The sequence below is a fragment of the Phascolarctos cinereus genome, unplaced genomic scaffold, assembly GCF_003287225.1.
Source record: "Phascolarctos cinereus isolate Bilbo 61053 unplaced genomic scaffold, phaCin_HiC Scaffold_1;HRSCAF=81, whole genome shotgun sequence".
NCBI classification, from domain to species: domain Eukaryota; kingdom Metazoa; phylum Chordata; class Mammalia; order Diprotodontia; family Phascolarctidae; genus Phascolarctos; species Phascolarctos cinereus.
In genome coordinates, this window is record NW_027555514.1 from 189,736,698 (window position 1) to 190,025,055 (window position 288,358).

The window sequence follows — 288,358 nt, forward strand, 5'->3', positions numbered from 1 at the left end:
AATAATCAAAGCTATCTATAGCCACAAGAAAAAATACTCTCACTATTGATTGGAGAAATGCAAATTTAAAAAATTCTGAGATACTACCTCATACCTATTAAATTGGCTAATAGGACAGAAAAGATAAACAACAAAGATTGGAGGGGATGTGGGAAAAATGAGACATTAATGCACCCTTGGTGTCGTGAACTGATTCAACCATTCTGTAGAGCAATTTGGAACTATGCCCAAAGGACTATAAAACTATGCATACCCTTTGACCTAGCAATACCACTACTAGGTCTGTATCCCAAGAGATTAAAAGAAAAAAACAATAAAAAGGAAAAGGACCCAGATGTACTAAGATATTTATAGCAGCTCTTTTCTGGCAGCAAAGAATTAGAAATTGAGGGGATCCCCCATCAATTGGAGAAAGTCTGAACAAGTTGTGGTATGTGATTATGATGGAATACTATTGTACTATAAGAAATGATGAGCAGGATGCTCTCAGAAAAACCTGAAAAGAAGACTTGCAGAGGCTGATGCAAAGTGAAATGTACTGTGTACAAAGTAACAGCAATACTGTAAGAAGATCAGCTGTGAATGACTTTGCAATACAACAATCCAAGATAACTCTGAAGCACTTACGATGAAAAATGCTATCCATCTCCAGAGAAATAACTGATGGTGTCTGAATACAGACTGAAGTATATTTTTTTACTTTATTTTTCTTGAGGTTTTTTTTTTGGTCTGTTTTCTTTCACAGCATGACTATTATGGATATGTTTTACATGACTACACATGTATAACCTATATTGAATTGTTTGCCTTCTCAATGGGGGGGAAATGTGAGGAGAGAAGAAGGGAGAGAATTTGGAACTCAAAATTTTAAAAACAAAGGTTAAAAATTGTTTTTACATGTACCTCGGCAAAAATAAAATACTAAAGAAAATTTTAGAATAGTATTTTTTAAAAAAAGAAGTTTCTGCTAATTCCACCAGTGTAGATTCCAACAGCTGGATGGAGTTCCATAAAAAGAACAGCAGCTCCACAGTGGGAGCTTCTGGCCTGAAGAAGAAAACTCAGCTCCTCACCTGGGCTATGGAATTTCTAACAGCTTTCCCTATACTTTCATCCAGCTGTAGCCTTTCCACCATTTCAACTAGAAGAGAGAGACAAGACATTATCTCTTGCCTCTGTTCTGAAACCCTTGTTTTAGTATATTTGAGCATTACAATTGATTGAGAGAACAAAGGAGAAAAATGAGAGAGAAAATCTGGAAATTTAGCTCACAATGATTAGTATTACAAATCTCATATTTAGTATATAGAGATGGGAGCCTGTTTTTATGGCTTTGGCATGGGTTTTGTAAGACATTTTTATCTGTATGTTCTTAGAGCCAACGGTAACAAATGGGAAAAAAGGAAAAAAGAATTCAATATGACAATTCATGATGCTGCTGAGGTTGTCTCCAAATTTTAAAGCTTGCTCTATTGGTGCAGTAAATAGGTCAACATTTGCTCCGGGCTTTTGTTTAGTACTTCATATACTAGGATATCTAATGTCTATTAAATTGAATAACAGGGAAATACACAGTACTAGAAAACATTTCCATTACACCTTCTTAAAGGGAACTGGGGTTTAAGACTTGGGGACTGGAGAAAGCCAAGCTTCTTTGGTACCCAAAGATCTCTATGATCAAGGTATGAATTCATACACTACCTCTATGTCCGCCTGAGTCTTCTCAAGGCTAAACATGCCCAGTTCCTTCAAACAATCTTCATATAACATAGACTCAAAAGATTTCATTATGCTGGTTGACTTTGTCTGGATACTGTCCAGCCTATCAATGTCTTTAAACTGTGGTGCTCATAAGTGAACTTGATAATTCGGATGAGAACAGATTACTGCAGGCTTATGACTTCTTTATTCTTAGAGGTTATGCCCAAGAACACTTTAGTTTTTTTGGCTGCCACACTCCTGACTCACAGTCCACTAAAACCCTCAGATCTTTTTCAGAATAACAGCTGTCTAACCAAGTCTTCCCCATCTTGTACTTATAAAAGTATTTATATTACATGCTTTTTGCCATCAGCAGACTAGATGAGCCTACAATTTATATCTTCGTCAAAGTCATTCATAAACCTGTAGAACAGGGCCAAGCACAGTTTCAATCGTCTTCAGACATTGGCAAATGCTCTATAATCCTATTAGGCTGATTGAGGAGCTTCTTCAATTTGATACAGGACTAGTAATGGTTCATACCCTGTTTTCAGGTAGTTAAGAAAGCGTTCCAGTTTGATTAGGGTTTCCTTATCTCTGTCTACACACCCTAATTCTGAAGGGGAACTTCTTGCTAGATCCACTCTGTTCATCTTGCCTCTCTCTTGGCGGCTGAGGACTCTCAGCATGGTCAAATATAAATTGAAGACCACGGGTGAAGTATCTGAGATACAATGAGCTTTCTGATTTTTTAAGCCTAGACTGGTATTCAGCATACTCCAAACATTAATCTATCAAAGTTAGGTAAAGCCAGACTCAGAGGTAAAGTTGAATTTTAACTAGGGTCCACAAACTTTTTTCCCCCATTATTTTTAATAGCTATTTTAACAATATGTGTTTCCTTTATAACACTATGTATTTTATTTTATATATTTATTCTGAGGAATCCATAGGCTTCACCAGACTAAGATTCTGGGGACTCTCCTTCCCCAGAATGCTTATTTCTACTGGGGTGGAACCAATGACCATATTTTACAAAATTGTAACTTCGAAGAGTGCAAATTCCAATAAGAATTTGAATACGTATGTCCCAGGAAGGAGAGAAATAGTTAGAGGAGACAGCCAGTGAAAACGCCCAGTCCCTTGTAGTGAGGAACAATAGTGGCTGGAATAGTAAGTGGGAGGTAGGGTGGAAAGCAAGATTTAAAGTGACTGGTAAAGTAGAACGCCTAGTTATGAAGGGCTTTGAACGCCAATTAGAAGACAAAAGAAAGGAAAGTCCACGACACACAAAAAGGTCAAAAACTCCTAAGTTAAAGGAACTGGGATAAAATCCTGCTCTGCAGTTTACTCTTCCTGTGGCCTCAGGCAAGTCATTTGTTATGTTTGCACCTTAGTTTCCTCCTCTGTAAATCGAGAACTAGATGACCTTCCAACTTCTTCTATGATCCTTTTCCATGCCTTAGCTTTCATCTTGGGAACCTTCTCAGGCAGTTTGAAGGTCCTCTCTTTTGTGTGTATGAAGCTGAACTCTAAGGGTATCTGAGTTTCTGGGAGCAGGAGACAAAAAATCCGGTGGAGTTCCCATTGCCTTCATTCCCATTCGAAAGCACCTTCAAAGTGACCAGTTTTTCCAGTCCTCCCTTCCTCTTGGAAAACGCTGAATCCAGTTCTCAGCTGACCAGAAGCTTTTCCCATGGGTGTTAAGACCCAGATTGGGGAAGGCGGTGAAAGGCAGACTGGAAGTGGTTGTCAGTCAATAAATATTTGTTACGCGCCTACGTGCCAGGCACTGTGGTCAACATGAAACGGGGTAAAAGGCGGTCCCTGCTCTCAAGGAGCGCACAGTCTAATGCCAGGAGGGGGGAGAACAACATGCAAACCAATTATGTACAAACGAGGAATAGGCTGGATAAACTGCACCTAATCGCAGAAGGCAGGCATTATATTGCGTCACCTGACGGGCTTCGTTCCTCCGTCTGGTCCAGACTCCGCGCCCCCGGCGGGCGCCCCGATCCCCGGGCTCGGGAGGGTTCACCTGCAAGGAGCAGCAGCAGCACAAAGGACGCAGAGCTCACCCTCCGCCCGGCTCCGAGCCCGGAGAAAGTAGTCCCGACCACGCCAGCGCCAAGGTTGTTCCGAGGGTCGCTTCACAGCCTCTTCCCAAGAGCGCCGAACCCGAGAGGGAGCAAGAAAAAGAATCCCATCGGAATGCGACAATGGCTTGCCTTTTTTCCCCCTCCCCACCCCCACCTCTCTGGCAGCAGAATTAGAAAAACAACAGCAACAACAAAACAACAAAAAAATTCTTCTCTTTCTTTTTCCACAAGGTGGGCTTTCTGCCTGGGTAGAGACCCAAAGAAATCTCTAGTGGTCCCAAACCTCGCCAGCTGATCCCTCCCGCCCCCTCGTTTGCATAGCTGAATAGAAATCGATGTCAGCCGAGGGGAGGCTCCCTGGGAGCTTGGGGAGAGGGGGAGGAGAGAAGAAGGGGAGGGGCAGAAGAGAAGGGGGCTGACTGGGAGCGCTGGGAGAAAAGGAGGAGGGCAGGGGGAGGGGGAGAGGAGAGGAGGGGAGGAGGAGGCTGACTGGGAGCATTGAGAAAGAAGGAGGAGAGAAGGGGAGGGGGCAGGAGGAGGCTGACTGAGAGAGTTGGAGGAGAGGGAGGAGGGGGGGCGGGGGGGAGAAAGAGAAAGGCTGGGGGGGCGGAGGGGGAGGGACGGGAGCGCGAGGGAGCGCAGCAGAGAGCGCGGCCGGACCGGGCGCGGGGCTCGCTCTGCCTGTGTATCCTTGCGCCGCCGCCGCCGCCGCGCTGGGAGGAGGCGGAGGCTGGATGAGGAGCTGCGTGGAGCCCGCGGAGGAGCCGCTGCCGCCGCTGCAGGGGGAGCGGGCTGGAGAATGGAACGAGACGCTGGTCGCCGCCGCCGCCGCCGGGGCACCCCCGAGGGAAAAGTAGCGCTGTAGAGTGGACGGCGAAGGCGGCGCCCGGGGAGCCGAGTGGAAGAGAGAGAGGGAGAGGGAGAGGGAGAGGGGGAGGGAGGGAGGGCCGGCGACCGATTCTTTCTTCTCTTTCTGCCAAGCTCGGGCAGCATGACTGTGCGGGGCGGCCACGGCGGCCCCGGCTCCTCTCCGCCGCCTCCCCCTCCTCGGGCCGCCTTGAGCCGGTGAGGAGAGAGAGAAAGCGAGGAGGAAGAGGAGGGGAAGATGGGGGCCGTCCTGAGGAGCCTCTTGGCTTGCAGCTTCTGCGTCCTCCTGAGAGGTGAGCAGGCGGCGAAGGATGAGGAAAGATGGGGGGGGCACCGCGACGCCCGAGTTAATGAGATTTATCGTTTTTTGTTTGTGTGTCTCCTGTGTGTTGGGGGCTGGAGGAGGGGGAGGGGCAGAGGAGGCGAGAAAGGGGGAGAGGAGGCGAGAGGCCGGGCCTGGCTGCAGGAGAAGGAGGAGAGAGGGGGAGAAAGGGGCCCAGGAGAAGGGGCTGCTGCATTTGCTGCAGGAGTGACACAATGCAGGCTAACCCTTTGGGGGCATTCTCCACCTGGACTCCATAGGTCGGGGTCCATCTTTTGGGGGAATCCCTGAATTCCTTGTCACCCTCTCCCAGCCTCGATCTTTTATCGCAGTGTGTCCCTCTGTGTTTGTGAGCATGTGTGCCTGGGTGTTGAGGCAGGGAGGTTGAAGGGGACTAATCTCTATTCTGAAGGAGAGATTTCTTTGTGCTGGTTTTTACTTTTGGAAAGTTTGAATACAAGGTGCAAGGGCTTCTTCCCCCTCTCCCCACCTCACTCCTGTTTATTAGGTGACGTTCTAGAGTTCTCATAACTATTTTTTGCAACCTTTGTTACAATTGATGATTAACTCCTGTTTGGGATATAGCAGCCCTGGATGAGGACACACTTGGAAAGAAAGTAGTCTTGGTTTTCAGGCCCAGGAAGTTTTCTAATCTTTAGTTAGGAATCCATTGGATAGGTTTCCTATTTAGCCCTTGACTAGTTCAGAGCATGTCATGTTTTTGAAACGGGAACTCGAAGCTAACATTTCATAGGCTTATTTGTTGAGCACCCACTGTTGGATGTCAGGAACTGCTTAGGTTCTTTGCCCTTAAAATAACTAATATTCCATGATTCTTTGGTATTTTTAACAGTTCTATGAAGCTGACACATGCTTTGTGGTTTTTATCAGTCCCTAGACGTCTTTTGCAAGATATTAGCTATCCTTTTTTTAAAATTAGCAATGAAATAGTGATGATATTTCTGATGTCAGTTAGTTGATGAATTTAAGCGCTGATAATTTGGTTTATATCTTCAGTTTTTATTACTATTGTTGTTTGCCCACGACCCAGTTTTTTCAGGCTTGAGGCCCTAGGTCCAATGAAAATTTGCAGTAGTATGACAACATAAAATTTAAATACAAGTAAAATAAGTTTAAACTTATTGAATTTTCATGGGACATAATGATAGATAATGTGTTATGAATTTAACTGGGAATTTCTACTTGTAAAATTTATTTTGGGGGAATAGTGAAAATATTAACCTGGATAAACATCCTTTGTTTATCTTTGTACAGTGCTATTATTTAACTTAATAATTATGACTCAGACACATTTGCTTCTTCAAATATAAGTTGTAGGAGGGCAGAGACCAATTTACTGGATGAGCATAGAACTTGGTGATGTATTGAGTATGAAGTGTTTACTTAGATTGATATTACCTTTTTTTGTTTATTGAAACAGAAGAATTTTGTTGCGCTGGGGAAAAGTAATTATCTTCTTTGACTTAAGTCTCTGTTCTGTTTTAACAGAGGTTTATAGTTAATTCGAAGTCCCATTTGTGATTTCATTGGGTTTAGGGAACTTCTGGTTTGGAAACTCTGTCCACTTATGCTGATCGGAGCCTCTGTAATTTAAAATTAGTGCCCTAGTGCAGTGACTTGCCCATTTTCACCAGCTGTTATGTGTCAGTACTTTTAGGAAGGCCTTCCTAACTTCATGGCCCTCTGTCCACCAGGCGCCATTATATCTTTTATGTGTTCGCTTTAGGCTTAGCTTCATCAGTGTAGCATAATATTGATTTTGTTTTTTTAATACCAAAATTGTATTTTGATACATCTGTATCTCTATATCTATATTTACTTATTTATCTATCCATTCTTATTTTAGTGTTTATGCTGTCTTGCTCCAAGACTAATATCTTGATCCTTTCTGTCATAGTCATTTATTCACAGACTTTAACCTTGGACTCCAAATTTAAAAAAATACATGTGTATATATATGATCAGTCTTTGTTTACCTGTTTGCATCTAAGGAACTATCATCCTGGTGACCCTGATTTCCAGTCAGGTTTTATTTCTAGCCCTATTTGGGGAGAGGGAACTAGTTAGAAAGTGGAGTGGATCTTTGCTGCTCCATGGCCATGTTATGTGACAGGGAATCTTTTGATATGACAGCATTTTTTAGTTATTTGTATTAAGGCTTTCTTTCTTGGGTGGGAAGAATTAGAAATGGAAGACATTATTTTTTCTTACATCTTCATTTTCCAAGTGAGGAAGCAGTCTGAGAGGTTAAGTGACCCTTAAAGACCAATAGCTAGTAACTGGGGTCTTAAATACTACATTATGCAACCTCCCAGAATATAGACTGTATAGTTGGAAAATTTCTTTTAGTTCTATATTGCTGTATGTTTGTCCTATTTCATGAAGATTAAACATAACCTGTATTCAGAAACATTTCTGATCAGAGTATTGAATGCTGTCTAATTTGGTTAATGTGTAGATGGCAGCTAACCAATACAAATTCTTTACTCATCCTGAATGACAGTATATGCTTAAACAAAAATGATTTATAGGTTGAAGGACAGTGATAAGATATGACCAAGTTGTTCATTTTAACAGAAGAAACTGTTAGTTTGGTTCATGAATTACAGAAGTGACTCTCTGGAACAGATTTGTTCCCTAAAATTAAGTATTAATTTGAATTGAGAATAAAATTACTGGCCAAGTTTTTCTTTCGAATTAGTGTCCAGATGAGAGGTTGTAAAACGTTAGGTTTTAGTGCTTTGTTTTGTTTTGAAGCGGGGAGGGAAAGAAAAATTTTTTATTCGTGCCTGTTACTTTTAAATCAGTGTTGAATGTAGTAGTTTTCTCTTCTTCCAGTTCTCTCTCCTTCCCCCCCTTCCCCCATTGAGTCTCCTCCTAACCAAGAAAAACAGTTAAGCAAAAACTAGGGAGTGGGTGGGGTGGGTATTGTTTCATTTGTTCTTTTGGGCCAAGCTTGCTTATTAAAATTATTCTAGTGTCTCGATAGCTTGAATATAACTGCAGACTTCTGTTGGCCAAGTTTTCAGAGTTGGGTTTTTTAATAGTTTAGACTAAAGAACTATGCTTACTGCTTAATTTTTTTTTCAATTAAGCATTTATTTTCTGTTTTCCATCCCCCTCCCATTAAAAAACAACAACAAAATAAAAACCCCATTGTTGAGACAAATAGGTATACTCAAGCAAGATTAATTCCTACTAATTTTCATTAGCGTTTTAAAAAAATTTTCTTCTAGGGGCCTGACTGTGGGGTCCATGGGTAAATGCAGTAAGAACATCAGTTATTTTCATTACATTAAGTTTACTTTGCTTTTACTATTGTATCAGTGTTGAACGTTAGCTTTAAAAAAAAGATTTTGGAATAAACCTGAAGGCAAGACCGAGAGAGTGAAGTGAGACTTTTAATTTGGAAACTAACTTAAAACTGGTCAGAAAATAAGTAAATGTGTGCATGAACACAGATTATATAAGTAGATATTTGAGTTTGAACAGTGATTTTATTTTATTAAATTTTTTTCAGGGAGTTGTATTATTTACATACAACAAACTTGTATATGTAGAAAAGTGTTAAACTGATAGAATTATTCTTGCCTAGTGGTCACTCCTCTCTCTCTCTCTCTCTCTCTCTCTCTCTCTCTCTCACACACACACACACACACACACACACACACACACACACACACACACACACAGAGTTATGCTTGTGTTTCTGTCTGTGATTTCATTAGTATAGGGAACTTCCAATGAGGAAACTTTCTTTACTTTAGGTCTGTAATTATTCAGTAATTTATAGTCTTAGTGAGTTGGCTGGGACATTGAGAGATTAAGCTTGTATACATCAGAGGTGGGACTGGAGCCCTGACATCTTGGAACACTATCTGCTTGTCTTACCTTGGCTCTTATGTCTCCGTGTCTATATATGTGTATGTCACCATTTTTTATCCTATGATATTTAGTGTAGTCTAAATGATTTTGAAAAGCTGTCAAATCGGTGGAATGAATGAGAATAAGGTATTTTCGTCCTTAAAAAATCAATACACCTTTAGAATCAGCCACTTTATAGATTCTTTTTGAAGTACTTAAAAAGAGAAAGGCTTATTTTAATCTATCATTCTTTTTTTTACTCAGCTTATTTTTTTGGAGGGAGGACCCTCTGAAGTATCACCCTTCCCCCCCATACTCTTTCTTCCCCTGGTAGTTCAGTGTTTTCATACCAATAAAAGGCTTAAGGAATCAGGAATAAGAATGAGAAATAACAGCATCTTCATGTGTTATTTTTGGTGAAAAATAATGGTACTGGTTAATATGATTCTTCTGGCTCTAATGCAGTATACTCTTTTTTTTTATGAGCATATTACTTAAAAGGATCATGAGTGGTTATAGGATCATAGATCTATCAATCAATCAATGGCTGGAAGGGACGTGTCTTTTTATAGATGAGGAGATTGAGTCCCAGAGAGAGGAAATGATTTGCCCAAGGTCTCACAGCTAGTAAGTTAGTGAGGCTGGGATTTGAATTGTGATCACAAACTCAGTACTAGTTGAAATTAATTTTGGGAAGAGAATTGTATTGAGAGGAGAAGCTGACCGTCTAATGTTGAAGAAAGGTTATCCTGTAAATTATAAAAGAAATGTGAAGTCATATGTCATGTTAACAGGAAATATGCGGGTTGGTTTTTTTAATATTCTAGTAATGGTGCAGATGACTGATGATATGAATAAGTTATAAATTCATAAATATTGAACATTTTCTCAATATCACAAATTAAGTTTGAAAACTAGACTTATTTTTAGGCTCCATCACCTAATTGATATAGGTATTCTTTATTACTGAAGTACAGCTTGTAGTCTATTCATATATTCTCATCTTGTGCCATTTTATTAAATCCTCCACAGGGAATCCACCCAGTGTTCTAGGGAATTTATGCTAGGACCTTGACATTGGGTGGATACCAGGAGGTGCGCTCAGGCTTTCTCCTTGGTCTTCTTGGATGACCATCTTCTCTGGGCATGTATCTTTTTGGTGATACATTTTATATTGCTACTTCTGTACAGCAACACTTTGTTACCTACTCATATTCGTTTTTCCATTGCCCTTTGGGTAACCTGACACTTTAATTTTTATAAGAGTGTAGTATTCCATGACCAGCAAAATGTTGATGTTAAAAAGGTGAGCCTTTCTTTAATCTTAGGCTTAAAAGCACTGTACAGTTTTCCAAATGCTATTACAGCCTGTTCTTTTCTTCCTATTTAATTCTGGGTCGAATTCATTATCGATCTACAACTGATTGACTATCTGGACAATAGGCATTTTTCATTCATTTAATATTTTCTCTGCAGATAGGCAAAACTCCCAGGATGATAGGTATCATTTAGGAGGTGTTGCCATCTTCCCGTGTTTGAGGTATTGTAATTCAAAAACATTTTGTGACTGTTTGGAGACTCATACCTTCCAAAGAGAATAATTCTTTGATTTGGATTTTGTGATGGACATTCTTCAGAATCGTGGCAAACACTTTCAATAAATATGTCTCCCTGTTTTATTCTCAGTTGATATTAATAATAGAAGATTGAAGAACAAAGTTAATTTTGTTATTATTTAAGGAATCTTAAATCATAGTTTAATACATGCATTGGAAGAGAGTCTTTAATGTAGCATATTGCTTTACTGAGTCATACTTTTTTATAGTCAACAAATAATATATACACAGTGGAATCTTGGGTTCGTTGTACCTTTTAATCACTTAAGATTGTAAAGATGTGGGGGCAGCTAGGTGGTGCAGTGGGAGTCAGGAGACCTGAGTTCAAATGCGGCCTGAGACACATAACACTTACTAGCTATGTGACCCTGGGCAAGTCACTTAACCCCATTGCCTAGCCAAAAAAAGGGGAAAAAAAAAGATTGTAAAGATGTGGTTCACTGTAGAATATCATTTCTAAAACCCTACCTGTTCCATCCTTATACTGTTTGTCAGTCAGTTGATAAGCACTTATTAAGCACCTACTAAGTACCAGACACTGTGCTACTGGATAAAAGATGCTCTTGATGCTCATATCTATATCTATATCTATATCTATATCTATATCTATATCTATATCTATATCTATATCTATATCTATATCTATATCCATATCTATATCTATATTTATATCTATATCTATATCTATATATTGTTCTCATAAAGATTTTGTTTTTGTGTCTCTGCAACCTACCTAGTTTAATGCCTGGCACGTAGAATGAGCTTCATAAATGCTCAGTTGATTGATAGGAAAATAGGCATATAGGGCAGTAGTTTTATTTTTTATCAATTGACCTTTTTTTGGGTAATAATCTGATTTTTTTTTCTCAGCATCTTTATCTTCCCCCTTTTCCAGATTTTATTTTATTTTACTTTATTTTTTTACTTTATTTTTTTTTTGGCAAGGCAATTGGGGTTAAGTGACTTGCCTAGAGTCACACAGCTAGTAAGTGTCAAGTATCTGGTCTGAGATCATATTTGAACTCAGGTCCTCCTGACTCCAGGGCCAGTGCTTTATTCACTGCGCCACCTAGCTGTCCCCAGATTTTATTTTTTTATTTATCTTAATTTAACTCCTACATAGCATACATAGCAGAGCACCAAAAGAGGATTCTATATTAAACTGTCAACCTCCTTTTCATATCACTGGTTTTTTTTTAAAAAAGTATACAATAAATTCTACATATCCTTTCCAGCTTCTCTCCATGTTTCTGAACTTCTGTTCTTGTGTGTGCGTTTTAAAAGTTGGTTGGGTTTTTTTGCATTACTGTTGCTCTTTTCCCCATCTCCTTCCCCTCTCCCATTAAAAACAAAACAAAACCAAATCAAAAAAGCAAGAGGAAGAAAGAAAAAATATCTTTTTAACAAGCATAGGCAAAAAATGAATCTACATAATGGCTGTGTATCTTTCTGTACCTTATGTCTTTCAGGAGGTGAGTAAAATACTTCCTCATAGGTTTTCTGGAGGCATAGTTGTTGGTCATTGTGTTGACCACAGTTTTTTATAGTTTTTAAGTCTTCAAAGATTTTTTCGTTTTTCAGCATCATTGACCTTGTGTAAGCTGTTTTCTTGATTCTTTTCAGTTTTTTTTTTATCAGTTTGAGATTCTTTGGGATTTTTTATGATGTGATGAGAAAACATATTTATATGCAATTTGTTTAGCCATATCCCATTTGGCTAAGAAGCAGTCTAAGGCACAATCTTAGATTCTAGTTTTTTCCTTTCCTTTATTCTTTCTCCTATTTTTATTTTAATTTTTTCAGAGAACAAAGATCTATTTTCTTTTGCTCCCATGTTTTCCCTTCAGTGTTTCGGGGTGGGGGGGCATGGGGAAATGGACCTCATTTAATAAATATGGATAAGCAAAAATTATATCTTTGGCCATGTCTGAAAAATGTGTCTCAGTCTGTACCCTGACCATCACCTCTCTGTCAGGAGGGAGGGTGAGTGGCATGTTTCATCACTGGTTCTCCAGTGTTGTAGTTGGTTATTGCAATCGTCAGAGTTCTCAATCTTTCATAATAATATTAGTAATATATAACATTTATATGGCACTTTATGTTTATCTCATTTTATCATTACAATAACGTTATTGGTAGGTATTATTATTACTTCCCTTTTACTGATGAGAAACTGAGGCTGAAAGCCCAGAATCACACAGCTTCTAAATGTAAGAGAGGATTAAACTTGGGTTTATTCTTGACTCTTCAAGTCATGTGCTTTTTTAAGCTCTACACCATCTAGCTACCTCATAGTTTGTCTTTACAGTGCTATTATTATATAAAATATTCTCCTGGTTCTTCCCACAACTCTGCATCGGTTCGTATAAACCTTTCCAGGTTTGTCTGAAACAGCCCCTTACATAGTTTCTTATGGCAAAATAGTATTCCATTGCATTATATACCATGATTTCTTGAGCCATTCCCCAATTTTGGTACCCTCTTATTTTCTAATTCTTTGCCATGACACACACACAAAAAGACTTGCTGTATTTTTGTATACAAGGATCTTTTTCCCCTTTTCTACTCTTTGTACCCCTCTCCCCCTAATCCCTGCTCAGGAAATTTGATTTGCTTTTGATTATTTCCTCCCCATTATTATCATCCTTAATGTCCCCCCAACCCATCCCCAGCACCAGTTGTTTTCCTGTTGAGTTTAATAAATTTCTGTGTAATAAATTCTGTGGGTACATTCCTTCTTTGTCCATTTCAGTTAAGAATGGGGTTCATCTGATGCTCAGTCTCTGTATCGCTTTCTCCTTGTTTGTATACTTTTCTTCTAACATACTCCAATTATGAGAAATAACATGTTCCACTCTTTTCTTTCTGTACTAAGTCTATTCCTTTTGCTATCCCTTCTTTTCCTCCTCAGAACAGAAACAATGCACCACTAGTTCACCTACTTTTCTTATTTAATTTCCTCAGTACCCTTTGAAGGCATTAAGAATTTGAAGAGGGGCATCTAGGTGGTACAGTAGATAGAGCTAGGGTCCTGGAGTCAGAAGGACCTGAGTTCAAATGTGGCCTCAGACACTTGACACAACTAGCTGTGTGACCCTGGGCAAGTCACTTAACCCCATTGCCTAGCCCCTCTTCTACCCCCAAAAAAAAGAATTTGAAAGGACACTTGTTTCTTCTCTCCCGTTAAAATGTTAGCACTATATCATTATAGAGCCCCTTCCAATTGCCGAAATGATTTTACCTTTCAGAGTCTTTTTTTGTTCTTGTGGTTGCATTTGAAAGTTACTACTCAGCTCTAGTCTTTTTATCAGAAATGCTTGAAATTCTTCCATTCCATTAAAGGTCCACTTTTTCCCTGTAAGAGCATACTAAGCTTTGCCAGGTAAGTTCTTAGTTGTGTTCCATGATCTTCTATCATTTTTAATAGAACAACTTGTGGGATCCTGACTATGCTTCTTTGGTGTTTGAACTGCTTCTTTCTAAATGCTTGAAGAATTTTTTTCTTTGAACTAAAAGGTCTGGATTTTGATTGTGACATTCCGGTGAATTTTTCTTTTAAGGTTTCTTTCAGGAGGTGATCATTGCATTCTTTCTAGCTTCACTTTTATCTCTTTCTAATGCATCTGAGCAGTTTTCATTTGTGATTTCTTGAAATATGGTGTCCAGTTTTTTAGAAACCTTGGTTTTTTCAGGAGTCTGGTGATTCTTAAATTATTTCTTCTTTACCAGTTCTCCAGGTCAGTTTTTCTTGGGGGGAGGGGTCGAGGCAGTTGGGGTTAAGTGACTTGCCTAGGGTCACACAGCTAGTAACTGTCAAGTGTCTCGGATTTGAGAGCAGATTTGAACTTGGGTCCTCCTGACTCCAGGTCCAGTGCTCTATCCACTGCACACCTAGCTGCCCACGGGTCAGTTTTTTAAATGTCTTATATTTCATTCTATTTTTTCCCCCTTTATTTTATTCTAATATTTCTTTATGTCTCATAGAATAATTGTATTTTTTTCTTATTCTATTTTTCACAGTCAGTTACTTGGGTAAATACACCACTTTTTCTTCGAAGCTATATGTTCTTTTTTCTAGTTCTTTCCTGGAGCTTTCATTAAATTTTAAAATTTCTTCTTGTAGATGTTCAAATAGTCTTTGTGAAAAATCCCTGTTTTCCTTTGAGTCCGTGCTTATAGTTATTACGGAGTTGCTCTCTCCTTTTTTTGGGAGCTCTCTAGATTTGCAGTATTATTAGAAATTGGTTAGTGTCGTCAACCCCTGGGTAACACTGGGCACCTACCTTGTTCTGACTGTCAGTTTCTAACTGCTCCTGTTCCTGAGCAGAGACAATCACAAGGACGTTTCTTTGACTTTGTTTTTGTAACCCCTCAACACCTTCAACACTCCCTTCCTGAAGCTTGGGCTGTCCCATGTATCTAGACTATATGTCCTCTTGCTGATTCCCATGACTAAACCCTTTAGGAATCCCCTTCAACCATTCTTCCCCCTGCATCCCTCCTGAATAAGGCAGTGTATTGTCCTGAATTGCCATTCCTTGACCCTGAATAAATGCCTCACTTTATTTACTGATTACCTAGTCTAGTCTGAGTTTTTTCCAGGTTGATGGTGTCTTTACTTATTCCTTCCCTTTATTTACTAAATTGGCTTTTTTTTTTTTGGCCAGGACCAGGCCCCCACACTCTTGTTGAACTTTTTTTTTTTGTTTTTGTTTTTGTTTGGTTGGGCAATAGGTGTTAAGTGACTTGCCCAGGGTTACACAGCTAGTAAGTGTTATGTATCTGAGGCCAGATTTAACTCTGAATCCAGGGTCTGTACTCTATCCACTGCGTCACCTAGCTGCTCCCAACTCTTGTTTGAAATCTGAGTAGGGTGGTTGGTTGACCTTCCTTGGTCTTGCTTTTGGTCCCTTAGATTCTTGTACTGACCTCCCCCTCTTGGAGGTCTGTGAGGTCCAGATTGATGTTATCTTCAGGGCCTTCTGTGGCATCTAAGAATGGCGTGTTAGAGACTTCAGAGCCCTTGGGCCTGTGATGTTCCCATTTGAGTATTGAAGCACTGAGCTGCTCATTGCTCACTGATGCTGCTCACTGGGGCTTCCACCCACCCTACTGCTTTCTCATCCCCTTGGTCTTTCTCCAGGGAGCCTTCTGCTCATGCTGCTTCCAAATACAGTTTTTTAGGCTACAAGTGTCTCTGGTCCTCATATGAGAAGGCTATCCTGTGACAACTTTGCTGATGGCCCTTTTTCATCTTGCCCTCCTGTTTCTGGCTGACCTGTGCAGTTCAGGGGTCTTAGAATTCACTTTAGTTTCTCACTGCATTTCTTGATCACCATTCATTTTGAGAACTTCACAATTTTGCTTAAGTAGATATGTGGGATCTGGGCAGTCTGACTCCTCTTCCAAAGTGCCCTCAAAATTGTGTTGTCTACTTTTATACTTTCTTCCTGTGTACCAGGTCAGCTGCCATAAGCTTTCTTATGTTGCATATCAAGGCTGTGGTGCTGGAGTTCATCGATGGAGAAAATATTTTATGGTAGAGATCCTAATGGGTCTTTTTCATTTTTTTCCTATTATAGTTTCATCTTTAAAATGGGGTGTTTTGACTTCATTGAGTCTCTGCCTAATAAGCTTTTTGTCAACTTTTTTTCCCTTTTCTGCTTGTTTTTATGAGGTGATATTCCTCATAATCTTTTGGAACACTTTACAAATGAGTTTATATTTTAAACTGTTGTTTCCTTTAACTGCAGTATCTCTCTACTTGGCAAAAAGATAAAGTATTTGTTACTTGTGATGGTTTTTAAGGCTCTTTTAGTCTCTTGATGGTTGATTTACCTTCATTAAATTTGCTTAGGAAATGATGATACTGTGTTGATCTGTCTTGTGCCTTTCTAATTTTTTCACTTTTAATAACTTATTTAAGTAGTTAAATGGCATACCATTTTTATTTTTCTAATTTGATATTTTGATAGTCTTTTGAAATATATTTTTAGTTTTCAACATTCGCTTCCATAAGCTGTTGAGTTTTAAATTTTCTTCCCCTCCCCAAGACGCTCCCCAAGGCATGCAATCTGATATAGGCTCTACATATATATTCATATTTTTTTCCCTTTTTTTTTTTTAAAAGGCAATTGGGGTTAAGTGATTTGCCCAGGGTCACACAGCTAGTAAGTGTCAAGTGTTTGGTCTGAGGCCAGATTTGAACTCAGGTCCTCCTGACTCCAAGATTGGAGCTCTATCCACTGTGCCACCTCGCTGCCTCATATATATTCATATTAAGAATATTTTCACATTAGTCATGTTGTAAAGAAGAATTTTAGAATTAATAGGAAGAACTATGAGAAAGAAGAAACAAAACAAGAGGGGGAAAAAAAGCAACTAGTATGCTTTGATCTGCATTCAGACTGCATAGTTCTCTGGATGTGGACAGCATTTTCCTTCATGAGCCTTTTGGAGTTGTCTTAGATCCTTGTATGGCTGAGAAGAGCCAAGTCTATGAAAGTTAGTCATCTAATGTTACTGTGTACAGTGTTCTTCTGGTTCTGCTTGCTTCACTCAGCGTCAGTTTATCTAAGTCTTTCCTGGTTTTTCTGAAGTCCTCCTGCCCCTCCTTTCTTATAGCACAATAGTATTCCATTACATTCATATACCAGATCACGTACCACAAATCAGACATTTCCCAATTGATGGGCATCCGCTCAGTGGGTTTTCTTAACAAATTACGAGTTGGACTATACACAGAGTATTCAGAAATGACTCACATAAGTAGTCATTCATTTCCCATATCTTAAGGTAAAAATAAATTTTGTTTTTAATGGTGATAATTGGCACTTTTCATGTCCAGTGTCTCCTGACTTTCCAAAAGAAAATATTCATGATATAGGCATATGAGACTCCTCATAGATTGTGAACCTTTGGCCTCTTGTTTCTTGCTTCTGTCAATTCTGCCTCTACTATTTCTTATCATGTTTGTTCCATTCTCTATTTCTGTTCCTTCCATGATAGTATAAGGCCTCATTAGCACCTTCTTGAACTATTTTGAGTACCTCCTAACAGGTCTTTTTCAGTTCAGCTTAGCTTTCCTCCTGGCCATCTTTCACATCTTGTCATTCATAGATTTGGTTATGTCATACCTCTGGTTAAAAATCTTGAGTTGTTTCCTATTGCCTTCTGAGTAAACTTAAGGTTCCTTTGGATCATAGAATAATACATAGACCTAGCACTGGAAAGAACCTTAGATGCCATCTAGCTCCCTTATTTTATGGATGAGGAGGCTAAGGCCCAGGGAGGCTTCAGTTACTTGCTCCTTGCTCAGGGTAAGCATCTGACTGCAGAGTCTTTGCTTTCTCCACTGTACTGTGCTGCTTCTCTTCACATTTTTTGCTTGGCATTCTTCCACAGTTTAGTACTGTATTCTTTCCAACCTTATCTCATACTTTCCAGCCTTTCAGTACCCTTTTCTTTAGCAAACTTGACCACTCAGCATCTTCCCATACATACCCTGTGCTTTCCTTCCTTACGTGTGGAATCTCCTCCCCTGTGCTCCTCCTTAAATTTGGAATTCTTTTCCATCTTCAGATCCAACCTCCAACATGTCTGCTCTAATCCTCCTGCTTGGTAATGAGCTTTTTAACCTTCAAATTTCCTTCAGCACTTTCCTTCTTGCCTCTTATGCACTTTACATGTATTGTTTCATATCATAATTTTTGTGTGTGTGTGTGTATTTATGGACTATTCTGCAGGCTCCATGACTTCAGGGAGTATGTAGCAAAGTCTGTTTTTACTAATACTAGCATAGAGCTTTGTGTATAGGAGGGTCTACTTGTTTTGAACCTAATGTAGAATGAGAAGCTATCCAGGTAGTACTGTTATTCCTAGTCTTTACCAGTCAACAGCTTGATACTTAATTTAGAAGAATAGGTTGATTCATTTTTAATTGATTGTGAGCAATAAGACATGGGAAACAACATTAGCAGTTTGTTCAGCCATATTTGATAGTATTTTAGAATTGAATCATCAACAAATATTTTTTAACTACAGTTTAGTGCAGGGTGCCATGCTAGGTGCTGCAGATATAAAGAAGGATAAGACATGTTTTGGTTTTTAAGTGGCTTAGTTAGGGAGAGAGGGTATGTAAATTAAAAAGATAATATGAAGTGCCAAATGAATGGTCGATAGTATACGTGTTTTAAGGAGTTCAGAGGAGTAAGAGATAACTGAGGGCTGGGGCAATTTGGAAAGGCTTTCCAGGGAAGCTCTAATATGAGCTGGGCTTTGAAGGAACATTAAAAGAAGTGTGGGTCTTAAATTAACAAAGGCATTCTAGAAAGGGGTACTTATTTGGAGCCAAGGATTCTCAGCACTTATTTTTACTAGTATTTTACAGGGGGCAGCTAGGTAGTGCAGTGGATAGAGCACCGGGCCCTGGAGTCAGGAAAACCTGAGTTCAAATCCAGTCTCAGACTAGACACTTGACACTCACTAGCTGTGTGACCCTGGGCAAGTCACTTAATTGCAATTGCCTTGCCTCCCCACAAATAGTATTTTACAGTTTACAAAGCACTTTGCATAAGCAACCCTGTGAGGTTAATAGTGTAAGTATTATATTTATAGTAAAACTATTTATATAATATTTAATTTATACAAGGGAAATTCAGACTCAGGTAGTTTTGAGTGGCTTGCCCTCAGTTACACAGCTAGGATTTGACAGAGCCTAGACTTGAGTCCATTTCTTTTGGTACCAGGAGCAGTCATCTTCTCACTACACTGGGTTATCTCCTCTGGGGGAGCAATGGGAGAAAAGTCAATAAAGGCTTGATCATGGGGCCACCAGGCTCTTTGCATTATATACCTGTTATTCCTAGCTCTGGCCCTCAGTGGCTAAGCAGAACAAATCTAATTCCTTTTTCTACAGTTCTTGCAATGTTTGAAGATGTTACATGTCCTTTCTAATTCTTCCTATTTTAGGATGAACAACCTTAGTTCCTTTAACTGGCTGTCATATAATATGATCTTGAGGCATTTCATTGTTATACTTATCCTTCATCTTAAAATATAGCCCCCGAAACCAAATATAATCCTCTAGATGTGTTCTGAAGAGTATTGTACAAGTATTGTCATAACCCTCCTGGATGCTTAGTCTCTCTTAATGAAGTTCAAGTTTACATTACTTTTTTTGGCTTCCACATCGCACTGTAGCTAGGAATGTGGCCTTGTAGGTAGAGAACTGCTCTTGCATTTAGGAATCTAGATTCAAGTCCCACCTCTGAAACATACTAATTGTATAACTCTGGGCAAGCAATTTTCTAAGACTATAAGTTGCAGAGGAGTTGCTAAACTCCATTGCTTGAAAAAGTTTCTTCACCGTGGATGTTCTTATATTAGTACAACTACAAATTTAGTCTCTATGTCATAACTATATGAAAAAATAATCTAAGACTAATTTTGAAAACTTGGCCAGTAGAAGGGACTAATTTTTACTAAGGACTGCAAGAAGCTATACAGCCTGAAAAAGTTCTGTAGTGTCTTGTTTTGAACCTAACATGGAATGGGAATCTTTTCAAATACTAATATTATGTCATTTAAAAAATTTTTCTTTTTTTTATGAACTTAAATATCAACAACCACGAACAACACTCCCATTATCCAAAAAAACAGAAAAGAGGATTGTATGTGAAGCTGTGATCTTCTGTTATATATGATTTGGGTTTTAAAAACGTGTATTAAGTTTAACATGATAATAACAAAACTATCTTGCCCATTATGTCTTCTTCAGACTTCTTTCTGCTCTCATCTTAGCATTTAATGTTTTTTTTTATTATTTTCTTTCTTGTATCACTAACACTACGTACTAACTCCTCCCCCCAACTTTCCCTCCAGATTGAAGTTTTCCCTTGTAACAGATAAGTATAGTCTAGCAAAACAAATAAGCACATTGAAAATGTATGTCTCATTCTGCACCTTCTGGTCCATCACCTATCTTCCAAGAAGTGGGAACAATGTCAGTTAATCAGTAAGCATTTATTAAGGGCCTACAAAGTGCCCGGCACTACTCTAAGTGCTAGGATACAAAGAAAGGCAAAAGACAGTCCCTACCCTCGAGGAGCTCACAGTCTAATGAGGGAGACAGCAAGCAAACGACTATGTACAAACAAGCCATATACAAGATAAATTTGAAATAAAAAAAGTAAAGACATTAGAATTAAGCAGTATTGAGAAAGAAGTAGAATTTGTTTTAGCTGGTACTTAATGGAAGCCAGGAAGTGGAGGTGGAGGCTGAGGCAGAGGCAGAGATGAAGAAGGAAAGCATTCCAGGCATGAGAGACAGCCAGTGAAAATTCCTGGAGTCTGGAGTGTCTTGTTCAAGGAGCAACACGGAGGTCAGTTTCACTGCATAGAGGAATATATGAGGATGAAGGAGGGGAGAAGGTATGGCAAGGTTTATATGAAGAGTAGATTATGAAGGGGTTTGAATGCCAAAGGATTTTATATTTGATTCTGGAGGTGAGAGAGAGTCATTGTTGAGTAGGGAAGTGACATGGCCAGACCTGTACTTTAGGAAGATTCTTTTGCCAGCTGCATGGAGGATGGACTGGAGTGGCAAGAGACTTGAGAAAAGGAGATGAAAAAATCAGTAGACTTTGGTAACAAATTGGCTATGGGGAGGAGAGAGATGACACCTTGATTGTAAGTTGGGGTGATTGGGAGATTGGTAATACCCTCAACAGCAATGGAGAAGTTAAGAAGAGGGAAGGGTTTTGGAGGAAGGATTAAGTTCACTTTTCGATGTGTTTGAGTTTAAGATGTTTCCTAGACATCCATTTTGAGATGTCTAATAGACAGTTGGAGATACAATACAGGAAGTCAGCAAAGAAGTTAGGACTGGATTTTTATAATCATGAGCATAAAATAATTGAATCCATGGGACCTGATGAGATCACCAAGTAAAATGTAGAGAGAAGAGAAGAGGGCTCAAGTCAGTCCTAAGGGACACCCATGATTAATTTGGATAAAGATCCAGTACAGGAGATTGTAAAGAAGTGGTCAGATAGGAGAAGAATCTGGAGAGAGTGGTGTCCCAAAAACCTAGAAAAGATGGGTAGTGTCACAGGCTACAGAAAGGTCAAGAAGGATAAGGATTGAGAAAAGGCCATTAGATTTGGCAACTAAGAGCTCATTAGTAATTAGGAGAGGACAGTTTTGGTTGATGTTGAAGGAGAGATAATAGAGATTAGAAGTGAGTAAGAGCAAAGGAAGTGGAGACATCTACTGTAGACAGCTGTCTCAAGGAGTTTAGCCACAAAAAGGAGGAGGGATATGGGGCTATAGCTATTTGGGGGGTGAATGGATCAAGTGAGGGTTTTTGAGAATGATGAAGACGTGGTTATGTTTGTAGAGAACAGGGAAGCAGGGAGAGATTAAAGATAAGTGAGAGAGTGGGGATGATAGAGGGGCAATCTGCTGGAGGAGATTGCAATAGGATCTCTTATGTATGTACAAGGGTTTGCCTTTGACAAGAAGGGCCACCTTCTCATGAAGCAGCTAGTTGGCAGAGTGGATAGAGAGCTGGCCTTGGAGTCAGAAAGACCTGAATTCAAATGTGGCTTTCAGATTCTTGCTCTCCGTTTGACTTTGGACACGTCCTTTATAACTTCTGTGTTTCAGTTTCCTCAGTTGTAAAATGGGGATAATTATAGAACCTACCTCCTGGGGTCGTTGGGAAGATCAAATGAGGTATTTGTAAAGCACTTAGCACAGTGTAGCCCATAGTAGGTGCTTGATTCTGTTTCTGCTCACTTCACTCATTATCAATTCATAAAAATATTCCTAGGTTCTCTCACACACTGTCCTTTTTGTAATTTCTTACAGAGTAATAATCCATTACATTTATATACTGTATAATTTTTTAATCATTCCCCAGTTGATGAGCAACTACTTTGTTTTCAGTTATTTTCTATAGTAAAAAAAATGTTGCTATAAATATTTTTGTAGTCATGGGTTCCTTTATTTTTTCTTTGAACTCTTTGGAGAGGAGAGAGATTACTAGGTCAAAGGGTACAGTTTTTTGACTTAGATTATAGTTCTAAGTTGCTTTCTGGAATGATTAGATCAATTGATAGCTTCCTCTTCAATACACCAATGGAGCTCCTCTCCAGTGGTCCCATCAGCAATTGTCGTTTCCTTTTTTGTCATCTTTGTAGGTCTGATTGCTGTGAAGTTTAACTAGAGTTGTTTTAATTTAGATTTCTCTAATTATTAGTGATGTAGAGCATTTTTAATATGGATATTGATAGCTCGAGTTTCTTCCTGTGAGAACTTCCTTTTCACATCCTTTGATCATTTATTTATTGGAGAATGCTTTTGTTTTTATTTATTTATAGCAATCCCCTGTATATTTTGGATATTAGATTTTTTTTTTTGAGCAGTGGGGTTAAGTGTCTTGCCCAGGGTCACACAGCTAGTAAGTGTTATGTATCTGAGGCAGGATTTGAACTCAGGTCCTCCTGAATCTAGGGCCAGTGCTTAAATATCAGATTTTTATTGAAGAAATTTGGGGGCAGAGATTTTTCCCCTTTCCCTTGTTCTTACTGCTTTATTTTGCTTGTACAAACAACTTTTCTTTCTTTTTTAAAAAATTATTTATTTTTAGCTTTTAGCATTTACTTTTATAAGATTTTTGAGTTCTAAATTTCTCTTCCTCCCTCCTTTCCCTCCTCCCTTCCCAAGATGGCCTGCAATCTTATATAGGTTATACATGTACAATCATATTAAACATATTTCCATATTAGTCATGTTGTAAAGAAGAATCAGAACCAAAGGCAAAAACCACGAGAAAGCACACCTTTCAATACTAAACAATCATGTCCATTTAATTTCTTCTTTATTCTTTGTTTGGTTAAGTATTTTCCTTATCCATAATTGAAAGGTCTTTAATTTCTTCCTCAGATCATTTAGCTATTTAATTTGAAGAATTATATTTGGCCTGTGGTTCACCTTTGTGAGTAATAAAACAAGGAGAATAACATTAGCAGTTTCACAGAAATAACTTTATTTGACCTTCCAGTTATTAATATCAAGTGAAGCCTAAAACAGATGTGTGCTGTATGCTGACCAAAGGTGTTTACTTCTGTAATGGAATCTGTGTGGAGTTAAAATTGAAGAAGGATTTCCTGTAGAAGGTGAGGCCCTCTAGATGATTGTGGGCCAGAATCTTTGAAGATTTTGTCAAGCTCCAGAGCATTCCAGATTCTCTTAAATGAGATTCATAATTATTCGAAAAAGTTTGTCCTACCTAAAAGTAAAAACCACAATTACTGGAAAAAAATGTCTGTTTTTCAGTTGGTTGGATAACCAGTAGAGCTGATCTATCAGTATGTCTTTGAGATGTACTAGAAATGGAGAGTTATCGGGGTTCCAAATAATACACCAAGAAGAAAGAGGACAGGATTGCTTTTAGTGCCCCCAGTTTTTTCCCTAAAACTTTGGCTCTTATTGTCATACTTAAGGTGTTATTGTATGGTTCTGAGCCATAGAATGCTAGTCTGAAAGAAATTTAAATTGAAGGTCATCCAACAGGCAATGAAGAGGTGCACAGTGGATGTGAGCAAGCTACACCATGCTACAAAGAAGGAAATTATGTAGGAATATAACATAAAAGATGTCATCATAGTAATAAATGACCATATAATTGAGAGTGAGAGAACTGATGGACAGCCTTCTTGCCCCGTTAGTATCCATGTGCTGTCATGAAAATGAGAGGAAAGGCCCCCAACATATTGGGTGGATCCCCAAGATAGATTTATGGGAGAACAGGGACAGCCTTCATAGGATGAACACACATGGATAGCTTGTTATTTGCATTGATTTGCACTGTTTTAAAGAGAAGGGAAGAGAAGGAAATAAATTTATTAAATTTATTCAACGCCTTCATTGTGCCTGGATGCTGTACTAAGTGCTTTACAAACTATCTCATTTGATCTTCATAACCACCCCATGAGGTAGGTGCTATTATTATCCCCATTTTACATTTGAAGAAACTGAGGCAGACAGAGGTTAAGTGATTTGTCCCAGGTCATACAACTATTAAGTGTCTCAGTACCCACATGCAGAGATAATTACTACCAGGCTTCAGACATGAAGGTTGTCATTTAAAAATAAGGTCATAAACCAGCTTAGCCAGCTGAAGAGCTAGTGTGTGTATATTGAAATATACATGTATTTGAACTTGTGAACATCCTTTCTCTTTAGTAAAGTCAAGATAATAAACTAGTTTCTACTTTAGTGTCTGGTCACATTATTTAATACTGGTTTGGGCTAATAGAAGACTTTTATTTTAATCTTAAGGGAGTTGGGTTTCCCTTTCAAAGACAAAGGTTTGTGGGTTGGCTTTGCCTCTTATTATTTAATCTTTTAGGTAGCAGGATGAGAGTTTAAGGAAATTATTGCAACATAGTTTTGAGCTTATCTGTGGTTGTTGATGCCCCCTAATTATGCTCTCTATCCCAGCCTTTAGTTTAGGTCTTTGCTAACCACAACTTTCAGATAGCTAAATGTTGGTGGCCTGGTGTGTAAGGATTTTAAAAAAAACAAACAAATCAAAAAACTATTTGATATACATTACTTCAGTCTAGTAAAGCATTTAGCACCTTAATATTTCTCTGCAACATGTTTTTATTCCTTTTTACTGGCTTTGTTTATTTTTAGTAGACCCTGTGTAAAGGCTAATATTACAGTAATATGCAATGAAGTGGATAGAAATGGTGAAAAAGTGTGACTTTTTAGAAGAAATTTAACAGCAAAAGAGTCTCAGATTCTCCAGTTCTTTCCTCACGTTTAACCTTCCTGACTCTCCCTTTTTCCACCAGCCCCTTATGAATATTAGAATTGTCCAAAAATTAAATAGGCTGCCTTGATAGAGAGTTTTTTATGACTGGAGGTATTTGTGCAAATAACTAAATACCCACTTTTTAGTGGTTTAGTTGTTGCAAAGGTTTAACTAGATAACTCTAAGGTTGTATGATTCTCCATAGTAAACTTTTATATTGGCGTTTCCATTTTTATCAGTGGGCTCTTACTAACTTGTTATGAATAAAGCAAAATATTTGAAATATAGGTCTGGAAACCCCATTCATTCCAATTACTAATACCTTTTTTATTTGTATATTTCTTTTCTTTTGTAGGGGCCCCCTTGTTGCTTTATGCAAATAGACGGGATTTACGACTGGTGGATGCTACCAATGGCAAAGAGAATGCTACGATTGTGGTGGGAGGTTTGGAGGATGCAGCTGCAGTGGACTTTGTTTTTGACCATGGCTTGATATACTGGAGTGATGTAAGTGAAGAAGCCATTAAACGAACAGAATTTAACAAAACCGAGAGCGTACAGAATGTAGTCGTTTCCGGATTATTATCCCCTGATGGGCTGGCCTGTGATTGGTTGGGAGAAAAATTATACTGGACAGATTCTGAAACTAATCGGATTGAAGTTTCTAATTTAGATGGAACTTTAAGAAAAGTTTTATTTTGGCAAGAGTTGGATCAGCCGAGAGCTATTGCCTTAGATCCTGCAAATGGGTAAGCTTTTTGTTTGATTTACAAAATCATTTTATCCCTTTAAAAAGATTTAATTTTAATAACTCAGGAGTCCTTTGATGAGTAGACTTGAACTAGCAACTTAAATTAATAGTAAACGCTTACTAATGAGTGTTACCTTAGTCTTGAATAATGGAATTTATGGTTAGGGCTGTTTGTGTTTTGCTAGTTCTTTGTGTATGTATATATTATGTAAAGTGCTTCATGAGCCTTGATGTACTACATGTTGTTCAGTTGTTTCAGTTGTGTTTCACTCTTCGTGACCCCATTTGTGGTTTTCTTGGCAGCGATGCTGGAATGGTTTCCTATTTCCTTCTCCTGCTCGTTTTACAGATGAAGAAACTAAGGCAGACAGAGTTAAGTGACTTGCCTAGGGTCACACAGCTAGTAAATGCCTGAAGTCAAATTTGAACTCAGGTTTTCCTGACTCCAGGCTCAGTGCCCTGTTCACTGTGCCACCTAGCTGCCCTGATGTGCTACATAAATGTAACCTATTATAATTGATTTTTTTCTACCTTTTTTTTTTGAGAAGGAAGTTGATGGAGAAAAATAAAGAATTAATATAGGGAATAATATTTGATTATTTGAAGGCAGAAAATGTTAAAATAATACTCTTTGTATCCTACTGCTTCTCTGTTCCAAAACACATTTCATTGTCTCTGCATAGGGAGCCATAAATGCCTATTTGATTATGATAGGGTCAATATAGTAAAGCAGAGGAACAAAAGCAATTGTTTAAATAATTTTTTGGAGTTAGTTGCTAATATACTTAGAAATTGCCAGTTTTGTGTTTATATCCTCTGCATCTAGGATGTAATGTGCCATTAATAATTAACTTGTTCATTGTTTTTTCCTTGAGTTCTGGTTGTCACAAATGCAGGAATTTCATATAGCTTTGTAATGTGCATCATGAAATTTGAAAGATATTTTATTACATAGAACCCTGTCTTAAGGTGCCTCAGCTAGGCCCTGAAATACCTCCTGGTAAACTTTTAAAAATTGAGTCATTTAGTTGCCAGTCATGCTAAATCTTCTAAGAATGGAAGGAGGGAAGTAAAGATGGACCCAAATCTGTTTGCTGTTCCTGGATTTAAATCTACAGATGAATATCCAAATTCTCGTTATTCTCCTTATTGATTTTAATGTACTGGAGAATTTTATGGTAGTCAAGGTTTACAAATATATAGACAGAAAAAAAATAAAAGATCTGTGAAGTTGGCTAAATTTCCTCATTTATATTATTGAATTGGATCACTGAATCGTCTCCAGAGTTACTTTCAGATGAATTGAAGCTATTGAGCATATTTAAATAATAGTGAGGGGGAAATGGAATAAGTCATAATCTATGCAGTTTTTCTATTGCATTGGAAACTTTTTTGGGGAAAAAGTTTAAGGAGGCCAAGAACATTTAGAGAACAGTGCTATTTGGGTGATAATATTGAAGTTGGAAGAGGTTTTGAAGTTCAGACCACAAATTTGTTGTGAAGAATAGTTTAGAACCACTGAAGGACTATGAAAAAGTATCTTCAGTCAGTTAGTGAAATTACTTTATGCCAGTGACTGTACTAAACATGGATTACAAAGACAAAATAGAAACAGTAAAGGAACTTCCATTCTATCGATGGAGAAGATGTGAACATACACAAGTATATACAAAGTAAATGCAAAGTACAATGAGGTCCAAATTAGGGTGAATAATGGGTCACCTGAAGTGGTAATGTGTATTTGAATTTGTATTATTTGAAATTATAAATTATTTAAGATTTGATAATTCATTCCTGCCCAGTGGAAAATATGCAGTGCAAAGAATTCAGTATTTTCACCGATTGGGACCCAGCTATAAATATGGTCTTATTTTGAGAGGGGTGTATTGGAGAGTGTTAGCATGTAGGAGCTGGTGCTTGGGTAGTTTTATGTGATGCACATAACATCAGTTTGATTGGACCATAGATTGCATGCAGGGGAGTAATCTGGCTGAAAAGATAGAATGGGGACAGGTTGTGAAGGGCTTTAAATGCCAGATCGAGGAATTTATCCAGCCCTAACTTCTGTTCTAATGTCCAGTCTTGTATCACCAACTGCCTGTTAGACATCTTGAACTGGACATAGGTACCTCAAACTCAATATGTCCAAAACAGACCACATTGTCTTTTACCCCAGACCTTCCCTTAATAAATTCTAGCCTGTTACTGTCAAGGATACAGTTCTCCCAGCCACCCAGGTTTACCCATCCCATATATCCAGTCTGTTGCTAAGTCCTGTTATTTTCACCTTGCCACAGCTCTCATATACACTTCCTTCTCTATGCAGCCGCTCTGGTTGCAGGCCTTCATCATTTCACGCCTGGACTACTGCAGTAACTTTCTGGTTAGACTGACTTCCTCAAATCTTTCCTTACTTCAGCCCATCCTCCACTCAGCTGCCAAAGTGATTTTCCTAAATTGTAGGTCTGATCATAACCTGGCTCCTTGTCCAACCTTCCTACAATTTACTCCCTTCCACACATTGTGAGATCCAACACTGGACTTTTTGTTTTTTTCTTACTATCTTTTCGCAGGCTGTACCCCATCCTGGAGTGCTCTGCTTTTTGACTTCCTTTTTTTCTTTTTTGAAATATGGCATTTGACTTTATTCTTGACAGTGTTCAGGTATGGAGGCACATTAAAAGTTACCTAAACTTGTAATAAGGAGCTTGGTGAGAGAGAGCCTGGAGCTCTCTGCTAGCTGTGCCGTAAGTGCTTGTGAGGTATTTGCAAGGTGCATGATAGTAATGCTCTGAGTTTTTATAATTTTGAATTTCTTTTTTAATGGAAGTGTTTTGTACATTTCTTTTCAAAAAGTGCCAAATTGGTCAGCATTGCATGTAAATAATTGTTGATTCTTTTACTGTAGCATAGACTCTGTTCTCTTTACAAAATGTTTGTTTATAAAGTTTTATGGATTTTTACAGTGAAGTGTTTACAGCTGTTTAATAAAGAACTGTCTGTATATTTTGTATTGATTTTTGTTTTGTGAATCTTTAAATATCTGCCCCTCTTTATTGTTCTCTTAGGCCAGGAGCTCTCATGTCATACACTTAAAATAACTCTGCTTAGATTTCCCCCCCTTTACCTACCTACTAAGTAGCATATTTGTTTTTTAAAGGGTAGTTGACTCTTTACTAAACAATAGGGTGTAATAAACTTTACCTTTAGTTCTGACAATGTATGTCACAACTGGCCCAGTCTGGAACATGGAGAAAATTTATTGTGAGCATCTCTTTGGACTTGTGTCCTTATGTGTGGTAAAAACTTCATTCTTCCCAAAGACGAGTCCACGCTGAATCTACCAAATCCCTATGATTCATGGCCATTCATTTAATTTATATGGCATATAAATATAAATAAATAAGTAAATATATATATATATAAATATATATATATAAATATAAATAAGTAAATATATATATAAAAAATCTCCTGCCCTAAAGCCTTCATGTGTCATTCTGGATTTTTCTGTTCCCTCAAAGTGCTATGTGGTCACTATTTTCCCAGATTACTAGGCAATCTACATTTAAACTATAGACTTCCTTTCTAACTTGCATAGGAAGTAAGTAGACATAAAACATACTCTGCACCCTGATTTACCTGTTCCCAGCCCATTAAAAAAATTGCTTACAACTCAAGATACTATGTCGTGAGATCTATCTATCTGTCTAGCCTGACTCTCCTCTCTTCCTTTTAAATTAAATCTACAAAGCAGCAGATTGTTACTGTGCAAAAATAAATATCTGTATAACTCAATTCAAAAGCATCCTATAATCCAGAAACGCTTTGTGATCAGAAACAATGGTAATGGGTTTCCCTCCCTTTTTGGGATTTTGTTGATTCTAATCTATGAAGAGTTTATTTGTGGCATAATTGTGTTTAAGCATATATCACACTTGACAGTATAAGAAAACATTATCGCCCATCTTATTCAGCCTTCAGACTGCCCCTTCACACACTGGATCCACCCTGTCTCAACATAAATCACAACACACAGATTTGAGCATAGTGGCCCCTCCCTCACATGGTGCTACAGTAACAAAATAGCTCTGGCCCAATTATTCCAATCCTAATCCTCATTTAGGAAAAACTCTACCTTCCAAGGCAGCAACTTAAAACAGCTTGTTTAATATAATAGTGGTTCAGAAGTGTTATATCTTCGTGGTCCAGATGTCCAATATGCACTTGGACTCCATTTCTCTGATACTTTTGCCAGCTGATCCAAAAATGGATCAGTGATAATCACATGCTGAAAAAGTGAGTTCCTGTCTGAATCACTCTAATCCTGTGTCTGTCTTGCTGGGGGAACATGTCTATAATATACTCTAATTTCTGAAAAACAAAATGCACAATACAGGGAAAGTATGTTAAAGAAAATCTCTACATAAAAGTGACTACTGCTAGGTTTTTTTGTTTTGTTTTTGTTTTTTGCTTTTAGGCAATTGGGGTTAGGTGACTTGCCCAGGGTCACATAGCTAGTAAGTGTCAAGTGTTTGGTCGGAGGCTGGATTTGAACTGAGGTCCTCCTGACTTCAGGGTCGGTGCTCTATCCACTGCACCACCTAGCTGCCCCATGCTGCTAGGTTTTAAGAAACTGCTGATGCTACTACAAAGTATGACAGTGTCATCTATGAGCCTTTGTCCTTAGAAGGATACTTGCAGTGAGAAGATGACAAGTAATACCACCTTTTAAGCAAGAATAGTTTGACTTCCTTTAAGGCTGGAATCAAATTCCACCTTCTGCAACAGGCCTTTCTTCTCAGGCTAGAGTGCCTCTTTGACCTGGGACAAGGAGCTAGGTCTTTTTATTTTTAACCCCCTCCTTGGTGATCTAACTTATGTGGTTAGAGTTTGTTTAGTTTATGACTAATCCCTCCCTCAACTTCCTCTTCTCTCTTATCCTTCCTTCCTTGTTTCCTCCTGGTTCTCTGATGAGTGAAATTTATTCCTGTACCTAACTCTGTTGTATTTATGTCCCTGACCAAAATTTCAGATGAAAGTGAGGTTCAAATGTTGTATGTTTCCCCCACTCCTTTTTCCCTGTTTGTGGACTCCAGTTACTTCAGATAATTTTTCCTCCTCTTCCCCTCTCCCCCCCAACTCCCTTTTCTTCTAAGATAATCAGAACATAGCAGAAACCACTCACAGGTCCCCTGCCTTATTTAATACCCTCTATGAGCCCTGATATTAGAATTCTGAGAGTATATTTGTATTATCTCTCATGTAGTCTCTTATGATTGCTTACTTCTACTTATATTTTTACGTTTCTCTTGACTCCTGTGTTTGTTTTTCGGAGTTTCTTCTTAAATCTGGTCTTTTCGTTAAGAAAGTTCGGAAGTACTTCATTTCATTAAAAGTCCATTTCCCTTTCCCTCATTCCTCCCCACCCCCAAGATTTCTGGGTAAGTTATTTTTGCTTGTAAGCCTTTATCTTTTGCCTTTCGGAATACCGTATTTGAAGCTCTTTTCTCCTACATAGTGGTGGCTGCCAAATCTTGTGTGATCTTGACTGTGGCGCCTTTCTGGCAGTTTATATTATTTTTTCTTTGACCCAGAAATTCTGGATTTTGTTTATGATGCTCCTGGATTTTTCATTTTGGATTTCCTTTAAGGAGATGGCTGATAGATTGTCTCTATTTTTGCTTTGCCTTCTGGTTCTAATAGATCCGAGCAGTTTTCTTGATAGGTGTTTTTTTGGTCATGACTTTCAAGCAGTCCAGTGATTCTTTTTTTTTTTAAATTTATTTTGATTTATCAACAATCACTTCCCTATGCTTTTGAGTTGAAAATTTTTCTCTCCCTTCCTCCCTCCCACCTTTCCCAAGATGGTGCCCATCTGATATAGGCTTTAGTCCAGTGATTCTAATATTACCTCTCCTTCCTCTCTTTTCAAGATCATTGTTTGATATGAGATACCTTTGTTTTGCTTTTGCTTGTTTCATGGAGGCATTAACTTGTACTTGCTTGGTCTGTTCTGATTTTCAACGAGTCTTGCTGGGTTAAGATTTTGTACCTCTTATGTTAAGCTCTTATTTCTCCTTCCAAGTGTTTCTTCCATAGCTCTCAATTTCTTTTCCAATTCTTTCCTCTAGCACTTTTATTTATGAAATTGTTTAAAAACTCTTAAAAACCCTCTTGCTTCATTTCTTTCTCTTTCATTCTCTCTCTTTCACTCTTTCTCTCTCTTCCTTCCTTCCTTCCTTCCTTCCTTCCTTCCTTCTTCCTTCCTTCCTTCCTTCCTTCCTTCCTTCCTTCCTTCCTTCCTTCTTTCCTTCCTTCCTTCCTTCTTTCCTCCTTTTATTTATTTATTTTTTTCTTGCTTCATTTCTTCCAGAATTTCGTGGTTACGATTTGTGATCAAGTTGTATTTTTCTTTGAAGTTCTGCTTGTTAATGTTTTAGGGTATTCTTCTTCTTCTGAGTTTGTGTCTTGAACACCCTTTGAACAGTAATAGCTCGTTTATTGTGAGAGGTCTCCTCTTCTCTCCACCCCCCCCTTTACCCACACTCCCCTCAGCCTTGCTTTTCAGACTGGTAGTTTGTATTAAGGCCAGGGTCTTTGCAGTTCTAGAGGGAATGTCTGGGCTTTGCTTGGTCCTGTGTTGTTTTTTCCTTAGGTCCTGCTGCTTTTTTCTGGGGATTTTGAGTGCTTTGTGATTCAGTCAGTGATTTTAGGAGCTATTCAGTCTGGGTGTCTATAAGGTTTCAGTGTGCCCAAAGTTGTCTGATCCAGAAAGAAGTCTAATTGCTTCCCTCTTAGTCTGAAAGTTGCAGATTCCTCATCCCAGCTTTAGGTAGGGCAAACCCCATGCATTTGGCTATGTTTTGAACTCCAGTACAATACTGCTCTGGCTCCAGCTGCCATCAACTAGTTGGAAAGCCTTCAGGTTCAAAGTAAAAGAATTGAAGGCCTTCCATCATTAATTGTCTGTAGGCTTCAGACTAGACTGTGGTTCGAATAGAAGAACCTATTTCAGGTGAGAGACACATAACTGCCGTTTATTCTGTTTGGGATTCTCTTGGAGTTAGTTTTGACCTATGCTGTTGCCCTAATGAACCCCAACTAAATATAAGAAATCACATTGTTTTCAGATATCCTAGAGTTCTCTGGCACATCTCTATTTCCTTGATTTCTTGGTTGGCCACTGAATATCCGAGATCTTGCTGTTTTCAAGCCCTTGAATGACCCTCCTGTGGGCTGCCTATGCACTCTGTCATAACTGGGTCCCTGGGCCTTACTTACTGGGAGCTGGCCTTTTTAGCTGTGACTCAGCTAGGATATTAGTGATTGCACTGGTGTCAGATATTATGGAGGACCCAGAGTGGTGCACATATTACTTTGCTACCTCTGCCCTCCCTTGTTGCTTAGTGACCTGAACTGGCTTTGTCTTATCTTAAGGGTCAAGATTGAACTAGCTAGGGGGCAGCTAGGTGGCGCAGTAGATAAGAGCACCGGCCCTGGATTCAGGAGGACCTGAGTTCAAATGTGGCCTCAGACACATAACACTTACTAGCTGGGTGGCTCTAGGCAAGTCACTTAACCCCATTGCCTAGCCAAAAAAAAAAAAAAAGATTGAACTAGCCCTTGGCCAGAGTGCCTGGAGACTTCTGGCTTTCTTCTTTTATAGTCCTAGACTGGACGAAGGAGCTTTCTGATGTTTCTCTTTGGTTTTAGTGATCATTATTTCGTCTGGTACCCTTGTTCATCTTTCCTGGGGAGTTTTTTAGGTGAGTTAGGGCTTCATTGTAATCTTTCACGTCTTTTTCCTTACTGGAAGTCCAGAAACCTCTTTTCCCATAAGCCTTCTTTCTTCCCTCACTATCATACTGCAGTCTTACAGATTTAGACAAACATTAATGTTATTGGTTATATAATTTAATAACTAACAGATAATGAAAGCATATAGTATATGTATGTGTGTGTATATTTGTATGTATATATTAACAGTGAACAAGCAGTTGTATTGAAGAGAGGTATGCGTGTATACATGTATCAGTGCAACTGCTTGCTTACTTTTCCAGAACATGGGAAGCACAGGGTAGCAACAATTCTGCCAGTTAAAACTCATTTCTCAGGATGTCTTCTCCACAAAATATGAGCAAAATCAGTTCTCTCAACTCTCACCAAATTCTCACAAAGGTAACAGCTAGTGCTTATAGTTTGTTACAAATTATTTCTTTAGTGGCAGTTAGCTGTCCACATCTGCTTAAGGAAATTGTTAGTCCTTTCACAGTCCTCACATGCTTTCTCAGCCATAATAATTAATTGTCCCTCTTTAGAATTCTATTCCCTCTTTCAAAGGTATGATAACAATATCTGAAGCCTTTATGAGAAGAACTTTTGTAACTGGGGTATCATAGTATGGATTGAGATCTGGAAATGCTGTTTCCTCCTTCATTCCTACTTTCCTTTTTCATCATTTCCCTTGAGAACCTTTTGTTCCTCTAAATTGTTCAGTATTTTGTCCACCTCTATAAAGTACCTCTTTGCTAGTTTGATTAGGATAGCATTAAATCTATAAGATAATTTAGGTAATATTGTTTTTATTATATCACAGTGTCCTAACTTGGCATTGAAAATACCTTTAAACAGTTGTCATTCTTTTTTTTAAAAGTTTTTTCCAATTTTACTTAAGTTTTGAATTTGAATTGGTAGATTGAATATTAGATATTTTATTCATTTTGTAGTTATTTTGAAATGGGCTTTCTATTTTATTTCCTCCTTGGTTTTGTTACTGCTATATAGAAATGCTGTTGAATTTTGTGGATTCATTTTATATCCTGATATTTCACTAAAGCTGTATTAATATGTGAGGGTTTTTGTTGTTGTTGTTTGTGCTAATTCTCTGGGGTTTTCTTAGTAAACAGTCATTTTGTCAATGAAGGCGTTTTTTTTTTGTCTCCTTGGTGCTGTTTATGACTTTAATTTATTTCTCGTTTTACCTCTTCTGATTCTTATTTCTAGAACATCTAATTCCACCTAAACAAGCTTTAAAAAATATCTGGAAGTCGAAGTATGCTATTCAGTTCAACAAACATTCATTAATTATAGATTAGGCTTATTACATATGCTTTAGTTTCTGAGTATACAAAAATCTGTATTATGGACTTAGATAGTAGCCAGTTATATTTGATTGTGATTTAATGGGAACCTGTAATATGTAGATTTTGAGATTGGTGAAGTTCTGATTTAAAACAAAGAAAGGCAGGGCAGTATACTGAAAGAAGCACTGTACTTGGGGGTCAAGACATATCTTGGTTTTAGTCTCTGTCACTTCATACATTTAAACCTCTGATTTTCTTCATCTGTAGAATGAGATTGAATTAAATTATCTTTAAGGTTCCTTTCAGCTCTTAAAATAAATTTCAATTTTTGATGAAAACATGTCTTCTCACACATTTTAACAACCAAAAAAAATCAATTTTAGTATTTTTTTTCATTATTTTTAATCTTATTTTTAATCTACCCTAGCCCAAGTAAATTAAGTTTTATTTTGCAAGCTAAATCTTTGGTGCTCCTCACTATTTTTCTTTAAACAAATACCATTATCACAAATATTTCCAAGTTATAGGATTGCAGAATTGTAGATTTACAGCTGGAAGGGACCTTAAAGCTATAGATCTTAGTCTCTAATTTCCTCATTTTACAGATTAAAAAACTGAGGTTGACAGAGGTTAAGGGACTTACCCAAAGTCACATAGCTTGTTAAATATCTGAGGTAGGATGTGAGCTATCTTCCTGACTTCAAGGTGGAACCCTTCATCCACTGTACCACCTAACTGTGTCAGCTAATGGCTCACAAATTTCAAGCAACTTTTAATGTAGACAAGTTGCAGTACAACAAAAATAATTCAGCAATTAAAAAAAAATTTGTGGTGTCCTAATACAACCTCAACTCACTTCCTCCATAATCCTCTTTGATTGGTACCTGTAGTTTACTTTTTTAGCCTGTTATTGAAAAGTCATGTTGTCAATTGAAGGTAGGGTTTAATTGTTTCTGTGTTCAGCAGAATTTTTAATAACTATAAAGAACTTAACTTGCCTGCAGAATTTACCTTGTCCTTTATTCCATATGTCTTTATTTTTCTATTTTAAGGTTAAATGAGAGGATGTTAGATGGACTAAGGTAAAGGGTATTTGTTAACATTTGAGAATCATCCCTGTTTTGCCTTGAGTAGGACAGGGATCATTTCTTTCTGTATCTTTTATACTTATGGTTAAGACTTAAGAAATTACGCTAATTTTTAGCTTAGCACCCATTATATGTACTTTGTCACTAAGGTTATATATTGAGTTTATTTTTAAACTTTTCCTTGCTTTTAGTATTCTGACAGTCATAGAGGATTATAGTATTTAGTATTGGAAAGGACTTTTATGATCATCTGGTATGATCCCTTCATTTTATATGAAGAAATTAAGGGCCAGAGAATTTGAGTGACTTATCCAAAGTTATAGATAGAAAGTATCTTCTGGGATTCAAACTTAGGTACTTTGCCTCCAAGTCGTTTGTCCTTTCTGTTACACATATTGCCCTTTCCTACCTCTTTGACCTTTTCTCTGTCTTCCTAAATATACTCTCCAAAAGTTTTTTTCCTTAGCTCTTTGTTTTCTCCCTATATGTTTTCTTCCTAATAGATCTCATCTTCAACCCTGAAACTTTATAGAAAAACATTAATAAGAGGCATAATAAAATTCCTTATCTTTTTTCTTTGTTCCCTGGATCATAGCATTTAGAGCTGGAAGAGATTGTAGAGATCATCCAGTCCTAGTTCCTTATTTTACAGGGAAGGGAAGTCCAACAACAAAAGATAACAGTAGAGGCAACTAGGTGCTTCAGTAGATAGGTGCTGCATAGGGAATCAGGAAGACCTGAATTCAGATGTGGCCTCTGACACTAGCTGTATGACCTGGGGCAAATCACCCACTGTCTGCCTCAGTTTCCTCATTTTAAAAATTGGGGTAATAGTAACATCTACTTCCAGGGTTGCTGTGAGGGTCCAATGAGATAATATTTGTCAAGTGCTTTGCAAACCTTAAAGTGCTATGTAAATGTTAGCTATTAGCTGAACTCAAGTCTTGTGGGTCTAAATTCTGTGCTCTTTCCACTAACTGTTTCTATTTCCCCAGTTACCCAGGCTCCAAATTTGGGAGTAATCTAGGTAGTGATAGGTTGATATATAGGTCATTTAAAGCACTGATGATATCAGGCAGTGTGCTCTAAATGCTGAGGGAAGGAAGGAAGGGGGAAAAAAAAAGCAAGCAAGCAAAGAAATCTAACAGGGGAAGAAAAAACATACAGGGGAGCAGGAAAGCAGGGGAAAGGGAGAATGAAGGAAGGGGACAGGGCAGGTGAGGTGGGGAAAGTAGTCCAGACTAGAGAGTGAACTGGAAATAAAGTGAACATGCATAGTGGCTGGAGGCTCTTTAAGGCACAGCAGTCTCATGCACAACAACACACATTCATAAGCTTCTGGGTGGAGTCTTCCTTTGGAACACAAATCCTGTCAGTTTTTCTCTTCTGACATTCTCTTCTGACTGCCTAGATGTGCTTTTCTGTTCGTTACCATTGGTACCATCCGAGCCAATATCATTTCATGCTTGGGTTTCTCTGGTTAACTCCTAACTAATCTCATTGTCTCCAGTCTTTTTTGCCTCTGTCCAATGTATCCTGGGTGATGCACAAATCATATTAACTTTCTAAAGCATTGCTTTCACTGTGTCTACCCTATTCAGAACCTTCCACTAGCTAGAGAATAAAGTCCAAAGCATGGTCTTCAAGGCCTCAACTTCTTTTTACACTTGTTTCTTATCAATCCCCTACCTGAACACTGCATATAAGTGAAACTGTTGACCCTTTGCTGAGTGTACTTTGAGTATTCTTGTCTTCTTGAATTTACTCACATTTCTTCTTTAAATTCTTTTTGTGTATTTATGTTGGATGGAGGTAGCATATTATATAGAGCAGTTGGTAAACTTTTTGTGTAAAGAGCCAGATACTAAGTATTTTAGGCTTTATGGGCCAACAGAAAAAATCAAGGATAAATGTAGGTACTTATATAAGAAGAAAGAAAGCAAATTTCCACAGTTTTTTTATTGACAAGATTAAAAATATAATAGTTGAGTACTTTTTTTGTAGTATAGGTTTACTAATGAGAAGAATGTGGTTTTTTTTGGGGGGTGACATTTTAACTTCATTGTGGTTCATAATTAGTATTTGCTGTCATCAAAATTGATTGCAAACATTCATTTGTTCATTTGCTGATCTCTAATAAGATTTTACATATTTCATTTTTGTAAATACTCTTTCACACGGATAGGTACTACCAAATACTGATATCAGTTGTTAGTTCCAGGAAGACTTAATGCCTGTTACTATTGATGTCCATGGCTGTGCCCCTTTGGCTTTTATTTTCTGTTTCTGTATACTTAGTTCTTGATTATCCTGGTGGTGTCTGATTTTCCCTTTTGAATTAGTCCCTCATTTTGGTCATTCTTACTGTGGCTTGTGTTGTGCTTGGTTAATGGTTCTGATCCCACTTTGTAATTGTAACTGTCCTAGTTAGTATCCACAGTACTGTTTTACCCAGTGTGCTCTCTATGTCATCAGTATACCCAAGGGTCGCCTTTGACCAACAAGAAGGGAAGGGGGATGTTAAGGGGTCTCCTGAACTTGTCTTTTTGAGTTGCCATATTTTCCAGAAACGCTGAACCCAGAGCATGCAAGAAGGCCCTGATTGTGTCAAGGTCAAAGCTTCTTCCCCCCAATAATTTGTTGTTTGCACCCCAAGCTGAATTCCATGGGAGGCAAGACAGGCACCAGCCAGTCTGTGCCAGGCTGGGAAAATGCTTCTGCCCCTTGGGTCCTTTGCAGATAAGTGGACCTTTTTATCTTCATAGTCTAGATTCCCAAGGGAAAAGAATGTGGCTTTTGCCATTGCCTTGTTCCTCCCTTTAGGAAGGGATTTTGTCCTTTTTCTCACCTTTACTGCACCTTTCCTCTCCCATGCCATACCCTTTCCTGTTTTCTCCTCCTTCTTTTGTTTTTACTGTCATATATATGCAAACTTCTGTAAGGACTGTAACCTCTTTGTGTTCCACATGCATGTTTATTTCTGTTGTAATAAACTTGGTTTTCCCATAAGTTTCATGACATTGTTGTGATTGCATGTTGACACAGTCTGTGAGCGTATGATTTTAACTGAGCATATATTAATCACTTGGTAGGAATTTATAAAATTGTTAGATTCTTCTCCTAATATTTATCTTTTAGCATGTCAGTATATTACAGATTAATGACTTCTAGGTAGAAGCTCAGTGACACAGTTAAATGGATTTTGAATTATGGAAATTTCTTTTGCACTTGTATCAAGGTCTGAAAAATCCTTCTGGAACTCTAGTTTGAGCTTGGAAAATACAGTAAATTTGTGTGGGAATGGAGATGTTGCTTCTTGTTTTAACTTGATAGTACGGGAAATGTATAAAGCAGTTTGACATTACTTGTGATTCAAACATTATTAGTTGTTGAATTGACTTTGCTGCGGTGTGTTTCATGTATAAGCACTGGGTTATAGTCTAGGGATACAAAGGCAAAATAATGCCTGTTTTTAAGGAGCATGTATTCTTCTGAGAAGGAGGTGGTACTGTGCCTTGTGAAGAGATAGGTTTACCACTAGATAAATAGAGGAGGAAACTGTGAAGAGACCAAACATGTTCTAGGAATATTTGAGGAGGGAGAGGACAGATGCTATCTGTGGAATTAGAGAAGGCTTCATAGAAGGGATGTGACTATTCACCTGAGCTTTATATTAAAAGAATTAGGAATCCAAGTTGAGTACATTCCAGGTATAGAAGATGGCTGTACAAGTGTTCAAAAACGAGAGATAGAATGTTGAGTTGTTGTTGAGCAAAAATATGGCGTGCATAAAGAGTAGGAGGGGCAGCTAGGTGGCACAGTGGATAGAGCTCCAGCCTTGGAGTCAGGAGGACCTGAATTCAAATCCAGCCTTAGTCACTTGACACTTACTAGCTGTGTGACCCTGGGCAAATCACTTAGCCCCAATTGCCTCACCAAAAAGCAAATAAATAAATAAAATAAAGAAGAGTAAGAAACTGGAAACAAGATTGATTCTGATTGTAGAGAGCCTTAAATTTCAGGGCAAGTAATTTGCATTTTATTTTACAGACATGGTAGCCACTAAAGGTTTTGTTGTTGTTTTTTAAGCAGAGTAGTGACCTGGTCAGACCTGAATCATAAATTAAGAGGAGGAAAGGACCTTAGAAATCAAGTAGTCTAGTCCACTCAATTTAAAGATGAGGAAACTAAGGCTTGGGGGAAAATAACTTGTCCAAGATCCCATTACTAGTGCATAGAGCAGAAATTTGAACCCAGGTCTTTTGACTCTTAATCCTGCTCTTTCTATTTATATCACTGTCTTAGATAAATTCGTATATGGCATGCTTGTTATGTTTGCAGAAGCTAGTAGATCCTAGCTAATTAGTTGGATGACAGAATAAAAGAAGAGAATTTGCCTTCCCACATTCCTTTACCACATTGGGGAAAAAAAGGAAAAACAAAGCCCTGGTAGCAGATATACACAATTAAGCAAAACTAATTTCCACTTTGACTGTGTCCAAAAATGTATGTATGTATTCTGTGTGTTGTCTGTCACATCAGAAAAGGTGCTGTGCTCTATGAGCAAAGCAGAATTGAAATAGCTCAAGAGAAACGAAAGATACGCAAACTTAGAGAACACACCCCAAAGGTTCACGCAGACTATTTGTGCTTGACCTGTGGTAGAACATTCTGACCTCGTATTGGTCTGATCAGCCACAGTCGGATACACTGAAACTTAATTCTAGCATAGTGATGTCATTTTGGTCCTCTTTGAAAACGAAGGACAACAACAACAACAGTGTTTAACATACACAGGCCTACAATTACTTATTGACAGAAAAACTTAAATGAGATATAGTAATTTATAAAAATGATAATATTATAATAGTATTTATATAGCACTTTTTAAGGTTTGCAAAATGCTTTGCAAATATTATCTCATTTTATCTTACTCATTTAGGAGGTAAAGACAAAGCCAGCCCTTGAAGTTTTTCAGTACTGCTGAACTAGCATTTCACATTTTACCACATCTCTGTAATGTTCAAACAATTCCCTCCAGTTCTTCTAGCCAGCCAGGCAAGGGACTCGTACTCCTTCTGGTAGTCATCCTCTTCCATGTTGTCATAACATATGATCATAAGCATAATCTCCATGGGACCACAGGAGCTGATTCTAAGAACCAATGGGTTGAGTTAGCTATTGTCCTATATCTCCTTTCTCTTTCATAGCCAAACTCCTTGAGGCCATCAACAATTGGTGCCTCCACTTTCTTTCCTCTCACTCTCTTAACCCTACAGTCTGATCATTCAACTGAAAATGTTCTCTCCAAATCCCATATGATAGGTGTGAGGTTGTACCTAAGAGTTGTTTTAATTTGCCTGTCTCTAATCAGTAGTGATTTAGAGCATTTTTCATATGATTGTAGATAGCTTTGATTTCCTCTTCTGAAAACTGCAGTTAGGGAATGAATCTTATATTTATAAATTTGACTCAGTTCTGTACTCAGGATATATTTGAGAAGTCAGGTTTTTAACAGAGAAACTTGTGATAAAATGTTTTTGATACTGCTTCTTTGTCTGTGGTACTTTTTAGCAAAATGTAGTTTCTCTGATTATCCCTTTTAATTAGGTCTGTTTTTGCTTTTGCTTTCTCTGAGATTATGATTGCTACCCCTACCTGTTTTTAGGTCAACTGAAGTGTATTAGATTCTTCTTCAGCCTTTTAATTCTGTATGTGTCTTTCTGTTTTAAGTTTGTCTCTTATAAACATCATATTGTTAGATTCTGGTTTCTTATTCATTCTGCTATCTGCTTTCATTTTATGGGTAAGCTCATCCCATTCATATTCACAGTTATGATTACTGTGTATTTTCTCCCATCTCATTTTCTTCTGTTTCTTCTCTTTTTATTCTGTCTCTCTTGAAGAGTCAATTTTTCTTTTGACTACTTCCTCCTTTAATTTTTTTTTTATTCTCCCACCTTTTCTTATCTCCTCCTCCTCCTCCTCCTCCTATTTCCCTATTGGGTAAGTTATATTTCTATAAACAACAGAGTTTGTATAGATATTCTTTCCTCTTTGAAGCAATTTTGATCAGTGAGATTTAAGCATTGTCTGCTACCCTAACCGTGATTTTCTCCTCCACAGTAAAAGCTCTTCCTTGCTTCCTTTTTAATGTGAGGAAACTTTCCCCACTGTACGTCTCCCTTCCCCCTTCTCCCCAGCGCATTCCACTTTCTCGCTGCTTCACTTTTTTTTTTTTGGAGACCATTCCAACACATTTGACACACATCCATGCTGTCTTGTGATCCTTCTGATTACTCTTTCATGTTTACCTTTTTGTACTTCTCTTGAGTCTTATATTTGAAAGTCAGATTTTCTGTTTACTTCTAGTCTTTTCATCAGGAATACTTGAAAGTCCTCTATTTCCTTAAATGTAAATTTTTCCCCCTGAAAGATTATGCTCAGTTTGGGTAGGTTATTCTTGGTTGTAATCCTAGCTTCTTTGCCTTCTGGAATATTGTATTCCAAGCCCTCCTGTTCTTTAACGTGAAAGCTGCTAAATATTGTCTGATCCTGACTATGGCTCCTTGAAATGTTTTTTCTTTAACCTGTGAGCTCTGGAATTTGTCTGTAATATTCCTAGAAGTTTTCTTTTTGGGTTCTTTTCAGATGATCAGTGGATTCTTTCAACTTTTATCTTACTCTCTGGATTTAAAATACCGGAGTAGTTTTCCTTCATAATTTCTTGAAATATGATGCCCAGGCTCTTTCTCTGATCATGGCTTTCAGGTAGTCCAGTAATTCTTAAGGTATCTTTCCTTGATCTGTTTTCCAGGTCAGTTTTTCTGATAAGATAGTTCACATTTTCTTCTATTTTTTTTCATTCTTTTGATTTTGTTTTATTGTTTCTTGATGTCTCATGGGGTCATTAGCTTTAACTTGTCAAATTCTAATTTTTAAGGAATCATTTTCGTCAGTGAATTTTTGTACCTCTGTTTGTTCTATTCTACTTGTTAAAGAGTTTTTTCCTTCAGTGAGTTCTTGTGCCTCTTTTATACCATTAGGCCAATTTTGTTTTTTAAGGTTTTATTTTCTTCAGTACTTTTTGTGCCTCCCTGGTACCATAATAGCTTTTTTTTTTGTTTGCTTATTTTTCCAGCCTGTTTCTTGACTTTAAACTTTATGTTAAAGCTGGGCTCTCCTCACTTCGGGATTGGGAGGTACTTTCCCAAGTTTCAGTCTTTTTTTGTGTTGCCGTTTTCAGAGCTTGTTCTAGGGATCTGCAAGTATTTGGTGCTTACAAGGTAGTGTGATCCTGGGAAAGGTGTGGTTACTGTTTTCTGGTCTTTACCAAGGAAGGGCTGCTGGTCCCCTGCAGCCACAAATACTAGTGCTCCTCTTTGCCTTGCAACTATGAGCAGGGCCCCTGTTCCCTCTTACCATATCTGTACTGAGAGCTACCAAAGCTGCTGTTGCTGTTGTTCTGTGTATGGATTCTGAATAGTCCTCCACATTGGTGTCACAAATTTCTTCTGCCAACCTCCTGAGTTTTATTAGGGTGGAAAAATATTTCTCTCTGACCTTTTACTAGCTCTGCTGTTTCAAAATTTGATTTGAGGCATTATTTTACAGTTGTTTGGAAGGGAATGTTGAGAGAGTTCAGCTGGCTTGCCTCTAATCCACCATCTTGACTTTTCCTTCGGGTGTTATTGTTTGATTATAGTTTGATGTCATACTATAATGAAAGGACTCCAATATAGAGTCACTGAGGCTAAATGTCCTAAAAAGCCCATAGAGGCATAGAGGCAAACCATAAAAGGTTATCCCTTCCATATCATGGGGGTTAGGGGCAAGATCTGGAAAATCTGTGTAAATTTTTTGACCTTCCCTTCATATCAGAGAAGTCTGAATTATTATAATATTAAAAGATAAAATATGTTGACATTATACAATAGTACACATATTTTATGTATTTCTTGAGTTTCTGAACTTTTTCTGTGTTGTCTGATGGCCTTCAAATGTCATCTGCAGCTTCTGCAAAACTCCCCTAAAATTCCCATTTAATTTCTTATGCCAACCCATGATATATCAAAACCATGATGGGTAAAGTCATGATGTGAAAGGGATAACTGTAGTTCTATTTTTCCACTCTTAACTCTCTATCAGATAAGATAGATAAGGCTTGTAGCTTTTTGATTGGATGAACTCGACCTTCTTACAGGGACCTTGAATTATTCCTCTTTTTCTGCCTTAGTTAATATTAGACCCCCCTACTATTTTGTTTCTGATAAAGAAACTCCTCCTACCAGAGCTTTATCTTTGTATTGATAAGGGAACCAAAGAACTTTTCCACCACATCTAGATCTAGTTAGAAATGCCTCTTGTTACACCCAGCACTGATTACTACTGACTTACATCTGGCACTGATAACATTCTTAGGTTATATAATCTTACCACCTGAACCCCATCTTTGAATTTCTTCCCTGACACATGTCTTGTCTCTTTGTGACCCCCTGAGTTTCTTGCATCCTTGGGAATGAACCTTTTTTTGTTTATATTGCCATATAGGGTTTATATGTTTTGCACCACATATAAAGTTTGTTGGGGCAGTTAGGTGGTGCAGTGGATAGAGCAGTGGCCCTGGAATCAGGAGGACCTGAGTTCAAATGTGACCTCAGATACATAACACTCACTAACTGTGTGACTCTGGGCAAGTCACTTAACCCCAATTGCCTCACCAAAAAAAAAAAAAAGAATAAAGTTTGTGATTGTGTCATTTCCTGAGTACAGATTTTCTAGAAATTCCTTAATCCAAGTATATGCTTTAATCAAAGCTAAATGAGAGGCTAAATAAAACAGAATTCTAGGCATAAATGGGTTAAAGTTTCTAAGGATTGGTTTCTGATCTGGGCAGCATTGGCTACCTGGTGAGAAGATGGTTGTTGAGTGAAAAGAAATGGTGCTAGAACCTAGGCCTAGTTATATAGTATATGATTGAGGCATCCCCCAGTTAGGAATTTGGGGATGGGTATGAGTTATTGGATACCTTCAGGTTTCTCTGCTATTTTACTTTTATCTATTATGTTCCGTAGTGACTAAATATCTAGGAATAGTCACTGTAAACCCTGATACACAAACCCTAGGATCTTCCATGCTAAAGTATATCATTAAGTTTTTGTTTTTGTTTTGTTTTGTTTTGTTTTTTAGTGTAGATAATTCCCTCTATAATTTGTTCATGCCTTCTCATTCTGAGCTGTATGTGGTTATGTTTTTTCATCAATCTTCCACGATACATCCTCTCATTGTGCTGAAGGTCTTTTTCTAGGTCCTGGATTCTAATGGAGCAATTAGGCTGTCAGTTTTCTCCCATTCTGTTCAAGTTATCAGCCTGCCTCCTTTTGTGATACCATCCTTCATTGCTAGTTTTCTCACATATGTCATTATTGGAATTTGTTGCCATTTAATTCTACTCATCAGGAATTTCTCCATAGTCCTTTAGGCTACCAGAAATTTTGATACCTGAGTCAAATGTTTTTGTCTTTAAAAGATGGATTTTTGTATCAGGCAATAGTTTGAAATCATTAAAAGTACTTTAGTTTCCCACGTTCAATGCAACATAGTCCAGCTACACTGCTTGTCCCAGAAATGTATACAGATGTGCTAATTCAGTAGTCTGGCCATCCAGGTTATTCGTGGCATGTCAGTCATCAGTACAATAAGCATTTTTTTATCCCCTTAGCTTTTCCTTTATTAATACTTAGGCCTGTGGCTTTTGAGTAATCTTGGCAGTCAGTTCAATATCTGGTTGAATAAGATGGGTTAAGGCCGCTTCATCAAGTGAGAGAGAGGTGAAGGAGGGAAGAGTGGCAGAAGGCACCTGAGTGATAGGAGATGAGGAAGAGGGGAAAAGAGGAAGTTCACAGAGAGTAGCCTCATTTTTTTTCCCTAGAAAATATGAGGCAAGAATCTCAGCTGAGAGGGGAGAAGTAGGGGTAGCCAAGGGAAGGATGAGGTTTGGAAGAACTGCTGTGGAGAGTGGGATTTTTTAAAAAATGTAGAAAATCCTGTGTCAAGGCAAGGAGGTGGGAATAAGGCCGGTTTGGCAGGAATGTAGGTTATGTGAACAGAAGTAAAGTGTAATAAGCCTGGAAAAGTGATCTGAAATAAGATTGCAAAGGGTTTTTTTTTTTAACAGGAACAATTTATTTGACTTTGACATCTAGAATCTATAAGAAACTTCTTGCAAACTTGTAAGAGCAACCAATATCCAGAATTGTAAAAGTAAAGCACATTTTTAACACCCCCCCCAAAAAGAATAACAAATTTTAAATGTGAAACATTCAATATCCTTATTGAGCAGAATATTATCGAATAACCATTTGGGGCCTCTTCACACAGTTCCTCCTTGTTGCTGTTTTTTTCCCCTACCTTTGTCAAATCCTTAAGAGTTTTCTTAAATGGAAAAAGAGATGTTTGTTTCATAAAGTAAAGATAACACTTATTGGAAGGGTCAGGGGAGCCATAAACCAGACATTATGAATTAATGAAAAAGCATTTATTGAACTCCTATTTCTGCTAAGTTCCAAGTACTGTGCTCAGCACTGGGGATAGCAACTAGAGAAAGATAGTCTATGGTCAAGTTCATACTTGGGTGGAAGACAACACATTAGAGTTCAGCTGTTGGGCAAATGAAAAGACTTTTCAGAGTCCTAAGTCCTAAAAGTCATAAGAATGCACCAAAAGAGCAGATTGCATGGCCCAGGCAGGCATCTTTAGATTGTCAATAGTTGAGATGATAGTGGGGAACTGTAGGGTATACAAGCAGGCCAGGTGGTAAAGGTAGGAAATTCTTAGAAAGTGTCAGGGCAAATGGGCTAGGTTTGTTTCACATTCTGTCGTACCTGAAGGAAAGTTTAGTGACTCCCTTTAACTGAAGTCATACGAGCAGTCTAGCAGTCTGGATTGGTTTCTGGGTGGTCTGGGGCAAGAGTTGAGCAAGTCAAAGTTCATTTGGATCTGAAAGAGATAAGGATATCTGCCTTTCTTTTATTAGTAGTACATGTGAACAGTTTTATAGTTGCATGTAGTATATATTTCTTTTTTGTTGTATTATTAAAAAATTAAAATAGCACATAGAAAAACCAAAAAAGCATATGAAGAAAATGACCAGAGTTAGCCATGAAATACAGCTCCGAGACAAGGGGGAAAAATTAAAGAGAAAATGATTTGGAGATTATATTGCAGCAGTAAACAGAATGACACTTTCAATTCACTGTTGGTTGAGTCTTCTCACTTCTTTCTAGTTGCTTCTGTGGCTGATCTTTGAGTTTCAGCATTGCCTTCAGCTTTTGAACAAGCAGAAACATATTTCCACTCAACATTCATGTCCTGAGTCACATTATCCAGCTTAGTGAGGTGGTCTCTGTGGACAATGTCTTTATTTTGTCTTGTTTTCCAGCCATTTTCTTTCTAGTTATTAATCCAGCCATTCCTACGTTTGGTGACAAGTTGGTTATTTTGCACACAATGAGTTTCTCAATGTGTTGAGCCTTTGCTTGCTCAATCCCTTTGGCAGCTGCTTCTGATGATGCCGTTTGGTTTGTCTGTCATTCAGAATGTGTCCCACTTATATTTAGATCATGGTCTGGTCCCCAGTAGACACCAGTACCTCTTTTGGCTCTTCTCTTCCATTATTTTTGCAGGCATCCTTGACGTACACAGTGTTAGGGTCTGATACCTAGTGTGGTGGCCTGTACTGACTTCCACAGCCTCTAGTTTGTCAACCATAGGCATAGCTCCATGAGCCCTGAGGATTGTGTTTCCAACTCATCTCCAGTCGTAGGTAATCAATGCCAGGCTTGGGGCTCAGCTAATAAGTGCCACTGTACACTGCCAGACAGGGTGATCTCTGAAGGTGCAGTGGAGGAGGTGGGACTTTGGAATTGCTTTTGGGAGAAGGGTGTGTTGAAAGGAAAATTTGTCATTTGGGTTTTCACTCTGATTAATGAGGCAAAACTCAGAACAAAGAGAATTATCTGAGGTGAAATTTGAACTCAGGTTCTCCTTACTCTAGGTCTGGTGTTCTCTCCACTTAAACAAAAACCGTTAAACATACATTTCTATGCTATTGTTGTTAAGTAAAGTCAAGGTAGCAACACATTGACAGGTTTTAAATGCCAGAGGAGTGTATATTTTGTTCTATAGACAATAGGGAGCCACCAAAGGTTTTTAAACTGGGTCATGATATTTCTTCCTGTATGCATGTTTTCTCTTGTTTGATTGATCCGTCATTTACACAGTTGCCAAAGTGATATTCTTAAAACATAGGAAGATCATGTTGGTAGCTGTGTGGAAGATAGAAGGGAGAGGGAAGACACCTGAGGTAGGGAATCCAATTAGGAGATTATTGCAGTTATTTAGCCAAGAGTTAATAAAGGCCTTAATTAAGTTATGAGTGTAGGGAAGGGAGGGAATGGATAAGATGCTATGGAGGTAGCATAGAAGTGTATGTTTAATGGTTTTTGTTTAATGGAGAGAACACCAGACCTAGAGTAAGGAGAACTTGAGTTCAGATTTCACCTCAGATACTTACTAGTAGTAGTGTGACCCTGGGCAAGTCACTTAACCCTGTTTGCCTCAGTTTCCTCATCTGTAAAATGAGGTGCAGAAGGAAATGTAAAACCACTCCAGTATCCTTGCCAAGAAAACCCCAGCTATGATCACAAAGATCTGGATATGACTGAAACGAATGAACAGCAACAACAAAAAAAGTACATGATGTTTCTTTTTTCCTCTAACAAAGGGATGTGGAAGACAAGCTAGACGGGAATGCTAACTGTGGATGACAAGGTCAGGAACCTAAAAGATTGAAACCCACTAGGATGTGGGGCCAGATGGAGTTTAATAAGAATAAATGTAAAGTGCTACACTTGTACTTAAAAAAAATCATCATGAGTATGAGAGAGCGGAGGTATGCCTTGATAGTAGTTTGTCTTAAAAATACCTGGGAGTTTTAATCCAGTAATTTATATTGTTGGGAGGATAACTTGAAGGTATTTATAAAAGCAAACAGAAAAGGCTATCCTTCTAAGATTTTCATATCTGCATTATTTGTAATTGTAGAAAGTTAGAAGCAACCAAACATTAAGTTTTGGCGTATTGATATTGTACTATAATAAATTAGATAAACAAATATGAAGAATATGAAGAAATATGAAAAGACTGCTTTCTCTTTGGAATAGTGTAGGATGGAAAAACAGAATAACCAGAATGAATACTCACTGACTGTATAAAATAAAAAGTGAATGAGATAAGATGAATGAGGCTTAGAGGGAGTGACTGAAAAGTTATCACGTTTTTTGTATTCAGTTTCATTTATTAAGTTGTAAATGGTTGAAAAGAATTTAATTGGCTATATTGATGTTTAATAGGTAATTTGTAAATGTAGAACTCATGCTTATTTTTCAAGAGAAAAAATTATATTAGAGGCCTTGTTGCTTCTTCATCTGAACTCTTGAATCATATTCATTGAAGTTGCTGTGTTGAGTAGAGAGGCCTAGAATATATTATGAGTGCCAGAATGTATTGTCCTTAGATTCATTACGTTATAGTTTTCAATAGGGAACACTTTTACTTAAATAATGGAGAAATGGTTATATGCATATAATGCCTGAATATTTCCAATACTTCAGTTCTTCTATCTTTTTTGACTGTGGAGAAGCTTTATGTTATGCTAAATGAAAATTAACCTAACCCTTCAGGGTAACATTTTAACATTCAAACTTGGTCCAGTCACCACATTTCTTTCTAATTCTAAATACATTTCTGTGTCTTCTGGAGGGAAGATTGAAAGTTTTGATACTGAAAGTTCTAGAAGCTGAGGTTTTAATTTTCTTTGTGAAGTGTGTACTTAGAGAATATCATTCTAGATATAACAGAACTTGTGGAAATCCATCTGTAAGACACTGAAATTTCTACTTGTCATCTCTGTCAGTGTTTTATTCTATCTATGATTTTAGGTTTATGTATTGGACTGACTGGGGCGAAGTTCCAAAGATAGAACGTGCTGGGATGGATGGATCAAGTCGTTACATCATAATAAACACGGACATTTACTGGCCAAATGGATTGACTTTGGATTATGAGGAAGAAAAACTTTATTGGGCAGATGCGAAACTTAATTTTATCCACAAATCAAATCTGGATGGAACTAATCGGTAAGAATGTTTTTTTCAAATATTATAATACTTGTTTTTATTTTTAACTCTTAAAATTATTCAAAGAAGCAAGGATAAGAAAACTTGGTGGGGAGAAAGTATGTTTTGGGAAACTACGCAAAGGAAGGATTGACTTTTAATTTTATTCTTTGTTGGGAGGTGGCAGGCCAGAGTTTGGTGTATCCCTCAAGCTTCAAAGACTGATGGGAATTGGAACCCCCAGTCTCTGTAGCTTTTGGGGCAGATGAACTGCTTTAGTATCCTATCCTTTGTCCATCTCTTTTTGTTACCTCATTTCGCCTTTGTCTTACATCTACATTGATGTTGATGATAATTATATTTAAATAGCACTGTGAAGTTTGTAGAAATTTCTAGTGCTTTACATATATTTTTTCATTTTAGCCTCACAAAAGCCTTATGAGATAAGTACTATAGTAATTATCATCTCCATTTTAAAGATGAGAAAAGTAAGGCTATGAGAACTTAAGTTACAGCCATGAAGTGTTAGAATTGTTGAATGTAGTAAAGGCTCACTGCTGATGACAACTGGCCCATAGAGATGATTGGGAGTAGGAACTAAGGGCTAAAAGTATAGTGAATGTGCAAGTTATGGGATGCAATAAAGGGGAGTGGATGAACAGCTATATTTGGAGTCAGAAACCCTGTAATCAAATCCTGGCTTAATTTAATAATTCGCTAAGTCATTTGACCTTTCAGGTTTCAATTGCCTCATCTAAAAAGTGAGAGAGATGGACTAAATGACCTCTAAAGTCCCTTCTAGTCCTAAATCTTAGAACCCTGAGATTATTAGTGACTATTATAGGTGATTGCAGTGTTTCAGGCAGTGTTTCGAATATTCCTAATCTTGTTTTTTTTTCAATATTGAAGAGGATAAAATTAATAAAAATGTATAGATAATCTTTAAATTTGCTTCTCTCTTGTTTGAGTTCAATACCTGACTCAAAATTTCTCTTCCCTGCCTCACTCCTGCTCTTATACTAAGGGACTTTAACATAAATATTGACATTCCTTTAAATACTCTGTCCTCCCAGTCTTTCAGTCTACTCACTCCCAAGACCTATTGTTCCATTCTACTTCAGTTACACTCAGGCTTGGCCACACTTTGATCATGTCATCACCCACAGTCAATCAACAAGCATTTATTAAAGCTTGTTAATTGTGCCAGAGACTGTACTGAGCATTAGGAATACTGGGAAAGGGCAAAAAAACCTCAGGGTGCTCATATTCTAATGGAATAGTTTTATTAATAACTGTACATAAAAAGTAGGTGGAATCCCTATTACTGTAGAGGGCGACACCATCCTCCCATTCTCTCAGACCCACAATCTCAGAGTCATCCTCAACTCCTCATCTCTCAGCTGCTTATTTCTAGTCTTTTGCTGAGGCCTATCTGTTTCATCAAATATTCCCCCTTCTTTTTTCTGTCACTACCACCACTCTGGTGTAGGCCCTCATTGCTTCACAACTGAACTATTGCAGTAGCCTGCTGGTGGGTCTGCCTGCCTCAAGTCTATCCCCACTTCAATCCATCCTCCATCACCCACCAAAGTGCAGGTCTGATTATGTCACTCCCTGCTAAACTCCAGTGGTTCTCTATTGCATCCAGGATCAAATAAAAAAAATCCTCTTCTTGATATTCAAAGATATTCATAGACTAGCTCCCTCCTACCTTTCTAGACTTTCTTATACATTACTCACTAGTAGGTACTCTTTGATTCAGTTATATTGACCTCCTGGCTGTTCCATGAACAAGACACTTAAGGTCTCAGCTCCAGGCATTTTTTTCGGTCTCCCCTGCCTCTCCCTCCTTATCTTTGCCTGCTGACTTCCCTGGCTTCCTGTAAGTCGCACTGCAGGGGAAACTTTTCAATCCATTTCAATTTTAGTGCTTTCCCTCTGTTAATTATTCCCTATTTTTCCTGTATATAGCTTGTTTTGCATATACTAGTTTGTTATCTCCCTAATTAAATTGAGCTTCTTGAGGGCAAGGAACTGTCTTCTCCCTCTTTTTGTATCCCTAGAGCTTAGCAAAGTACCTAGCACATAGTAAGCAATTAATATATGTTTATTTATTGATTGAGGATAATCTTAGACGGTACTAGCAACAGTAGAGATTGGGAAGAGCTTCCTGAGCTGAGCCTTAAGGGAATCCAGGAGACAGAAGTAAAGAAGGAGAACATTCAAGACAATGTAAAACATGAGGTTGGAAGATATAGTGTGAGGGACAACAAGTAAGTCCGTGTAGCTAGATCATTGAATTTATGAAGGGGTACAAAGCATAAAAAGATAGAAAGGATGGAAGGGCCCAGCCAGGTCATGAAAGGCTTTAAATGCCAAATAACATGTTTCGTATTTAATTTTGGAAGTAGTAGGGAGCCCCTGGAGCTTATTGAGTAGGGTGAGAAGTGTGATGTGGTTAGATTCATGTTTTAGGAAAATCATTTTGGTAGCTAAACAGAGGATGGATAAAAATTGGAGAAACTTGACAAGGGAGACCAGTTAGAAAGAAGACTTAACTGTGGTACGAATAAAAGATGATGAAGGCTTGTAGTATAGCGTGTCTGAATTGAAAGGGACATATGCAAGAGATATTGTGAAGACAGAAACACAAGTTTTGAGAACAGATTGGATATGTGGAGTGAGTTCAAGATAATACTGTTGTTCATGTGACTTGAGAGTCCCAGTAACAATGGGAGAAAAAGGTCTCAGTGGCAGAGCTGTCCAGAGTCCTGGCCACAGTAAAGGATGGATCCTGAGTGGCATCTAGGCAGCCCAAATCACAGAAGGACAGCAGTAGCCAGGGCCAAACAATTCTTAGAGAAATAAAGGCCTGGTCTTGGCCAGGCCTGAACAGCTAAAAAAAGAATGGTAAAGAGAAATGATACCGTAGAACAGAAAGTGATAATCCTTATCTAAGTACTGTGAATTCTGTGAAAATTAAAAATAGCCCAAACATAAAACAGCAACTCAATGAAACCAAAAGAAATAATAAAATCAAAGGTGGGGGAAAAAAACTCAGAAGAGGGGCAACTAGGTGGCGCAGTGGATAGAGCACTGGCCCTGGAGTTAGGAGAACCTGGAGTGAAATCTGGCCTCAAACACATGATACTTACTAGCTGTGTGACCCTAGGCAGGTCACTTAACCCCAGTGGTGTCACAAAAAAACCCCCAAGAAAACGTAAGCTATAAAATATCAAAAACAGCTGATTTGGAAAATAGCTCAAGGAGAGATGATCTAAGAATTATTAGATTATCTGAAAATCATGACCAAAAATCCCCACCTAGATATAATATTTTATGAAATTATAAATGAAAACTGCCCAGAAATCTTAGAATCAGAGGGCAAAATAAAAAAAGAAGTAAACCAGTGGTTAACTCTTGAAAAGAAATCCCAAATTGATCACTTAGCCAAGGGAGGAAAGAACAGAGTCCAGGTCTGAGTAGTGATGATGGATTAGAAGAATCAAAGGTAGACAGTGATGAGTAATCAAATAACTAAATCTTGAGCCTGTACTATCCCAAGTTTTCTGTGTACTTTCAGCCTATAAAAACTCCTGTTTTTCAATTAGAGGAAAAATTAATTTTTATTCTGCTGTTATTAAGTATCAATTAGAGGTTTACTTATTTAAGAAAATTAGAGATATCAAGGGAATGTTTCATGCAAAAAGGGAATGATAAAGGACGAAAATGATAGGAACTTGAGAGAAGCAGACAAGATTAAGAAGAGGTGGCGAGAATATGCAAGAACTGTACGAGAAAGATCTTAACATCACCGATAACTATGATGGTGTGGTTGCTGATCGTAGAGCCATACATCTGGGAGAATGAAGTCAAATGGGCCTCAGGAAGCATTGCTAACAGGCTAGTAGAAGTGATGGAATTCCAGCTGAGCTATTTAAAATCCTGAAAGATGATAATGTTAAAATGCTGCACTCCGTGTGACAGTAAATTTGGAAAACTCAACAGTGGCTACTGGATTGGAAAAGATCAGTTTATATCTCAACCCTAAAGAAGGGCAATGCCAAAGAACATTCAGATTACTGAATAGGCTATTCCCCGGAAGGTCAGATAGTGAAGCTGAAGCGTAAATATGTTGGCCACATAATGAGAAGATGGAACTCATTGGAAAAGACTGATGTTGGGAAAGCTTGAAGGCAAAAGGAAAAGGGGATGGCAGAGGATTGAGATGGATAGATAGTGTCATGAAAACAACAAATTTGAACTTGGATAGACTTTTAGAATCAGAGGGCAGAAAGGCTTAGCTTACGATGGTCCAAGGAATCATGTAGAGTCAGCCATTATTGAATGACTGAACAGCAACAAGAGATTTACATTTTTTTTCCAATTCCCTTTACTCTCTAGCTTTTTGCATTTCTAATTTGGATATCACAACTATTCTTGATATAACTTATTTCTACATATTGCTCTTATGAGTTAGGGGAGTGATTTTTCTTTCTAGATTTATTTCTACTGAACTGAAGTCATTGGAAACTTTGATTATTGAATTAAAATTTTTTTCATCATTAAATTTTGTCTTAACTTTAAATGTTTTGGGACTGTATGTGTTCAAATCAGTATATGAACAGGAATTTATATATTTATGAAAATGAAAGTCAAAGACAAATCCCCAAACCAAAGTTTTGAAAACGCTTAAAAAACCCCAAAAACATCTAAAATTGTTCAGCAAAACAATAGCAAAAAGTGATTTTGTTAAAAAAAAAAAAGCAATAGGTTTTAACCTTAATACAGTTCTACTCACATTGTCTTTAACATGTTTTGTTGCTGTTTACTTTTACCTTTGTTTATGTAGTTATAGTCTATGTACGTGTTCATTTGCTATATTCACCTTGTATCACTTTATAACAGTCTTCATGTTTCCTTACATTCTTAATTTTTTGTTCCTTTAAAGTCTAAATTTGTAACTGTTACCTACATTAAAGAGTATGAATTTTTAAAACTCTTTCAGTGTAATAGACTTCCTTTGTAATCCTATGTATTTTATTTTATGCACTTTAAATCATTATTCTGAGGAGTCCATAGACTGCCAGTGGTGTCTATGACACAAAAACCTTAACACATGTCCTAGAAGATAGAGGAGAGACCTATTACTGATTCAGCTAGCCTTTAGTGGAATCCACAGTAGTCAATCAGTCATTCAGTAGGCATTTATCAATCATATCAGGCACTTTATTGGGTACCTTTAATATAAATACAAAGAATGAAACAATTCTTACTCTCAAAGAGTTAACTTTATAGTGGCTAGCCGGTAATCTCTTTTATTCTTCTTCTGAAGGAGTTTGCTTCAGGTGAAAGAATGGAAAGTAATAGGGGAAACTCTGTATTATACTAACTCCCAGGTGAATATTGGTTCAAAGAGTGATTGGAATCATGGGCATTCCCTCTGATCCCTGAAATTGGTGAATCTGGTGCCTGTTGCTCCATTCTCTGGTTCTAGGAATTTGTGATTTCTAGAACCCTTGTGGAGTAAGACCAGATCTACTAACTAGCTGTTGGCAGAAATTCTATTTTAGCTTCTTCATTTTCTGTCTGTTGTAAAGCATGCCTTCATGAAAATGCCTTTTATTTAGCTTATAGATTTTAAACCATATGTAGTAGATAGATTAAAGATATGTTTTTCGTTTTATGTCAGATCTGTGTTACTGTTGCCACGGGAGTTTTGGAGGTAATTTTGGTGAGTGGTTGTATTGTAGTAGTCAAATTATGGTAAAGTAAAAAGATTAAATCATTATTATTATTTTTTTTATATCTTAATAGACAGGCAGTGGTTAGAGGTTCCCTTCCACATCCCTTTGCCTTGACGTTGTTTGAAGACACACTATACTGGACTGACTGGAACACGCATTCCATCTTGGCCTGTAATAAATACACTGGGGAGGGGTTGCGTGAAGTCCATTCTAACATCTTCTCTCCCATGGATATACATGCTTTTAGCCAACAGAGGCAGCCAAATGGTAAGTGAGCTATATTTTTAAACTGTAAGTTGGAACTGTCACAATGTCTGTCTTCTGTGAGAAGTATTTGAAAAGATATCAAAATGTATCTTAAATCAGTGGAGTCAAACTGAAATAGAAATGGGCCACTAAACTGGGCTGCATATTGACTTAGAATATCACATATTAACATTATCTGTGTTCTATTGGATTTTTATTTATTTTGTGAAATATATCTTAATTACACTTTAATTGATTTTCTCCAGCACTCAGGAGATTTGCAGCCTATTGTCTGACCCCTCTGCCTTAGATTTTTCAGCATGATATATTTCTTTCCTTCCTGATCTCTTCTACTACTTACTGCCTTACAAACTCTGTGCCCTATCCCTTCCCCCCACTGTTTTTTTTAAAGGAAAAAAGGGGAGAAGGGAATTGAGATGGCCATAATGCCAAGTTTTTAGTCAGTGATTTTCTTAAGCTATTTCTATTTCTCCTCAGTGTTGAGACATGAAAAAAAAATTTAAGCCAATATTGTTCATGGAAATTTAGGCAGTGAACTTCAGTTAAGTAGTTCATTGAATTACCTACCAGCTTTAACTCTTCCATGATGTGACTGAAAAAAAAATTCTCATTCTTATTCAGTTAACCTTCACAGCCTCCAGCTGTGCTTAGTGGCTTGCTTCCCCTAATTTCCCTTCCCAACCAGTCAGATCTTAGACTGCCGATAGCCACACTGAAAAATTTGGGATTTGGGGCCAGGTCTAAAAGGAGAACAAGAATATGAATGTCTAGGCATGTGCATGTAAATATCTGGGCATTTATCTGAATGTAAGTGACTATATTCCAACACCTAATAGGAAGAAGTTTCGGATGTATATGTTGCTTTGTATTAATGGCACCTCTCCTCTCTCTTTTTGCTTCGAGATTATCAATGTTTGACCATATATTGTGTTGAATATTGCCTCTGGTGTATGATCTGGTGACCATAAAACATAATAGCTTCTTTAAACCTAGAATCTATTGTTTACAATTAAGGGAATTGCATACGGCTGCCAACATGAATTTTTAAATTATTACTATCATTTTACCCATATGACTTGTTCCCCCTTCTCCTCTAATAGAAACTGCAATAGAAACAACAAATTACCCATTCTTATTCCTGGCCTTCTTGTCCCTTAATGACATAACCATTGCTTTCTTCCAGCTCTGAGAACTTTTAGAGTCTTTTTTAATCTATGCTCAATCTCCTTTGTCATTCAGCAATCAAATTCTTTTGTTTTCCTCTAGAAATACCCTTGCCTTCCATATTTTCACCATCACTACATTAATCTAACTTGTCATCACTTCATACCTGAATTTCTCTAACATCTTAGTTGGTCTCCCCGACTCCACTCTCACTCCTATTTTCATTTCATGTAGTCTAATTGATCTTTCTAGAACATGGTATTATCATGGCATTATCCCCTGTTGGAAAAGCACTAATGGTTCCCTCTTACCTATCTTATCAGTTGAAATTCCTGTCTTTCATTACCCTTTGATCTGCCTCTCCTCTACCAATGCAACCTTATTTTCACTATTCCTCAGTATATTTCGGCTTCAGTCAGACTAATTTCCTTGCTATACCACCCAAATTTCTACCTCCATGCTTTTTTTCATGCTCTCTTTCTCACCTGAAGTGTTTCCCTTACTTGCTTCACTTCCTTTTTAACTATTACTATTCTGCTTATCTTTCAAGATTCAGTTCATTTCATCTCTTCAGTGATGCCCTCCTGATTATTTCCCCACACTATACAACTTTGTAATTCTAGTCTACCTGGTATTTGAAATTTGTTTTGTATGTGCTGTTCCTTAACTAGATTGTTAACATGTCTTCTGTTTTTCTTGTGTTGTTCACAGTGCTGAGCTGAGCACCAAGTCTGTGCTGAAAAAAACACTTGATTAATTAATTCTTTTCCTACACAGAACAGTTATTCACAGAATAGTGTTACCTTTGTCTGTCCAAATGACAAAAGATTATTCTTGATTATTAATATTAATCCATGTGATTTATATCTGACAGCTACAAACCCATGTGGAGTTGATAATGGTGGTTGCTCCCACTTGTGTCTGATGTCTCCAGTCAAGCCTTTTTATCAGTGTGCCTGTCCAACTGGAGTGAAACTCCTTGAGAATGGGAAAACCTGCAAAGATGGTAAGGAAATGGCTTCTTAGAAGAACTTTGAATTGGCAGTTGGGATTTCCTGTGCCATTTTCTCCCTTTTCCTATATTCAGTGCTATACCTTGCAGTGTCTCTTGCATGATTGAGTCACTTTAATCTCTGTCTTAAGATAAAGATGTCTTTTTTAAAGAAAAAAGAAAAGAAAAAAGATAATGATGCCTTTTTTTAGCAGGTCTGTTTTTATTATTTTGTGACAGCATTTAAAGATACTTAGAATTTTTTTGAGATGAATGATCTGCTGTTGCTGTTTTCCAATTCTAATTAGCTATAATATCAGGCAAATTACAGCGGAAATTACTTTTGCTTCTTAAGAAAAATACTCAAAATAGGTGTTCCTTAAGGTCTGTTTTCATGAAAAAAGGTTTCTTTTTTAATAGAGAATGTTTGTAGTACTGATATGATTTTTGATAAATGCTTCTTGAAGGTTTCTTATAAATTTCCATGTCAGTTGGCTTTGTTTGTATGGATGCTTTTGCATTGTTCAAGGACTTGAAGACAAAACTTTAAATCTGACTGTGATGCTGCTTTAGCTAACTGTAGCTTAGAATCTCCTAAAAATTTTAATGGTATCTTTGGTTTTTATATCACTTTCATATCCCAGTATATTTTTCCTCCCTCCCTTCAGTCAGAGCTATCCCTGTAACAAAGAATAAAAAGAGGGGCAGCTAGGTGGCACAGTGGATAAAGCACCAGCCCTGGATTCAGGAGGACCTGAGTTCAAATCCAGCCTCAGACACCTAACACTTACTAGCTGTGTGACCCTGGGCAAGTCACTTAACCCCGTTGCCTAACCAAAAAAAAAAACAAAAACAAAAACAAAAAAAAGAATAAAGAGAGAAACTTACTTAGAATCTTTATTTTTAATATCACTGTTGATTTTGGGCCATTTTCAAAAACTTTTAAAAACGTGTAATTTTCCCACATTCTGCACAGTAATAGCTCAAGTTTAAATGAGGTTAGAAGTTGGCATCCCTTGATCAAATGAAGGTCTAGGACAGAGTCCTCAGGCGGGTCCACAGGTTTCCAGGTAGGGAAAAGAAGAGAAATGAGCATAGAAGACCAAGAAGAGAGTTTGAGCAGGTAAAAACTGAGAATATGAAGAGAAAAAAGCTTTTAAGTTTTAGTGTACTAAAGCAGCCATAATTGTCACTTACTTAATTTGCTCTTCTCCCCTCATACTTTGATGGTTCCAAAGAAAGCATAATTTACAGGAATTTATAGGAAAAGAGGATTATGGGTTTTTTATTTGGAGATTCTGGATATCTGGCTAAGGGAATGTGTAGAAACCGGTACTACTATCTTCCTCTTTCTCCATCCTTCTCAGTATTGTTCTTAATCCCTCACGCTCATGGAAACCTGTTTTGGGTCTTCTTGGTCTCCTTTGGGATGTAAGGGAGAGCCCTTGACAGGTTATGTGAGGGTTTTTTCCTCTTCTAACTTTAAAAAGCTCAGGCCTTTATTGAGGAGTACATCAGTGGGGATTTGCTGGCAAGGAGGTCATGGAATGGGATGGATAAAATTGTATTTATTTGCAACATGTTTGTAATGATTTGGCATTGATAAGTGATTCTTGTAGCCAAAGGTGAATTGGCTGAGTCTGGTCAAATAGTTTCCATGGTGAACAATATTTTTCATTTCAGTTTGTAACAAAGGGTTTTTGTAGTGGTACTTTTTTGTTTTTTAAAAAATGTAGCACAACTTTAGGAAGAGTTTATCTTAATATTTGTAATTTGTCGATTCACTTACTGTAGAGTATTTATTTTTTGCTGTATTTCATATATGTGACTTGGCATGCCCTGACATTAGTGTTCAGTTTTTAATCACCTTTCCAAAGTCAACAATGCCTCCCTCCTCCTTTTCCCTCCTTTGCTTGCAAAAGTTTGAGCCTGGTTTATTTTGAAGTTGAGCAGAGCCTTGAACTGAAAATGGGTCAGTGAAGAATACCAAGGTCTTTTCTTCTCTATTGCAGTCTTCTGATGTTGCTTTTGATTTTATGTAGTTACTTGGGCTTAATTCTGTTTTGTCCAATTAAAATTAATGACACTAACACAGAACAAATATGACATATCTTAGTAAACATCACTCCTTTTGTTGGTAAAGGTGAATTTAACTCAAGTCCTAATTTGAGGATGGTTTTTGTGTCCCAGTCCACAGGGTCTCATATCCTAGTCCCAGTTAGTCTTTTCAGCAGCGAAAGCTGCCAACATTAAAGACTGTATTCCAGATTTAATGAGACCTGTTGATTTGTTGTTTTCAGTGAATGCATTCTCTGTCTCTCTGAGCAGCATCTCTCACTGGACCATGTTGCTTCCCCTTCATATCCTCTTCTCAAACCATCATAAGCACCTTCAACTACAAGTGTTTTTTTTCCTTCTGGTCCCCAAAAAGTTGTGATGTCTAATATGGTAATTTAAAATTTTCTCTTCAGTATTCTAGGACCAAGGTTCAAGTTGTTTTTGTAATTATTCTTTCTAGGAGCAACTGAGTTATTGCTTTTAGCCCGAAGGACAGACTTGAGGCGGATTTCCTTGGATACGCCAGACTTTACAGATATTGTTCTACAGCTAGAAGACATCCGCCATGCAATTGCCATAGACTATGATCCTTTGGAAGGATACATCTACTGGACTGATGATGAAGTGAGAGCTATACGTCGATCTTTCATAGATGGATCTGGCAGTCAGTTTGTGGTGACAGCTCAAATTGCTCACCCTGATGGCATTGCAGTGGATTGGGTTGCAAGGAACCTTTATTGGACAGACACAGGCACTGACCGAATAGAGGTGACGAGGCTCAATGGAACTATGAGAAAGATTTTGATTTCAGAGGACTTGGAGGAACCCCGAGCTATAGTGCTGGACCCAATGGTTGGGTAAGAACCTGCTGCTGCTAGTCAGTTTCCCTATCTTGTTGCTTATTTTAATTTTTCTCAAAAAAATGTTGTTGGGACAAAATGGGATAGATTGGCAGCAAATAAACAGTGGTATTTTAATAAATTCTTTATTGGCTATCCATTCTCCATGTTGTATTGGTTAGAGTAGAATTCTTAGGTTAAATAGTTTCATTTCCCAGAATATATTGCATACCTTTCTTTCTTAAATTAGTTCCATGTTTGCTGGCTTCTGGTATTAGTTTCACGTTTTCTACTATGACCGTAAAAAATGTGGGATGAAATTATTTTCTCCCCCATAGATTTAATTTTCATAACTTTCCCAGAGTACCCAAAGCCATGTTTATGATATGTCCTATACCTTATTTTTATTATTTAGTGAATGAATTATTTTTTCCCTTGGTCAATATTGCCAGTTTATTTGATGTTATTTTGGAGGATGAGATAGTTTCAAATAAATAGTATAAACCAATATAATGTGCTTGTTATTTTAGTCTGGGAAACAATTTTTTAAAAATTTTCCAGCTTCTAAAAAATTTTCCCCATTTAATATACCTACTCACTAACATTATTTGTGTAATGAACATGTTTGTCGAGTGCTAACTGTATGAAAAGACTATACTTGTACACATAGACACATCCTAACTTTCAAAGAGTTTACAGTCTTACAGTACAATATAATTGGTTCATTCTTATATTCACTCTTAGGAAAGAGGCATTGATGTGTTGTAATGCTGGTTTGAATAAAACATCTCAGCAATTAAAATTCCAGGTAGTTACAAGAGGAAAGTAGGACTGTAGGAAACACTTATTTTGAGAATTCAGTTTTTTATCAGAGTCTGTGACTGGAATGTTAATTTTGGTAATGACTAGATAATGTATTGAACATCTAGGAAAATGCACATTAAACAGTAAGAAACAAGTTGGACAATGTGACCTGAGTAAATAATAGAATTTTAGAATTGGAAGGGACTTAAGAGATTAGCTACTAGTAAATGCTATTTGAATTTAAGTTCTTCTGCCAGTTCTTTTACTAGTTACAATGAGTTATATATTCCTGTATTAAGAATTTAGTCTGTTTTATAAATCCCTAGTGTTTTTTCCTTGGTAGATATTTTCTGATTATACCAGTGGCATTTTGGAAGAGGATATAAACACTGAGATCTCTGAAGGGATAATTAATTTTAAATCCATGTTCTGTGTATTTCTATAGGTATATGTATTGGACAGATTGGGGAGAGATCCCCAAAATTGAGCGAGCAGCTTTGGATGGGTCTGATCGAGTAGTTTTGGTGAATACGTCTCTTGGTTGGCCAAATGGTTTAGCTCTGGATTATGATGAAGATAAAATATACTGGGGAGATGCCAAAACAGACAAGATTGAGGTTTGTTTCCAAATTTTTCCACTTTAAACCAGTTTTATAGTAGTTTTTAAAGTAGATAAATACTTAATGAATTAGTGAGTCCACTCCTGATTTTCCAGAGTATCTGGAGTGATTGTCATGAAGATGTCTTTGAAGAGGCAGGATTCTCAGGGTAATAGACATATGTAGTTATCCCTTAGGTTCAAAACTCCAGCTTCACAAATACAGAATGGGGAACATGTTCTAGAAAAATGTTACTATGAAAGATATCTGGAGGTTTAGTGGATTATGTGCTTAATATGAACCACTAGACCTAAAGAGATATCCTGAGTGCCAAAAAAGCTAATGTTTTCCAAGGCTGTATTAAATCTTACAGGGTTCTAGATGGCCTAAAGTAATGGAAGTAAGAGTTTTCTCTTCTCTACTTTGCTTTGGTCAGACCACATTTGGTGTACTTCATAGAATTCTATTTACCATATTTTAACAAAGACAGGTGGGAGCATGTCCAAAGAGGATCATCAGTATAGTAAGAGGGCCATAAGATATAAAAGGATCTATTGGAAGGAACTGGAGATATTTAGCCAAGAGGAGCAAAGAGTTGGGAAGGAATCAAGTGAGTAAGGAGTGACAGAAAAGTTGTCTTCAAGCACTTGAAGGGTTGTCATGTTAAGGGAGGGACTAGACTTATAGTTGGGCCCACAGTGTACAGCTAGGAGAAAGAAGTAAAAGTTTCAGAGACAGATTTTGGTTTGATAAAATTAAAAAAAAAAAAAGCAACTTACTAAGAGAGCCTTTTACAAGTAGAATGGGCCTCCCCAGGAGGAAGTGGGATCCCCTGTGCTGTAGTTCTTTAAGCAGAAGCTGGATGACTACTTGTTGAAGATGTTGTAGAGAGACTTCTTATTCAGATAGGATGTAGCATAGATGGCTTCTGAAGTCCCTTCTTAGATGGCTGTAATTCTTCCTTAGCACATCATCCTTAGCTCCCTGTGGCATTTGAGAAACTAAATGTTCACTGATTTTTATTTTCTTTAAAGTTCAAATTTTTTTTTTGTTTACAAACTCCAGGTTGTCTGGTAACAATTTCTGTAAAAGCTAGCACCTAGCAGTGTAACATGCAGGTTTTAGGCAAGCAATTGATGTCACATTGTCTTAAATTTTTGAATATTTGAAGTAAGAACTATATCGGAGGAGCCAGCAGTATCATATTGACTTTTTTAAGGAGACCAAAACCAACATAAACATATATTTAAAGAATTTGTTGCAACTTAATATGAATTCATTAAATCAATTTTAAAATATTTTTAGGTCTTAGGAGGAAGAATAGTTTAGAGCAAAATATTTACAAAATCATAGAACCAGCTTTGAAAATGAGAATACTATTATGCTGAAGATGGAAAAATCTTTTAAAGTGGATCCTTACATTTAAATAAATGTCCTTTTAACATGTTCCTGTTGAATATTCTGTGACAGAATTTTATAAATTTATTTCAACAAATTTTAGGCAACTCATATATTTTAGGTGAGCAGTTGAGTGGCATAGTAGATAGAGCACCAGACCTGGAGTCAGGAAGACCTGAGTTCAAATTTGGCCTCAGACACTTATTAGTATGTGATCCTGAGCAAGTCATTAATTCTGCCTCTGTTTCATCATCTGTCACGTTTCACTGTGATGTTTCATTGATTTTTGTTTATTGAAATGGGTGGCAGTTATAGTGAAGAGGGCTACTTAATGACTTCAGGTTTTATATTTCATTTCTTTTTTTCTGTTACTGCTGCCAAACATGTCTACCAGCCATAGATAAGAGGATTCGGCCATTATTTTGGTCTAGTTGTCTTTATTACTTAATCCCTTCTCTTTAAGGGAAGCATTGTCCATATTGGTCGTACTGAATCTAAACACATCTAATAAAACTTCTGTGAAACAGAGAGGCTGCTTGGTTTCAAGAAGTTTTGAAGAGGATATGATGAATATTAAAAGCTTGACATCTAGTAAGTGTTCTATTTCATATTGAAATTATGAAATTGTAGGGTGACATTTTCTGGTGATGATAGCTTTCTGTAATTCAAGGGTGGGTAACCTGCGGCCACATATGCCCTCTTATTCCTCAAGTGGGGCCTTTTGCCTGAATCCAAACTTTGTTCTGTGAAGTTAGATTCAGTCAAAGGGCTTTACTTTGAGGACCTAGAGGACCTTGTGTAGGAGGCTGCAGGTTTCCCACCGCTGCGTCTAATCTATTAGTACCCTAAGAAGGAAATTTGTTTCCTGAGCATGCAGATTTTTGAAAAACATATTATTTGCTTGAGATTCTTAGCCCATGTATTTTAAAAGTCTACATATGTACAAGGACCTTTTGAGTCTTCCTAATTTCAATATATTCATAGATTTATCTGCTTTCAAAATTTGTGAGAAAGCTTTTGTTTCCGTAACAAATATACAAAAGTATTGTCTTATAAATTAGTGTCAGCTTATCTCTAGTTCCTTAAAATACTTTGAGTGTTTGTAGCATTTGACTGGTTATTGAGATAGTTGACTTTAATGTATCTGCATCTTAACTTTTGTGCTATCTGCTCTGTGACACATGTATTAAAAAAAAATCTTAGCATACATCCTGTAGAGTCAGTAAGTTTCATTGTTTAGTTGATAAAACAGCAAAATATTTGGTTGATTTGTAAGACTTAGTTGAACTGTTAATGTGGATCTGTCATACAACTTTTTATGTAATTATTATTGTAAGTATACCTTAATGTTAATTGGATTTATTCACTCATATTTGAAAGCTACCTGTTGATATATCCTCTTAGCAAATTATTTTGCCCATTGTGACTATCTTGTAATTATAAAACTTGAGATTTGGAAATAGTAATTGTATTGTCCAACTCTAGCCATGATTCCCACTACAATATTTCTGACAAATTGCCATCCATCCCCTCCAGTGGGCGGAAAGTCTCCACTGCCTGAGACAACCTATTCCATTTTGGACAGCTGTAATTGCTAGAAAATTTTCCCTGACATCAAACCAAAATTGTTTCTTTTAAACTTCTACCCATTACTACTGTTTCTGCCTATTGAGGCTAAACAGAATAAGAACAAAAATATTTGGAGAAAACCTTTTTCTCCCCCTGAGTTTTCTCTTTCCAAGCTGAACATCTTTATTTCATAGCATCATAGGATCAAAAAATCTTAGGTCTGGAGCTGGAATGGCCCTTGGAGGCCATGTCTTCCAGTTATCTCATTTTACAGTTGAGGAAACTGAAGTCCAAGCATGATCAGTGGCTTGCCCAAGGTTGTACAAGAAATGTTTTAGAGGTGGGATGAGATGTTACAACCAGTGCTCTTTTCATTCTGTCATGCTTCAACCTATTTTCCTGTGACATGAACTCAAGATCTCACAATTCTGGTTGCTTCTTTCTCCTTGTTCTCCAGCTTATCAATGCCTGGACCATGACAGTATACATCTCCTTATTCCTGGAAGATATACCTCTCCTTGCTCTAGTAGCTTAGTAGCCCTTTCACAAGAGGCTCATCTGGCATGACCTGTTCTTTTTGAAGCCACACTGACTCTGTAATTATCACTTCCTTTTCCAGATGTTCATTAACTCTTTAACAGTCTGTTCTAGCATTTTACCAGAATTGAAGTTAAGCTTTCTGGCCTATAGTTTTCAGATGGTTCTTTTTGTAAAATCAGGACATTTCCTCTTTTCTTATCCTTCTACGCTTATACTTATTTCTGAGGGTTTTCCAGTGTTCCATACAGTGGTTTCATAGTCATATCTCCAGTTCTTTCTGTACTGTAGGGAATAGATAGTTCATCTGGGACAGGTGACTTGACTTGCGCTTATCGATAGTGACTAGACCCTCTCTTATTATCCTTATTAATCTTGGGTGTCGACTCCCTGGTAGCCATTTTTATTTTGTTATCTCCAATGCAGAGATTATTCTCTTTAGTAGAGAAAATAGAAGCAAAGTAAGACTTTGTCCCTCATCAGATATTATTGACCTGTCCATCCCAAGTGATTCTGTCTTATTGTTAACTCTCCTCTTTTCCCTAGTATGGCTCAAAATCTTTTTTATTTTTCTTAGTTTCCCTCCCTAGGCTCAGCTCATTCTGAACTTTATTGCTTAGTGCTTCTTTTCATAGTATTGTGCCATGTTCATATAAACATCTTCTGTTATTTTCTATACGTATCATTTGTCTTTTCTGTACATATCATTTAGAAATCTAAGTTGGTTGTTAAGTTCCCTGTTAATTCACAATTGCATCTTTGGATTATAACTTCCACTTTGCTTGTTCTCTGGAATTGTTTGTGCCTTTAGAGTCTGATTCTTGAGAGTGCCCTGTCCTACCTAGGCTGACTTCCCTAATAGAATTGTGGTCCATATCATTCCTCTGAACCTAATGAAATGTCAGACTTAGCTTGGCTTTCTTTTTCTATCACAAACTTTAGGAGGTTGTGGTTACTTTTTCCCCATGATGTTTTCATTATTTCTACCTAGCATCTAATTCTTCTTTCTTAGTGAAAATCAGATTCAGTGTAAAAAATTCCCTGCTTCCTTGACCTTTTGAAGGATGAGATTATTAAGGCAAGTCAGGAAGTGATTAACTACACTGCTTCCCAGCATACGTCAAGATAATTGAAGTTTTCTAACACTACTCTATCATGGTTCTGTGCCAGGATTGTGATGTGTTTGTCAGACTCCTATGACCTTTTTCTTTCTTGGTGTTTTGTAGCATACTCAGATGAAAAAAATTGTTTGTTTTCTGTTCTACATTGATTTTTTTTACCCAAATGCCCTCCATCATGCTTCCCTCACCTTTGTTTACTGTATTTCCTCACAAGGATACTTTAATATACAAATCTGATATCTCCTTCCTTCTCCTCCCCACTTTTTGCCTGTCCTGTTCCTTTTAAATAGGATTTACTTATCCAGAGACATATTCCAATTATAGATTTCATCCCATCAGGTCTCAGTGATACTTATGTGAGGGTGTGGACATTTTAATCACATTCTTAGCATGATTCCATATTTTTGTTCAGAATGTTTAGACCACCAGTGCATTATTGTGTTTAGTTTTCCACAACTCCACCAGTATAGCCTGTTTCCATCTTTTGTCATCTTTGCCAATTTGCTGGGCATGAGATAAAAACTAAAGAGTTTTTTTGATTTTCATTTTAGATCATTCTTTCATATAATTGTTAATAGTTTGCATTTCTTTTACATATCTTTTGGCCACATGTATTGGGGAATGGCTTTTAGTCTTATGTAGTTGTGTTAGTTCCTTATGTATCTTTGAATATCAGGCTCTTATCGGAGATATGTTCACACCCCCACAATGACCACTTCCCTTTATTGGCTTCATTGTGTTAATTTTCTTCTGAATCTTTCATGTTATCTAAACTTTATATTTGTATGTAAACATTTTGAGTCTATTAGCTTGCCTAATGACTGCTTTCTTAGATTCTGCCTTCTGTAAATATTGGGTGTCTCAGTTTCTTTCATTGTAACTGCTTTCTGTGCTATCTAGTTTGGTGGTTCTACATAGGCAGTTTCCTCCCATCCTTTATTAGTTTAAAACACGTTTGGTTAGATTTGCAAGACATTCTGCAAAGGCTAGTAGATTTTTTACCAGCCTTTATTAGATGTGCTACAGTTCCATCCTGATCTGTCATCCCTGTGGTTTAAGGTATAGATATCTAAATCCAGTTCTTAGATAGCCTCTTCATTACCAGCTGTGCACTTTCTAAATTAGTTTTTCTGGTTTTTAATTTTTTTATCTCTTGCCCAGTCTATACCTATGATCTTCAAATTCTTGCCCAAATATTTGTAATCTTTGGCAATGCTTTTTAGACTCCCTCTGGTAATATCATTTGTGTCCGCATAAATCACCAGAAGTGGACAGTTCATTTTAATAAGCTCTCTATTATGTGTCAGATATATGCCCTTCCTTACGCTGAAAACTACTGTCATCATCAGGCTGACAGGTACCTGAACAAGGAATCACCAGCCACCACTGTGTTTTACTCCTTCCTCCAGATTTGTTGTCGAATATCTCACCTGATAGCTTCTGTAGCTCTAATATATCATTCCTTAGACTGAGAGGATAAGCACCTGCTTTCTTCTCAGAGTATTCAGTTCCCTTCTCTTCAGTAAGAACCTGTAATTTATTGTCTAGCTCCAGGTGTCCCTTTCTTTTCTGTGATATTCTTTTACTATCTACCTTTCAGACAAGGGTCAGGTTTCATCTGCTGCTTGAGATGATTCCCCTTCCTCCATCCCTCCTGTCAGTTGTAGCCCTATTTTGTTACTTTTTAAAGGAACATTTCATTTACCTGAGCCATGGAGTGTGAAAAGGAGTTCCTCAAATCTATTCATCTTGTCTTCTAGGAGGGAGACACCATCTTAGACTTAAAACAAAGGCAGCAGGTCACTTGGTTGTGGCAGAAATATAAACATGATCCTCAGTAAAAGTCACTTTAAAAGTTCATCCTACTTTAAATGCTCATTAAGATTTCTCAACTTTTTTTTTAACTTCTTGTGGTTATATAAATATGCATGTAAGGCATAAGCCTCACCCTTAAGCACTTGTTAAAGCCATTACATCCTATGATCACCTCTTAATAACTTAAAAAAAAAGAACTATTAATAATTTGACAGCCACACCCAGATTTCTTTTCATAGGCTCAACAACCCTCCAGGCATATCCCATTCCCCCTTCTCTCCTTGTACCAACTTCTTTTTTAACCTTGCCCCACCTACCAACGCACTTTTTTACTAATTCACTTTATTTTGTTCTTTTCACCCTTTCTTACTAGTCTTGCCAGCTACCTTTCTCTTGAGCCCTGCTTTAGGTCCTTAGTCTTCAGTCTTCCTTAGTCCTACTCTTTGCTCAGCCTCACAAAAGCAAGAAAAAGAATCTCAAGTTGGTGGCACTCAAAAATTGTTTATCATTTAGTTGCTCATTTTGTTGGTTCATTAACATCTATACTTTATCTAAAACTAAAAATTACAGTAAATGTATAATGAGAAAAGTTTGCTTGATGATATTTATACTAACCACAATCTGAATGCCACAACACATCCTGCGATCTCACCAATAAAGGATATGCTTTGCCTATAAATTATAGTTCTACCTACATGGTTTAGGATAATCTGGTATAGGTATGTACTATAAAGCTTTCAATTTCCCCAGTCTAAACTTGTAATTGCATTACTTACGTAAATTTTCTTTTGGGTTAAGCCTTGTCTTCCTACATTTAAACCTAATCAGTTTTATCAAGTGATATATATAGATCACAATCTGACTCACCTTTAAATGAGACTTATATTCCTTTATTGTGCAGTCTGAAACAATTAGAATTGCTGGTGTTGATTATTCTTCTCCTATGTTGAGAAGTAGAACCATTTTACATTGGTTATCAGATGTTACATGTGGTAACTCCTAGATTTATGGAGCATTTTATAATACTTATCTGGTAGTCAGGTAGTAAGTAGATAGCCTCTATTACTTTCATTCCAGTTAGAGTGTATGTTTCTTGAGGGCAGGACTTTTATTTTTAGGTCTATATCCTCAGTACCTGGCACATAGTTAATGAATCAGTGTGTTTTGTTCAATTGCCTAGCCATATTAACTTGACCAGGTTACCATTCTGAGTTTCAATTTCCTCATCAATAAATGAAGATCTTCAAATTAGATGGGTCTGTAAGGTCCCTTCAGACTCCAAAATTTTTTTATTTTCTAAAATATCAAATGACGATGGAAAATATTTTTCCCTCAATAAGATTGCCAAGAATAGTTTTCAGTTTTTACTACATGTTAAGTGAATATTTTATTTAGCTTTTATTTGCATGTAGTCACTGCCTCTTTCCTAAAAGAAACTTGAATATTTAGTCTTTCTATGGAACTAAACATTTACTGCTTCAGTTTTACTTGTAAGTAAGCTGTCATGGTAAGTTATATTTCCTCTTTGTATTGAAATGCACTTAACCCTCCTAAATTCCATTTGTGTGGCCTTTTCATGAAACTGGGCTTTAGAACCGTTATAGAGCTTCAAATATGCTGCAGTACGTCTAAGATAGGGTTTCTGCAAATGAGGCCTGTTCCCTTAGAGATAGCAGGCAGCTTCTTGGGTGGATGGCAGTGTCACAAAAATATAAGCTTGTTTGCTGGTGGTAGCATCTAAACTTCACTCTTAAAGTAAGAATTAAAAAATTCATCTGCCTCTCAGGGTTGATTACTGACTACAGATATTGGTCTAGAAGTTGATAAGGATTTCTTAATCTCCCATACCAACATCATTAATGTATTTTCTTTTTTTTCTTTTTCTGCAATAGTTTCTAAATTAAATGTAAGATAGGGTGGTATGATTGATACATTCCCCAGTGTCATTTTTTTTAAAGTGTGGAAACACAAATATGGAATGCAAATTCCTGGGAGACTTTTTAGGATTCACAGGATAAAGGTTGCAAAACATTGCGTGTATTATTATCATCTAAAATTAAAGTACTGTCTAGTGTTTCTATCTAATGGATATACCATTTTTTTCCTCCTCTGTATCATGTATTTTCTTTATTTAAAAAAAATTAACAAGCATTTATTTTCTCTCACTTTCCTATTTAAAAAAAAGGAAAGGAAGTCCCTTGTGTTAGGGGCTGGCCTAATGTCATCACCCTATTAGCCGAGGTTCAGTTTTGGGGTCAATTGAGTAATTTATAATAATTGAACAGTTAACAAAAGGAAGTTTACTTTGTCCAAACACAATTTAGTAACGTTGTGAGTGTAGTTAGAATGGCTGGATCTATTCCCAGCTCTTCTAACAGTGTGCCTATTTTGGGGCAGTTCTTTTGACATGTGTCCTTTTTTTTTGTCATCTTTTTTGTCATCTTTGTGAATATGATAGGTATGAATTGGAGCCTCAGAGTTGTTTAGTTTACATTTTTTTAATTATTAGTGATTTTTTTCATATTTTTAGTGAGAACTTGATTATTTTCCTTTAACCAACACCCTGTTTATATCCTTTGACCTTTTTTTGTATGTTGATTTTTCTTAGAAATTTGAATCAGTTAGTGAATAGACTCTTATGGAAATCTGTAACAACCCAATGGCTTTCTCATTGAACTAGTCAGTTGACCTTCAATTTTATAATACTTTATTCAGTTAAAAGTTATACATATCATTTTTACATTGAATTCCAAGATACTATATATATTCAGTGTTAAGTTAGAATATATTACACTGAAAGTTGTTTGAAATAACTAGACCTGGTTTTTTTAGCCATGTTTGCCCATTCTATTTATTTTTAAATTTATGCTTTTTATAGTTAAAAGAAATTCATTTTGAGGGTGCTTTCTTTAGTTTGACTCTAAAAGTGAATCTTATCTCCAAAACCAATATTATTAAGTTTTAGCTTCCTATAAAAATGCACTTTTTAATGTGACTGTGGTGCTTCCAGCCTCTTTTAATATACTTTACAGTTAATTAGACATCATGAACTTAGGTTTTAGATATATTAATTGTTAAATTATGGTTGTTTTTATTGCTTTGTTAATAAATGCACATCTCCTTTTCCTGCTGTGTTCAAAGCAGAAATCAAACTGTCTTCTATTTCTTGTACATTATTCAGAAGGTATTGTATGGCAGTAAATCTCAATTTGATCCTGGTAGATATAATGCCATATAGAACCCCCTGGACAATTCAGCTTTATCATGTAATAGTGTTCAAGTAACTAGATGTGATATCCATAAGAGGTTTGCTGTTGCCATTCCCACAACATATATAGATGTTGAATGTTATGTTTATGGTTAAGCTACATGTTTCCTGTTATTGACTATTCTCACCGTGACTTTCAGTCTTTGGTAATGTCTTTGATTGCAACTAACTAAAATACTCTGAAGTAATATGAAAATTAATAACATATCATGAATATTGGCTCAGCATTTAAAATGTCAAGATAATCTCTCAGAATCATGTAGAATTCTACAATACTGAAAGACCTAGAGGAAGACCACTTTCTCTTCCCTACCTTCTTAAAGACATCAGTGTGTCTTTTCTTTTTTTTTTAAATTAAAGGGACAGTCCCTTGACTCACTTCTTAAAAGAGACTTATTCACTGAATGGGTGTTGCCTCATTCAGAGTGAAAACCTGGAAAGACCTTAGCTGGAGACGAGAGGAGAGGTTGGGTTGGATCAGCTCTAATGTCTCTTACAGCTCTCAATTTATGATCCTCTGAAGAATATTCATTAAGATGAAGTCAAACAGAGAAAAATTGGGGTGCTTACGGAAAGAAATGGACAAAGGAGTGAATGCTAATGCAGGGTTGTGGCAGGGACTAATGTAGGATGTGACAGAAGTTTGATACTGATCTGTTGCAGTGTAGATGTGACTACCCAGAATAGAGTGGTATCAGTAGGTTTAGAAGAAGTGTCATTTTAAAGATTACCAGCCATCCTTTTCTCATAGAGGACTTAAACAGTTGAAGTTACTTATTTTAGCACTTAGGGTCTCTCTATAATCATATCCTACTAAAATCCTTTTTATTCTGTTCTGTGGCATACATGCCTTCCATGGTATAGAGATTAATGCTATACCAAAAATCACATTTTGTCAAAGGCACTGTAATTAACCAAAAGCAGAGAAAGAAAAGGCATACCGCCTGTTTACAGAGCAACAGACTGGCAGAAACTAGAAAGAGCAAATCAAAACTCAAATCTTCCTTATCTTTGTGCTCAACTGAAGCATACTTTCTCTCCACTGAGGTTAAGTTTTGTAGTTTGATTTCTCTTTGGCTCCCACTGGTACTTTTGCAGTTAAAAAAAAAAAAGCAAGACTAATAGGTGCTGGTCCTGGGCACGTGGAACTGTTTTGTTGAATAAAACACTAAGTTAAAATGAGATTTTACAACAGTGTTTTCATTATCAATAATAAGAATTTATGGTTGAAACCTACCCCACTTTCAGAAATGTTCTATGGTAGTTTACAAAGTTGAAAACATGAAATAAAAGAATTCAGAATAAAAACAAATTAAGAAAACAGATTGAAAGGAAAATAACAATAGTACTCAGGTAGCTGGGATTCTTTAATTACTAAGGTCTCAATTTAGCCCTAGGCTTCCTGGAAGCTGAGATAAAAAAGCATAATTAGGTTTTGTGACTTTCATTGTGTTATTTATTAAAAGGGGGTGCACAAGTTTGTCTAGAGAGACAGAGGTTTTCCTGGCATTGAATTCTAAGAGAAATTTCTTATGAATCCTTGTATAAGGGACATTATGTATAGCATAGCAAATTTCACATATTTTGCTAAAGATATAAAATGTTTAAATTGGATGTTCTTAACCTTTTGTGTCTTAGAATCTATTTGACAGTCTAGTGGAGTCTACTCAGAATGTTTTAAAAATGCATAAAGCAAAATACATAGGATTATAAATGAAACCAGTTATAGACAATTCTCACTTTACTTAAATGGATCATTTGGTAGACTCTATATAATAAAGTGATTTTTTTGTATTTGCCTCCAGACGTTGGAAGGGGAGGAGACAGGAAGGGGTTGTTGGCCATGGAGGGAGGGATGCCAGCACGTGGTTCAAGGAATATGGGGCTTGGGGTAGGGAAATGTCAGCAGGAGGAGGCACACACTGGGGCTGGGCCGGCCTCAGCAGGGTCCTGGCCAGAACTGAGGGGAAGAACACGCAGGGGTAAATACGTGGGGACCAAATGTGGGCAAAGACAGGGGAAGACAGACAACATGTAGGGGCTAGGAACAGATATGTAGTACCTGAGTGGAAGATAGACATGCAGGTGAGTGGGTGGAGTAGACTAAGATTTCCTCTTAGTACCAGAGAATCACAAGCCAAGCCCCGGTGGTGATGTCAGTGGCGGCAGTGATCTCTTGGTGCTTCCATTCTTTTGTTTTTGTTTGGAGGTGGTGGTTTTTTGTTTGTTTGTTTGGTTGGTTTTTGGTAGGGTATGGGAGGCTATGGATTGCCCAGTCAAGGGGCAGAAGCAGAGAGAAGTACAGTCTAGTTAACATGTGTGTGTGTGTGTGTGTGTGTGTGTGTGTGTGTGTGTGTGTGTATACACTCACATTTTTTGGGGGGGGAACGCAGATTTCTTTATGTCAAGTTGAATTTGCACGATGCCCATTTATGTGAAGTGGAAACTGTACATTGAAATGGAGTTATAAAAACTTCTCACACAAACAAGTTCATGGCTCTTAGCTGTCTGATTTAAGTGGGCTTTTCTTTATCACCACTCTGAAAAACTAAGCATATAATATTAAATCCCAATTTATTGAAGTCATTTTTGTGGAAAACTAAGATAATGTTGTTAAAATTTTACTAGGATCCTACCATGTACAGATTAGATTGATGAGAGTGATTATATTCTTCTGCATTAAGATGTTAGTGGTGCAGGACTAACATGAGGAGAGATGTGCCTATACCATTGCTCCACCTGAGATCCTGGCACACAGTACTTTGACCTTTTCTTGTTTTCTTGTAGCATAGCCCTGTACACATGGTAGATACTCAGAATGTTCCTAGGACAATAGGACAACAACAACAAAAAAACAACAAAAATTCCTTCCCATTGTTTACAAGATAAAGTCCACATCCCTTTAATAAAATCACCCTCTGACCCCAGCCTGCCATTGAGTGTCATAAATTTGGTCAAGCCACCTTTACCTCTTTGTGTCTCAATTTCAGTATCAGTGAATTATACTAGATAATCTGTTATGTCCCTTGCAGTGCTGAACTACTGTGGTCACATACCTTTTTTAGTCTTGCGCTCTGTGACTCTTCTAAACTCTGTTTCAGTAAGCTCCAGTTCATAGTTTTCCTGTATGAAGTCATTCCTGATGATTAAAACTCAAAGTAACTCAAAGTAGATTGAATCTTTGAATCTCTATAGTACTCAAATTCTGCTTCTTCATTCTTTCCTGTCAGATGAAGCTAGAAATAATCTCTACTTCTGAGTTCCCAAAGTGCTTATCATGTAGCACTTAGCACATAGTGCCTCATGTTGTAGGGTTTCATATGTATTGGTGTATATGTCTTAACATTCCAACTAGATTTCAGCTATTTGAAGATAGAGTTCATGGCCTGTTTAATTTTTCTCCCGGGTCCTAACACAGTTTTTGAATAAAGTAGTTGAATTCAGCTGAAATGCCTACCCCACAATTACCGCCTCCTCTGTGAAACTTTCTTGACTCTAGTTGAAAAAGATCTTTCCTTTCTTGATTTTGTATTCATTGTTTTTACTTCCCTTTACATACTTATTATCCTGTTCTATTTTGGATTACACAATTTATTATGTCTTACCTCCTCCATGTTGAAAATCTTACTGTATATTAGCACCTAGCACAGTGCTTTGCCTATAGCAGGTACTTATTAAATGAATATAATTTGTTAGTGCTGAATTGATTAATGAATCAAATTTGTTGATTTGAAGAGCAAGATTAAAAACAATTTGCACTTTTAACTTAATGGTTGTTTCCTTTTATTCAGTATGGAAACCGTTATTTAAAGCTTGGAATGGAGAGGATAATGCCATTTTCTTACTGTTATAGTATAGATAAGCTATTTAGAAAATGTTTTATTGTAGAATTTTAGAACTAAAAAATGATTACATAGAAATCATCCAGCCTAAATCCCTTATTTTTAAAGATAAAGGAACTGTAATTCAGGTCAAGTTGCATATCTGAAGTCACAGAGCTGGTAAATTGTATTTCTGGGCATAGAACCCAAGTCTCTTGACTCTCATTCAAGAGCGCTCTCTATTATGCCACACTGAGATGGCCAAATGCTTCACTGCTAGCCAATGTAGAAGTGCGCCTAGTCTTTGATTTCCATGCTTTCATCTAGCTACATTTTGTGGTTTTTTATTTTTTGCCAATGTAATGAATATTTTATTTATCTGATGTGATGAAATTAATTTTATTTTAGGGAAGTAAGGGTAATTAGCTATCAATACAGAACATTTCAGTAAAATGATATTATGACCTTTTTTCTGTCTAGAACAGGAGGCCACTTTCACTTCTGATGAAGTTTTAATTGCTGCTTTTGAAGAAGCAGTCAATATTGCTTAATAGAAAGTGTAGGCATGGGACAGTGGCAACAAGGTTGGGCTTGTCTGTGCTTGTCTGTAATTCTGCTACTGAGAAATTGAGGTTGGTTGATCAGTTGAGCTCTGAAGTTCTGAGCTTCAGTAGACCTAAAGCTGTTTGGGTAGCTGCACTCATTCTGGCACCAATATGGTGAGCCTTGGGGTGGGTTGGGGACATTCTGTCAAAGTAAGGGTGAAGCAGCAGGTTTCAAAGCTCTGTGTTGACCAGTAGAGGGATCAGGCTCACCAGTGACTGCTGTGCTTCTCTCCCTCTGCTACCCTCAAAAAAAAAAAGCAGTATATTAAGACTTAAAGGAGGGGCAGCTAGGTGGTGCAGTAGATAGAGCACTGGCCCTGGAGTCAGAAGTACCTGAGTTCAAATCCTGTCTCAGACCAGAAACTTGACATTGACACTTACTAGCTGTGTGACCCTGGGCAAGTCACTTAACCCCAATTGCCTTGCAAAAAAACCCCCCAAAAAACAAACAAACAAAAAAACAGACCCAAAGGAGCCCATATTTCCCACAGACAGTCCAGTAAACCTCTAAAATTGGACCAGAAAAAAAAAATAAACAGAATCAGCTGCGTATTTCTGTAGTCCAAGACTGCATAAAAAACCTGTTAGAATTCTGTGGGAACTGGCAATGAAAATAAACCCAGGGTAGGTACAAGTTGTACAGAGCACCCCCAGAGCATACAGGAAGGCCTTGAGTGGAACCCGAAGGCAAGAAAAGGGAGAGAAAGGCTCCAGGCAGAATCCAGCTAGGGGTTGGCCCCAAGAATCCTGTACCACCAGGAATAAAAAGCTTCAGTAGTAGAGTAGTCCCAGAGCCATGGCCTTGAATAGTAACCAGGCAGTGACCAGGGCCTGAACCACAAGGTCACACAGGTAGCGTCTGAGGCCTGATTAGAACTCACATTTTCCTGATTCCAAGTCCTATACTCTGTTCGCCTTGCTCCTAGCTACCTCAACTCCCTGGGAGCCAGATTGTGGAGAACTTTAAATGCCAGTGCATCCTAGAGGCAGTAGGGAGCCACTAAGAATTTTTTAAGTAAGGAAATGATATAGTCAGATCCGTTAATTTTAACAATATCAATTTGGCATCTGTGTGGAGGATATATTGGCAAGGAATTGAATTGAACAAACATTTCTTAAGTACTGTGCTGAGTGCTGTGGATGCAAATAAGGAAAAAGAAAGACAGTCTCTGCCCCCAAAGAGCTTACAATCTAATAGTGGAAGACAGCACACAAAAAGGGAAGGGGCACAATAGGGTACCTAGTGAGAGAGCATGATGTTCCATGGAATCAAAATGAAACAGAGCTGCTGATGGAAAATGGAAGACTGAGGCTGGAAGCAGAGACACCAATTAACAATTGTAATAAGTATTTTAGTATAGCATATGAGAGTGCTGGATTGCAAAGAAGGATTTCTAGTCCCTCTGTAGGCATTTATTAGTTAGCAGATCAGTTATCCTGGCAGATCACCTAACTTCTCTGAGCTTCATTTTTTACGTCTGTAAAAAAAGGATCATAATCTCTATCTCATAGGGTTTTCCTGGCAATCTCTTTGGTAGATGGATGGGTTCTAAGAGCTGAGGATTTTGGAGTGGGGGGGGGGAGTGTTATAGGAAACTTTAGGTGATGAAACAACTATCAATACAGATAGGCAGATGTTCTCTGACAGAATAGTTTTTAGAGTTGCCTGGGGCAGTGGAATTTTAAGTGACTTGCCTGGATTAAATGAGATAATATATAGTGCTAGGCATTATTTAAATATCAGCTGTTATTATTAGTCTAGCTGAGAGGTGAGGAGAGCCTGAACAAAAGTTGATCTTGTGATTAGAGAGAAAGGGACAAACAGTTATTGGGGGAGTGGGGGGGGTGGAATTAACAAAACTGATTGGATATAAAAGGCAAGGGAGAGGGACGTCTGTGATGATTCTGAAGTTCTGAACCTGGATAACGTGAATGATAGTGGTTCTCTTCTTTGTTGATATATTCTTGAGTTACTATAATATAAAGACATGTATGTATTTAGAAATACAGAGCAGTATAATACAGAACATTATATAATAAAAGCCCAAGATGGGGTGCAAACAAAATCCTTTGTGGGATCCAAGGTGGAGATTATCACTGACTGATGAAGGCTTTAAAATAGGTGGTTGTACTAGGCTTAAAGAATTGACAGGATTTCAGTAGAAGAAAGGTGAAAGGCTAAGGTGTTCCAAGCATGAGCAAAAGAGTGAAGGCAGGAAAATATGAAATGTCTACAGGGCATGGCAAGTATTCTAATTTTGTTGGAATATAAAGTTTATGGAGGGAATAATTTAAGACATCGCTGGAAAGGTGAGATTGTTCCATATTACAGAAGGATTTGAATGCCAAAGAGTTTGATGTTTATCCTTGTTTACCTAACAAACCATTGAAAACTTTTGGACACAGAATGCGTAACAAAGAGGGAGGGATAGAATTTGAAACTCAAAACCTTAAATAAAAATATATACAGAATTCTGGTGAAAGTGGGCTCAAGCTTGTGTGGCAAAGGGATAATCCACAGTTTATGATTTTACTGGAGCCCTCAAGATTCCCTTAGGTGTAGTATAATTTTCCCTGCTGGGAATCTGTATTGGGTACTTTGTAGAGGCTATCAAATCTGCACCTAGTCTGTCCTTGGCACCAAGGCATACAGTGTTGACACCTGTTCTGGATATGCTGTATTGGGAAGATGGAAAGTCCAGAGTCCTTCTTCAGAGTTTACAGGGGCCAGGGTAGGGAGAGGAAGAAGGAAGCAGGAAGCTAAGGCACTAGGTGATATAGTGTTTAGGGTGCTGGCCCTGTAGACAAGAAGACCTGAGTGACCCTGGGCAAGTCACTTCCCTCTCTTTACCTCAATTTCCTTAACTATAGAAATGGGAATAATAGCACCCACCTTTCATGGTTGTTGTAAAGATCAAATGAGATAACATTTGTGAAGATATTAGCACAGTACCTGGCATATAGGTAGGGGCTATTATATAAATGCTTATTCTCTTCCCTTCCCCCATCCCCAAACAATTTCTTCTCCTAGGTTTAGCTAGAATGCTCTCTACTGTAGCCAGGCACTCAAATCTTTGGTTCCAACCAGCTCTCTGGTAATTTATAGAGGCCTCAGAAGGTGTGATCAGATTCCTTAACCAGCATGAAAAAACATTTTGTTCCATCTAAGGAGGTGACTAGACCTTTATAGCCATCAGTCAATCTGCAGGTATTTATTAGATACTTGTTATATGCCAGACATTATATTAGGCCCTGGGAATAAAAATAAGAAAACAGTCTCTCGTGAAAATTAACATTCTAACGGGGGAGGTAACAAGTATATGCAAAAATGTATACAGCATAAATATAAAGTTATTAAATGCATACACACACAAAGTAATTAAATATGAGATAGTGTGGGGGAGGGGAAGGAGTGTGGTGGTTATAAGGAAAGGCTTCATTAGAAGATGGTGCCTAAGCTGTGTCATCAAAGAAGGACTTTATAAGGTGGAAGTGAGAGAATTCATTCCAGGCATGTATAACAGGCAGTGCAGAGGACCACAAACAGGAGATGGAGTATAGTGTGTCAGGAATAGAGAGAGGGACAGTTTGGTGATATTCCAAAGTATAGGAGGGAGAATAATATCCAGTGAGAATGAAAAGATAAATTGTGATCAGATTTTGTAGGGCTTTAGGAGCTAAACCAGAGAGTTTATATGTTGTCCCAGTGGCAGTAAGAAGCCACTGGAATTGGTTAAGTTTAAGTAAGTCATGTGGTCAGATCTTTATTTAAGAAAAATTGCGATGGAGTAGTATGTGAGGTGGACTGGAGTGGTGATAGACTTGAGGCAGGGAAAACAGGAGGTAGTTTTAATATAATTAATAGTCATCTTTCACTGATTTTTGGTGTTGCGGATGATTTAATTTGCTCTAGTAATCCCCACCCATACATTTGAATGAAAGAAAAGAAAAAGAAATGGGTAGAGAACCTGAGAAGTTTTTTTTTTCCTGAGAAGTTTTATGGGTTGAATTGAGCCCTCTTCTGATGCGTTCCAGCTTAGTCAAGTAGTTGACTAGGGAGGAGATGGAGATGGGGATTTGAGGAAGGAAAAGGTTTATAATAACTGCTCTGGGAATTAAGAACAGAGAATCAAGTATAAATTAAAAATAAAATCTGAACCAAGTTATTTTACTTACATTACATTCTTCATTCAGTGTGTTAGTTTATAACTTTTTCTTCCTTCCACTGCCAATCCAAAGGTTATGAATGCAGATGGTACTGGAAGAAGAGTGTTGGTAGAAGACAAGATTCCTCACATTTTTGGGTTCACCTTGCTTGGAGACTATGTCTATTGGACTGACTGGCAAAGACGTAGTATTGAACGGGTGCACAAACGAAGTGCTGAAAGGGAAATCATCATAGATCAGCTGCCTGATCTTATGGGCCTAAAAGCCACAAATGTTCATCGAATCATTGGTGAGTCAGTCAAAACTTAACCTAATGTTTGGAAATAAAGGGAGAAGGAAGGGAAGAGAGATGAGTAATAGGCAGAAGGTTACAGAGCAACTTTTTTGAATAGTTGAAATACATAATTAGTATGTTCTGGCACTTTGAAATTTTCCCCAAGGGCAGAATAGGGGGAAAAAACTTAAGGAACTTGGTAGTATAGACATGATCTGTTGCCCTTTCAATGGGACTTAATGTTCTGGCTACAAAATTTGAATTTTGGTGGTTTTGTTTTAGAGGGACACCTCCCTACTAAAAAACACTCAGTATTATGACAAAAAAAATCACTTATTTGGAACTTAACTGTGGGTGAGAAGGAAAGACTTTCATGATGAAGTTTTATTTCTCTACTAGTCTATGAATACTGCTTGTCTGGGCATGGAAGAGAGTACACATATGGCTTTGTTCACTAGATATTTAGCAATCTAAAAATGACTGGCACCAAAAACCATGTTGCTTTGTTTCTGTGTTTTTTCTTCTTTCAATAATTTACTTCTAGGTTCCAACCCATGTGCTAATGAAAATGGGGGATGTAGCCATCTTTGCCTTTATAGGCCTCAGGGACTTCGCTGTGCCTGCCCCATTGGCTTTGAGCTTATTAGTGACATGAAGACTTGCATCGTTCCAGAAGCTTTCCTCTTGTTTTCTCGACGAGCAGACATAAGGCGCATCTCTTTGGAAACAAACAACAACAACGTGGCCATCCCGCTTACTGGTGTGAAAGAAGCTTCTGCTTTAGATTTTGATGTAACAGACAATCGTATTTACTGGACCGATATTTCTCTGAAGGTAAAGGGGGTTAGAGGGACTAAAGCATGGATGCTGAATTATAAGGAATGAGAAGAGTATTTTTATGTTTAATTTTGATGTTTAATTTGAATTATCTTACAGACCATTTGATTCAACACTTAAGTTTCAGAATTTTCTGTCTCTACAATGTGGTGTTCCTGTTATTTTTTGACCAAAAACTTTGTTTTATCAGTAGCTTTGTCTCTTGTTTGAGGAACTTCCTAAAAGTTGAATGAAGATAATTGAAACCCTACCTGCTCTTGGAATGATGAAGACACTGGTGGAGGAAAAAATTTGGAGAAGAAATGAAATAAATGTTTATTTTTTGGGCCCTCTAAGGTCATTTTATTGGTTTAGGAATACATATATAGTCTGTAAAACTAGTTTTATTGACCTGATTTTAGTTGTTTAATTACAGCTGTGAAAGGGAGGGAAAAGGAGAAAAATGATATATTTCCTTTCACAAATTTTTGGGGGACGTGCTCTCCCCTTTAAATTGTCACTGAACAAAGTGTCATTGTCCCTGGCCCTTCATACCTCTTCTCCCTTGTATACTGGTATCTTTGTTCCAGCGACTCCAAAGCATCAGCCTTGGTTAATACTGTTGGTGGAGTCTTGAGATTCTGTAACATGATAGATGTCAGTCTGCCAACCATAAGATCCTAGAACAGGAGTAATAATAAATAACACTGTGCCCTCTTCATACTATTTTTCTCTTCTCTTTTTACCATTTCTTTTTTCCCTTCTCCTATGTCTATCACATTGACCTGCCAATTGTGCACATAGACATTAGGCCATATAATGCAGTGGAAAAAAATTGGCTGGATTTGGAGTCAGAAGACATAGATTCAAATTCTAGCTATGTTACTTACTGTCTGTGTGACTGTGAATCTAAACCTCTTTGGTCCTGAGTTTCCTTATTTGTAAAATGAGGGATTCCATTTGATGGTTACTGAGGTCCCTTCCAGTTCTCAATCTATGATCCTGACCTCTGACTGTCATATTTAGGGCCAAAGAATGTGCTGAACCCATGGATAGAGACTGCTACTGGGTAGTAAGAGTGAGGTGATCCGTGCAGCAGTGTGAGATACAACTGTAGTATTGTGGAAAGAACCACTGAAAGGGGGTTTGAGCACCAGCTCTGGTACTTTGATACATCTGTGACCAAACCATGGGCAAGTCACTTAACCCCTTTGGGTTTCAGTGAACTCTTCTATAAAATGAGAAGTTTGATTAAGTGAATTTTAAGGTGCCTTCCAGCTTTTACATCCTATGATCCTAGGTATTTTTTTTGTTTCTTAAGGTTAATAAGAAAATATTACTTTGAGACTTTGGATCTAGAGTTCCCCCAGGACTCCTGTGGTTGCTCTATAATTTACTAGCTTTTTTCTTTTCTCTAGCTGCTATGAATATCCTATAGTCAGATTCATATTTTTATTTTGTGCAATTATATTTCATGTACTTGACTTTCCTCTTTCCTAAGTAAACAATCCAGCAACTTCATAGACACTTTCTGCACTGGGCAGAAGTTTAAGGGCTGAGAGAAAGTTCTTTTTGGTCTATTGTTGATAAAGAAATTGGTATACTTTATTAAATAATCTGATAAGAAGTTGGACTAGTAAATTATTTCATCCAATTTTTAAAAAAAATCCATCAACAATTGCAGTTACTGGTTTTAAGACTTGGAATAGAAGGGCTTTTAAACTAACTTGATAAAATCATCATTCTCCCCTTGTTCTCAGATGGGAGGGGGGAGGAAGAGCTATCATAAAAGAGGATCAGAAAATGGGTCAGAAAATTTGAAGAGACTTGGCTTCTTTTTGTCAGATGTTTTTGTCTTGTTTCATGAGGGCTTGTGTAAATTATATTGTATTTTGAGTAGCTTATTACTGTTTTTATTATGTGATGATAGGTTTCATCAGGGAAGAAATTTAAAGCTGCTATTGTTCATTGTACCCAAATCAATTTCAGGTTTAAGTAACTCATTATTGTAATCTATGAAACTCTTATAGTACAACAATTTAACAGTGGCAGGGAATTTAAAGCTACATTGGAAATAGAAGGCAGGGTGTACACAGACAAGGTTGGCTCAAATAATGAAGGCTACTTTATTTAAAGATATTAACGTCCCATCAAACCATTATGATGACACTCCCAAATGTGTTTAGAGAGCTGAGTCTACATTCTAGCTATCCACAAATTGTAGTCCTATGTTTCTCTCCTTGAAAACCAAGAATATTTTAAAAATAAAGATTATTTACATTTGATGTGTTGTTATGTATTTTGATTCTTGAAAATGCCAAAGTTCTTTCCTTTGAATTGACAGTAAATTCTGAAGGTCACTGTTGTATTTTTAGTGCTTACTAGATCCAGATAAGAGTCACCTAAACTTATTTCTACAGTAGAGATTACAAAATATTATGAAATATTTCATTGTTTATGAACAGTATAGGGTTTGGTTTTGGTTTTGCTTTAAAAAAAAACCCTCTTGCCTAAACTCCCTCTTAATTATTCTTCTGGATTATGTTTTGTTTGTAAATCTTATGTTACTGTTTGCATATCTTATATATCTCTGTGTTTCCGTAGACTATCAGCAGAGCATTTATGAATGGCAGTTCACTGGAACACGTGGTGGAATTTGGCTTGGATTATCCAGAAGGCATGGCTGTAGACTGGCTAGGAAAGAATTTATACTGGGCAGACACAGGAACAAATCGTATCGAAGTATCGAAGCTGGATGGGCAACATCGTCAGGTTCTGGTGTGGAAGGATCTAGATAGCCCCAGAGCTCTTGCGTTAGACCCTGCTGAAGGGTAAACTTAATTTTACCTTTGTAGTTTTTGTAACTACACAGAATTATTTTCTTAAGGGCACAAGAGGATGGCATTGATAAGTTTTGAATACATAATTTGGGAGGGGTTATAGTCAGATAATCAAGGGCAGAATCTTGATATCCTGAGAAATATTTGTTAAGGATGTTACGCCTGGATGAAAACTTGTGAAAGACTTTATTTTAAAGCCATTGATATAGTCGCCAATGATTTAGAACAGATAATAATGGGATGAGTGTACCTTTGCATTATGTTTGAAAGAAGGGAGAATGAGGCTACTTAAGCAAATTAATAGAGTCAAAAAGTAGAATGATTATATACCTAAAATGAATTATTTTAAATACTTTGGAGTCGGGGCAGCTAGGTGACACAGTGGATAGAGCACCAGCCTTGGAGTCAGAAGGACCTGAGTTCAAATCCGGCCTCAGACACTTACTAGCTGTGTGACCTTAGGCAAGTCACTTCACCCCAGTGCCTAGGCGCCCCCCCCAACCACTAAGTACTTTGGAGCCGTATGCTTACAACAAAAGAAGTTGTGATCATTTCAAATACCATCAGTAAATTAAGACCTCAGATTAGATATCATTTGTACCCCAAAGTAATAAAACTGCATTAAAAAACAAAACATGATGTATATTTCAGACTTTTGGCTAATTCAGACTGCATATATTTAATCTATATCAGTGAGGTTTTACTGTTAACACAGAATCAAAGAAACATTTATTACAGTGAAATCTGCTCATTAAAAAAGTAGCCAAAGTCTATAGACTGTAGCAGCAATTCTCAAAGTAGGGTCCAGGGGCCTCTAGGGGTCTATGAGGTCCAAACTATTTTCATAATGACACTGAGATGTTAAAGTTCTAAAATGGTAAATATTGAGAGCTAACCCACATAAACAAAAGATCTTAGTAGAGATCCTCAAAAATTTTTAGGAGTATAGAGGAAGGCCTGGACAAAAAGTTTGAGAACTATTGTATTACAGGTATTGCTCTAGGAAGGATTTACTAGAACATTGTTTTCTTTAAAAAAAAAATCACCAGCTGGAGAAACTCAAAATTAGGAATGGAAATGAATTAAATAAAATTCAAATGTTTAGATAACAACGAATATATCTACCGTATTTGAGATTATAGTAGATGATTTCATATTATTCAGCCTCCTCCCTTATTACTTGTCTGATTAGGCCATTTTCAGAATCAGCATTCTTGATATCATGTGGCATTAAGACAAAGTTGATATTGCCTCTTAACATTAACTGTCAGACAGATTTAGGATTTATGAACAAGAACTGGCACATGTCAGATTTGTTTTCACACACATTTTGGCTCCCAAAGGGTATGCACATCCCCATAACCTGAGAAGTGCTACCCACATACAGCCCGAAAACACTGGCATTCATAGGACTATAAGCATATCTTTAGAACTGGAAGGAAATGTAGTGACAGTCCCTCCTAATTTTATAGAGGAGGAAGCTGAGGCCAAGGGAGGTGTAAGTGATTTGCCCAAGTTCTCGCAAGTAATAATAAGCCTTAGTGGTAAGATTTGAACCTACATCCTCTAATTTCAGAGTTTATGAAATCTTGTTTATATGTCATGGTACTTCGTATATATCAGCTTTCAGCTGTCATAGACTGGGGGGGGGGAAATGCATTTTCAGTTCCCAGATCACTGATCTCAATTAGCTGACAGCTGACAAAGGAGAAATCTAGCCTAGTGCCAGTTTGTAGAGTGCTTCTAACTAGTACTTGTACTGATCTTGTTAAAAGAGCATTTTCCTAGAGGTTAGGACGCTCATTTCTAGTTCCATTAATTATCTGTATAACATTGAAATCACTTAAACTTTGTGTCTCAGTTTCCTCATCTGTAAAACACCTTTCCTGCTTGCCTCACAGGGTTGTTGTGAGAATAAAGTAAAATAATGGGGAAAATTTTTGGAAAAAAAAACCTTTTAAAAAAGTTATTTTGTAATTAAAGATATAGTGGTGAGGCTGCCTATTCCTAACCAGTTGACCTAAGGGGACAGGCAGCTGATCTACTCATCTGTAGGTAGCAAGTGCCCTTATAATCTAACAGAAGATGATTGTAAAATGGCCAGACATATTTTAAAGTCATAAAGTATTATAGTTGGAGAGGGCCTCAGAAGCCATATAGTCCTAACTGTACCTGAACAATCCCTTTACTTGAAGATCTCTAGTGAGAGGAAAAACCTACTCTTCCCACTCCAGTTTTGTATTGCTCTTATTTTTAGGAAGTTTTACTTACATTCAGATTAAATCTGCTTTTCTTCAACTTCATTTGCTCATAATCTCATCCTTCTTGTCCTTTTAGATATTTGAAGAGAACTGTCATCTCATCCTTTTGTATCCTCCTTTCTAGGCTAAAAGTCTCTGTTTCCTTCAACTGAACCTACTCATAGGGCATGATTTCCAGGCCCTTCACTTCACTATTCCGTTCTTGTTTTTCAGCATTATTCTGAGAGGACAGTGCCAAGATTAAGAAATTTTCTTTCCATCTTTGGCTCTGCTTTTAAGTATTAGTGTCTTGGACACCATTGGGCAGATGTTTAGAGTAGTATTTGTAACTATAAATTTGGTGACATAGACATTTTATAAACAGAAACCAGACTAAGATCATTAACTATATTCAGAAATTCTTAACTCAGATAATTTTCTTTTAATACTTTTGTAATCTGGAAGTTGAACAATTTATCCAGAAGGGGAAAAAAGTACATATTTTGTTGATGTACCTACCCTTCTCTTGAACCAACTAATCACTGAATTTTCATTCCGTCTTTTCTTAATAACAGAGTATCAGAATTAGCTCAATTAATACTTTTTCCCTGTCAATTCCTTGAAGTGAGCAGAGAAGAAAAAATACACTTTAGGTAGTGAGATACCATAGTGTACCTGCTTTATTAGAAGTGCAGGAAGAATAACACTTAGAAATATAAGAAAGATCTGAAGAACATAAAGAAACCTTTAATGCTTTAAGTTCTTAAAATTTTTTAATGACTTTGCTTACTTTTGAACTTTTTACACTGAACTTGCTGTTTCTATGAACAAGGCTAGATTTTAACCTACTGCTATTCTATTAATTATTAGCTGTGCAAATAGAGATTCATCATACACCAAGTACTGTAATAGGAAATGTTTGGTAGGGGTCCAGTTCTGAGGCTTTGTATGAAACAAATGCTATTGGAAATGTTTTAAGAAGAGCTGACTTCCCTTTTAGCATTTAAGAAAATAATATTTAGTTGAGAGTGCTATAAATTAAACGAAGCATTTATTTGGAGCCATCATTTTTGTCTTTCTGCATGTTGTCCTGTTCAGGTTCTTAAAGTTTGCATAATTATTTATAAGTAATTTTCTTTTATTTACATGATAAAAAATATAAAATAATGGGTATTTTGAATTTAGGTTTATGTATTGGACTGAGTGGGGTGGAAAACCCAAGATAGATAGAGCTGCCATGGATGGAAGTGAACGTACTACATTAGTTCCCAATGTAGGACGGGCAAATGGCTTAACTATTGATTATGCTAAAAGAAGACTCTACTGGACAGACCTGGACACCAACTTAATAGAATCTTCAAATATGCTAGGTAAGATGTAGTTCTGTTCATTCAAATTGAGACATTCAAGAGGTGGGTTATTGTTGATATTTTAAATGAAAAGTTAGGTTGTGTTTTAAATTTTATTTATAATATGTGTATGTCATGTGTATATGATGTATGTAGATTTGCTGCTCCATATGAGCAACCAAGATTTGTAGCTGATTTCAACCTCCTTAACCTGGACCAGGGTGAGGGTATATGCTATCAGTTTCTTGTTCTAGGTGTTCTTCTCTCTGGATTCTATTTCTTGGTCCCATTTACAGTGTTCTTTTTATCTCTGTTGTTAGGAGGAATATTTTTTTAAAAATAGGCATGGGGCAGAGTAATAAAAAAGAGAAGCCTGTGGTATAAAAAGAGGTACTCTTCCAGAATTATCCTTTGATGATAATTATAATGCTAATAATGATAACGATGTTTATATAATGCTTAAGCCTTGCGGGGCGTTTCACAGATATCTCATTTTGAAGAAGATATGATGAAACGTTTAGATGTAGGGAAGCTGAGAACATGTTTTCTTTTCTCTTTCTGTATAAGCTGTTTTGAAGTTAAAATTTAAGGTTTTTGACCCTTATATGAAGTCCAACGACAGTCACTTATATAGGTCAGATACCATCAACAAAAATCTGATGGGACTGTCCACATTCTTTCATTATAAAGGAATTTTATTGTACTTAAGATTGTTTGAAAAGAGTTAACTAATGGCTGGGACTGGTAAATATTTGTCCTGCAAACCTTTTTGTGACTGTAATAGAAGTTAACCTGTAGATATTCCTAAAGTTACCTATAATAGAAGCCTCTGTGTTTATTAGAAGGTATTAATGATACTATAAAAATATGTATCCAGAGGTTGAAACAGATCACTGACTTACAGCAGAAATGTTACCTGAGACATAGGGTCATGATACAGATGACTTCACTGTAGAGATTAGACTGATTTTAAGATTGTTTTCAAAATAATTACATTCTTCTTAACTGCCTACAAATATTTTTTTCACATATTACAAAATGTTTTTGTTTTGCCAGCAAGACATTTATATTCCCATATTTTATCCCTCTTCTTACCTCTCTGTTGTATTTCTGAAAACAGGCCTAAACCGTGAAGTCATAGCAGATGACTTGCCTCATCCTTTTGGCTTGACTCAGTACCAGGATTACATATACTGGACAGACTGGAGCCGACGTAGCATTGAACGTGCCAATAAAACCAGTGGCCAAAACCGAACCATCATACAGGGTCATTTGGATTATGTGATGGACATCCTAGTCTTTCACTCCTCTCGGCAGGCAGGATGGAATGAATGTGCTTCCAGCAATGGGCACTGTTCCCATCTCTGCTTGGCTGTGCCAGTTGGTGGTTTTGTTTGTGGATGTCCAGCCCACTACTCACTGAATACTGACAACAGAACTTGCAGTGGTAAGCTGTAATTCCCTATGAACAAGTTAGAATTTGAGGAAAAAGCAGAGTTTGGGAACACTATGCCCATTCTTTCTGGAGTTAAAAATGTGACAGACCAAAGGTGATGTTTCCCGGAAAGAGAGAGGGTTAGTAAAAAAAAACAACTAAACAATTTTTGTTATTGTCTTCTTGGTGATAGTAATATATGATGATGTGGCAAAATATTAACCCCTTTCAGTTTGACATTATATTTAAATAATTAAAAAATAAAAAAATGAGACAAAGTAAATATAGGCAATTTTCATTTTTATCCTAATGGAAATGAAAAGAGGCACAGATAATCCAGAATTAGTAGTCAAGTGACAAACCTTTCTAACCTTAAGAACAGTCACGCACATAGAATCACCATCTTTATACCTTCTCATGCATAGTAATGAAGGGAATAGTGATCAGATGTAGGAATAAGTAGATATTGAATGGGAGAAAGTTGGTAGATTTACCAAAGAGGATGGGATCACAGACTGAGGTGGGAATGGTCAGACAGGAATCAGGGGAGAACATTGTCATGAAAACTTAGAGAGGAGATTATCAAGGAGAAGAAGGTGATCAGTGCAGCTGAGAGATCAAGAACAATGAGGATTGAGAAAAGGCCATTAGAGTTGGCAACTGAGTAATCAGAGGTAACTTTGGAGAGAGTAATTTCAGTTGAATATTGAAATCAGAAGCCAGATTGATTTTTTGGGGTGGGGTGGGGAATGAGGTAAGAAAGTGCTATAATCACCATCTTTTTCAGTTCAGCCCATTTTTCTGGTATCTCTAGATCTATTTAAATCCTAACGCTGTTATCCAATACATTAGCTTTCTTTCCCAGCTCTGTTATAACCTACAGGTCTGATAAGCGTGCCATCAATGCCTTCTAGTAATTGATGGAAAAATATATATATATATATTAGGGATCACAGCACCAAGATCAATGTCCCTGGTGATACTATACTAGAGCCCTCTGCGTTGACCTCAACTCATTAAGGATTAGTCTTTAAAATCTGGCCATTCAGTCAGTTCTTAAATTCACATAACTATGGTATTATTTAACCTGCATCTCTCCCTCTTGGGAGTCATCTCCAGTCATCCTCATCTATATCTTGCCATTGGACCCAGATGGCTCTGGAGTGCTATTGTTGGATCAAACGGTATGCACATTTTTATAGTCCTTTGGGCGTAGTTCCAAATTGCTCTCCAAAATGTTTAGATCATTTCACAACTCCACCAAGAATGCATTAGTGTTTGAATTTTCCCACATCTTCTCCAACATTTATCGTTTTCCTGTTTTGTCACGTTGGCCACTCTGTTAGGTGTGATATGGTACCTCAGAGTTGTTTTGATTTGCATTTCTCTAATCAGTAGTGATTTAGAGTATTTTTTCATGTGGCTATGGATGGCTTTAATTTCTTCATTTGAGAACTGCCTGTTCATATCCTTTGACCATTTTTCCTGATCTGTATCTTGCCAGTGGATCCAGATGGCTCCAGAGAAGAGCGTGGGGCTGGTAACTTTGCACAGGTTCTGCCTCACTTAAATCCAATTCACTTGCAAGTCATGACATCAATTTCCTGATGTCATGGTCCTCTTCCAGAACAAAAGACAAACACCCATCTCCCTCTGTCTTGTTCACCAAGTCAGCATGAGAGATCTTGTTAAATGTTTTGCTGAAATCTAAATAAAGTGTTTCTACAGTAGTCCCCTGATCTACCAGTCTAGTACTCTGTCAGAAAAGGAAACAAGGTCCTTGTGGCATGATTTGTTCTTGATCTAAATCTTAATAATTATTGCTTCCTTTGCACATATTCGCAGATCAGCTTTTTTAATAATGTGCTCTAGAATTTTGCCAGGAATTGAACTCAGATGTCTTGGCCTGAATTTTGTAGGCTATATATTCTCTCTCTTTCTTTTTCTACCCCTCCTTTGTGGAGGAGGGTTTGGGGACAGGAGTGGGCCAGGGAAGATTATAGCTGAAGGGAAATGGAGCATTTACCCCTATCTATTCCTGTGGTATTTTTCTCATTCTTCATGAGCTTTTGAATATCATTGTCAGTGGCTTATCAGCCATATCTGCCAGTTCTTTCAGTAATCTGGTTTGTGTGTGTCTGGTGACTTATACTGATTTAGGGCAGTTCACTGCTCCTATGCTTTACTCTTTGCTAATTTCACGTTTTGATTCCTTATTGATCGTTTTCAATCTGGCCTTTATAGTCAAAGATCAGAACTGGATGTATAGATGTGAGATTCATTTGTACAAAAAATGAGAACTGAACTCATGGGAGCTGATGAGGTCATTTGAAAGCAAGTACATAGAGAGAAGGCCAGAGGCCAAGGACAGAGCTTTGGGGTATAGCCACAGTAAAAGGTTAGGATATAGAGGATGAATCAGCAAAAGAAACTGGAAAGGAACAACCACACAGGTAGGAGGACAATCGAGGCAACATTGTCTATAAAAACACACATGGGATAGAATTTCCAGGCACAGTAGGTATACAGTAGTGTCATTCTGCAGAGAGGTCAGGAAGAGTGAGGATTGAAAAACTTGTTTAGATTTATTTTTATCTGAGGCCTTTCTCAGATCTTTGAGGTTGGGTAAGTACCTTAAGCTGTCTATGCCTGTTTTTCATCTATCAAGTGAGGAAGTTGGATTAAGTAATCTCTGCAGTTCCTTCTTCTTATGAAAATGCTTTTAATCTTTGATTTGGTAGAAAGTTGTAGTCAAAAAACTGAAGAAACAATTTGATACAGACTCAGGATATCGCTAAGTTTAAATTGCACTTTATACAGTTACTAGCTGTGCGATAATGAGCAAGTCACTTAACAACGCAGAGTCTGAGTTTCCCCATCTGTGAAAGGATTATAATAATATATGTATTCCCTACTGTAGGGTCATAGAACTAGACTGAAAGGAAGGTTAGAAGCCATGTATTTGGGCCCCCTCCTTTTGCAGATGAGGAAACTAGTACAGGGAGTTGAGTGCCTTGCTGAAGTTCATGTAGGGTAGTAAGTATCAGAGGAGAGATTTGAGTACAGGACCTCTGTTTCCAGAGTCAGTGCTCACAGGGTTGTTGTGAATAAAGTGCTTCATAATGTATGATTCTGAATAGCAACAATAATACCAACAGCAATTATTATTACTATTAATTGTGTCTGTGATGTTCCCAGTATTAGTTCAATACTTAATTGAAGTACTTATTTAGATTTAGAGCAGGAAGGGGCTTTAGACATTGTCAGGTTGAACCCACTCCAGTTACAGATAAGGAATCTGAGGTTGTAACTTGTCCAAAGTGACAAGTAAGATGGCCAAGCTCAGATCCTCTGACTTGACATTCAGCATTCTTTCTCTTGTCAACTAGATCATTTACTCTCTGCTCCCGCCTCATTTTACATTTGAGGAAATTGAGGTGAAATTGGAAGGTTTTAGCACTATCATAGAATTTCTTAATAAATATTTTGCTGAATGGCTTCAAGGTGCCCATTCTGAAAAAAGGAAACATATCTCACTAATTATGAAGCCTTAATAAAGATGAGACTTGGCTTTCAAAAAATTATGTATATTAAAATTTAGTTGTATGCAAAAAGAGGAATTTACATTGTACTTCCCCTATTCCCTCTCGTTCTTTTATGTGTTCCTCACATTGCTTTGTGCACAGTCGAATCTTACTCCCAGGGTGGTTGTGAGGATCAAATGAGATAATAATTGTAATATGGTTCCTGACACATAGTAAGTGTGATATAAATGTTAATAATAAATTTTAATGTAATTTCTTGGTAGGAACACATTGCATTTGTTACACTAAGAGACTAGTGTGCTTCCTCTAATCTAAGGCTCATAGAGTATTTAATAATCCTGTCTGTCACTGTCTCTGAGTGTTTCCTTATTTGAAGACCTTAATTTCAAAACCCTTAGAATTATACAGTCTCAGAGTTGTGTGGATCTTTGAATTCATTTAGGCTTCTTTTCCTCAACTTCCTAAGAAAATCATACTGTTGGTAGAGACTTATTTCATATTTTTTAACATCTTTTAAAAAAGGGGGTGGGAAACTTGTCATTTGCTACAATCTAGTCATTGATTTTACCTGCTTAGTATATGATTTTTTAAATCTCCAAAAGGAATTAAATCAATGTACAGTGAATACCAAATAAAGGAAAAGCTCACTCAGTTAGTCTGGGGAATTTTCTGAAGATTCAGATGAATTAATATATAGTTACTATAGGTATATAGAAGCTAAAGGAAAAAAACAGTGCAGTTAAATCAGTATAAACAATTATTTCTGTGTTGCCTTTCAGTGTTGAGGTCAGAACCTGAACATTGACCTGTTCTTAGAGAACATTTACTTCACCCTAGTTTTAGATCAGAAAATTGAGGAGGGCAGGAGAAATAATGTCACAGAATTTGTTAGTAGCAGAGTATGACCTAGAACATGGGTCTGTGTGCATTTGCTTCAATTTAATTCAAATAAATATTTTAAAAGTGCTACTTTGTACTAGGTACTGAGGCTACAGAGATGAAAAACTGCTTATTCTCAAAGCACAGTCTAATAGAGGGGTTAAGACTCACACAAGTAAACTTTATATGAGTCTGAATGTGATAAGGGAAAATTAGCTCCTGCCAAATACATTTGATTGCCCCTGTGGGAAACTAGAGAAAGGCAGAGGAGCTAGAAAAAGGATGATATACGTATCTTGAAGAAGAATTTCATCCTATTTCACTACAGCCTAGATTTTCCTGGGAAAGACATGGTGGAAGACAACCCTACTCTTCCAAGGAATAGAGACTCAAAATAACTAAGCATGGCATTAGACATTGCTGTTGGGGAGGCAAAATATTAGACTGTTTAGGGGCAGAATACAGTTATTCAGTTTTCTTTTTTTTGTTAGGATTTTTTTTTTATAACATGGAATTAAATGACTTACCTAAGTTTATGGCAGAACCAGGAGTAGAACTTAAGTCTCCTAATTCTCAGTTTGATCATCTCTGTACTTTAGGTTACATATTGACATACCTCCATCCCCTTAAAATGATCCCGGATCTCGGGATAAAGAAGTAAAAAATTTGTAATTTTTATCTGAGCTCCTTGTGGGCCTGCTTAAGTCTTGATCGTACTGAGCATTAGCTCTTGAACAAATCCATACTTTGTCCTATGCTTTAGCTTTAGCTTCCCCTCCTAGTATGCACATAGTGGAAAAATCCTCAGATTCACTGTATCACCTCCCTGTTCCCCCTTCCTCTTCTATGTCCTGGAATTGGCCAAAGTTTACATGATATAACATTCCTAATAGTATTCGCATTGGCCTGATTCTTCTAGTGGAATATTATAGAATTCTTTTTTCATTTTTTTCTTCCTTTAAGCTCCTACCACCTTCCTGCTCTTCAGTCAGAAGAATGCCATCAACCGCATGGTGATTGATGAGCAACAGAGTCCTGATATAATCCTCCCTATCCACAGCCTACGCAATGTCCGAGCCATTGACTATGACCCTTTGGACAAACAACTTTATTGGATTGACTCACGACAAAATATGATCCGGAAGGCACAGGAAGATGGTAGCCAGGTAATTGAAGAACTTGACTCAAAATTTATAGCCTTCTAGAAGAGTTTCTCCCTTTAACCAGACCCACTTACCATCCTCACCATCTTGTACTCTAAAATAGCCCCTTCTATTCTCTCCCCCCTCTTTCCCTACCCTCGTATATGTGTGCACACATATACATACATGTATGTTCATTTTTATATATTTTTCTTAATTCTGTTTATTTCTTTGCTTGACCCAGAAAGCAAGAAAGTTCTCCAACTAGAACTGTTAAAAATGGAAGTACTTATTACAAAGTCCTGCAGTCTTGTAAGCTATTAGTAAATGTTTGTTGATGACAGTAATATGGGAGAAGAGGTGATGAATAGACATGCCATGCTTAGGTAGACCTTTGCTTTATCTATAAGGCTATATAGATCTATATGTTTAGATCACTGGACAAGATTATAGTGCTATTATTGATGCTAACTAACTTTATGGAGCTTAGGTGACTATATTTATTATCTGTTCACTCAGTCATAACTCTGACTGAGAGCAGTGTTCTGATGGAGTTGGGCAAAGTTCTTATGGAACTAATGCTAAGTAAGGAACCAGAAAGTGCAGTGTGTTTGGGGATGAGTAAGTTGGGGCTGAGATCATTAAAGCATTTAAACAAGCCTTAGGCCTTTTGGAAAAGGGCTAATAGGGTGATAACTAGCAATCAAAACTTGTAGTAGTGTTAGAACACCCCCAAGGTTGTATTTCTACAAATAGAAGGTTGTATTTATATAAATCAGGCCTGTGAAGGAGCACTTCAGCCCACTGGTAAGGAGTGAAGTGAGATTTATTCACTCAGCTAACTCTATACTGCTCAACTTTATAAATACTGCAGTTTTGTGGCACTGAATTTTATATAAATTGATTTGATAGTCCTGGGCTAGGGCTGACTGACAAATGAGAGCCCAGCATTTGGAAGATTGCAGTTGGGAGACCCCTAGCCCTTCCCAAGCTATAGTGTTAAGGATAAATGATAGCATTATTAGTATATTCTCAACTCTCTTGTAACCAACAGGGAAAATCCAGGATTCCTTGAATTGGGCAGCCTAGTATAACATATTGGTCATTAAGAAAATTAGTTCTTTCTTGGGTTCAGCCATTCATGTAGGTGGTAGTTACTGGATGAATCTGTCCCAGGGTTGTCTGATTTTCAGCCTAATGTCATTTGTGTATAAGTCTTTTACCCTTCCTTCCAAAGGGTCTTACTGTGGTTGTGAGCTCAGTTCCCAATCAGAATCTGGACATGCAGCCCTATGACCTTAGCATTGACATTTATAGCCGTTACATCTACTGGACTTGTGAGGCCACTAATGTCATTAATGTAACAAGGCTGGATGGGAGACCTGTTGGAGTGGTACTCAAAGGAGAACAAGACCGACCTCGAGCCATCATGGTAAACCCAGAGAAAGGGTACGTTATGTAAATGGTATATTGGAAATTCAGTGGGAATATTTTCATGGCAGTTTCCAAGAGAGAGTCAAGGGAGTATTTGAAGTAAGCAAATTGTAAAAGGGTATATACTTATTTACAGGTACTAAAACTTGGACATTGGGGGAAAAAAGAATTTTAATATGTGCCCTATCCTTCTAGCTACCATCCTCCTATGTGTGTGTGTTTGTTTATGTATGTTGGGGGGTAGTGGTAAGCGGTGCTATATGATGACAAGACTTAATGTTCATGTGCATTTAAAATTTGATCTTAATAACCATGCCATCGATCAGTATTCAGTAAATTCAGAATCTCTTCAGAATTTGTCCTATTCAGATAGAAACTAGGTCAAAGTTAATTTTGATCTGTGAAAAAACAAGTTTGCTAAGCAAGGGAATCCTGTAAGCACAAAAGGAATGCTTTAAGCTACCTATTTAAAAGGGTGATTTTTTAAAAATACTGAGCTTAAATAAAATTTTACAGGTTACTGTGAAATTGTATTTGTTACCATAAAACTATACTGTTTGTGCCTCCTGAATCTTCCTTCTGCCTTTTGAGAAACAAGTGTGGTTATACAAAACAAATCTACATAATGAATATGTCCACAACATATATCTCCATAGCTTGTGTTTATCCCCTCTATGTCAGGAGATGGGTAATATGCATCATCAAAAGTCCTTTGGAAACATAGTTAATCATTGCATTGATCGCTGGTCTTAAGTCTTTCACAGGTGTGTTTCTAAAGAAAGCTTATTATCTCATTATCCTGATGTAAATTGTTTTTCTAATTTTCACTACACCTTTCATCAGTTTATACTACTTTGGATTTTCTGAAATCCTGAATCGTTTCTTAGGGCACAGTAATATTCCAGTACATTTATATACCATAGTTTGTTCAGTGATTCCTCAGATCTGGCAAGCTAAAGTATCATACCTCTTAGATTGTAGTTATTTTCTTCTCTTTTTCCCCTCAGGTAATCCCTCTTTCAAGATCAGAAAGTTTATTTTGTTTGTAGCTGCTTCCTCCTTTTTCTTCCTTTTAACCACTCCCCCATTCCTACTTCTTTTCCTCTTGAGTGTGATGTATTTCTACACTGAACTGAGTGTGTTTATGTGGATGTGTGGATGTTTAATCTTCTTTTGTCCATTTTTAGATAGGAGTGAGGTTCATCTTGATGCCTCCTCCTCTTACCTTTTTTCCCATATTTGTATATTTCTTCACATATACATTTGCTATTCTGAGATGTAGCAAGCTTCATCCCCTTCTTCCTTTTCATGCTAGTGTATTCCTTTTATCCTCCGATCTCTTTCCCGTCTTTAAATCCTCAGTACCTCTATTTTTAAAAGTTAACTTGCTTATTGCCCATTGAAGACATTAAGGTCCTGAAGGGATGATTTTTCCTTTTCCCTCTGTGAGAATATTGTCACTACAACATCATCATACCAATTGCTCAAATAAATGATCCTTTTCTGATTTCTTTGTATTCTAGTGTTTCTATTTTAGAGTTCTACTCAGTCTTTTATCAGAAATGCTTGCAAATCTTCTGTTTCATTAAGGTCCTTTTTTTTCCCTTAACAAGATTATATTCAGCTTTTCAGGATAATGTATTCTTGGTTTGAAGCCTACTTCTTTTGCCATCAGGAAAATTGTATTCTGAGATACCTTGTTTAGCCAAGTCTCCTGTGATCCTGCTTGGAGTCTGTTGGTACCTACACTTCTTCCTGGATGCTTGCAGTATTGTTTTTCTTTGATGTGGAAACTCTGGATTTTTGGCTTTGGCATTCCTAAGACTTTGGGGGTTTTTTGTTCCTTTCAGGAGGTGATCTTTATCTTTCTATCTTTACTTTGCCCTCTGACTAATAGATCTGGGCAATTTTCATTCATAATTGCTTCAAATATATTGTCTAGGTTTAAAAAATGATGATTTTCAGAGATTTCAGTGATTCATAAGTTATCTCTCTGATTTCATTTCTATATCAGTTGCTTTTGATATCAGATATTTTCCATTTTCTTCTTTTTTTTAGTCTTTTGATTTGGTTTTAATATTTCTTGCTGTCTTATAAAATAATTGATTTTAGTTTGATCCAGTTTTTTAGGGGATCCATTTTGGTAGGTCTGATTTAACCCTTTCTCTTCTAAACTACTTATTTTCATTGCTTTTCTTTCTTCTACATACTCATGATTTTGGAAAAATCTGTTTTTTCCTTTGAATCTCTGTAGTTATTACAGAGTTTACTTGCTGCTTCTTTTTGGAAATCTCTAGATTTAATAATTTTTTTTATTGATTGGTGTTTAATTTACCCTTTCCAGCTTTAGTTCCTAATTAGGGCTTCGTGCCAGGCCTCTGCTGTACTTCTATGGTATTCAGCCCTGTATGGTGTCACTTATGGTTCTCACACTGACTTTCATCCTACCAAGGTTGGGCTCCCTTGGATCTTTAAGGTTCAGAGCATTGGATCTTCAGTACCTTCTATGGAGAACAGAATGTTAGGGACTTCAGAGTCCCTTGGCCTGGAATGTTCAATCTGATTGCTGTTCCTTGCCACTCCCTAGGAATTCCAAAGTTTCTTTGAGACTCTTCCAATATTTCTTTTGGACCACCCTGGGGTTCTCTCAAGAGAGCCCCTTGTATTTTTGCTGTTTGCTTATAGACGTAGAATTTTATAGGCTAAACATGTTTTGTCTCTGGTTATTGTGAGGCTACCTTGTGCTTGTATGAGCTTGGAAGGGTAACAGAGGGTAGCCTGTTGCCTGTGGGCTTCTGGCTGAATTTTTGTGCATTTTCTTTTTTTTGTTGGGGGGAGGTAATCAGGGTTAAGTAACTTGCCCAGGGTCATACAGCTAGTAAGTATCTGTGACTGGATGTGAACTCAGGTCCTCCTGACTCCAGGACTGGTGCTTTATGCACTGTGCCACCTAGCCACCCCAGTTTTTGTGCATTTTCAGGGTAGAAGATGTGACTTATTAGTTTCTCATTGAGTCTTTTTGATTATTATTGAGACTGGGCAAAAATGGTTTTCAGATGCTTTGGATAGTTGTTTCTATACCTAAAACATTTAAAAGTTAATTATAAGTCTTTATCTATTTAGTAAAGCAGAGCTCCTAGGGACGTGTACTAGTTACTAGTATATACTTTTGTTATCCTAGTTTGTTGAGCTCCATGAAAATAGTAAAAAAAAAATCATTGCTTTAAAAAAAGTGCTATCTCTCATTAGTGCAATTTGGCTGTACTTGTATCAATATAATTTCTTTTTATAACTTTTTTTTTTCTCTTTCTCCCTTTAGGTATATGTACTTTACCAATCTTCAAGAAAGGTCTCCAAAAATTGAGAGGGCTGCTTTGGATGGAACAGAAAGAGAGGTCCTCTTTTTCAGTGGCTTAAGTAAACCTATAGCTTTAGCCCTTGACAGCCGCTTGGGCAAACTGTTTTGGGCTGATTCAGATCTCCGGCGAATTGAAAGTAGTGACCTCTCAGGTACTCAGGAATAGTATTTGTGAATGATTTAATCTGGGGAGTCTCTCCATTTCTTTCTTCATGCCTCCTTTCTTTTTTTCTTTCTTAGTTCTGATTTGAAGTTAGAGACTTTTAATAAAATAAAAACATAGTGCTTTGCACATAGTAAGTGCTTAAGAAATCTTTTATTCATTAGAATAATTATGTACATTTTACTTTTTACTAATCTCTTCTGGCATGCTTCCAGTGATCCAAAGAATCACCTGAATCAGTCAATAATAATGTTATAGTATTTTGCACATGCAAAATTCATCGTTATTGCTGTTGTCATGATGTTTGTCAGTTTTGGCCAACATAGCATAATATTCATTCTTTCATTTCCTTAAAGCCAGACATTTGTCGCTTAGATGACTCATTCAGCTTTACTTTGCCTGATCATTTTTAGGATCTGTTTAAATCCAAATACAGTGAAGGTTATAAACAATTAGATTTTGACTTACTATAAAGAAGAATTTTTAAAGCTTTTTTTAGCAATAGAATGGATTGCCTCATTAGCTAATTCCCTATCATTTTGAAATGTTTTAGCCTAATGACTATTTTTCTGGGATGTTGTAAAAGATATTTCTGCTTTTGGGTAGAGATAGATAATATCTTAAGTCCTTTTCCACTCTATGATTTAAAGAAAATAGAATATTAAGAAGTTTGTATCACGGATTGGTATTTCATGTAATATGCTAGCATTTAAAAACTTTATGCACATCATATCTTTCCAACTAGATTTTTAAGTTCCTGTAGTATCTTGTTTAGTGCTACATGTATGATGGTAATAGAATTTCAATACATGTCATTAAGTGAATTGGTACCTAAATTATTTTTCTTTGGGTTGTTTTATCAAGGTGCCAATCGTATAGTTTTAGAAGACTCCAATATTTTACAGCCTGTGGGACTGACTGTGTTTGAAAACTGGCTGTACTGGATTGATAGGCAGCAGCAAATGATTGAAAAAATCGACATGACTGGTCGTGAAGGGCGGACTAAGGTCCAGGCTCGAATTGCCCAGCTCAGTGACATTCATGCTGTAAAGGAGCTAAACCTTCTGGAATATAGTAAGTAGCTAGTGGGAGTGCTGATTTAGTACATTTGAAGATTATATTAAAGTAGTATCCAGGTCTCCTTGGTGGAGTTTTTTTAAGCATAATTAGTAATTAAGTCATTTGCTCATACCATATTTGAAAATGTTGTAGTGTGTTCAATGCATGGAAACTCTTTGTGGGTTTTTCCCCTCACCTAGTCCAATACAGAAAACCACAGATCTTCCTGATTGTGATGCTACCTCTCTATCCACTACCAAAATCCTATTCTCTTATGACACTATCATCTGTTCATAAAAGAGAAACACTAATTTTTGCAGTTTTTTGCAAAATTATGAGCAATTTTTCAAGTAATTCTTAATTGCAAGTGTCATTAGAAGATAAAACCTGAATGCTAAGTCTCGGCAAGTTATGTCCCACCGAATATATAAAAACAACTTATGTTTATATAATACTTTAAGTTATGAAAAATGCTTTATTCACAACACTGTGAGGTACATAGTGCAAATATTATTATCCTCATTTTACAGATGAGGAAACTGAAGCTTGAAGGGATTTAAATGACTTACCCATAAACAACTGAGTATCTAGGGACAATATTCAAACCCACATCTCCTGACTTTCAAGTCCAGCGTTCTTTCCACTACTACACACTGCCTCTCAATACAAAGTTATGTTATAGCTTAAGTAAAATAAGAACATAAAAGGCATTTGTTCCCATCCTACGATTGTATACATTTTTCCTCAAAATTGTTCTAAGAGAAGCATGCAGAGAAGATATAAAAATATAATAATTTTTTCTACCTTTGGCTCCAAAAGTATTAGCTTTTCTGGTACTATTAAGATACCTTAAGTAGTATCTGTGACTGTAAGTTTAATGATAAGGCATACCTGCTAAAGAGAAATCACATTAAAATGGTGAATGACCTTCAGATGTTGTCAACTCTGATAATTCTCTTTGCCTGCTCTTGTAATTGGAGAATAAAGCAATTTGTCCAGAACAGAAAGAATATATAGTATTTTACTGTTCAATCTCATTCTTGAACCAACCAATTTCTAAATTTTTATTTCTTATTTAATAGTAGATTATTGTGATTATCATCATGCAATTTAATTATCAGTAATGGGAAAGGAGAACAGAGAAGAAAAAATAAGTATATGTTGGGCAGCAAGGTATCGCAAGACACCTTGTGTATTAGAAGTACAGGAAAAACAGCACTTAGTGTAGGAAAGATCTGGAGAATAAAATAAATTAGCAGAAGGCTTTAATTTCTTAAAACTGTCTAGTGACTTCATTAATTTACAAATGGAGATTAATTACATACCAAGTGCTGTAGTAATGAAATGTTTGGTACATTTGAGTATAATTCTGAGGCTTTGGATATAACAAATGTTGGAAAACCAAGAAAAATCGATTCACTTTCCTTCTAAGGTTTAGGGAAAAAATGTGGTTGATGATATTAAAATAATTGAACTCTTCTTAGCCAGAATCCATCTTCTTTTTCTTTTGCTGGTCAAGTCCCATCTGTGGACACCTATGGCCTTAGGGTACTTAATCTCTCAGGTCCCCAGGTAACTTTCTAAAACTCTAAGTTGTGGTGACAGTGCTGATTACCATTGATAGAGAAAGTTCCCTACTGGCAGTTAGCTATATTGATTCACAAGATGAGCTAACAATAATAATAACAACTAGCACTTGTGTAGCTCTTTAATATTTGCAAAGCTCTGTGCATATGTTATCTTATTTGGTCCTCCCAACAATCCTATGAGGCAGGTGCTGCTGTTATCCTTATTTTACAAATGAGAAAACTGAGGCTGGGAAAGGTTGAGTGACTTGCCTGGGGTCACACAGCAAGGTGGTACCAGAGGCAGAATTTGAATTCAAGTCTTCCTGACTCCAAGTCTAGTACTGTCACTTGATTGACCCTGGGCAGTTACTTAGCATCTTTTGGCCTCGGTTTCCTCATCAGTCAGTGAAGGAGCTAGTGATGACCTACCCATAAAGACCCTTCCAGTTCCAAATTTTTTATCCTGTGAATTCTGTCAATTGAAGCAGCAAGGTAGCTGGGCCTGAAGTCAGGGAGACTTGAGTTCAAATCTGGCCTCAGAGATTTACTAGCTGTGTGATCTTGGGCAAGTCACTTAACCTGTTTGACTTAATTCACTGGAGAAGGAAATGGCAAATTACTCCAGTATCTTTGCCAAGAAAACCTCATGGACAGCATTGATGTGCTGTGGTCTACAGGGTCACAAAGAGTCAGGTATGACTGAATGACTGAACAACAACACAGTCTGTCAATTGGGTATTTAAATATGCATAATTTAATAATATATGTTTTAAAGTATTTTACAACTTATTGTTCATCTGCAAAAATTTGACCCATGGCAGATTGAGCAACCAGATACCTACTGTGAAAAAGAACTGGTAATATAGTTTGAGGTATCATTATTAATTATTAAAATTGCAGTACGTCTCATTAATCAAATAAGCTCTGAGTCTCCACTCCAGTTTTTTAAATAATGGGAGAATTTCTTTTTCCATAAGCTGTTGTTCGTTTCTCTCTATCAGACCTCTGTCTCATACTCAAATAAACATAAAGGTGATTGGTTAACACTACTTATTAACAAAGCAAAGTCTGAGATCTACTTTGTCATGTGGGAGGAACATCACAGCCAAAGTCATCTTTGACTGTCACTACAACTGCTGACTTCTCATTCATTAATCAGTCTCACCTCTCATTTCTCTCCTAACATAAGTTAAGTTTTTCCTCCCCAAACATTCTTTTCACTCATTTTTCCTACAAGACAAGTTTTAAAGTCAGTTCTCTCAGGAAATAAATTTTTTTTAGCTCTCTCTTTCTGCCCTCTCTTCTGCCCTTGCAGTTCACATCCTCATCAGAACAATAGTTAAACTCAGTTTCCTCAAAAGATGACAAATAAACTATGGGTATCCAACATTCTAGTGCTTCTTACACATATTGTGGCGGAATGTTTTGTTTTAGAGGGAGGGCCCATTGAAGTTCCCTGAATCAGGGATTGTTTTATTTTGGCCTTTGTATCCCCAACACTTAGTACACTTCATGGCATATGGATTCTTTAGTAACTGCTACACTAATGTATGCCAGACATTTTTTATGTTGACAGTAGATTATAGTTTATATAATTTGTTAAGGGAGCAAGTACCTTAGTTTAGACAGAAATCTTTGCTATTAAAAAAAAACCATAATGTACATCTATTTTTGTTAGTAGTTAAGGAAAAATCAAAAGTTTCTTTTAAGGAGATAACTCTGAGTTTCTTGCATCTACTTGTGTTGATAGATGTGGACTTTTCTTTTTAATTTATAGGACAGCATCCGTGTTCTCAGGATAATGGTGGTTGTTCACATATTTGTCTTGTGAAAGGAGATGGTACAACAAGGTGCTCTTGTCCAATGCATCTGGTCCTACTTCAGGATGAACTGTCTTGTGGAGGTAGGTCTTTGGGTTAATATAGTCACTCTGAAGGAAAATAGTAAATGCTCACTACCTGATTGGCTAGGAAGTGAACTCAATCATAAATTAGTTGTTTATTGTACGCTTAACCTAATTGTCCTAGGGTTAGGAAATGTGCCGGCCCTGTGATTTCATTGGTGTAGGGAACTCTCATGTTAGGAAATTCCTCGTCATCAATGCCGATTGTCACTTTCTCTGGAACCTTACAGTGTTATAGAGAGTTGGCTAGAGAGCTAAGAGGTTAACTAATTTGGTCAAGTTCATATATAACCAGTACGTATCAAAAGCAAGACTACATTTAGGTCTTCTTGGCACCAAGACCAGCTTCTCTCTTCGCTGTATCGTACTACTTCTTTTGTGTACCAAATACATTGATGTTCTGAGGTTGGAGTTATGATCAGTGTGAAAGAGTTCTAAGCTTCATAGTTCTGGGTTCCTTCTAGGATAGAAAATAAATGCTAGGGATTGAGGTAGCATCAGACTCTGAATGTGATTTTTTAAAAATAATAGGTAATAATGAATTATTCCAGCTCTAGCAGTTTCAGCCCATTGTTATGTAGAGTGACTGTTATATTTAGGAAAATATCCAAAGGTAGGAAGACTGTTCCAGTTAAATCTGAAGGTTATCCAAGCAGGCTTCTCATAGACCACAGAGTAAGATATGTCTCTGGAGTCTGAAAACACTTCCTGCTTTGGGCTTCGTGTTGCTAGAACAGGCTTTAGGGGCTGGAAACAGCAGTATCTTTTTAAAATACCTATTAAACAGTGGTTTCCCCCCCCCCCCGGTAATTTCATGCGTAGTTACAGGTAAATGCTTCAAATGCAGAGGTCTGAAATATAATTTCATGTTTCTAGGGCTAGTCTTGAAAAATAGAAAGTTAACTACCAGAAAAAAAATCTTTTTTTTTTTGCCAACTCTCTAAGCATAAGGATGAAATGATATCCATAAATAAATATGAGGAAAACAATGTTCAGGATTATTCTTTCTGAAACCAATGTTATGAATATTATTCGGAGTGGGGCAAGGGAAGAGAATGAAAGAGAATCCCTATTTTTGTTCCATTTTTTTTCCCTCCTCATTCCAGGCACCCTCAGAAAATATTCCATTTATAGAAAGCCTGCGCTGTCTTTCCCACCTCTACTGGAGCTGCAGCTATAGAGAGTTATTCCCCCCAAAGCTGACTTAAATCCTTTTTACAGTATGTATGCCTTCAAGCATGGAGAAAGCCTGAAACAAATTTAGCAAGAAGAGTTTAATGTAGTCCCTGCAGTGACTCTTCTTATCTTCTCTTGGATGACTCTGCTTATACCTGACCACTGAGAGACCTTCTTAAAATAGAGGAGCAGTTAACTGTCTATATCCCTAAGCAGTTACATCCTTTTGACTTCCGATGAGAAATATCCCTTTTGTCAAACATCATCAGATGCTTTTATCATGAGTACAAGGAAGTGGAGAGTCCACTCACTGGCAGAAGCATTTCTTGGTTGTTTTTTTTTCCTTTTGGCTAGCCAGTGGGGTTAAATGACTTGCCCAGGGTCACACAGCTCGTATGTGTTATCTGTCTGAGGCCGGATTTGAACTCAGGTCCTCCTGAATCCAGGGCCGGTGCTCTATCCACTGCACCGTCTAGCTGCCCTTGAAGCATTTCTGGCCAAAGAATGTGACAAGCAGGTAAAGGAGCCATAGTTTCCATAACTTGAAATGTATATGTTGTGTGAAGGCAGGACCAGGATTATTCAGTAGTAAATACAAATCTGCTGTTTTGAAATTCTTTTAAGATGGTTATTGGGAGGCAGACCTAGACAATTCTTTAGGACAAAAAGTTTTCCATTTTCTTAGCTTTTTTATAGCAGCTAATACAGGTAATTATTTCTGTTAGCTTCTATGTCCCAAATGAAAAAATCAGGAGAGAAAACAAGAGCTGCAGTCTTGGTGATCCCTAATAGAAATTAATAATAGGTAGTAAAAGATCTACTAGATAATGTTGTGATTTACTTTAAATTTTACTGAAATAAAAATGAGAGAGTTACACTGTATATGGTTCATCAATGGTAATCCTCATATGCCTCATAGAAGCTGCAAGTTTAAGGCTTTCACCTTTGAATTCTGACAGAAATAAGCAGTAATAAAAGAAACTTCGTTTCTGGATAGGTTACACGGGGCAACTTTGGCTTAAAAGAAAATAGAATTTTTCTGAAGAACTCATATATGGTATTATTGTTCACTCATAGATTTGGTGCCTTAGCATAGACGTTAGAAAAAATTACCCCCCAAAAAAACTGGTGTGTAAGTACATAGAAGGTATTGGTTCTGGGACTGACACAGAAGGGGGAAAAAAACCCAAAGAGTTGAGGCTCTTGAGCAATCTTCAGTGTGGTTAACTTTCTGTAATTGAAAGTCCTCTTATTTTTGCAACTAAAGATCATCTCTGTGCTAAATTCTTTAAGTAAAGGTAACATAATATAGTGAAGAACATCTAACCTAGATTATTCAGATAGCTTCCTAATGGTCTTCCTATTTCCCCTTCTGATGTCTCCATTTCATAGCTGCCAAAATAATTATCCTAAGTCACAGGTCTAATCATGTTGTTTCATTGTTTAAAAATCTTTATTGATTTTCTATTGCCTTTGGAATAAAATACAAATTCGTTAGTGTGGAGCAAAACGTCCCTCTTTCTCCGCACCTAATCTAGTTAAAACCTACCTTTCCAGATTTATTTTATATATATGCACTCTTTATTTTGTCTAAACTAGCTACTAGCTGTTCCTAGCCTTGGCGTTCTATTTTTCTCTCAGTGTGTCTTCACATAGATTGTTCTCCTATTCCAAGAATACGCTTCTTCTTTACCTCACTTCTAGTATCCCTAGCTTTGTTCTGGGCTCAACTTAGGTGCCTTACCTCTTCCTTTCAAAAACCTTTCCTTCTCCCCTTCCCCCAAATTATAGTACATACTTTGGGTTTCGTTTTTTTAAATTACCTTGTATATTTATCTGTCTACATGTTGTATATTCTCTCTGCCTACCTCCCCTCCTTAAGTAGAGGGCAGGAACCGTTTCATTTTTCTTTGTATCCTAAATGCTATAGTGGATACTTAATAAACTTAAGTATAAATACTCTGTAAATCATAAAGTGATGTAGACATTAATTATCATTATTTGAGCTGTGAGGTCTTAAGTTTGAGTCCAGACTTATGTCTTACTCACTTGGCGACCCCAGTCATGTTACTTATCTTCTTAAATATCTGTATTTATTTTTCATCCTTACAATGTTTATAATTTTTATAACGCTTAACTCACAGATTGTTATAAAAAATAAAGGATACAATGTATAAAAATACTTTGTAATCCCATGAAGTGTTATATAATTGTTAATTACTATTATTCCTTCTAATGATATTTCTAAATGTGGATATCAAATTAAAATTCAGTTTCAGCAAGCATTTATTATATGCCTGCTATGTGCACAGAACTTTGGTAGGCTCTGGGAGAAGCACAAACAAATGAGTATTCAGCAGGAGACAAGGCTGAAAAGATATAATCACATCGGGTTGTGGAGGGTCTTGAATGCCAGGCAAAAAAAAAAAATGGACTTTGTTTACTAGGCAGGCTAAAAGAAACCACTGAAGAGTTTTGAGCAACAAAATGTAAGATGATCAGACATTTATGCATTTCTTGTGCATGTAATAAGAATTCTTAAGGAAGCTAAAGTTTTCAGAATCTACTTCAATATAAAACAAAAGGGAGGGAGCCTGTTGTCATTTCTTTCCATAAACTTCAGGCTGTTTGAAGAAACAGACTTGTAGAAAGCTTGATGATTCTCCTGGCAAATTTAGGCTTGTGAAATTCTCTGGCTGTATTTCTCTGCATCGAGAGTTTGCCTACGGTGTTTTTGGTTTTTTGGGGGGTGGTTTTTGCCCTTTCCTTTGTGTTTTGTTTTATTTTTTCCATCTCAAAGACAAAGATTAAGGCATTAAAATGTTTTACAGTTCTTCCTTAATTATCAAAGTAATATGAATAGATGGTAGTGAGTTGGTTAAATTTCTGCTAAAATAAAAATAAAAATTTTTGCTAAATTGTTCTTTCTGGAACAGTAGGAACAAATGTGTTTACCTTTAAGAAAATACCAAATTCTTTTTTTAAGGATATAACACAGGTTTATTGAGCAAACTTTAAAGGAGATTTATTTGTTTTTTTGTTCATAACCAAGAAGCTCCCAGACTACTCCATAATTCTCATTTAAGGTAATAGAATATGAGTGAACTGAATCACTTAGTTATAGTAATTACATGTCTTTAGGCAACACCAGTTTTAGAAGCCTTATGCAAGTTTGTTTATTTTCTATTTCAGACAATAAAAAAAAAACTTTCTTCTCTTCTCCTGCTATATTCTTTCCACAAAGATAGTTAGAAAACTGCACACTTGAATTGAAAACAAGATAATATTTTAAAACAAAACAAAAGCAAATGATTCTTTTTATACAAGTGACAAAATTTATACATTTTCTTCAGTTTGAGAAAAATGATTTATCTTCATTTCTGAATGGTTAAAAAGAAAGAATACAGAACTGAAGGATACTAATTTCTTTTTTTTAATTTTTTAAATTTTAATTTTTAAATTTTATTAATTTATTTTGGTTTATCAACAATCACTTCCATGCTTTTGAGTTGAAAATTTTTCTCCCTCTCCCCCTGCAAGACAAAACACAATCTGATATAGGCTTTACATTTACATACCCATTAAACATATTTTCACATTAGTGAAGTTGTAAGTAAAAATTAAAACCAATAGAAGGAACCATCAGAAAGAGGAAACAAAACTCAACAGAAGGTCAAAATAAGTGATAGCGATTTGACTTCCATAGTTCTTTCTTTGGATGTAGACAGCATTTTCCATCCTGAGGCCTCTAGAGATGTCTTACATCCTCGTAATGTTGAGAAGGGCTCAGTTTAACAATCTTAGTCATTGCATGACGTGGCTGTTATTGTGTACAAAGTCTTCTTGGTTCTGCTCACTTCACTCAGCACCAGACCATATAAATCTTTCCAGGTTTTTCTGAAGTCAGCCTGTTCATCATTTCTTATAGCACAGTAGTATTCCATTACATTCATATACCACAACTTGCTCAGCTATTCCCCAATTGATGGGCATCCTCTCAATTTCTAATTCTTTGCCACCACAAAAAGAGCTGCTATGAATATTTTTGTACATGTGGGTCCTTTTCCCATTTGTTTGATCTCTTTGGGATATAGCCCTAGAAGGGTATGCACATTTTTGTAGCCCTTTGGGCATAGTTCCAAATTGTTCTCCAAAATGGTTGGATCATTTCAGAACTCCACCAACAATGTATTAGTGTTCCAATTTTCCCACATCCTCTCCAACATTTATCATTTTCCTGTTTTGTCATGTTGGCTAATCTGATAGGTGTGATATGGTACCTCAGAGTTGTTTTGATTTGCATTTCTCTAATCAATAATGATTTAGAGCAGAAAATACCAAATTCTTGGTTTACCAAATAATGATGGTAACTCACACTTATGTCATAGTTGCAGATTTACAAAACATATTCCTCATGACAAGCCTGTAAAACATTATTGAAAATATTATTATTCCCATTTTATAGATGAAGGAATGGACTCAGAGAATTTTAAGTAACTTGGCCAAGGTTGCACAGGTAGTATTAAGTAGCAGAGTGGGGATTTGAACCCAGGTCCAGTAATCTTTTCATTAAGTGATTCAGTTACATGCATAATGTTGCCTAATTTATAAAATTTGCTTTACGTACAATTCTCTAGGAACATATGTTGTATAACATGAGATCAGTTTATACTGCCTATGGAACTGTCTTTGTATTGTTAACTCTAGAGCCAGAATTGTGCCTTCTGACACTTTAGACATCATTATTATGTCCCTGTTATGTACAGCTCTGCTTTAGGAAGAGTATAAATCAAGATCAGAGTTTTTGTCACAGGGTTTTGATCAAGATAAGTGTTTTGTAGTGCAAATCTTACAGCATTCTGAGGTGTATTATTACTATTAATAAGCCTAAATATTCTAGTTAGATGCATCCTATTGCATGTAGATGCATGTTCTAATAATAAATTTAGTGGTAAGTAATCAAACCAAGTGATTGAATAGAAGCAGCATACAAAATGGCATGAGAGAAGGAGGAGGTATGGGGAACCATTAGCTTTAGATTCCAAAGATGCTCACTTCTTCTAGAACACTGAGCAAGTCACTTAACCTTGTTGGGCCTCAGTTTTCTTTAAGGATTTAGACTAGAAGGCCTCCAGACTCCTATACTTTTCCTTTATATTTGTTTTTTCCTTTTCCCGGCATGTGTGCTACACACATGGAACCAACACTAGAATCAGAAAAATACTTGAATTCAAGTCCTAAGTCAAATTGCCTGCGACAACTAATATAGCAAGTCATAACCCTATCACAGCCCAGGCCAGTCCTCACCAATTACCTTGGTAGTAGGAGTTTCTGCCCTAAGAATGGCCTCTACATGTGACTCAACACTAAGTCAAAACCATACGTGTGTAGAGAATTATTTCATTTATAGCTGCTGTTAATGGAGGTTAAGAAAGGAATATAAGCCCTTTCAGTGTCTGAGGTGCAAGAATGGGTTGTGGAAAATAAAAATAGTTTATGTTCTTTGACAAAGAATAAAACATTGTTGAAGAAGCAATGAAAACCCAAATGCTCTGGTCATAAAATCAAGGATGTGTACATCTTTTTAAAAACATTTAGAATGTAAAGATTTCTCTACCATAATGTTTGTGTAATTTATCACAAATGTTTGTTTCCTTTATTGTAAGATGATGAGTGTTTTGCCTCTCTAATAGTGATTAAAATTCTCTTAAGTGCTTCGAATTTTTCATTATAGTCTCTCAGAGAATTTATTCATTCATATGACATCACCAATGATAATAAGACCTACATGTTTCCAGTCTTTTATTTCCAGCTGCCTTTCAGGTTAGATATCCTGCTGTCACCTCAAGCCCAATAGTAGACTTATCTTCTTTTCCTACCTAAAACAGCTTCCTCTTGACTTCGCCTTCAGTAGCCATATACTTATTAATCACACATGCTAAAAAACCTTAGGGTCATCTTTGATTCATCTCCTTGATCTAGTTGTGCAACAAATTTTTTTGATTACATTCCAAAATCTTTCTCTACCAGTTTGTTCCCTGTTCCCATTTCCACCTGTTAACGTTCTTATTTAGCTATCCTTCAAAGCCCAGCTCACCTGCTAGCTCTGTGAAGTTTTCCATGGTACCTCCAGGTAGAAATGATTTTTTTTCCTCATCTAAACTCATAGCACTTTGATTTTTACTGTATTTTAGTCTATATTGACTTTTTTTTACTCTATCTTGGGAATCTGGCATTTTTGTATCTCCCCTGGAGAAGTATGGTAGTTAGACACCTGGCCATGGAGCCAAGAAGACTTGGCTTCAAGTCCTACCTCTGATAATTATAATAAATTATAAGACAATACGTCAGAGATGCTGATCTGCATTAGTGGGAGTTTTCATGCTGGGAGTTCTCTACATTGATGAAATCACAGATCAGGACTAAAAAAAAAATTTACTCCATTGTCTAGTATAACACTACATTCCACATATTAGGCACTTAATAAATGTTAGCCAAATAAATCTGTCAAATTCACCTCTCCTTCCTATTTGTATTACCCTACTGCATGCAGGAACTCATTACAATATATATGCCTTACTAAAACAACCTCCCTGCTAGCCTCTCTGATTTAGTCTTTCCCTCTCCAAACAGACAAATATTCCTTAAGTACTTTTTTCACATCATTCTTATGTCTAAAATCTTCAGTGGCTCACTTACCCTTTCCTTCTTTCCCCTTTCTGAGCTTCTCTATTACTGTTGAGGGTGCCACCATTGTTGTAATACCTAAGTTTACAAATTTAGTGTCATCCCCAACTGCTTACTTTCATTCACCACACCATCCAATTAGTTGTGAAGTCGTGATTTCTGTCTCTGCATCTTTTTCATAGTCTCCTCTTTGCTACTTACATTATCACAAAAACACTAGTTCAGACCTTCATCTTCTTTCACCACTGTCTTCTCATCAGTCTTCCTGCCTCAAGCCTCTGCCCCAGTGTGATTCATCTGCCATGTAGATGCCAAAATGATTTTTCCTCAGGTTCTGGTCTGACCATATCGTCCCGCTACTCAGGAAACTTTGGTGGCTCCCTCTCACCTCTGGGGTCAAATAGAAACTCTGATATTTGCCATTTAAAGTTCCTCCACAATCTAGACCTTCCTGCCCTTCTAGTCTCCTTACATATTACTTCCTTCCACATACTCTACAATCCAGCCTTACTGTCCTACTCTCTGTTCCACATACACAACACTCCTTTTGTTTTCAGTTCTTTGTTTGGCCTTCCCCTGTGCCTGGAATACCCTCCCCTCTGACCTCTGCCTCCTGAAATTCCTAGTTTCTTTTAAGACTGCTCAAATGCAGCCTTCTAGTTGAAGCCTTTCCAGATCCCCCCAGCTATTTAGTGTGCTTCCATGCAAAGCTCCCTTCTGTTCATTTTGCATATATTGTACATATGTTTCTGTTAGTCAATCAACAAGCATTTCCTTTAACATCGACTATGTGTCCGGCAGTGTGCTAGGTGATAGAGCGACAGATACAGAAAGTGAAACAGAGGCAGCTAGTTGGCACGGTGGATAGAGCACCGGCCTTGAAGTCAGGAAGACCTGAGTTCAAATGTGGCCTCAGACCAAACACTTGACACTTACTAGCCATGTGACCCTGGGCAAGTCACTTAACCCCAATTGCCTTAAAAAAAAATGAAACAGTCTCTATTCTCAATGAGCTTATATTCCACTGGGGGAGCCAAAGCACATATATAAGCACATACGTATTTATTTTGCATTTATTTGTATATATTTGTGTTTATTAATACAAAATCAGTACAAGTAGTGAAACGTAAGGTAGGTAGAGACAAAAAACACTTAAAATTAGGATCAGGAAAGACTTTGTGTAAAAGATAGTATATATACACACACATGCACGTGTGATGGTCTCTCTGTTAGAATATAAACTACATGAAATCAGGAACTTTTTTTTTTTAATTTTGTTACGCTTAGCATTTGTCAGTGCCTGGCACAAAGTGAGTTTTGAATAAAAGGCTTTTAAAAATGTATTTATTCATTTTTAATTTTCAGCATTCACTTCCATAATATTTTGAGTTCCAGATTTTCTCCCCATCTCTCCCCCTCTCCCCACCTCTAGATGGCATGCAATTTGACATAGGTTCTACATATACATTCATATTGAACCTATTTTTTTACAGTAGTCATGTTGTAAAGAATTAGGACCAATGGGAGAAACCATGAGAAAGAAGAAACAAACAAAAAAAGAATAAAAAGAGAGAGAGCAAATAATATGCTTTGATCTGCATTTAGACTCCATAGTTCTTTTTCTGGATGTGGACAGCATTTTCTATCATGAGTCTTTTTGGAGTTGTCTTGGATCCTTGCATTGCTAAGAAGAGATGAGTCTATCAAAGTTAGTCGTTGCACACTGTAGCTGTTACTGTGTACAATGTTCCCCTGGTTCTGCTTACTTCACGCAGCATCAGTTCATTCAAGTCTTTTCCAGATTTTTCTGAAGTCTGCCTGCTCATCATTTCTTATAGCACAATAATATTCTGTTATATTCGTATGCCACAACTTGTTCATCCATTTGCCAGCTGATGGGCATCCCCTCAATTTCCAATTCTTTGCCAGCACAAAAAAGAGCTGTTATAAATATTTTTGTACATGTGGGTCCTTTTTCCATTTGCATGATCTCTTTGGGATACAGATCTAGAAGTGTGATTGCTGGGTCAAGGGATATGCACATTTTTATAACCCTTTGGGCATAGTTCTAAATTGCTCTCCAGAATGGTTGGATCAGTTCACAACTCCACCAACAATGCATTAGTGTTCCAGTTTTCCCACATCTTCTCCAACATTTGTAATTTTCCTGTTTTTTAATGTTAAAAGCTTTTTTAAAAAGTGGTTCAAGGCCCTCCACAATCTGATCCCATCCTGTTTATCAAATATTCTTGTTTCAGATTACTCTGTAACATTTACCGTCTGTTCTAGTCTGTGTGGTGTCCTCATTATCCTATCAACATGCCATGCTTATTGCTGCTTCTACTCATATTCTTTTTTTTGCTTTAAAAAAATGAGTTTTATTTCTTTTTATAAACAAATTTATTAGTTACTTATTTTTAATTTTTTTAACTCTGTAGAAATCTTTTTCTCGTTTATTAGTGTTTTTCTGTAATTACATGTAAAGATAGTTTTCAACATTCATTTTTATAAGATTTTGAACCCCAAATTTTTCTTCGTCCCTCCCTCTTCCCTAAGATAGGAAGCAATCTGATACAGGTTGTACATGTACAATCATGTTCATGAGAAAAAAAAACAAAAAACAAAATAAATAAAAGTAGTATGCTTCGATCTGCATTCGATCTGTGGTTCTTTCTCTGTATAGCATTTTCCATCATGAATCTTTTGGAATTGTCTTAGATTGTTGTATTGCTGAGAAGAGCTAAGTCTGTCACAGTTGATCATTGCACAATGTTGCTGTTACTGTGTACAGTGTTCTTCTGCTTCTACTCATGTCACTTTGCATCGGTTCATTTAAGTCTTCCTAGTTTTTTCTGAAATCATCTTGCTTATCATTGCACATTAGTATTCCATCACAATCCTATAACACAGCTTGTTCAGCCTTTCCCTAATTCATGGGCATCCCCTCCATTTCCAGTTATTTACCCTCACAAAAGGAACTGCTATAAATATTTTTGTACTTAGAGGTCCAATTCCTTTTTCTTTGATCTCTTTGGGATATAGAACTAGTTTGGTATTGCTGAGTCAAAGGGTATATAACCCTTTGAGCATGGTTCCAAATTGCTCTCCAGAATCATTGAAATAGTTCACAACTCAACTAACAGTGCATTAGTGTCCCTATGATTCCACATCCCCTCCAGCATTTGTTATTTTCCTTTTCCATTATATAAGCTAATCTGATAGGTATGAAGTGGTAACCCAGAGAGTTTTAATTTGCATTTCTTCAATTACTAGTGATTTAGAGCATTTTTATAGGTATTCATTGCTTTGTTTTCTTCTTCTGAAAACTGCCTGTTCATGATTTTTGACTATCAGTCAAGGAGTGGCTGTTAATTTTATAAATTTAACTCGGTTCTATATATATATTGGAGAAATGAGGCTTTTAACAGAGAAACTTTCAGTAAAAAAAATTTTCCCCAGTTTCCTCCTTTCCTTCTGATCCTGGTAACATTGGATTTGTTTGTACAAAACCCTTTAAATTGCATCGAATCATGAGTATCCATTTTACTTCCCATGATATATTTGTTCTCTCTCTGTCTTACCTTCCCCCTCCCCTTCTCCCTCCCTCCCTCCCTCTTTCCTCACCTTGTTTGGACATAAATCCCTCCCTTATCCTTAGATATGGTAGGTAAATTTTCCATGCACTCCAATTTGTTTTGGACTTATTTGATAAAGTGTGAGATATTACTCTGTGTATACCTAGTTTCTGCCAAACTCCTTTCCAGGTTTACCAGCAATTTTTTTTCAAGTAGTGAGTTCTTCCCCCGAAAGCTTGAATCTTTTGATTCATCAAATACTAGATTATCATAGTCATTTGCTGCTATGTGTTTTGTACCTAGTGCCTTATAGTAAGTTCTTTTTTTTTTCTTTCTCCTTCATTTTGTTTATTTGAAGAGCCTCCAACATGCTCCCCTCAGCAGTTTACATGTTTCACTGGAGAAATTGACTGCATCCCTGTGGCTTGGAGATGTGATGGATTCACTGAATGTGAAGACCACAGTGATGAGCTAAATTGTCCTCTCTGCTCAGAGTCCCAGTTTCAGTGTGCTAGTGGGCAGTGCATTGATGGTGTCCTTCGATGCAATGGAGATGCAAATTGCCAAGACAAGTCAGATGAGAAGAACTGTGAAGGTAAAATACTTTTCAGGGTATGTCAAAAGCATGGGTTAAAAAATTGGAATCCGGGGCAGCTAAGTGGCGCAGTGGATAGAGCACTGGCCCTGGAGTCAGGAGGACCTGAGTTCAAATCCATCCTCAGACACATAACACTTTTTAGCTGTGTGACCCTGGGCAAGTCACTCAATCCCATTGCCTAACCCCCCCAAAAACAAATTGGAATCCTTTTCGTTTGAATTAATTATTTTGGTTCGGCTATAAAGAATAGGCTTCTCGAGTGCCTTGTACTAAATTATTTCTGAATATAGTACTGTGGACATTTTCTTTCATTTATCAGGCATAAGAAGTACTAATTGTACAGTGTAATTGTCATTAAAAAATTAAAAATGGGACTAGGTTGCAAAAGAGGGATGTTTATTTTAGAGTCTGCATTTGAAAAGAAACTTAGTCTTTGGTCAAGATACTCTAGATTTATGGGGCTCAATTCCTTGAGAAGAGCAAACATTCCACTTACTTTTCTCATCCTCTCTCTTTAACAGAACCAAAAAAACTAGCTCTCTTTAGCATAGACAGCATTGAAAATAGAAGTTGAGTAAGAACAAAATGGGAAATTACTGATGGATTTATTTTCATTCTTTTTATTCCTGTATATTCTCACTCCACCTATGAAAATACTGTGGAGTTTTTCTCAGGTCATTTCTAGCAGTATAGTTACTTTTTCTTTGTACTTCCTGAATACTTGCTTCAGAATTTTTGCCAGATTGTGTTTTAAATAATTGTGACAATTTTTTTGCATTTTGTCTAGTGCTTTGTTTAATTGATCAGTTCCGTTGTACCAATGGACAGTGCATTGGAAAGCACAAGAAATGTGATAATAATGTGGACTGCAGTGACAAGTCAGATGAGCTAGATTGTTGTAAGTGGGGTTATAATCCTTGAAATCACCATTAAAAGGGGAGGGAAAAGGAGAAGGGGAATCATGTAATGTTTTTAAAAAATATAATACTTTTTGTTCTTCCTCTTCTTACCATGATATTCCATCCCAATAATATATTAATGGTAAGATAAACTCCTTCCACTGATTATTGTGTATCTTACAGATTTACAAATCCATAAATACTCTGTATTTTAACTTTTTCAATATGCTGAGCAGTTTTGCTTCCCAGTATTTTATTTCATTCCTGCTTTACTTATGGCTGATTAAACTTGAGTGTTTGTTAAATTAAGAGAACATATATGCTTTGAATCTGTATGCTTATGTGCATATATGTGTGCATTTATTGCATATGCTTAGAAAAGGAAAAAAAACAACTGCTGGGCGGGGTCATTTCCGTTGAGTTTTGTAATTCAGCCTTTTGTTAGAATGCTGTAGTTCATTCTTTTTTATTTCATATTACATTTTTTTAAATTAACAAACTTTTTTTTTCACTCAAACCAAAAAGCCACCCTCCCCATTGAGAAAAAAAACCAAAACCTTTTAAGCAAGTATGATCACTATGTTGGCCATGTCCAAAGATACATTTCTCATTCTGCAACATGAATCCATCTCCTCTTTGTCAGGAAGTGGGCAGGATGTATCATTATTGATCTCCTGAATCGTGGTTTTGTCATTGCATTAATTAGAGTTCTTAAGTCTTTCAAAGTCATTTGTCTTTATAATGTTGTTGCTGTTAGAATTTAGCTTCTAGTTCTACTTATTTTGTTTTGCATCAGTTCATATAGGTCTTCCCAGGTTTCTATAAAACAGTCCTTTTCGTCATTTCTTGTGGCACATAGTAGTATTCTATTACATTCATATACTAAAATTTGTTCAATTAATAGACTTCCATTTCCAGTTATTAGCCATCATAAAAAGAGTTGTTATAAACATTTTTTATACCTGTGGTTTCTTTTCCTCTTTCTTTGATCTCTTTGGGGTATAAGCATCATAGTAGTATTGCTGGATCAAAGGGTAGGTACAATTTATTAATTTGGGAGGCATAGTTCTAAGTTCATTGCTAGAATTGCTGAATCAGTTCACAGCTCCACTAACAGTGCATTAGTCTGTCTGTTTTCTCCAGTTTCTCTGTCATTTTCTTGACCCTTTAGTGAACCAATTCAACTCTACGCTGTCCCTGAGACTTATCTTACTTCTCTTCTTGCCCTACCAAGCTTCCGTTTTGGTTTATTTCCATCATCCACAGTTTGCTCCTACTCATGTGTTGCTGAAGGAGGAAGAGAAAAATCACAAAACTGTGCTGACATCATTTTGATTAGAACCTCATTAGGGCAAGGCAATCCTTTCCACTATCCAACTCATTGTAATAGCTTTTTCAAACTTTTTCATCCCTCCTTAAACCTTCCATGCCTTCCCTACCCCTGTATTCTCAGCTGAGAAATTTGCCTCATATTTCACTGAAAAAATTGAGACTATTTCCCAACAGCTCCCTCTTACCTCTTCCTCCTTATCTCACATCCCTCAGAGGCTTTTCTTCGCTCACATCTGTCTCACATGAAGAGATGGTCCTTCTCTTTGCCAATATAAACCCCTTTCCCTTAATACCTGCCTTACCAGTCCTCAGTCTCCTTTGCTGGTTCTTCATTGTCCCCCATGGCTTAATCCCAGGCCCTCTTCTCTTCTCTTCTCTTTTTATACTGTTTCACTTGATGATTACATCAACTCTCTGTGGATTCACTTATCATTTCTATACTAATGATTCTAAGGTCTGCCTACCCAGACTTACCTAGCTGGAGGCCTCTGTTTACCTCTGGTCTTGAATCTCCAGCTACGCATTGGATATCTCGACCTGGATGTTCTATACACATCTTAAACTCAACATGTTTAAAACTGAATTCATAATCTTTTCAAACTCTTCCTATTTTTATTGTCCTTCCTGTTTATTTCCTATTATACCATCCTCCCAGTCACTCAAGATCATAACCTATGTCATCTTTGACCTCTCTCTCACTCCCTGTTCTGTTCTACCTCTCTCATGTGTACACACACACACACACACACACACACACACACACACACACACACACATATGTCCTTCTCTCCTCTGACACCTGCCTGATCCAGGACCTCATCAGCTAATGCTTCAGCTACTGCAGTAGCCTTCTGGTTGTTCTCTCTGCTTCAAGTCTCTCTCCACTCCAGTCCATACCCTATTCAACTGTCAAATTGATCTTCCTAGAGAAAAGGTCTGACTATACCACCTCTCCTGTTCAGTAAACTCCAGTAAATCCATATTACTTCCAGAATCAAATATGAAATCCTCTCTTTGGCTTTTAAAGTTCTTCACAGCCCAGTTCTTTCTTATCTTTCCCAGTTTTCTTCCACTGTCCTACCCTCCATGTATTTTTCAATCTAGTGACACTGGCTTCCTTGCTGTTCCTCTCACATATACTCTATCTCCCAATTCCATGAATTTTCAAGGTTGTCCCCCATGTCTGGAATTCTCTTTCTTTCAATCTGCATCTCCTTCAGATCCCAGCTAAAATCCTACCTTCTACAAGAATCCCTTCCAAGACTTGTTTAATCTTAATACCATTCCTCTAAGATTATCTCCATTTTATCCTGGAATAGGTTGTTTGCACATAATTGTTTGCATACTCGTGCCCCTAATAGGCCTAATAGAAAGGCATTAGACTGTGCGGTACTTAGGAATGGGTCCCAGGTTTGTTTTTGTTTTGTGGCCTTTCCTTGTTTCCCCAGCATTTAGTACAGTGTCTGGCCCATAGTAGGCACTTAGTAAATGTTTGTTTACTTGACTGGGTAGTATGCTGCTTTTTTTTAGAGAATTCTTGTCTTCTCCATTTCAGATCCAACTGAAGAGCCAACCCCACAGGCCACCAATACAGTCGGCTCAGTGATCGGAGTGATCCTCACTATTTTTGTGTTTGGAGCCATGTACTTTATCTGTCAGAGGGTGTTCTGTCCACGAATGAAGGGAGATGGGGAGACAATGACAAACGACTATGTAGTTCATGGACCAGCATCTGTGCCCCTTGGTTATGTGCCTCATCCTAGTTCTCTGTCAGGTTCTCTTCCAGGTGAGTTAGACTGGAGGGCTACTGTGGTGAAAATCAAATTCCATTATAATATTGTTTCTTAGTAGTGTACAATGAATTAAAAAAAATAAATGTTGTTGTCTTTCCTTTTCCTGTTCTTCACACAAGGTATGCTTTATGAAAATTACTACAAATATGTAATAAAATAATTCTCAATTTTTATTTGCTATTTTATTTGCCACCGGTAGGTGGTTCCCTTTGCTTAAAATGAGGTCAGCATGTCCATGTAGTTGGAGAAGGGGAAGAAGTAATAAATTACTACAGGCTTACTATTGGAGGGAATCCCAGGGGTCCTAAAGCTAGAGAAGAAATAGAGGGCAAGAAAATAAGCCAATTAAGAAGTCTTTCTGCACCTGGAATAATCGGGAGATATAAGAGAGAGCCCTAACTAGATATGACAGCACTGGGATGAGGTTTCCTTTCTTCGGGAACAGCCAGAAATACCAGAGGCTGACCAAAGAGGTAGAGGGAAATGTTTAAATATGGAATTAGAATTTCCCTTTCCCAAGTAACTGCTCAGTTTCCTTAATGATAAAAAGAGAAATGCCACTCCAGAGGCTTTCTGAGGGCATTCCTGTAAGCAGATTTTCAGAAGTTTCATTAATTGTAATAATAGTGATCATCATCATTATTTATCAAATCATCTAAAGAATTTGGGGTATTGCCAGAAATATACATAGACTTTTATCTTTACCCTCTGTTATGTGGCTCTGAAAATTCTGTTTCTACCAGCCAGCATAAGCATTTTCTTTCAACTCTGTCTTTATACCTAAAAATTGTTTTCTCTTCAATAAAAATATTGCTGAAATTCCTCTTTACCCCCAAGAGATTTTCAGGGCTGTTTATGGGGAAGAACTTAGATGTTTCTCCCTCTCTCCTTCCCTCACTCTATCCCCCCATAGAGCTAGCTCAAACCCTTAGGTTTAATGACAGCTGTCAAATTAAAACAGCATACAATTAATTCAGTTGTAGAATCATGTCTACTCTTTCCATTTAGGTATGTCAGAGTAAATGTATGGAAGAAAGAGTTTATATTATTATTTTGTGTGTTTTCATTATTAGGTTTACAGGATTGAGTAATCTTATTGATTTTTGAAGTTTGAAAACTAATTAATGCATTGTTTTCCCTTTTTTGTTCTAGGAATGTCCCGTGGCAAATCAATGATTAGTTCCCTCAGTATCATGGGTGGAAGCAGTGGACCACCTTATGACAGGGCTCATGTCACTGGAGCATCATCTAGTAGTTCTTCAAGTACAAAGGGCACCTACTTCCCTGGGGTAAATGTTCTCTTTAGTATTTCCTATATTCTTCCTTTGCTTCTGTAATAGCACTCTTTCTCTTGAAAAATGAGCTACAACTTTAAAATAATATATCTTCAAATGGGGAGGGGGGGAGAGATAAGCTTACACTGGAAAACTGCATGAAATTAAGAATATTTATTTTCAATTTTTTTTTTACATTTCCATTCAAATTTAGATATCTTGTTCATTTTTGTAACAATATCTTAATCAGTTTTGATGATGCATCATAGCAGGGTCTTTGTGGTTTTATCAGTTCCTAGGATGAAAATTACTGGTTTTAAAATTAAGTAGATGAGACTATAAGGAAGAAGTTTATCTTCCTATCCAATAAGTCTGACTTTTAAACTTAACTATAAAATGAACAAGTCTCTCTAAGAACTAGGTTGAGTGCCTAAGGCTTATAGAATAAAATAATTATCAGTTAAGGGTCCTGAGGATGCTGGAAGCCATTCATTCCGTGAAACTGGTCAAATAAGGGAAAGTATTATCACAAATTTTCCTTTTTGAGTATCTATTCTAATGTCAGCAACTCTGCCCTGAATAGTTATAACTTAGAATCATTTGGACAGACCTCTTACAAATTGTGTTTTTGTCTCATTATCTGTGTTAAAATTCTTTCATATTAAATGAAATTTATATGTTGACTATAGAATTCACATTTTGTTATCCTTTATGATTGTTTTTAAAGGGTACTTTTGTGAAGTGGAATATATGCTTAGGGGATAGAAATTAGGGGGGGAAACCCAGTTATCCTTTTCTGTGTTAGAGTGATTCTGTTTAATTATTTATATCATGTTTCTTTTCAGATTTTGAACCCTCCACCATCCCCAGCCACAGAGCGTTCACATTACACCATGGAATTTGGCTATTCTTCAAACAGTCCTTCTACTCATAGATCTTACAGGTAATATAGTTCTTTTCTACCCTCACATGTAGCTTCTTCCTTCCTCCATCATTCGTTCTTAGCATAAGTCAAGGTGTTTATATAGAGGAAAGTAGAGTAGAAGTAAGAAGAAGTACGTAATGGTCACAGGGCCAGGAGCAGGTGTAGCTTCTGTGGCGCTAACATAACAGATTCATATTCTTTTAATGTACTGTGATTTTCCCTCTAGAATGCTAGCCCCAGGGAGAGCTGTGATAGAACAGCAACACTGGTAGTCAGGAGCTTTGAGAATCAGCCCAACAGGTTGTGAGACTTGTGGGTTTTCCTTCTTTTAGCTGCGATTTCTTCTGAGGCAAACCCTAAAGGAAATGGAATGTTAGGATCCTTGAACATTTGCATGTGACCAAGATAACTCAAGAATTCTGACATCAGTTATTTTATTTTGTGCTTGAGCCTTGCCTTGTTTCACCTTCATAACCCCTATTGCTCTCTTCACCCCCACCCCCCACTCCCCACATACACACCATACATACTTTTTCACCTTCATTGGCCTTCATCCAACAAAAATTGTAGATTATGTAGAATACCTTGATTGGAACTGTTAATGAGAAAAAGATAGTTATGGCTTGTTTGGGAAAATGGGAGCAGGACAAATAAAGAAGTAGCTGTTGAATCAACTTAATCTCCATTTTCACTAGCAACTTCACTTTCTTCCCAGTATCTCGGTCTTTACTTAGCCATATCACTGAGTATAGGAGTCAGAAGATGTGGTTTCTAATTCCAGCTCTACCACTAACTAGCTGTGTGACCTTGGACAAATCATTGATCTTTTCTGACCCCCTCAGTACCTTCATCTATAAAATGGGCTAAATGATTTCTAAGTTCTGTTCTAGTTTTCATATTCCATAAAGTATAAAATGAATAATTTTTAAGAGTTAGGTGACAAAGAAGATAAAGTGGGGCAGCTAGGTGGTGCACTGGCCTAGGAGTCAGGAAGACCTGAGTTCAAATCTAGTCTTAGACAAGACCCTTGACATTTACTAGCTATGTGACCCTAGGCAAGTCACTTAACCCCAATTGCCTCGTGCAAAAAAAGATAAAGCGAAAGCCCGACATGATAGTGAATAATTCTTTTAACTGCTCCAATATGAATAATCAGATTTTTCTCGTACGTACTCAGAGAAGTTTCTGTGTTTAAAAAAACCCCAACAATCTATTATCGTTCATATAATAACCACAACAATAGCAACAGCTAGTATTTATATAGCACTTTAAGGTTGGCAAAGTGCTTTACAAATATTATCTCATTTTATCTTCATGAAAACTCTGTGGAAAGTACTTCTTGTTATTGTCTCCATTTTACAGATGAAGACATTGTGGGGCAGGAAAAGGTTAAGCAGCTTGCCTAGGATCACATAACTGGCAAGTGTCTGAGGTAGGCTTTGAACTTGGGTCTGACTCTAAGTGTAGGACTACTCAAGGCACAACTTCACTGCCTCACAGCCAGGATGTATATTGGCCAGCATGTTTCCAAGGTCTTTTTTCCTTTATAAGCAGTCCATGTTACTACCCTGCTGATAAGTGGGGTGGTTTATGCACTTTCTAATGTGTAAACATACCCACGTGTACACCGTTTTCCTTTTTTTCCCCTCCTTCATGGTTTCTGTTGTCTTTTTCCCTCCCCAGTGAAAAATTGTCTTAAGAGGCTTGGGCTGATGTGCATGGTTGGAATAATGTTCTTTCAAGCATTTTCCTGTCTGAGTTTTTCCTTCCACAGCAAAGTAATTCTAATACCGTTTGTGATGAAGACCCATCACTTCTGTGCAGTGGAAACCATCCTCTGTTCTTTCTTTCTCCTAGCTACAGACCGTACAGTTACCGCCACTTTGCACCTCCCACCACCCCATGCAGCACTGATGTCTGTGACAGCGACTACGCTCCAAGCCGGAGAATAACTGCCGCAGCCGCAGCCAAGGGCTACACCAGTGACTTAAACTATGACTCTGAGCCTGTGCCCCCACCTCCCACTCCACGGAGCCAGTACCTGTCAGCCGAAGAAAACTATGAAAGTTGCCCCCCTTCCCCTTACACAGAGAGGAGCTACTCTCATCACCTCTACCCACCTCCACCGTCCCCCTGTACAGACTCCTCCTGAGGAGAGCCCCCCCCTCCTCTGACTGCCTCCAGTGTAAAGTGTAAATACAAATTGGGTGAGATCTGGAGGGGGGGGAGGGAGCTGTCAGAGAAAGGTGAGGCAGACTGTGTACAGATAAGAGTTTTAAATGGGGTGGGGAATACTGGAGATATTTGTACAGAAGAAAAGGATATTTATATATTTTCTTAACAGCAAAGTTGCTGCTTGTGCCATAAAAAAAATTTGTATAAAATAAATTTGTACTAAAAATTTTTATTTTTACAAACTGAACACACAAAACATGCCTTAAACCCAGGGAAGTGACTGTGAATATACATAGGAAACAGAAAGACAAGGGTGAATCACTGTCTAGTAAGATGTGGGCTTTGTTGATACCAAAAAAAGAAAAAAGGTCCATGACCATCTCAGAGTAGCAAACCATAGGTACTTTGAAGTTGCTAATTATCCTTCATGTTAACTATGGAGAGTCAGCAGCTAAAGTTTAAATATGGGGTAGGAGAAAGAAAAGTTACTAACAAAGGGCTTTGTTTTCTATAGGAAATACAGTGATTTCAGCAATGAAAATATATATATACTTTAAAAATAGTCCATTTTATGATGATTTCTTTTGGGAAGAGTATATCAGTTGTCCAGTATCATGTCACACAGTTGTGTGTGTGTTCATTTATCTCACACACACAGACGCACCCATCTCTACCCTGGAACTTCCATCTCTGTTTGAAACTAATATTCTCCTTAGGCCATCTGTCCTACCTCCTTTCCCTGACAGTCAGTCCTATGGATGCTTTAGCCAAGATGCCATGATTTATTTTTTTAAAAATTATTTTCCAGCTAATAATAGAGGAGTTTTCTAATTGAAATTTTTTTTGTAATCGTTTCCATTTCCCAGTAGTCTCAGTTTTCCTGCTTGACTCTTTCTTCTGCATAATGTTCACAAGTTTAACATTTCATTATCCATTTCCCTTCCCAAGATATCTTTCCTTCAGTGCTCACAGATATGTCAATATTTTCTATGACATATGTTATAGACAGTGTTTATGAATTATAAATTTAGTCTATTGTAAATTAATCATATATCCTTGCAGTACTTTCAGTGTATATCACAATATAAATCATTTTATATAAATATATATATTTTCTGAGTACAAAGCATTTAAACCTATTGGAGACAATCTATTAAAATAATGAACTCATTGGAAGGGTTTTCCCAGCTATATATTAACTCTGTTCTTTCATGTTCAGTAAGCCAGTTTTCTCAGCATGACTTTTACATACCTCTTCTTGTGTGGCATGCGTTTAATACTTTAGTGTTTTCCACTGTGAATATTAGGGTGGTTGTTTTTTTTCCAGATTATCCTTAACCAAATTATTCTTAATTCACTTCATGTTTGTTTTAAAATATGTTCTCTCTCCAAACCTGTTTTGATTGAAACAGTTGGTGTTTAAGTCATTTAAACAAGAAATCTGTTTGGACTGAATGGGAAGGTGAACTATTTTATTTGTTGAATCTTAAAACTGAGGTGGAAGGGAAAGAGAAAAATCCTTTATATTCAGTCTGCCAAGGTATTGAGGCTGCTCCATCCTTAGTCATCAGGGACAAGATATGGTCTGATCTCAGCACTGCCACCTTACATGTTTCCAGTTCCTTTCTGCTAAAAAATGAATAGACTTAAAAGTAGCATGTTTTCATTTAAACTTGTGAAGTTTTAAGAAGTTATCTAATTTTGCTACTGTGAAAGCATGGCTCAAATCCCTGGGTTCCAGTGCCCAAGAGAAAACAGTGTAAACTGTTCAATATTTTTAGCAGGAGTGAAGTAACTTTTTTAAGTAATTGAAAATGCTTAGGTAATTAGATAATTTTAAAAAATGTTATTTCTAAGTCATCCTCAGATTATTGAAAGCAAAGAACAGGTCTTAGTACTATATTTGCATAAATGATAGTCTGTCAGCTGTCTTACAGTTCATTCAGGCAGGTGATGACCCTTCTTAGCAATGTAAAAAACAATTATGGTCTTCAGGCAGGATGGACATTGAAGGTGTATTGTGTGATATGCAAGGGGAACATGATCCGTGTGAGAAGAATAAGGTGATCAATAGCTGGGTGTCAGTCAGAATTTGAGAATTCTACATGTTTACATTTTTTTAATATGCAGCTTTACCATGTGGGGTTCCTGTGTGGGCATTTGCACTATATGAACTAAGAAGAATGTTGCCTTGTTAGACCTCAGTTCAGGTATTTGTACCACGATGGCAATGGTCTCTTCTTGCAAAATACTAATTTGTGTGCCAATTTTTATTGGAAAATAATTTGAAGGTGATTCAGCTTAGTTTCAGTATCCTCTTTCTTCATTAAAAGTTTCTGGAAGTATTTTTTGGGTAGGGCAGAATAGATAAATTTGAGTTAAGTATTGTTAGCTTTCAGCCTAGTTGGACAGTTAAGCCTAATTGAACTGCACATCAGTTATTTAACATTTATTTGACCATGAGTGACAGTGAGTGGAGTTAGTTGGAAAGGATAAATGGACACATGAGAAGTCTTATTTGCTAAATCTGAGAAGGTTTGTTTCATTTTGAATCAAGCTCTACATTTTGAAGTAAGATTTCTAGGTAGAACATGAATAAAATTCGTTTTATTTTGGATTAACAGATTAGTATTAAAGTATTTTGTGGTGGTGTTTTTTTGTTTTTGTTTTTCACATCATGAAGTATGCCTCTCCTGTGTGTTGGATAGCAACATAATGTGTTGGAAATAGCACTGGACTGGGAATCAGTAGACCAGGGTTCTTGTTTTAGTGGCTTCTAAGGTGCCTTTTAAAGTCTATGATTCTTTGATTATATGATTTATATAACCAGCTCGCATGCAAAAAGGCAGCCAACATGTAGTGGATGGAGAGCTGGGCTCAGAGCTGAGCAGACTTGGGCTCAAGGTTCACCTCTGACACGTGATGGCTGTGTCATCCTGTGTGGGTCACTTAACCTCTCAGTACTAGAGACAACTCTGAAATTGTAACTTGCAGAGAAAGTTGCTGACCTGCCTTGGTGAAGGGAGTTTCCTCACCTGGGTGTTCCCTGCATCAGTGAAATCACAAGTCTGGTCGCTATTCCTACCTTGCGTGAACAGAAAGCCATGGCTGTACCCTGGATATTCAGAGTTATCTGCACAGGGAAATGGCGCTTATAATCTTTACTTAGTGCAGACTGTTTTGGGGATGATTGGGAGGAAAATGTTTAAGATGATTTAAGTTTGACTTCATTCACCATTTTACAAAATCCCAAGGTTGGAGAATTAAGTTGTAACTAAAGCCAAGCATAGTGCCTAAAACATAATATGCCCATTATCAATGTTGGATTCTGGATTCTTAACATTTGTATAGCACTTTATGATTAACAAAGTGCTTTTCTCCCACGGTTGTCCCTTTGAAGTAGGCTTTTTACGAATGAGGAAACAAACACAGAGGCTTTAAATGACTTGCCAAAGGAGACATAGTAAATCAAAAGCCAGTTCTGGCTCAAAATCCAGTGTACTTTCTACTCTGTGACTTATTCTGTGGCATTTTTGTTTTCATTACAGTGTCCATTTTTAGTATTTATTCTGCCTGCTAATGAAACTTCAGTGGTTTTGTACGGTATTCATGGCACAGGAGGCATTCTGAGAGATCCTGGTTCTCACAGATGCCACTGATTTGTTGAAAATGGTTACAAGCATCAATTGTCAAAGCACAGCTCTGATGTTTTTAGTAAAGAATTTGAGATTTTCATACATTTAACACAACCTTCCCAAATTGGAAGGCCATTCAGTTGGCCTTACTGTAATGGCCTTACTATGGCCTTTTTAGTCCGCATGGCCTTGTAAGTAATCAAGGATGATACACTTGAATGGAGCACAGAGCTGATAAAAACAGGCAATAATTATATGAAAATTCAAAAAGTGCCTGTATTAGGCATTTGAGGTAAAAATACCCTCAGGGAATTTAGAGTCAAGGGGTTATAAAGCACTATTGTAAAACTTCTTATTCTTGGGAGGAAATCTATATTTCTTTCCAAACCTCTTAACCCCAAAGTGACCCTAGTCTTCCTTACGTTCACTAATATACTTGTTCATTGCTCCTGCAAGGAATAACACTTGTATCTCAATAATGACTTCTGTGATAGTGTTTATAAAAGAAGATTCAAAATTTCTCATTTTCATTTGAAATAAGCACAAAAAAGTTTTGTAAATTGATGTTTGACTAAAAGCTTATTAATAGGGAACTACATTTAGCTAAATAACGTCCTAGAGACCTTAGCCTTGAATCATAATTAAACTAGGTTTAGAACTGGAAGGAAGCTGAGGATTTCTATGTTAAGCCAAGTAACTTGAAAGTAAATGATTGCTCTAGATGGCCTCAACAAAATAGATGGTTCAGGGGCAGCCAGGTGGTGCAGTGGATAGGGCACCAGCCCTGGATTCAGGAGGACCTGAGTTCAAATATGGCCTCAGACACAAGACACTTAACTGGCTGTATGACCCTGGGCAAGTCACTTAACCCCATTGCCTAGCAAAAAAAAAAAAATGAAAACAAAATAGATGATTCAAACACCATCTATTAGTCTATATTATTCATTTGGCATGGAAGTAAATGACCAAATAAGTACAAATTTCAGCCAGTCTTCTATTAAGTAATAAATAATTTCCTTTTGTGTCGAAGGCAGCATAGACAAAAAAGTTTTGTCAGGGGCCCAGAGTTAATTGCTGACCTAAGTAGATTATATTCTTGGTATTTTCACAGCATGATTATTTTTATGATGACACCAAAGAATTAGACAGTACACATTTGCTTAACTGTCCATGCTTCATTTTAGTCCAAAGGTTGGTTGTGATTTAAAGAGTAAAAACTTTAATTCTGGTATCCTAATAAGAAGTGCATATTGAAAACAATAAGGCAATGAAGGCTGATTCTTAAATCCATTGTAACACGGTTAAATTGTTTGGGTTATTAGGGAAAATATAAATATATTTTTTATATAAAGAGGATACCAAGAAGCTTAAGCTGTACTAGCCTTGTTTGCAAATGAAGGATTTGGTGCTGCTTTCAGATGTTTATCCTTTGTGTTTTTGTTTTGTTTTTGTCTTTTTTTTTTTCATTTTTCTTGAGCTTTAATCTTTGTCATTGTCTTAAAGTCAGCTGGTAGTATTTCTTGTTCATCGACTTTGGTACGATGGTGCTTTGCAAGGATGTATTTATAATATAATGACCAACATTTGGTCAGCCCCTATCCACTTGTTCACTGTTACTTACAACACACACACACACACACACACACACACACACACGCACACGCACACACCCCTCCCCTTTCTTTTGTAAAATAAATGCTTTACTTGTAAACTGTATAAAAACAGACACCTTGTATAAATCCCCATTTTGATTATTACAATAAGCTGAGTTGTAACAAATGAAATGTTGATTTTTATAATAAAACAAGAGTGGAAAAATATTGCTTGAAGTAAGAAAATAAAACTGTTGTCAGTTGTGTTTTGCTAATGACCAAAGTAAGATTGTATGATGGGTTTTAGAAACAAATATCACCTTAATTATTTACTACAAGTGTCCTACTGCCACAAGAGACAAATTTGAGAAAACTTGTTGTTTAGATATGATCTTTAAAGTAGAGGAGAACCTCAGAGAAATCATCTAATCCAACACACACCCCCGCCATTTTACAGATGAAGGAACTGAGACTGCAACAGGAAGTAGCAGATCTGGGGTTAAAACCTATTTCCCCTAAATCTAAAACTAGCAATCCTTCCACTCCATCACAGTCTGAGTACTAAAGGATTTTACTTTGTTTTCAGTTAACCCCAGGGAAAACTAGATGACTTCAACAGTGGGCCCCACTTTAGTCTTCCATACAGTTTCTAGTAGAATAAAATTGGGATGAAGGATTGGAACTGACTTTATTGGTATGAGGAAATACCCTCTAAAAATGTCTCTACAACTTAAAGACTGAAGAGCAGTGGTGTCAAAACGCCGGTAGAAATGGGGGTCTTTACGTAAGGAGCCCTATGGGCTGCATATTGACTTGGTTTTAAAATGGAATATTATCTGTGTTTTATTCTATTAAATATTTGCGAATTACATTTTAATCTGGTTTGGGCTTCACTAAGGAAACGTTCTGACACTTCTTATCCTAGAGCAGCAAAAGGTTAAATGACTTGCTTATAACACAGCCAAAGGCAGAGCTTGAACACAGACTCATCATAGAATCACAGGTTTCGAGTTGGAAAGAACCTTAGAAGACCATTGAATCTCTTCCTCCACCCCCATTTTACAGATGAAAAAGAGACAGAGGTGATTTCACTTGCCCAAGGCCGAACAGCTAGTAAGTACCTAACAAGCCCAAGTCTTTCTGGGTCCAAGATCAGCTGGCTATCTACCATGTCTTGCTCCCTCATAATGTAATGCTATAACACAAGTTGCAAAGCTAATTTCATAGCATGCAAGAGAGTAGTGGGAAAGTAAACAAGGTACCCAAACTATTAAGTTTCTAATGAGGCCCAAACCTTGTTATGGCTTGATGAGAGAAAATGGCGGTATGATCTCAGCCACTTGAGAAAAAAATTGGACTACTGTGCTGTACTGGATATAGCCAAAAAAGATCTTGTTCTTGGAGTAATTTGATAGGTACTCACCAGCAAATTATTAGACAAGGTAGCTTGAAGCCAATTGGTATTACAAAGGTGCTTTTAAGAAATGAATAATTACACTGATTACATTATAGGTTCCATGTGACTCCTCCCATTCTACCATGTAATTCTACCTTCTGAATAAAAATAAATCAAAGAACGAGTTATACAAGTTTGACAGAGCCTTTGAAAAGAAGGGCAGACGGATTCCAACAGGAAAAATGATCTAATGCTGGGGTTCTTAACCTGAGATCTATGGCTAGATTTGGGAGTCTGAATTTGAATGGGGAAAAAAACCTTTATTTCATCATAATTGGTATCCTTTGTAGTCCTATTTCTTATATTCTCTGCATTAAGAACATTATTCTGAGAATTCCCATAGACATTTACCAGATTGCCAGAGGAATCATGTCACAATAATGTTGAGAACCCCTGCTCCAAAGATTTTTTTTAAGCCCCACCATAAAAAAATTAGAGTATAATGGAAAGTCTTAATGATGAAGACAAAGATAATGAAAAACAAAATAGGCCATCTTGATTATATACAATTTAAATATTCTTGCATAACTAAAATTGATCAACCAGAACAAGAAAAAGATACAGATTGAGAAAACATCACTTGAGTATTTCCACAAAAACATGATATCTAAAATCTATGGGGAATTGACATCTAAAATTAAAAAAAAAACTTTCCCCCATTAGGCAAAGTGGTCAAAGACAATTAAATGTTTTCAAATGAGGAAATGCAAATTAGTATCACCCATTTAAAAGTAGAAATTAGTGAGCAGATATAATACCCATAAAATTAGCAAAATAGGAAGATTCCATGTTTGAGCAACATGCTAATTCACTATGTATAGAGCTGTTGTTTTGGTTTTGCCAGCAATAGGAACGGGGAGGGAGTTTGGTAGGTGATGGAGTTTTAGAACCCTCACAACTTGCAAAAAGGATGGTCAAGGCCACCAATTTTGGTGTATCCTAGACATCACATCAGAGTTCTGCAGAATAATTTTACCACCACCAGCATCATGATTATGACCAAGGAAGAGAAAACCTGGACAAATATTTTGTGATACAAGTTCTAAAATTAAATACTAAGGGTTACTGGATCCAATGATCAGATTCCACTTGAGAGAAGGAAAAAAAATAAAGAATCTAATTGAGGTAGCTGGAATGGACTAACAATGTTAGTGGTTCCTTGGGAATCAATAAAAGGACATTAGAGATTTAATTCCCTACCTAGTGCTTCTGCTTGCAGGTGCTTCTGAATGATTTTTTGTTACTTCTTTAAGCTGTTTATATCTCCTGCTTTTTAGCTTTGTGTTAAAAACCATTAGCAAACATAACTTCTTTGTGATGCATGTTTGCATAGTAATAGTGCAGAATGGGAGGGGGGGACAGGGAGAACACAATGTGACAATAATATAATACCAGTGACTATACTGACATGCACAGAGTGAAAATAGGTCGGTTAGACCTCTGTCTAGATAGCCAGGATGTTATCTTGGTTTGAGGGATGAACTGATTGAAAAACACTATAGTTTTGATTATAAATAATTTTTTTAAAGCCTTAGGAAAGGCAGAGACAGACTGAGTCAAAATCAGAGAGAAACAGAGACAGCTTGATCATTTGGCTGTAGATTAAATGAGTCGTAAGTGCCTTAAGAGAAAAGCCCCATTCTCATGTGCAAAGGCAGTGGAGTAAAGAAGTGAACCGATGGAAAGTCATGCCTCTCCTAATGGGAGAAGACAAGTATGGTCTAGAAAGAACTCTACCGTGACTACATATGAGAAGAGAGATTGAGTGCCTTTCAGTATTTCTTTCTCTTATGTAGCCAGATCTTGTCCCTAATAAGAAGTGCAAATTGAAAACAATAAGGCAATGAAGGCTGATTCTTAAATCCATTCTAACATGGTTAAATTGTTTGGTTTATTAGGGGAAACATAAATATGTTTTATAAAGAGGATACCAAGAAGCTTAAGCTGTACCAGCCTTGTTTGCAAATGAAAGATTTGGTGCTGCTTTCAGATGTTTATCCTTTGTGTTTTTGCTTTGTTTTTGTCTTTTTTTTTTTCATTTTCTTGAGCATTAATCTTTGTCATTGTCTTAAAGTCAACTGGTGTTTCTTGTTCATCAGCTTTGGTATAATGGTGCTTTGCAAGGATGTATTTATAATATAATGACCAACATTTGGTCAGTCCCTATCCACTTGTTCAGTATTTTACACACACACACACACCCCTCCCTTTTTTGTGTAAAATAAATGCTTTTAAACTATAAAAACTGTATAAAAACCTTGTATAAATCCCCATTTTGATTATTACAATAAGCTGAGTTGTAACAAATGAAATGTTGATTTTTTAAAATAAAACAGAGTGGAAAAATATTTACTTGAAGTAAGAAAGTAAAACTATTGTCAGTTGTGTTTTGCTAATGACCAAAATAAGACTGGATGATGAGATTTAGAAACAAATACTGCCTTAATTATTTGCTACAAATGTCCTACTGGCACAAGAGACAAGTTTGAGAAAACTTGTTGTTCAGATATGATCTTTAAAGTAGAGGAGAACCTCAGAGAGATCACCTAATCCACTCCCCCTACCCCCGCCTCCATTTTACAGATGAAGGAACTGAGTCTCAGAGAGGAAGTAGCAGATTTGGGGTTAAAATCTATTTCCCCTCAATCTAAAACTAGCAATCCTTCCACTCTGTCACAGTCTGAGTACTAAAGGATTTTACTTTGTTTTCAGTTGCCTCCAGAATGGCTTCAACATTGGGCCCCACTTTAGAATCTTCCATACAGTTTTTGATAGAATAAAGTTTGGGGATAGAAGATTAGATTTGATTTTATTGGTATGGAGAATTTTTTTTTCTTGGTAAGGCTTTCTTTTCAATTAATATAATTCTTTTTTGGTTACATTTTAAATTCCAGATTGTCATCCTTCCCTCCACCATGCTGCACATGAGAAGGCTGCCATTTAACACACACACACACACACATACACACGTAAATGCACATGTATGTGTAAAACCATACTATGTGTATTTCTATTTATAAGTTCTTTCTCTGGAGATGGATACTATCTTCCTTCATAGGTCCTTTGTAGTTGATTTGAGTATTTATAATACTCAGAATAATTTAGTTGTTCACAGTTGTTCTCCAAACAATATTGCCATGGCTGTGTACAATGTTCTCTTGGTTCTCCTTATTTCACTCTTCATGATTTCATGCAAGTCTTTGTATGTTTTTCTAACATCAACCAGTTCATAATTTCTCACTGCACAGTAATATTCAGTACAGGAAACTTTTTTTAAAAAAAATTAATGTATTTTGCTTTATCAACCATCACTTCCATAAGCTTTTGAGTTTTAAATTTTTCTCCTCCTCCCTCCCCAAGACCACATGCAATCTGATATACATATACATACAGGAAACTCTTGAGTGAGGAAATGCCCTCTACAGATTCCTCTACAATTTAAAGGCTGAAGTGGGTTCCCTAGAGCAGTGGTGTCAAATCCAATAGAAATGGCGTCTTTACATAAGGAACCCTGTGGGCTGTATATTGACTTAGTTTTAAAATGTAATATTATCTATGTTTTATTGCATTTTTATTTCTTTTGTTAAATACTACCCAGTTATGTTTTAATCTGGTTTGGGTTTTACTGGGGAGGCATTTTGACACCTCTTACCCTAGAGAAGCAAAAGGTTAAGTGACTTGCCTATAATCACACAGCCAAAGGCAGAGCTTGAACATAGATTTATCATAGATTAATCATAGAGTTAGCTGGAAGGTAATTTGGAATTATTGAAGAAAAATAATAAAGTTGTTCAGATACTTTGAATCAGAGATGCCACTACTGAGTCTGTTCCTCCAGAAGGTTATTGACAAGAAAGCACCCATTTGTACACAGTTATCCCAAAGAAGAACAGTGAAGAACAAAGTATAATAACTAAATATGTGCCCAGTAATTGGGGAATGCCTGAACAAACCATGATATTTAAATGTAATGGAATATATAGGGTGTCCCAAAAGTCTTAATGAAGTTTTAACCAAGACTTTTGGGACACCATTAATACATTGGAAGAAATGACAAATATGAAAAATCCATAGGAACACAGGAATACTTATATAATGTGATGCAGAGGGAAGAAAGCAGAGCCAAAAGAACAGCATAGAAATGAGTAGTCATATGCTGTAGAGCAATGTAAATAAAGACATTGTTTAATCGATTTTCAGTCCTGTCCGACTCTGTGACACATTTGGGTTTTTCTTGGCAAAGATACTAGAAGGGTTTGCCATTTTTTTTCTCCAGCTCATTTTACAGATGAGGAAACTGAGACAAATAGTTAAGTGACTTGTCCAGGGTCATGCAGCTAGTGTTTGAGGCCAGAGATGAACGCAGGTTTTCCTGATTCCAGGCCCGGTACTTTATCCACCGCACCAAAAAAGGCAGTGTATCACAGAACAAATACAGTGGGAGATGTTAGTTTATAAAGTGCTTGCTAATAACACTTCTACCATGTTGACAATATGTGTACTTTTATGCCCATTTTATAGGGTTTCAGAGAAGTTAATGACTAGTAATTGTCAAAAGTCAAGAACAGAACCCAGGTTTCCAGATTGCTCATTTTCTCTTCTCACTTGCTAAATTGTTCACTGTTTTGACTCTGCATTTGGGAAGGGAGGGTGACATGGACTCCTCTCAGGCTATAAGGGGCTTTATATCCCATTCAATAATATGTTTTCAGTAGCAATAATCATAATAGCTCCATTTATATGGAATTTTAAGGTTTGTAAAGAGTTTTACACATATCTCATTAGAAAGTGAGTTTGCTACAAGGATAAGAAGAGAAGCAGTCAGTTGGGGAAAATCATCAAATATCTCTGATAAGAATTTGATATCTGATATATATATATATATATACACATATATATATAAATATATGTGTCTGCCTTTTTTGTGTATGCATATATATACATACATATATGTGTGTATTTTACCTATCTATTTATCTATCTATCTATCTATCTATCTATCTATCTATAAAACAAAATGCTATTCCCCAATAAGGTAAGTGATCAGAGAACATGAAAAAAATAGTTCTCAAAAGAATTACAAACTACTAACAACCATGTATAAGAATGCTCCAAATCACCAAAAATAATAAATGTGAATCAAAGCAGCCGAAGGCTTTACCTTGCATCCGGAATATAGACAAAGATGGCAGATGATGGGAATAGTCAATGTTGTAGTGGTTGTGGAAAGATGCCCACACTAATAGTACCATGTTAGTGGAGCTGTGAGTTGGAATGACCGTTCTGGAAAGCAATTTAGAATTATGCTAAATGGAATTATGAGTAATACATCTATATCCTTTAACCCCGAGATTTCAGTGCTAGGCATATACCCCCACTGATGTAAGTAATAAAAAGAAAGATCCCATATGCATCAAAATATTTATAGCAGCATTTTTTCTTGTAAAAAAAAAAACTAGAGGGGCAGCTAGGTGGTGCAGTGGATAGAGCACTGGCCCTGGAGTCAGGAGGACCTGAGTTCAAATCCATCCTCAGACACATAACACTCACTACCTGTGTGACTCTGGGCAAGTCACTTAACCCCAATTGCCTAAAAATTAAAAAAAATAATAAAAATAAAAATAAGAATTTAAAGGGCTGTCATCTGAAAGAAGAAATGAACCTATTTCATTTGGTCCCAGAGGGCAGGACCAAGCACAAAGGAGAGGCAAGTTTAGGCTTCATGTCATACTTAGAGATGTTGAAAAGCCTCCGTAGTTTAACGAGTTCCTCCTTATTGGAAGTCTTCACACAGAGGCTGGATGTTCTAATAGGGATTCCTTTTTTGGATATGAATTGAATTAGGTGACTACTGAGGCCCCTTCCTCTTAAGTTCTGTAATTCTTTATGTCACAAAATGCCCCCAGACAGTAAGCTCCATGAGGGTAGAAATCATATAAACTTTATAATCCCTCCCCCTCAGCCATCAATTACAATACCCCAGAACACAGCAGACATTTAATAAATATTTGTTGAATTATTGAATTGTGAACAGAGCCAAGCAAGATGTCACACAACTCTGTTAAATGAGGTTTTACTGCCACCTGCTGACTATATATTTTGCAAACTAACTGCAAACCTAAATGCTGAAAACCTGAAGAGAAGAAAACTATGCCAGGATTTAAAGATGAAGAAAGTCATGCTCAGTTGGAAAGAGATACGCAAAGCAGAAAATATTTTGTTATAATATAAAATCCAGTGCTAGCATCTGGATGTCCAAATAATAATATTATTAGTAAACTAACATTTGCATTTATTTTCAAATAATAATATTACTTGTAAGCTATATCACTTTAAGGTTTTCAAAACACTTTGCATATGTTAATTCATTTGATCCTCACCACAGCCCTGTGAGTTGGGTGCTATTATCTCCATTTTGCAGATGAGAAAACTGAGGTCAATTGTCAAGTGACTTATGTCTGAGGCAAGATTTGAAATCAGATCTTCCTATCTCCAAGTCTCTTGCAGTATTCACTGCATCACCCAGTTCCCTCTCTCCTACCCCATTTCCTGCTAGTGATATGTATATTGAAAATATTTTGTTTGATGCAATTTATTTTGCCACTCTGGGGGTCAAAATGTTTCTCTGTTCTCATACAACAGTGCCTTCTGCTTGCATAGTACTTCATATTTATCTGAAGAACCTTCCCATAGTCTCATAAGCCCAGTTAGATAGGCAGGGCTAGTGTTCGCATTCCCATTTTTCTATAGATGAATAAAATTGAGACCGAGAGTTTGTGACTTGCTAATAATTGGACAACTGATTAATAGTATTTTGTCCTTATGTGCCTTGCACTTAATGGATCCTTAATATATGTTTGTTGAATTGAATTGAATAATAGAATTGAAAATAGAAGCCAAATCCTTTTATTTCTAGCCTAGTGTTTATTCCACTACACCACTCTTTTAGACTGTTAAATGATCTTCCTGCCCAACTAAATGGTTAATTAGGGGATTTGCTAATCATTTTTTGGTCAGTGCAGGAAAAGGCAATCTCTACCGTCTCTCATACTCAACTTCGGGGTAAGTGGGACTTGTGATCATCTCTTCAACACTTAGTACAACGCCTGGCACATAGTAGGTGCTTGGTAAATGTTTAATGGTTGACCAATCTCAGATCTGAAAAAAGTGAAACATGAAAGAGTGCCTTGCCTAAGTTTACATATCTTAGTTAATGGTGGAGGTAGGTTGAGTTATGAATTTTATTATGGGAGAGAAAATAGGTGCATAACACCAAGAAAAGAAAAGGATTAGAAGTAGGGGTAAAAAGATAAGACAACTTTTCCAACGCCCACCTTCTTAACAACAAGAACAACAACAACAAAAAGAAATGGAAACAAAATGGTGCCCATCAATTGGGGTATGACTCACCAAACTGTGGTACATGAATGTAATGAAATATTACTGTGCTATAGGAAATATAGGAAGACATGCACATGATGCCAAGCAGCAAACAGTCCACATTCCTCTCAGCTGTCCAATTAAACTCCCTAAATCACAGGTATGACCATGTCACACCTCTCTATTCTATAAACTCCTATTACTCCTTATCACTTACAGGATCAAATATAAAATCATGTATTTGGCATCCAAAATCCTTTTAACCTGCCCTTTTCTACCCTTCCCCATGTCCAATCTTCTTAAATCTTACCCCCAAGTACTTTGCATTCTGGTGTCACTGATTTTCTTGCTGTTTTTCACACCAAGAGACTCCATCTCCCAGCTCCACCCATTTTTGCTGACTGTTCCAAATTCCTGAATTGTCTTCCTTATCATCGCCATGTCTTGGCTTCCTGGGCTTCCTTCAAGTTTCAGCTAAAATCCGCCTTCTACGAGAAGCCTTTCCCAATTTCCCTTAATTCTCATGCATTCTTTCTGTAGATTATCTCCAATTTATTCTGTATGTACCTTATGTTTGCAAGTCGCCTCCCCCATTAAACTGAGTTCTTCGAGAGCAGGAACTCTCATTTACCTTACTTTGTATCCTTGGAGCTTAAGACATGCCTGGAACATAGTAGGCTCTTAATAAATGGTTGTTGGCCCACTGTGGTAGAAGGAGCACTGAATTTGGAGTGAGAGGACCTGGTTAGACCCCTGGGTCTGCTATTTACTACCTGTGTGACTTCAGGCAAGTCACTTAAATATTCTTTGTGTCCTCATTTGAAAGATGACTTCTAGGGTCATTTCCATCTTTAAAGTTATGATCCTAAGGGTGAAAAAAGCAGAAGCAAGAGAACAACATGTAGAAAATAGAAATTATTTTGTTTTGATTAGACTGTGATTACAGTTGATCATTGTACAGTATTGCTGTTACTGTGTGCAATGTTCTCTTGGTTCTGCTCACTTCACTTTGCATCAGTTCATGTAAGTCTTTCCAGGTTGCAACTCTAAATTTTAAAGAATGATTTTCTTTGGTGAGGTTTTGTACCTCTTTTCCCACTTGGCCAATTCTGCTTTTTAAGGAGTTCTTTTTCTTAGTGAATTTTTGTGCCTCTTCTACCATTTGGCCAATTTTGTTTTTTAAGGGGTTATTTCCTTCAATATTTTGTGTGCCTCTTTTACCAAGCTGTGAATTCTCTTTTCATAATTTTCTTACATCACTCTCATTTCTTTTCTCAGTTTTCTTCTACCACTCTTATCTCTTTCTTTTAACTCTTCTAGGAATTCTTGTTGGGCTTTAGCATTTTTTCTTTGAGGCTTTGCTTATAGATATTTTCACATTGTTTTCTGAGTTCGTATCTTGATCTTCCCTGTCACCATAGTAGATTTTTATGGTCAGGTCCTTTTTTGTTTGTTTGTTCATTTTGCCACCTTATTTCTTGACTTTGAACTTGATGTTAAAGTTGGGCATTGCTCACCTGTATATTGGGAGGTGCTGTCCCAAACTTCAGATTTTTGTGTCTTTTCCTGTAATGTAATTTACCCTTGTCTGCCTCCTCCTTTCTCAGTACATTTTCTAAGATCATATTGATCCACTTATTTGGATCCATTTAACCCACTTGATTAGATTTTTTTTATCATTATATCAAAGTCAACTAATATCCACCCTCTTTATGTATACTCCTTTAACAAGGTGTAATAACAATACAGTTCTCAAGGGTTGCAAGTCTCATATTCCCTTGTGCCCCCCCATTAATAACATATTGTATCCTTTTGTCCCATTTACTTTTTTAAGTCCTTCTTGAGTCCTGTACTTGAAGATCAAATTTTTTGTTGAGCTCTGGTTTTTTTATCAGGAAAGTTTGGAAGTCTCCTATTTTGTTGAATATCCACCTCCTTCCTTGAAAAATGATGCTCATTTTTGCTGGGTAATTGATCCTTGGCTGCAGTCCAAGCTCCTTTGCCTTATGGAATATCATGTTCCACGCCCTGCGGTCTTTTAATGTAGAAGCTGCAAGGTCCTGTGTAATCCTGACTGTGGTTCCATGATATTTAAATTGTTTCTTTCTGGCTGCTTGCAGCACCTTCTCTTTCATCTGGTAATTTTGGAATTTTGCTATTATATTCCTTGGCGTTGTCAATTTGGGATCTCTTTCAGGTGGTGATCGGTGGATTCTTTCTATGGTTATTTTCCCTTCTGGTTCTAGGACTTCAGGGCAGTTTTCCTTTATGATTTCCTGAAAGATACTGTCCAGGCTCTTTTTTTCATCATGATTTTCAGGTAGTCCAATAATTTTTAAATTGTCTCTCCTGAGTCGATTTTCCAGGTCAGTTGTTTTACTGATGAGGTATTTTACATTTTCATCTATTTTTTCATTTTTTTGTTTCTGTTTGACTGATTCTTGCTCTCTCATAGAGACATTAGTTTCCATTTGTCCAATTCTAGTTTTTAACAGATTGTTTTCTTCTGTTAGTTTTTGTACTTCCTTCTTCAACTGGCCAATCGTGTTTTTTAGGGACTTGTTTTCTTCAGTGTACTCTTCTGTTAGTTTTTGTCCTTCCTTCTTCAATTGGCCAATTGTGTTTTCTTCAGTGTATTTTTTTTCCAATTGGCCAATTGTTTTTTGAAGGACTCTTCTACCTCTCTCATTTGACTATTAAAATCCTTCTTGAGCTCTTCTAAGAAGGCTTTTTGGGCTTCAGACCAGTTCATATTCCCTTTTGTTGTTGCAGATGTGGGTTTGTTGACAATGTTGTCCTCTTCAGAATTTCTGTCTTGATCTTCACTCTTCTCATAATATGAATCTATGGTGTTTCTTTTTACTCATGGTTTCTTTATTCCCTGGCCTTTAAAGAGATTGAGCTCTGCTGCTGGGGAACAGAGGGTACTGACCCAAGCTTCTTGTGTTGGGAGCCTACGTCTTGGTCACTGGCTTTGTTGCTGGGGCCTCTTATGCTGGCAATTGGAGGCTGTAGGTTTCTGGCAGCTTACCTCATGTTGGGCTGGAATCAGCAAGGCTGGAACTTTCAGGCAATTCTAGGTTGCCTGCTTTTCCTTTCCTTTAGCTTTCTTCAGCTCCTTTTAGATGGGTGCTGCAGGGTGTTTATCTGCCGGGCCCCTGCAGTGTTGTCTCCCTTGTTTCTGCTAATGCACTGGGAGATTCCTTTGCTGTAGAGTGCTAAGGTACCTGGTGGTTTTCTGAGCTGGTTTCCGTTGGTTCCCCTGCCCTCACTGAGGCACTCGGAGGTCCAGGTGTTGGTGTTTGCCTGCTCTACCACCTGGGCTTCAGGATTTCTTCACAATTGGAGGCTGCAGGGCTCTGACAGCTCACCTGGTGTTGGGTTGGAATCAGCAAGGCCAGGGCTTTAGGAAGCCTTTAGCTTGTTTTCTTCACCTCCATTCAGATGAATGCCGCAGGGTACTTATCTGCCTGGGGCCCCTTGTAGTTCTGCCTCCCTTATTTTTGCTGAAGCACTGGGAGACCCATTTGCTGGGCTGCTGCACTGCTGCTCCCTGTCTTTCTTCTAGTTCAGGTATTCCAGATTTTTTTTCTGGGGTGATATGTTCTGGGTTTTCAGAGATTGATAGGGGAGAGTGAGAGCGACTACCTCCTGGAATCGCCAAACTTCAGATTTTTGACACTTCGGGTTTCAGAGCTATTTCTGGAGATCTGTAAGTTCAGTGATTCCAAGGCGATGTTATCCTGGGAGAGGTGTAATCACTGCTCTCCTGGTCTACTCTCTGGTCTTTACCTAGGAAGAGCCCCTGCTCCCCTGCATCCACAAGAGTTAGGGATCCTCTCTGCCACTGAACTGTAACTAGTTCCCCGGCAGCTACAAGTGCTAGTGCTCTTTTCTGCCCTGAAAATGCAACCAGGGCCCCTGATCCTTTGTGACCGACCACAAGCACCCCTTTCTGCCCTGCAGCTGCAACCCAGAAATGTGTATGGGCAGTGGAGTTCCCAAACAGCACCTGGTCCTGTGCTTGGTGTCAGCTCAGGTTCCCCTGTAATCTCTGACCAGTTGTCCAAACCCCTTATGTCTCTGGGATGAGAGCTCCTGAAGCTTCTGCTGCTGCTGTTACTGTCACTGTCAAAGAGGCCTGTATGGGGCAGCTAAGTGGCACAGTAGGTAAAGCACTAGCCCAAGGGTCAGGAGGACCTGAGTTCAAATCCAGTCTCAGACCAGACACTTGATACTTACTAGCTGTGTGATGCTGGGCAAGTCACTTAATCCCAATTGCCTCTCAAAAACAAAACAAAACAAAGTTGCCTCTAAGGCCCACTGGTGGGATTGCTGTTATGTATACTCCTGGCATGCTTGACAGCCCCCACCCCAATGTCACAGACCTCTTCTTTCAACCTTCTAAATTGTGTTGGGCTTGAAAAATGTCTCATCCTGACCTTTTCTGGGTTATGTTGCTCCAGGATTAGATTTGCTGAGTTATTTTAAAGTTGTTTGGAGGGAAATGTAGGAGGAGTTTCATTGGGTTGCCACCACTATGCTACTCTGCCTATTCTCCCTTCTTCATGTCACATCACTTAGACTCTTCCCCTCTACTCTCTCCTTCTTCATCCATCTCCTGTGAAAGATGTGGCCTTTCTCCTGGCCAAGCTAAACCACTCTAATTACACCCTTGGTCTCATTCCATCCCATCTTTTCCTGCAGATTTTCCCTACCATATCCCCATTCTCACTAATCTTCAATCTCTCCTTATTTATTGGCTACTTCCTCGATGTCTACAAATAGGCCCGTATCTCCCCCACCCTCACTTGATCTAACCATCCTCAATAACTACTGTCAGATTTCTCCTCCCTGTCAGGGCTAAACACCTTTTATATCTTTTATATCCACTTCTCTTCTTATTTAATCTTAAATCCTCCACAAACTGATTTCCAAATTTATCAATAATCTGAAATTGCTCTCTCCAAAGTTACCAATGGTGTCTTAATTTCCACGTCTAATGGCCTTTTCTTAATATATATCTTTGTGTAATCTTTGACATCATGGATCACTTTCTTCTATACACTCTCTCCTCCTTAGGCTTTTGTGACCCTGTTCTCTCTTGATTTTCCTCCTATCTGACCAACTGCTCCTCAGTTTTCTTTGCCAGATTTTCAAGCAGGTCATGTCACTAACTGTGGAGATCCCTCAAGGGTCTGTCACGGGCCTTCTTCCATTCTCCTTCTATATTATCTCATTTTATGAATTCATTATCTTCCGTGAGTTTAATTGTCATCAGTATGATGATGATTCCTAGATTGATACATCCAGCCTTGAGCCCTTTGCCTGAACCCCAGCCCTTTTGCCTTCAGAATTCCATTCTTGAGAATTTCCCATCTCTTCAACTCCTGTACCAAGGCTGAAGTCACATAGAATTTTAGCCCATGAGAGCTTCACCTATACTTTCTCTGAATTCTTTGAAATTTATTTTCTTTGAATCTAGGATTAATATTACCATGTCTGACATTCCTTTCTTGATTGCAAGTTCTAAGGTGAAGTTATTACTTCTCTTTAAAGTTCTAATCATTTCCACTCCAACAAGAAGGGGAAAAAAATTCCTTCTTGTTGGTGTGAATTGTGTCCAGGATAGAAGTTTCCCTCATTGGTTACTCTGCCTTTTAGAAGAATTTATTACTAAGGCAAACCAAAAAATTAGCAATTGCCTTGCTTTTGATAGAATGAGAACCCCAGCATATGTCCAGATCATTGAAATCCCCCATATTTACAATAAGTCAGGCTTGGAATATATTTCTCAAACTCTTCTGTTTTTGTTCAAACAGTATGTGGCATGCATTGATGACAATATTTGTTTTTTCTGCCTCTAATGATTTTCAGCCAAATGCCATTTTCCTCTTGTTCCTAGTTGACGTCATATATTCTTTAGATACAGTGCTACTCCATACCTACTTCACACATTGCCTCCCACTCTGCCCTTTACTTATCCTCCTCCTTTTAAATAAGGCATATCCTCCCAGAGCATTGCCCATTCATAGATTCTACTGGTAAGTCTCAGTTATACCTGTGATGTCATATATTCCCCCTTCCTTTAGTATCTTCCAGAATGGAAAACAAATTAAGTTGCAGCTCTACCAGCAATAATGCATTGTGTTCATCTTCCTGTTCTTTTAACATGAGTTGTTTTCCTCTTTTGTCATTTCATTTTTGCCAGTTTGATGGGTGTGAAGTAAAACCTCAAAATTGCTTTAATTTACATTTCTCTAATTATTAGTAATTTAGATTTTTTTTAATATGGTTGTTGACAGCTTGGATTTCTTTCTTTGAAAACTGCCTGTCCATAACCTTTGATGATTTATCTATTGTGAAATATATCTTAGTACTATAAATATCTTAGTACTGTAAATTCCTTATATATCTACGATATGAAATCTGATAAAGAAACTTGCTACAAAGATTTTCCCCCCATTTATCTGTTTCCCTTCTGATTTCCCTTTGTTTGAATAAAATCTTAAATTTTACATAATGAAGACTGTCCATTTTATCTTGCGATCCTCTCTGTCACTTATTTAGTCAGGAACTCTTCCCCTATACATAAATCTGAAAGGTAATTTCTTTGCTCCTCTAATTTGTTTGTAATGTGACCTTTTATATCTAGGTCATGTGTCCATTTGGAGATTATTTTAGTATACCGCATGAGGTATTGATCTAAACCTAAATCCTGCCATAATATCATCCACTTTTTCTAGAAGTTTTTGTCAAATAATGAGTCCTTCCCCCAGTAACCAGGGTCTTTGGATTTATCAAACGCTATGTTATTATATTTGTTTGCTTTTGTATTTTATGTACCTAATCTGTTCCACTGATTGCTCTCTCAATTTTTTAACCACTACCAAATAATTTTTATTGCTTATTGTTTTGTAGTACAGTTTGAGATCTGTAGACCCCCTTCCTTTCCATGTTTTTTAATTATTACCCTTGAGATTCTTGATTTTAGTCTATCATGTAAACTTTGTTATTATTTTTCCTAGCTCTACTGAATATTTCTTTCGTATTTTGATTGGTCCAGTGTGGAATAAGTAAAATAATTTAGATAATATTGTTATTTTATTATATTGGCTTTACCTACAGATGAGCAATTAATGTTTCTCCATTTATTAATATTTTTCTTTATTTTTGCAGAGTGTTTCATAGTTGGATTCATATAATTCTTATGTGCAGGTTAGTAGATTCGTTCTCAAATACTTCATAGCTTCTGTGGTTATTTGAATGAACTTTCTCTTTTTAGTTCTTTCTATTGGGTTTTGTTGGTTATATATAGAAATGCTTATAATTTATGTGAGCTTCTTTTTATATCCTGAAACTTTGCCAAATTTATTGTTTCAATTAATTTTTGAGTTGATTCTTTAGGGTTTTCTAAGCAAACCATCATATCATCTGCAAAAAGTGACAATATTGTTTCCTTTTGGCCAAAGCTTATTTGTTTGATTTCTATTTCTTAACATTGCAAAAGCTAGTATTTCCTGCACTGTTGGATAGCAGCAGTGATTATGGGTATTCTTGCCTTATCCCTGGTATTATTGGAAAGGTCTCTAACTTTTCTCCATGACATATAATGTTTGCTCTTGGATTTGAGTAGATATCACTTACCGTATTAAGAAAATGTCCATTTATTCCTATGCCTTTTGGAAGTTTTAACAAAATGCTAGAGTGTTAGAGTTAGAAAAGAGAGCCAGATCTTCAGACACCATCTTCTCCACCAGCTTTTCATTTCCCAGATCTGCAGTCCTTCCCTTTGATCAGCAGCCAGAATGTACTATCTCTACCTCTAGGGTTTTTAGTATTTGCCTATGACTTCATAGATTACTCATGGTGGTGCCATTTTTTCTCACATGAATCATCAGAACTAGAGAGTAGTCACCAGCTTTGACAAATCCAGGGAGATTCTTCATCAGATCTTAAATATATAACTCAAATTAAAAACAAAACAACTAGACCTCTCTATTGTTATCATCAGTTTAGCAAATAGTTTCCTTAGTACCTCTCATTAGAGAGTCATTAGTCACCTTTCACTTTCTGTTTATTTTCACTCTTACACTGACTGATCTCCCACCTGATGATACCTGCACATCTTTATCCTTATTCTTTGGAGGACAAGAAGCTGCTTGCAGAGGGCCCTTATCCTTCCTATTTGTGGGGGGAGGGGAGGGGATCCTCATGCTTATTATGTAACTCCAAGTATTCAGTGGTCACTCATCTTTCCTTTCTTACCACATTCTTCTACTCTCCAATATCTTTTTTAAAAAATTAATCTATTTTGATTTATCAACAATCACTTCCATAAGCTTTTGAGTTTTAAATTTTTCTCCCCCTCCCTCCTCACCTCCCTCCCCAAAACGGCATGCAATCTCATATATGCTATACATATACATCCCTAGTAAACATATTTTCACATTATTGATATTGTAAGGAAGAATTAGAACCAATAGGAGGAACCGCAAGAAAGAAGAAACAAAACAAAACAGAAGAAAAAAAATAGCAAATATTATGCTTTGATCTGCATTCAAACTCCATAGTTCTTTCTTTGGATGTGGATAGCATTTTCCATCATGAGACTTTACTCTTCAATCTCTTGACATAGGTCATCATTCCTCTCCTCAGATCCTCTTTCTTCTTTGGTCTCACATTGTAGCCATTCTTAATTTCTTAAAGGAACTAATATCCAACAGTTGTCACAGTTAGGTTTACTAAAAAGTCCAGAAGCCCCAAGCTGGAAGAAGCAAGTGCTCTTCTTTTCAAATACAAAGATATGGCAGCTGATGGGAATTAAAATACTTTGGTAAAAGATTATGAAGCAAGATGGTAGAAGATAATGCTCAGTATTGCATTAAAAATCAGACTTGTTTTCCTGCGGAATAAAACCAAGCATGATGTCCAGCTGATCCAGATCATTCTATGTATAGATGAAAACCCAGAGAAAATAAGTAGATAGAAAAGTGGAACACATTTCTTATTGTTTCTAAGGCATCAGTGACCATAGAACTGCCACGTTTGGATTCTGGCACCTCAGGACCTGGTGCAATATATGAAGAAGCAGAAATGGCTTGGGAAGAATGATTGGACTGCTCACACAGAAAAAAGTCATGCTGGAAATGGCCCAGTTTTTGAAAGCATTTTTTGAAGGATCCATTTTTAAGAGACCTCAAAGAAGGAAGAACAAAATAGCTGGAAAAAAAAATACAGATGGTATTATTTTATAAACAAACAATCCAAAACCATATGCCTACTTTCTCATCTCCATAGAATCTTTTTGAAAATGTTCTAGGTGCTTATTCTTTTAGAGGGAAACTGAGTCACTGAATTACTTGTCCAAAGTTACACAGCTAATTAGTTGTAGAGGAGCTACAACCAAAAAACCCTGGAGGACCATTCTGGTTTATTTTTTAGAGGAGGTGAGGAGGAAGGGGACTTTGGTAGTTTCTACTAGCAAGCCTTAGGCATCTCTTAGCTCCAAAATATATGGATACCTTTTTATAACTTCATATTGATGAAAGTCAGTATTCTGTAGCTGACTGAGCACTAAACTTGGAGTCATATGGCCTGGGCTTGACTCTTAGTTCTGACACTAACCTTTCTGGCCATTAGTTTGCTCATCAATAAAATGGGTCTTCTGATACCTGTGGAACAGCTAGGTGGCACAGTGGCTAAAGCACTGAGGTCAAATATGGCCTCAGACACTTACTCACTGTGTGACCCTGGGCAAGTCACTCACCCCTATTTGCCTCAGTGCCTGTAAAAATGAACTGGAGGAGGAAATGGCAAACTACTGCAGTATTTGCAAAGAAAACCCCAAATGGGGTCATGAAGAGTTGGACACAACTGAAACAACTGAATGACAACACCCACCTATACTACTTACCTACCAGGGTTGCAAGGAAAATACTTTATAAATTATGAAGCACCATGCAAACATAAGTTTTTGGTCCAGAAGTAGGTGAAATTTGTCCCTTCCCTACACTTGGGTCTCTCCTCCTCCCCCTCTCCCACATCTCTCCCTAGACCTACAGACTCCACCTCCTCCCTCTCTTCATCCTCATATTTCTTAATGATATGCTGGGTCTCTCCTCCCTATGGGACCTTGATAATCTCATAAACTAATCTGAACCCTAGTCTTTTAGACCCACCTACCCCCATCTTATTGTTTTACTCCTTAGTGACTCTGGTGGTGGAAATTTCCAACCAGTTAAGCAATGCTATGACAGACTGAGCAGGAAAGATTTTTTTTTTAATTGATGACCCTGTAAATTACACCACTAGGTGGCCACCTCTTTCTGTTAACTGAGCTAGCTTCCTTTCCCAAACAATATGCCTTTGTTAGTTTGAATTGCAACATTAGTGAAGAGGAATGTAGGGAGAGATTAGGCATCCCTTGAAGGGATAGACTTTGTCCGATCTTCTTCTCTCTTTTGGGACCTAGCACTCCCAGTGCTGGGTCTGAGAAGCTTGGTAAGGTTGATAGCAGAGGCCTGTTTCCTCATCAACATTGGCTTTCATCACGCTGGAAGAGTGCTTCAGATCACCTTTGTCCAATGCCCTTATTTTGAAGATGAGGAACTAAGGTCACGAGAAGGGAATCAATTTACCCAAGATCAGCAAGCTAGTAAGTAGCAGAGCCTAGATTCAAACCCAGATCTTCCAATTCCAAATTTGCTCTTCCTTCTACTAAATGGCTCATAACTCTGTATTTGAAAGCTGAAGATCCTTGGGTTCAAATACCAGAATGCACAAATTTGAGCCTAGGATTAACCTCCATTTCTGAGTTCTGCAATCTTCCTCCCACATCTGTAGAGGGAAGAGCACGTGACCTGAAGTGAAAGGACTAGTATTTGAAAATCAGCTAAGTCACCAAAGAGCTCCTCTTTAGTTTCCTCTTATGTAAAAGAGAGAGATTGTCTCAGATGATCTGTCAGGTCCTTCCTAATCTAAATATATGGTAAACTTATAATTAAAAATAAGATGCACCCAAGCACAACGGCCTCTAAGAATGGAAGGAAATGATATTTACTCTGCTAAAGAAAGCCTTTGACAACCAACATATGTGGCAATGGGGAGAGTAAAAAAAAACAACATTTTTCTTCCACATTTTCATACACTTGCTCTGGATAAAGATAGCATGCTTTTTAAAATTAGTAAATTTTTATTGCTCTTTTTTTTCGATATCACCTCTATTTCCATTGTATCCCTCTCACCTTCCACTTTTATCCCTTATGTTCTTGTTTAGTCATTTCAGTTGTGTCTGACTCTTCATGACCCCATTTGGGGTTTTCTTGGCAAATACTGCAGTAGTTTGCCATTTCCTTCTCCAGTTCATTTGACAGATGAGGAAACTGAGGCAAACAGGGTTAAGTGACTTGCCCAGTGTCACACAGCTAGTACGGTCTGAAGAGTCTGCCTGATTCCAGGTTCAGCACTCTATCCACTGTGTCACCTGCCTCCCTTACAATCACATAAAAACGATGAAAAAACCCTACCAATTCATTGAAAAAGTCTGACGTTATGTACAGTGTTCCACACTCATAGTCCAGAACCTCTACAGAGACAAGGAGGAAGTACCTTCTCATATTTCTTCTTTGGGACCCCAAGCTTGGTCATTATGTTTTTTTTTTTGTAGTATTCAGTTTCAGTTGTGAAAAGTTTGTGTTTTATTTTTATTTATTTATATGCTCATTTATTCACTTATTCATTCATTTGCCTGTTTATTTAGCTGTATATTTACTAACTTATTCATCATTTCCTTATTTATTTATTTGTTTTTGTTCTTTGTCTTGTTTCTTTGTTTGTGATTGGGTCTTCTTATGCCACCCAAGCTGGAAGTGAAATGGGCTCTCATAGTCATGATTACAATTCCAAAGGGCATGGTAGCTTAAACCTGCTCTGTTTTTAGGACCTGGGCTGGTTTTACCTTCCTTAAGCAGCCTGTTGGTCCTCATTGTACTGATGAGGTTTAGGGGTTTAGGGGTGCTGGGACCCCAAAATCACAAACCACGGGCCCTGTCCAAAAGAATTCAACCCAAGCCTTTTGTTTATTAGAACATCTATCATATTGCGCAGACTCTTAAGGAGTCTGAACATTAGTAAGCTATTGGCTAGATTATAAGAATCTGAGCAGTGGCTAGATTTTAAGAATCTAAACATCTTAATAGGAGACAAGATGGACCTTATATACAGAAAAGCTATGGGAGGGATCTAGGAGTGGCCAAGTAGTTTGGAGTGACTGGAGGAGTGGTCTAAGGAGATCTGGATGGAGTGACCAGCAAACTGGGGTGAACAGAACTCCGGGAACTTGGACAACGTGGGCAAGGGAGAATGGAGCCTAGCTAGGATTAAGGGTGGAAAATGGCCGGGTGCCATAGGGAGGTAAGACAATGGAGAGCTAGGCTAGATTAAGGGTAACAGAATTGGGTGATTGGTTGTAGCCACAATGAAAGGCTAGTTGATGGGATTATAGCCTCAGACAAATGTCAGAGATTTGGCCATGTGGTTTTCCTTTTTGGGGTCTAGCTCCCATCCTCATCAGTACTTGTCTGGCCTTACTTAGATGATCAGCTTTACCTCTACTGTGCTCAGAACTCCCAAACTCAGCAGCCTTGGTCTCCCCCAGTAGCAGGGATTATAGGAATATACCCCCACCCCTGGCAGATAGTTATGCTTTTTAAAAAGTCATTTACAGATGTCTCAAAGCTGGTAGGGATTGACACTGGGAAAACATTGACAGGTTCAGAATCCAAAGAAGTCTTGACAGGTGAAAAAATTGACTGATAAGACAAAATCCAAAAGGAATAATTCTTACATCTGCTTTCAAAAGTATTCTTCAAAATACATCATTTAAAACTTCACAAGCATATGATGATGAAAGCATGGTTAGATGATAGTAGTTTGTTTCAAAAAGTTCTGGGGGTTTTATTGGATTCCCCAGGAGTTAAGAGTGGTATATGGTAGCCAGGGAGGCTAATGGGATCTTGGCCTACATTAGGAAAGGCATAGTTTCCAGGAATAAGGAGCCCCTTGCTGTCTACTCCAGTCATAACATACATAGTTTTTTTTGTTCATTTCTGGGCACTGCATTTTAAAGACAATGATAAGTTGGGAAATTCATAGGGAAGCAGTCAGGCCTGGAGATTACATTATGTAAGGATACGTTACTAGCTGTACAACCCTGGGCAAGTCACTTAATCTCTGTTTGCTTCGGTTTCCTCACCTGGAAAAGGTGAATAATAATAGTGCCTACCTCCCAGGGTTGTTGTGAAGATCAAATGAGATAATATTTCTGAAGTGCCTGACACATAACAAGTTCTATATAATATTAGCTATTCTTTTTTTAGCCTTCCCCCAAAGCTGGATGACTTCCTTAGATGTGGTGAAGAAGGGATTCATTTAGGGATGGGTTGGACTAGACTGTCTCTCAGTTCCTTCCCAGTTCTGAGTCTTTGTGATTCTATGAATTAGAACTGAACAGTTTATTGACAGCAAGATTTATTTTTTATCCTAGTCAAGGCCAGCACAATGCTAAATTGTGATGTGAAATTCATTTTTAGTGCTCACATTCATATAACACTTGAAGGTTTACAAGCCCCTCTCAACCACTCAGCAATGCAAATGTTATTATGCCCTTGTAAAGAGGCCTAGAGGAAGGCTTCAGCATTGGGCAAAAGATCTATGCAAGAGCATAAGCAAAAATTGCACAGGAGAAGCTGTGGGTAGATTGTGATGTGTACCCCTGGAAGGAATATCCATGTGATGAAATCACAGAAACAAAGAGGTATTGAAGGTATCAGAAGAGGGTAACATTGAATCTTTCACCTCTTTCAGATAATTCTTTTGAACATATACAGGGATTGATGAGGTCTAGAGGTTTAGGGGAATTGGAACCCCAAAATCACAATAATCAGGTCCTGCTCAAAAGAATTCAACCCAAGCCTTCTTTCAGCAACAGACAAGGTTTATTAAAGATCTACCTTATTGGCCAGACTCTTAAGGAATCTGAGCACCTGTGAGCTGTTGGCTAGATTGTAATAATCTGAGCAAGGAGACAAAATGGACCTTATATACAGAAAGACTGTGGGAGGGATCTAGGAGTGGCCAAGTAATTTGCCGGGACAGTGAGGTAATAGAATGCCAGGGACCTGAACTACATGGCCAAGGGAGAATGGAGCCTAGCTAGGAACAGAGAATGGGGAGATTGAGTGTAGCCACAAGGAAAGGCCAGTTGATGGGATTATAACCTCAGGCAAATGCCAGAGATTTGGCCATGTGGGAAAGTCCGGGGTTTTTCCTTTCTGGGGTCCAGATCCCAACCCTACCAGGATGACTAGTAGTGGGGATTTCAGGCACCACTGAAAGACATGGAGGGATTGGGCAGAGGGCCTACACGAGTTAAGGTAAAGTCAGTCCTTTCCCTGTAGTCCCCTTCCTAGAGAGTGAGAGAGATAATTATTAATAACCAATATCTTGGGGAGATTCAGAGCTCTCCCCTTTTTCCAAATTCCTGATTTTAAAAAGTTCACTCTCTTAAAGGACTTTACTGATAATGAGATTGAATTAACTCTCCTCTATCTTGGTTAGACCCCACCAAACCTTACAAGCAATTTAATCTAAGGTGGGGAAGCCCATTGTGTTCTACTCAAATTTGGATGGAGACAAATTATTTTTGTCTAGCTAGCCCAAGGCTGTGATGGTCTTAGTATAGAGATATTTTCAATATGATGTCACTCTCAGCCCCTCACTGAACACCTACTCTTTGAAGTAAGTCCACTGCCATGATTATCTTTGGTCTAAGAGAGATAGCCAAATGACCATCCTTTTATTAATAATGTGCTGGCATTGTTAATAAAATGATTAAATTACCCAGAAACTATGTCTCTTGAACCTTTTTAATTGTCTCAAGAGGACTGTTCCTTCCTACTGCATTAAGCCCAAACTCTACCTATTTTAGAGGACTGTCATAATCTACTCCTTCCCTAGTTGCCAAATTGATTAGATCTCTTCACTACTGTAGGTGTGCTTCATATGTGTTCCAATCTTCAAGCCTTCATTCATGCTGTTTCACTGCCTGAATGCTTTCTTTTCTACCCAACCTACCTAAGTCCTAACTTCAAAGATTCAGCTCCAGTTTTACCCTCTCAGAAAGCTTTTATAGACTCTCTCTTTTCTTAAACTCCTTTGAACTGTCCCACCATTGAACACTTAATTATTCTCTAATTGTTTCATGTGTTAATCTCATCTCTAAAATGAGATTATGGAGAGGATTCTGGGAAGATGGCTGGAGTAGGTCAGAAAATTCCAAGCTTCTTCCACAAAAGAGATAAAACAACACCTTGGGGCATACACAGAGACAGTAAAAATAAATAAGAGAAGGGGCAGAACCCAAGTTTCTGAAGAAAAATCCCTAGACAAAGTCTGGTAAGAGTAAACACCTCCAGGCTAGGGACCATTTAAGTAACAAGCGAGCCCTGGGATTAGCTGGTTTAGGAGGCTGCCTTGGGCCCCAGCCACAGGAATTTTAACCCCTGAGACAGTGAGGGGTTAAAACCCCTGAGTGGGGGTGGGAGGGAAGATGGAGAGAACCTCTGCTGACAAGGAATACCAGACCCAGCTGTGCTGAGGAGACACAGCTGGGGTGGGGGTGAGGGTGAGAAGAAATTAGCACACACCCTGTGAGTGCAGAAGCATTGGACAGGGACTCCACTGGCTGTGGGCACTTACAGGAGGCTGGAGGTATTGGTCAGAGGGGAGAACTGAAGATTAGAGGCCAGAGGCACCATCCCCCATACCCTAAGACTAGAGGTGATTACAAAAATTAAGCTATTACCAAAAAAAAAAATGTTCAGGCAAAGAAGAAAGAATCCAATCTTAGGGAGTTACTATGAGAATAGAGAAGACTGGGGTTCATCTTCAGAGGATAGTGAAGCAAAGAAACCTTCTTCTACCCCAAAGAGTAATGTCAAATGGTCACCTACCCAAAAAGAATTCATAGAAAACTTTAAAAAGACTTTAAAAATCAAATGAGAGAGATTGAGGAAAAGCTAAAAAAAACATCCAAGAAAAACAAGATATGAAATGAAAGTCAACCAATTAGAAAAGTAGATCCAGAACCTTAAGGAAGAAAATGACTCCTTGAAAATCAGAATTGGGTAAAGGGAAGCCAGTGAAGTTATAAGAGGTCAAGAAATAACAAAACAAAATAATATAAAGAACGAAAAAATAGAAGAAAATGTGGAACCTCTCATGAGAAAAACAACTGATCTGGAGAACAAATCAAGAAGAGAAGACACAAGAATAATTGGACTACCTGAAAACTATGATCAAAAAAAGAATGTTGATACAATAATATAAGAAATAATTAAAGAAAATGTCCTGAAGCATTAGAACAAGAAGGGAAAGTAGAAATAGGAAAAAATCTACTGATTACTACCTGGAAAAGATCCTATGAGGAAAACCCGCAGGAATATTATAGCCAAATTCTGCAACCTCCAGCTCAAGGATAAAATATTAAGAGCAACAAGAAAAAAGCAAATTGCATATGGTGATGCCACAATTAGAATCACACAAGACCTAGCAGTGGCAACACTAGAAGACCACAGGTCTTGCAACACTATATATCGAAGAGCAAAATAACTGGGGTTCTGGTCCAAAACAGCATACCCAGCAAAGCTAAGCATAATCCTGAACGAAAAAAAAAAAGGATATTTAATGAATTGCCAGACTCTCAGGACTTTGTTTAAAAAAAAAACAAAACCAAACCCTGAACTTAATAGAAGATTTGACATACAAGAGCCAAGAGAAACAAAAGGTATATACCAAAGACCAATTACAAATAAGGACAGATTGTTTACCTTTTATGTATGTAAAATGTAAAACGTATGTCTAAGAGTGTTATTAGTAATTGGGTAGTTCATAAGAAAGATTGGGGTAGACTTGAGCATGATATGACTTGAAAAAGTAAAACTATTCAGGAATAGCTAAAAAGAGTAATTATCTTATACAAATGAGGGTTGAGAAGAACCAACACAGAGGAATTAGATGGGGGTGGAGGGTTGTTAGTTCTGGAAACCTACTTTTATTGGGAATGGGTTCAAGAGGAAACAATACATATACATCTAGAAGAGTATAAAAGTCTTCTGAATTTAGAAGTAAAACGCTAAGGGAATAGAGAGTGGGAAAGGATAAGGGATCTTTAGAGGGGAGGGTGAGGGAATAGGTCAAAGAGGCATATAAAAGGTGTTTGGATTTATGAGAATGGGAGGATAAGTGAGGGATTGTTGGAGGGGGTAGGTTAAGTAATAGGAGGGCAAGGTAGTGGGTAGAAGTAAAGTAGAGGAGTCAGGAGGGATAGGAAATATAAATATGAAAACAAAGATTAGGAATATAATGTCTTAGAGAAAGTGTGTGTTTATATATGTATATATATATGTATGTATGTATCAATATCTATATATAAATATATCTACACTTAATTGTAGCCTCTGGAGGGGAGAGCTAGGGGGAAAAAAGAACAAACTAAAAAGCGTACAGCAGAGAACAAAAGAAAACCTACAATGAAGCAAAGATGGACAGCTTTCAATACAACATGTAATATTTAATATATAGGCTTTCTTGAAATGGAAATTTATTGCTATATATTTTGAATTTGCTCTTACGTTATGCTGTGCATATGACATTTTTTTCTTTTCTTATTATGTATTTAAGTTTTAGTATTCACACCTAAAATTTAAAAAAAGATTAAAAAAATAAATAAAATGAGATTGTGCACTCTGTATGGAGCCTGGCACAGTCCTGGGCATGTTGTAGGAGCTCCCAATACTCATTGATTGACTGGGGTCATAAAAAGACCAGGAATGTTCTTATGAACCTTTTAAGAACTGATATATTACTATGGGACAGAATTCTCATCAACAACAGTATGAAAAGTGTGTTGTACTTTTATTTAGATTCTTAATCAAGATAGTATGCTTTTGTTCACCACTTTTTGGTTTGAAAGCTGCCTGAAGTGAAATTGATTATTTATATCTTTTAATTTAATTTAATTAATTAATTTAGGACTAGCAAAAATATTGGGAAAAGATCATTCCATTGAGACTTTTTGGAGTTTGGAATTTGAGCAACTGAGGACTATTTATCTTTGACTTCTGAATTTGGAAGCGCCTCATAAATTAGCTCCTAAAATTCAATGAGTGAGAGGAAGCAGTGGGCAGAGATATAGTGGCCTGTGAGTAGCAAAGTGTGCCCTAGAAGCAGTAGAGGCCCCCAGCAGCAATGGCTTCAGAACCACTGTAGCCTGCTTACTGGGATCTAGAACTGATCGGCCCTTCCATGTTGCTGCCAATACAGCCCTTCCGTGGAGAGGGTTTGAAGGCTCTGTCATTGTTGAGAGTTGGCTCACTTTCTGGTAATAAAGGGGAGGCGAGAGTGTCTACTCAGCTCTCATTGAAGAAGAGGGGCAGTCCCTTAGGGACCTCTAATGGGGCACAGTTTTGATATCTCCCTGTTCTATAGGGCCCCCAAGAACAGGGAGTTCCTGGCTTGTGGGGTAAAGGAACACTAAGTGGTTGGTGGTATAGTTCTCCTTGACCTCCTCAATTGCTAGTACTCTTCCTCCTGAACAACATTTTACTGAACAGCTTCACATAATTTGTATCTATTCTCTTCATAGTTATTCTGTATATATTTATATATGTACCTTTTGTCTCCCCATTCCAAAGTAGGCTCCTTTGTAAAGCTGAGATTATTTCATTATTTGAACTTGTATTCTTAATGGCTGGGGCAGTAAATGGAATGTAGCAGGCATATAATAAATGCTTGATGACTTGTTGATTAGAGCAATCTTATGTGAGGTTATCAGACAAAAAGAAGAATTTCAGATGAAGGGTCAAAAACGGGAGCTTAAAATGTGTGTAGGGGGAGCTAGATGGTGCAGTGGATAGAGCACTGGCCCTGGATTCAGGAAGACCTGAGTTCAAATCTAGCCTCCTATTCCTCCTGACTCTTCTACTTTACTTCTATCCACTGCCTTGCCCTCCTGTTACTTAATCTACCCCCCTCCAACAATCCCTCCACTTACTAGATGTGTGACCCTGGGCAAGTCACTTCACCCCATTGCCTTGCAAAAAAAAAATAAATGTATATATATATATATATTATATACATATATATACTTCACAATATATACCTACATATGTGCACATACATACATATATATCTTGGTGGAAGAGTATGTAATTCACATGCAAAGTGATTATGACTACTATTTCTATGGCTTTTCCAGAAGGAAACATCACCCTGCTGAGAGCCATGGGCCAGATACTCCAAAGGGGCTAGATGTACAACTAATGGCTCTTGAATGTTTTAGCCTTCCCTGGGATCATTTGAATTAGAAAAAGTACCCAACTCGCCTCCTACCCCCGCCCAAGGGTCATGAGAGTTCCTCAAAAATTCCTCAACCTGGGAACCCATTTGGAGTATGCAGAGGTATGCTAGTAACTATTTTAAAAACTACATCTCTTTTTCAAAAAACAAATGTACACAGGATGTACTTCTAAGCTTAATCTGCATGTACCTTTTCTCCATCACTTTCTTAAGTCTAGACAGTTGACAGAACAATAAATCAATGCTTGATTTGTAGTATATTATTATTTCTGGGGTAGAAATGGTCACAGTGAAAATATAACAATCAGCTCTCCCTCACTGGTAGTAGCTAAATCTGGTACACCTCTGGAGGAAGGAAATTGGAGCTAAATACTCCTCTGAGGCAGCTAGGTGGTGCAGTGGATAGAGTTCCGGCCTTGGAGTCAGGAGGACCTGAGTTCAAATCTGGCCTCAGACATTTGGAACTTACTAGCTGTGTGACCCTGGGCAAGTCACTTAACCCCAATTGCCTCACCTAAATAAATAAATACACTAATTAATTAATTACATTGAATTATATTAAAACACTCCTCTGCAGAGTTTCTAGACATGAGCTGGCTCTCTAGGCTTAGAGGGTGTGGGAAAAATTTTAAAGTTAGGCTTCCACAGTAGAACAAGAGAATTCCAAGATCTTGTGGACAACCAATCAGAAAGTGCCCCAAACATTCTGCAAACAACTAGTTCCTTAAGAAAAAGAGCTCTGAAGGCTAAACCGGTTTCAAACCATTGAGGTCAAGGATAGGGCAAAGGCTTTTCTCCTTTATGCTTGCTTAATAAGCTTATTGAATATTAACTGACCCTGAGGGTGGTGATAGCCACCATTTTTGAACATGGGACGCATGAATCGGGAGGAGTTAACATGACAAGGAGGAACATGGAGGAGCATGGGATGGGCGGTTCAGGGAGAGTGTAACTCAGGTGAGTTGGACCAATCCTGGCTCAGATGGGAGGAGTATGGATTTTACTAACCGTTTAAAAGTTGATTCTACCTCTGTACCAGTGTGTATGTGCCACTAGGGTGCGGTGTGCCCACTTCTTGCGAGAAGCATAACAAATGCTTTCCTTCACACACTCCTATAGAAGACTATTTCACACCACAAATGCTATTTTCCTTTCATATTTATCAAGTTATTGGTAAAACACCCCCTCTGGGCTCACTCTCCCAATTCACATTGGCACTGGTAGACTGGTTCCCCCAAAAGGCAGGTGGTACTAGATGAATGGGATGTCCCAGTGAAGACTCCTCAGTGTAATTAAGGTTTGGGATAAGAGTGGGATGAGGGGTCCTGTGAAGACTTTTTAGAAGAATAAATAGAAATTGTATTGTGACTCAAGGCAGGCATAGCAGCCCAACAGGCCTAAGTTTCGGTTCCCTAGAAATCACCTGAGTTACGGGAATCCAACCCCAAGTACCCCCTCTTCTATGCCATTGTTATATCAGTAGGTAAAGTTTGCCAAGCCTGAAAGTCCTGAAGAAGCCCCCCCCACCCCCGCCCCCAGATCTTGTAGTACCTGTTGCTATATTTCGGTCATGGTGACCTGGCTACACAGTACAGTGTCTAGCTTGACTGCACATCTTTAATGGCTTCTTTGGTATTACTTCAGCAAATTAAGGGGTTAAATACAGGTATATATATATTGTTCTCTTTGTTTTGTTTTCTATTTCCATAGATTGTGAGCCAAACATAGGCCAGTTGGTGGGTGGGTGGGGGGATTTGCCAGCTAGGGCTATTTAATCTGGTTCTTCTGCTTCTGTAATCTCTCTCCCCTCATCAGAGCATTCTGGTGGAGGGACACCCTATTCTCGAGAATAGCAAATAAATGAACTTTCTGTTTCTCCTTGGATACCTCTGGTTTTTTTTTTTTAATTGAGTGGCATCCTACACATAGAGTTCTCTAGGTTCTAGGGGGTAACTCTGTAAGTGACTCTCCTCCTAATGATATAGCTCATAAGCCCCCATTGGTATGCTACCCTTAATTAGTCAGTAGACTCAGCATTTTAACAAAGCATAGTAAGAATAGTCATTACAAAGCATTTCATCAGAAACTTGTGTCATACTCTCACCAAAATACACAGTCTGTGGAGGGAAGAATGAATTTGAGCTCAAAGTACAATGGTGGTGAGAAACATGTGTAGGGAACATGCATGGCCAAGATAACTAACAATTCTGGAATTCTTTCTTTTTCTGAAGGGTCCTCACAAAGTTCATTGCAGAATATGATGTCCATGATAAACAGTGCCTGACTTCAGTGCTCATATGGGCTAGCTCCTCCTCACAGGGCATGGTGTCTTAGCTCACTGGGTCAGTCTACAACTGGGCTAAATAAATCACTCAATGCAGAGGTGACTCCTTCCTGGGCTTGATAGCTGCTGGGATGGGCAGGTAACTTATTTACTGTGTGCTCTTCATGGAACACAGCATCTCTACTGAATAGGTCAATCAACTGAACTCTGGGCCCTTTGATGGGCAACCACAGTCTCTGTATCTTTAGCCTCTGGCTTGGTTGGGCATTATGGTGCTCTTTGCATCTGGAATATTAACATGCTCCTTTAAGTAAGATTAACAACTCAACCTAGGATTGGCAGAAATCTCACCTATGTGTGTGGACAGCAACCCTAACCCAAATTAAATTCAGAGACTTCTCAAGGTGGAAAGCAAAGATTACCTTTATTACAATCTCGCGAGATGGCTGTCTGTTCCTTCGATGCAGTGGGACAGAGAGGCTGGTATGCAACAGGAGGCACCTTATAAACCCTAATGCAAACAAGTCCCCACCCACCACTATCCCTTATTCCCCTTAACTGGGGGTGGGCTTACATTCAAACTGGGAGGTGAGGCTTGCATTCTAAGCCCAAGTTTCTTCCTATCCCCTTAACTGGGAGGTGGGCTTACATTCCAGGTGCGAAATTCAAAGACAAGGAAAGAGGTGGGAAGCCAAGGGCAAACAGCTCAGGTTGGGGTTTATTCTTTCTGTTAAGTGCTTAAAAACAGAGTCTGAGTGGGGGAGGATTTTGAAAGTAATAATCAAGAATTATTGACCTTTTGAGGAGGCTTCACTTCTGAGAGTTCATCTCTCACACCTATTTGATTCCCTTGGAGCCTGAGCTCTGAAGTCTATTTCTTCCCAAAGGAGATGGGAGAGCTTTATGCTATCCCATCTGTCAATCATTCCTGGTTCAGAGGTGGCTTGCCTTAGTTTTAGACCTTATCCTTATTTACTTATGATGATCAGTCAAGTTATATCTTCTTCAGAGGATCCCAAAGTGGATGATACTGCCCCCTGGGAGGCACTGGACCGAACCAGTGGGGTGGTAGTAGCCTCTGGTGCAATTGAGGGGGAAGGGTGTGGTTTGAATAAAAATAAGAGGACAGTGGTAGCATAAGGAAAGAAGAGAAGAAAATTTTGAAAAACCATTCATACATGTTTCATCTGTTGTGTAACACAGTTAAAGTCATAGTGATTACATTGTTTTCAAATAAACACATGAAATGCAAGTTGAAACCATTCAGGGGCCAAGTTCCCCTGAAAGGTCTTAATGAGCAAGTGTAGAGTATTGTCAGGAAGTCCAGCAAGTGTGTGTGTGTGTGTGTGTGTGTGTGTGTGTGTGTGTGTGTGTGTGTGTATGACTTGTTTACAATATACTATACGGTTACATGATGCAATATTGCATCATCAAAATTTTAATGCAGGAAAAACAACTCACAAATTTACAATAAATTATTAAATTAAGATGTATCATTTAAAAAATTATATATTTTTGAAATGACACAAATTTTTTTAAAAAACTGTTAAAGGGTTAAAAAAAGTAGATTTCTAGGGGGGCACTGAGTAACTATTTTTTTGAAAAGGGGATGGTGAGCCAAATAAGTTTGGGAACTTCTGCCTCGCTGGCCTCTTCATATGCAAGCTATGGAGCTAGAGAGGCCTTTCTAAAGTATAGAATTTGCATCTGAAAAGATTTTCTTTACATTTCAATGTCTTTGCCCCAGAAGAACTGCAGCTTTACAGAAACCTAGATAGGGCACACCTTTGCAAGCTGTTTCCCAAAGTAATCATTAGGGAGCAACATTTCTATATAAAGGTGACTTCTTGAAGGACAGCACTTATTTGGATATATATATTATGATGCCTTGTTTAAAAAGAATTAGTGTTCTGTGCATTTATAGAACATATATAAAAATGTACAGTTCATGGCCTGGAAGAGCTTGCCACTTAAAATTGTCAAACAGTGAATAGTTTGCATAAATATACAAACCTGGACTGTGGCCAGAAATCTGGTGTGGAAGACTAGGATGTAGCAGTGACTCACGTGATTTTTAAAAAAACCAATGTACGTACTTCTGACAAACGCAGCTTGGCCTACTCAATAGAAAACTGGGCTTGAGCTGTAGAAGATTTAAGCTAGAGTCTTACTTCTTTTTCATAAGATCTGTAGTCACATAGATAATTTTCTAATAATTTTTAATAAATTTAAAATATTTAACAACCATAAATTTTGAAATATGATAATTTTAATAATTTTCCAATAGAGTTACAGATGAATTATTGATCTGCAATGGTGGAGGGAGTTTGCACACTAGAGGTTTTTTTAAACAAATGAAGTCACAAATCCAATTTAAAAAACAATATAACTGGGGGCAGCTAGGTGGTGCAGTGTATAGAACACTGGCCCTGAAGTCAGGAGGACCTGAGTTCAGATCCAGCCTCAGACATTTGACACTTACTGGCTGTGTGACCCTGGGCAAGTCACTTAACCCCAATTGCCTAAAAAAACCAAACAACAACAACAATATAACTGTAATCACAAAATCAAAATATTTGGAGTTGGAAGGGCCCTCATCAGCCATCTAGTACAACACATATATACTAACAGGAATCCCCACCAAACATCCCCAAAAGTGGTCTTTTAGCTTCTGTTTCAAGATTTTCATTGAGAGAAACTCACCACTTCTTTTTCTTTTTTCTTGCCGGAGCTGTCCATTGTAGTCCATCAGTGAATCATAAGGACAAACCTAGAGCTCCTGACCAGGCAGGGATATCAACAGCTTGAGCCTTTGCTCTTGTCAAGCCAATCAAGTATTGAAGATGGTTTCAATTTCTTTTAAGGAAAAAATAGCTTATATTTCACAGAGGTAGGATATTGTTCCCACCACACTCCACCCCTTGGTCACTTAAATGATTTTAATGATGAGTTCAGTTTTGGGTGTGTTGCATTTGAGATGTCTCTCTGACATCTAACTGATGTGGGACTGAACCCGAAGGACAGACTCAGTATGTGTGTGTGTGTATATGTATGAGGGAAGCAAACTTGTATACACATATATGCTATAATAATTACATGTAATATTGACTAGGTAGATTACATTTCACTCCTCCCACCAGGGTTCTCAGGTATACTTAAGGGAGTTTGGGAATGTCTAGGCTCTCTACAAGCCTTAACACTGGTGTTCCCTTCGATTATATTGGGGTGGTCCCCTGCAAGCCAGTTCTATTTAACTACTGACAGTTTGATTAGCTATCTACAAAAGAATACTGCACAAATATGCACACTTATTCCTCTAACACATGGGAGGCCTTCCAACTCTTCCACCACGACTACCTCAGTCTCTGCTGAAGGGATTAAGTTCAGAGCTTAGTTTAGCTCATATAGAGTATAGTTTAAGTTTCAAGTCCAAACTTTTGTGAGGCTTGAGTCTCAGGCACCCTGGCTGATGGGCTGGCTGGCCAGCACCATGACGCCCACATTCCTGGCTCCAAACTCTCTATGGCTTGAGTCTCAGGCACCCTGGCTGGCCTGAACTTTGACTCCCACATTCCTGGCTCCAAGGTCTCCATGGCTTAAACTCTCAGGATAGTGGGGGTCAACAGCAACTCTTGAAATGGAGAAGGACAAATGAAATAGAACAGAAACAGAAACACTCCACGCCCATTTCTTAGAGTCAGGGAACAAGAGGGAGCAGGGGAAGGAGGTCCTTTCCCCATCCTGGTTCAATTCATGAAGCCTACACCAAGGGTGAACTATGATCTTCATCATCTGGATGTAGCAAGGAGAAACTTGAAGGAAAAAAAAAAGAGTGACTGTCTTGGTCTCACCAGTTTTAACGATGCAGCCATTTCCTGTTATGCAGCCCATCAAAGAAGGCTACACTCACTCACATTGTCAGGGGAATAGAGAAGCACGTGCCTCCAGGTGATCTGAGTATGACCACACACCTATACATATGTATATATACACAACATATATATACATGTTACACATATGATATAATAATGCATTTCACATATATATATGTACATATAAGATGCATATGTTGATGATGACATAACCCAATGACACTTGGCGGTGGGCCAGGGTAGTCCAGACTATTAACAATTTTGGGGTCTGCCCATGGAGTTGAGGAAGAGAGGGGGGGACCTAGAACATTACATCTTAGATAGCTGGTGCGACTATTGACTTTTGCCAATTGCTTCAACAGGCAAAGTTTGGTGGTGCCCCAGATGATGGTGGTCAATTTAATTCAAATCAACAAACATTTATTGATTTCCTGCCATGTGCCAAGTATGGGATTATTCTGCTTCTTATCTTTCACTTAAGAGCAGGAGAGAATAAATACAAGAGAGGCAAAAATAGTCAGTCATGCCATGCACTTAAGGCTTCACATTGCTCACATCGATCCACTAGCCTGACGGTGCTACCTTTCCCTCCCCACCCAGAAGATTGCAGCCATCCTTGCCTTGATCACCACCAAGAAAAAAAGAGACCGAGTTGGTAGATTAATGTCTTTTGTGTTCACACTCAGCTCTAGTGCAAGAGTCAATCAAAAGACTTTACTATGAAGTAAGCAGATAAGAAACAGTCATATAATATAATTGCTCATGATTTCGATCAGGGGCAGGGTGCCTCTATTCTACTTCCAGAGGCAAGTTAACCAGACTGGGCCCTCATTAACTAGCCTGCCCTTACAAACCCCCAAATTTTAAATCCATATCCCTTCTATGGTTTTGTTCTCCCATGATTCCCAGTCTCATTGCTTGCATTTAAATATGTAAGTAGAGGCAGATGGGTGACATAGTGGATAAGGTGCTGGACCTGGAGGCAGGAAGTCCTGAATTCAAGTCTTACCTTAGACACTTAGTAGCTGTGTGACCCTGGGCAAGTTAACATCTATGTGCCTCAATTTCCTCAACTGTAAAATGGGGATAATAAAAGCATCCACCTCCTAGGAGGATCAAATATGCTGATATCTGTAAAGTGCTTAGCACAGCCACTGGCATGTAAAAGTGCTGTTAAATGCTAGCTATTTATCACCATCATCATCATCATCATCATCATCAGACATTTGAGTGATCATCCAGATTTTAAAAATTTAAACATTTAAAATTTAAAAATTACTAAGATTTAAAAATTATTAAACAACACATACTGAGACAACACCTAAAATAATTTTAAGAAGTTTTAAAAAGTGGTCACAGTCTGCTGCTTCCAGAAGGTCAGCGAGAAGGCAGCTGGATGGCACAGCGGATAGAGTACTGGGCCTGGACTCAGGAAGACCTGAATTCAGATCTGACCTCAGAAACTTATTGTGTGGGTGTGACCTTGGGCAAGTCACTTAACCTCTGTTTGCCTCTGTTTCCTCAACTGTAAAGTGGGGATAATAATAGCACCTACCTCCCAGGGTTATTGTGACGATCACATGAGATACTATTTGTCAACAGCTCAGCACACTGTTAAATGACTAAACAACAAAACAAAATAGCATGGAGCCTGTTTGTTGTCCAGTTGTTTTAGTCATGTCTGATTCTCTGTGAGACCCCATTTGGGGTTTTCTTCGGTAAAGATATTAGAGTGGTTTTGCCATGTCCTTCTCCAGCTCATTTTACAGCTCAGGAAACTGAGGCACATAGGGTTAAGTGAGTTGCCCAGGGTCACACAACGACTCAGTGTCCGAGGCAAAATTTGAACTCAGGAAGAGGACTTCATGCCTGTGCTTTATCCACCATGACGCCTAGCTGCCACATAAATGCTAGCTGTTATTATTAAGGAAGTAGGGAATAGTACCATTGCCATCCCCTCCATTCAGGGAAGAGGTAAAACAAGGGAGTCAACAGGGTGGGTAACAGATGAGAGTCTCTCCCCACCAGGAAAGCAAGTCCCCAAGGCAGTGTTACCAAGAGCTCCATTCACACATCTCCGGTGGTTGCTAGCCAGCTCTGGAATTTTGTCCTTGGCTCACGAAGGCTTACCTCTTTTGGGAGGGAGTTTCGGTGCTCACAATGGCAGAATTCAGCCCTTAGACTCCAGCTGGGACACTCCGCCGGCTCCAGCCTCTGCAACTTTCCATCCCTCTGCCAGATCACAGTCTTGCGATTCTATGTCTCATTTGTTGATCGGCTTCTCTTACTCACAAACTCACTTCAAGGTCAAAGTAAAAAACAAAAATCAAAAAAACACAACACTCCAGGTAGTTTGTCCTCAGGTAAAGACTTTTAGAAGGTAAAGACCTTCTAAACTTAAGAGCCAGTGGAAAGGGTCTCGTCTGCCACATCTCCCTTTGCTCTGAAAGATAGGTTGCACTTTCAAGACTCAGCAGTTTTCTACTTGAAGTCTTTCCTGATCCATCTAGTTATTTGTGCATTCCTGCCACCAAACTACCTTGTGTTCAATTTAATCTGTATATATAATATATATGCATATATGTATGTGTGTGTACATATGTATGCATACACACACACATATATAAATATTTATATATGTATTTAGGGCAGCTAGGTGACATGGTAGGAGAGACTCTCACCTGTTAACCCACCCTGTTTTCTCGCTTGCTTTATCCATTCCCTGAATGGAGGGGATGAAAATGGCACTACTCCCAATTCCCTTAATAATAATGGCTAGCATTTATATGGCGGCTAGGTAGCACAATGATAAAGCACTGGGCCTGGAGTCAGGAAGACCTGAGTTCAAAGCCAGCCTCAGATATTTACTAGTTGTGTGACCCTGGGAAGGTCATTTAACCTGTGTGCCTCAGTTTCCTCATTTATAGAGTGAGCTGGAGAAGGAAATGGAAAATCACTGCAGCATCTTTGCCAAGGAAATTCGAAATGGGGTCATGAAGAGTCAGACATGACCAAGACCATTTAGCAATGTATATATTTATGCATATTCTTGCAGTCTCAATATTAGAATATAATAATTAAGGGCCCCTTAAGGGTAGGGACTGCTTAAATTTCATCTTTGAATCATGAGCACTTAGTATAGTGCCTGGTACGCGGTAGGTGTGTGATGAATGTTCATTGGTTGATTCTATGTTATTTATTGACTTTATGTTAGGGAAAACATCAAACAATGAGAGCTTTCCAAAAGTGTAATAGACTTTGCTAAAAAGTATTGGGCTAGGGGCAGCTAGGTGGCACAGTGAATAGAGCTCTGGCCTGGAGTCAGGAGGTCCTGAGTTCAAATCCAGTCTCAGACACTTGATGCTTACTAGCTGTGTGACCCTGGGCAAGTCACTTAACCCTGATTGTCTCACCAAAAAACAAACAAACAAAAAAGTATTGGGCTTCATTTCAATGAAGGAAATATTGTAGAGAATATTCCTGTTCATAGAGATTAGACTAGAAAGCCACTGAGGTCCCTTCCATGGGACAAGGAATGAGTAGAGTATGAAACAGGGAAATTTCTTTTGTATATTCCCTCTTTTAGGACTTAAAAGAAAATTCATTTTTATTATTACTAACATGACAAACATCAAGAAACATGAACATTTTCCATGTAAATAGGAACAGAAAAAGAAGGCTACACATGAAACCATGAATCTATGTGTGCGTGCGCGCGCACGCCCATGTCCTGAGGCAACTAGGTGACTCTCCTAACTCCCATTCTCCCTGATGGGTCTGAGACTCAAAGGGCAGTTACTGTGTCTCTTATCAGAATCTAGAGGTAGACCTGAGGGCTTGGGTGGTATTGTTATTTTCAATGTAATAGCTCATGAGCCCCTACTGCCATGCTTCCTGACATGGCCACCAGTTGATATCAATTAGTTGACCAGACCCATTTAAACTTCAAAAAGGGACAGTTACTTTGATGGTATAGTTGGCACAAATTATCCTTCTAAATGTCTGTTACAAACTCTCTTACCAGTACATACAGAGCCTAAGGGAAAATGGGCTTAAGTTTAGCGACATCATATGTGGCAAAAGGGTAGCTCACAAAACCGGGAAGTCCTTTCGCTAGAGCATGGTGTAGTTTTTTGTTTTTTGTTTTTTTTTTCTTCTGGGCTCTTTGTAGAGCCTTGAGTCTGCCTGTTGTGCATTCTTGGCTCTCTGTGCAGACAATGCCATTAGTTGTTCTGGGACACTTCTAGGATGCCAGTGGGAAGATAAGAAATCTAAAATCCTCTAGACCTCCAAAGTTTAGAAGATCCTCTATTCAAGGGGGAGGAAGGAAGGAAATCAACATCAAGGTTCTGTTCCACTCACACCCCTCAACTTCCCCAAATCAATTAATTTTCAGGGGTTTAGCTGGAATACTCCCTCTTTTCTACCACACTCAAAATCTCTGTTCCAACTGGCACTATGATTTTATCAAGGTCCTGGAGGATGTGATCAAGTATCTCCCTGGCTTCCTTTAGGTACCAACTAAAATCCCACCTTCTACAGGAAGCCTACTCTAACCCCTCTTAATTCCAATGCTTTGTCTCTTAATTATTTCCAATTTATCCTATATATAGCTTGCTTTGTATATATTTGTTTGCACTGTTGTCTCCTCCATTGGATTGCAGATTAGAGGGTAGGGACCATTTTTCTGTCTCTTTTTGTATCCCCAGTGCTTAGCACTTATGTATATGTGACCCAAGTTGGATTTTTTTTTGGCATTTCTCAACACCTTCTTGGGATGTAACTATGGAGTTGATGCCACATTCAGGACAGGCCCCGTGCACATAGGTCTTTGGCCTGCACTTCTTGCCACATCCCCCCAAAGCCCATTCAATTCCCCTAGTATTTGAAGAGACTATACTAAACCAAGGTAGCGGTCTCATCCAATTAGTAACTACCAAATATGTACCTCCAGCATTCTTAATCCCAGTGATTCAGAATCGCCCTCTCCTTGGGAGAAAACCCCCTACCCCAATACTTTTCGGCTTCGACTCCCCAACCTCTTTTCTTTTCTGCCCTCCCATTATGGAATGGTGTGCCATGGGGTGCCCTTTCGAACCTCCTGTTTGATAATTGACGAACTTTCCTTCAAGTTCCTCTCATCTTTTTATACTTGCAGTTTTCTTTGCTCATAGAAACCTGGCTCTCTGGAAGACGCTGTGTCCCTGGCCACCCTCTCTAATGCTAGTCACTCCTTCTAATTTGTCCTCTAAAACATTATAGAGAAGGAAGAATTGGAATAGTCCTTGCTCCCCACTGCTACTTCCAGACCCTCCCTCTGCCACTATTACTTAGCCAACTTCTCCCTTTTTGGAGGCATTCTCTATCCATCTTTAACCACCAGGGATTCTGTACAAGCCAAGCTATGTGGTCTTTTTATTCTGGATTTTGAAGAAAGCTGGGTATTAATGACTTCACCCTTCTGTTAAGTTACACTGGATTCTAACAAAATTCTAGAGCAAGGGTTATTAACCTTTTACAGATCATGGATCCCTTTGTCAGTCTGGTGAAACTTATAAATCCCTTCTCAGAATGTTTTGGATAACATAAAATAAAACTCAGGATTGTCAAGAAGATCAATTATACTGAAATACAATTGTCAAAATATTAAAAAAAAAACCAAGGTAACAGACCCCAGGTTAAGAACCTGTGAGAAGTCACTCTCCCCTTGTGCCCTCACATTTTCTCTCCCCTTTTCCCCTGAAAGATCTTTATTTCAATAGCAGTTTAATTGGATTACCCTAAAAAGGTAATGGGGCAGCTAAGTGTAGCAGTGGATAGAATGTCAGGCCTGGAAGACTCTTTTCCCTGAGGTCAAATCTGGACTCAGACGCTTACTAGCTGTGTGATCCTGGGCAAGTTCCGTTTCCCTCAGTTTCCTCATCTGTAAAAATGAACTGGAGGAGGAAATGACAAACCACTCCAGTATCCTTGCCAAGAAAATCCCAAAAGGGGTCAAGAAGAGTCTGACACACCTGAAAAACGACCCAGCAAACAAACAAAAACCAAAAAGGGTAATCCAATACAGTAAACATTCTCTTCTATTCCAGGTCTAGCCCCTCAGACAATGAAAGCCTCAACTCAGCCAGGCATCTGTTTCTGGCCAGGTGCAGCTTCTCCAGGCAGGTCTGGGTCAGGGGTGGGCTGAGTCGTGGTACTAGTTAATATATGCAAAAATGTGGTACATAAAACAGGGGGTTTGACCTGGTCATGGGCATCCCAGCTCCCAGTAAAACAAAAGCTGGACACAGACCATTAACACAAATCATTGTTCTCACCGAGTTTTGAGGACACAGTGGTAGTTTTCAGCAATTGTCACGGTTGACACTGACTAGACGGCAGGATGCAGATACTAAGGCCTCAGTGGTACTTAGCGCTGCTTGCTCATTAGCTGGTTGGACAGGAGTTCAGTAGCTTTCGGTGACCATGCTATTCCCTTTGACTAGTTTCTACTGAGGAACAAGTAGGAAGGAAGCTTTTTCGTTTGGAGCTATAGGGTTAACTTTCCTGCTGCTATCATGCTTCTGTACAATCTACTTTTTCGTCTTAACTATTATTCATTGTGGATGTCTGAAACAACATTTGATCAAACTTTCTTCTCCTTTGCTCATGTCTTCTATAACAGTGCACAACACATGAAAATTATGAATACAGCAGTGTACGCTAACAATGCCAATGATGTCTCTTCCCATTCTTTGCTAGACCCTCCCAGACATCTAAAAGATCTACAGATATTATCATCCTCCTTCAGAAGGTGGAAAATGGTTCACCCATCCATTTTTGGCACAGCTACTACAACCTGGTCTTGGACTGCCATATTAACAGAGTTTGCATGTCATGGAGCTTGCAACTCTATCTTCAAGTACTCTAAATTTGTCTCATGCCATTGTTCTGGAAAGACAGCTCAATGGAAGGGTGTGAATAAATTTCATAATGGTATAGTGACTTAAGGCCATCCTTATATACTTAAAAATTATTGAAGACCTCGCAAAGAGATTTTGGTTATGCAGGTTACACCTACTGGTATTTATCACAGTAGAAATTTTAATTTTAATGTCTTGATGTTGTGAAAAAAATTCAGTCCCCCTGAAAAAGTCCTGGGGACTCTTAGGGGCCCTTGAAAGTTTCATAGCACATTGGGTGGACATCCTGTGGAGAATCTAAAAAAGGATAAGAGTCACAAAAAAAGGAGTCCACACTTTGAGAATGCTGTCCTAGGGTAATTGTGCTTGACTCTTGGAAAGGAATGTGGGAGAAGGGGTAGTTCAGTATCACAGCAGATTTTGGGGAGAGGTTTTTTCCTGCTAGTGTAGCTGTATGGCGTGATTAAGTACTGCCTCAGAGTTACAGTGCTGATGAATGATATGCCATTGAGTGATGCTAGTATTTTGGTTACAATGATGATAGAAGCTGCAAATATCCGATTAGACACAATTCTGAGGCTGTCAGTCTTTACGTGAGAAAAGGGAGTACCTGGAGTGTCACGAGTGGGTTCAGAGCCAGAGTGTGATGGTGTGCCCATTATCAGATTACTAAAGACAGACCGTTCCCTATGGGGAATTACCAAAATGTTCTAAGCAGTGTCAGCAACACTGGAATGTGGGAGGCAAGCTTCTCAAAGTGACTTCTTTGGAGGGGTCGGCACTCATTTAAATGTCCAAATCTGGTATAGTAAAAAGTAAGAAGGAAATGGCAAAACCACTCCAGTATCTTTGGCAAGAAAACCCCAAATGGAGTCATAAAGAGTCAGAGATGACTGAAACAATTGAACGATGTATATATTTGTGCATATAATCACCCCTTGCATTCTAGTGAGATCCATTGGTGTGGTCTGTGGACATCATAGCACAATAAATCAGGAGACCTTGGGTTCAAATACAGGCTCTGTTACTAACTTGCTGTGTGATTTTTGGGGCATGTCATGTGACCTCTTTCCTTATCTGTCAAATGAAAGAATTTGGACTAAATCCTATGGTCACATCAGAACCTTTCACAATGGTGTTTCATATACTTAAACGTTTAAGAGTTAAACACTTCAGTGTTGCATTGAATTAATTGCAGCAAGAGAAGCCTAGGATCATTCAGATTAATCAGTGTCCCTAAAAAAGTGTTGCCTTGAACTGAACACAATGGTCTAGATATGATCTGACCAGAGCTGAGTACCTCCCCAGTCTTAGTTGTTATGACCTTCTTTATGCAGCCTAAGATGCTATTAGCTTTCTTGGCTATAATATCATACTGTTAATTCATTGAAATTGCAATCCATCATACCCCTCAGATCTTTTCCAAATGGACAATCCAGTCAGACCTCTCCCATCTTGTGCTCATAAAAATGATCTTTTGAAGCTAGATGTAAGACTTTACATTTATCCCAATCAAATTTTATGTTATTAGGTTTAGCCTAATGTTCTAGTATAACATTCTTTAAGAATATTGACAGTATCATTGAGTGTCTTCTGAAAATTTGGTAAATATGTCATCTGTGCCTCAATCCAAGGCATTGATAAAAAGATTAAACTGAGATAGCTTCAAAGTACCTCTGAGCACTCCAGTAGAGACTTCCTTCCATATTTACTTGTTTAGATACTTTGAGATCTCTTGACTCATTAGTGGTGGTGGTGGTGGTGGTGATATCCCTTCCAGTGGTATAGGTGAAAATTTGTCCCTATCTTCTCCTTTTTTGTGACTCTAATCCTCTTTTAGATTCTCCACAGGATTTCCACCCAAGGTGCTATGAAACTTTCTTTAGATCTCTCAACATTGAGCAGGTAGCAATGGAATAGGTTGGTTGTCTATTGATCACCCCTCATTCTTATTACATGGCTGGTCTACTTCCTTTTCTTCTTATTAATATCTCTGGTGATTTACTTTACACTTCTCTTGAACAGTTCTCCACTGGTAATCTGCTACAACTTATTCCTGTCCACCATATGCCTCTCCATTGCCTTTTCAATGGGCCCCAACTTTAATTCCTGGAATTTTTGGTATACCGTGACCTATAGCCATGTGGAATTTTCAGAAGATTATTAATATTAAAAATATGGACCTCGTTTCAGGGAGAAACTCAGGGTCACTCTAAGCATTATATAGTTTCCCAAAAGCAATACAAAACAATCTCCTCCTAATCAAATTTAGGCCTAATTCATTATTTTTGCAGTGCCTATTCAAAATATACATGGTTAGAGATCAGCCCAACAGGCTGTCTATACAACTGCATGTCATAGCTGAAAAAATAGTCGTTCTTCATAACTTGGGTTTTTCTGAGTGGATAGGCTGAGCTCTCTTTTGAATGATTACAGATCTCATTTAGGAGGTTTCACAAAGTCCTGGGGCAGGATGCAATTAGTAGGATGTCATCTACAAACAGGGGCAGATGTTCCTCACCACCCATAGGGACTCCTTTTATTTAGACACTGTGCTGGACCTTGTCCAAAATAATGGCAAGCACCTTTGATGAGCATATGTCTCCTTGTTTTATGCCTGACTTGATATTAATAATCAGACAATCAATGAACAAATTTATTTCTACTACTATCCCTTTCTTTTTTTTAATATAAATTTATTTATTTTTAGTTTTCAATATTCACTTCCACAAGTTTTTGAGTTCCAAATTTCTCACCCCTCCCCCCACCCCAAGATGGCATGCATTCTGAATACCCCTTCCCCTGTTCTGCCTTCTCTTCTATCTCTCCCCCCTCCCTTCTCTTATCCCCTTCCCCTTCTATTTTCCTGTAGAACAGGATAGACTTCTGTACCCCATTTCCTGTATTTCTTATTTCCCAGTTGCATGTGAAAACATTTTTTTAAAAACATGTGTTTTTAAAACTTTGAGTTCCAAATTTTCTCCCTTCCTCCCTCCCCACCTATCCTCATTGAAAAGGCAAGCAACTCAATATAGGTTGTACATGTGCAGTTATGCAAAACACTTCCACAGTAGACATGTTGTGAAAAACTAACTCTATTTCCCTTAATCCTATCCTGCTCTCCCATTTATTCTATTCTTTCTTTTGACCCTGTCCCTCCTCAGAAGTATTTGCTTCTGATTACCCTCTTTCCCAATCTGCCCTCCTCTCTATCACCCCCCTGCTCTCTTGTCCCGTTCTCCCCCTATTTTCCTGTACTACTATCCCTTTCAAAGAATCTTCTATGATTTTTGCATGTGCATGAAAGACACTTTGTTGGAAAAGAGTTTTTGAGGTTAAATTTGCTCTAATGAATTAGGTTTGGTTTTGGGGTTTTTTTTTTTTGGTATAGTAAATGAACAGTAATTATTTGTTCAGTTGTTCAGTCATGTCCAACTCTTTGTGACCTAATGGACCATAGCATACTAGGTCCTTCTATCCTCTATTATCTCTTGAAATCTGTCCAAGTTCATGTTTGTTGTTTGGATGACACTATTTATCCATTTCATCCTCTGTTGTCCCTTTTCCTTTTGCCTTCAATCTTTCTCAACATCAGGACCTTTTCCAATGAGTCCTGTCCTCTCATTATGTGGCCAAAGCATTGAAGTTTCAGTATTTGACCTTCAACAAACAGTAATGGTACATTTTAATATTCTCTGCCATTCTTTCAATTTTCTGATTTTAAAACTGTATTTTGTTGTAGAATATTATTTGTGAAAGCCTGTCTCTTCCCTTTTGATATCTTGATCAAGGATGCCCTTGATACATGTGTAAATTTTTCTCATAAAAATTTTTGTAAAGATTGGAAACTAAGTATGCTGGGTTGGCAGTTATCGATGTACTTTTTCAATTGCTTTTTTTTTTTAAATTTAATAAGGTTTGTAATTTCCGTCTTTATTCCCCCACTCCAAGCATTTGGAACCTTCGCCTCTTTCAGATAGCTTATAAAATGATAGGATCATAGATTTATGGAGAGAAAAGATCTTGGAGTCCATCAATTTCTAGTTTCTTATTTTATGAAAGAGGAAACAGAGTTAAGCTAAGTGACTTACCTATAGTCCCACAGTTAATTATCTGGCATGGGGATTTGAACCCACTACTTCAATGACCTCAGAGCTATAGATCCCCTCTGGAACTGAATATGCTTAGTTTGCAGTTACTCTTCCCATCTTTATTCCTTTTAGTGCCATTTTTACTTTCTTAAATGATGAAATTGGTGATGTTAAAGTCTCAATAAAGTGACTACACTATAATTAATGGAGAGCATAGTATGTTATAGAAATGTTGGTAGATCTTTTAAATTTTTCTGTTGTCTTCCTTCATATTTCATTCTTAAATAGTCTCTGGGTAATTGGGGCGCTATCTTTTTCATTAAATGTTTCTCACAGTTTTCATACAATGTGCCATCCACTTCCAAACGATCTTACAAATGAGTTTATATTCTAAGTCAACAGTGCCCTTGTCTGTCATTTTACTTGTCCAGGAGATAAAGTGTTTGCTTGATAAGGAAGTTCCTACGTTCTTTTGGTCTCCTCGCTGTAGCAATTGATTTATGTGGTAAAAGTTCCTTAATGGATAGTGGTGGTCTGTATTGATATCTGTTCTTCTATCTACTTACCTTCATACTAGTACATTGGTGGAGATCTATGTCTGCTGGACAGGAATTCTTTGATGTTTATCGACTTGAGTCTGGAAAGACATGAGACAGTGGCTGAAAAGTTATCTTCTAGCCAGCGCAATACTTGGCACATAGTAAGCACTATACACTGTTATCCCTTCCACATCACAGCTTTCCTCATTGAGGTTTCAATATGTTGTGGATCAGCATGAGAAATTAAATGCCAATTTTGGGGAGTTTTGTGGAAGCTGCAGATAACATGTGAAGGCCAATAGATGACACAGAGCCTATGACCAAGTACTTAACCCAAAGTTTACAATAAGGTACTGTAAACACCACATAAAAGAAAAAAAATTCAGACTTCTTCTCTGGTATGAAGGGAGGGCCAAAAAGTTGTATGCAGATTTTCCAGATTGCAAGGGCTCCATGCTCCTAACTCCCACGATGTGGAAGGGATTACTGCAAATGTAAGTTGTTATTGTTGTTGTTGTTGATATCCTGAAGGAGGGAAAGTCTCATGAGAGAAGCAAGATTTGAGAGAAAAGGACTGGAGTGAGGATAAAGGATCGGAGTGAGCAAACTGTGATTGCCTTGCCCCACCCTCAGCAAGGGAGGGCTTCCTTGTAGCTACAAGTACCACTGCCACAGCTGCCACCACAATCTCTACTTCTATCACTACAAGCAAACTGTCAATGGAGAGGAATGACAGCTATAGCTGAGCTATGCAGAACCTACACAGAACAGAGCAAAGTGGCCAGAGCCATTCATCCTATTGAAAACATAATGGGTGAATCTGCAATCTCAACCTCTCTCTTAGGAGAGAGATGAGCTAGTTTACCAACTGCTGTTTCTTAAATGTGTTTTGCTTTCTGTTTCCTGAGTTCTCTGACATAAAGTGGTTAACCATTGAATTCCCATTCTGTGTATGTCTGAGCAATAATTGTAGATAGGGATAAAACAGGTGGTAAAATATGTTAGGAGAAAGGTAGACTTGTATAATTGTCTAGATTTTCCAAATGTGGGGGCTCAGAGCTACACACGTAAGAGATTTATTGATTCATATTTTGGTAGCATTCCAAAAACAAAAAAAGAAAATAAGCATATGGACTAGTCCTAGAAAAAATGAGTTTAGGAGCATTAGTGGGGAAATGTCGTGAGAGAGTTGGGAGTTAGCTTCTCTGAGGCAATTACCTCAGGCACTTCTACTTTACCAATGTTTCTTGCTGAAGGAGGCTTGAAAGGAAAACTCTTCCTGAAGGAGAGGTAAGAGTATGTCTACAGAAATAGGCATGCCTAAAGGAAGGCCAGAGGAAGGAGCTAGAGAAGAGGGACACTTTTCGTACAAAGGGAGGGGCCAGAAAAAGAAAGTAACTAGTTCCCTGCTCCAGCACAATATCCCATACATAATCAGCTGCTAGGCTTTTTTTTTTTCAATCAACAGCCTGTTTAAATAGTTGTTGGATTTTAAATTAATTAAATTAAATTAAATAGTTGTTTCATTGTACACTATATTCAATTCTCATTTTTATTCTTTATTTTAATTTAGTGTTAATTTGTATCTTTGTTCTAACAAGTCAATTATCTCATTTATATTTAAATAGCTGATTTGGAAATGATTCCCAGATCAGTCACCAGAACCTCCTCTTCATAGAATTTGATACATTTCATTTTTGTGATATCACTTGGTACTTTCCATACTTAGCACCTTCTAATTCTCTTCAAGAAAATATTTATGTTATACAAATATGAGACTTCTACATAAGATAAACCTTTTGTATTATTTGTTTCTTAATTCTGAACCATGAAGCATAGAATCATAGATTTAGAGCTGGGAGGAACCTTAGGGGCCTCTGAGTCCAACCCTTTCATTATACAAATGAAAAAGTAGGAACATGGGCCATTAAATGACTTGGCCTGGATTATACAACTATTAAGTGTCTCAGGTGGGATTTGAACCCAGGACTTCCTATTTCAAGTCTAGCACTATTCACTATGCTGTAGTTTCCAACATATTTTTCATTGTCTTCACTGAAACCTATGCTTACATTAAAGTAACTGACTCTTGAAGTATCTTTTGACTTAATTTAGAGGATCTTTTAGAGTTCCACTGAATTTCTCTTATCTCCTCCCCTGCAAGAGATCTTCATCATGGTCTATTTGTGAAATGCTTCTTATGAGTACTCCAATACCAGATGACTGAGTTTCCAGTAAAATGATGCTTCTTGTTTTTGGACACACAATAAAACCAGTTCCATCTACTCCTTTATTTTCCTCTCCAAGGAGGCAGTATGGTACAGAGGAAAACATTTAGGATTTGAAAGCAGAAGACATGGCTTCAAATACTGGTTCTTCCACTACTACCTATGTGAATTTAGGCAAATCTCAACATCTCTGAGATCTAATTTCCTCATCTGTATGTGTGTGTGTGTGTGTGTGTGTGTGTGTGTATTGAGGGGATGAAGTTGTGCTAGATGCCTGCTAAAGTTCCTTCTAATTGTAAGTCTACCATCTCCATGAAGGAGAATTGATAAGCCACCCTTCCTCTTAACTATAGCTTCTTTTTGTCTTCTAGTTCCATTTATACTGAGAACACCAGTATTAATTAAGATGACTCACTTCCCTCAGCCGCATAGCATCCTGTTGGTCACTGAGAAAGGATCTAATATTTAATGTACCGCCAACTAAGGTCTTGTTTATAATCGACCTAAAACTCTCTTGTGACTTGTTCTTAGCTAAGCCATCTTGGGACTCTGTGATTACCACTTCCTTTTCTGGGTGTTTACTAACCATGTCTTTGATAATACATTCTTGAATTTTGCCAGGAATTGAATTCAAGTTCACTGGCCTATAATTTAGACATTCAATTTTCTTCCTTTTTTAAAAAATAAGACATGACCTTTCTTGCTGCACTTCTCCAATTTTCTGTGCTCTTTCAGAGATCGCTAACTTGGCTTAGCAACCCCGTCAATCAGTTTCTTTCTTTCCTTTTTTTTTTTGGAAGGCAGTTGGGGTTAAGTGACTTGTCCACGGTCACACAGCTAGTATCAAGTGTCTGAGGCTGGATTTGAACTCAGGTCCTCCTGACTCCAGATCTGGTGCTCTATCACTGCACCACCTACCTGCCCTAATCAGTTTCCTTATTGCATTGGGTTGTAGTTTTTCTAGTCCTGGTAACCTGAACTTACTGAGTATAGATAGGTGGTGGGTTTTTGTTTTTTGCTATTTTCTCACTCAACTTGGGTTTCAGCTCCCTATTAGACATTTTTATTTGTCTTTTCCAGTCCAGTGGTCATTCTCATTAACAGAGTAAACAAGGAAAAAAATGAGTTGTTTTGTCTCCCCTTGTTTGTCCTGTAAGCAGCGTAGGGAAGGATTGTAGTCAACTCTGAGGGAATGAAGCTGGTGGGAGAAGGTGGGAGGCAGATCAAGATTTTTTTATGTGGATACATGAGCTTGGATCTGCACCACCTCCCCCTCCCCACCAAGAACTTTCCACCCTGGTTTTGCCCCAAGAAAGATTTCCTATCTATGTCATGCTGCCCATGGGATAGGTCACTGCCTGCCAATCACTTTTTAATTGCCATCTTGCTGCTTGCCACAGATGTTTCAGCTCTAGCATGAGTCAACTGTAGCAAAATACAAAGTAGGAGAGTTCTTAAAAAATTACAGTGGCAGCATGGGAACCTGGAGAGGTGTGGGATTCAATTGGGGGAGTTTGAAAAGACTAGCTGCTGCTGTGACACCCCTCAGCTGCGATGGGATTCAGTGTAATGTGGCTTCAAACCCTGGAGTTTCCTTGTTTCTTGCTGACCTGATCTTAACTAATTCATTACAAAAGTTAATTTTAATTTTTTTATATCATCCTTAGTTCTAAATATATTTCTATCCAACTCTAAGTTATCTCGTGTACCCAAGAAAGAGAAGGGAAGCTCAGATTCTTAAAATCTAGTCAATACAAGGGTCACAAATGTTCAGATTCCTTAAGACTCTGGCCAACATGCGAATCTTTAATACACCTTGTCTTTGGCTGGAAAAAAAAAAGGGAAAACACTGAGCTAAATGAACCAACATATCTGTCAAATATGATAGTAAATATAATATTGTACACTTTGTCACTGCAAAAACTTACTCCCTTGATAAGGCTAAGCTCAATCATTAGAATTATACAGTATTTAGGTTATTTTATAATATAGTTATGTATATGTTGCTTTCTTTGTTCTGCTTGTTTTGTTCTACACCAGTTTATATGAATCTTCCCATGCTTTTCTGAATTCTTCCCATTCATGATTTCTTATCCTTCACTAATATTCCATTACAGTAATGTACCACTATTGTTTAGCCATTTCCCAGTTGATGGGCACCTATTTTGATTCTAGTTCTTTGCCCACAATAAGGGCTGGTACGAATAATTTTGTGTATGTGGGATATTTAATTTTGTCTTTGACCTCCTTGGGGTATATACCTAATGATGGGATCTCTGGGTCAAAATATATGGAAATTTTAGGCACTTTCTTCTGACATCATTCCCAATTGTTTTCCAGAATTGCTAGACCAATATGCATCTCCAAAGACAGTTCCTGTCTTTTTACTTTAATTATTTTGATTTTTGCTCATCTTTGTCAATTTTCTGGGTGTAAGGTAAAATGTTCACTGGCCTATAAGTGGTTTTGCTTTGCTTTTCTTTTTGGTTATTAGCACAATCTTTATTATTATTATTATTATTATTATTACTAACAGTTTGCAATTTTTTGAGAATGGTTTATATCCTTTAACCACTTCTCCATTGGATAATATCTTTTGGTCATATTAGTTGTGTGGCTATTATACTCTTATCAGAGATAGTGTAAGCTAAAAAAAAAATCCCCAATCACCAGCTTCCTTTCTTATCTTAGCTGTATTGAATTTATTAGTGCAAAAGGCTTTCTATTTTATGTAATTAAAATTATTTTATCTTTTGTGATTGCCTCTTTCCTTTGTTTGATGAATAATGATTCCCCTTAGCCAATGGGAAAATATTCAATCTTGTTCTAATTTTTAATAGTCACTGTTTATATCCAGGTAAATTTCAAATTCACAAATCTACTCTCTGATTCTTCCTCCCAAACCCTGGGCAGTGAGCATAGCTGACAAGAGGATCAGTCATCTGAATAAAACAGTTTCACTATAGTTTCATTATTCAAAGCCTTTCTTAAAATTCTGTTTTGTTTTTTGGCTCTGATATGGCGCATTTATAGTCATTTTATAGTATTTCATGAAATCACATGGATGTTAAAAAGAAAATCATTTAAGTTCTATAAATGAGGTCAGACAGTGAGGAGCAGAAGGTCTCTGTACTTTGGGGGGGGTGGCTCAGAGTAGAGATAGCTAAAATATACATAGTGCTTTACAAATATCACCCCATTTTGTTCTCAAAACAACCCTTGGAGGTAAGAGCTATCTTTAGCTCCTCCACCCCCCGCCTTATTTTTTTTTTAATAGATGAGTAAACTGTGGCAAACAGAAGCTAAATGACTTGCCCAAGGTCACACAGATAGTAAGGCAGGATTTGAACTCAAGTCTTCTTGGCTCCAAGTCCAGTGCTCTGTCCATTATGTCACCTAGCTGCGTAGGATGAGAGATTTTCCTATTTTAGTCATTTTTGAGCATATTATAGGTCATAATCCTAGATCATACTGAATTTGGGCCTAGACACCTCATTCCACAGGTCCAGATCTCCAGTGGTGGGACAGGTGAATGTCCTCTGGAAAATCCAGCATGCTCATGTATTGAATATCCTCTGCTGTAGCCAGTGGGGTTGTGGCTAGAGGGTAGGGCCTCCCTCTAGTGGCCAAAATACATACTACACTTCTCAGCTCATCAACCAATTAATTAATTGATAGCTTGCCCCTTTGTCCTTGACAACAGGAGGATGAGCTATGGTATAATTTCAGCATTACCACCATGGGCACCTAGTACACAGACCACCAATTGTTATACATTTTCACTACATCGGTTCTTTCTTTTCTCAAATATGCCTGAAAAACAAAAAACAAACAAAAAACCCAACCAAACACCTTTTTTTATTGTTGGCCTTAGCTTTCCTTGACAGCTTGAAATGTATACACTATATAGGGTTGGAAAAAAAAATCAAAATGTGGCTTCACATCCCCCATCAGATATTTATTAACTGTGTGTGACCCTGAAAAAGCCACTAAATGTCTCTGAGTCCCAGTTTTCTCATCTGCAAAATGGCATCATAATAGCATTTGCTTCATAGGATTTTTGTGAGGATCAGATCAAGTGATCCGTAAATGCCTGTAAATCTTCAAGGGCTATATACATGTGAGCTAGTATACTCATTATTTTTAGTTTTAGGGCTCCTGACAGTATTCTTACGGGACTGTGCTACACCTGCCTTCTTCCCTTCAGCTCCTTACTCCACCAGGAACTCTCAGTATGTAATCTTTCTTGCCAAATCTGAACTGGCCAGATAAAGCCTAAATGTTTGGCGAGGGTTGAAATGTCAGAGGTACCTCTGTGTGTGTGTGTGTGTGTGTGTGTGTGTGTGTGTGTGTGTGTGACAGACAGAGAAAGACAAATAGACACAGACAGAGACAGAGACAGAGACAGAGACAGATACCCACACATACATACAGAGATAGAGAGAGAGAGAGACTATATGTATGTGCTCATCCTGGTCTCTCAATCTATCGATTGCCAGTATTGCCAATAAAAATGCCAAAGCATGTGCTACCGACTGAGGCATTAGAGTGCTGTGTATGAAGATGTCAGATTAAGAATGCCTAAATCAGGGGTGGGGAACCTGTGGCCTCGAGGCCACATGTGGCCCTCTAGGTCCTCAAGTGCTGCCCTTTGACTGAATCCAAACTTCACAGAACAAATCCCCTTAATAAAAGGATTTGTTCTGTAAAACTTGAACTGCAGTCAAAAAGCCACACCCAAGGACTCAGAAGGACACATGTAGCTTCAGGTTCCTTACCCCTGGCCTTTAGACAGTTCCATGTGTTGGCTGTAGAAGCAAGGACCAGGAGCACAAGTTAGGATGGAGCTCACAGGATCAAAGACTCAGAGCTTGAAGTTTGCTTGGAGCAGGTCTGTCTGTGGGCAGCTCTCAAAGCAGTAACTATTGTCTTGCGACAGAACCAGGTCTAAGGTCTCTTCTTTTCTGAGCACTATATTCATTTAATAGCTACATTACTTTATCAAGAAAATGGGAAACATGACAAAGAAACAAGTCAAAGAGTCCTCCAGTTCCCAAGACCACTGCTCTATAATCATAGCCACAATTCAGAACAAGTTTATTTTGCAGTCTGCTCTTCCCGGAGCAGTCCCTTCTAATTTCTGTCATGTTAGCATTACTACTAGAGGGTAAGGAACACTTCAGTTCGAATTCCACCTCAGACAGTCACTAGCTATGTGACTTTGGCCAAATCATTATAATGATTAATTATACTGGTCAAATTATTATAATGACTAATTATATCAGCCAAATTAACCTTCCACAAAATGAGGATATTAGTAGCATTTACCTCACGTGAATGTTGTGAGGATCAAATAGGCAAAGCACTTTGCAAATTTTAAAGGGCCATATAAATGTTTGCTATTTTGAAAAGTGCTGATAATACAAAACATTAACAATAGGCTTTTCCCACCAAGAGCTTTGCATTTTGTTGCTGTTCAGTCATGTGGTTGTATCTCTTTGTGATCCCTATGGGGTTTTCTTGGCAAAGTGGCTGGAGTGGTTTGCCATTTCTTTCTCCAATGGATCAAAGCAAATAGAGGTTAAATGACTTGCCCAGGGTCAAACAACTAGTTAAGTTTCTGAATCTGGATTTAAAGTCAGGTTTTCCTGACTCCAGGCCTGGTGCTGTATTCACCGAGCCACCTAGCTACCTCCAGTTTGGCATTATTAAAACCCAAACTAGTAAGTAACTTGAAGGGGGTTTGAGTGAGAGATTTTTTACACTTCCTTACCTTCTTTCCCTCTTCTTTCCTCTAAATATACAAGTCATGTCTGCAAGCCTTTATTAAGTGTCTACTAGGTGCCAGGCACTGTGTTAAACTCCAGTGGTACAAAGAAAGGCAAAAGCAATCCCTGTTTTCAAGGAAATCTTGGTCTAATGGAGGGGAAAAATATATATATATGTAAAGGTCAACAATCTATGTACATGTATGTGTATATATGTATATACACACAAATATGTAAAAAAGGGCAATAATCTATCTGTGCATATGTATGTGTATATATGTTTATATACACACACAAAAATATGTAAAAAATGGACAACAATCTGTGTATATGTATGTGTATATATGTGTGTGTATGTGTATGTGTGTGTGTGTGTGTGTGTGTGTGTGTAATCTCAGGAAAGGCATGACATTTAAGGAGAATTGGGAAAAGCTTCTTACAGAAGGTAGGACTTTAACTGAGACTTGAGGGAAGGCAGGGAAGCCTGAAGGTGGAGATGTGGGGGAAGAAAGATATAGGCATGGGGGACAACCAGCGAAAATCTCCTGAGTCAGAAACTGGAGCATCTTACGAAGGGAAGAGCAAGGAGGACAGTGTTCTTGGATCACAGAGGAGAGGAGGAGTATGGAAAGAATGAGGCCAAGTTATAAAGAGCTTTCAAAGCCAAACTGTATTGATCCTAGAGGTAGTAGGGAGCCACTGGAGTTGATTGAATGGGGAAGGGGGAGTGACATGGTCAGACTTGTGTTTTAGGAAGATCAATCTAACAGCTGAGATGAGGATGGAGCTGACTGAGGAGGCATTTGAGGCAGGGAGCCCAACCTACGAGCAAAATGTTGGGAGTGAGGAGAGAAGGGCAGGTCAGGTTTGAGAAAGCATGAGCCATGCCTATCCCACTTTTCATACTCTTGTACAGGATAAATCTGTTCTTATAACTTATCCCCTAACCCAAATCCAGGACATGCTCCTCTAACCCCTCTCTGCTGCCTCCCCCACCACTTCTCCACAAAAGAAAGGTTAAATAGGTCCCAGAAGGTTCAAGAAAGGGTTATTGAAAACAGTAGGCCCTTCTCTTGCTTTCTGAGTTCAGCATTTCTGGTAAATCTCTGATCCAGTATCTAGTGGTTAACCACTGATACAGGAAATGACATTTAACGTTTTTATCACTCAGCCAGAAATGGAAGAACAAGGCAAGTCTGTGTTTAAAGAGGATGGATGGTTGCCCAACCACCTTCATCTAAAAGGTACACAGGCCCTTTCTTCTGTTTGTTTCTGAGGAGAGGAGATGGACAATCTCCCACCCCCACCCCTATCTCCACCCTCACCCCCTCACCACCAAACCAACCCATTTCACTCAGGGCATAAGGGTAGGAATTTCAGAAGCCTTGGTCTTTTCGAATGGAAAGCTGAATATTATGTCACAGAGCATTAGACTTTATTTTGCCCCTCCTTAATGTACTTATCCTCCAATATCATGTCATATTGTTATCTATGTGTCTTCATCTTCTTCCTTTGCTGCAAACTTGATTACTTGGGTGTGCTGGAGCCAGCTCTCATCCACCCAATGGTTAAATTTTCAGGGTTGACATTTATACCTTGTAAATAGGCAAATTCTAAAAATAGTGCTTTGATTTATTGTTTTGTTGATTGTCTGACTTAAGAAAGTGTTAATAATGCAGATTAAACTTTAAAGTGTGTGTACATGCATTTCTCCCTCATTTGGTTAAACCTGTTCTGGCACACTCTTGTATTGCTCTGTAAACATTGCTTGAGCTCAGGAGGAGTGCATTAGAAGGCTCAGGGAATGACATCAGACTGGAGGCTAATAATGATGATGATGATGATGATGATTAATGTCATTTATATACTGGCTTGGAGGCTTGCAAAGTGCTTTAAATCCATTATTTTTTTTGAGCCTCACAATACAAGTAAGCAGGCACCTTCTATTCTGGGTTGAATCTGATTCAGGCTTATATCCTGGAAATTTAGATTCAATACTGTAACATAATGAGACACTCAGAGATCATTCACCAAAAAGAGATTGACTGCATTGTAGCAGAAGGATATTCAACCAAAGCAGGCACTGAGGATGCCTCAAGTGGATTTAGCTAAGAGGAACCTCCCTGCCTGAGTTGCCCATAGTGGTCAGCCAAGCATCATAGCTCCTGTAGGTCTTTGTGGCTGCTTTGTTCTCAGGTGACCAGGAAGTGATATTAAGAGCCTGAGCCAACCAAGTCTGGAGTCTGGTTTCAATATCTTTTGAGGAAAAAACAGTCTAATTTGCATGGAGGAGGCATGGGTTAGAATATTGCTTCTACCATACATCCTGTCTTGGCAGAAAAGTCCTAAAGGTTGTCTGAAGGACTGTAATTTAAATGACCTTAAGGCCATTACAAGTCAATCTTGACCTTTGGTATTCAAGAAGTCTGCTAGAGATAGCACTGAAAGAGGAAAATAAAAACCAAAAACAGAAACATAGCAAAAACAGAACAATGTGATAGCTCCCTGAAGGAGTGACTAAAGATGGAAGAACAAAACCTAGAAATCCCAGGCTTCCCTCCCACTCTTCTTTGCAATGATTGTTGTCTTTTTTTTTTTAGGCAATTACAGTTAAGTGACTTGCCCAGGGTCACACAGCTAGTAAGTGTCAAGTGTTTGGTCTGAGGCTGGATTTGAACTCAGGTCCTCCTGACTTCAGGGCTGGTGCTCTATCCAATGCTCTACCTAGCAACCACCCATGGCAAGGAGTTTTACCATGACACCCTGGTATTATATTGGTAGCGGTATGGGAGGGGAGCAGGGTGGAATCATTACATTATAGTAAGCAGTGGGCTATGGTTAGACTGCCTTTTTCCACTTCCCAGGCCAGTGCCCAATCTTTTGCCTCTGGTCTGCCATGGTTGCTGGATGCCATTCTGCTGTCTACTGCTGCTGTGGTTCACATCTGTCAGTGCCCACTGCCCCTGACCACCACTGATGGGGCCTGTGTCTCTACCTCTGCTCATTCTACCAGTGTCAAGTGCCATCCTCCTCTGCTGGAGTAGGACCACTGTCACTACTGGGGCCTGAACTCTGTCTTGGCAGGCCTGAGCACCATTGTGGCCATTGCTGAATCCCTTTTCTGAACCTTTATGAACACCTGACTCTACCCTCTGTGTGGAGTATTCTCTCCAATGCAGGAAATTCCTCTTATGACCAGTTGGCCCCCACTGAGAAACCCAGGAGCTTCTGACATCTGAAACTTACAAGGCTGCCACCAAGATTAGAAATGTCCAGCTCAGGACCGCTCACCTATGTTCAGAGAAAGACAGAAAGCAAAGCAGAATGATATGAAACCAGAGACTCCTCTAGGCCAGTCCATATATTCTATCATCTACCATGTCTAAGCAATATCCATTTTAGCCAGAATGAGAGAGTATCTGAGGCCTGAGCTCTGCAGGAGCTTTTAGCTTGAAGGAAGAGAGGGAGAGAGAGAGAGAGAGAGAGAGAGAGAGAGAGAAAGAGAGAGAGAGAGAGAGAGAGAGAGAGAGAGAGAGGAAAGAATTGCAGTTCATGGTTCAGAAGAGAGAATGGAAATAATTTAAACTGATGTAACATCTCTACCTGTCCTCAGCAAATTAACTGGATGGCAACTGGCACATTTGTCCTATCCCCTATTCCAGAAAGTTTTCTGGGAGAATTAATCATTGTTCTTTCAAATGCTTCCTTGAATGGCTTGTGTCAGAAAATTGAGGAATCACAACAATGTCATAATGTAGCACAATTCCTGTTGATCTTTCAAATGCTAAAAAAACCCCAAAAACCCCCCAAAAAACAAAACCAAAACCACACACACACAAAAACCTCAACAGTTGCTTCAGTAGAGTTGTTAGACAATCCAAAAATTCCAGAGATCTACTGTTGTTTATTTTCTATAACAGTTGGGATTCCTCAAGTTACCCCCAATGACTGGCTTTGGCCCTACACAGTTATAGGATTGAAGACGGCTTGTCCAGATCCATTGCCATTTCCAAAAGCCATTCAAAACTAAACACTTCATTCCTCCTTAGCATACACAAATAACTTCCTTTAATTTGGGAGATGCCTCCTTTCAGTCGACCTCCTTTCAGGCATTTCTCATTCTTTGTAGGGTCCTTTTTTAGTGAGGGAAAAATTGCTATCACCCCAAATTCAATTCCTCCTGTCTGCTTTAAAGGTAAACTGAGTTCTGAGGAGATCTCTTGTTAGATCTAGGATGTTACTTGAAATACCAAGGTTGCATCCTGTGCTCAGGGATTGAGTTTTAATCTTGTTTTTAGATTCTTCTTAGTTTTGTAATCCTGAGCAAGTATGCCCCAGTTTTTCCATCTGTAAAATGGGGATAATAATACCTACTTGATAGGAATGTTATGCAGGGGAAATGAGATCATATAGGTAAAAAACCGTGAGCCAATGAAAACGGGTTTGACTGGTATGACCTGAGTCCCCAGGGTGGCATTCAATCAGTCAATAAACATTAAGTGCCTGTTATGTGCCAAGTGCTGTGTTAAGCACTGGCCTTCCAAGGTTAATAAGCCTGAGAATCACCTCAATCCCATAGCCTCTCACTGAATTGGCCACAGTTAGAGTTAAGCTCTCTACATATCATTCCTCATTCCTTATCAAATGATTTTAAAAATACCCTAATTTCATTGGTCCCAGCTATATAAGTGTTTTCCTCTATGGATGACAGGGTAGTCTCTTATTGGTGCCAGTCAGCTTTTTGTCAAAACACTATAGTCATTTCTGTTATGACTTGATGTATGAGTTCCCACAAATCACTTGTGATATGTGAAATCACATAATCAAAACCACAGGACTTACAGGGAAAATGGAGTTAGGGAGAAAACACTCAAAAACTTCATCGGTGACATACAAAAAAAGATTGGAACTTAATAAAAATGGTAGCATAGTTTTATACATGTCAGTGGTAAAGAAATACATAAATACGAGAAATAGTGGAGGTGTCTGTAGGCTTGGGTTGTTACTTAGCTTGTGCCCTGGTTCTGACAAGGTCCTGGGCTGAGAGGGAAGGTAGGTAGCATCAGTGGGCTGCAACTAAGGGTGGGGCAGGAGAATAGGGTGGTCCAACCGTCCTCAGTCCACAGCTCCTACTGCACCAGAAGATATACAACAAACATGGCCTTTTACCTCGAAAAAGAGCAAAGTTTCCTTGGGAAAATGGGTATCAGAAAGGTTGCAGCTGGTGAATTCTTGTGAAGAGTTGCAGTTTTCTGTGTTCCCTACTTCTCATAGACAAAACCATGCATAAGCACAAAATTTGTGCTTTGCTCAAATTGATCAATAACGTTGGAACAAATCTGCATTTTAAAAATATTTTGCAAACCTTAAAGTACTAAATAAACAGTGCCTATGATTATTATTAGGTGCTTAATAGATGTTGAATTGAATCAAATTATTTAAACTTCAGGACCAATAGGAGACAGTATGCTAAGATACAGTAGTAAGGAGACTATGAAACAAAAGAATCAAGTTGTAGTCTTAGCTTAACTAGTGATTGACTTTGTGACCCTGGACTTGTCTTTTAATCTCTTTGAATCTTCCACAACTGGGGATAATCCCAGTTATACTTATCCCCACAGAGTTGTGGTCAGGATCAAAGATGATGGATGAAACACCATACAAATAAAAAGTATTATTATCTTTATTCTTCCTTGCATGAAGGGGAGACAGTTCTAGTATGGGTATGTAAGATTTCCTTAATTTTTTTTTTTTGTAACAGAGGAGGAGATAGGTATTGCAATTTCACCACTGGCCCAGAAGTGAGGATTTGTACCAGAATGGGTCTGAGGTTTATTTTTATTTTTTATATTTTAAAAATTGGTGCCTTTCGGTGTTTAAAATCATAGTCATTTCCTTGTATACTTCAGTCCCCACTGCATCTTCTTTTGTAACAATAATAGTAACAAAATGGTTAAACAAAACTAGTGAACAAAACAGTGTCTGACAGTGTATATAACATTCCATACCTGAAGTCCCTCACTTTTGAGAAAGACATGTATTTCATTCTCTGTTCTCCAAAACCAAGATTGATCATTAAAAAATTAATCTGAGTTCAGTTACTTTCAGTATTGTTTTTAGTTACACTATTTTGATAATTGTGAATATTATTCTTTGTTCTGCTTTCTTTCCTCTCTACCATTTCATACAAATCTTCCCATGTTTCTTTTCTTCTTAAATGGATCTGTGATTTCATGGATACAGAAGTCCTCTTTAATAATGTGGATTGTAACCAACCCATACCTGGCCATCTTGTGTGACTCTTGTCCAATTCTTCTCATAAGTCTGCCACTGAGAGTCTTCCTCACTTTCTCTTGACATTGAGAGGGTATCAGCTGACTACTCTGGCAGTCCCCTGGTCACCTCTCATTGTTCCATGTGACCAACTCATCTTTTCTTCCTGTTATACATTTTTTTTAACTCCTGTTTGTCTATGAAGTTCCTCATTGTATGTATGTTACTGGCTGCTCATATCTGTTCATTGTCCTTTGCATGATACTTTTTTTTAATTCTTCAGAGACTACTGTATTCCTTATCTTCCAATATAGCAAGACCAATAGAATGTTGGGATTAAGAAGATAAGCTTTTGTTTTATGAGAAATTTGGGATCCTTAAAAGTGATTTGCAGTTTTCTGAAGGGATCTACCAATTTCTTTTCAAGTCTGGTTCTAGCTCGTCAGTATATACATACTAATGGACAGGTTCCATAGACTGTCCATCAAAATATATATTTTAATCTGGGCAATAAATATTTTTCATCCATCTGAACTTTCCTATGTGAATGATCAGGTCCAATGTATAGGTCTCTTCTAGGAGATCTGCAATGTTTTGGGGCTAGATGCAATCAGCACAATGTCAACAGCATATACGGTGGAAAGAACACTAACTCTGGAGTTAGAGGACCTGGGTTCAAAGCCTGCTCTTGTAATTTACTACCCATGTAACTTTGGGCTTCAATATATCTGGGCCTCAGTTTCCTCATTTGTAAAATGGCCTCTGAGGTCTCTTCTACCTTTGAATCTACAAACCTAAGACACTATGCTTTGCAAACAGAGCATCCGGAGGATGCCATCACCCACATGGACTCTGTCTTCAACATGAATTCTACAGTGATCTCTTCTAGCATAGTGGCTCACATCTATACACCAAAAGAAGCTTATATCACTCTATTTTATGCCTTGCCTGATGTTTATGATCAGAGGGTCATTGAATCAGACTATTCCTGTTGTTATATGTTCAAGGAATTTTGAATGAGTTTGAAATATGGATAGGATACACCTGGTTGTAAAAGACCATATAAGGTAATGTTTTGTTTTAATGAATTAAAAACTTTTTTTAAAATCAACTAACAGTAAGCATGGTGGGATCTTATATTGTCTATGGGGTGGGGAACCTGTGGCCTTGAATCCACATGTGGCCCTCTAGTCCTCAAGTGTGGCACTTTGACTGAATCCAAACTTCGCAGAACAAACCCCTTAAAAAAAGATTTGTTATTTAAAACTTGGATTCAGTCAAAAGGCCGTACCCGAGGACTTAGAAGGCCACATGTGGCATTGAGGCCACAGGCTCAGTTAATTGCCAAATGATAATGATATGTTGCTAGTGAAAACTACTTATCCCCTATTATGATTTTGCCCTCATTAGGGATGTCCTCGATTTGTGTATAGACAACTTTCATAAAGATTTTGCGTAGAGGAGAGAGTAGGCATATAGGTAAGTACTTGTTGATCTCTTAGCTGTACTTTTTGTTATTAATAAAGTATGAGATATTTTCTAGCCTTTGGTATCTTCCCCACAGTCATTTACCTTGTGTATCAGTCCCTCTGTGCCTTCATAACTGTACTTTCTCCAACACAGATCTGTTTTACATACACTTGATATGATTCAGCTATTTTTCACATCTATATATTTACAAAAAGGTATATCTACCTCTTTTAATAAGCCCATATGGCACTGTAATGAAAGGGTCTAAATGTGGTGGTTCCAAAGTCCTACTCCATTGGCATAACCTCTAAGAACCAAGGATCACCTCCACACAACAATGATGTTATGTAATTGGCTACGCCAATTTCTAGCAGGTTCTGCCAGGCTGGAAAGGCTTCATCTATGGTATGGCCACAGACTGAACCTATTTTCTGAGGACCAAGCTAGCTGACTATGGAGAGGCATATCATTAGTACACTGGCCACCTGGTGATGATTTTTTTATCTATCTATATATCTATTATCTATCTATTTATGTTTTATTTTATTTTTTTAGGCAATTGGGGTTAAGTGACTTGTCCAGGGTCACACTAGTAAGTGTCAGGTGTTTGGTCTGAGGCTGGATTTGAACTCAGGTCTTCCTGACTTCAGGGCTCTATCCACTGCATCACCTAGCTGCCTGATAATATATATATATATTTTTAAACCATTGCAACCCATGAGGCCCTGGGCAGGTAGATGGCAGAGTAGATAGAATGTTGAGCTTGGAGTAAAATCTGACCTTGGACATTTAACTAGCTGTGTGACCCTGGGCAAGTCATTTAACCCTGTTTGTCTCAGTTTCTTCAACTGTAAAATAAGCTGGAGAAGGAAATGGCAAAACACTCCAGTATATCTACAAAGAAAACTCCAAATGGGGCCACAAAGAGTTAGACATGACTGAAACAACTGAACCATAACCCATGAAACAATGACAAATTTAAAATACGCACCAGTCCTATGCTTCTTCCAATTTTGCAGTGATGGTGATAGAGTGTCAGAAAAGGGCCAGAGGATGCTAAGAATTACATTGTGTTTTAGCCTGTTCATTAGTGCTCAAAATGTGAGATAATTGTCCAATGGCCAGTAAGTAGGACCAGAAGAGCCAAATCATATGAATTTTTGACATTCTTGCTATGAACAAACCAGAAGAAAAGAAAATTGCTCCCAAATGTAAAGATGGCTCAGAACTGCTCCTTGGAGAGCCAATTAAAGACCTGGCAGAGTAGGTTTTATTACATGCCCAAAGGCAACAAGAATAAATATTGTGGGATATTTACAGTTGTAGAATTGTTCAACATCAGAAGTGGATATTGCTTTCTTAATAAAAATAGATGAAGATAAAGCTTGGAAGCTCTGGATTCAGGCTATGATGTTTTTTGGGGGGGTCATTTTAAAGTTTTCTTTCAGGAGGTAACTAATGGAAACCTCTTTGGCTTCTCTTGGCCTGGGGGGCACTGCTGTTCAGAGGCTCCCAGGCTTACCTATCTGTTAGTAGCTTTGATATTTAACAGTCTTTCACAATCTAGCTCCAGCCTACCTTTCCTGTTTTATTATAAATTACTCTTCTTTACATGGGGCATCTAGGTGGTGGGCCTGGAGTCAGGAAGATCTGAGCTCAAATTCAGCCTCAGACATTTATTAAGTGTGTAACCCTGTGCAAGTCACTTAACCTCAATTTGCCTCAGTTCCTCATCTATAAAATGAGGACTCACTGGAGAAGGAAATGGCAAACCACTCCAGCATCTTTGCCAAGAAAATCCCATGGACAAAGTTCATGTAGAGTTGAACATGACTGAACAATAGCAACTCCTTTACAGTCTCCACTTACTCTCCAACCAAACCAGCCCCATTTGTTCTCCCACACACAGAACATTCCATTCCCTATTTCTGTGCGTTTGCACAAACTCTACCCCATGCCTGAAATGAACTTACTCCTCATCTTTACCATTTAGAATCTCTTCCTTAAAGGCTTAGCTCAAGAGCTACCTCTTATATGAGTCCTTTCCTGATCCCATCTTTACTTTTTCCCCTTCCTCCCCTCGTTACCTTGTATTCACTTTGTGAATTCAAGTTACCACTTAGTATATATTTTACACACACACACCTCCAAAAGAATATGAAATCTTTGAGGGCAGAAGTTGTTTCTTTTTTGTCTTTACATTTGGTGCAGTGCCTGACAAATTCTAGGCACTTAATGAGTGCTTTTTGATTGATTTTTATCACATATCATATTCATTTTATGATTATATTAATCTATATTAATTACATCAATATTATATGTCATGTTGATTTATATATCTACTCAACCCTAATGGACAGACCATATTGCCTAACTTATGTCAGGCTTTCACACTAATTAACCTTGTGTCTTTGGATGCTACAGGCTTCTTTTTCCTCCTATACAAAATGAAGAATATGCCTCTTTCAGAATTTCATGCTGTTAAAATACTTACCTCTTAATAATTCTTTCTTCATAAATGATTCTTCTCTCTTTTGCCTTTCATTATCTCATCTGTATATCACAGTGCTATTTTTCTGAGGTATCAAAGTAACATCCTTCTAATTTAATGTTATTATGATTATTTTTAAACACAAGGTTTATTAGAACCCAGATTGGGGTGAGGCAGATTCCTAATGAGTCTGCACTGTTGGCCAGATTTTAAGAATCTGAGCACTTTATTCATTTATTTATCCATCCATTCATTCATTCACTCATTTATTTATTTATTTACTTATTTATTCATTTATTTATCGATTCATTTGTTTGTTTGCTTATTTATTTATTTATCTGTCTGTGTCTGTCGTTTGTTTGTTTGTTTGTTTGTTTTTGTTGAGGGCAATTGGAGTTAAATGACTTGCCCAGAGTCACACAGCTAGTGAGTGTAATGTGTCTGAGGCCAAATTTGATCTCAGGTCCTCCTGACTCCAGGGCCAGTGCTCTATCCACTGTGCCATCTAGCTGCCCCCTAATTTAATATTATTGAGAACACTGGGCTGTAGAACATTGGGACCATATCTCAAGGGAAGCTCTAGAACCACCTCTTAAGAACAGGATACAGATCAGTCTACAGATAATAGGAACAGTATGACCACCTGTGATGTCACTTTGCAATATCTATAATATATATTTTCAGTATCTGCTGTATGTAGTATCTATTAACAGGCTGTCAATAAATGTTTGTTGAATGATACCACTTCCTAGTTACAAAACCTTGGGCAAGACATTTAACTGCTCTGAGCCTCAGCTTCTTAAGTGATATCACTGTATAATGGAGAGAGTGATAGTTGGACAAAGAGCCAGGAGAGACCCAAGTTCAAATTTCACCTTAGACACTTAATATGTATCACCATTTTGTCTACACTTGAGCCATACAATTTTCATCTCTTTCTCTCACATAAACCTTAAACTACTCACCTCCACTCCTTTGCCCCAGGCTCCGATAGGTGAACTTCCATCTTCTCTTCCTCATTACTTCCCGGCCAACTCCACACCATGCTGCTATGTGCACATAGTCCCTCTCCTTTTCAACTCTCTCTTAACATTTATCCTCAAGAGGAACTAAAATTGCAATATTTTAACAAATTATTATGTACTACTACTACTATAATTTTACTATTATACTATATGTTACTACTATACTTTTACTATTATAATTTTACTATTATTACTACTATACTTTACTTCTATAATTTTAAAACAACTCACAAATCCCCATAGTGCTTCCAAAGTTGTAAAAAAAAATACGTGGCAAGTTGATAGAAAAATTAGTTTCACCAGAGTCTCCATGTACATGCCATAGTCCAGGTCAATATCCTTGTGGACTTAAGAACTTCAAAATGAGCAAACAAACAAACAAACAAGAAAGAACATGATCAAAAAAAGTTACTATGGTGGCAAGGAAGACCAAGGCATAAGAAGACATCAAGGTGAAAATAGCTACAAGCAAAGCCTCAAAGAAAAATGCTAATTGGGTCCAAGCACAACAAAAATTCCTGGAAGAGGTAAAGAAAGATGAGCGGCAGAGAAAAAAATGGGAAAGAAATAAGAGTGATGCAAGAAAAAAAATGAAAAGAAAATTAACAGCTTAGTTAATGGTGATGGACTCCACTGCAATGTTAGGTATTTCCCCATTTAAATTTATGCTCCTTTAGGACAGGGACTGTCTTATTTGTTTGTATTTATATCACTCACAACATAGTACAGTGCCTGGAACATAGCTTAATAAACTGTTGTTTGTTGTTGTTCAGTCATTTTTCAGTCATGTCTGACTCTTTATGACCCCATCTGGTTTTCTTGGCAAAGATACTGCAGTGGTTTGTCATTTCCTTCTCTAGTTCATTTTACAAATGAGGAAACTGAAACAAACAAGGTTAAGTGACTTGCCCAAGGTCACATAACTGGTAAGTGTCTGAGGTCAAATTTGAACTCAGGTCTTCTTGACACCAGGCTTGACACTTTATCCAGTGAGCCACCTAGCTGAACATCCTAATAAATACTTTCTATCTTTCTATCTATCCATCCATTTATCTATCTACCTTTCTTTCTTTGTATCATCTATCTATCCATGGGCAAATCACTTCACCTCTTGGATCCATACTTGATTCATCAGTAAAGTGGCATACTGGATCAACCCTAGCTAGGTCAGCCCAGTGATTCAGATTCTGGGATTAAAGGGCAATAAAGTGGAAAATGATAAGCTGTTGGAGAGCCTTCAGGAAGATAAGTATGTGAGTGTACTGTTGGTAGAACTATGAATTGGTCCAGTCATTTTAGAAAGCAATTTGGAACTATGTCCCCAAAGTTTTTCATGTGTGCATACCACTACTAGGCTTGTATCCCCAAGACACCAAGGAAAGAGGAAAAAGACCTATATGTAAAAAAATATTTATAGCAACTCCTTTTGTGATTGCAAAGAATTGGAAACGAAGTGGGTACCCATCAATTGGGGAATGGCTAAACAAATTATTGTATATGAGTGTAACAGAACACTATAGTGCTATAACAAATGCTGAAAGGGACAGTTTCAGAGAGATCTGGGAAGACTCATATGAAGTGATGCAGAGGGAAGTGGGCAGAACCAGGAGAACATGTTATACAATAACAATAATACTTTAAAAACAAACAAAATTGAAAGGCCTAAGAACTCTGATCAAGACAATGGAAAACCAAGATTCTAAAAGGACCCATGATAAAGCATGCTTACACCTCCTGAGAGAGGTGACAGATTCAGGGTACAAATTGAAATCCATATTTTTTTTGGACATAACCAATGCAAGAATTTGTTTTGCTTAACTATGCATATTTGCTGCCAGGGTTTTGTTTTTATTTTCTTTTTATTACTGTTGGGGGTGAGTGGGAAGGAGAAAAAAGTAGATTTTTGTTTATTGGAAAAAAAAAATTAGAAAAAGATGCAATGAGGGGGCAGAGACAGGCAGCAACCCAGCAAAACCCTTCCAACAGTCCTCTCCAAACAGCTTTAAAATAACTCCTCAAATCAAATTTTGGAAAGTAGAGCCAACAAAAGGTCAGACTTAGAAACTTTTCCAGCTTAAGACAACTTAGGAGGTTGGCAGGAAAGGTCTATGACACTGGAGTAGGTGCCAGCTCAGAGTGCACTTGGCAGTAGCACCAGCTATGGGCCTCTGAGGCTGCAGTGATGGCAGCAGCAGGGCAGCTTTGGGAGCTCACAGGCCAGAGATAGTAAGGGGGTTGGACAACTTATTAGATAGAGATTATAGGGGACTCTTTGCTGGCACTGAGTGAAGCTGGTGCTGATTGACAACTTTATTTCCCATAAGCAGTTCTGAGTCATAGTTCCAGGGCAGAAAGGAGCAATGTGGTCAGTCACAAGCAAGTTGGGGCCCTGGTCACAGCTCCAAGGCAGAGAGGAGCACTAGCGCTTGTAGCTAGAGGGGAGCGTGGGCCGTCCTGGGTAAAGAGCAGAGCACAGACTAGGAGAGTAGTGAGCACACCTCTCCCCTGATTACACCACTTAAACACTGAAAACTTGAAGCCTCCCAGAACTAGCTCTGAAAACAACAGTACAAAAAAGCCTAAATCTTGGGACAATGCTTCCCTATCCCCAGGTGGGCAGAGCCCAACGTTAACATAAAGTTCAAAGTCAAGAAATAGCCTGGGGAAATGAGCAAACAGCAGCAGCAACAACAACACAACAAAAAGAACTTGACCATAAAAAGCTACTACAAAAACTGAGGCAAAGACAACAATATGATAACAGCTACAAGCAAAGCCTTAAAGAAAAATGCTAAACAGAAGAGGAAATAAAATACTTAAATAAACCCATCTCAGAAAAAGAAATTGAACAAGCCATTGAAGAACTCCCTAGGAAAAAATCTCCAGGGTCAGATGCATTTACATGTGAATTCTATCAAACATTTAAAGAACAATTAATTCCAATACTATATAGACTATTTGGGAAAATAGGTGAAGAAGGAGTCTTACCAAATTCTTTTTATGATACAAATATGGTGCTGGTACCTAAACCGGGAAGTGTCAAAACAGAGAAAGAAAATTACAGATGAATTTCTTTAATGAATATAGATGCAAAAATTTTAAACAAAATATTAACAAATAGATTATGGCAACTTATCACAAGAATAATACACTATGACCAGGTAAGATTTATACCAGGAATGCTGAGCTGGTTCAATATTAGGAAAACTATCAGTATAATTGAACATATCAACACCAAAACTAACAGAAACCACGTGATCATCTCAATAGATGCAGAAAAAGCTTTTGACAAAATACAACACCCATTCCTATTAAAAACACTAGAAAGCATAGGTATAAATGGAGTCATCCTTAAAATAATAAATAGCATCTATCTAAAACCTTCAGCAAGCATAATATGTAATGGGGACAAGCTAGAAACATTTCCAATAAGATCGGGGTGAAACATCATCACCACAGCTATTCGGTATCATACTGGAAATGTTAACTTCAGCAATATGAGAAGAAAAATAAATTGAAGGCATTAGAATAGGCAAAGAAGAAACAAAGCTATCACTCTTTGCAGATGACATGATGATATACTTAGAGAATCCTAGAGAATCAAGTAAAAAACTACTTGAAATAATAAACAACTTTAGCAAAGTTGCAGGCTATAAAATAAACCCACATAAATCATTGGCATTTCTATATATTACCAACAAAGCCCAACAGCAAGAGATAGAAAGGGAAACTCCATTTAAACTTACTGTAGACATTATAAAATATTTAGGAGTCTACCTCCCGAAACAAACCCAGGAACTCTATGAACACAATTACAAAACACTTTTCACACAAGTCAGATCTAAATAATTGGAAAAACATCAGTTGCCCATGGGTGGCCTGAGCTAATATAATAAAAATGACAATCCTACCTAAGCTAATTTACTTATTCAGTGCCATACCAATCAAACTACCAAAAATTATTTTATAGAGTTAGAAAAATAATAACAAGATTCATTTGGAAAACAAAAGGTCCAGAATATCAAAGGAACTAATGAAAAGAAATGCAGGGGAAGGTGGCCTAGCAATTCCAGATCTTAAATTGTATTATAAAGCAGCAATCATCAAAACTGCTTGGTACTGGCTAAGAAATAGGTGGTGGATCAGTGGAATAGGTTAAATATGCAAGACACAGTAGTCAATGACTATAGTAATCTATTATTTGATAAACCCAAAGACCCCAGCTTCTGGGATAAGAACCCACTCTTTGAAAAAAACTGCTGGGAAAACTGGAAAAGAGTATGGCAGAAACTAGGCATAGACCCAAATCTCACACCATATACCAAAATAAAGTCAAAATGGGTTCATGATTTAGATATAAAGGCTGATACTATAAGAAACTGGGAGAACAAGGAATAGTTTACCTATCAGATCTATGGAGAACAGAAGAATTCATGACCAAACAGGAGATAGAGAACATTATGAAAAAAAATGGATAATTTTGATTACATTAAATTGAAAAGTTTTTGCACAAACAAAGCCAATGCAACTAAGATTAGAAGGAAGGTAGAAAATTGGGAAAGAATTTTTACAACCAGTCTCTCTGATAAGGGCCTCACTTCTAAAATATTTAGAGAATTAAGACAAATTTATAAGAACACAAGCCATTCCCCAATTGATAAATGGTCAAAGGATATGAACAGACAGTTTTCAGATGAAGAAATTAAAGCCATCTGTAGTCATATGAAAAAATGCTCTAAATCACTATTGATTAGAGAAATGCAAATCAAAACAACTCTGAGGTACCACATCACACCTATCAGATTGGCCAACATGACAAAACAGGAAAATGATAAATGTTGGAGAAGATGTGGGAAAATTGGAACATTAATGCATTGTTGGTGGAGTTGTGAAACGATCCAACCATTCTGGAGAACAATTTGGAACTATGCCCAAAGGGCTATAAAAATGTGCATACCCTTTGATCCAGCAATAGCCCTTCTAAGGCTATATCCCAAAGAGATCATACAAATGAGAAAAGGACCCACATGTACAAAAATATTCACAGCAGCTCTTTCTGTGGTGGCAAAGAATTGGAAATTGAGAGGATGCCCATCAATTGGGGAATGGCTGAGCAAGTTGTAGTATACGAACGTAATGGAATACCATTATGCTATAAGAAATGATGAACAGGCTGACTTCAGAAAAACCTGGAAAGACTTGTTTGGTCTGATGCTGAGTGAAGTGAGCAGAACCAGGAGAACATTGTACACAATAACAGCCACATTGTGTGATGACTAATATTGATAAACTTAACCCTTCCCTGCGATACAAGGATCTAAGCCATCTCCAGAAGCCTCATGATGGAAAATGCTATCCACATCCAAAGAAAGAACTATGGAAGTCAAATCGCTATCACTTATTTTGACCTTCTGTTGATTTTTGTTTCCTCTTTCTGATGGTTACTCCTATTGGTTTTAATTTTTACTTATGACATCACTAACGTGAAAATATGTTTAATAGGAATGTAGATGTATAACCTATATCAGATTGTGCACCATCTTGAGGAGGGCAATGGGGAGGAAGGGGAAGAAAAATTTTAAACTCAAAAGCATGTGGGAGTGATTATTGATAAATCAAAATAAATTAATAAAAAAAGAAAAATGCTAGCTAAACCCAAGCCCAAGAAGAGTTCCTAGAAGAATTAAAGAAAGAGATAACAGTGATAGAGGAAAAATTTGGAAAGAAATGAGAATGATTCAAGAAAACCAACAACTTTGTAAAAGAAGTACAAAAGACACTGAAGAAAATAACAACTTAAAAAACAGAATTGGCCTAATGGTAAAAGAGGCCCAAAAATTCACTGAAGAAAGAAACTTTTTAAAAAGCAGAATAGGTCAAATGGAAAAGAAAGTACAAAAGCTCACTGAAGAAAATAATTCCTTTAAAGTTAGAATTGGGCAAGTGGAAGCTAATGACTCCATGAGACATTAAGAAAAAAATCAAATCAAATCAAATGAATAAAAAACCCCCAGAAAATGTGAAATATCTCATTAGAAAAATGAATGACCTGGAAAGTAGATGGAAAAGGCAAAATTTAAGAACTATTGGACTACCTAAAAGCCATGATAAAAAAAAAAGCCTAGACTGATGATTGATTGATATTTAAGAAATTATAAAAGAAAAATGCTTCTATATTTTAGATCCAGAGGGTTATTAAAATAGTGGTGGAAAGAATCCACCAATCATCTCCTGAAAGAGATCCCAAAATGAAAACTTCCAGGAATATTATAACCAAATTCCAGAGCTCTCTTATCAAGGAGAAAATATTGCAAGTAGCCAGAAAGAAGCCATTCAAATATCATGAAGCCACAATCAGGATCACACATGATTTAGCAGCTTCCATGTTAAAGCACTGGAAGGCTTAGAATATGATATCCCAGAGGGCAAAAGAGCTAGGATTACAATCAAGAATAACCTACCCAGCAAAACTGAGCATAATTGTACTGGGGAAAAGTATATACTCAATGAAATAGAGGACCTTCAAGCATTCCTGATGAAAGATGAGAGCTGAATAGAAAATTTGACATTCAAACGAAAGACTCAAGAGAAGCATAAAAAGGTAAACATGCAAGAATGATCATAAAGGACTCAATAAAGTTAAACTGTTTATAAGCCTATATGGGAAGATGATACATGTAACTCCTAAGAACTTCATCAATATTAGGTCAGCTAGAAGGATGAATGCGTGTGAATTTTATTGGGATGACATATAGATAGATAGATAGATAGATAGATAGATAGATAGATAGATATACATATTTGAAGGGATGAGGAAGAGGGATGCACTGGGAGAAGGGGGAAGGGAGAAAATTTTCTCACAAAAAAGAGGTTACAAGGAAGAGCTTTTATAGCGGAGGAGAAAATGGGGGTGGGTGGGCAACATTTGAACCTCACTTAATCAGAATTGGTTCAAAGAGAGAATAATATATATACACACTCAGTTGGATACAGAAACTTATCTTGTCCAATAAGGAAACAGGAGGGGAAGGAGATAAAAGTGGCAGAAGGGTGGTGGAAGGGAGGATGAATTAAGAAATGTAGTGGTTAAAAGCAAAACAGACTCTGGAGGAGGGACAGGATAAAAAGAGAGAAGGAAGGATGAACAGAAGAAAGTAAGATAGAGTGAAATATGAAGTTAGTAATCATAACTGTGAATGTCAATGAGATGAACTCACCCAGAAAACAGAAGTGGGTAGCAGAACTGATTAGAAATCCAAATCCAGCAATATGTTGTTTATAAGAGACACACTTGAAACAGAAAAATACACACAGAGCTAAAACAAAGGGCTGGAGCAGAATCTCTTATGATTCAGCTGAAGGAAAAAGGGCAAGGTAGCAATCATGCTCAGATAAAGCAAAAACAAAAATAGACCTAATTAAAAAAGACAATCAGGGAAATTCTATTTTACTAAAAGGTACCATAAACAATGGAGTAATATAGAAATTTGAAATGTAAGTTTCTCTGATAAAGGCCTCGTTTCTCAAATATGTGGAGAACTGAGTCAAATTTATAAAAGTAAGAGCCATTCTTAATTGGTAAATGGTCAAATGGTCTTTTTCAGAAGAAATCAAAGATATCTATAGTCAGGTAAAGATAAATCACTATTGTTTAGAGAAATGCAATTTAAACCAACTCTGAGCTACCACCTCACACCTATCAGAAATGATAAATGCTGGAGGAGATGAGTGAAAACAGGTACACTAATAAACCATTGGTGGAGTTGTGAACTGGTCCAACCATTCTGGAGAACATTGAAACACCTAGATGCTTCCTTCCTTCCTTCCTTCCTTCCTTCCTTCCTTCCTTCCTTCCTTCCTTCCTTTCCTCCTTCCTTCCTTCCTTCCTTCCTTTCCTCCTTCCTTCCTTCCTTCCTTCCTTCCTTCCTTCCTTCCTTCCTTCTTTTTCTTTCCTTCTTTCCTTCCTTCTTTTCTTCCTTCTCTTTTTTTATTTTTGGCACTATGGCTGATATGGAAATATGTTTGCATAGTTTTACACGTATAATTGATATAATTTTGCTTGCCTTCTCAGTGGGTGAGGAAGGGATGGAAAGAAGAGAAATAATTTGGAACTGAAAATTTAAAAAGAAAAGACTGCCCCCCCTCAATAAATAAATATGAAAAAGATGCAATGAAGAATTCATGGGCCACAAAATACAATTAAAAAACAACTTTATAAAAAGAAATTAAAAGAACATAACATCTGAAGTAAAAAGGTTATAAAACACTATTCCCTTCTGTCTCTATAGACACCATGGCAATCAGTCACATTAGATTCAGTGGAAGAGGTCAATGGATCTGGATTCAAATTCCAATTCTTTCAATCATTACCTGTGTGACTTTGTGTATGTATTTCCTTCTCTGGGCCTCACTTTCCTCATTTGTAAAGTGAGAGGATTGTACCAGGTGACATTTTGGATCCTTTCCAGTTCTCATTCTTTGACCCTGTGATGTCCACCTAGATGTCTTACAAACATTTCAAATTCAATATATCCAAAATTAACTTTATCTGCTTTCCCCCTAAACCTGCCCCTCACCTCAATTGCACCAATATTTTCCTAGACTGCCAGTCTTAAAATCTTAGGGTTACCATTTTTTCTTCCCTTTCTTTCAACCTCAGTATCAGAGAGTTACCAAACCTCTTGATTCTCCCTCCACAATAACTCTCAGATTATTGTAGGGTAGGGTCACTGTCACTACCCTATTTCAGGCCTGCATCATCTATGTTCCCAGATTATTGTGTTAGCTTTTTTAATATATTCCTCCCTTCAGACTCTCCTCTCTTTCTATACTTAACTGCCAAAATTATCTTTCTAAGACACAAGTTAGGCCTTTACTTAAAATAACTTCAACGGTTCTTTATTCTATTTGAAATTCCTCAGCCCAGAATGTAAGGGCATGCACAGTATGGCTCCAACCTACCTTTCCAGACTTACTTCACAGTGTGGCATTTCATATGTACTAAGTTCCATCAGGGCAGTTAGGTGACTGAGTGGGTAGAACATCAGGGAGTCAGGAAGAACTGAGTTCAAATCCAGCCTCAGACTAGCTGTGTGTGCCCAGGCAAGCCACTTAACCTTTGTTTGCCTTAATCCATTGGAGAAGGAAATGGCAAACCATTCTAGTATCTTTGCCAAGAAAACTCTATGGACAGCACTAGTGTGCTATGGTCCACAGGGCCATGAAGAGTCAGACACAACTGAATGAACGAACAACAAAATTAAGCTCAATTACTTTCATGAACTTGGACAGACTTCAGGAGATAGTGGAAGATAGAAGGGCCTGGTATGCTATAGTCCATGGGGTCATGAAGAGTCAGACATGACTGAACAAGAAGTTTCATCCATGGACTTCTTACTGGGTCATAGCATTATAGTTTAGGCTGGAAGTGACTTTAAGAGTCATCAAGTTCAACCTTCTAACTTTATAGAAGAGGATGCCAAGCCCAGAGAGGTTAAGGCAAGATGACTTGCCCAGGGTCGTACAGTAAATATCGGAGGCAGAATTCAAATCCCAGTCTTCCTGAATCCATGTCCACCATATACTACTACTCATTGTGTTTTTTTTGTTTGTTCATTTGTTTTTAAACTCACCTTGTCTTTCCCCTGCCTCTGTATATTTGACCAGGTCAACACATATTCCTGGAAAGTCAAAATTCTTCTTTTCCTTTGAGGCTTAGCTCATGTCTTACCCTCAGTGAATCCTTCTTTTACCTGCTCAGCTCAAAGTGTTCTGTTGCTTCTCAAATTTCCTATGGCACATTATTTGGATCTATTCTTGGTCTTTTATTGTATTTATTTGTATGTTTCACCCCAGAGGATGGACATTTCTGTGGGCTAGAGTTGACTTATTTTTTATCATTTTATCTCCAACACCTAGCATTGTTGTTGACTTGACTTGCTCAAAGCTAGTTGTGACTAGAGCAAGATTAGAACTCCTAATCCAGGGCTTCTATGGTTAATGTCAGTAAAGTGTGTGTGTGTGTGTGTGTGTGTGTGTGTGTGTGTGTCTGTTTTCCATGTCTTATAAATGAAATCAATGGCAAAAAGTTTGATTGATTAAAATCCCTTACACAAATTTTCTGGTTTTTAAAAAAATTTTCTTAAGTGCTTTAATTTAAACTAGATTTTAATAGACAATCCCTGAAACCAGATTCTGACCAAATGAGAATCAAGAATAATGACATGGAAAAATATAAATGATTCTTTAGTGAAATACCTAAATGGAAACTTTCATCCTGTCTAATGTAGTAATAAGTGCTTATTCAGGAAACAAAAAAGTCCTTTTTTTGGATTGGGCTCCCACAGTCTAAATAAATACTTGTGCTTCAAATTAATGGCAGAAGACTGCCTGACTCCTCTGATATGTACCAACTCAGACAAGCTCCTCTGTTTCCATCAGACAGGGGAAGTGGGGCTGTGTTTATCCTGTTAGCCAATTGATGTCAATAGCAGGTTTGTCAGTAAAAACTCAAATGTTTCAAAGAGCTAAGAAGGACATGTTCTATCTAGCTAGTCATGTCTCTGTGGAATTCAAAAGTGATTTGGGGGACAAATAACATAGAATCCTTTGAATGTTAGATTGTTTTAAATTTCATGGTGTTTTGTACTTGCTAGTGCATGAATCCTGAATGGAGATATTCACCTTATTCATTGTTTTAGACTGGTTCCATCCAGGCCAAACTCTGTGGGTCTAGATGAGCTGACAACTATGGAAAAGGACAAGGAAGGCTTAGTTTATTTATTTAGTTCATGAAACACAGGGCCAACCTGTGCCACTCTCCTCCTTCCCCTGTCCTGCCATCAAATGGCCGAATCCCCAATTTATTGTCTCTACCAACATGATCTATCACTCTATCACTAAGGACAATCTGGGGGTTCTTCTGATATCTTAGGCACTGATCAGACAGAACCTCACAGGGTTTATAGAATCAGAGAATCCAAGAGCTGGAAAAGTCCTTAGGGATCATCTATTCCAATCCATACTCAAGTAGAAACCCTTAATGCAACAGTCTCAACAAATGGTCATCTTATCTTAGATCTGTAAAGGAACTCAGAAGCCACTAGTCCACTAGAGCCCTCTCTACAATGCCACTGATAAGTGTTCATCCCACCTTTGTTTGAAGACCTCTAGTGAGGAAGACCCCACCAACTCCTGAGATAGCCAGTCCTTGTTTTGACAGCTCAAATTAGCAGGAAGCTTAAATCTGCCAATATACAACTCCTACTCACTGCTCATGAGTACTGGTGAGCCATTCAGGTGAAGGTATCTGGGAGGAAGTTGGCAATGTGGAAGGTGGAAAGTAAAGGTGGAAATATTGAACCTATGAGAATAGATGACATTACTAAGGAGACAGTAAAGACAGAAGGGATAGAGTCTTGTTGGTTGCCATCACTTAGGGGTCAGGAGATAGATGATGAACTAGCAGTGGAGGCAGTGAATGTAGAAATTCTTTCTAGGACTTTAAGCAGTGAAAAGGAAGAGAAATATAGGATGACAATTTAGGGGGATGGCAGGTATAGTGGGTGTGGTCATTTCCACACTATAGTACATCACACCTTTCACATTGGTGTGTAAAAACTTATTCACTCTGAAAGTTCGCTCCCTCACTCTAAACTTTTCTCAAACTGGCAGGTCTAGGTCTAGGTCTAGGTTATTATGCATAGTTATGTTCAATCTCTTTTACGGTTTTAAGGATGACCTTGTTGAGGGTGAACATCCTCCCAGGATTCACCATTTTAGCTCTTGGGTCCTCATTGGAATGCTTGCATTTGTACAAACTAGTCAGTCACAGTGAAGACACATTTATATCTTAAACATAACCATTTTCTTAGCAATAAGGTAAAAGAAATATTAGTAATGTCACACATGAAAGAATATGTAAGAATTGTACATATATCACAATCCACACATAAGCCTGGGTCACACTCTCACCAATGTACTTAGTATCTTTGGGGGAGAGTAATCACAGACTTGGAAATATATCAGGGAGGAAAACCCATGTGCTTGGAGTAATTCACTACTTTGGATTGGTGGCCTTGATGCCTTGGTCCACTTATTTCTCACTAACTTCTTTTTTTTAAAAAAATAATTAATTAACTTATTTTTAGTTTTCAACATTCACTTCCATAAGATTTTGAGTTTTAAATTTTCTCCCCTTCCCATTCCTCCCTCCCCCAAGGCAGCGCACAATATGAGTTAGGCTCTACTTATACATTTTTGTGGCAAACAAAACTCACAGCAAAATGGCTTAAGTTGACTCTCTGACCAAGAGAAAGAAGCCTATATAGCTCTCCTCTCACCAAAATTCTTCACCATCTGATTACATCTTAGCATTCTTCCTATACCACAAAGCAGCTGCATGCCCTGTCTTTCCCCTTTCTAATATTCCCTTTCAAACCAAAAGCAGCAGCATCTGAGAGGCTTTGCCTCTCTTAAACTCTAGGTGGTGCTGAAAGGCAATAAACATAACTCCTGTCTTTAAAAGCCAATCAAGAACTATCCATAGAAGGCTTCTTGTCTTTTGACTGCCATATTTTTGCAGTCTGGGACTATTGGGGAGGGGGGGTTGAAGTGGAGGGAAAAGATAAGATAACAGGGATAGGGTAAAAAGAGAGGGCAAGAAAGAAAATAGTAAATGAAGGAATAGCAAGTTATAGATTTGTAGTTTCATGTGCTGTCATCTTTTTTATTGTACTATGTTATGGAAATGCTTGTTTTGTTCCATAAATTAAAAATAAAATAAAATTTAAAAAAAGCTCTGACAAAGATGCTTTTAGGTACCCCCTCCCTTACTACCACCACCCTTAGCCCTTTATACCTTTCCTCCAATATCCACCACATAACTTCAGCCTCTTTTTTTGTCTTCTCAATGACTTAAATTAGGTCCTCCTGGTATCTAGTGATTCACCTTTCACTGTGGTGAGCAGCGAGTTACCATATTCTCTTATAAAAGAACATTTCTTATTTAATCTTCCCTCAGTCTCCAAATAGTTTTATGATTTCTCGTTTTTTGAAAAAGTTTTATCCTTTTAAGTTTTAAAATAGTTACATTCAAATGAACTCTGCAGCTCTCAGTTCTCAATTTGGTCTAACATTATTTTGTATGTCCTTGAAGCTGTTTCTTTATATTCACATTTGTCCAATTTTTAATACATAAAAGTTCTTTCTTTGGTCCTTTAAACTATCAAACTGTTTGCATACAAACTAAGTATCATCTTAAATCCTTTACAAAGTTATTTGTGTTTGTATTCATTCTATAGTTCATTTTCTGTCCCAAACCACTCAAATTGCATATGAAAACTTCTTTTTTGTTTGTTTGTTTCTTCTTTCTCATGGTTTTTTCCCTTGGTTCTAATGCTTCCTTACAACATGACTAATGTGGAATCATGTTTAATATATAGCCTATATATATATATATATATATATATATATATATATTTGATATATAGCCTATATCAAATTGCACACTGTCTCGGGGAGAGGGAGTAGATGGAGAGGGAAAAATTTAAAACTCAAAATCTTATAGAAGTGAATGTTGAAAATTAAAAACAAATAAATAAATACAATTAAAAAAATGAAAACTATTTTAAAAAACATTTTAGCAATCTTTATTAAACCAAATTTCTTTTACTGTTATTTTCAGACACTTAATTCATTGATGACAGTGGCAATAATTTCTATCCTTTGCCAGTTGATATAATTCTTTCTTTTTACAAAAGTGTTGTTTCTGCTTTTTTCAGCACTAAGTTGCTTCATGTGAAAGTGACCTTAAAGAAAGGAACAGTAAGAACACACAGAAAGTATTTTAAGTATGGGGTGACCTGATCATACTTATTGGGAATTGGGGAAGAAGCAAAAATATAGAGAGAAATTGAATATTAGGAAAAAGGAATGATCAATGAGGAATTATCCCTGGCTGAGATGTGATAGGATGGACTCAGAGAAATTAGTCAAGGGGTTAACCTTGGCAAGGAAGAGGGTCACCTATGAGTTTGGAACAAAGAGAGACAGAATGTATGAAAACATAGAAAGGTTTTTAGATGTGGAGGTGGGGAAACTCATGGTAATCTCATTTTTCATTAAAGAGGGAGGTCATTTAGAGGTGGAGCCAAGATAGTGGAGTAGAGGCAGGGACTCACCTGAGCTTTCCCCCAAATCTCTCCAAATCCCTTTAAATAAAGACTCTAAACAAATTCTAGAATGTCAGAACCTACAAAAAGATGGAATGAAACAATTTTCCAGTCCAAGACAATTTAGAAGGTCAGCAGGAAAGGTCAGTTGCCCTAGGGTGAGAAAGGAGCACAATCCAGCACAGGCCATGCCGTGCAGAGTACATCGCAAGAGCAGGCCTTGTGGCAAGTGAATCAGTGGGAGCAGTGGTAGTTTCCAAACCTCTCAGTCCACAGATACCAAAGACCACTTGGAAGGTCAGCAGGAAAGGTCTGACATACCTGGGTGAGTAGAGCACAGTCCAGTGCAGGCTGCACCAGAGCAGCCCTAGTCCTAGCAAACCAGGAGCAGGCCTTGGGAATGATTGGATCAGCAGCAGTAGCTGCTGCTTCCGGAGCTCTCAGCCCACACAAGGCAAAGGGATCAAACAATCAGGTAGAAGAAGATTACAGGAGTATCTTTGCTAGCATTGAGGCAGGACTCTGTTGCTTTGCCCATATGCTGATCCAGGTCACAGTCCTGGGTGGCAGTCCCAGGGTGACGAGGAGCACTAGCACACCAAAGCTTGTGACCACAGTGAAGTAGGGGACCCTCTTCATGGTTCCAGGGCAGAAAAGAGAGATTATGGTCATTCACAGATCAGACCACAGGCCAGGAGAATAGTAAACACCTCTCCTTAGATCAGGGGTGGGGAACCTGCAGTCTTAAGGCCACATGTGGCCCTCTAGGTGCTCAAAATGTGGCCCTTTGACTGAATCCAAACTTCACAGAACGAATCCCCTTAATAAAAGGATTTGTTTTGTAAAACTTGGACTCAATCAAAAGGTCACACCCAAGAACCTAGAAGGCCACATGTGGTCTCAAAGCTTCAGGCTCCCCATGCCTGCCTTAGATCGTACCACCTTGGAAGAACTGAAAACTTACAGGTCCCTAGAGGTATCTCTGAAAACAGCTGCACAAAACCCCTGAAGCTTGGGACAGTGTGCCCTCCAGCCTGGAAACAGAGCCCTACTTTAACAAAGAGTTAAAAGTCAAGTAATAGGCTGGGAATATGAGCAAACAACAGAAAAAAAGTTCTAACCATAGAAAGTTACTATGGTGACAAGGCATATCAAAATACACGGTCAGAAAAAGATAGCAAAGTTAAAGCTCCTATATCCAAAGCTTCCATGAAAAATATGAATTGGTCTCAGGTCACAGATGAGCTCAAAAAGGATTTTGAAAATCAAGTAAGGGAGGTAGAGGAAAAATTGGGAAGAGAAATGAGAGTGATGCAAGAAAATAAATGAAAAATGAGTCAACAACTTGGTAAAGGAGACACAAAAAATACTGAAGAAAATAACATTTTAAAAAACAGACTAGGTCAAATGGTAAAAGAGGTACAAAAAAAGCCAATGTGGAGAAGAATGCTTTAAAAAGCAGAATTGACCAAATGGAAAGAGAGGCACAAAAATTCACTGAAGAAAAAAACTCCTTAAAAAATAGAATTGGCCAATTGCAAAAGGAGGTTTAAGAGCTCACTGAAGAAAATAATTCCTTAAAAATTGGAATTGAACAAATGGAAGCTAATGCCTTTATGAGAAATCAAGAAACAACAAAACAAAACAAAAAGAATGAAAATGTGAAATATCTCATTGGAAAAACAACTGACCTGGAAAATAGATCCAGGAGAGATAACTTAAAAATTATTAGACTACCTGAAAGCCATGATCAAAAAAAAAAAAAGCCTGGACAGCATCTTTCAAGAAATTATCAAGAAAAACTGCCGCAATATCCTAGAACCAGAGGATAAAATAGAAATTGAAAGAATCTACCAATCACTTCCTCAAAGAGATCCCCAAATGAAAACTTCCAGGAATATTATAGCCCAATTTTAGGGCTCCCAGGTCAGGGATAAAATATTGCAAGTAGCTAGAGAGAAACAATTCAAGTATAGTGGAGCCAGTCAGGATAACACAAGATTTAGCAGCTTCTACATTAAAGGATCAGAGGGCTTGGAATAATATTCTGGAGGTGAAAGGAGGTAGGATTACAACCAAGAATCACCTACCCAAGAAATCTGAGTATAATCCTTCAGGGGGAAAATAGACATTCAGTGAATGAAAGAAGACTTTCAAGCATTCCTGATGAAAAGACCAGAGATGAATAGAAAATTAGACTTTCAAATACAAGACTCAAGAGAAGCATGGAAAGGTAAAGAGGAAAGGGAAATCATAAGGGACTTCATAAGGTTAAACTGTTTACATTCCTACACGGGAAGATGATACTTGTAACTGATATGAATTTTCTCATTACTAGGGCAGATAGAAAGAGTATATATAGACAGAGGGCACAGGTGTGAGTTGAGTATAAAGGGATGATATCTAAAAAATAAAATAAAAATAAGAAAAGGAAAATTACAAATGTTGGAAGGTATATGGGGAAAATGGGGCATTAATGCACTGTTAGTGGAGTTGGGAACTGATTCAACCATTCTGTAGAGCAATTTGTGTGTGTGTGTGTGTGTGTGTGTGTGTGTGTGTGTGTGTGTGTAGAGCAATTTGGAACTATGCCCAAAGGGCTATAAAACTATGCATATTCTTTGACCTCGCAATACCAGTACTCTATTTGTATTCTGAAAGAGATAAAAAAAAAAAGGAAAATGACCTATATGTACAAAAATATTTATGATAGATCTTTTCAGAGGGCAAAGAATTGGAATTTGAGAGGATGCCCATCAATTGGGAACAGCTGAACAAGTTGCAATATGACTGTGATGGAATGCTATTGCACTATGAGAATTAAGTGGGATGCCCTCAGAAAAGTCTGGAGAGACTTACATGAGCTGATGCAAAGTGAAATGTACTGTGTACAAAGTAACAGCAATATTGCTAAGATGATCAATTGTGAATGACTTAGCTATTCTCAGTAATATAGTGATTCAAGATAACTCTGAAGGACTTATGATGAAAAATGCTATCCATTCCCAGACAAAGAACTGATGGTGTCTGAATACAGATTGAAGAATACTTCCTCCCCACCCCCGTATTTCTTAAGGGTTTTTTTTGTTTGTTTGGTTTTATGTTTTCGTTCACAGCATGACTATTATGAAAACATTTTTCATGACTGTGTAGAATAACCTATATCAAATCGCTTGCCTTCTCAATGGCAAGGGGAGAGAACGGGAGATAATTTGGAACTCAAAAGTTTTAAAAACAAATATTAGAAATCATTTTTTCATGTAACTGGGGAAAAATAAAATACTAAATTTTAAAAAAGAAAAAAAAGAGGAGGTCATTTGTTGTTTGCGAGGCTACACAGATGACATTGTCACCTTGAAGAAAGTATGAAGGCTTGGAATAGCCACTGTGGACAGAATGATTTTAATATAAAAGAATTGCCATTTAAGCAATGAGGGCCTATATGAATTTGTAGTGATACCTGTTGGCATGATTTTGTGACTTCTATTAGCAGCATTCCACACCTCAGCATTAGGAGCAAAGAAGGCAAATAGTGGCAATGGCCCAGGCTTGAGGACTGGTAGGGCATGAATATTTGAAGGATAACAAGACAATGGGTTCAAGAGTAGAGGGAAGGTGCCTTGTTGAAATGGTGAACTATAGGGTCAAAATAGTGAAGGGCTTAATGAATGCTCTCTTGCATGCAATATCACGTTGTTGTTTTTTATTGAGTTTGTAAGCCACTAAAAACCCCAGACCCTTTTCAGATTAATTACTATACAATCTCTTCTCTCTGATCTTGTACTTGTGAAATCAATTTTTTTGAGCTCAAATGAAAGATTTTACATTTATCCCTATATTTCATCTTATTAAGTTCAGCCAAACATTGTAATCTATCAGTATCTTTTCAGGTCCTGATTCTGTCATCCAAAGTACTAGCTATTTCTTCTAGCTTTGTTTTCTCTGTAAATTTGATAAGCATCTCAAAGAAAAAAAGTTAAATTTCATAGGGTCATGTACTGATCTCAGGGCTAGTCTCAGTGAGAGCCTGCTAAGCTAACATCAAACCATCAGTGATCACTTTTCAGGTCCTAACTTTCAACCAATGCTGGATACCCCTAATTGTCTAGCTGACATCTTTTCATCTTGATCACAAGAATAATATGAGAGATTTTGTAATTTTTTTTCCCAGGAGCTGTATTAAGTAGTTTCTATAGCATTCTTCCAAACTTTAAAAAAAAATCTAATAGCCATATTAAAGTAGGACATGAAGTTATTGGCCTCTGCTTGAGGAAATGATGAAGACTTTTTGTAGTTAACGTTTTACTTTCTAGTTGTTTACTAGCCATCCCTTTAATATGTACTAGAATTCTGGCAGGAATCAGTTGCTTTCCAGAATGGTTGGACACAGTTCCATCAACAGTATATTAATGTACTTATTTGTTAACAGGCTTTCCAGTATTTGATATTTTCCTTTTTTTTTGGGGGGAAGGGTCATCTTTGCTAGTATAATGGGTGTGAGATGGTACCTCAGAGTTGATTTAATTTGAATTTGAATTTCTCTAATTATTCGCTATTTGGAGCATTTTTATGTGGCTATTGATAGGGTAGATTTCTTCCTCTGAAAACTGTCTATTCCTATCCCTTGCTCATTTGTTTATTAGAAAGTGGCTCTTATTCTTACAAATGTGACTCAAATCCCTATAAACCATAGAAATAAAATTCTTATTAGAGAAATTTATTGCAAAGATTCTCCCCACCCTTACCTGCTTTTCTTCTACTTTTAGCTGGGTTGGTCTTGCTTGTACAGAACCTCTTTAATTTTAATTTAATTCTAAATGATCAAAATTATCCATTTTGCCCCTGTGATCCTCTCTATCTCTTGTTTGGTCATGAATTCATCACCTATGCATAGATTTGACCGATAATTTCTTCCATGCTCTTCTAATTTGTTTATGATATTGTCTTTGTGGCTAAATCTTGTATCCATTTGGAGCTTGAGTTGGCATATGGTATGAGATGTTGGTCTATACTTAGTTTCTGTCAGAATGCTTTCCAGTTTTATAACAGTTTTTGTCAGATAGTGAATTCTTGTCCTAATCACTGGGATCTTTGGGTTTATCAAACACTAGGCTACTACACTTGTTTGTTTCTGATTTTTACCTAATCTGTTTCACTAATGGACCTCTCTATTTTTCACTTGGTACCAAATTGTTTTAGTGATTACAATTTCATATATAATTTAGCTCTGGTATTGCTAGGTCTCTGTAGATGGCCTTCTTGAGTGGTTTAGCCACAAAAAGGAGGAGAGACAGATATAAAATGATAGCTATCTGGAATGGATATATCAGGTGAGTCATCTTGAACGTGGAAAAGATATGGGTGTGTGACTTTAGGTAGTAGAAAAGCAGTCAGAGAGAGAGTGGAGTAGTGTGATCAAGGAGGTAATCTGTTGGAGAAGATGGAGTAGATTGGGATCACTTATGCATGTAAGAAGGGTTGCCTTAGCAAGAAGAAGGGTTATGTCTTCCTGTGAGATAAGAATGAAGGAGGGGAAAGTAGGGAAGGCATTGGAGGGATGTAAGTTGAGAAGGTAAGGATAAGCAAAGGGGATAATCAATTATCCCAGTTATTTCTATTTATACGCTCTACTCCCTCTTTCCTTTAGAAGAAAGGACCTAGTCTGGTCAGACTGTGTCATTCTACCTCTTGATATACATTGGTGCAGTCATTGAAGCTCTTTTGAGATATGTCTTCTTCTCTTAAATTATCAATCTAGCCTCACAAAAAAGTACAAACCCATACCAATCTTAGAACTAGAGTATATGGAGTGTTTAAGGAGGACTAGCACCTCTGGTGTGAAGGCTTGCTAAGCCCTTTTTAGAGCTGCTCATCCACCTTTGGTGTCCAAATGTCACCCAATTCTCACTTGTGCCTCCAAGAAGCTGAAGAATATGCAGCAGCCATACCCCAGTAAAACCATATCAGCAGACACGCTAAACCAGGTTGAAGGTAATCAACAGTCCTCAAACCTGTTGGCCTGCTAGGGCATGTCTACCCCAAGTATGTGAAGACTTCCCCTGGCAGAATGGGAGGATGAGAACAATTCATTTCAATGGCCATAAAGATAGCTCAATCAGGCTCTGTGGAGTGCTTAGAGCTTGGTCAGACATTGAAGATGCCAAGGTCACCCAGTGCATTCTGATTCACTGTCAGTTGCCTTGACTTTCGTCTTGCTGCTGGACTTCGATGATTCTGGAAGAGAGTGACGCTGCTGATGACTTTGTGCAACTCTGCATCACTTCAATCCAATTCATATGCAAGTCAAGACATCATCCCATAATGTCATTGCCTTTACTGAAAATAAAGGAAAACAACAATGTTAGAACTCCTAACAAAATAAAGGTAGAGAAAATATGCTAAAGTCAATAATATACTCACAGAATCACAGAATCTGAGGGTGGGAAAGAACATCAGAGGCCATTTAATACAACTTCTTAAGAATCCTCTCTACAAAATATCCAACAAATGGCCATCCAGCTTTTGCTCAAAGATGTCCAGGGAACTTCTTCCCACTAGCTTGTTCTATACTTTAACACTACTGACACTGTTCTTATAGGACTGTGCCACATGTTTGTAATCGTATTTGCCCTTGCTTCCATATTCTGTATGCCTTCTTAATATTCGGGATCTGATACTCACCAATGACAAGGTTGTGGGGTGGAATGAAGAGAATCTTAGAGGAAGCAAACATTCTATCTTAGAATCTGTGATACAGAAGAATAAGTTAGAATGATATGACAAGCACCCTAGATTTGGAGACAACAAATTTCAACGTATTTGAAGAATGGATAGATAGAGAGTAATCTCATAGCCTAAAATTCTCCAGGGAATGTCATTGCAGGAAGAATGGGAAGTACTCAAGACAGAAATTCTGAAAACACAAAGAGAAATAATTCTGATGAGAAAAAGGGAAGATGGACAGAGACCCATCCTGATATTTTAGGAGCTCATCATTAATTTAAATATGAAGAAAGCATAGACAAGATGTATTGTACTGCAAGGGTGGTGCTTTAAAAGAGGCTGACTTAGGAATATAATTGAATGGATTTTGAACTTACCCTCCCTCCTCCCACCTAGTTGTTGAGTTATTCTTCATGACCCCATTTGGAGTTTTCTGGGCAAAGACACCAGAATTGTTTGCCATTTCCTTCTTCAGCTCATTTTACAGATGAGAAAACTGAGTTAAGTGACTTACCCAAGATCACAGAGCTAGTAAGTGCCTGAGGCCAGATTGAACTCAGGAAGATGAGTCTTCCTGACATCAGGTTCAGCACTCTATCCATTATGCCACCTAGCTCCTGACCTACTTCTCCGCACCCTTTGTTAATGGTATTCTGATTAAAGTCTGATTAAGACCAATCTGGTGGTACAGGCCTGGAACAAAAATGAAATGAGACATTTTTAGACCACGTAGCATTTTACAAAAGGAAATAAGTAAATTACTTAACAATGGGATGGGGAGGATAGTCAGCAAAGAGACAGCATTGATTCAGCTGGGCACAACTCCCTCACCTCTGATTTGCCGCAGTGGCTCTCTCAGAAAGGTGTTTTTAGTCATATGAACCTAATTGGTCAAGCCCGAGGAGCCTTGACTTTCTAGGTTCCTGGGAGTTTGATTCTTAGCATGCTTAGTCTTAAATCTTGCTAGTTTCTTTCACTTTCTAGGGGAAAGCTACGCTAGTCTACGTGACAGAGGCTTTGCAAGTTTTAGTATATGTTGTTCCTCCAACACCAGACTAATATAACTCTTTGGAATTTAGCCCTATATTGCCGACTAGTCTTTAGTTCAAGTTCCACCAACGAAATCATTTCTAGTTCTTAACACTGATTACAAAGAGGGTTCTACTCCTCAGAGGATGCTTATGATTCACAAAGTCTGGATCATCCTATTAACTCTGGAAAATCTGCCCTTCTTGAGCTCTCACTCTGAACAAAACATTTTTTTTTTATTCAAAGATCTTAGGTGGTGTTCAGGAAGAGAGCTCTGTTTAGACCTTTACTAAAATGATAGATATCACATCTATTAAAGTGAGAGGGTTGGCCATTCACTTCAGGTGGAATAATTTCCTACTTAAGCCACTAAGAGACAAATCACTCAGACATACATAGAAAATCAAGATCTATAATAATACTTATCTACATTCGGAGGGGGATGGATCTCTCTCTCTCTCTCTCTCTCTCTCTCTCTCTCTCTCTCTCTCTCTCTCTCTCTCTCTCTCTCTCTCCCTCTCCCTCCCTCCCTCTCACCATTCAGGAGATTGAGGTGCAGGGAGTTAGCATAGCAAATGACACATCTGAGCCCAGTATATCAATGCTATTGATTTTTGGAGGAGTCTCTGCCTGGCCCTTTCATTTAGCAAAGACTAGTATCTCTTGGCTCAGCTCTGTGATAGATGTAACCAGTTGCAGAATTCCTCAGATGGTGAGAAGCAGTCTTATTGGGAACTCCAGTAGGATGCTGGTGATTGGAGAGACTTTAAAGTTGATTAGCAAAGTTTTCTAGACCAAGTTTTTTTGTTTTTAAAACATAGAAGAGATTTGGATTCCAGTGAGCTCAGGCTGGCAGTAGCTGTTCGCTGATCCAAACTGTTAATGTGTTCTTCCTCTTGCTAGAAAGTAGCAGTTGTTTTTGCCTGAAGAACATTAACATTTGTGGATCTAATCAGCCTTTGTTACATGTTGCTCTCTCTTGGCTCCTAAGGTAAATTCATGCTAGTGTATCTGGAATTCAAAGCCTTCAACGACGCAGTCCCACTCTACCTTTAATGCACGATAATGTGTATTGATCCATTCAATGTGGTCTATGCACCGGCACAAATGGAAAGTTCTGTGTTTCTTGGATATATCCTATGCTTTCTTGCGTCTCCTTTTTTTTGCTCATGCTATGCCTAGAAGATCTTAACCAACTCTTTGCTTATTGAATTTCTATATATCCTTTATAGCTCACACCGAGTGCTACCTCCTTCATGAAATCTTTCTTAGTTCCTCTCTCCCTAGAGTCTTCTTGTTAACATGTTGAATCAGTCTTGAAAGCAAACATAGTCTACACAGTATGCTGAAGGCAGGACCCATGTACCTTTGTCTTCAAAATGCATTTTATTGTACACCTCTCAAATCGACTAACCAGTCAAGTATTTATTAAGCACTTACCATAGGACATGCCAGGTGCTGTTCTAGGCTCTGGAAATAAAGTAGAAAGAATGAAGCAGTTCTCCTCAAACAGAGCTTGCATTTTAGTAGAGGAGCCACCTAATATATTATACACCATAAATATAAAGTGAATAAATACAGTGTGCAATATTGTATATTGAATTTTAAAAGTTGTTAAATACAGCGGATCTTAAGGAGAGCACTAGCAGTTGGGGAGATTGGGAAAGGCTTCATGCAGAAGATAATACTTGAACTGCCACTTCAAGGCAGAGGAAAACTCTGATAAGGAGGGGAAAACAGAGATAAGGAGAGAATGCATTTCAGCCATGTGAGATGGTGAGCACAAAGTCACAGTCATGGGGGATGGAATGCATTTGTGCGAAATATTGTGTATTATGTTATGGTATTTGTGGCTCTATCTCATGCTTTACACACCCCCTCCCCAACCTATCTCCCAGGTTGTAGGCTTCAACAAGGTAGAGATATTGTTTTACCTCATTTTGCATGTCCTCCAGTGCCTAGTACTGTGCTCTGTACTTAGTAGGTATTTAATAAATATTTAGTCAATATTTTGTTGTTGAATATATGGGCCTAGGCTGACTCACCAGTGGGTAGTCAGTTCCATGATGAGATAAAACAAAGCCTAGGAAAACTCATCCTAGCCAAGACAGAGGGAATGTGGGTCTATGGCAAGCAACAGAGCAGATGGTGCTGCTATAGATGATAAATGTATCTTGGTTTTTGCCTTGGAACTTCACAATCTGGAGTCTTTCATGACTCCTCTGCAGCTCTTGGATTCCCAAGTGGAAACCATTTCCAGCATCCTCTTTTTCTTTCTGCATACATAGAGTGCTAAGGTCTCAGGCGCCAGTCTCGGTAGGGTTGTTAATGGAATCACCTTCACAACAGATAGCTGCAACCGAGTCCTGGGGTGGCCACTCTCAAGGAACGCAAAATCATAGTTTGTTAAGGTTGAAAGTGACTGATATTAGAGCAGAGAAGAATGTGTGAGATCATCTAATCTCACACTTTCATTTTATGAATGAGGAAACTGAGGCTCAAAACAGGTTGCCCAAGGCAACACAGCTAGTAGAACCAAGCCTTTTTTGGAATGTCAGTGTAGTATTCTTTTCCCTACACCATGTTGGTTTTTGACACTCTAAGGTTTCAATGGGTCCTGCCTTCAGCATACTGTGTAGACTACATTTGCTAACAAGATTGATAATAATGTTGTTTGTTTTTTACAACTCTGAGTTACATGTCGTTTGACTACTGGTTACCTTTTACTTATTCACAGGTTTAGGTGGGCAATTACAATTAGAAGTCCTTCAGGCAAGGAATGGATGATGTGTGAAATGCTCCCTAAGATCCATTTCCTTTCTAACAGAAAATTGTGGAAGGCTACTGATTGACCTTTAGGTCTTGCTACAAGTTGTATTTTGGTGCTGTGACCTTTCCTGAAGGCTCAGTGTCTTATTGTTTTGATTAGTTGAATACATATTGACCTGTATTTTAGTCTTTCAAGGCTTTCCCCCTTCCCAAACTAATTCTGTATTATCTTCAATCACTTTGATGTAAACTAAGGGATAGATGAAACTAAGACACTTTGGGATCAACTCAACCGTTCTTTATCTTCCTTTTTCTTTCAGAGGGCATGTAATGTCACTTGCTCAATGACTCTTTTCAAAATAGCCTGGAAGTGGGAGATAGAGAAAAAGGAGGAAGACAGTAGAAAAGACAACAGTGACTTTTCCCAAATTACAGTCTAGAATTCTGACTCAAAGATTTAGCCAAGATAACTATGAACTTTTGAATTATCCTTTTGCCTGCCAAAATTTGATGGCATGTCATCTGCTTGTTCTGGCAGAATCATCAAGTTATATGAGGCACTCAACACTTTAGAACACCTTGATCCAGACTTTTCCAGTGATAGGCAAACTTGGCTGGAAAGCCGTGAGCTGGGAGGGAGGAAGAGAGAGAGAGAGAGAGAGAGAGAGAGAGAGAGAGAGAGAGAGAGAGAGAGAGAGAGAGAGAGAGAGAGATAATCAAAGAGACAGAGATAGGGACAGAAACACATGCAGAGTATGAATATATATTAGTACATATATGCACTTACATGAACACATACTAATCTATAGTCATATATCTACAGCATTTATAAAAGCCCATGTCCTGACCAAAGAAAAGCTTTATCTCTCACATTTTGTTTCCTTATAACCTGTAGCCAAGTTTAATGTTATCTGGTCAAAACTGACATTGAAAAAAATTATAATGATTTGTACAAGCCTACAATGAATTCATTGATGGGAGAACAATTTAGTTTGAATGTGTGCTTCACATTCTCTAAAACAAAACAAAATAATACCATGACCTGAGGGAAAAGTCGGAATTACTCTAAGTAGAAATTCTTTGTCTCCCTGCAGAACTGGAGAGAAGAGTTACTGAAACTCTCCCGGTGCATTTATTCCTACTGAGTAGAACTGGGCCAGAAGTCAGGACCTGGGAGTTCCTACTTAGGCCACTTACTGTACATCTCTGAGATGTCCTATATTTGTCTCTCGCTAACTGTAAGGAAAATGGAGATAAGCAGACAGCTTCTATGATAGAGTAACATTCTGTCTTGTTGCATTTTTTTTTTGCCATATGTCCTCAGAGCCATAGAAACAACATAACCCTAACTCTTTTCCTTCTATCCTGCCCTCTCCTTTCTAGTTTGAACAGAGATGATTGCCAGAGGGATTGCTGAACCAAAGCCAGGAAGATCTGACACTTTGGTGCATGTCATTGGAAGCAAGACTTGGAACTGTCTCAGATGCATGGTGTAGTGAAAAGAGCACTGCATCAGGAGTCACAAGACCTGGCTTCAAATCCTGGCTCTTCCTCCTCCTATGACCTTTAGCAAGTTACTTCTATCTCTGGGCTTCTGTTTCCTCATCAGTAAGATGAGGCCGTTTGGCTTTGGAGTCAGGGAAACTGATTTCAGATCCTACTTTTGACGCTTCTTGTATGACCTTGAGCAAGTCATTTAACTTCTCAGGGCCTCAGTTTCTTCATCTATAAAGTGAGGGGGGTGTTATATGATACCAGGCTGCCTGTGTGGTATTTCCCAGCTTTAGATCTATGACTGTCTGAGTTTAGGTAGGACATCAGCTTTAAAAAAAAAAAGTTAAATTTCCTCTCCTCATGGGTAAGTATCCCAGATTTGTCCCAGATCGGGATGTTAGATTACTTATTTGGGTCTAAAGAAAACTAAAAGCCACTACTTCCTATGGTAGAATTGACCTAGATTATGGCTGCTGTGAAGGTGACTGAAGCAGGCACTGCAGATCATGTGAAACCTTCTGATGGGAATGTGCAGATGAGAACAATTTGTTCCGACAGCCATGAAAGCACTTGCTTCAGCTGCCTTCATGGCTGTTGGAACAAATTGTTCTTATCTACCCATTCTGTCAGGGGAAGTCTTCACATACTTGGAGCAGACACCCCGCTAATTCACTGATGAAGTTGAGACCTGTTGGTTACCCTCAACCTGTGCATTTTCAGAGACAGTTTTACTGGAGTACAGCTGCTGTGCATCCACAGCTTCTTGGAGTCACAAGTGAAAGTTGGCTGACAGGTGGACACCAAAGATAGATGGACAGCCCTGAAAAGGGCTTAGCAAGTCCTCACAGCAGAGGTGTGAATACCCCAAAGGATACTCAAGAAAGATATTCTAACATTTAACTTGAGTAGACATGATTTCCTCCTAATTTCGATTTGGAACCTGCCCAATCAGTGGGGCCCTTAGGGTGTGGTGACTGGGTTGGTCTTCTGATATAGCCTGGTATAAAGGTCACTGACCCCACATAGGTGGGACTTTTTATGACCTTAGGTGACCAGGAAGTCATGTCAAAATAGTCAGAGGCTACCAGGAAGTTGCATCAACAAAGGTGTATCTTAAGCCTTAGCCTCCCAAGTCAATCAAATCCTAAGGACAGCTTTCTTGCCTTTTAGGGAAAAATTAACCTAAATTGCATGGGGGCAATGGGGTTAGGATAATGCTCTCACAACCAGCTGTGTGGCCCTGTTGGAGACACTTAGCAGTGCTTTAGGCAACTTTAATACTATAAGTTACAGAGAAGGTGCCAACCTCTATTGGTAGAGAGAATTTCCTCATCTGGCAATTTTCTATGCTAATGAAATCACCAGGCTAACTGTGCTTGTTTCATATTAATCCACTGAAAGCTTAACCAAATGCTCATGCTATAAGAGAAGAAGACAACAGCAAAGAAAGGGGATGCTAGTCAGAGTGATTTATGGTGGGAATTCTGTGTCCTCTGAGACCACAAAATTAGCTAGGAAGGCCTGGCAGTAACCCTGAATCACTGCTGAATTGGACTCTGGTGATTGGGTTAGCCATCTTGTCAACATAATTGAGTTACTCCTATGAGTGCAAAATAGAAGGGCACTCAGCTAGCTTTGGTGAGCCTGGGGCAAGGACCCCAGGAGGCCAGGAAGCTGTGGTGAATACTGAGTTCTGAGTAGGCACTGAAGGACTTCTCCCTCCCTCTGCTCCCCTGTCCCCCTACACCAGAGGAGAAAGTGAGGCTGGTGACTTTGCATACCTCTTCCCTTCTCTTCCCTTTCCTTCCTTTCCCTTGCAAGTCATGGTATCATTTTCCTGATGTCACGGTCCTCTTCCAGAACAAAGGACAAACAACAGCTGTGATTGAGACTGAATGGGAGTTTCCTAGTTGGATTACTGGCCATGTTGGAGGATGGAGGGAATCTATTCTAGCAGTGTTTTCAAATAAGTAGAGCATAGAATAAGCCATGACTCCCACAGAGATGGAAAATTCACTTGGAGGTCTGAAAACAGTAAATATTCAAAACATCAGCAACTAAAAGTATTGGCCTTGATGATACAATGAGATGGTAGTGGACATGTCAAAGAGCACGCCTTATTTCTGCTGCCCTTAGTGGAAGTTTCATCAGACAGCCTTTCTGAGACAATTAAATTAAATCTTCTATATAAAAAAAATGATAATGTCATGATGGCATAGCATAGTGGCTTAAGAGCTGGTCTTGGAATCAGGAAGAACTGAGCTCAAGCTCTACTTCCAACACCTACTAGTTGTGATAGGGGCAGGCTTCATTCAGACTGATGCCCTGTTAATTAAGGTTCTATGCTGCAATTTCTGGAATATACCAGACTAACTGAAATGCTTATAATATATATATATATATATAGTTTAAGAGATACCTTACCTTCATTAGACTGACTGAATGTCTATTCTGTATTATATATATTCTTTTCTTGCTTCCTTGTTCTGGGATATAATCTATTAATTAAAATGGAATTTTTAAACAAGTATGGTCCTTTCAAAAAATGAATTCTTGGGGAAGGTAGGTGGCACAGTGGATAGAACACCAGCCCTGGAGTCAAGAGGGCCTGCGTTCCAATTTGATGTTAGATACTTGCTAGCTATGTGACCCTGGGCAAGTCACTTAACCTCAGTTGCCTCCACATGCACATACAAAAGGCATTCTGTCTGGAACTAAAATTTAGTTTTGGAAAAAAAAAGAAATAAGGTGACATTAGATTGCTTAAAACTACCATGACAATCGATCTTGACATAGAGGAGCGGAATGAGTGAGGTTCCTTTGTGTTCCGATAGCACTAGAACAAATGGAATATACTAGAACAGGGGTGAGGAACCACCCTTTGACTGAATCCAAACTTCACAGAACAAATCCTGAGTTATTTCAGTCAAAGGGCTGCACTTGAGGACCTAGAGGGCCATATGTGGCCTTGAGGCCACAGGTTCCCCACCCCTGCACTAGAACAAACAGAAATACCAATATTCTACCTACTGTAAATAATTCAGTGAAGATGGTATACTGAAGATATAAAGATATAAATACTTTCATTATGTGCCATTGTAATAGAGTATTGTAACAAAATTAAAACAAAGCTGAATAGTTATAGGCAAGGGCTTTATGCTATATTTGAGGTCAATGGTTCCTTCAGTCATAAATCACAAAACAATTTATTAATGAAGACTGTGGGGTAATCAGAAAACACATATATTCATCCCTAAGCCTGGTTTAGATGAAATAAGAGAAGAAATTGAGAAGCTACAAAAATCTGAAGAAGGGAAAGCTCCAAAGCTGAGGACATTGAAAACCTTAACTAGGTGGGACAGTGGATAGAGTACTGGGCCTAGAGTTAGGAAGACCTGAGTTCAAATCTGGCCTCAGACAATTACTAACTTGTGTGTCTCTGGGCAAATCATTTAACTCAGTTTTCTCATCTGTAAAATGAGCTGGAGAAGGAAATAGCAAACCACTCCAGTATCTTTGCCAAGAAAACCCCAAATAAGATCATGAAGAGTGAAACATCATGAAATGACTGAAACAACTGAAAACAACTAGAAATTATACCTAATAAAAACAAGATGACAAAAGCAGCGCAGATATCTTAAATTATTTTACAAAGGAGATAGGCATACATAGATTTGAATTACAAAAGGTTTTTTTATTTTGATGGCATGGATCCAACTGGCAAACTATGCTAAAACAAAGTAATTAAAATTATTTTATCTTCTGTAGTCATAATTTATGAATACTTTTTTTTCACAGTATTTGAAATAAAATGTAAAACAAAACTCCAAACATCTCAGGCACACAGTAGCCATTGTCACAGTAAGAATCATAGGAGGAAAGGCAGAAACCATAGACTATCAAGGAGTATTTCAACGGACAGGTGACAAAAACTATCATGGCAAAAGTGATGAGTAAGCTATTGAAGATTTGCAGAAAGGCATTTGAAGATAACTTCAACATTCAGCTACTACATACAGTAGAAAACTTGAATACCTTTATTGTCCAATTAAAGGCAACAAGAAAGATACAGGTAGAAAGGAATTCAGAAAAGTACATTAGAAAGTATAGATTCTCTTAATTAGCAATTGAAACCAAAATACTGAAGGTTAAGGTAATACAAGAAGTTAAAGAAACACAAAAGAACAAAACAATTCGACATCATTCAAAAACTTTACTGTGGAAGTTTGAAAAAAGAAGAAATTAGAAGAGAAAGAATTCCCAAAGAAGAAGACTGTGGAAAATTTATTGTGACCTATATGATTACAAGAAGTTTAATACAATAAAAATGTGAGTTGGATTGAAACAGAATAAGAAAGCTTCTACACCATTAATATAATGAACAGATGAAACTCTGGGTTCTCTGCCAAACTGGAAAGTGGTAAGGATAGGATAGGATCAGTGGTGCATGGATGATTAGCAAAGCATTTTCCCAGCTTTTCAGATGTATCCCACCTTTCTTAACAAATGGCACATATCTATTACCAAAGAGTGATAAATAATACTGGTGGTGCCTCCAACTATATGGCAATAAATGTTTATTTACTTTGTACAAAACATAAACAAATTTTATTGCAAGAAAAAATAACATCTATAAACACATACAAGAAAACACTTTATTTTCTGAGGAGAAAAAAGAACAAAAAGACCCAAGGGTACAAAGAAAAACTGTAATAATTCAGTAATTATTGAACAACTTGTTCAAAAATGCTGTAACATTTATACTTTATTATTTCAAAGCTTTAGACCCATTGATATCTTATTAATACATTATAAATATATAAAATATACCTTAGTATAGTGAGAATGTTAGTAATTGTTAGTTGACAAGGAAAATTGTTTTTCTTTAAAATAGCCACTATCATAGTAGTATAAAGAACAACTGAAATAAAACATTTTTTTCCAAAATCTAGCATGCACATTAAATTATGTGGAGATTTCTTGTCTTCTATCATAAACTCTTAAGAGGGAGTAAGTCTCCACCTGCACCCCAGGGTCCCATAATTTCTACTCCAGCAATCTATTTCTCTGTTTTAGTAAGAATCCGATCATGAAAAGAATTTCCTCTTGTTAATTTCTCCACCATTTTAAGTGTGGGTAAAGAATGGTCTTATGTAGGGGCAGCTAGGTGGCGTGGTGGATAGAGCACTAGTCTTGGAGTCAGGAGGACCTGAGTTCGAATGTGACCTCAGACACATAACACCAGCTGTGTGACTCTGGGTAAGTCACTTAACCCTAATTGCCTTAAAAAAAATCTTATGTCTATTTGAATTTCTTTTCCTATTGGAAAAGTTCTGTATACATCTTCATGGGGGTTAGGGGCACAGCACCCCAGCAATCTGGAAAATCCATGTAAATTTTTTGGCCCTCCCTTTATACCAGAGAAGATGTCTGAATTTTTTCTTTTTCTTTTATGGGGTGTTTACAGTATCTTATTGTAATATTTGAGTTAAACATTTGGTCATAGACAGACATCATCTGCTGTCCTTGTGTTATTTGCAGCTTCTACAAAACTCCCTAAAAATTCCCATTTAATTTCTTATGCCAACCCATGATATATTGAAACCACAATAGGGGAAGTCTCAATGAGGAGGAGATAACTGTAGTTATTTATATGCTATCTCCTCCATTAGTCTATGAGCTCTTTGAGAGCAGGGAACGTCTATTACCTTTTTTTGTATCCATAGTGTTTAGCATAGTGAGTGGCATATAGTAGGAGCTTAGTAAATGTTTATACACACACACATACACACACACACACACACACACACACATAGATGGTGCAGTGGATAGAGTGCTGGCTCTGGAGTCAGAAAGACCTCAATTCAAATCTGGCTTCAGACACTGCTGGTGTGACCCTGTGCTAGCCACTTAACCCTATTTGCCTCAGTTTTCTCGTCTGTAAATGAGCTAGAGAAGGAAATGTCAAACCACTCCAGTATATTTGCCAAGAAAACCCTAAATGTAGTCACGAAGAGCTGGACACAACTGAAATGACTGAACAACAACTTTAATATAAAATTATATATAATATGTAAAGTAATGCAAAATAATATATATTATATAATGTATAATGTATATATAGTAATGCAAAGCAAATTTCCACATTATGCATGTTATCTTCCACTCAAAGAAAGAAAAAGAGAAAATAAAATAAAATATACTTTGTCCTACACTTCTCTCTCTGGATGTGGATAGCATGTTTCATCATGAGTTCTTTGGAGTTCCTAAGTCTTTCAAAGTTGTTTGTCTTAATAACATTGTTGTTAATATATAGATTATTCTTCTGATTCTTCTCACTTCATTTTGCATCAGTTTATACAAATATTCCCAGGTTTCTCTGAAACTATCCCCTTCATTATTCTCATAGCAAAATAGTATTAGATCACATTCACATACCATAACTTGTTCAACTATTCTCCAATTGAACATCCCTTCAGGTCCCAATTCTCTGCTACCACTGTAAGAGCTTCTATAAATATTTTTGTACATATGGGTCCTTTTCCTTTTTCTTTGATCTCTTTGGGGGTATAGATCAAACAGTAGTATTGTTGGGTCAAAGAGTATGTACAGATTTTTGTACATGGTTCCAAATTACTTTCCAGAATGATTAGAGCAATTTGCAGTTCCACCAATAGTTATTGCTCACTTTATTTCCCCTTTCTCTTTCATGGTGGTTACCTTGGGAGCTGGACCTCAAAGCTACCTCAACCTCATCCCATTCCAGGAAAGAATTCATGTTTCACATGTCTTGGTCTCTGTCCCAAGTGACTTCTAGTGGAACAGAACTGGCCCCAGGTGGATGCTGGACTTTTCCCTTTAGGCTTAGTGGAGCACCCCACATGCAAACATCTTTTCACAGTTCCCTCTGTTCCTTAGCTCTTTGGCTGAACTCTTTCACAGCACTGTCTCAGCCAGAGCAAGCTTCTTGCTTTTGCTTTTCCATATCACAGGGAGAGAAGTGGGAAGAGTTAAGTCCCATTGCAAGCCTGTGATTGGGTTGTGCTACCCTGTTAAAGCTGGGTGGCTGGGCGTGGGGATGGGGGTGGTAGTGGAGAAGATGCTGTACAGTGTTCAGGGTTAGGGATTATTCTTCTCTGCTGTTAGTTCATTAGAGTTTTTACTGTTAGGTTTCTTGGTGTCTTAGACTGGGGAGAGAGATGAAATTATTTTATCTCTTGCACACAATTTTTATCTTTAAGAGGTTTCAGAGGTTATGAGGATTGTAGAAAATCTCTAATCCTCCATTTTGCTGGTCATGTGACAGGGAAGTCTTGTGAAGTATTATCACCTTCCCATGGTGATACTCTGTGCTTAAGTGGATGTGTCATGCACATATGTGTGGATGTATATGTAATATCCTCATAATATTTAGCTCTTTTTATGCATAGGGGCAAAATAATGACCTCTCAGGTCCATGTGGTTCCCTCCTCTGCTGTTTTGGGGAAGTTATATTAAATAAAAAGTTAGGATTATAATTGCAATCACTCCTAACACTTAGGCAGAGGTTGGGTTCTATACCTTACTTTACATTTATATCTCTCTGTAGATAACCCTTTGGCTTCTTTGTGGTTGAGAGAAAAAAAAGGGTTACCAGTTATCACAATATTGATGGACAGGCTTTAGGAGGGGAAGTTGGAGAAAGAGTGAACTGTTTTCTGGAACTTCCTTTAGTTCTTGAGGAGGTGGGTACAACTGGTAGCATCAGTCAAGACTTCTGCCCCAAGATACCTGTTTCAAGATTGTCTCTTGTAAACACCATATTGTTAGATTCTGTTTTCTAATCCATTTGCTATCTACTTCCATTTTATGGGTGAGCTCATCCCATTCACACTCACAGTTATAATTACTAAATATGTATTTCCCTGTATTGCATTATCTTCTCTCTCTCTCTCTCTCTCTCTCTCTCTCTCTCTCTCTCTCTCTCTCTCTCTCTCTCTCTTTCTTCTTCTCCTCCTCAAAAATCTATTTTGCTTCAAACTACTGCCTCCCTTAATCCACCCTTCCCTTTATCATCCCCCACCCTTTTCTCTTATCCTCATTTTCTTCTATTTCCTTATTGTGTAAGTTATATTTCTATACAGACCTGAGCGTGTGTGTATGTATGTGTGTGTGTGTGTGTTATTCCTTCTTTGAACCAATTCTGAGAATAAGATTTAAGCGTTGACTGCTATAACCCCTCCACCATTTTCCCTTCTATTGTAAACACTCTTTTTTGCTCTTTTAAGTGATAAAATTTCCCCTATTCTACCTCTCCCTTTCTCCTTCTCCCAGCACATCCCTTTCTCCATCCTTCATTTTTTTTTTGAGATCATTCCTATATAATTGAATTACAGCTATATCCTCTGTCTATGTTGTTGTTGTTGTTTGTCCCTTGTTCTCCAGGAGGACCATGACATCAGGAAAATGATGCCATGACTTGCAAGTGAATTGGATTTAAGTGAGGGAGGGCTGTGCAAGGTCACCAGCCTAACTTTTGCCTCTAGAGCTATTTGGGTCCAGTGGCAAGATATAGATGAGGACGACTGGAGATGACCCTGCTCTATGTAAATTCCTTTTCATTGCCCTAACAATGGTAAAGTTCTTAGGATCTATATGTATCATCTTCCCATATAGGAATATAAACAATTTAACTTTATTGAGAATTTTATGATTACTCTATGAGTCTTATATTTGAATGTCAAAATTTCTATTCAGCTCTGTTCTTTTCATCAGGAAGGCTTGAAAGTCTTCTATTTCATTAAATGTCTACTTTTTCCTTGTTTGTGCTCTGGTCTTTACCAAGGAAGGCCCGCTGGTCCCCAGCAGCTGTACCTAGCACTTCTCTCTGATTTGGTAGTGTGACCAGGGCCACTTTTCCCTTGTGACTGACCCTCAGCACCCCTCTCTGTCCTGGAATTGTGACCCAGAGCTGTATATAAGCAATGGAGTTGCCAATCAGTGCCAGCTGTACCCAGTGCCAGCAAAAGGTCCCTTGCAATCTCTTTATGAGCAGTTGTTTGACGCCCTGGACATCACTAGGCTGAGAACTCCTGAAGCTGCTGCTGTTGTGGTACTATTGCTGCTGTCATATGTGTGGGCTCCAGACAGACCTCCATTCTGGCATTACAGATTTCTGCCTATCTCTTAAGTTTTCTTAGGCTGAAAAAATATCTCACTCTGACTTTTTGTTGGTGCTGCTGCTCCAAAATTTGATTTGAGGCATTATTTTAAAATTGTTTGGAGAAGGTTGTTGGGAGAGTTCAGCAGGATGGCTACCCCTAATCCACTGTCTTGGCTCCATCTGCCTCCCCTAAAATAATAATTTACTGAACACAGAATGGCTTTGGAAATTAGTTTTTGCTTTAGAGATATAAAAAGTCTTAATGAAGTCAACCTAAAATTAAAAACAAAAATAGTTCTTATATCTAAAACTTATACTCTGTTTAACTGATGGAAGTGTTTAGTAACATAATATTCCCACTAAAGACTGCTTTGGTTGCATTCCAAAAGTTTTGGTTTGCTGTCTCTCTGTTGTCATTTTATTTGATAAAATTATCTGTTATTTCTATAATTTGTGATTTCCCTAACTTCCTAATGGTTAAATTATTGTTTAAATTATTTAGTCTCCATTTACATTTCTTTTTGATGAAGCATTCAGGGTTAAGTGACTTCCCCAGGGTCACACAGCTAGTAAGTGTGAAATGTCTGGGGCCAGATTTGAACTGAGATCCTCTTGACTACAAGGCCAGAATTCTATCCACTGTGCCACCTAGCTACCCCCTCCATTTAAATTTGAATGCTTTCTTCAAAGCCCCTTTATTGATAATATTTTTATTGAATTGGGTAATTACATGTTTCAATATTTCTGCTTTTCTGATTTTATGAGGTTTTTATATACTATCAAATGATCAGTTTCTATAAAGGTGCCATACATAGCTAAGAAATTTTCACAAAATTTTCACTTTTCTTAATCTCATTTATTAATCACCAGATATTTTAAAATTCTCTTTAAGACTTTAACTTCTTGATTGTTGGTTAGATTTGTCTAGGTCTGAAAGAGGTATATAGAGGTGACAAACTATTATAGTTTTTCCTGTGTATTTCTCCTTGTAATTCGATTAAGTTTTCCTTTAAGTACTTAGATGCTATGTCATTAAGTGCATATGTTTTAAGTACTTTATTGTTGGTGAGAACTTTCTGAATAATCTGACTTCCCTGTGTATCTCTTTTAATCATATTTATTTTGACTGCTGCCTGGCTAAGATGATTTTTTTAGTTGAACTTAATTTCTTTGGCTCCTGTCACTGGCTTCCATCAGCAATGGTATGTCTTTATTTAGAATGCTGTCAGATTTCAGGTTCCCTTGGATCATCAGAGCACTGTGGTCTTCAGGTGCCTCTACAGTATCAGATGACATTGCTGCAGATTTATGGCCCTTCCGCCTTGAGTTTACTCATTAGAGCACTCTTAGCTTCCTATGCCCCAACCTAACCCTGCAGTTTTCAGGTACCCCTGGAGCACCTCTGGTTAGAGCATTGGCAGGCTTCCAACTTGTTGACTTGTGCTTACAGTGATTTCTCTGAAGGAAGGCCTCTGATTGCCTTTTGTGTGTGTGTGTGTGTGTGTGTGTGAAGCCCTGGGCTGGATAAAGGAGATTCCTGTTTCTCTTTGGATTTCTTGAACATTATTTGATCTGATGCTTTCAATCCTTGGTAGAGTATATGTGAGAGAACTGTACTCTTCCATGACCATTCACACAACTATCTGAACCAAAGTCTTCCATTTGTTGACTTCTGGATATAGTTTTGTTAACAGCATTCTCTTTGGGGATATGAGATAATTAACAGGGGGATTACGATTCGATGATCCAATTCTGGGTTTTCCTTTTGGGTGATTCTTAATATGTAACCCCAATGGCTCCCTTTCACCTCCAGGACCAAATATAAAATCCCCTGTTTGGCATTCAGAGTCCTTCACTTCATAGAGTAATGACGAAGGCAATAATCAAACCAAGCATTTTGGGGTTAGCTCTATGTCTGATCAGTAGACACAATAGTTAAGTGGTGAGCAAAGGTTTAGATCCATATCTACTCAGTCTGATCTAGTTATTGAAAAGGCTATAATTCTTAGAACAAGTATTCCCAGTCCGTGTGACTCAGTGCTTTCAAATAGCTAGGCAAGTAGACCTGGTCTGTCACAGTAGAAGGAAGGTCTGGGGTCCCTTTTGCCACAAAGATTGCTCAGGATGGGGCATTTAAATGTTCAAGCCATTTAAATGTCAGGGCAGAGGCCGGTTATATTTTTCTATGATGTGACCTCCAGAACTCAGTGATCTGGGCATGCTTTCTCAGAGGCAAGGCATTTTGATATGCAGTGAAAAAATAAGCAAGGAGCACTACATTGATGGGGATGGGGGAGTAAAGGAAGGCAAATGTTAAGTAGGAGAAGGATAGCTACACCTAGTGGCATATTAGGATTGTTATAGCTAAAAAAAAAATGGCTCCCTCCTTAGTAGCATTGGCACAAACAAAGCAAGTTGCTAATTCAAGTATTTAAGAACAAGTCTAGAAATATAGGCAGCTAGGCAGCACAGTGGATAGAGTTCCAGACCTGGAATCAGAAAGACTTACAAGCTGTGTGACCCTGGGCAAGTCACATAATCCTGTTTGCCTCAGTTCTTCATCTGCAAAATGAGCTGGAGAAGGAAATGACAAACCACTTCAGTATCTTTGCCAAGAAAACTCCAAATGCAGTCATGAAGAGTCAGACATGGCCAAAAACAGCTGAACAACCATCAGAAATATGATGCAGTTCTTTCTTTTAACCACCCAGCACCTATTCTTCCTCCTGATTCTCAAGAAGTCTTGAATCATCATCATTTCTGCCTTTGAAGTTACCCTTCCTTATCATCCTCCTCCTCCTCCTCTTCTTCCTTTTCCTCTTCTTCTTACTTCTCCTCTTCCCTTTATCTATGTATTCATCTATGATCTGCCCTTAAATTTTCTAAACGGACTCACCCACTCCTCCCTTCCCCTGGTAGCCAGCTACTTTGTGTCCTGAAGAGATTTCTAGCATGAGCAGCAGCTTTATTTATATCCCTTCTTATGAACCCATGCCTATTTCCCCCCAGGTCTACTCTAACCCCTATCAAAAAAAGAGTAAAATATATAGGAAGCTACTCTTAGGGCACTTGTACTTTCTCTTTGGCACAGCTGGCAGGCCAATTTGTTTGGGTAGAGTGCTTTTTGCCTCAATTGTAATAAAAATTTTAAATTATTCATCGACAGTAGCTGTTAGACAAATGTCTGATTAATATTCATCCATGGTTAAGTAACCTCTTGCTTCTTACTGGAGCCATCACAAACAGTCTTTCCTATGGGGGAAAAGCAGACACTAAAAAGCTGGCATCAGACATAGATCAAAACTAGGATTTTTAATATTAAAAATGAAAGAAAACTAGGGTTTTTTTCTCCCTCCCTCCCTTCCAGACCCCTAGCTACCTTCCTCCTCCATCCCAGAAGTAGGGAAGAGCTTTGAGTCCCAAATGTCTAGTTAGAGCAGCAGGCCACGCAGCTCTGGGCTATTTCAGACAGCTTCCTTGGTTTACCTGGCTCATGATTTCTTCAGAATGACAGCTGCAATGGGCCCGTTGCCAGAGAGAGGCTGTACTGGAAATGATTATTGCAGATCATTAGCTCCAAGCTAGATGTACTTTGTAGTTTCTTTTCTGAAATCTAGGCCCTGTTACTCTTCCTAAGAAACAGTCAGGGCCTAGTTCACTGGGAGGGCAATGCTGGTGTAACTAACTCATTTGTCAATAGGGACCAAGTACCCACTGACTATTTGAGTGAGAGTACTTTGAACTCTCTGTAAGGTTAAATAAAACCTTTCTTATAGTCAATATTTTGCTAGCCTACATGTTCACAGCACATGAGAGAAGAGTGTCCATAGAACAAAATGAACTATCAGAGATTTGGAAGAGATACTTCAGAGACTGAACCTGGTCTATGTGAGTCCAGAGTTTCACTTATAGGCTGTAGGTGACATTTTGGAGCTAATCTTAGATGTTTTATTTTATTTTTATTTTTGGATCTAGGTTACTTTCACTAACAATATGATATAGCTCAAGATAGGCCCTTCAGAATTGTATCTGGTGTGTCATATCAAGCTTGGCCCCTGACTAATTCTGAGAAAGAGTAGGCCCTAGCTTTCAGTAGAGAAACTTAAAAGTACATGTAGCTAAGTGCTGACTATCTGTCAGGTCAGCTAGGTGGTGCAGTGGATAGAATGCCAGATTTAGAATTCAGTAGACTCATCTTCTTGAGTTCAAATCTGGCCTCAAGATACCTGCTAGCTGTGTGACCCTGGGCAAGTCACATAACCCTGTTTGCCTCAGTTTCCTCTTCTGTAAAATGAATTAGAGAAGGAAATGACAAATCACTCTGGCATCTTTGAAAACCTCAAATGGGGTTGTGAAGAGTTGAATACAACTGAACAACAGCAACAGTAGCAACATGCATAGCACCATTTTGAATACAACCTCTCTTGGGAAAAGGGCCCTTTGCAGCTATCATCCAGCAGAAATTATGCGCCCAGTAAACCAAAGGAACTGTGTTTCCCCTTTCTTTTCTTGAGGTCCTCTTGGGAACCTATATGGTCCTCCTCACTTAGGACTGCCCTGGGTGGAGTTCCTCTATAAAGGAAAGGCATTCAGGATAGCTATGGAGTCTAGAAACCTTGTTCTCTGGTAGGCCTCACCTTTTTTGGGGGGAATCATACATTCCACAAATCATAGTACCGTTGAAGAAATAGATCTAGATTACTCCCTACTGTTTTGATCTTTCCTCCCTTTTGTGTCTGTTTGGCAATATCCCTTAGGAGAATTTGGAACTCTGGAGACTTTTCCTTCAGGAGAATCTATCTTCTCTCTATTCGTTCTATGTCTCTAGCTGGCACTGGCTCTTCAACACACATGGTTCCATGGAGGTCTCTGTGGTCTCTCTACAGAAATGAGTTTATTCTGAGTCCCACACTTTCTCTATATGTGGTTTCTCTTTTTAAAGCCAAGGCCAAGGGCTTTTCTGAAGACCCAAGGACTTTCCCACCTCATCTTGAAGTATGCCCGGATACCTAACTACACTGAGAAGCAGAAGTATTGGTGTGGGGAGTCCAACTATTTCTTGTATCATTATTCCCCTTTTTCCTTTAAGCTTGGCTTTCACCTACCCCACCCTATATCCTCTCTTATACTAGGTTGCACCTGATGCTAGAAGGAAGCATGCTAGTGGGAATGTAGGTGGCACAATGGATAGAGTCCCAGGCTCAGACTTAGGAAGACTCATCTTCCTGAATTCAAATCTGGCCTCAGATACTTATTAGCTGTGTGGCCCTGGGCAAGTCACTTAACCTTGTTTGCCTCAGTTTCCTCATCTGTAAAATGAGCTAGAGAAGGAAATGGCACATCACTCTAGTATCTTTGTCAATGAAACCCCAAAAGGGGTTACTAAGAGACAAAGACAACTGAAATGGCTAAACAACAACAAAACCATGTTAGTGGGGAAAGCATTGGATTTATAGTCAGGGTTGAATGCTATCTCTGCTATTTATTAGCTATTTGACTTTGGGCAAGTCTTTTAACCACTTTGGGCCTTAGTTTCTTCATCTGTAAAATGAAAGAGTTAGACTAGATAATTTTTAAGTTTCCTTTCAGCTCTAAATCCTTAGACCTTGTGAACTTTCCCTTATCTCTTACCTTTCTTCACCCAAAATTACCCTCAGTTTTATTTGGTGTATATCTTTGTTTTTAAAATATGTTTCTTGTAAGTAACAGATTGTAGAATTTAGTTCTTTTATCCAGTCTATTACTCTTTTCCATTTTATTGGAGCATTTAATCCATTCACATTTAAATTCATAAGAGTTAGCTTTATATCTTTCTCCATCTGTCTCCAAAATTGTTTTTTTCAAGTTATAATTCCCTCCATCTTCTACTGTAAAAACAGTATCATGTTCCTTCACTTATTTTATTTTAATCTTTTCTTTTTTTTTAATTAAGATGACCCTGTTCCCACTGGCTTTCTTCCCTTTCCCACTGATTCTCTCTTTTCATTTCTTACCCTTTCCCCATTTCTTCCTCTCTTGTGTCTATATATATATATATATATACACACACACACACACACACACATATATAACCTTTATCTGGTTATATATTCCTTCTCTCTATTTTTTCCTCTCAGTTTCCAATCAATTAGATTCTCCCTTTCTTTCCTCCTTTTCAACTAGTTCTGTTCATTAGTTTTTTAATTAAAAATTTTTTTGCATTCCTGTCCAAAAAGGATTCCTAATGAATTTTTAAGTAACAGGGAAGTAAATTATTACAAGGAGGTGCCCTTCTTCTTCCAGTCACATTGCATAAACAGCCTTTGACTCTCCATTGGTCCTAGCTCTGTCCTCTGGGGCCAAACAAAATAAATCTGCACTTCTTCCACAAGATAACTTTTTAAATATCTGAACTATTGTGTTACCCCAATTCTTCTTTTCTCTGTGTAAACATTCCCACTTAATTCTAATGATACTAGTATGACACTGTTTCAAATCTTCTTTTTAGTCAATGTCCTTTCTAAAATGTGTCACACAGAATTAGATTCTGTTTTTCATGTGTGGTCTGACTACAGCAAAGAACATTGGAACTATCATCTTCCCCTTTTGGGACACTATGCTTCTCCTGTGGCTAATGCCAAAGATTGCAATAGCTTGTTTGATTGTCAAGTCACACTATTGATACATATTGAACTTGTAGTACACTGAAACCAAGGGTGTGCTGGAGCCAATCTGAACCAGTTCACAAAAGCCAACTGTTAAATTTTCAACATGAACATTTACACCTAAGAAATCAGCAAGCTACAAATTATTTATTGACTTTTTGTTTTGTTGATTGTTTAGACTTAATAACTTAATAATTAATTGTTGATTGATTGATTAGACTTAATAACATAATGGAGGACATGTTAATAGTGCAAATTAAACTTAAAACTATGTCCTAAATACATTTTCCTCTAGAGAGCCAGGTGTCAAACATTTACCAGCATAGGTCTGACTAAAACTATTCTGTTAAAACCTTTCTAATATTCATATCCCATCCAACCATCTTCACTTTCTTCCATGATCATCAAGGAAGATGTATTTCCCTGCCTTCAGGCTAAACATGGGAAATGGAGAAGCTTTTCTAGGGAGGAGAGGTTGACCTTATTGGTGTCCAATTTAGGATTACAGAAACAAAAAATGTTGAATTGCTGCTCTAGGCCTTAAATTTTGCATTTATGATTATTCTGGCTCATTTTCCCTACTTTCTCCAATTTCAGTTATATGACAGTCTAGTATCAAAAGAACTAGCCTGAAGACTTGGGCACTCATTTCTACTCTTACTTGCTTTAGGACCTTGGCAAGTCACTTCAATATAAAAGCAACAACAACAACATCATTTATGAAGTGCCTGTGTTAGGGTGCTCTGGATGCATAGAATAAAACTGGCACTCTGCCCTCAGAAAATTTACTAGAGGAATACCATACACATATATGCGTACACACACATACACACACACACACACACACACAAATATGTGAGATAAAGTGTGATGAAGGTAGGGGCTGGGGGAGGGTGACTAGAGAATCAGCAAAAGTTTTCTAGGAAAATGTGAGAAAAGAGGGAATACTTTCAGGTTGGGGGCAGGAGAATGTTGGTTGGGGATCAGAAAAGTTCCTCCTCTCCCCTCCCCTCCCCTTCCTTTCCCTTCCCTTCCTTTCTCTTCCTTTCCCATCCTTATCTCCCCACTCTCACTCAGTTTTCATAGTCAGTCAATTCCACCTCCTCAACCTCTTTTGAATTCATCTCTTTCTCTCTACTCACACTACAACCAGTTCCTCCTCATCTCTTGCCTAGATATTGCAATAGCCTTCTAAACAAACTTCTTGCTTCAAGTCTCCCCTCTTCTCTAATCCTTCCTCCATGAAATTGCCAAATTAATTTTCCTCAAGCACAGATCTGACCTTGTCAGGATTGTTGAACAACAATGAAGGTCCATTTTTATGTAGATAACATGAATTTGAGAGGCATTGTGGCTGAGTGGATAGATGGAGAGTTTGGGAGTCAGGAAGACCTGGATTTAAGTCTAGATTGACACATCCAAGCTTTGTCACAATGGACGAGTCACTCCATGCCCCAGGCAACTCTATAATTATACAATTACAGATGAGTTGCTGATCTGTATCATTGGAGGGCATTTCCATATTACAGAGCTCTCCACATCAATGATATTATGAATTTATTACCTATTCAGGTGCCATCTTGACCTAGTTCCCTTGGTATAGTTTATTGTCTCTATCTGTTTTTTTCTCAGTCTCCATTTAAAATTATACTGCATAACCCAGAATACAATATGTACTTTGGCTAGTTATTAAGGGAAAAGATGAAGACATAAGATATATTACACTTCACAGTCCAAAGGAACACATTGTCTAAATGTAAGCACTCTGTCATTGAGGGAGTTTGGCCTGTTGCAGGTGCCGCTATTAACATTCCCTGAAATTTAGACGAAGGAACAATGATTATTTCAAGCACAACTGAAAATATCGGACCTAATCTTGCAGACAGAACACTGAAAAGGGCTGTTCAGTAAGCCTCCCTAGAAGGAATTCCACAGGTAACAAAGTCAAAGTACCTTCGAAGTGAAAAGGACATACTGAATGAAGTCCCCTGAGGATAATCATGATTTCTCTGGCAAATTATAAAAATAAGAAATAAGGCAGTTTTTAGTGAAGTTTGACAATGTGAAAATAGAGGAACCTTCTTCTCTAATCTTGGAACCTTAGGTTCCTCATCTGTAAAATACGCAAGTCACTTAACCTTGCCTAGTTTTCATTCTCTTGTCTGTAAAATGGGTATAATAATTCTTGCAACATCCACCTCAAGATTGTCTCTCTCTTGAGCTTCAGTCTTATATCATCACCTGCCTTTTGGACATTTCCAGCTAAATGTTCTAAACACATTTAAAATACAACACATCAAAAATGAGACTCATTATCTTTCTCCCCAAATCTATACTTATATCTAATGTTTCTATTCCTGTGGAGGCCTCCAATATCCCTCCAGTTACCCAGGTTCACAACTTTCAGTTATCCTCAAAGCATCACCCATCTTCAGTTTCCATTGCCAATCAATAGCCATCAATTCATCCTCTTATCTCCACTCATATGACTCCACCCTAGTTCAGATCCTTATCACTTCTCATCTAAAGTATTCTAACAGTCTTCCTGGCATTAGTCTCCTCTCTCTAGTTCATTTTCCACATAGCTGGCAAAGTGATGCTGCTCAAGCATAGGTCTGACTATATCATTTCTATGCTCAAATAGCCCCATTGCCTCCTTTTTGCCTCTAGGCTAAAACATCATTCTGTGCTTGGCATTTTAAAGTCCTTACAATCTGGTTAAAACCCATTATTCCAGGCTGGATGCACAGCACTCCCCCTCATGTTCTCTGTGCTACAACCAAATTGGTCAACTTCTTATACCTTGTATATGGCATTTCATATCCTATTTCAATAATTTTGCACAAGTTGTCACTCGTATGAGGAATTCACTCACTCCATAATCTCTATCTACTAATCCCAGTTTCTTTCAAAGCTCAGCTCATGTCACTTCTTAAATGAGGGTTTTCCTTACAACCCTCTTTCCAGTTGCTAATCCACTCTCCCACGCCATTGAAATTACCATGTGTTTATTTTGTATATGGGCAACCCTACTTTCTCTTTTTAAATTAATTTATTTTAATTTATCAACAATCACTTCCACAAGCTTTTGAGTTTTAAAATTTTTTCCCCCTCCCTCCCTATATCTCTCCCCAAGACAGTGTGCAATCTGATATAGGCTATACATATACATTCCTATTAGATATATTTTCACATTAGTCATGTTGTTTTGTTTTGTTTTGTTTTGTTTACAGGGTAATTGGGGTTAAGTGACCTGCCCAGAGTCACACAGCTAGTAAGTGTTATGTGTCTGAGGCCGGATTTGAACTCAGGTTCTCCTGAATCCAGGGCCGGTGCTCTATCCACTGTGCCACCTAGCTGCCCCTACATTAGTCATGTTGTAAGGAAGAATTAGAACCCATAGAGGGAACCACAAGAAAGAGGAAACAAAACAAAACAGAAGGAAAAAAAAAGAGCAAATAGTATGCTTTGATCGGCATTCAAACTCCATAGCTCTTTCTTTGGATGTGGATAGCATTTTCCATTATGAGACTTTTGGAGATGTAACCCTACTTTCAAGGAGGAGGAAATGTGCGCATGTGACTGCTTAGGCATGAGCCCAGGCTGGTAAAGAGAATTACGACATAACTTTTGCATGACTATGTGAGGGGCAGAGTTGTTTCAAGAGCCTTGGAAAAAAAAATCATGCTTTTCATTCCTCCTTGCAAGAGAGGACACTAGGTCCAGACTCTTTTTAGGCCAATACAAGGGAAACTCTTTTGCAGACATCTAAGGGGAAGCTGGCTCCTCAACATGTCCCTAATTTCCAGCTTAGAGACTTTGGGGAATTTTCCCTTGGGTGAAATTGGGGCCTTTTTCTAGGTTGAGCAAGATTCTCATCTCTCTCTCATCTAAAGAGCTCCTTGATTTATGTATTTTCTAGTGTATTCTCCTTTGTCAAACTCGAATTTCTGTTCGTGATCTGTTTGTAGATATGGGTTTACTTACTATCTGCCAATTAAGACAGTCTTTTGAGTAACTATAATTTGGTGGGAAGGTATCAAGGCTGCAAATGTAAGTATGAATTAGTCCTCTTTAAAGGATAGAAATCAGGCAAGCTAGGGGCTTTGTTGTTTTTGAATATTAAAAAAATCATGTTCATAGATCAATGATATTTATGGGGATAGACAAATATAATTCTGGGCCCATACATTTTTATCTCAGAGGAGAATTGAGTGTCTAGCTTTAAACCCTCTTCTCCTACTCTCCTATAGGCAGGAATCAAAGTCTTTCTTGGAGAGGGATGGACAAAATTCCAGAGATAACTATCCATGCTCCCCATGAATCACATTTAGACAGTACATGTGGATACAAGCATGTCACATACACAGTACACGTTACATGTATTTTTGCTTTTTAATCAATAAACATTTATTAAGTACCTGCTATGTGCTAGACACTGTGCTGCCTAAGATTATATGTATTTTTGTTTTTATCAGTTAATAAACATTTATTGAGCACCTATTATGTGCTAGGCACTGTGCTACCTAACATGTATTTTTGTTTTTAATCAATCAATAAACATTATTGAGCTCCTACTATGTGCTAGGCTCTGTGCTACCTGACATTATATATATTTTTTATTATTATCAATTAATAAAAATTTATTAAGCACCTACTATGTGCCAGGCACTGTGCTACCCATTTCTATGTTGTATTTGCAATTTGAATTTGTAAGCTTCTTTAGACCAAGGAATGTGTTATTTTTGTCTTTGTAGCCCCAGCTCCTAGCACAGTGCCTGGCACCTAGTAGGTTCAAAATAAACACCTGTTGATTGATTGGTAGGTTTAAGTATCAAATAAGATAATATATATAAGGTGCCACAGAAATGTGAATTATTTCTAAAAGAGGGAGAACACTCCCATTATTGTAACAACTTGAGCTGGTTCCCTCTTATGTGACACTGAATTTGGAGGATATTTTTGTCCCCTTTAATCTAAGGTGTGTCTGACTGAGCTTGCTTCAATGTCAAATGCTATTAAATAAATCTCCCCAAAGGATATAACAGTCTGGTTCCAGGATATTGGTTTGATGTAAGCATGTAGACTCTAAAACCTCACTGCTCTTTTATTCCCCTCTGCTCCACTTCTACCTTCCTCTCCGATGCATCATATGAACATTTGGTCAGTGGCAATAAATTTTGCCAAGGTGAAAACGAAGAAGCCATTTCCTTCAAATCTCTTTCCCTCACCAGCTGCTGGGACTATGCATGGAGAGCAAGAGGGATGCTGCCTTCCGGTTCATTTCATCCATCTGTCACCTCTGGAACAGCTCGATCAACACTAACAATAGTCAAGCACGCTGCAAGCATGGGAAATGGCCCTGTCCCTATCTGGAGAGCTGCCACATCTCTGACCGGCTGGCCAACTCCTCAGAAGGCTGCTTGCTGCCTTTTCCCATTTTTCTCACCCCTGCAACCTGCCTAGCTTCTCTAGTAGGCTGTCCTGGACCTGGAAACTAATTATTAGCAGACAGGCAACACCACGAAAGCATGTTCATGAGGAAGAGATTGTAGAACAGCAGCATCTGTGTGTGCTTATAGGAGCAGCTGTCAGTTTTACTCAAGATATGAGGGCCCATACATTGGGCTGAGAGGGCTGAGAGGATTTCAGTGATGGTAGTTACTGGCCTACAGATTCTTATGAGAATTTCTCCCTCCCTTTCCTCTTCCCCCTGACTTTGACCTCCCCTAATTTCCCTTCTCACATTATTTTTATTCTATGTTGTAACACATGATTATAAATTCCCTCTATTAAAGCAGATCTGCATCTTAAGATCTTAGAAAGTTGCCTGGGGCACTGAGAGTTAAGAGATTTGTCCAGGCTCTTATAGTCAGTATGAGTCAGAGGAAGGATTTAAACTCATCTTCCTGAATCTATGTCCAGCTCTCTGAACAGCACCATGCTGCAGGCAGTGGTCCCTATCAGCTTAGCCTTTTGTTACAAATGGTTTTGCATCATCCTTTACTTGTTTCACATAAGTAAACCTTGTGGCCCAATGGATAGGGTGCTGAGCCTGGACTCAGAAAGACCTGAATTCAGATCCGACCTCAGACACTTACTAGCTGTGTGACCTTGGGCAAGTCACTTATTCTTGTTTGCCTCAGTTTCTTCATCTATAAAATGAGCTAGAGAAGGAAATGGCAAACCACTTCAGTATCTTTGCCAAGAAAACCCTAAATGGGGTCATGAAGAGTTGGACATGACTCAACAATAACAAAGCCCTTCTTACTCTATTTTCTTTCAGACACTGTATACATTTTTTCTGGTTGATGGAAACCATGTGGCATAGGGAGGAGGGTAGGGACTTGGTCTTGAAGCCAGGAAAGCCTGGGTTCAAGTCTTGCCTTTGACACATATTGGCTGTGTGACCCTGGGCAAGTAATTTAATCTCTCAGTGCCTCAGGCAACTTTCCAAGACTGTAAGATTTTAAAACCAAATGTCGCACTATATAATGCTCTAGGCAATTCTAAAACTATCAGTTGCAGCGAAGGTGCTGATCTGCATTGGCAGAAGAAACTTCTTTACCTGGGAATTCTCTACAACAATGAAACCCCAGCTCTAGTTCCCATCCCTACCGCTGGCAGGTAGTGATCTCTATCACCTCAGTGCAGATGGTGCCCAAATATACATCTTTATTCCTGGATGTCTCTTGAGTTTCAATCATAGGTCTTCATTTGTCTGCTGGACATCTACACCTGAATGTCCCAGCTTCATCTTGAATTCTACAGTCTAAAATGGAAATTTCTCACTTTTATTACCATTTTGTCAGGCTCAAACTTTTGATTCCTCTTTCCCTCTCTCCTTATCTTCATTTTCTCCCCTCCCCTTCCACCATCTCTGCTTCAATATCCACATTCAGTCAGTTAGTCAGTTATATAAGTCCTATTGATTTTTCCTTTGCATACATAGCTTCCTTTCCTCCCTTGTCAATACGTTTGTTCAAGATCTCTTCATCTCAAACCTGAACTATTGAGAGAGCTTCTAAATGGTCTCACTGCCTTCAAATTCTACCCCTTGGAAAACCGTCCTACACGTCTGAAGCAGTATGATCAGACTTTTGGTCCCTTTCCCAAAATGTAAACATAAATAGCCAGAGAGACAAGTAAATCCAGAGATATTATAACTAAGAACTAAAGGAATTGGACTAACCTCTGTGCGCGTCCTTGTCTGGCTTAATTCTAGCTGGTATATTTTAAAGTGACTAGGGGTTTTATAACCTTAGTGCATTGCTAAAGGGTCCCTTTTGTTTACACCTGAGTGTAAAATAGTATAAGCCTAAGTTTTCATGGTCAATTGTATTTTTGGTAGGGCTGGCAACCTTCTAATTGGACTTGATGTATGCAAAGGCATGTCTGGAATCAGACGAGGCAACAGAAAATAGACAGCCAAAAGAGATCAGGAAACTACATTTTGTTCAAAGGTAACATAGACAATGAATTTATTTCAAAACTTAACATATATGCATCAAATAGCATAGCATCTAAATACTTAAAGGAAAAGCTAAATGAATTATAAGGAGATGTAGATAGCAAAACTCTAGAGAGACCTCAATGCACCCCTTTTAGCCCTTAATAAATCTAACTAAAAAAAAATAAAGAAGTTAAGGACATGGAAAGAATTTCAGAAAAATTAAGTATGATAAATTCTGGTTGGTTCTTTATTGAGAATAGAATGTGTACATATTTCTGAAGTGTACATGGCACCTTTACAAAAAGTGATGTCTTAGGACACAAAACCCTCACAAACAAATGCAGAAAGCAGAAACATTATATACATCCTTTACTGACTATATTGAATAAAAGGCCACTGGAAAAAAGTATTAAAAATCAACTGGAACCATGTACTAGGGCATAGAGATATCAAAAATAAATGTAAAAAGACAGAAAAAGGTAATATGTCATTTCTAGACCATAATGCAATAATAATAGTAACTGATTCAGGAACCACAAATAAAAGATACAAAAATTAAATGGAGACTTAAAAATGAAATGCTAAATAATGAGTAGGTCAAAGAACAACCCATAGAAGCAATTACTGGCTTTGTAAATGAAAATGATAATAACGAAACAATATACCAAAATTTCTGGGATGCAGCTAAAGTAGTCCTCAGGAGGAGAATCATATCCTTACAAACATACATTAACAAAATAGAAAAGGACAGGATTAATAAAGTGAACATGAATTTTAAAAAGTTAGAAAGTCAACAAATAAACAAACCTGAAATGAGCACAAAAGAGATCATAAAAATTAGAGGGGAAACCAATGCAACTAAGGTTAGAAGGAAGGTAGAAAATTGGGAAAGAATTTTTACAAACCAAGTTTCTCTGATAAAGGCCTCATTTCTAAAATATATACAGAATTAAGACAAATTTATAAGAACACAAGCCATTCCCCAATTGATAAATGGTCAAAGGATATGAACAGACAGTTCTCAGATGAAGAAATTAAAGCCATCTATAGTCACATGAAAAAATGCTCTAAATCGCTATTGATTAGAGAAATGCAAATCAAAACAACTCTGAGGTAACACATCACACCTATCAGGTTGGCCAACGTGACAAAACAAGAAAATGATAAATGTTGGAGAAGATGTGGGAAAATTGGAACACTAATACATTGTTGGTGGAGTTCTGAAATGATCCAACCATTTTAGAGAACAATTTGGAACTATGCCCAAAGGGCTACAAAAATGTGCATACCCTTTGATCCAGCAATAGCCCTTCTAGGGCTATGTCCTAAAGAGATCAAACAAATGGTAAAAGGACCCACATGTACAAAAATATTCATAGCAGCTCTTTTTGTGGTGGCAAAGAATTGGAAAATGAGAGGATGCCCATCCATTGGAGAATGGCTGAGCAAGTTGTGGTATATGAATGTAATGGAATACTATTGTGCTATAAGAAATGACGAAAAGGCTGACTTCAGAAAAACCTGGAAAGACTTATATGGTGTGATGCTGAGTGAAGTGAGCAGAACCAAGAGGACTTTGTACACAATAACAGCCACCTTATGCAGTGACCAATACTGTTAAACTGAACCCTTCTCAGCATTATGAGGATCTAAGACATCTCCAGAGGCCTCGGGACGGAAAATGCTGTCCACATCCAAAGAAAAAACTATGGAAGTCGAATCACTATCACTTATTTTGACCTTCTGTTGAGTTTTGTTTCATCTTTCTGATGGTTCCTCCTATTGGTTTTAATTTTTACTTACAACTTCACTAATGTGAAAATATGTTTAATGGGTATCTAAATGTAAAGCCTATATCAGATTGTGCGCCATCTTGGGAAGGGTGGGGGAGAGGAAGGGGGAGAAAAATTTTCAACTCAAAAGCATATGGAAGTGATTGTTGATAAATTAAAATAAATTAATAAAATTTTTTATTTAAAAAAAATTGGAGGGGAAATACATTGGAAACAAAAAAGTCCACAGAAACAATAAATAAAACAAAAGGCTGGTTCTTTGAAAAGACTAGTAAAATTGATAAACCCTTAGCTAGTCTGTTAAAAAAAAAAAGAGCAGAAAATCAAATCAATTAAAATAGCAAATGAGCAAAGTTAAATCACAGCAAAATCAGAAGAAATAGAAAGAACATACTATGCACAGTTATAGTCTAACAAAGTTGAGAATGCAAAAGAAATAGAAGAATTTTTTCAAAAATGTAAAATGTCAAGCTATCAGAAGACCAGAGAGAGATCTTAAATAACCCAAGCTCAGAAAGGGTCATAAATCTAGCCATAAAAGGACTACCAAAGAAAAATAAAACTCTTTATTCTGATAGATTCACAGAAGAATTCTATCAAACTCCTTTTTTTTCTTTTCAGGCAATTGGGATTAAGTGACTTAGGTCACACAGCTAGTAAGTATCAAGTGTTTGTTCTGAGGCCAGATTTGAACTCAGGTCCTACTGACTTCAGGGATGGTGCTCTATCCACTGCACCACCTAGCTGCCCCTATATCAAACTTTTAAAGAACAGTTAGTACCCATATTTTACATATTATTTGCAAAATCTAAGAAAGAAACCACCCTATGAGAATCCTTTTATGAGAAAAATGTACTACATTAAACTAGGGAAAGATAAAACACAGAAGGAAAACTATAGGCCAATATCATTAATATATATTTACTCAAAAATTTCAGATAAAATTCTGTAAAATGGACCATAGTGATTTATCCAAGAAAGCATTTGAGTAAGTGAGATTTATACCAGGGATCCAAAAATGGTTCAACATTAGGAAAACGATCAACATAATTAATCATTAAAAAAAGAACCATATAATTTTTTATTAATTAATTTAATTTTAATTTTCAACATTCACTTCTAGAAGATCTTGAGTTCCAAATTTTCTCCCCATCTCATCTCTCCCCCCACTCCAAGATGTCATGCATTCTGAATACACCTTCCCCTAATGTGCCCTCCCTTCTATCTCTCCCCCCCTTCTCTTATCCTCTTCCCCTTCAATTTTCTTGTAGGGAAGGATAGATTTCTATACTCCATTTCCCGTATATCTTATTTCCCAGTTGCATGTGAAAATAATTTTTTTAAACATTTGTTTTTAAAACTTTGGGTTCCAAATTTTCTCCCTTCTTCTCTCCCCCACCCACGCTCACTGAGAAGGCTAGCAACTCAGTACAGGTCACACATGAGCAGTCATGCAAAACACTTTCAAAGCAGTTATGTCGTAAAAACCTAAGTATATTTCCTTTAATCCTATCCCACCCTCCATTTATTCTATTCTCTCTTTTGACCCTGTCCCTCCTTAGAACTGTTTGCTTCTGACTACCCCCTTGCCCAATCTGCTCTCCCTTCTATCATCCCCCTGCTCTGTTGTCCCCTCCCCCCCATTATCCTGTAGGGTAAGATAGATTTCCACACCCAACTGAGTGTCTATGTTATTCCCTCCTTAAGCCAAGTCCTGTGAGAATAAGATTCACTCATTCCATCTCACCTTCCCCTGTTTACCCTCCATTGTAAAGCCTTTTCTTATCTGTTTTATGTAAGATAATTTACCGCATTCAATCTCTCCCTTTCTCCTCCCAGTATAATCCTCTCTCACCCCTTAATTTGATTCTCCAGATATCACCCCTTCATCTTCAACTCATCCTATGCCCTCTATGTATCTATTTTTATATATATATATATATACACACATATATATACATATATACATACATATATATACATATATACATATATACATATATGTATATATATACATATATATACATATATATGTGTATATATATATATATATATATATATACACACATACATATAATTTTTTCCCTCCAACTACCCTAATACTGACAAAGGTCTCATGAGTTACAAATATCATCTTTCCATGCAGGAATGTAAACAGTTCAACCTTAATAAGTCCCTTATGATTTCTCTTTCCTGTTTACCTCTTCATGTTTCTCTTGAGTCTTGTATTTGAAAATCAAATTTTCTATTCAGCTCTGGTCTTTTCATCAAGAATGCTTGAAAGTCCTCTATTTCACTGAATGACCATTTTTTTCCCTTGACGGATGATACTCAGTTTTGCTAGGTAGGTGATTCTTGGTTGTAATCCTATCTCTTTTGACCTCTGGAATATTATATTTCAAACGCTCTGGTCCCTTCCTGAAGAAGCTGCTAAATCTTGTGTTTCCACAATACTTGAATTGTTTTTTGCTGGTTACCTGCAATATTTTCTCCTTGACCTAGGAACTCTGGAATTTGGCTGCAATATTTCTGGGAGTTTTCCTTTGGGGATCTCTTTCAGGAGGAGCTTGGTGGATTCTTTCCATTTCTATTTTGTTCTCTGGTTCTAAAATATCAGGGCAGCTTTCCTTGATAATTTCTTAAAAGATGATGTCTAGGCTCTTTTTTTGATCATGGCTTTCAGATAGTCCAAGAATTTTTAAATTATCTCTCCTGTATCTCTTTTCCAGGTCTGTTGTTTTTCCAATGAGATATTTCACATTATTGTCTATTTTTTCATTCTTTTGGTTTTATTTTACATTGTCTTGATTTCTCATAAAATCACTAACTTCCAATTGCTCCATTCTAATTTTTAAGGAAGTATTTTCTTCAGTAAGCTTTTGGACTTCCTCTTCCATTTGCCCAATTTTGCTTTTTAAGGCATTCTTCTCCTCATTGGCTTTTTGGACCTCTTTGCCATTTAGGTTAGGCTATTTTTTAAGGTGTTATTTTCTTCAGTATATTTTTGGGTCTCCTTTAGCAAGCTGTTGACTTGTTTTTCATGATTTTCTTGCATCACTCTCATTTCTCTTCCCAGTTTTTTCTCTACTTCTCTTACTTGCTTCTCAAAATCCTTTTTTGAGCTCTTCCATGGCTTGGGACCAATTCATATCTTTCTTGGAGGCTTTGGATGTAGGAGCTTTAACTTTGTTGTCTTCTTCTGGTTGTATATTTTGATCTTCTTTTTCACCAAAGTAAGATTCTATGGTCTGACTTTGTTTTGCACAGTTTGCTCATGATCCCAGCCAATTACTTGAATTATAAACTCTTTGTTAAGGTAGGGGTCTGTTTCCAGTGTGGAGAATGTATTGCCCCAAGCTTTGGGGGGTTTGTGCAGCTGTTTTCAGAGACACTTCTAGGGACCTGTAAATCTTCAGTTCTTCCAAGGTGGTATGATAATGAGTGAGGTGTTTACTCCTTTCCTGACCTGTGCTGTGGTGTATGAGTGACCACAAGCACTCTTTTCTGCTTTGGAACTGCGAGGAGTATTCTCTCTTTACCACCCTGGTGCTCCTCCTCACCCTAGGACTGCCACCCAGAACTGTGACCCAGATCCAAGCACAGGCAAAGCAAGAGAATCCTGCCTCAGCACCAGCAAAGAGATCCCTGTAATCCCCCTATGATCAGCCACTCGATTGCCCCTCAATCTGTGGGCCAAGAGCTCTAGAAGCAGCTGCCCCCCCAGGGCCACCTGTGGGGACTGGGGCTGGGACCAAGCTTTTCTCTCACTGCAGTCAGAGACTTTTCCTACTCACCTTCTAAATTGTCTTTGGCATTTGTGGGTGGAGAAGTTTGGAAACTGACACAGCTGCCCATGATTCAGTCCTCTGAGGGCTGCTCCAGGTTTGCTGAGGCCTGTTTTGCCTTTGTGCCCACATTGAACTGCATTCCTCTCCCCACCTGGCATGATAGACCTTCCCAATCAACTATCCACATTGTCTTGGTCTGGAAATTTGTGTCACTCTGTCTTTTTGTGGGTTCTGCTGCTTTAGAATTTGTTTAGAGCCATTTTTACAGGTATTTGGAGGGGTTTTGGGGAGATCTCAAGCAAGTCACTGCTTTTACTCCGCCATCTTGACTCCGCCCCCCTCCCCCATATAATTTCAATGGATTCAGAAGAGGCCTTTGACAAAGTACAACACTCTTTTTTTGCTAAAAAGCCTATGAAGTATAGGCATAGAACAGCCTTTTAAAAACATAAAAAAGCATTTAACTAAAACCATAAGCAAGCATCAACTGTAATGCGAATACTCTAGAGCCTTTTCCAGTAAATATGGAAGAGGAGCAAGGATGCCCACTTTCCCTACTATTGTTTGATATAGTTCTGGAAATGCTAGTAAAAGCAATAAGGTTGGAGAGAGAAATCACAGGCATAAAGATGTCTAAAGAGCTGATAAAATTATTCCCAAATGATATGATGGTTTACTTGGAAAATCCTAGGGAATCAGCAAAGAACAATTAATTCCAATATTACATGAATTGTTTACAAAAAATAACAAAAGAAAGAATCCTACCAAATTCCTTCTATGACACAGATATGGTCTTCATACATAAATCAGGGACAGTTAAAACAGAGGAAGAAAACTATAAAATAATATAAATAATGAACGTTAATATAAAAATTTTAAATGAAACATTAACAAATAGGTTAAAACAACATATGATAAAGATTTTACATTGTGACCAACTTGGATTTATACTAAGAATGCTGGATTGATTTAATATTAGAAAAATGATTAACTAGCCACATCAATATTAATAACAAACTCATATGATTACATCATTAATACAAAAATAGCTTTTGACAAAATAGAACACTCATTTTTGTTTTTTTTAATTACTGGGAAACATATGAACAAATAGATCTTTTCTTAAAATGGTAATTGGCATATGTAATAAGAATAAACTAGAATTTTTTTCCAATAAAATTGAGGGTAAAAGAAGGATGTCCATTGCCACCACTCCTATCTGACAGAGTACTAGAAATGTTTGCTATAGCAATAAAACAAGAAAAAGAAATTTGAGGGAATTAGAATAAGTAGAGAAGAAACAAAATTATTACTTTTTGCAGATGAATGATGGTATTCTTAAAGAACTCTAGAGATTAAACTAAAAACTAATGGAAACAATAACTTCAACAATATTGCAGGATAAAAAATAAACCCAAACAAATCATTGGCATTTTTATATAACACCAATAAAATAGAAAGAGAAATTCCATTACAATAACTACAAAAATGTATGAAATACATGAGAATCTACTAAAAACAACTACAAATCATTGTTTACAGAAATGGACAGACCTAAATAATTGGAAAAATATTAATTTCTCATGGATAGGACAAGTCAATATAATAAAAATGACAAAACTATTTAAATTCGGTTACTTATTGAATGCCACAGCAATAGAACTACCAAAGGATTACTCTCTTCTGACCAGGCAGGGGTTGAGGCAGCCCTGCATGCACCTGAGTATCCACAGCTATTTTTTTCCTCATCAGGATTTTGATCTGATCATCTCTGTATGGTTCTCTTCTGCCCCACTGAAACTTATGGATGAGGTCTTCATGATTCTTCAGTTTTTCTATCTTCTTATCCCCTGGGAAATCATATGAACAGAGTAGAAAAAGCACTGGATTGGACTCAGAGAATCTGAGTTCAAATCCTGGCTTTGCCACAAGAAAGTTGACAAGTGACTTTAACTTTCCGGGCTTCAGTTTCTTCCTCTGTAAAATAAGGAAGTTGGAGAAGATGACATCTAAGTTCCTTGCCAACTCAAAATTTACTATAGGTTTGTTGTTATGAAACAGGGTTCTCTTTGTTCACTTTCAGCCTTAACTTCCAAAAGTAAAGGCCTTCTTTTCAGTCACTACCTATGTCCCAAATATGCTAGAAGGGTTCATTAGATCATGCCCATAAAACCCTCTGGATTTCTTGGAAAAGAACACTTTAATAATTCAGGCAGCTAGGTGGCACAGGGGATATAATGTTGGTCTTTGAAGATCTTAGCTTGGATCAGTTAGTTTGGAAAGCCACCAAATATTTGGACTGACATTAACTTCAGAAGTTCTCAGAGTTACCTAGTCAAAGGGGAAAAAATCCAGGCATGATTTGTTAATTAAAAGTCCGAAGATAATGAACTTGGGTCCCTGTGAGTCCAGAGCTGTTTTTTTTTTAAATTTTATTAATTTATTTTGATTTATCAACAATCACTTCCATACGCTTTTGAGTCGAAAATTTTTCTCCCCGTTCCTCCCCTCCCCTTCCCAAGACTGCGCACAATCTGATATAGGCTTTACATTTACATACCCATTAAACATATTTTCACATTAGTGAAGTTGTAAGTAACAATTAAAACCAATAGGAAGAACCATCAGAAAGAACTCAACAGAAGATAAAAATTAGTGATAGTGATTCGACTTCCATAGTTCTTTCTTTGGATGTGGACAGCATTTTCCATCCCAAGGCCTCTGGAGATGTCTTAGGTCCTTGTAATGCTGAGAAGGGTTCAGTTTAACAATATTAGTCATCGCACAACGTGGCTGTTATTGTGTACAAAGTCCTTTTGGTTCTGCTCACTTCACTCAGCATCACACCATATAAGTCTTTCCAGGTTTTTCTGAAGTCAGCCTGTTCATCATTTCTTATAGCACAATACAGAGCTGTTTTGAAACATGGACTACATTTGTATTTATTTTTCTGTATGCAAGTTGTAGAATTAACAATGGTAGGTCTTGTCTCTGTTTTATTTCTGTAACCCCAGCATATAGCACATTGCCTTGCATACACTAGGTACTTAATAAATGTTTGTAGAATTGAATTAGTTAAATTTAGGCCTTACCGTGGACAAAATTAAAATATAATATGCATCCGCTTGACCATGTCCAAAGGAACTCAAGTAGTAAAACAGACAGATGGAAGAAATAGATGATTTCAGTTAGACTACTTTGTTGTAAGTTTACAGGTAGGAGAAATTGAACATTTTCAGAATTGAGTGTGTCTCATTGAAAAAAATGCCGCTGCACATTTTAAACTGGGAGATAGAACTTATTTCAGCATTACACATATATTTAACATGAAAGTCTCTAATTAATCAAAAGCATTTTTATCAAATGCCTACTATGTGTTAGGCACCTTCACTCTTCAAAATAAAAGTTAAGCCTAGACTGGAACATTTAAATTGATATACCTACACATCCCCACTTCTCATATTTCTCCCAAAGTGTGTTTATTCACTTTTGGTTTCTCGTCAGGATCTTTAATATCCATGGTGCCCCACCTGTAAAATACTCTTTGTTCAAACTGTTTGACATGAGAAGTAATAATGCTGCAGATGTGTAATTGATGCAGGAGAGGGGTAGTATAGTTTCCTCTACTATATCCCCAGGAAGAAGACTCCAGGAACTGGAGAATCAGTTACACGAATGATGACAGCCCAGGCCTCTTAATGGGACTAGATTTGAAGACTGGCCATGTCCTCTTACTACTCCAGTGTATAATTATTGAAGAAAGGATGGGCTTGTGGCAAAGTCCCCAACATGTACTTTGGGGCTTGAGAGGCTGATACAGGCTTTTGTGTTATTTTCTCCTTCCTGGGAGGAACCCTTAATGGATTTGTCATAAACAGCCGCTTCAAAGAATTTAGAACAGTCTGAGCAAAGTAATAATATGAATGCTCAAAAGACAAGTGGTGTAACAGAAAGACACACGGAGTTGGAAATGATGAGATAGCTACCACTTGCAATAACAATAGCTTTTATATAGCACTTTAAGGTTTACATAGCAGTTTACATATACTATCTCATTTGATTCTCACAATAACCCAATGAGGTAAGTGTTACTATTATCCTTATATCAAGGCTGAAGAAAGTTGAGTGACCTTCCCAAGATCACACAACTGGTAAGGTATCTGAAGCATGATTTGAACTCACATCTTTTGACTCCAAGACAAACGTTCCACTCCATGCACCACGTAGTTGCCCAAATTATTAAAGGGTCTTTTCCCAAGAAGTTTAGAGGGTTTTATAGTATGATTTAATAAACCCTTCTAGCATGTTTGTGACATAGGTAGTAACTGAAAAGAAAGCCTTCATCTTTAGAAGGTAATGCTGAAAGTGGACAAAGTGGACCTTGTTTGAGCATTTCCTAGATACTGTCCAATAAAATGATTCTGGTTAAGGCTGGTCTTTTCCTCCTGGTAGCTAGGTCCATTTCCATTTCCCAATTTGTGTTTAGAAAAAGTAAATCTTCCTCTCTTTCAAAATCACAATGGACAATACTGGTTTTGTTGTATTTGTCTTGCCTCCAGTGATGGCTTTTTGATGAATAAGGAGGAATGATAAGTTGGAAACTAACTCCATTGAAGAGTACTTGGGTACAGATAATAACGTCAGGCAAATTAATCTTACCAACTTCTTTTACATCCATTTTAATTCCTAATTCTTCTCATACAATAGCCCTTCACGTATTTCCAGGTGCACCAGAGTACCCTTCATACCTGGTGGTCTGACTGCTGACAATTTCAACTAACAGGTTGACTCTGTTACTGCTCTGAAGAGAACAAGGCCTTTGATGTAAATAGCCCATGAAGAAGAACCATTCTGAGTTAGAACTGTGCATATAATAGTAACCGCTGACAATTACATGGAGTTTAAAGGTTTCAGAAGCATTTTCCAAACAACTTTTCATTTGATTCTCACAGTAACTGTGTGAGATAGCTGCTGCAGCTTGTATTATTATTCTCCCTTCATGGATAAAGAAGCTAAAGTTTCAGGTAGTTAAGTGAATTGAAGTTAAATGACACTAAGAAGTTTCTTTCTTTTTTTAATTAATTTATTTTTGGTTTTCAACAACCACTTCCATAAGTTTTTGAGTTTTAAACTTTCTCCCTCTCCCTCCCTGCCTCCCTCCCCAAGATGGCATGCAATGTAATATAGGCTCTACATATACATTCCTATTAAACATATTTTCACATTAGTGATGTTGTAAAGAATTAGAACCAATAGGAGGAACCACAGGAAAGAAGAAACAAAACATAAGGGAAAAAAAGAGCAAACAGTATGCTTCAATCTGCATTCAAACTCCATAGTTCTTTTTCTGGATATGGATAGCATTTTCCATCATGAGACTTTTGGAGATGTCTTAGATACTTGCATTGCTGAGAAGAGCTAAGTCTATCAAAATTAGTCATCTCACAATGTGGCTGTTACTGTGTACAATGTTCTCCTGGTTCTACTCCACTCAGCATCAGTCCACACAAATTTTTCCAGGTTTTTCTGAAGTCTGCCTGCTCACCATTTCTTATTGCATAAGAGTTTCCATCACATTCATATACTACAACTTGCTCAGCCATTCCCCAATGGATGGGCATCCTCTCCATTTCCAATTCTTTGCCACCACAAAAAGAGCTGCTATAAATATTTTTGTACACATGGTTCCTTTTCCTATTTTTATGATCTCTTTGGGATACAGCCCTAGGACACACTAATAAGTTTCAAAGGTGCGAATCAATCCCAAGTCTTCCTCACTAGATGCCTAACACTTTCTCCCTTACACCCCACTGCCTTTGAGGGTAGTGAATGTGTGGAAAGACCAGTATCTTTGTGCAGGCCAGAAGGTAGTATTGAAAAACAGCAAGTAACCAACAAAAGACAACTAGTTTGGTATTGGGGAAAGTGGGCCAAAATTCCCCAGCCCTTTTAGGTTTTCACTACCTAATCTAAATCTTAGGATTTGCATGGAACAACAACAATAACAAAAAGTCACGTTACGAGGGTTAGTCAAAAGCAATTCAGTTTCCACATCTTCATTGAGTGCTTGATGCTTGCTGAAAGTGGGTTCCTGAGAATACTTGTCAAGACCAGGGAGCTGTGATAAGAATTGAAAGAGATTTCTGAACATAATTCAGATGAAAGTCATATTGAGGGAGTAAGAGGAAGCAGCAGAGGGTCAGGGTTGATCAAAAGAATAGACAGGCTTTGCCTGGAGCATCTTGCCAGCTGTTGTTGGCTGTCTGACTAGACAGGTAGCTTATAGCCCTCAGCCAGTCATAGACTGAAAGAACTGTAGTTCTCCTTACCGGGGAGAGACTTATAAGCCGCTATGCCTCAGTAAATAGAATCAGGGACCAGATCAGTGACCATGAGACCAGTGAAAACATGTATTCCCTGGCCACTCATGTTCTCAATGTGAGTAGCCTGTTTTTCTCTGATCCTACATGTCAGTCAGTCAATAAACACTTTTCAAGTGCCTACTATGTGTCAGGCACTGTACTTTGGATACAAAGAAAGACAAAAACTAGTCCCTGTTCTCAAAGAGTCCACAGTCTAAGGGGCGAGACAACATGCAAACAACTATACAAACAAAATATCTACAGGATAAATTGGAGATAAGCAACAAGAGAAAACACTAATGTTAAGGGGAAATGGGAACTGTAGGAGGTTGGATTTTAGGTGGGGCTTGAAGGAAGTCAAGGAAAGTGGAGATGAGAAGGTTGAGAGAATTCCAGGTTTGGGGTCACTCAACCGAAGTGTTTGCAATCAAGAAGTGTCTTGTGCAAAGAAGCAGCAAGGAGGCCATTGTCACAGGATCAAAGAGTACGTAGAGTGAGGTGTAAGAAGAGGTGTAAGAAGACAGGAAAAGGAGGAAGGGGTCATTTTGGAGGGCTTGAAATGCCAGGGAGTTGATATTTCCTCCAGGGGTAATTAGAAGTTGCTGGAATTTGCTGAATAGTGGGGTAATGTGGTCCTCCTTGGTGGATTAAGGCTATGATGCTGCAATTCTATCTCACTATCTGTCTTTTCTGAAGCTTGTTGTAGCCCTGGAATTTCTTTCAATAGTTCTGTTTGTGTTTTAGGAAGATTAATTTGACAGCTGAGCTGAGGATGGACTGTAGTAGGAAGAAACTTGAGGCAAGAAGACCATCCAAAAAGCTGTTGCTATAGTACAGGTACAAAGTGATGATAATGTTGTGGTTCTCATAATAAGATGAAGAAGTAGGTAGTACAGATATTATTATCCCATTAAAGATAAGGTAAGGAAACTGAGTAAGGTAAGGAAACTAAGGCTCAGATAGGTGTAGTGACCTGCTGATGGTCACATACATGGTATGAAGGGATTTGGATTCAGTTTTTTTCTGACTCCAAGTCTGGCTTTTTATTTACTGTGATCCTGCCTCTCTGGCCTCGAAAAAGGTGACTTTGAGGGAAATTAATTTGTTGCTGTTCAGTCATTTTGCAGTTGTGTCCAACTCTTCATGAACCCATTTGGGTTTTTCTTGGCAAAGATACTGGAGTGGTTTGCAATTTTCTTCTCCAGCTCATTTGGCAGATGAGGAAACTGAGGCAAATAGGATTAAGTGACTTGCCTAGAGTCACAGCTAGTATCTGAGGCTGGATTTGAACTCAGGGAGATGAGTATTCCAGACTTGACGCTCTATCCACTGTACCACCTAACTACCTATTACTCTTGGGTTAACTCTAAGATGCCATAAAAGAAGGATGCAAGTAGGCTGTTGAGAAGAAAGGGGTGGAAGGGAGAAAGCAACTGAAGGAGATCTAGGAGTAATAGAATCTCAGTTCACTCAGGGGCAGGGCACTTTGGCCCTACTGAAAGGTGAACTCTAGATAATAGTGCTTAAAATTTTGGCTATCAGGAGAGACTAACCATCCCTATTACAGTGGGACTATATATATAGCAGTGGGAAAACAGAGGCTTTACTTGGGCACCAGAAGCCACAGCCCAACAAGCTGACCTTCAGTTATTGTTTCTGTAACAAGCACCTTGTGCCAGGTTCTTTCAGTTTTCCTCTTCATCACTGATTTTTTTTTTTATTTTGGGGATACTTTGCTGGCAACATTTGAGGTATAATATTATAATCAACTGTTCTTTGAATGTTTGATGCAATTCACATCTAATTCTATTTTTTTTCCTTGACAATTTCATCTTTGACTTGTTCAATTTCTTTTCCAGAGATTAGGTTATTAAAATTCTCTATTTCTTCTGTTAATCTGAGTACCTTAAATTTTTACAAATATTCATCCATTTCATTTATATTGTTGTTTTACAATTGGACAAAATAGTTTCTAATAATTTCTTTTATTTCTTCATTTGCTATATTTCCTTTTTCATTTCTGATGCTGACAATATGGTTTTCCCTTCTCTTTTTCAACAGACTTATTAATGTGTTTTATTGTTTTTTTTTAAAAAAACTTCTAGTTTTATTTATCAATTTAATTTTTATTTTTGCTTTAAATTTTGTAAATCTCTTCTTTGGTGTCTAGAGTTTCTATTACATTGTTTAGCTTGAAGTTTTAAAGTTTATTGCATTTCTATTTTTAGTTGTATGGCAGATTCATTGATCTGTTCTTTTTCTTTTAATTTTTATGAAAATATTTAGAGATATAAATTTCTCCTTTTGTCTCAATTGACTGCACCTGAAAAGTTTTAGTACGTGGTCATTGTGGTCATTTTCTTTGATAAAGTTTTTTATTGTTTTCATGATTTGTTCTTTGATCTAGGCATTCCTTAGGATTGAGTTATTTATCTCCACTTATTTTTTTTTCTTTTTAAAATAGTTTTCACTGATATCTTTTTTATATCATTGCTGTTATTCTCAATTCCTCCCCAATTCCCCGACAGCCATTTCATAAAACAAATATTTTTAAGACAAAAAAAGATGAGAAGAAATCCGCAAAATTGATCAATATTTTGAAAAAGTCTGAAAATGTACAAAGTAGATCTTCCATCTCCATGAAGGGGTGGTCTAATTAATTTTAATTGGCCCTTTATTGAATATAACTTTTATTGCATTATGGTCACTAATGGATGTGTTTTAATATTTCTGCTTTTCCGCATTTGGTTTGTGAGGCTTTCATGTGCTTATACATATTCAGTTTTTGTAAAGGTGCCAAGCACCACTGAGAAATTTTTATAGTCCTTTCTATTTCCATTTATTAATTACCAGAGATGAGACACCTAACTTTTCTAAAATTCTGTTCAGCTTCTTAATTTATTTCTGGTTTATCTTTTAGTTAGAGTTCTACCTCTGAGGGGATACATTGAGATCTCCAACTATTAGTTTCACCTGCTATTTATTTTTATAATACTAATCAGTATATATACACATAAACATACACATATGTTTACATACATAGATACATACATATATATGCAGTATTGATATTGATCCATTGTCTATGTTACCTTTAGGCTTAATGTAGTTTCTCCATCTCTTTTAATTAAGTACATTTTTATTGTTGTCTTCTCTGAGCTAATAATTACTGCTACTTTTAAAATTCAACCTGAAGCATAATAGACTTTTCTCTAGCCCCTTATTTATCTCTGTGTGAATCTATCTGTTTCAAGTACATTTCTTATAAACAACATATTGTTGGTGTCTGTTTTTTAATTTATTCTGTTACCCTCCTCTTTTATGGGTAAGTTCATCCCATTTATGTTCTAAGCCATGATTGTTAATTGTAGATTTACTCTCCTTTTATGCCCTTTTCTATCTTTGTTCCTGCACCCTTCTTTATAAAGAGGAAGGTACTGAGAAAGAGTGTACTCAACATTAGTGATCTATATTTGATGTAAACTATTTCCTGTATCCTAGTCCTCTTTATCCCTCATATCTCTCATCTAACCCTGGCTCACAGGTTCTTATTCTTTCTTTCTATTCTTTCATTCCCCACTTCATGATCCACCCTCTGAAGTTGGAGGTTGTTTTGCTTATGGTTAATCTCTCCTTGGGGTAGCGAGGTGGTGCAGTGGACAGAGCACCAGCCCTGGATTCAGGAGGACCTGAGTTCAAACGTGACCTCAGACACATAACACTTACTAGCTGTGTGACCCTGGGCAAGTCACTTAAACCCATTGCCTAGTCCCCCCCCCAAAAAAGAGATATTAATCTCTCCCTTAATCTTCTCTCCCTTTTAATTTCTGCCTTTACTCTACCTGTTTTCATATGATTTCATGTTGAACTTCATATACTTCTATGGGAAACTCTGTGTGTGTGTGTGTGTGTGTGTGTGTGTGTGTCCAACACTTTTTTCTAATTCAGATAAAAGTGTAGTTGATGTGCAACCTAGTCCTCCTACCCCTTCCTTACACATCCTGGTTATATGAGAGTAGTTCTACTCCCTTATTTCCTCTTTATTTCCTAATGTATTTTTTCTTTTCCTTCCTCTTAAAGTCATTAAAATATAACAAAACCACTCTAAGACTTTGTGTCTTATTTACTTCTTTTATGATCCTTGAAGGCTTTAGGGTTTCAAGGGGACATCCTCATTTCTTTTCTCTCTACTATAATAAAAACAAATGTTATATATATATATATATATATATATATATATATATATATATATACACACACATATATATACACATATATAATATTTGGTATTTTATTATTCATTTATTATATACAATTATCATATTATATATTTATTAATATACATATTATATACATAATATTTTATAATATAAACAAACATCATGGTATGGTCCCTTCCAACTGTTCAAATGTATTTACCTTTCTATGATTCTCTTGACTCTTGTGTTTGCATTTCAAAGTATCCATGAAGCTCTTGTGTCTTCATCAGGAATACTTGGAAGTACCATTCCCCCCCCCCCATAATATTATACTCAGCTTCACTGGGTAAGTTATTCTTGGTTATAAGCCTTTATTTTCTTGTCTTCTGGATTATTGTATTCCAAGTTCTCCTCTCCTTTAAGGAAGATGATGATGATTATGATGATGATGATGATGATGATGATGATGATAATAGCTAATATTTATATAGCACTTTAAGGTTTGCAAAACACTTTATATATGTTAACTCATTTGATCCTCACAACACTATGAGAAGGTGCTATTATTATCCTCATTTTACAGATGAGGAAACTGAGGCACATAAAGGTTAAGTACTTTACCCAGTGTTGCACAGCTAGTAAGTACTGTGTGATTCTGATGGTGGCTCTTTGGTACTTGAACTCTTTCTGACTACTTTGCTGGGAATTTTCATTATAAGGTATCTAAAAGAAATCCCTAAACCTAGAAAGTAGATGACTGGTGTTTTTCTTTCTATTTTTGCTTTGTCCTTTGATTCTAATGAGTTTGGGTCATTTTTGTTCATGATTTCTTGAAATATAGTATCTAGGCTTTTTTTTTTTGTAGTTGAGATTTTCACGTAGTTCTGTGCTTCTTGGATGAACTCTCTTCAATTTGTTTTCCAGGTCAGTTGTATTTGATAAGAGATAGCTTATTTTTTCTTCTATTTTTTCAGTCTTTTGATTTGATTCCAGCATTGATTGTTGTTTCATGGAATCCTTGAGTTCTCTTTGCTCCATTTTTCAAGAAGTCTGTATCTGAGTAAGGTTTTGAATCTCCTGTACTAAGCTTTTTATTCTCCTTTCAATTCCTTCCTTTAGAACTCTCATTTACTTCCCACTTATTCCTCAAGAGTTTTATTTCATTTGTATTATCGTTACAAACTCTTGTTTCATTTCTTTCATGAATTCCAGTAGAGCTTTTGGGAAATCTGTGATTTTCTTTATGTCTTTGCTTGTAGATAAAGTGAGGTTATTCCTTTCTCCTGTGGTTGTGTTTTAAGTGTTCCTGGTTCCATAATATTCTTTAACATTGGTGTTTTCCTCTGTTTATTCATTTTTCAGCCTTACTTCCTGAATTGAGATTTCATGTCAGGACCCTGTAGTGACAGCCTGTGGAGTAGTGAACAGAGTTCTGAGGCTGAAGTCAGGAAGTCCTGAGGTCAAATCTGGCCTTAGATACTAATTAGCTGTGTGACCGTTGGCAAGTTATTTAACTTTTCTTTGCCTTAACTGTTCAGTTTCTTAACTGTAAAATGGGGATAATAATAGCATGTACTTTTTAGGGTTGTTGCGAGAATTAAAAGAGACAACATTTATAAAAAGTGCTTAGTACAGTGCCTGGCACATAGGTGATCTTCTGTAAATGCTTATTTCCTTCTTCTTCCCCTTCTCCAGGTTGTGTATACTCCCGGAAAGAATGCCAGGGACTTCTCTGGTATTTATCTGTACTACTTAGGGTCTGTGTTATATATGTTGTGCTATTCAAGGACCATCCCCAGCCAACAAGTTGTGTAGGTTTTTCTTTGCAGGATGGGCATTTTGTTCCAAGTCAGTCTACATGATCCAGGATGCACCCTAATTGTTGTCTGCCATTTTTAAGCCCTATAGGCTCCTGAGACTTAGTTCAAGGACTGAGCAACTATAAGAGCGGGCTACAGGCTTTCTTGCCTAGACTCTCATCCAGGATTCCTTTCCCCCATCCCTGATATAAGTATAGGTTCTAGGCTTTCTTGACTTTCTCTTGGTCCCTGTGTTGACAGGCTTCCCAGAAACACATGACAAAACAAAAATGCTAAAGTGAAAAAAAATTTCAGGAAATTATAAAAGAAAGTTGCTAAGAATTATTGAAACAGGATGACCAAGTGCAGATTGATAGAATATAAAGGTTATCACTGGAGAAAACATCCATGTTCAACATACCCAGAAATGTAGTTGCCAAGCTCCAGAGTTTACAGATCAAAAAAAAAAAAAGATTTAAGTATCCAGGAACAGATAAACAATATGCCAAAGAAATATCAGAAATGATTGAAAACTTTCTTTAACATGACAGAGTGAGTAGAAGCAAAACAGCTCTCATCTCTCACAAGATAACAAAAACAACAACAACAACAAAAAAACCCATTGAATCGTGAAAATATCAACAATTCCAAGGAGAAACTATTGCAGATGAATTTCACTCACCCAGATTTACACCAAGAGATAGACAGTGTCCCACTGAAGCCTGTCAACACAGGGACCAAGGGTAAACCAGGGAAGCCTGGAACCTATAACTGTATCTGGCAAATTCCTATGCAGTTCAGCGTGGCCAACTATAGTACATCCACTTAGTGTAGCCTATATCGGGCACCCAGTTCAATCAGGGACAGATTCAAACCCTCCTATCTAGTGCCTAGCAAATCACATAGAAGCCTAGCAAGGATAGCAGCAGTTTAGCTAGTTCACAGATGAGAAGCACTCTACAAGAGTCAACAAATCAGCATGCCAGCAAACCAGGACCTGACCCAGCCCACGCTTCGCCAGCCTGCGAAGTGGCTCTCAGATGGCCAGCTACCAAGTCTGTCCATGGCTGCACCCAGCACAACCAGTACACAGGGCTGCCCAGAGAATTCATTTCTGCCACAGTGGCCTGGCCTCATTGACCCACCAACCACAGAACCTCCCAGAGGTCAGGACACTGGTACACTATGCCCATATTACAGGTTAGAAAATCACCAGCTGAAAGGTACAGGATTTAAAACATTTCCTTTTTGACTTTGTTTTTGTTTTTTAAAGGAATAGATACTTCAATAAATTGAGCTGTATATCCAAGGCTATTGAAATAAGAAATATTCATGTATAGCATATTACAGAACCTTCTTGAGAGATATGACTACAGAAATAAAATTTTTGCCCTCCACCCCATTCCCTCCCAAGAGCAGCTCTCCAGGGGAACATGAATAACTAACAGGTCCCCAGAATAGCGGCCTTCATTCTTATTTGCCACCTCCAGCCAACTCACTCTCATAGGTCACTGGGCAGTCACTTCTCTCCTGCCATTACCCAGAGCTAAGTATTTGTATCTAGAAGCTGCAGACATGTTAAAAGATGAAGTTGCCTCCCAGGCACAGTGTCTGGCTTCTTTTGGCACTCCCCTGTCCCAGGGAAACAAAAGCTTTTCTTCCTCCACCCCTAAATCCCATTTTATCTCCTCAAGAAATGAATGAATAATTGTACTAGCTTTTCTACTGCATGGACGCAATACTGCATGAATTGAAATGTGATGAATAAAGCTATTTTTTAGATTGAAAAACAAACCAAAGTCATTCTTCTAGTTAGTCACAGAGCCAGGACAAGAACCTAGCTTTCCTAAGTCGCGTTGTCTTCCCATTTCTGCTCTATTACAGCTCAGAATGGAGCAAGGAAAATCTCAGGCCTTACCAAGTATCTCTTAACCTCTTTAGGAGGGCATCAGGTGTGCAGTGGGTGTTGGTAGGTAGGCACAAGAGGGATGCTTCTTTTCTTATAGTGGTCAGTCTTACTTGGCCAAATCATTCTTAAGGGAATATTAGGCTGGTGGCAATACACTTTTCTGGAGGAAAAAGAACCACATTTGCTTCTCTGATCTGCCCCATTGTAGGTTGGGAAAAATTACTTTGGGAAAGTCACTTTACCCTCTGGGATTCCCCAGTTTCCTCAACTGTAAAATAAGAACAATAACTCTTGGAACTAGCTACCAGACAAGGTTATTGTGGGGAAAGTGCTCTGTAAATTTTAAAGCACTATTTATTGTAGGGGAACAGACATGTGCCCTTTGTAGGGGGACAGACATTTCCTGAAAGCCTGTGCAATAGTGGTGTCTGAGTGGTGGTCACTGTGTCTGCCTCCTCCCACTGTTTTTGAAACAGTGTTCTGGGAAATAGGAAACTAGATTGTGGGATGGCAAGACAGTTATGGTTGCTACACACAGTTCTTTCCAGGACTAGCTGGGAGGCAGGGGTGTCAGCAGTACTGAGATGGTGGGATCCAGGGCTATGTTTCCTCTCCCAGATGCTTTCCCCTCAGCTATAAATGGATCATGTTGGCATATTCACACCATGGATCTCTTATGGAAGGGCTGCAGGAGGCATTCCCCTTCAGCTATGGTTTTAGTCTACAATCATACCAGTAAGCTTCAGTGTTTCCCAGTCCCGGGCTAAGACGCCCAGGACACACAGGAGCTTCACCCCAAGAGTTTCCTACCAGCTCCCATGAGGGACTGAGTCATTCCCTTACCTATGGAGGTCTGCAGCTGAATCTTTTTCTGAAAGGTGTGGATCTTTCTCCTAAGTGAAAAGGGACTGAATTTAAAAGCTGAAGGTTGAGAGGGTGCCCTTCTTGGATGATATTGAGATTATTTACTATTAATGGATTTTCCTAATTCTATTCTTTTTTAGTGTAATAGTGTAATATCATATGATTGATTAATATCAGATCTAGATCCAGGGGAGAACAGATTTGAAGAGAGGAAAACAACAATGCCCACAAGAAGTGTTCATTGGAACAGATATAAAGCCAAATTTAGTTTACTTAGCCAAAAAGTAACTGAAGGGACCTATTTGTTATACTATATGAATTGAGAGACATTATTACTATTAGGGCCTTATGGCCCCTCTATGCTCAGGGCTGACCTTGGCTATACAACAGGTTCTAAGTTCTGTGTGAAATTAGAAAGGGCTCATGAAAACAACAAGCAAAACATATTCTGGACTTTGGGGTCTTGTTTTGCTGTGGCGTAAAGGGAAGAACCTTGAACTAAAGTAAATTGTCAACTCCTCCAAACCAGAATAAATTATCATAATATATTATGATGAATATATAACAATAATTTGACAAGCCCCAAACAGAATCCAAATTTCAGTTTAAAAATAATTAAACTATGAGCCAAACAAAGGTTTTCTTTAAAAAACACCCTCCTCCTACCAAAAAACCAAACCCCAAATCATTTTTAACAGAACCAAACCTACACATTTTCTATAACTATTAAACTATAATGAACTGAAAAAAAAAACAGACTCTGGACCTGCAACAAGCTAATACTCCATTTACTTGTAATAAATGTCAGACAATCATTGCTAAGGGTACCTTAGACCCCCCTGCTCAGTGTGTTGTGAGAGCTCCCCAGTGAAAGGATTCAACATTCAGAACTCCTTGGCCCATGCCAGCAGAACCTGAGGACTCTCTGATGGAAGGGATCTGATAAGAACGATGCAGTGCAACTAGCAGCAGAATTGAAGTCAGTAGGTTTGGGTCCAAATCCCGACCCCAACATTTGGTAACTGTGTTACTGGGAGAAGTCACTTAATCTCTATAGGTTTCACTTTCTTCATCTCCAAAAATGATGAGGGGATGGGAAAAGATGGCTTCTGAGGTCCCTCCCAGCTCACAGTCTTGTTCCAATTTAAGCTACTCTCAATTTGAGGAAGTACATGGTTTGGATAGGACTTTTCCTGGTAGTTTCCAAAAGAATTTGAGGATGCCATAGGGCCAGTGGTTTCCTGATGCAGCTTCCCTGAACCTCCTCTCATACAGCCAGATTGACCTTAGCTTGCTTCCCTGATGCAGCTTCCTTATCTGCAGGGGCAAAACAGTCCCAGCCTCCATGGTCAGGGCCTCTCAGACTTCATAGGCACCTGAGACCACTGAATCACCATTTCTTTATGACTGGCCGAGCAGACATGTTTCCAAACAGAGACAAGAGGGGTTACATCCAAAGAAGCTAAGAGCCTTTGTATCCTTGCTGTATAGCGTTGCTTTGTTAGGGCAAAGTAAACCTCCTCTTTTATTAAATTTTCAGTGACTCATTCGGCATTTTGTCTCAAAATCAAACCTGAACCAGGAGGATGCTGGCTTTAGAATGACACCTACAATACCCTGAAAAGATTCCTTGTTCAGTCTGGATTCCCCGCAAATCTCCCTGAGCTAATGGAAACCTCTGAGAGAAGACAGACATTGAGACAGAATGGCTAAATTGTTTGTGAGTAGTGAGGATGAGTCTTCATCTTCCTAGAGAAGGGGTAAAGACACATCCATTCCTACCCTTACTGAAGACACACTCACTCCCCACATAAAGGAGGAAAATTGGCTAATAGAGATTTGTTTCTGCTCCATGTCGGAGATCTTTGACGCACTCACATATAAATAGTAGCTCATATTTATATTGTTTTTTGTTGTTTCAATTGTGTCTGACTGTTCATGACCCCATTTTGGGGTTTTCTTGGCAAAGATAGTAGAATAGTTTGCAATTTCCTTTTCCAGCTCAGTTTACAGATGAGAAAACTGAGGCAAACAGTGTAAATGACTTGCCCACGGTCACACAGCTAATAAGTGTCTGAGGTTGAATTTGAACTCAGGTCCTTCTTGACTCCAGGCCCAGAGCTCTATCCACTATGCCACCTAGCTGCCCATATTGTGCTTTATACTTTAGAAAACAAGTTTTTTAAAAGCAGCCACAAATAACCTCCCTTGTTCCTTCCCCAGTCCTAATCTTTCAGTGTGGTACTAAAATTGACCTTGTATTTGACTAGAGTGCTGCCCCCTCTCCACACTGACTTGGCTTGAATATTGGTGTAATTACTGCTAACGTTGGTCTTTTGGCTCCACTTTCTCCTTCTGCTTCACTTCAGGCTGCCTCTGCCATTACTTGTTGGACTTGCGCACAACCACCCTGTGCCTCAGTGTCATTTTTTTCTTTTCTTTTGTTTTTGTTTTTGTTTGTTTTTTTGGATACACAATGGGGTTAAGTGACTTGCCCAAGGCCACACAGCTAGTAAGTGTTATGTGTCTAAGGCCGGATTTGAACTCAGGTCCTCCTGACTTCAGGGCTGGTGCTCTATCCACTGTGCCACCTAGCTGCCCCTCTTCCTTTTCTTCTTCACAGCAACAGGTGGCAGGCAGAAGAGACAACTTCTGCCTCTCATCAGTCAGCCAATTTATTTTTTAATGAGTTACAGTAAAGAGAGAGAGAGAGTTGAAGATTTTCTCTGCCAGTTTGAAATCTATTCTTTCATTTTTCCTCTTCCTCTAACCTTTCTTGGTTCAGCACCTGGGTCCTCTTTAGCTTATGGTTTAGTGACCAAATTCTCATCTTCTATTTCTAATCAGCTAAATTATATTTTCCCATAATCTTTGAAGAGTTTTGATGCTCATATTTTCCTAGTTATTAATGTAAAGGTTATCCATTTTTTCATGTGCAAACCACTGAAGCAGACTGTGTTCTCTATTAGCTCCAATATTCTATAGCCTGTGTTATGCAAATTAGCAAAAGCTATTGTAGAACTCTGAGTCAGACTTTTCTCAGTAACTGCTTATCTTGGAACTTTAAGGAAGATCTATGCCTTGGATAAATGAACTGTTAGAGCAGACTTAGTCATCAATTGTCTTTCTTAAAATCCAAAGATTTATGCCCTCAATAGGTAAACTATCAAGGGTCACTCCCTTATATACATGTATATACTTGTGTTCCACTCCCCCCCCCACCTTTAGAATGAAGTTCCTTGACGGCAGGGATTCTTTATATCTTTTATTCCCAGAGCCCAGCATAGTGCCTGGCATATGGTATGTGCTTGATAAATTACCTAGTGAGGATAGCTTACAAGATCTTAGATTTACTGCCATTTAAAAAAGAAATCAGAGGCATGCTAAAAAAGATAGAATCTCGCAGTCTTGGTTGTCGTTACAGGCTAGCTCTCCTTATGGGATAATAAGAAGTCAGGAGACCCAACCACTAAATGGCTGTCCATCCTGACAGGCATTCTGAAGCAGAGATTGAAGCCCTCTTTATTCTTATTTCTTGCATATCATACTAGGTATCATAGAAAGAGTGTAGGGATTTGAAAACTTGGGTTCTGGTTCTAGGTCTGCTACTAACAACCTTTGTGAACTTGAGCAAACCACAGTGTCTTTGAGCTTCAGTTCTTCACCTGTAAAATGAAGGGATTGAATGAAACGAAGTCCTTCCTGCACTTCTAGTCTATGATTTGAGACGGATGATGTCAGTTTCTAGAATCCTGGTAACTTTCAACTGGCATGGAATGATTTGGAAGGTGAAAAAAAAAACTTGTATTATGCTTCTCAAAAGTACAACAGTTGGGGGCAGCTAGGTGGTGCAGTGGATACAGCACTGGCCCTGAAGTCAGGAGGACCTGAGTTCAAATCTGGCTTCACACCAAACACTTGACACTTACTAGCTGTGTGACCCTGGGCAAGTACTTAACCCCAATTACCTAAAAGAAAAAAAAAGTACAACAGTTTGAATTCATTGTGATTTTTACTGATCTCACACACAACAGTGCTGAGAAGACGATGGAGTCTTTGGCTGACCATATTTTTGACTACTTCTAAATTTTACCATAAGCAAGCCAGTTGCCTTCTCAGACCCAAATTTATTTACAGATTCCAAATCATAGTTAGCAGTCTGGACCTGGAGAGAGTGCTGGACCTGGACAAGAACACCTAAGTACAAATCCAGCCTCAGACACTTATTATTAATGTGACCCTGGGCAAGTTATTTAACCTATCTTCCTTAGTTCTCTCATCTGTAAAATGGGGATAATGATAGTGTCTACCTCCTCAGGGTTCCTATGAAGATAAAATGAGATAATATAAAGTGCTATGTAAATGCTAGCTATTATTATTACACATACATTGTATTATTATCCATATATGTTATATGGGAAATTTTTGTTCAGATTTAGGTTAAATTGTGTAATTCCTCTCCTTCAACCCCAAGAACAAATAGGCTACAGATAGTTATGACTATATAGGGATTTAACGAATTTCTTTTTAAGGGCTGCTCTTTCTCCCTCCATTTAGTGAGATGAAGCAATACAAGAAATTCCTTTATGGCATGGCTTCAATGATACAATTGTCTGAAGCTTCTTCATGGAAAAGCTAACATTAGAAATAAAATCGTTCTCATGTATACATTTATGGATGGGTGTGGACGCCCTTTGCAACCTGACTCCAAACTACCTTTCCAGGCTTATTGAAATGAAATGACATTTATTAAATGCTTAAAATGGCCAGGCATTGTGCTAATATCAGGAAGACAGTACCTTTCCTTTAAGGAGCTAACATGTTTTTGAATCCACAGTGTCTAACACAATGCTTAGAACACAGAACATGCTTAACTAATGCCTGTTAAATTGAAGAAAACCTATGTTCTCATTGATGTAATCACTCTTTCCACTGGTAATGATCACAATCTATTCATGTGGCAATCACATTCAACTCATGAAAATTTTATTCTTTTATATTTGCAAATTCTTCAATATACTAGAGAACTTCCTTTAAGTTTTTAAAAATTATTTTGTGGAGATAAGATCAATACTCAGGCAGACCATATGTTATCCTTCACTCTCATGACTAGCTCACCACGTTTTCCGGTTGTTGTGATACCTTTATGCTGTGTGTATGTGTAAATGCAAACCATTATTGGGAATATGACACAACCTACATTAGCTACCTTACATTTTCCCATTCTTTTTTGGGTCACCTGCAATTTTTATTCTTCTGAAATTGTAGGGTTTCAGGATTCTCAGCCACATAGAATTCCCAGATGAATATTGTATTAATAACCACTATCCCCATCTAAAGTAAGTGATAAAATACTACTTTCTGGTTCCTTAATCAGGTGGGAACACATCTAATTGAATCAAATAAATCAAAGGTATTCCAACTAACAGTGAAAGGGCCTTGATGAATTTAGATGTAACTGGATTGCCATAGAGCAGGAGTGGGGAATCTGGGGCCTCGAGGCCACGTGTGACCTTCTAGGTCCTTGGGTGTGGCCTTTTGACTGAGTCCAAGTTTTACAGAACAAATCCTTTTATTAAGGAGATTTGTTCTATGAAGTTTGGATTCAGTGAAAAGGCCTCACTTGAGGACCTAGAGTGCCACATGTGGCCTTGAGGCTGAAGGTTCCCCACTCCTGCCATTGAGTGATATTGCACGAGAGTGTTTGGATTGGCTGAGGAAACTCACTTGGCCATATTCTAGGGACTGTTTATAAAATATCTAGCTAGTCAAGCTAGTTGAGAACTGAGGTTGTTGGGGAAATTTGGTTTCTATAGAGTGGAGAAGGAAGAGAGAGACTTCCAGCCACACTCCCTGAGGAGTTGATTGGGGTTAGGGAAGAGAATACTTTGGCTTTGACTTTGGTGTCCTACTCTTTTCCCTCTCCTGGCTGAAGAAGTACCTTGAGAACTTCAGAGGATCTTGAACATTGTGGACTTAACCAGTGGTGTTCTAGCAGCATACCCAAGTATAATAGCAGCTGATGGTGATGCTTCACTGGAAGCCAAGCACAGACTAGATACAGAATCATAGCTCTACAAAAAGCCCAGTAAAAGAAGCTACATCATGCCTAAGGGAAACTTCTTTGGTACCCCATGAAGAGAAGAAAAGGACAGTAACTGGCAGTTAGGAGATTGTTACATGTGCTCCCTAAACTTGAGCTCACTTTTACCCACTCCTGAGTCTTAGACCCTGTCTATACACTACAAGCAATTGGTTTAATTTGAAAAGAGGCAGATTTAGGCTTGGTGTCAAGAAAAGATCTCAACAACTGAAGCCATACAAAGGTGGAATGGTGGTGGATTCCTTCTCTTTGGAGTTCTTCAAGCAGAAGCTGGGTACGTTGCTGGATACTTGCTGGGTACATTACAGCATGAACTCTTTCACATATTGGGTTGAACTAGACAGTCATTGAGGTTCCTTCCATTTCTAAAAGTCAATGATTCTGTGAGTTATGTGTGACTTTGAATACATCTTCTACTACAGAAAATTCCCTGTTAAAGCCCTTCTATTGTCTTCTCATGTTTCCATCAAGGACAATCTCAACATACACATAGAGAGAGGATACTCTTTAAAAGATTAAATAGAAATGAAGAAGCTGGCATGTAGCTAAGTAGTTGCCTACATCCTCGCTGTCACCTTAGGAAATAATCCCATCAATGGTACTTTCTATTATTTTGGAACTCTCCTCTGTTTGAGACACCTTGAGAACATGCCCCTTTAAAATCTTATTATTGCCATATTGTGTTTGTTTTGTGTGCATTTTGAGAGATCCAAACACTTTTTCCAGCTTTACCTTCTCAAATGTTGCTTTCCCTTTCAGCACACTGGAAACTGAAATGGTGGTGTACAAATGTGTTGCGTCTCATCAACAACAAATGTGAAATCTGTTCCATCTAATTATTATCTATATTTTGTTAAAATGATCACATGTAATATGTTATTATATATTAATTATATATTAAACATATTGTTATCTATTGTAATTATTATCTATATTCTCTACACTCAACACCAAAAATAAACATTTAGTAAAGTACCTGTCTAGTCACATGATCTCAGAACTAGAAGGGACCTCAGTGGCCACACCCTCTACCTGATGAGGAACTTCTTCTACAACATCATCAACTAATGGGCAACCGCCTTCTACTTGAAGATCCCCAGTGCTGGGTAATTCATTATTTCCTGAGCTAGCACATTCTACTTTTGATCAGTTTTAATTGCTTTTAAACGTTTTATTGATTTTTGTTCCTTTGTTGTACATCACTGTCAGTTCCCACTGATCTCTGCCCCTACACCCCCAATAAGTGCCTCTCTTGTTAAAAATATATATATATATATAATACATATATATATATATATATATATATATATAATATATATATATATATATAAAACAAATGGACACATCATCCATGCATGAAAAAGTATGCCTTATTCTGCACCTCTCATTTGTTAACTCTCTATTAAGCTATCAGAGGCATGCGAAGTTTTAATGTTTGTGTGGAGAGTTGAAATCATTCTTTTTTTTTTTTTTAACTTCCTCCCCATTCTTTGCTCTGGGACCAAGCTAAAGAAGTGTAATCCTTTTTTCACATGACAGCTTTTCAAATACTTTACTATAGTCATCATTGTATTCCCCCTTCCTCCCCTTCCCCCACATCTTTTCTTCAGGTTAAACATTGTAAATGGCTTCCACTGATTCCCCCCACCCCATATAAAACTAACCCATTAATTACTGTATATATACATATAAATAACCTACATGTTTACATATCTACATTATACATACTATATATGTACACACTGACACATAAAATTCATTCTCTCTGTCCCTATTTCTCTCTGATTGAATGTAGACCATTTTCGTTTGGTTTTGTGTCCCCAGCATAGTGTGACTGGCACATAACAGCCACTTATAAATGCTTTCTGAATGCCTGATTAGAAGAGCATGAGGAGGAGGCAGCTAGGTGGCGCAGTGGATAGAGCACTGGCCCTGAAGTGAGGAGGACCTGAGTTCAAATCCAGCCTCAGACCAAACACTTGACACTTATTAGCTGTGTGACCCTGGGCAAGTTACTTAATCCCAATTGCCTAATAAATAAATAATTAAATAAACAGGCAAATAAATAAGCAAACAAACAAACAAATAAATAAATAAATAAGCAAACAAATAAATAAATAAAAGAGCGTGAGGAGTAAGCACCTGGAGAGTTTTACAGTTAACCCTGTGAGTTATACAAAGACTTCACCACCTCACATCCAATCAGTTTGGTAGTTAAGAAGCTGGGATATGAAGAAGGCTACCAGCCACCTTTTTTAGTTTACTGGTATTTCGCAACTTCCCCTTGCGCAAATATGTTTAATAATAGAAGGACCTCGTAGCTCTTCAATTACACTGATTCTAGCACAGTTTTTTATAGTGGCAGAGAGGAAGAATTAAGATGACTCCAAAAGGGCTGGATTCTAAAATCCCATGATGACCAATAAAGGTGGCAGCTGCGTGAGAAACCTGATGCTCAAGTGGTCATTTCTAGGCCTGTAACGTAGGTTGTGGAGAGTTATTTCACTTAATAAAGAGGTTATCGGCAAGGGGTCTTAATTTTTGTGCCTGACCAAATGATTCTCTAAAGGGAAAGTAGACAAACGCCTGCTAGGTCACGGCCATTTGCAGCAGGCACTCTAAGGACAAAGGGTAGGAAAATTCAAATGAAGGAGAAGGTAATCCAGCTTTGCAGAAAGTCTTGTGCCTACAGCCAATAAAAATTTTTGGTGAGGTAGGTAAGGACATATGTAGAATATTGTTCATTTAAACCAGATACCCTGAAAGATGAGAATGTTTTGTAATTGTATTAGACCTACTTCTCATCACAAGTTTGTTGTCATTGAGTCATTTCAGTTGTGTGACTCTTTGTCATTTGGGATTTTCCTGGCAAAGATGATGGAGCACTATGCCATTTCCTTCTCCTTTTACAGAGGAGGAACTAAGGCAAATAAGGTTAAGTGACTTGCCCAAAGTCACACAGCTAGTGTGTGTCTAAGGTCAGATTTGAATTCACAAAAAGGAGTGTTTCTGACTCTAGGCCTGGTGCTTTATCCATGGTGCTAGCTAACTGGCAGTTAACCATCAGCTTTTACTCTGGAACTGCCTATATTTTTATAGACTTGTTGAATTCAGTTCAGGTTGCTTGAAGTGCAGAGAAACTTCAGAGGAAAAATGGGTATGCAATTTAAAGTACACACACGAATATGAAATGATACACATTAGATGAAGGTGAGTACAGAAATCTTGTGTCTCCTCATTTGCATGCCTTCGGCTTCCATATTGTAGTTGAAATGAGTTTTCTTGGTATTGAAATAGGTTTCACCTCTTCAAGGTCACTTCAAGGGCACATCTTTGAACTGCTGACTTTGCCATAGGATGGATCTACTCCCCTGTTTGTACAGTCCTTTGAAAGAGTGGACATAAGGCCAGCTCAGCAACACCAGTTATGGACAACAGGGAACTTGCAGATGAATGACATTTATACACAGCCTAACACAATTTAAGCTAATAGTATTCAACTTCCTTCTCACCAAACCTTTACTAGATATGCTAAAGCACCAACACTGATTTTTAAATTGCAATTTTTTCCCTTTTTTTCTGCCCAACTGTTAGTAGAAGCTACTGCCAAAATAAATCTCCTATTGCCTGGGTCTGTTCATATCATTCACTTGCTCAAAAAGCCTCAGTGAGGGGAGGGGAGGTTAAAATGCAAACACCTTAGACTGGAACTTGGGGCAGCTGGGTGATACAGTGGATAGAGCCCCTGACCTGAAGTCAGAAAGACCTCAATTCAAATCTGGCTGCTAACAGTAGCTGTGTGGCTCTGGGCAAGTCATGTAACCTCTGTTTTCCTCAGTTTCCTCAACTGTGAAGTGGGGATAATAACTCCTCCCCCACAGGGGTGTTGTTAGGATCAAATGAGATATTTGTAAAGTGCTTGTATAGTACCTATGTGTCCTGGAACACAGTAGATACTACATAAAGGCTTATTCCCTCTCTGTAGAGGGCCAGCTTTGGGGAGTTGGAGGGCTTAGGCCAGCCCGGGTCTTACCTGTAGATTGTACTAAGCCTGACAGCTGTGAAACTCAGGATGTTGGCTCACCACCCCCATTCCCTCTCTTGAGAACAGGATGCAGGAAAGGAGGAAACGGATGGGGTACAGGACGGGACACAGGAAAGAATGTAACAGACAAGGTACAAGGAAGTAAGGAAATCACCTAATTAGATTTGTACTTTTCATGAAATAACAATGTTACTATTGCTTGATCCAGTACTATATAAGCCTGAGCCCTCAGATCAATAAAGAGAGTTTGTTCTTCACTGCTCTCACCTGGCCCGTGATTCTTTCTCTCTTCACACTCTGCCGGCATCAGACCACAGCCGGGGACGCAGGCGCTCCTGGCACCTCCCCTCCCCCCCAAGAATTGAAAGTCCTCTAAATCTTATTTTACACTGCTCTTCTTCACAAACTGTATGTTAAAAAACCAAATTGGGCTATTAGCTCTTCCCAGAACTTGACAGTCTGTCTTCCCTCTCTGTACATTTGCTTAAGTCATTCCTTTTGCCCAGAACTCACTGTCTCCACCCCTCCACCCCTCAGATTCTTTGTCTTCTTTCAAGACTCTGTTTGGGTCCCACTTCTCTGTGAAGCCATCCAGATTCAATTTTCCTGGTATTAATTCATTTACATGTTCATAACCCCTCAGCAGAATGCAAATCCTTGAGGGAATGGAGTGTTTCATTTTGTGCACCAAGCACAGTGCCTTGTACCTAGTACTTAAATGGTTGGAGAAAAAAATTGTAAATTCTTAAATTGAAGAGCACAAGAGGGAAAAAGAAATAGATCCCCTTTGAACAGTCTATGTTCCAGCCAAATTGGACTACTTATTCCCACCTTCCCTCTGTTGGCTTGGGTCATGTTGAATCCCACGCCTGGAAGAGGCATCCCCTCATCTACATCTTTGGAAGTGCATAGCTTTCTCAAGGCCCAGCTCAGTAGTTTTCCCCTCCATGAAGGTACTTCTGAAAGTGATCTCTCCTACAAATTTTATAGTTGTCTGGTTCTCTCTTTTGTACTTCATCACCTCCCATTTTATTTCTGTCTTCCTTGTCATTACATTGCAAACTCCTTCAGAAGAGGGCATGTGTTATATTTATCTTTTGATCACTAATAACTAGCATGGGTGTTTAGTAAATGCTAGCTGATATCCTAGTCATCCAGTTAGACAAAGTAACTCTCAGATAACTTAACTTACTTGGCTCCAGTATACTTTATATCAGATAGCTTTCCCAATCCTAATTGCTTTTTTTGTTAATGTGTGGGTGTTTCAGCTGACCTACCCCACACAGACTGGGTTAGTGGTCACTACAATGACACTGATGCATTCCAAGTAAGTTTCTCCTCCCAGATGGACTACCATTACAGAAGTTCAAAAAAAAGAGTAATTAAAATTAAAAAGAGTCATTAAAAATTTTGTTCCTTGGGACAAAAGCAGAAATCAAGTGGTTGTGGAGGTTTTCTCCTTATGACTCTCAGGTCCTGTGATACACTTAGCCTCAAGCCTGCCTTGGCTAATTTCTTTTTCTTTTTGGCTCAGCAATGGGGTTAAGTGACTTGCCCAGGACCACAAAGCTAGTAAATGTCAAGTGTTAGACGCTGGATTTGATCTCAGGTCTTCCTGACCCCAAGCACATGGCTCTATCCACAGCTGCCCCCCTTGGCTAATTCCCTCTTCTGTGGCAGCTGTTCAGATTTAAACCGCTTTCTTACTACCTGCTTGGAGACATGTGCCTAAGAAAAAGCTGAGATCCCATTTTAATCAAGCTTTTCCTCAATTACAAACCACCACTGCACTTTATGAAGTGATACACCAGAACAAGGAATTATTTTGATCATATTCCATGTTATTAGAAAGAGACTTAAGACATCATTTTATATAAAAACAATTTATTGAGATGATGTAATTATAGGCTTTTCTTTAAAAATTATTTGCAACTCACTGGCCCTGAGAATAGGCATTTTTTTTTGTATTTGGTTACATTCATTTGATTCAGTCCCTTATAAACCCCACACCTCATAAACAACAGATTAGAAACTAAAAAAAAAAAAAGAGCAAAAAAGAAAAAATAAGTCTAGATTTATTCTGGATTTGCAGGTGGTTGTCACAAAGAAAAACCTTTTAAGAATAGTCACTGGGCATGTGAGAGATTGAGCGAGTTTGTGGTCATTTAGTGTTGATGCAGATGTGACTGAGAGCATCCTACTTGGCCTCTATAGTTTTCAACTAGGCAGAGGACTACTTTCATGTCCAGCTCTGGATTGGAACATTACCCCCTTCAGTCCAGGTCCCTGTTCAGAAAAGTAGTAGATTAAATGCTTCTGACTAGCACCAAATATTTTGGCAAAGAAATGCTACCTTCTTTTGTTTGTTTAGTTCTTTGTATTTTTCTTCCATCATTTTCTTCGGCTTCCTTTGAGGGGATGGGTCAAATGGACTATGGCTGATATAAATAAAGTTTGCTGTGTTCTAGGTCCCGAGCCTAGTGCTGTCTCTGACTTGCTGTCTCTAATCTTTGAATTTCTCTATGCCTTGCCTCCTATCTGCGACAGGCAGTTAATACTACTAAAATACTTTTGAGTTTTGGACTCTAGGTAGTGGAAAGTGAAAACCATATTTCAGCTCTCAACATTTTTACTTGAAAAGTAAAGATATGCTCTTGATTACACAAGCTGTCATTGTAGAGGGCAGCGGATGGGGAGGGCTCTGACCACATTATAAATAGAGATTCTTCACTGGGGTTGGTGAACTTGGGCTTTTTATTATTATTACTATCTTAACAGAATTGGTTTCCTTTGCAATTCTATAAATTTTGTCTTGTGCATTTAACATCATTCTTGAGAAGGAATCCATGGACTTTGCCAGATTGCCAAAGAGGCCCATGACACAAAAAAGTCTAGGAATCCTTGCTCTAAAAGACGGTCATCATTGACACCATTTATTGTCCCTAAGTGGCTCTTGCTCAGCTGGCATACTGTTGCCCCGATCAGGAAGAGACTAAAAAGATTTTGAAGATCCTAGAGTACTTGCATTCAGGCCAGCATCTCTGCCAAGATGTCCCTGCTTCAGTCTCGTGGAAAGGTGGCAACCTGTCAGTGATTTATTGAACAAGATGTCCTGAATGGAGTGGTTATAGTTTTCTGGCTTCCAATGGTGCAGAGAAAATGCGAGATGTTAAGGAAATGGGGTGTTAGAAGAGTTCAGGACGAAAGCTAGAGGTCCTATGGCTAAGAAAGGAGGCCAATTTTACTTTACCAGTTACATGGGGACTGTGTGGGATGGGATTCATGATTGGATCATGGCTGTAGAAGGTCATACCTTATTCAAAAAAAGCTGAATAGATCACGGGGAAATTGGAATAGCATTGCATATTAAGAAGTTATATTTGCATGGGAAATCCAGGAATGTCAAAAGGGGGACGAGGGCACATTGTGGAGAGCATCTGAGTAACAACCAATAGAGGGACAGATACAGAAGGACTGTTTTGGAATACAAAGACAAATTAGATGAAGGTTTCTAATTGAGCAATTCAGATACCAGCTGGCATCTTATCTGCCAAAAAGAGAACAACTGATAAAACTGAGGCTTGTCTTGACAACAATTTTATCTTTCAAAAGGTGGGAGAAGCAACAAGGGGGAACTGCCTTCTTGGACCATTCTGATCAACAAAGAGGAATTATGTCCTTGATAAAGGAGAAGCAACACAAACTTTGGGGCAAGTGGCCACTAAGATACCATTTGTGATGAAGTGTAGGGCAAGGGGTGAGAAAAGCCAAGCAGAGGTGGATAAACACCCAAACATATCTGGGGATATCATATTTCAAAAGGTTTCGATCCAATGGCCTAATATTTTGCTAGGGAAGCTGAGTCAAGGGAGTTGGAAAACTCCCAAGAATGAAAATTTGAAGACTCAGGCAGATCTGGTTTTGATAAAGAAAATGGGGGGGGTGCTGCTTAAAGAAACAGACACGGATATAGCAAGAAATCACTGCTCAATGAAGACTGTTTAGAAGACATATAGAAGATGGAAGAAAGGTGATTAACTGAGTATGAATATGATGGAGTAGCATGAACATTAAAAAGATGATCCTATAAGAAGTGACAGGAATCCTAGGGCCCAGAATGAACTAATGCTGACAATAAATACTAAGGAAAATAACAACAACAAAATCTGTATTAGGAGTATTTAGGAAAGAAGGACACTGAGAGAGGTAGGAATGATAATAGGTGAGAGTGAGAAAAGTAGAAAAGTTTGATTCCTTATCTGTCTTTTGTTTTCTCTTCCAAGGAGGACAGTTTTTGGACTGGGAAGGTTGGAATAAAAATCATCAGCAGGGAGTAGAAATCCATTAGATTGTAAGCTCCTTGAGGGCAGGGACTATCTTTTTCTTCTTTTTGTATCCCCAGTGCTTAGCACAGTGCCTAGCATATAGTAGGTGCTTAATACTGATTGACTGGTCCAGGCAGGCATCTAGTTGCTCTCTATTGGCTCAAGTCACTGGGTCCAGACAAACTAGAACTGATAGTGGTTGGGGGACAGAGACAGCAGGTGCCCTCTTATTGGAGGCTTTCAGACAGAGATTATACAATTCATTTTTTTTTAAAGATATTACAGTGGGATTCTTGGTCAGGGATAGGTTGGGCCATTTCAACTCTCAGGATTCTCAGATTCAACTAGAGAAGGAACATCTTTTCATGTAGCTCTCAACCTCTGCATATTTCTTTCCTTTCTTTGCTGGCCAAGAATCCCCATGAAAATGGCAGAAAGAAAATAAAGGAACTGTTTAGGGTGCTGAATGAGTTCTAAAACTTGCCCAGGGTGACATTTTGATAACGCCCCCATCTGGTGGGGAAGAAATGGCAGACAATTTCATATCAGTTAGAATCTGTCCATAAAATCAGAGGCTTTTAGGCTTGGATCATGTGAACACTGTACTTGTGGTTGGTTCCAAGGGTCCTATCTCTTCCTTCACAGAGCACACCATCAGTGGGAGCTTGTGGAGTGAACATAATTAGCAGCCACCTTTAGGGAAAGGTGTTATGTAAAATATCTGGATTAATAATGGATTGCTAAAAATACACATACACACCAAAAGGATTATGCAGAAATGGATACCTTTTGCCATTGCTTTCTTTTAACATTTTTACCTTCAGTAGTTTGCATTCCCACGGAGAATGCAAGCAAATATGAAACACTGAAGAAAAGAGGAACTTTTCCTGTGTAATTCAATCACACGTCCACTTGGATACTAAGAGACTCAACATTTGTCTCTAGCTGGGAGTGATCAGAAACTAATGTCTCAAAAATAAAGGAGCAGGATTTTCTTTCCATTTCAGAGCCACAAAATATGGCTAAGATTCAGGTAAAAATTCCTGCCCTTTTTCTTGCCTTCAAAAATCTTTTTTAAAAATATGAATTATTTTCACAACATACTAAGTACAGCCACTGGCTCAATTTCATCCCTTCACATTCATTATCACTTGTCTTAGACTAGGGTGAAAAATTTCTGGCTGTTGTTACCAAGCACACTTAAAAGATCTGTGTGCACTTGAACCATGTTGGGGTGAACCACATGGCATTTCACCTTTACGAAAGCAAAATAAAACCAAATGTTTCAGAGTCTGTCACTCTACTGACAGAAAGGAAGTCTTCTGACCTCCTACAAGCTTAACCATTCTAGACAATGAGAAAGCTATCATTTGATTTTGTGTTGACTTTGGGACATGTTAAGAGGCAAAGGATCTGAGTGAGACCAAAGAGAAAATTGTTGCCAGCACTTCCTGGTGCCCTGGGATCTTAACATTTGTCACCTTGATAGGTTCCCCTGTCAGGAACTGTCCAAAGAGAGAAGTCTGCTCAAGTCCTGAGCATACCTGACTTAACCAGGAAAGGCGGAAAAGGCAGGAGGGGTTTGTGGAGGAAACCCAGGTATTCTGTGTGCCTCAAATGGGGATGGCAGCTGCACCTACTGTCACTGAAGTAGCTGTGAGAGTCTTGCCAAAATGAGTGAGTCCACAGAAATGATATAGTTCATCAGAATAATGAAGCCTTATTTTTTTTTAAATTTTTTTTTTGTGGTGCTGGTGGTGGTGGGGAAAGCCTGTGCCCCTCATTCTGGAAGCCTTAACCTTTACAAGATAAACTCGATAGAATGTAAGTTCTTTGGGGGCAGGGATCAGTTTGTCTTTGTATCCACAGTACCTAGCACAATGTCTTGCACACAGCAGGTGCTTAATAAAAGCAAATTGAATTGAACTCAATTCTAAATGTCTAGAAAATTAAAAATGCCCATAGCATTTCTTTAAAAAAACACCTCTCTGTTATTAGTAAAAGTATTAAAAGGTGGGATAGTCCTCACCTTATGAGATTACTGACTTAATTTCCAAGAGAAACAGACTGATAAAATGAGCCCTTTCTCAAGTTCAGATATCCCATCCACAAGGAAGGAAGGAAGGACTGATGATGGGTCCCAAAAGGGAAGAGAAGAAGATCACTGCTGGCAGCTGGTGCTGCCCTGGAAATTCCTTTCATCTCAAATGTTCTAATTCAAATGGGGTCTAGGGGGAAAACAGGTTAAAAGAAACTATGAAATCATTAATAAAAATCTCTGAATAATGGGAAAGACAGGATAGAATGTGGAACTGTCTGTAAGACGATGTCGGGGGTGGGGCAAGAAGAACAGAGCATTTCCCTACCCTCTCTCCTCTCTCTAGGTTCTCTACTTTACAGGATATTTTTCATTAAGTCCCTGTGTTTTCTTATCATATTTTCACTCTTCAGTGTTATACAGAATCCTAATGTTTGTAGACATCTCAGGCAACTTGGGAGTGATGTCTATGCCAACTCTGGAGAAGGACAAATAGGTGAGTGCCCTTCTCCAATGCTGTATCGTTCTTTGTAGGGTGGTTCTCAGGCCTAGAATATGTCCTTTGGAAATACACCTGTGGAGTTCCTGACCTTCCTAAGGCATATTTGGGATGGGTGGCCAAATGCTGGTACTTTGTTTTGACTTTCTAGCACGTAGGTCACTGGCTTTAGTTCATGGGCCAGCAATTCCCGAGGTGTTACACTAAGCTGAACTATGCTGAAAAATGTCCAAAGTTCAAAGGCAGGCAGGAAGGAGAGAAGGAAAAGGAGAGAGGTAAGAGTGAGTGCCCCTTTTCAAAATTTTTTCTTTTTACTTAAACTTTCCTCCCCCACCCTCCAGCAGCCAGGACACAACAGCAACAGAAGCAAACCTTCTGTATACAGTAGAAGAAAATAAAGAAACCTTGCATACTCTCTTTCCTGTCAGGTTGAATTTTTATGCCATGATTTGTGAGACTTGCAAAAAAAATATAATTGATATATATATTTCCATAGGAAAGCAAACTGTCATCTTGCCCTATACGAATTATGAAAAAGTCAAACTGCATGTTCATAAAAAAACAGCAACAACCCCCAAACCCAGAAACTAACAATGGGCAGAGGGGTGGGGATGAGGAATTACAGGCCAAGGGAGATCCCCAAAGGAGAGTAGTTGAAATAGTATGTAAGTCCCAGGCTCTGGGCCCTCTACCAGAACACCAGCCCTGCTGCTGCGGGTGCTGGTGTCCCTTCTGGTCTGGTCACCTCCCAATTCTGTGTGTCTTCCTTTTTGCTCTCCCTCAATCCACCCTGCTCCCACACACCTCCAGCACGCCCGCTGGATGTTTTTTCTCGTCGTGGATCCATCCCGAGGTGGCACGTTGGTTCTTTCAGCATTCGTCCTCCTGGTACATTTGTTCATCCAGCTCTTGGGACTCAAGGTGCTCAAGGCGGTCTGTTCGGCCGCTCATGATTTCGTCTGGGGTTTTCATGAACCTTTTTTTTTTCAAGAAGAGGAGAGAGATTAAGTTTTTTTTTCCCCAAAGATTTCTCCACCCTCCCCCCCCACTGTGACCAAGAAAGGTCTACCATCACATGCTAGAGTGTTAGAGCTGACTTATCTATATTTCCTATTTATTGATCTTTGGAATCTATAAAGACCCGTTCAGTCTTTTTATCCCTAGAGAATGATACCATATAACCTTTTAGCTCAAAGGGCAATTCAAGGGAAAATGTAATCAATCAATCAGTAAGCATTTGTTAAGCACTCACTATGTGCCAGGCAGTGTTGCTAAGTGCTAGGGATACAAAGAAAGGCAAAAATATAGTCTCTACCCATGAGAAGCTCACATTCTAATGAAGGATATGACATGCAAACAACAATGAACATACAAGATGATGCACACATATATATGTATGAATGAACTGGGAGGCGATTTATATAGATGCACATGTATATGTATACGTATATATCCGTGTGGGTATATATGTATATGAACTGGGAGATAATTTCAGAGGGAAGCAAGGGGGAAGAGAAGACGATAAGTTCTCCTGCAGTAGGCGGGATCTGAGCCAGAGATAGAGGGCAGAGGGTGAAGAGGGAGAGAATTCCAGGCATGGGGGACAGAGATAGAATGTTCTGAGCAACAGAAAGCAAAGATGTCAATGATGAAGGACGGTAGAGTATGTGGAGGGGAGTAAATTGTAAGAAGACTAAAAAGATGGGAAGGCATCAGGTTGTGAAAGGCTTTATATGCCAAACACAGGACTTCCTAATTGGTCCTAGAGGCAACAGGGAGCCACTGGAGTTTACTGAATAGCAGTCAGACTTACAGACAGTGTAAGGCAAATCGGTGGTGTTTTTGGAGGAAAGGGAGAAGAAAAGGAAGAAAAAGGGTTAGCTCTATTATTCCAGAGCTTTTCGGGTTAAATCCTTCTTAACCCAACTTCTCCCCTAGGTGGAACGTACATTAAGTTCTAGAAATGTTTCCAATGTGTTGCCTACAATACTAGAAAAGCTGATGGTTTTATAATGTAATTTCAACTATGACACTAGATAGATATGGAAGATAAGCTTCAGAATCTCTCCTAAATGTTATGCCTGACTCCAAGCTCTCCTGTCTTCATCTCACCCTGCCAACACCAGATCAATCTTTCCTAAAACACCAATTTCATCAAATCACTCACCCGATCCAAAGACTAATAATTATGATAATAAGAATAGCTAACATTTATATAGCCCCTACTATGTGCCAGGCACTGTGCTAAGAGTTTTGCAATTATTATTTCATTTGATCTCAAAATTTGCTATGGAAAAGGAGAGGAAAACTGCGTATAGTTTAACAAGCACCCTAGATTTGGGCAGAACAGGTTTCAAAGGGCTCAGAGAAAGAATACAGAGGATCCCTTGAACTAAAATTTTAGAGGGAAACATCAAGACACAGAAAGAAACATTTCTAATGAGGAAGACTGGGGAAAGAGTAGATGCTAAGAAAGAATAAGTAGCATCTCATGAGCTAAAAATTCTACAGATGATTACACAGACAGACAGAAACAGTCCTGATGATGAAGAAAAGGAGAACTTGGGGCAGCTAGGTGGCACAGTAGATAGAGCTCCGGCCTTGGAGTCCAGAGGACCTGAGTTCAAATCCGGTGTCAGACACTTGACACTAGCTGTGTGACCCTGGGCAAGTCACTTAACCCTGACTGCCTCACCAAAAAAAAAAAGGGACAACTGTCTAAGAGACTGCTATGAATACAAAGGGAACTCATCACCAACAGCCATGGAAAAAGAGGAGGTATGACTAAAGATCCAGGGCTCTTTCCACTGGCTACACTGCCCCCTAAACTTAGATTGTTTTCTCTCCTGTTAGATGTTCGAGGACAGATATTATGTCTTACAAAATTTATTTTTTGTATCCCCCACAGTGCTAGGCATACGAACATGTTTGCAGCTGGTTTAATGGTCTGCCCGACATAAATACTTAAACAACGAATGATTTCATGATATACATTTACTTGTCACACTGGAGATTGCAGAAGCTATGTAACACACATATAGCAGAAAGAGTCCTTTTATTTGTTCATTAGCACTTGGAAGGTATATATTATTCATGCAATGAACTGGTGTGATCTCGAATCTATAGCTCCGTGTGGTAGTGAACATTATTTTTGAAATTTCCTACAGAAGAATGCTTTATCATACATTTTCAAGGATGGCCCTGCTAATATAACTTCTACTTGACCAGGAAGGACTGGAGAGAACTTTTGGTTCTCCTTCTCTCTGTGGTCCTGCTGTTTTCAATGTAGAAAATAAATCACTAAAGAAATGACAGCAGATTTGTGTTGTTTTTAATCTGTTTGTTTCCTTTCAGATTGATCTTTGAATACTCTTGGGCAGTAATGTCAAATTCAACAGGGCTGTTCCCATTAAGGTCCCTGCAGGCACATACTGACTTAGAAAAGCACACACAACCATTATCTGTATTATATTGTACTTTTATTCATCTTGTTAAATACTTCTCATTATATTTTAGTCCAGTCTGTGCCACTCAAGAGTATTGTGGGCAGCTGGTGGTGTGTCTGACTCCTCTGCTTTTGAGACTCACTCAGCTCTTCCCTATTTTAGAAGATGCTACTTGTAGCTTTTCAACATTCTCTTCTGTAACATTTTTGCTAACAAGTTTATATTCTACACCTGTATTCCCTTGGTTTCCAAGTCTCTGTGCTTGGAAAAGAGATCAAGTGTTTGCTGATGTGGTTTCCGGGATATTTTAGCCATCTTGTTCTGATGGCTTTAAACTGGCTAAACTTCTGTAGGAAATGGTAATAATCCCAGTGATTGCCTCCCCCCCCCCCATAATCTAGCTCCAGTCTCTCTTTCCAGACTTATTCTGCCTCCCTTCCAGAACTTTCTATTCCGGTCAAACTGACCCATTCATGGCTTCCTAAAAATGACATTCCATCTTCCATCTTGGCCCAGACTGTCCCCCATGACTAGAATCTTCTCTCTCTTCACTTCTGCCTCTCAGAATCTTCTGTTCCCTTCAGCATTTAGCTCAAGCCTCGCCCACTTCTGATCCCCCCCCCCCCGCCGTCTGTTAGCATCCCCTCTCAAGTTACTTATGGTCAGTCCATAAAAATGCCTGAATGAAATTTGGTTTAATCTTTCTCTCATCTACCATTTTTGATGTCAATAATTTGTTTAAACTGGTTAGACTGGAGCTGCTGTCATTGAAGCGTCTTCTTCTCGCCTTCATCTTTTATTCTAATACAGTGTTGTTGTAGCTAGTTGATAGCTGGACTGCACATAGGTAGCTGATTTTGAAATGACTCCCTTGTCAGTAATCAGTTGTTTCCTGTCTTTAAAGATAAGAGTTAGTCTGCTTACCAAGTCTGTTACCAGCCTGGCTGCACATAGGTGGCTGATTCTGAAATGATTCCCTTGTCAGTAATCAGTGGTTTTCTGTCTTCATAGATAGTCAATTTGCTTACCATCGAGTACCTTCATAGACGCCTCTTGATGAAAACGTTTACGGTATATAGTTTTGGAAGCTTGAGGTCTCTGAGCTTCTGACCTTTTTTACTCATCAAAATTTTTTTTTCTGCTATCTTTTGAATTTTTGCATCACTTTTATTTCCAAATATATCTTTCTCCCCCTTGTCCTACTCAACTAGCAAACCCTTATGACAAAGAATAAAAGAAGAAGAAAAAAAGAGCTCGGCTAAACCTGCTGAGTTGGACAGTAGATTCATTGTTCTAACTTCCTCTCCCATGCAAAGAAGGGAAGGAAGTACCTTTTGTCACCTCTTCTTCAGGGCCAAGTTTGGTCATTATAAAGTATTCCACTTCATTTTTGTTTTTAACGCTACTCTTTCCATTTCCACTCTTGTAGTCACTGGGTACAGTATTTTCTTGGTTCTGCTGACTTTTCTTTCCATAGAAGCCTTTCCATGCTCTTCTGTGTTCTTTAGTCATCGTTTCCTACACTGCAGTAATATTCCACTATGTTTAAGTATCACAATTTATTTAGTCATTCCCTAATTGATGGGTAGTTTCTGTGTCTTCAGCTCTTTACTACTATAGATATTTTGATATATTTACTTAGCACAGTGCCTCACATATAGTATGTATCTGATAAGTGCCTGTTGATTGTTTATGAGATCTCTCTACTTT

The 288,358-nt window shown here is 38.0% G+C and overlaps 2 protein-coding genes across 4 annotated transcripts in view; one reads left to right on the top strand and one right to left on the bottom strand.

Annotated features, from left to right (window-relative positions):
* The first annotated feature begins 4,673 nt into the window (after positions 1-4,673).
* Positions 4,674-131,106, top strand: LRP6 (LDL receptor related protein 6). 2 transcript variants are annotated; one of them, XM_021001525.2, is made up of 23 exons: positions 4,674-4,960; positions 25,673-26,066; positions 50,243-50,440; positions 56,237-56,433; positions 58,472-58,603; positions 61,107-61,503; positions 62,735-62,906; positions 81,262-81,478; positions 82,008-82,297; positions 84,884-85,110; positions 88,545-88,729; positions 89,829-90,155; positions 95,531-95,733; positions 96,947-97,158; positions 100,463-100,653; positions 101,529-101,738; positions 105,069-105,194; positions 116,991-117,227; positions 118,018-118,128; positions 121,017-121,247; positions 122,407-122,543; positions 123,374-123,471; positions 125,311-131,106. In XM_021001525.2, the coding sequence occupies exons 1-23, from the start codon at positions 4,906-4,908 to the stop codon at positions 125,603-125,605; spliced, it is 4,842 nt and encodes a 1,613-aa protein (XP_020857184.1). In that variant the 5' UTR covers positions 4,674-4,905; the 3' UTR covers positions 125,606-131,106. The 2 variants fall into 2 exon arrangements, with proteins under 2 accessions (XP_020857184.1, XP_020857185.1); XM_021001526.2 differs by lacking the exon at positions 118,018-118,128.
* A 147,101-nt stretch (positions 131,107-278,207) lies between these two features.
* ETV6 (ETS variant transcription factor 6) overlaps positions 278,208-288,358 on the bottom strand; it is a 343,296-nt gene continuing 333,145 nt past the window's right edge. For both annotated transcript variants that reach the window (XM_021001730.2, XM_021001729.2), the window contains exon 8: positions 278,208-284,178. In XM_021001730.2, coding sequence (XP_020857389.1) covers positions 284,073-284,178 — 106 coding nt within the window. In that variant the 3' untranslated portion in view covers positions 278,208-284,072. The remainder of the gene's footprint in view (positions 284,179-288,358) is intronic.

Excerpts from the sequence above, each read along its gene's own strand:
- LRP6 (XM_021001525.2), top strand. The coding sequence starts at position 4,906 with ATGGGGGCCGTCCTGAGGAGCCTCTTGGCTTGCAGCTTCTGCGTCCTC. Across the intron at positions 100,654-101,528 it reads TGAAAGTAGTGACCTCTCAG|GTGCCAATCGTATAGTTTTA; the intron begins GTACTCAGGAAT and ends TGTTTTATCAAG. Across the intron at positions 122,544-123,373 it reads AGGGCACCTACTTCCCTGGG|ATTTTGAACCCTCCACCATC; the intron begins GTAAATGTTCTC and ends GTTTCTTTTCAG.